Source organism: Lagopus muta, chromosome 14, assembly GCF_023343835.1.
Source record: "Lagopus muta isolate bLagMut1 chromosome 14, bLagMut1 primary, whole genome shotgun sequence".
In the NCBI taxonomy this organism is placed as follows: Eukaryota; Metazoa; Chordata; class Aves; order Galliformes; family Phasianidae; genus Lagopus; species Lagopus muta.
Window position 1 is genome coordinate 14,754,504 of NC_064446.1, and position 287,724 is coordinate 15,042,227.

At 45.1% G+C, this 287,724-nt stretch overlaps 8 protein-coding genes and 2 long non-coding RNA genes across 17 annotated transcripts; 4 read left to right on the plus strand and 6 right to left on the minus strand.

The window, feature by feature from the left end:
- The first annotated feature begins 17,329 nt into the window (after positions 1 to 17,329).
- On the plus strand, positions 17,330 to 19,830 carry SMIM32 (small integral membrane protein 32). The gene is made up of 2 exons (XM_048960803.1): positions 17,330 to 17,584; positions 17,766 to 19,830. The coding sequence occupies exon 2, from the start codon at positions 17,822 to 17,824 to the stop codon at positions 18,140 to 18,142; it is 321 nt and encodes a 106-aa protein (XP_048816760.1). The 5' UTR covers positions 17,330 to 17,584; positions 17,766 to 17,821; the 3' UTR covers positions 18,143 to 19,830.
- Positions 19,831 to 27,164: 7,334 nt separating this feature from the next.
- Positions 27,165 to 53,003, minus strand: SMAD5 (SMAD family member 5). 4 transcript variants are annotated; one of them, XM_048960461.1, is made up of 7 exons: positions 52,721 to 53,003; positions 35,568 to 36,100; positions 34,666 to 34,917; positions 33,855 to 33,974; positions 33,032 to 33,253; positions 30,289 to 30,545; positions 27,165 to 29,183 (listed from the first exon to the last, which is right to left on the minus strand). In XM_048960461.1, the coding sequence occupies exons 2-7, from the start codon at positions 35,968 to 35,970 to the stop codon at positions 29,040 to 29,042; spliced, it is 1,398 nt and encodes a 465-aa protein (XP_048816418.1). In that variant the 5' UTR covers positions 35,971 to 36,100; positions 52,721 to 53,003; the 3' UTR covers positions 27,165 to 29,039. The 4 variants fall into 4 exon arrangements, with proteins under 4 accessions (XP_048816418.1, XP_048816416.1, XP_048816419.1 ...); XM_048960459.1 differs by having other exon boundaries at positions 35,568 to 36,175; XM_048960462.1 differs by lacking the exon at positions 52,721 to 53,003 and adding an exon at positions 44,971 to 45,138.
- A 4,796-nt stretch (positions 53,004 to 57,799) lies between these two features.
- On the minus strand, positions 57,800 to 91,207 carry LOC125700407 (uncharacterized). Of its 3 annotated transcripts, none has more exons than XR_007379921.1 (4): positions 90,956 to 91,207; positions 64,996 to 65,138; positions 60,867 to 60,981; positions 57,800 to 58,577 (listed from the first exon to the last, which is right to left on the minus strand). It is a non-coding gene; the product is annotated as an uncharacterized LOC125700407 (long non-coding RNA). The 3 variants fall into 3 exon arrangements; XR_007379920.1 differs by lacking the exon at positions 57,800 to 58,577 and adding an exon at positions 59,474 to 60,730; XR_007379919.1 differs by lacking the exon at positions 57,800 to 58,577 and having other exon boundaries at positions 59,474 to 60,981.
- Positions 91,208 to 92,179: 972 nt separating this feature from the next.
- Positions 92,180 to 112,767, minus strand: TGFBI (transforming growth factor beta induced). Its single transcript, XM_048960426.1, has 17 exons — positions 112,576 to 112,767; positions 109,478 to 109,576; positions 102,655 to 102,719; positions 102,041 to 102,198; positions 101,202 to 101,366; positions 100,566 to 100,712; positions 99,755 to 99,896; positions 98,961 to 99,173; positions 98,659 to 98,796; positions 98,264 to 98,409; positions 98,000 to 98,136; positions 97,359 to 97,489; positions 95,228 to 95,352; positions 94,243 to 94,345; positions 93,784 to 93,863; positions 93,295 to 93,319; positions 92,180 to 93,140 (listed from the first exon to the last, which is right to left on the minus strand). Exons 1-17 carry the CDS (start codon positions 112,686 to 112,688, stop codon positions 93,085 to 93,087), a joined length of 2,043 nt encoding a protein of 680 aa, XP_048816383.1. The 5' UTR covers positions 112,689 to 112,767; the 3' UTR covers positions 92,180 to 93,084.
- An 843-nt stretch (positions 112,768 to 113,610) lies between these two features.
- LOC125700120 (uncharacterized) lies at positions 113,611 to 132,485 on the minus strand. Its single transcript, XR_007379786.1, has 3 exons — positions 130,698 to 132,485; positions 121,921 to 122,105; positions 113,611 to 121,571 (listed from the first exon to the last, which is right to left on the minus strand). It is a non-coding gene; the product is annotated as an uncharacterized LOC125700120 (long non-coding RNA).
- A 138-nt stretch (positions 132,486 to 132,623) lies between these two features.
- Positions 132,624 to 139,166, plus strand: LECT2 (leukocyte cell derived chemotaxin 2). Its single transcript, XM_048960430.1, has 7 exons — positions 132,624 to 132,766; positions 133,272 to 133,404; positions 134,347 to 134,498; positions 135,002 to 135,172; positions 135,935 to 136,061; positions 136,582 to 136,736; positions 137,294 to 139,166. Exons 1-7 carry the CDS (start codon positions 132,721 to 132,723, stop codon positions 137,482 to 137,484), a joined length of 975 nt encoding a protein of 324 aa, XP_048816387.1. The 5' UTR covers positions 132,624 to 132,720; the 3' UTR covers positions 137,485 to 139,166.
- LOC125700118 (F-box/LRR-repeat protein 21-like) lies at positions 138,908 to 152,139 on the minus strand. Of its 2 annotated transcripts, XM_048960427.1 has the most exons (8): positions 151,995 to 152,139; positions 151,354 to 151,543; positions 149,290 to 149,385; positions 147,670 to 147,810; positions 144,074 to 144,526; positions 142,488 to 142,610; positions 142,099 to 142,270; positions 138,908 to 141,170 (listed from the first exon to the last, which is right to left on the minus strand). In XM_048960427.1, the coding sequence occupies exons 5-8, from the start codon at positions 144,446 to 144,448 to the stop codon at positions 140,527 to 140,529; spliced, it is 1,314 nt and encodes a 437-aa protein (XP_048816384.1). In that variant the 5' UTR covers positions 144,449 to 144,526; positions 147,670 to 147,810; positions 149,290 to 149,385; positions 151,354 to 151,543; positions 151,995 to 152,139; the 3' UTR covers positions 138,908 to 140,526. The 2 variants fall into 2 exon arrangements, with proteins under 2 accessions (XP_048816384.1, XP_048816385.1); XM_048960428.1 differs by lacking the exon at positions 151,354 to 151,543.
- Positions 152,140 to 165,873: 13,734 nt separating this feature from the next.
- Positions 165,874 to 188,976, minus strand: SLC25A48 (solute carrier family 25 member 48). Of its 2 annotated transcripts, XR_007379823.1 has the most exons (11): positions 188,839 to 188,976; positions 184,331 to 184,420; positions 183,357 to 183,673; positions 181,294 to 181,337; positions 178,992 to 179,063; positions 178,392 to 178,650; positions 177,192 to 177,440; positions 175,964 to 176,097; positions 173,777 to 173,906; positions 169,038 to 173,197; positions 165,874 to 165,986 (listed from the first exon to the last, which is right to left on the minus strand). XR_007379823.1 is itself a non-coding variant. In XM_048960675.1 (10 exons), the coding sequence occupies exons 3-9, from the start codon at positions 183,400 to 183,402 to the stop codon at positions 173,784 to 173,786; spliced, it is 927 nt and encodes a 308-aa protein (XP_048816632.1). In that variant the 5' UTR covers positions 183,403 to 183,673; positions 184,331 to 184,420; positions 188,839 to 188,976; the 3' UTR covers positions 167,943 to 173,197; positions 173,777 to 173,783. The 2 variants fall into 2 exon arrangements, 1 of the variants encoding a protein (XP_048816632.1); XM_048960675.1 differs by lacking the exon at positions 165,874 to 165,986 and having other exon boundaries at positions 167,943 to 173,197.
- A 60,824-nt stretch (positions 188,977 to 249,800) lies between these two features.
- Positions 249,801 to 257,218, plus strand: CXCL14 (C-X-C motif chemokine ligand 14). Its single transcript, XM_048960738.1, has 4 exons — positions 249,801 to 250,058; positions 250,891 to 250,996; positions 254,821 to 254,931; positions 256,080 to 257,218. Exons 1-4 carry the CDS (start codon positions 249,995 to 249,997, stop codon positions 256,093 to 256,095), a joined length of 297 nt encoding a protein of 98 aa, XP_048816695.1. The 5' UTR covers positions 249,801 to 249,994; the 3' UTR covers positions 256,096 to 257,218.
- Positions 257,219 to 270,555: 13,337 nt separating this feature from the next.
- NEUROG1 (neurogenin 1) lies at positions 270,556 to 271,377 on the plus strand. The gene is made up of 2 exons (XM_048960736.1): positions 270,556 to 270,657; positions 270,840 to 271,377. Coding segments are annotated over exons 1-2 (540 nt in total). The 5' UTR covers positions 270,556 to 270,655.
- The last annotated feature ends 16,347 nt before the right edge of the window (positions 271,378 to 287,724 follow it).

Genomic DNA, 287,724 nt, shown 5'->3' on the forward strand with positions numbered 1-287,724 from the left:
ATGTAACCCCCTCCAGCATTTCTGTACCACTAAAATTAACATTTTGCCCTTGAAAAATTAAAGCCACTCCATTTATCTCATTTCCTCAGGTTTCACTTGCAGCCTACTCATCCAACAGTCGTTTCTACTTTGTACGTTTAATTTAATTTGTCAGGTTACAAAACTGTGAACCTGGAGAAACGCGCCGTCTGCCTGTCACTACCTTCCAACACAGAGCTGACAATGCAGTTTTTCACAGGAACACTCTTTCCATCACTAACTCCTTGGGAACGAGTGGTGGTTTGGTATTTCTATTGGGTTTGGGGTCTTTTTTGTCCTTGCGCTGCACCTGACACAGCACGGGCCAGATTTGCAGTTAAGAAGCATATAATAAGATGAACAGCATAGCATGGTACAATGAATGATAACAAGTGGAGAGGTAAATGATGTCATTTGGACAGCACTGCCTCTGCGGTTCCCTGCTGTAAGCTCTTTATTGAATAATCTTGTGCTCAAGGTTTCTTACTGTTCTGCCATTACGCCTGTCTGGGTGCCTAGCTAACATTTCTCTGTAGCTCCACTTCCACGGGGCACATTTACAGCCTATGCTCCTATTTATCCCTTTTTAATTATTATTTCCCTTTCTGCTTCACTCCCCAGTGATACAGTGCCAGTAAGTGCTTCTAAATGCTAACAGTGGCCCTTAACCAGAGTCAACCCTCACAACACCCCTTCTGCTTCCTCCACTAATTAAGAAATGAGGGGAAAAAAAAAATAAATCACTTTCTATATCCCATCACTGTCAACTCCTCCTGGGTTGTCATTAGAAACTACTCAGGCTCCACTCCAAATACTCCTTCCAGACCAAACCATGAAAAAGATAGCTTTGCTCTGACCTGCACCCTGCCATCGAAGCCTTTGCCTCTGACCCACCCAGTGAGGTTTGATCACCTTCATATCCCCTGTGCCTTGTCTCAGTTTGGAGCTCACAAGGTTCTCAGCCCTCTTCCCATCTGTGCCACCTCCTTCTACTTCCATCTTCAGTCTGCACTTTGCAAAACAAGCAGCAGAAGCTAATACAAGGCTGTTTGCTTATATTTCTATTAATCACCCTCCCTTCGTCCCATCTGCCACCTCTCTTTTTCAGCCTGGCCCACCCAGTTCCCAAATTTACAGTGCTCACAATGCGAAAGAGTTAATCAAATCCAATCTCTCAGCACCATCTCTAGCATCTGCTGTTCCATATTTGGTTTCCAGCAAGGGATGCTCACTCCCAGCCTCATCTCCACTGTTTGCACTAAGGCGCCCATCAGATAAAATGAAAAGCACAATTAATTAATTGGTACCCAAACTTGAGAGCTCCACATGCATCACCAGAGACAATCAAAATAGTTCTGTTGTAAGTGAGAGCATCTTTCAACCACGTTTTCCTTCACTGGATCTACTGTTTGAGCGGTAGCAGTAGCAAGAACCCCAGCCAAGCAAGGGACCTCAGCACTTCAGACTCATTCATAACAGTGGACAAACAAACAGAGCAAAAGGACACCAGAACAGGCAAAGACAGGCAGAGCTCCTCACATGGCCTATCCCATGTGTTCACTCGAATAATACTTGCATCCTCCTGCACAGCTAACCCTGGTGCGTCCTGCTGATAGTAACTCATGAGCCTACTGCTCTCAGCAGCAAGGATGTAAAGGAAGAGGGTTGGGGAATGTTTAATAAAAATATATCTTGTAATGCTTACTGACCAAAGAGGCATTCAACAGATGCTCCATCTTTAGCTACACTTAAACTGTTCCCTAAGGAATCAATACAAACTCCACTCTCTCTCTTACGAAGTACAAAAATAAACACAAAATGTAAAATATATGGTCCTGGTATAGGATCAGGATCCCATACAGAGATCTCTATTTCTCCTTTGCTTAAATATTTTCTACATGATGTTTGCTCGGTAATTTATTTTTTCACTGGCCACTAAAAATAAAATGTCAAGAACTGTCTATCTTAGGAATTTTCAAGATTAATAGTGACTCTCCTATTTCAGCTTCAATGATGCTGTTGGTGAGATACATCTTGATGGATTGTTCAAATAAACCCAGCTACAGAGACAAAGGAAAACCAAGAGCTGCTTTCCTTCTCCCTTTTTCTTAGTTTACCAAAGGGACATGTGATCACTGTGATCAGCACTATTTTCCTCAAAGCTTCTGAGGTGGTTTTGTCCTTTACAGAGGAATGAAAAATCACCACCCAGAATGGATTAAACAAGGACAGCTTTGTTGCTTTCAGGTCTTTTCTATAAGAACTGCTCTGCACCTCGCATGGGAAGCAGGAGGGGCTGCGTGGGGTTGGATGACCCCCCCACCCCATCAGCACCAGCCAGTCACCTCATGACCATGAGGATGGAGCATCCACGAGCAAGACCACAGATGCCATCTGGCTTTCAGTTTACTCCTGCAGATGTTGCCATGAAGACTCGCATATAAACACTTTCCACCTTGACTTCTGGATGCAAAGTTTTGGCCAATAAATCGGACCCCAGACTGGGGAGCAGAAGGGAATGTGTCTAAAGCTGGGTCTGAGCAACAGCTCAACATGGCCCAGCAGAGACTCAAAGAATCATTGAGGTTAGAAAAGACCACTAAGATCATCTAGTTCAACCATCCAGCATCCCACACCAGACCCAGATGAGCTCCCCAGGGTTGACACAAAGCCTGAAATAAGACTTCAGAAGGACTTAGTATAACTGCTTCTCACTAATTATATCATTTGCTCACAGGTTTAAATGGACAAAGACTGGCAAAGAACTTTAATACACATATAGCCACCATATGTTAATTCAGAAAAAATTATAGCTATTTACTTCTCATGAAACTTAAAAAGCAGAGTAAGAGGAACTTAGAAGCATTCTGGCACCACTGCCAGAAGCTTCCCCTTATCTTTGCTGCAAAAGCACAAGCAGGGTTTTCTCTCCCTTTCTTGAATCTCAAACACAAAGCATCACTTAATACATCTCTCCAAAGTCCAAGAGGTGCCATCCAGCTATGCCAGCAGGTCATAGAGTCATAAAGATTGGAAAAGACCACTCACATCATCATTAAATCCAATCATCAACCCATCATCACCATGCCCACTAAACCATGTCACTGAGTACCACTCTACCCTTTTTTTCTTGAGCAGTCAGGTCCTGCTGATTTCCCCAGTGCTTTGTGCCACCCAGGATGAAAACATGCATGTAGCTGGGGAAGTTCTGATATTTTACTTTTGGAGCTATCTTACCATGTCACTTCTGACCATATATTCAAGAAAAAACTGAACAAAAGAATAAAGCATCCGGGAGTCAATGGATCTGATTCACAGTAATGTTTTTCCAAATTTAGGTAATTCCTCTCAAAACTCTATTTCACAAATGCATAAAAATTGAATACAGAGACCAGCAATGAAAGCACAGCAATTACCGTGAATAGTGATGCACAGCTAGAGATGGTGCTGTCTTTGAGAAAAAGGAAAGATACAGGTAGAGAGGGAAGCAAGGAGTTGGCCTCAGTTGATCACTTACCAGCTCAATGAACAGATTAGCAAGATGACGATGTGCTTACCTGGCTACATTGCTGGCAGCCACCACTGCAGATCTCTTGCTTATGGGGAAGGAAATTAGAAGATAGAGATTTAACAGCCTGGAGAAGGTTCTGTGGGCCTGGAGGCAGCAACCACCTTCACATATTTCTGGGGTGTAAGAGCTGAGGATAGTAAGGAAGGTTGATCTGTAGCTCTTCTATTCATAACAACCACTGAAACAGAAGAAGGAGTGTTTGCATACTCCAGTGCCAAAGCTCAAAAAAACCCAAACAAACCCAAAAACAGATTATCTCCATGCAAATGGATAGAGGAACTGAATTCTACTGAGTTCTGAAGGGAAATGCCTACAGAAGTGTAACCCTTCACAGGTTCTGACATTTGCACATTAGGAAACTGCTCAGCCCATCACCTTTATGGAGTCAGCACAGCGGAGGCTGAAACGTGAGCGTTGAGCTGGGCAGGAGGAAAGCAGCACTGGGATGCAGCTGGGAACTGCTGGGGTCCAACATCCTCCCTGCCATTCTGCACAGCTGTCAGTCAAAGAAAATAGCAGGTGCTCATGGAAATGGGCCTTCTGCAGCTCTCAGCTGCTGCAGTGGGAATGCAATACAAACCATGTCACTTTCCTGTTCCTGTGACTTGGGCATGTCGTGAGGAACTGCTCCATCTCTGCCTTATGCTGCTCCACAGCAGCTGTGCAATTCCAGCTGGCAAACATTGCTAGGGAGTTAGAGGAGTTTATTATTGAGGAAACACGAGCAGACACAGGGCTGGTTCATTAGGACTCCTAAGCTGGAAAACACTTTCAAAACGCCCTGAATAGAAATATAGATTAGGAGAGCAAATATGTCACAAAATACCTCCTTGAACAATGTCGTCAGCGAACTCGGTAGTACAAATGCTCTTATGATACATTTGAGACAGTGGGAGTCATTATTCTGCAAAATGCTTCTGTAAGATGGCACTGCACAGAGATAAGAGGTCAGGCCCTGAGATAGGAGCAACCCAGATTATCTGGGATATCAAAACATACAGTTGTGCACTGCCTGCAAAGGAAACGAGGGTAGCTTGTTGTTGCATAACGATAGCCTCATTATCATTGTGACTCACTTATTATTTTTACAGCATATCTTCTTCTGGTGTCAGACCCACAGTTATCTCCAAATAAGAGGCTGATGTTCAAGTTCTTGGAAATCAAACTTGGAACAAAGGAAATTTTGCAAAATGCATTTTTGCTGACCTTTTGCTGGTGCCTCTGTGTTAGTCTATCCCAGCCAAATCCCTGCATGCCTTCTTGGACAAACAACTGAGCTCCTTCCCCCAAAATTGCGCACTCCTTCTGCAGGCTCCTTGTTTTTCATTATTCCATCAGAAAGCAGAAACAATAACACAAGACTTATCTGAACAGTGACCCCAAAACATGAGAAACTTGCAACCTCTGCACAGTTGCCTGTGAACTGAAGAAAAGGTTCCGCTATTTGGCGCACAGAGGTATTTACTCAGCTCTGGGGAGAACGCTCAGCTGAGGACCCACAGATTTCTATCTAATAACCCCTCTGGTGATGGCTGAATATGGAATTTGAACTTGGAAAGCACAGCTGAATTTCAATAAGCGTTTCCTACGCACGCATACACACACAAAAACCAACACTGGAAACTGTACTTCCTTCTGGCCTAGAGGTATTTCCATGGCAGTGCACACAAGCTGGCTCACGTTTTATGCACTGATGGACACAGGTCCCAACACACACATCGCTATCGTGTGCACCACTGGGGTGCTGAAAAGCAAAAAGCAGAGATTTTGTCATCCTAGGAGAGGTTTTAGCCTGCTCCCAAGTGTCACGTGGCAGTTAACACGGAGCTATACTCATGTTTTTATTCAGAGAGCTACTCTAAAATTACAAAAGATAACTACTACCTTTCAGCATGAATAAACTGAATACATACTAAAAATAATCCCGCGTTCACTCCTGAAGTTACTGCCTTCTGAAAGGTGTAAATGGGTACAGTTTGCAATTACGTAACTGTATGTAAAAAAATATATATGTCAATAAAATGAAAATTGCACATCAGAAAAGTGGCTGTGCGGTGTTTTGAGAGGCACTTCAGACACACGCACACATATTATTTCCAGCTTTCAGCTAAGCCCAAGCTTTATGACACCATTCACTTCGCTCTGACTAGATGGCATCAGAATTTAGGAGAGAGACAAGGAGGTATGAAACACAGATTTAGGAATGAGGGTTTCATTTGTTTCCTCATACTTACAGCAGCCTCTGTGACACCAATGAACCAATGACCCCACTGTCACTCAGCAGTGACAATGCAACTCCAGTGGCACTTCTAGGATTGGGGCTGCAGCCCAGTGCTAGAATCCTTGCTGAGCCCTGTGGGCCCCAGAGCAGCAGAGGGCATCACCTCCTGGCCCTGCTGCCATGGAAGGCTCTAAAGCTCATGCAAGTGCAGAGAGGATTTCTAGGTTATGTACCTCTTCTTTCTTCTTAATGCAAAGCTCTCACAATACCAAAGCATGGTAATAGGAAGAAGTAGGCAGCAGTATGGGGTTACCTGGGCTGCAGTTCTTACCCAGAATGTGGAAGCAAACCCCTACTCTTGAATCAGACATCATTTTCACAAAGAGCAGCTGCTGAGGTTCACCGGGAGAATATTCCAAACAATGAGTGATAAAATATTTATTAAACCCAGTGCAGCAGATTAGAGCTTTTATTCCTAGAAGACAGCGTGCAAGCAGCTTCTTTCTACATGCAAGGATGAGTTCTGCAAATGCAAGCAAAGCAATATCACAAGCAAAGCATAAAGCAAAATGAAATCATAAGTGCTAGGTAAAGAGCTTGAGAATTATTACAAAGGGGGACTTCAGATCGTTTAAAGCGTGGAAAGCTGTACCTTATTGTAACAGGATACTTCTGGACTTTTTGGGGGGGGCTATATTGTTTATAAAACATCTAAAAATAACCTGACCTTAACTCTGCCACTCCTGTATGTGCTTTCTTTCATTACAAAGTCATACACGTGTAAAGATGATTCTATGAAACTGGTATCCAAATATCAAGCAGAAAAATGTGCAATAAGGCCATTCAATGCATCTTGAAGTTCCAAATTTAGGGAGGAAATTACACATGGGATCAGCTCCCAGAGGCAGCTTGGCAATTACACTGGGGTCCTTCAATCACCATGCATGCAAGCTGGCTTGTTAACGTATTAGGTTTGACACCACTAGCGTTTCCCTCGTGGCAAGGCAGGCACTGGAAATCCCCATGCAGAGGGAATGGGGCTCCACACAGCTCTGCTCAGCTCCCCTCTAGGAATAAGAGAGTCAGTGCTGATAAAGAATTAAGTCAGAAATGCAGATACAGTGGATACAGTATGTACCCCATTACATGATATCGGCAAATGCCAGGCATAAGATGAGATGGTTCAAAGACTTCCCCTGGCAGAGGGAAGGAGCTGTGATCCAACCTCCTGAGTTCACAGGTGATGACATCCAGCCTTTTGCATGACATTAGGAGTTGTTCAATGCAAGTGTGTCATCCTGAAAGGCACCCAGTTGTAGCTAAAAGAAAGCAAGACCTAAGGAATCAGCCATTTTCCTTCTGGCTTGTTGCTAATTCCCCAGCATTTAAAGGTTTGTTTTGGGATAGCAACAGGTTGGGGCAACCAGCTCTTGCATGCGGCTCTCCAGGGTGCAGCACATCTACCATAAGGGCATACATATATTATATAGCATCATCTCCCAGACTGCTTTTTTTGCTAAACAATCAGGATCAATTTTTCCATCTAACAAAAGCTTTTTTTTACCTTCTGACTGTAATGATGCTTTGTGGCATTAGAATCTAGTGATCTGCCCCAAATAACGAACCTGAGCATCGCCCAGTGGGTGGTAATGTCTATGTGCTGTGATCAGTTCTGAGTCATAAATGCAAAACCTGATGGACAAACTCAGCTTCTATATTTAAGCGCTGTGCTACTTAACTAAAACAAGTACCAAGCCAAGAGATGCTGCCTTTGCAATGCAACGAGATTGAATTTAACAAGTAGATCAAATACATTAGTTATAAAGCCAAAAAAAAACTATGGTAGTACATCTAAGGACCTTTATCCTCAGGAGCAGCCATTTGTCGTCACATTCTAGTTCTCTTTCCTTCCATGCTTCAGCAAAGCAACACAATTTTATTCCTTATGTAACGCAGACTGGGTAACTGTCGCATGTCCCATATGGTGTAGGTCATTCCCACAGCTGATGATGCTCGATCTCAACTCCTGTTTCTCCGTGAACAGGCACATTACCAAGTTCTGATGCACACAATATATTAGCTAGAGGAAAAGGATTCCTTTTCAGCCATAAAAAATATGAAGAAATAAAAAAAATAAAAATAGAAAAAAAAAAAGGATTATGGCAGAGCAAAACATTTGAAATGGAGCTAACCCAAAAATAAACCCAATCAAAAAAAAAAAGTACCCAAACCTCTCACAAGATGGCAAAATTCACCCAGCTCCAAACTCACGGGACGTATGCTGGAGCAGAGATAGAAACTGATCCCAACAGCAACGTGATGAGAAGAGAGGCATTCACAGGGGATGCGATAAGCAGCGCTGTGCCGCCAGACAGGGAAACCATTGAGGATCCTTCGGTGCTGAGTGACACTTCACGGTTTCGCACCCGAGGTGAAGAATTCCTGGGGCTTCAACAGCCTGGTATTTGGGGGAAGGTAGTGAGAGCATTTTGTGAGCAAAGTAGGTCACAGCTCAGCAGGAGAGGCGCGTTGCCACATTTATCTGGGAAGATGCGAGGCTACTAAGAAGGTTTCTTTCTTTTCCCTGCCGTTATTTCATTTAGCAAAGTAGAATCCATATTCTAAGCAAAAACAAATGGTTGTTATTTATGGGTCGGCCCATTGTTCTTGGAATGGCTTTGTGAAAGAGGAAAGTGATTGTACTGTCTCGTTACAAAAGATGGTGATTTTGGTAAGTAAGCTCAATTGTCTCAACAGTATTCTGCAAACGAGCGTAAAAATTGTATCAGAGAACAAAGTGTGAGTCATGCAGAATTACTCAATACGAAGCAGTAAGTCAACTTTCATAGGATTTGGGTAATGTGGTTATCTCTTGAAATTATGCAGCAAGAGTCATGATGGAAACAAGACCCAGAAAGCAACAGAAATACCGACTTGCTTCAGGAGCAGAAAGTGGAAAACTTCAACTGACAAAATAAAACAAAACAAAACACTATTTTAGGTCATATTTCTGATAGTTTACCTCAACTCTGCAAATCGAGCATAGAAATTACCCATGAAGATCTGAGGAACAGTGACGTTTCACCCGCTATCCCATCAAGAACGAGAGACTGATGACAGCAATGATTGAGGCTGGATTTTGACACTTGGAAGTACATAGAGTAGGTGGAGAGAAGATTTCAGTTATGCACACAGATGGAAGAAGTAGATCACTGGAGGACTGAAGAGTGACAGTATTAAGACAGATAAAGTAATTTATTTTATAGAAAGATGATTATAGAGTTGAGAGGCTTTTTTTTTTCCCCAGCACAGAGATAAAGGAGCACAAACCTGCTTCTCTCTCCCATGATCCATGGATGTGTCTTATGCTTCTGACAGAGTCAGAGAGAAAGAAAACAGTGGAGAAGTGGGCAAGCATTTGGATTGCCACCTGACTGACTACGTGTAACTCAGGGAATTGGCCCAGCATCAAGGAGTGACTGATTAATTTTGGCAGGAAATACCGCTAACAGAAAGGAAAATGATCACAGAGCAGGCACAGAATCAATGAGTTGCCCAAAAATTAAAGAGCCACCATTGAAATGAGTAATAATTCTATTAATTTCCCATCCCATCTTGAAGCATCTGCAACTTATTCTAGGCTTAGGACTGCTTTTTTGTTTGTTTGTTTGTTTTCCCCCAGTGTTTCTCAGGGTCCATTCAATCCAGTGACCAAAATAAAAGCTGAAATGCTGGCAGTTGCCCACTGGGAGTTGCTCAGATCTCAGTATGAATACCCTCCGAGATGTGGGATGAGGTGCTCTTTAGCTCCAAATTTCAGGATTTCCAGCCATCACAACATGCACTCAGCAGAAAACATGCTGTGTTACAGTACTAATGTCTTCTGCACCAAGTAAAAGCACAGCTAATGGCTGTTGGTTTTCTAACATGAAAATGATTTGTACCCTGGCACAGCAAAGCGAATCCTCTCTTGTAGCCAATGTGGGAAATAAAAGATCAAATCTGAAATTTTACTACAGAAAATGGCTCCAAATGCCTCAAAATTATTCCAAGAACCGATTGCCTTTGAATAGGCAACACTATTTAGCCACCAGGTCACCAGTTCCTTCTTTTACAAAGTAAGAGCTCAAACGTATTTTAAAATTGGAGGGCAGAATACTTTTTCAAAGGCTATCCTTTCTTCCTGCTGACCTTCCCTAATATCATCTGCAGAACACATGCAGACAGCACACAGCCCTCCCCACTCTTTTGTGCATCCTTCCTCCACGCACCTCTGGGAGAGACACAAAGAGTTGAACAAATCATCAAAAGAAATGCCCAAATTCCCTTCATTTCAATATTCCGTGTATTTTCTGAGGATCTGAGTCTGGAGGCACCAGATGGTGATTTTTCTCAGATCTTCACACAACTACACGTGGCAAATAGGTGCCCAGGGCTATTTTCCAGCACACCCAAACACTTCGCTTTCTAAATAGCCATTAAGAATATGGATGCAATGTTTGCACCATGCAAATTTTTTCTTAAAAAAACCAAAGGCAAAACTGCTTCTAGGGGAACTTTGTCAGAAAAGGTGCTTACCTGCAGGAGTGGTGCCACATAGACGGGTGACATTGCAGCCACCTGGCACTGTGAGACAAAGCAAAGCAATGAGAGTTGCTCTAGGAAGAACCTGGCACCAAAGAGATTTAAAAAATCCAGGTAAAATTGCCTTCAAGAAATTCAGAAAACTCAGCTGAAATCCTGCCTGTAAACACTCAACTGTGAGTCCTGAACCATAAGACAAGGCCAAGGTTTACCAAAAATATGACCAAAGGCATGTTTGCTGGGAACAAGGAATAGGGCATCACTGTGGTTCTTCAGAATTTGTGCTGAAAGCTGCTCTTGCAAGAGACAGTTTTTAACTAAGAGATTTTTCTCGGGTTCCTGATGGCTCAGCAAATTAGTTTACAGTGGAATACAATGGGAGAAGCATTTGGGGAACAATTAGGGAGTCTTAACATGAAAGAAAAAGTCACGGGGTGAAGTCTCTTAACTGTAATTCCTATTTCTATCTCAAAGGGAATTAACAGTTTTATGACTTTGATCTTCTGAAGAAAGAGTTTCTGAACTTTATTGGTCATTTTCCCCTATTTCAGATAGGGATTCGATGAGAGATAAAACACCAGCAATTTAAAAGGGACAGTTCTGCCTGTATTTGTCACCATTTCCCTACTGATCTTCGCAAAAGTTCAATTAGAGAGATTTTATAGCAGCCAATCTGCTACAATTAATGAGTTTTGGTAATTAATGGCTGGCCTGATGTAGCCTTTGAGAACAATCACAACTTTTCTGCAGCAAAGGGTTAAACGATAGCATGGGTGAGACATTCCCACCATTAACCAAAGTTAATAGTCCTTTTGCTGGCAGTTCTCAGGGACTTAACAAACTGTGCTAATTATTATAAAGCATGAATTTTAATAACAGCACTGCGCTGCATTTCTCACGTACATAGGTTCAAAACTAATTAAATGCAACGGGAATACATTAGCCTCTCTACAGACAGGGAATGTCACTGAGTAACACCACCTCACCCATCACCTCCAAAGGAGCAACTCAGTGACTGCTTTCCTCTGCAAACTTAAAGGTCAGGTGAAGTTCTCTTTTCCCAGTTGTGGTGTATTAAGATGCGGACATTTCAAGGGTCTGAGGTTGAAGGTATTTCTATGAGCTTTGTATTTCCTGCAGTTTTCCTTTTGTGACCAATGTGAAAAAGATAATGCTGTTATCCCAACTAATAATCGGTTATTGCGCTTCTCAAATTTATTTCCATGAAGTTAAGGCAATGAAATTAAAACCTATTTGTTTGCTCCACCAAAGAGCAGATGTTCCAGAAGCAATAAGATTTTAGGTTATTAAAATAATCCTTGTCACGGGCTGATAGATTTTCTTTCCCAGTGAATTCAATGAGCTTTTCCAACCACAGCCGGTGCTTTGCAGAGGAGCCTCCGCCCTCTGTGGAGCACTGCTCCATTGCTGCTGCTCTGCCAGAGCTGCTCAGCTTTGGGCAGGAACCTTGCCTCAATTAATGATAATTGCATCAGGCAATGAGAGACAGAGAGCCAAAGGGTCACCAGAGAGAATGAAGAGGTGAAAAGCCAGTATCTACAGAGCTCAGCCATGCTCACAGGTAAACCAAAACAGGCACAGTTGGTTTCCCTTCCAGCAGATGCTGCTGGCTGAGCTTTGCTTTTCCCAGTAAAATTAAATGGAACCTAAACACAGAGAGCTGACGTCCCGTCCTTCTCCAGGATTCTACCACAGATGCAGGAATAACCAGACACAGAAACCTGGCATAGAGGACCATCAATCTTTTTCTTCCTTTTTGGGCAAACATACATTAAAAAAATAAAAAAAAATAAAAAAAAAGCAAACGAGGTGAGAGCAGATGGGGCAGCCCCATCCCTGCCCATTTGCTCCCATTGCATCCCCAGGGATGCTCTCTGTGTGCTGCCATAGGTTCTATTTTAGCACTGAGAAGACCTCTAAACCGAAGAGAACCGGCAGTGTGATCTGTTGAGTCAGACTGCTATTAATGATAAATCAGAAACTATAAAGCTGCTCCTCTTTACCAAGCAGCACACAATTAAACATCAGAGCTCCTCCCCAGCTTGCTGAGGAACACCACGATTGGTTTTCCCTTAATTTTTTGGGGTCGTAGGTGGAAGTGCACCTTCCAGCAGTCGCCAGCAACACAGCCTGGCACTTCCCAAAATACAGTTTAGCTTAGCCTCTCAAATTTATGCCTGCCCTGAGAAAGGTGATGTGCTGCTCTTCCACTTTCCTACCACCAAAAGGTACCCAAGGGCCCAGGAGTTAGCACCGTCTGTGTGAACAATATTGCTGAGCTGACGCTGTAAGCAGCCTTAGCTCACACCAGGAGCAATAATCAACAGCTGACCCTGTGCAATACATTTGCTTTGTATTTGCTCAATTACACAAGCAGGGAGGCATGCACACAGCAAGCCCTGATGGTGCCTGGAGGAGAGGACTTCCTATCTGGGGCAAAGATGCTGTGTTAGAGCAATGGGCTCACAGCTCAAACTTGTTAGAGTTTATGGTTCTCAAACTTGCAGAAGATCACCAACACCATTGGAGATGGAGATTTCGGATCAATTGCTACAAGGTTGGGGGAAAATTTTCACCCTATTTTAGCCTGGTTCTTTGCTCTTATTTTACTGCATTGGAGCACCTTGCCACCCTCTGTGACTAATGCTCGGGACCTTTGCAGTGTCAGGAAGTAGCATCAAGGCCACTTCTCAAACAAACAAGTGGGTTGCAGAATAGGCCACTTGCACTGAATGTGGTCAGAGCAAGAGCAGCCTTGGTCTGTGTGCCTCCCTTCTGTACAGAACAGACATGCAGGTCTGGGGGTCACCCAGGTTTATCGGTTCTTCCAGACTACTTGGGGTCACAAGAAAGAACTTAAAATGCAAAGCAAAAATCAATAATCAGAGAAGAAAGAGAAACCTCACCTGCCCCAGCTGTAATTCACTGAGAGAAGCAGACACTGACAGACCACGCAGAATAGGAGGAGCAGTTTCCAACACCAGAATGTTGTACAAGAAACAATAAAAGTACAGACAGCTCCACCAGTCAGACACCCCACGATGATCTGCAAAGCTTCCCTTCATGATTCTCCTCTCATTCCACACAAATATAAGGGAGAGCAGGGGGATGCCAGGGAAAGATTTCTAGCTTAGGGGTTCACCCCTTTCCCAAAACAGTCCTACCTGACCAAAACTTCCAACACAGCAGCCACAGCTGAACAGGCTGGCAGAAGGGCAGGGTGATTCTTCCCTCCTTGGAATGGTGCTGTGGCCAACCAAGAGGCTCCTTACCACTGGAGAGTAGAGGATTTAGGCAGAGCATTGAAGGAATGCACAGAAGCTCCCATTTCCATTGGATCCACAGACCTTTCTGGATGCTTTTTAGATGCTTCTGTTTCAGCTGGTGAGAACAGACCCCAAGAAATGCCACTTTACAGCTCAGTTTTAAATATGACAAACACGTTCTTAAGAAATAAAAGATTTTCCACACTTGTTTGCACTTGGGCCAATTTTCTCAGGCATTCAGATCTGCTTTTAAGCACCAAAGGCAGCACCCTCTCTTTAGGTGTCTGTTGCTTAGCTGTAAGATCCTACATTGGAAAATACAGTCGTTGGTATTTGATACTTAGGCACACAAAATAAGTGTGCCTAAATTACCCCAGAGCAATTAAAAATATAGATAGATAGATAGACAGATACAGAAGTTATTTCCATTTTCCCTCTCTCTCTTTTTTTTTTTTTTAAGGCTGCTTGTACGTGACATTGGAAAACTACAGCCCATGATTTATGGTTTCTGGTCTGCTAATAGAAACAAACTCCTCCACCACCACTTACTCCTCAGCAGAAGGATCGTAACAGATTGTAAATGGTTGCATTACTGGGAAAGATAATGCTCCTTTCCACTCTCATTTCCCTCGGTTGATTTTTATCGTGGTAGGGGTTGAGTAAGCGTGTAAGAGACAGATCATGCATTATTTACCAGGCTGGAAATAGGGAAAGGCTCCAGCAGTCCACTGCACAACCAAACCCCAAGCACTGGTCGCTCTTTGCGTTTTGCATCCTGCTTGTTTGCAGCTTGGCTGATGGTTGTTAAAGCTAACAGCACGGTCCAAGTCACCAGGAGAGTGTTAGCTGATAGGGCCAAGCACTGAATTGCAAGTGATTTGTGGCAGCCTTGGCTGTGCTATGGCAAAAGTGGACCATGGTGTGGCCAGAACAACCACCGAGTCACCACAGAATCATAAGACGGCTTGGCTTTAGCAACACCTAAATGGTGCTCAGAACGAAGACCTTTCAGGACTCACCCCCATAGTGACACTGACCCAGATCCCAGGGGAGCCAGGAAGCCACAGCACTGAGAGGTTCATTACATTGCTAACTCAGTCACTGCTGGAGGCTCCACGTGTGTCCTTGCAGCACCGTTTCCAGCACGCGTTAGAATCTCACCCAAACAAGTCATTAAATGCTGAAAACCTTCAAGAAAAGTAAAAGGAAACAAGAAAAAATAACAACAAAGCTACCAAGTAACTTAGCATGTAAAAATTACAAGGAACAGGGGACTTTAAATGAGCTTCCAAACTAAGGAAAACAAGGGGAAAGGATCAGCTCTTACTTTTTGCAATTAAAGTGTTATTTATAGCAATTCAGGTTTTTTTTGAGATGAAGCCTGGATACGGAGCTGCCGAAACCACATCTGATTTACTACTCCCAGAGCTTCTCATCCCTTTGTATATCAGACAGGCAGGCAAAAGCAGGAGGAGCTTTTCCCACCCCACAGTCCGCGTGCACTCAGGGCAGCTGTAAAACACCCAGGGATTTATTCCAGCGCTCACACCGTGACCATTAGCAACGGTTCTCAATCCAAAACCATGAACATGAAGCCATGGCACTGAACCATTGTATCCTCAGGGCAGAAAACAAATCCTGAAAGAGCATGAGATAACGTTTCGTAGGAGGAAAAGGGAAAATATTCCAGTTCCATGTGGAACCTGTACGCCAGCAGGAGTGGAAAGAGGGGGTTCAGGCTGTCCCTTCAGCCTTGGGGACAACTCTAGTGGTTAAAAGGAGCGCTCCTCTAATGCAACATTTCTGTGCATCCATCGTGGCATTTTTGAGGAGTTGGCAGAGAAGCCATTTTAATGAGCTTTGGGCTGAAAGACGTGAAACACGAAGACAATCCTTGCTATTTTCAGCACTCAGCCCCCGGCTGCCTCTCTGCTTTTCCTACTGGATTAATAAAACCAATAAAGTAAACAAACAAAGGATGCAAAGTTTGGTTAAGGCCAACCAGAGTTCAGGGAGGAAGAGGGCAGGGTGCTGGGAAGACACGCAGACCTCCAACCACCCAAGCACTGCTCAGTGCTGCTCTGGCTGCAAGGAGACACCGTAGGTAGGACAGGTAGGAGCTGCACCAGCTTTTTTATGGCTCTGTTGATTTTTCCAGCCCCTGTGCTGGCTGCCTGCCTCTCCATGCTGCTCTTTGAACCCATACAGAGTAAATACGGGTAACCACGGCCGCGCTGTGGACAGGGGGAACGGTCCCAGGAGGAGCCACCACAGTGCCCCGTTCTGGGGTTAAAGATGGGGAAATAAACCAGGGCACAGGGAAAAGTCGGCTCCTTTGGCTGTAAAAGGGGGGAAGAAAAAAAAAAAAAAGAAAATAAAACCCAGCAAAAGCCTTGGAGGAACATCGCCCTGCAAATTCACATCTTGACCCAAAGCAAGGAGGCAAAGAGAAGGTACGGGCTGTTCTGGTGATGGGAGCAGGATGGGGAACGGAGCTTTGAGCTGACGGCAGCCTTCAGCCGTGCCACCAGGAGGGCACAAGGGCTCAGCAGGTACTTGGAGCTCAGCAGATAGGAACAGGCTGCACAAGGGCACTGCCTTCTTGCAGAGCCTTCATTCCCTTTGATTTAAATCTGCCTGACGTGGGGATTTCTCCCTCTTTCCTAGCAGAAACATTTATTATGCTAATTGAAATGTTTAACCTCCCTGGACAGCCGGCTGCAATAGTTCATCATAAGCAGCTTTCACGTTTGCTTGGATGGGTACCCCGGGGATGGAGAGAACGCGTCGGGTGCTTCCTGCCGTCGATTTCCCCTGCACTCCTCTCTCCCCTGCCCTTCTGTACCCCTTCCTCGCCGCTGCCCCAAGTTAGGGCGAGTTAAAAGGAAGCATTAACCGCGCTTATCTGATGCGACGGGGTGAGCGCAGGCTGGCGAGCAGCCAGCAGCTAATAGCGGCATAAAGGCAGTTTGATGGAAAAAAATTAACATGCTAATTGTCAGGCTGGAGAGGGTGCCGGGGCCCGTGTGAAAGAAAGAAAAAAAGAAACGAAAAGGCATTCTCTGCGCTAGAGAGATCAATTTTAACAATAGAGATTTGAGAGAGGGGGGGGGGGGGAAAGAAGGAAAAAAAAAAGGTTTTGATGCCGTCGCCTTCTTTTCGTCCCATTCTCTGCTGCCCTCCCCCAGCTCCAAACCTCTCCCCGCAGCCTGGGGCTCACACTGGGGTTGCTCGGAGGATCTCTCGCCGCTCAGCACGGTGCCCCCGGCAGACACATCGCGCTCCCTCCCTTCCCGGCAGAGTGACGCTGCGGAGGAGCTCCGGCAGAAGGAAAAGTCCCGTTTGGCACCATCCTGCCCAGTCCCGCTCCGCAGCGCGGCTGAGGTGAGGGCAGAGGGGAGGTTTCCAAAGATGCTCTCTCCCCTCTGATTTACAGGGAGGAATTTTGCTGTTTCTATTTTTTTAAAAAAACAAAGGGACGTTGGAGAGATTTTTTTTTCCTTTTCATTTGGTTTGTTGTGTTTTGTTTCTTTTCTGCTCTCTCTCTCTTTTTTTTTTTTTTTTTTCCCTCAAAGCGAAAAGAAATGCTTGGAAAGCAGCAAGCCCAGCCTTGGAACGGGAGCTACACAGCGCATTGATAACCGGGATTAAGAAACTCAACTCATGCACCGGGATTCCGGCAGCGGGCAGGATCCCAGGGGAGAACACAGCGAACCCAGCGGGATGCCAACGCTTCAACCGCCTCTATCCGCGGATCCCGTTTAACCCAGGCTCCATTCCAGTGGGGAAAAGCACCCGGAGAGCCGCCGTGCCCTCCCCTGGACGGCATCGAGGGCTCCAACAGCCCAGACCCGGTCCGAGGGCTGCGCACTCCATGCGCCCGCAGGCGGGAGCGGCACCGAGGTACCCGCGCCGGTTGTGATTTATGTCTTGTGGATGAATGCTGTAAATATGAGCCACGGAGATTTAAGAGCAAATCCCCTCGCACGGCTTGGGGAGTAATTTGGTTTTACTTTTAGGCAAAATGTGGCTCGCTGTCAGGATTTTACAAGCGGGAATATTCTTCCTTCCCTATGCCAAACAGTGACTGTGTGTGCTCTCGTTCTTTACTTCGACCGTGGAGGAAATTTAAGCAAGAACATGTATAGTGAATTGCTAAACTCAACCAGTGCCACCGAAGCTCACCTCATCCTTCAGACCAACACTCCCTACCTGGGCAGCACGCAGCGACCCGTCAGCTCCTCCGCCTTCTACATGTCGACAGCCAGGGTGCTAAAAGAAGGCGAGATCAACAAGCCCGACCTGGTGACTTACATCATCCTCTTTTTCTTTCTGCTCTTGACTGTGACACTCATCGTGCTCTTCATTAACTGCCAGCTGAAAAATTCTTTTTTTGCTACTCTTCCTTACGACAGATCCCTCCGGGAAGCGAGGAGCCCGTGGAGGACACAGGCTGTGTGACACGAGGAGGAAAACAGCGTCTTCCAGCAGCAGCAGGGAGCAGCAGCGTTGTGCAGCACAGCTTTCTCGTCCGCATGGCAGCGGGTGGCTTCGACCCTCCTTAAAATAATAGGCTGCGCCGCGGGGAAAGGTTGCTGAAAGAGACGCCGTATGCAATGGGAATAGCTGTAAATAAAAGGCTGTGCGACGAACTGGAGAGACCACGCTTTGGCAAATTGATCGGAGCAAAAAGGAAATTGCCCCCCGATTCCAGATTAAGCGCTATATGTATGCAAATGTCATCACCGACCCATTCAGTGCCCATAGAAGGACATTTGCATTAACAGCAATCTCTGATTTGTGCATCTGGTGCAGCTTGCTACCCATGTTTATGAAATCACAGCACTGAATGTAAAACACAGCGTATTTACCTAACGGCTCCACTCTGAGGACCAGAGTTTACTTTCCAGACCCGTTTCTCTCCACTGCTGCTGAATCGCTCGGTAATGCAATGGGAGCCATGCCTGGCAGGAGAAAACCAGAAACGGTGGTTTAGGTTTTGAGTGGGATGCTGCTGGGGGTGGTGGTGGTGTTTTATTGCATCTTCAGTCGGGTTTCAAGTCACTGCCAGCTATGGGAACCACTGAATACCTGAGTAATTCGTTTTCAACTTCCTTAAGTTGCAAAGGAAATTTCTCGCCAAGGCATGAAACCAAAATAATCAGGATGGAGAGAAGGAAGAAGAGAAAATAAACATCATTAATCGTATGTAAACTAATGAAAGGGGAGAGCAGAGCGCTCCGAGCTCCGTACAAGCAGCAGATAACTTTGGAGAGCCACTGTGTTACAGCAGGAGCTGCTCCATGGCAGCACTGCCACTCCTTGCTGTCACCATAAGGCCGGCAGTCAGGAGCATGCTTCATCAAAAGGGCAGCAGCATGATTGATTCACCACTCATTAACGGTAACATACACTGGTTTAGATTAATTAGCAATCCGGTTTTGTTCTAGAAGCTGTACTCCTGCTTCACCTTTGCTGACATGCTATTTAAATAGATGACAGTTTTTAGGAAATTTGCAGTTAGAGTGCCATAATTATAGACCATACAGCACAAACCCCAGAACAGTATTCATGTTCCCACAGCGGGCAAAGGGCTCTTTTCTGGTTGTTTCCTCAGCCGCAGTGTCTCCACGCACAGCTGAATCGCAGACGGCCAGAAACACACCCTTAAAACCAACTTCTACTCCCACTTTTGCACGTGGACCTCCAAGCAAAGGAGAGGAGGTCGTGCAGTGCCAGAACTGCGGCCCTCAATGCGTCCTTATCACACGGAGTGCAGCAGAAGTGCTGTGTGTACACAGGCACGTAAAGGACTCCATCCAAATGAGGAGATGCTACGGTGCAGTGACACACAAGCACGTGGGACAGAGACATGAACATACCTGGGCCCTGACAGCGAGCTTTTATACAAAGAAGTTGCACAGTTGATATACTTCCAAGTCACTGCCTTGGTTACCATCTTTTGTTACACTCAAAAAAGTGAAGCCTACCACAGAGCAGCCCGAAATGCTTTATTCCTTGACAGGTGGCCAATTTTTATCTCATCCGAACCAAATTTCACTGGTGTAATTCCAAACAATTATTCTAATGCAGAAATAAAGAATAAATTCAAGTGTGTATATCTCAGCCCATTTTGAATAAATTGAGTTTTTATCAAATCAGCCATTTCTCATTTATTTTTAAGTAATGACAGCTTGTTTTCATCTATCAGCCATAACGAGCTTGGTCTAAAAATTCCTGCTGGCAAAGCCCTCAGAACCTGATAGAACACACGTTGCATTGCACCATACTGTACATTTTCCTTTATTAAAATGCTCTAGAGTAACCCTGGAATAACCATATTTTCCCCCCACAGCATGATACTTGGAGCAATGCTCCCAAAGGAATGACATCAACTGCAGAAGAAAGCTCCATCAATGCTATTCTAAGCTATACATGAAATAGATGCAAAGAAAACATCTCTGCTTAAAAGGAGCTTATAAACAGGAGCAGACTGATTTTTTACAGGGTCTGCTAGCGACAGGGCATGGGGAATGGCTTTAAAGTAACAGAGGGTTTGATATTGCAAGGAAATACTTCACTCAGAGGACACTGAGGCACTGGCGCTGCTGCCAGAGCTGTGCTGCACCGTCCCTGGAGGTGCCCACTGTCATGGATGGGCCCTGGGCAGCCTGAGCTGGGGACAGCCAGCACTGTGTGGGCTGGGGCTGTGAGGTCCCTTCCAACACAACCATTCTGTGGTTCTGATTGTTATTAATTACCCTGTTGGTCTCCCTAGACACCAATGTTCTTAGCCCAAAAGGACCCATCCTTTTTCTTGCTTTTCCTAGGTGCGAATGGATTGGGGTGGGCACTTCTATGGACATTCATCCTCTTGCTTTTCCCTTTCCCCTATGCAAAAACAAGGAGTTGAGCATGTTCTACACTTCCATCACTGCTGACAGCTGGGAAGCACTCACTGACAGGACTCACAAGGCTGTCATTAAAGTAAACAATGCAACAAGCAAAAAAGAAACACAAAATCTAAGTACCTCACTTCTATTAAGGATGCCTCAGGTTGGTGCTGCATGGTAAAGCAAACTGCAGGGCTGGATTGCATGACCACACTCTCCTAATTGGTGTCAAGCCACGAGAGTCCCACCAATTTGTTACAGTACTTGCGCTAATGAGTTTGAGTCTAGTAGCGTCTTCGAGAGAAATGAAGAGCTCTCATCCCAGGACATCACTTGAAGACAGGAATCACCACCACAGGGCTCCTCAACTCAGCTTTCATTAGGAAAGATGAAGCTTTTCATTGGGAGGAGAAAAGGAGGGAGGCTGGGGACTGGCACAAAGCCATGAGCGAATGCCAAGAACAGTGAGAATTTAATAGTTGCTTTGCAGTTACACCCCTATCTACTAAGGCATTTCTTTTCCTTGCTTTCCAAGCTTATAAAGAGGGATTCCAACAAAGAGTTGGGCAGAGCACAATCTTGATTTCCCAGCCTATTCCACAAGGTACTTGAAACATTTAAAACATCAGCAGAGATCAGACTGAAAAGAGAAAGATATCTCACATTGGGCATTTGGTTGTAGGCGTTTGCTCTCTTCCTCTCCTTAACTCAAGATCCTGAGCTTATACCACGTACTTCAGATATAAGCAGATAAGTTTGCTTTACATCTGCTAATCCTAACAGAAAGTCTCTTAAGCAGGAGGTTACACTTGTATTTTTCCAAGTTTTTTCCTTCCCTCTCCCTCTTTACCTCCCAGCAATGCCCCATCCCAACACACAGGGCAGAGCCCAGCATTATGGCACAGCCATGGACACAATCTGTTCCCTTCTGACCTTCCAGGACTGCAACACCAATCTCTTACAGAACACTTCAGATTCTCTATGTGGTTTTTACAGAAAAGGGTCTATTTTGTCTTGCATTATCCCTACAACTTCTCCATTCCAGCTTAAGTCTAACTCACTCCTACAGCTCGAGGCTTCTGAGAGGCTGGTACGTTTGCTGAGAGCCAACTCTGGGTCTAAGAGGCTTCAGAAAATGAGATTTCACAGGAATGACTGTATTACACAGCGTTTCTTATTTAGACCTAGAAATAACCACGTTGTTTACAACAGGAGAGGTACAACTTCAAAAAGAGAATGGAAAAAGTCTATAAAGAAGAAAACTCCTGTTCTTAGAATAACAGAGCTGTCAGGTTTGTTATTTTGTTGTCTCCCACCCCCCCCAACCCAAATGTTTTATGGGGGGAAAAAGAGGAGGAGACGCCATTTATCCTCTCCATCTGTAAAGATACCAATCTGCTACTAAATATCACTGCCAACACTGGAGTGTAACCTGCCTCCTCTTAGTAAAGGCAAGGGGCTACAGAGGGGCAGAACAAAGAATGGCTGCCTGCAAGGACCACTGCAATCTAAACCAGCTGCTGTATGAGACTTCTTATGTTGCCAGCACACAGTAAGGGACCCACAGAATTTTTATGACACCATCACTGCACAAGCAGCCCCCTGCCCTAGAGCTGCTCAGAGCACTCCTTGAGCAGTGGCTTTGTCCTACCAAACCCACCTCCGACCTCAAGCAGGAGGCAGATGGACACCTGGTAGTCCATGGGCTGCCTTCTGCTTCGCTGCCTCCAGCAAAGCACCTCTGAAAATCCTTCTGACAGCAGCCAGGCAACACAAGGAGTCCAAGAATTAAATACAGACTGACAGACCAGCGATAAACCAGCCCTACAGACACCCGCTTTGTCCCATTAGCAGCCTTTCCATCATACACATCCATAGTAACACAGCAGCTAGCACATCAGAATGTTCTGAATAAATAAGAATACTGTGCCTCTCACTTTGTTTTGTTTTGTTTTTAAATGGAACCACCTTCATTTCTTGAGTTCCATGGAATATTTCTAGTGGCTTACAGCTCCTTCCAGAGACATCCATGCACAGCTGCTCACTGCAGTTCGCCCAGCCATGCACTGCATCAGGTATAAGCACCTCACCACAAATCAGGACACGGGGCAGTTGTGCTGCTGGCTTCTGGCCATCTGTCAACAGAGCACAAGTTTAAGACAGCAGCGAAGGGATTAAAAACAGCAAAAATAAGCATGCTGCCTGACATACTCTGTGGACTCTGGATTTCCTGCCTCCTGATTTTTGGAAGGAATATTCCGCTTTCACCTGGATCCCCATTGCCCTCCAACAGCATTTACCAGCCAACGAATCTGCAGCCTCCAACGTACCTTGAGAAGCAGAGAACAGCAGAACTAATAGGATAGCAATCCAGACCTTCCCTTGTGCTTGCCCTCAGAGCTAAAAAAAAAAATAAAAAATAAAGTATGTTGTTTACAGAAGTATTTTTACAGCACGTTTGAACATAGGGCCCTATAAGGCAGTTAACGAGAATGTATTCAAAGAAGAATTTGATGCAAACTGCCTGGAAGTTGTAAAATGCTGAAGCGTGTCTCACATGGGTATTTTATGTTGGTGCACAGGCCAAGTTTTCTTTTAAGGCCTGCTCCCTCTTTTAATACAAAAGCACTACTAGAACTCAATCAGCTGAAGGCTGCCTTCTTACCAGGCACCATGAGAGTAGCTCCTCTGCACTGCACTCTGGAGGTCTCTCTGGATACTTAGTTTAAAAGGAAAATATGACTAAATACAGAAACATAGGACAGAAAAAAAAACAGGCTGCATGTTTCAGTCCACCTGCAAAAACTAGGTATGCCATACTCAAGGCACGATATGCCATTGCCCCCAGTGTATCAGCAATTCCACCACGTGGGTTTTCTGCGGGGAAGTGTCCTACACTGCGTGGACAGGTATGCTGTTGTCTTTACGTGGCAAGAGCACAACACATAAAAGGAGGAAAAGGGGAAATGCTGTTTTTGAAAGCCTAAAGGGCACTAGTTGTGACGTGCAGGAACTGGAAAGCCACAAGAAAGGATGCCTGATTGAAGTACCTGGAAGCAGAAACAAGACATCAGCGCTCCACGTGGATTTCAGTAGTTGATGCAATGGCCTCACGCCCTTTAGGGAGCAATTGTTTTCCAAGTTTCAGATTTCTGTTGTTCCCACAGCACACTGGGAGGTCTAGGGGCAGATGCAAGGCAGATGGCACAAACCTTGCCCCTCCTCTCCACAGCTCAAGCAGGCTGCGTTTATCAGTCCGGATAAGCTACTCCTCTGTTTCCTACTGCATGTGCCAGCAGCTGGAGTGAAAATCCACAGCACTGAGCTACAGACAACCATCTCTGCCCCTCCTGTATGATAAAAACGCACAGGATGACATTTCTTTGCTTAGAAGTTTATACTGCAGCTATCCAAAACTTGAGGGGAATGATTGTGTTGAATGTTATCAACACAAAGTGCTAATGCTGGCTGAATTGCAGAGCACCCATCAGCACAAACTCCTCCTGCCAATACTAATCGAGCAGTAAGATGATGCAGTACCTAAAAGCATGTACACACAGCTGAGTGGCTGGCAATTTACAGGTACTTTGGGACTTGTTACAAATGCCTTAGTGCGCACAGAAGACAGCTGGCTCTGCATCGCAAGTCAGAAGATTAACAGTGTTTAAGAATTCAGGATTGGAGCCAGCGTCATCATTGTGCGGTCCAAGTTTTTTTTTCCATACTACAGTATCTGGAGAACACAGTAGATACACAAAGCAGAGCTTTCTAACAACGGCAGGTGGAATAAACTAGCACTGATTCTGCTCTAACTTGCCCCACTCCATCACGCAATCATTGTCACAAACACACACACACACCTTTCCCCTCCACAGCTCACATCACCAGTGAAGGGCAGAATTCAGTGATACAAGTATGTCATTGAAGTGGTGAGCTCCCTAAACAAACTTCATTGATTCCACGTTACTTGGCTTCCGTATAAAACTTCAGAGATGTTCTTTATGACCCACGTCCCGCCAGATGGATCAGCAGCAGCACTAACACACCTGGAACACCTGCAGCAAAAGTAGTTGCTTTGCAACAGTTCTAGGCAAGCAGAATTTCTTGGGAAGATGTCAGGGAATGGATGGTGCTTGGATCACCAGGGCAGAGCACTCCAGGCAAGGCAGGCACATTTCTCTTGGCCCAGCATACGACACCCAGCACCTTATTGCTTTGTTATTGCTTTAAAAGCCAGGTAGATATTTGCATTTGTCTCTGCATACAGTGAACAGAAGGAGCCTCTGACTCATTTATAACACACAATGCAAACTGGTGGCTACACGAGCTGGGATTTGCCCAAAGCTTTTCTGCTTCTAAAATAAAAAAATATTAACACCCCCCCCCCCCCCCCCCCCCCAATCCTCCACACCAAAACAGAGCAAAGAGCAATTCCATGGTTGTTTCAGCTAGCTACTCTCAGAGATGTAACCATTCACTGCACATCTGCAGGAAAAAAACTGCTAGAGAGCTACAAGAACTCAGCATAAACCAACACTTGTAAATAAGTACTTCAGCACATAATGAGGTAGAGAAGAAGAAAATCAGAAAAAAATCTGTTGGTTTTTTTTTGTATGTTTATTGAAATACGAGCAGCAGAATGCAAAAAAAAAAAATCTTTAAAAACATAACATAGCAAAACCTAGTAATTTTAAAATTAACAAAATAAAAAGATGTTCAGAGTTAAATGAAAAACCTCATCACTAGAACTGTGTTTCCTACAATGTAAACAAAAGCATAAAGGTTATGCTTGCAACAAACACAGAAGCAGGCTTACGGAGCAGCACAATAAAGCAAGTTTACGTTGTGATCTGATGGTTTGGTCTATTGATTCGAATTCAGGATGGGTTTCCTTCCTAAACAGCAACTTCACAACCACAAAAAGTCACATTTGTCTTTTGAAGCAAAATGTTTAGAAACTGCTTTGTTGTTTTAAGACCATCACTAGCTGTACTTTGGATAACTAAAACAATATACAAAAAACCCCCAGAACATTTCAAACTAAAGGGAAAGCTTGAAATATTTCAATGTCTGTCTGGATGTACACTGTAAGAGTATCTGCCCAATTGACAACTTACACACTGTAATACTGTGGGGAAAAAAAAGCCATAGCTTCATGCAAAAAATGAAAGCATTCCAGTATTTTAAACAGCCCTACACAGAATCAGTGTGTAGGCTACTCCGTCGCTGTTTCAGTTAATGGGATGTTTTGTTAATTGTCTCTCATCAGTCAGCCACACTAGAAGCTTTATTTTGGTCCTATAGATACGATAAACCAACATCAGCCCTCCATGAGTAACTATCTGGTGTCTGATGTAATTAAACGAATGCAATACTTCCACAAGGCGCTGGTCTGACTGCCAGCAAGACTGATGCCCACAGAGCAGGAATATCCAAGATCAGATCTTATCTTAGTGACTATGAAAGAAAACCCAGAAAGAACTTCAGTGTTCCAGGCTCCTTGCTGGTATTGTCAAAGCTGTTAATTAGTGCTGTGTTTGATTGTAAGTAGAAATAGGCCTTAAAAGAAGAAAATACTTACACTTATAAAAGCCAAAACAGTTTTTGCTGAAGAGTAACATTCAGTCTAAGCTGGGCTATATATAATGCTTCATCTTCCACTACCACGCTACTGGCTGATTTCATTTCTCCATCCCTCCATCTAGATAAAGTGACTTACACACGAGCACGCTGCGACAGAAGCAACAATCTCTGTTATCACTACACTTAAAACGTAATTAGTGTCAAACAGTTCCCATCCAACTTATCCATGCAGCACTATCTCACCTTTCCATCGGCAGCACAGACAAACCAAATGCGATCAGAACACCATGAACCAGTAGGCACATCAACCAAGAAGCTCTCAAAAATAAGTCCTACTTAAAAAGAACAGAAAAGCAGAGCGTAGGCAAATCGTTTACTTGGTCTGCTCCTGCAAGCCTGCCCTGGCAAAATCAGCAGCCGCAAGGATAACCTCAGCACTGCATATATTACAGATCAAGAGTATGTACACAAGCACAGAAATGCCAGAGTACTTTAATACTTAATGACAGCATCAGAAGTGGGTTAGCTAGAGAGCACTGCAGAAATTATGCTTCATTGCATGGGTAGCCAATCTAACCACAATACAGCAGCTCTGACTTGCAAACACCTACTTCCAGCGCCCATTCTTCAGTCCTTTAGTCAGCCGCATCCAAACAAGTGAGCGGAGGTGAAGCCGGGTGAAAAACATTTTGGATAAAGCAGAAGCTTGTACCTACAACTGAGATCTTTCTTTGATCCAATGTGCCAAGACATTCATTTTAAAAGCTCGTCAAGAAAAATATCCGTAGTGTCAAATATACATATTCAGCAACTTGATAGAAGTCGGGCCCGGGGAGAGGAAAATGGGAAGCCTGATCCTGTGGCCAAGTGACTTTGCATCTTATTCAGTCAACAGGGTTGCTGTTTCGAAGAATGAAAGAGAAGACCCCAGAAGTGAGTGGCAAATATTGTTTTCCTCCCTTCTCCTGAAGATGCACATTCGCTTTAACACACACTGAAGAAATTGCTTTAAAAAAAAAACCAACAAGAACAAAAAAAAAAGACAATAAAATCACCAAGTACTACAGAAATACCTGTACAAGAGAACATGAGGGTTCTGCAGAAGTGTTACAGTTTATTCCTTTAAGGCATTTCATAAGAAACATTTTAATGACACGTAAACAATTTTTTTCCTTTAAGATGATCTCTTACTCAGGTACCATATAATGCATGATTTCCACATTTGAGCAGAAACTGTCATTCAATAGAAGACAAAAGAAGTTGTGTAAGCAATCAACGTCTCAGGATTGCAGTAGTTAACTGCAGCACATCTTTTAATAAGTGTTTGCATTTCAGAGGTTTCAGTCTCTCCCCCAGACACTGCACCCTGTCCTGAAAAGATATCCAGGAAAACGGAGGAGTTAAAACTAACAGTAGGTCTTTTTCTGCATGCAAATGGATTTTGTATAATTCACTTCTAATTCTCTTAGAATGTTCCTTCAATCGTTTTTACTTTTACAGGGGAAAACTACGCGTATGTTACTGAGCTGATTTCTTTTAGTGTTTAGTACAGTGTTTGAGTAATACAACAGCAGAGGCAACGTAATTCCTTACAAAAAGATACACTTCATACTAATGCAGTCCTTGATTTCCATAAAGCTGCCAATTACAAGTATTCTGACCGAACACCTGTCGCTAAGAACAGGCTCAAGAATCACTGTTTCACGTAGTCTACAAAAGAAGTGATTGCTTTTGGTCATTAACAACAGGCCTGTATTAAATTACATGATCTGGAAGGAAGAGCTTCTGCATTCATTTACTAATTTGCTAAGCCACTCGCAGCCTTCAAAGAGACTCAAACTCATACTGAAAGTGAATTAAATACAGTGTAATCACTAATACTGCATAATGACTACTGAGAGATTAAAAGGCTTAACACAGATCAATTCCAGACAGGCAAAATAAACAGCTAAAACACCAAAAAGAAAATTAAAAAAACAACTTACTCCTTCGAAAAAATAGCAAGGCACTGCCATTTACAAATACTAGTGTTTATGTTAAAATAGAGAAGGGTACCTAAAAAGAAATAGGCCTTGGCAACCAATTCATCCAAATGGCATGAGTGTAAGTCAAAGAAAAACAAAAATCACTACTCCAGAAACGTGCAAGATGTTTACCTTGTATCAGTTACTATTTAAAATGGTGGTTAAAAGCAATAGTACAAAACTGAAGTGGGAAAAGACTAAGAACTGCTATTCTGCATTCATATACAACGTGTTTATGACAGCATTTTCCAATAGACAAAGTGTTTTTACACCACTCCGACATTTGTAAAAAGTATATTTCATGTGTACATTTAAAGAAAGTCACATTGTTCAATTAGGCAAATTAGCCATAATAAAGCCTAATTTTCTTTATGACAGAGGTCAAACTTAATTTGTTAAGCAACTACACTAAAAATACAGCTTGCAAGCTGGAGCTGCACATGTTCAAACGTTTTTATAAACATTAAAAAAAAACAACGAACTATGATATGTATTTATTTTCTGAAGTCAGTCTTCATCATTCTGTCCCTACAGGACAAAAAATAATTTCCAGTTAAGACATATGCCTGTTTAAATTCTACTCCAAGGAGGGGAAAAGCGTTCTGAATTTTTCCAATAGATTTTTTTTTTCTTTTTCCCTTAGGGCTCAACTGTCACTTAAGCATCACAAGAACAAATTGAAATGTAAAACTGCTCAGCTATACACAATGGAATTGGTCACAAAGGGATTTAAAAAAAAAAGAAAGAAAGTAAAACCATAAGATCCATTCTCCATATAGCTCACAGTATCCACGCTGGAAGTTTCTCTAGAATTAGAATAAGTTCACTAAAAATAAGGCTGAAGATGGAATTTCAACACTATGAAACAGATGAAATGGGATTAAGAGGAGAACCCATTTGTGTAAGTACTTTATCCAGCCACTGGAGGGGCCCATGAAGATGAATTTCTATCCAGCACGGGGTGCTCGTGACATCTTGTCGGTGATACTCAGCTCCCCACCCCTACAAAAAATGAACACCACGTTATCAATCAAGAAAACATGCCTGCATCTAGAAATAACTGTACTGACAACTAGCAGAGAGACATCATCTAAGGAATTTATCTGAAGTTAACTCAAAATCTAAACAATTCTTATCATCTCAAGAAAACAAAAATCAGCAGGTCGGGAAGGAGTGGCAGAGAAGCTGCACTCAGAAGCCTCAATCAAGTCCTCCCTGCTAGAGGCCCAGCATCACCATCCAAGTTCCTTTGGAGAGCAGACTGCTGACTCCAAAGAGGTTCCTCAATTTAGCTACAGTTCTTTTCCACTTCTTCCTCCACACACTCCATCTGAACAGCATTTATCACAATTGGCAAGATAAAATTTCAACAATTTCAGAAAAGCAGCTCATTGTATACTCAGTATTTAACAGCTGGGGTACCCTGAGGCAAGATCTAGCGATTTGTACTGACTTCAACAAGTCTATTTATATCTGTGGTATAAAGACTTCCTAGCACACTTCATTTTAACTCTGAACACATCATTTCAAGCTTTCTTTCTGGACAAGACAAAAAAAACCAACAGACAAAAAAATCTGGATGGCACAAGCCTGAACTTCAAGCTAAATCTGAAACTGGCAGCCAATTTGAAGAAACACTACTATGAGAATAAATCTGTAATGTCAAACTGTCCTGTTAAACAGTGTATTTTCTCCACGTTGAAAATGCAGTTATGTATCTTTATTTATATGAAGTGTCTGAAGTTTGAACATCTGTTCTGTAATCCCTTATGCTCCTCTTTACCCACACTGGTTTTTTTAGGGGTTGTGTAGTTAGCTAGCTCTGCTCATTCAACTTCAGTGCACAAGTCCAGACCTCCCTTCATAATTTAACAGTAGCTACAATGATTAAAATCATGTCCTGAATACTGAAGTAAATACAGGCAATAGTTAACAAGACAAGCTGTGCTTTTCTTGCATCGACTTCCCTTTCCCTAATTAACCTTCCCAATGTATTTTAAATTGAAAAGACTCGTATGAGGTCAAAATAGCTTTGTTACATTGGCACAGTCTGCTGACTACTGAAATCCACAGCAAGCTTAAATGCCTCTCAAAATAATTTGTTTACCTTTACAAAACTCATTCGAATGGTGCACATTTTGGTGAGCTCATACACTGCTTCAAATCCATGGTTGACAGACTGAGCTAAAAGCTGAGCAAATTCCTGATTGTTAAAGATTTTCAGGCTGCATCCACTAGGAATCTTGCATACAGTTGTTGGATGAAAGCCGTGGTGGTAGTTGCAGTTCCTGCTCTGTACAAATATGCTGCTGTCACTTAAACACTCAGCATAGACTTCCCCACCAACATAGTAGAGATGAACTCCTTGAAAACAAAGTTTGAGAAAAGCATTAATTTTTTTTTCCCCTCCAAAAATACAGTACTTAATACAAACCCCTTGAAATCAGAGGCAACTCAGTTGTCTGTCTGAAGAGCTTTTCAGTTTTGTCTTATGCCCACAGGGTAACAGTTTCTCATTTCAAAATGCAAGCTTCGTTACACATCAACCACTAGATGTCCTTCTCTCGTCAATTACAGAAGAGACAAAAAAATCCTACTTCCACACACCGACAGTTACTCCAAGCCAGTTTCCGAGAGGATTCAGGCAGATTTTAAAACTGCAGCTTTATAAACTGGTAACTTCCGCCTATGGGAATTCCAACGAAATTCTCAGGAGCAGGGATAGACACAAATGTGAAAGTGTGTCTGCAGCCTGCTCACTTTTTTGGCACGTTTTATCAAGCAAAAAGAGATGCACATCCAACTATCTGGACAACTTAACCAATATCAGGATTTACGGACCTTAAAAATCAAGGGAGGCCCTAGATTTGTCACCACTGTCTGCATTCAGCTATGCATATAAATTATTCCCTCCTCTGCTATGAATGGCTTACTAGAGCACTACATCTTATTCAACACATATAAAGCCACCCACTGATCCCTTCAGTGCTCAAACACAGACTCTCACTGGTACTTCAGTTGAGATTCCTGCCTTCTTTCTGCCAGACCTTCTCCCTTTCCTCCACCCGTCACAGTCACACACCTGAGATGTGGCTCACTTTGGTAAGCTTTCTGAAACGCCCTGCTGACTGCTCCATGCTTTGCCATATGAGGCTCCAGCAAGTCAACAGATGCCAGCTGATTTTTCAGACAGCAACAACTGTTGTGAACACTGCTAGATCCACTTGGGACTAAGGTGGGACAAAGTTCACACAGAGGAACCATTGGCTTGACCTACTATAAGCAGCTGGCAGAAAATCTGGGGTGTGCAAAAACACATTTTCACTACACAATCGTGTTTATTTAAAGAGACAAGGGCAACTACCACCTGCTGCTAAATTCTTTTGGGTATAAGCCTACTGAGGGAGCTAAAAAGAAGCAAGATACATCCAGCAGTCTGAGAAGGATACTGGTAATTCAAAAATAATCCAATGCATAATTAGAGGTCATTTACTCCTGCAATGCAATACTTCTGCAGAAAAAGCTGAGAGATTAGAAGCAGGTAGCTTTAAAGAAGCAAAAAAAAAAAATCACAAGATTCTCCAAACAAAAGCCATAAACAAATAATATTGTATACCAAAACAATCTTAACTGTACTCAGAATTGCTACTGCAAAGCAAAGTTTTAGATTAATAATTAGTACTAAACACACAGACATTTTAAAGCTCCAGATTTTCTTGAGATCAATACTCCACAAGATTTTGGATCTAATTTAGATTTATTACCTTCTCCAGTGGATATGTAACATTTCTCCACTAGTACCAGCCACAGCAGTAACTCAAACCAAAAGAACCTCACAGAGCCTTTCCCCTACCTTCATTCAGCTCCCAAAAGTCTGCTGTTCTCACTTGATACCATTTCCTTTTCTCAGACAACGGAACTGCATCTACTTTAATATTCTAACAAATATTAAGGTGTATTTGGTCTCCAGAACAACTGCAATTTTTTGCCATGCTTAATTTCTACCTAAAAGCCTTCTAAGAGACATTACAAGCCTTGAAGTTCAGCAGAATCAGTAATAGTGGGTTGTATCAAGAAAACAGGAGTTCAAACATAACAAATGATTTTATGTGCTAAAAAATGTCTCATACATGCAAGAGAAGGCAGGTTTTCTTCTCAAGGACTTAGTTAATTATGAAAAAGGAGGTACTCAGAAAAGGAGCACTGCATTTTAAGATAATTCAAGCACATTCCATCAAAGATGAACACTGTGCATCTCTACGTGCTATCAGCCAAACAGTATGGGAAAACTAGAAGATCCTGCACAACCTGCTGTCTCCAGGAATCCCTCCCACACACAAACACACCCATGGATTCACTCAGACAAATGAGCCCTTGCAGTTTTACATTAGCACTTCAAAGTCTCGCTGCCAACTTATGCAAGATATTAACATACTGCAGACAGCAGTGTAATATGCTCCATGAACAGAACCAGCACTCCGATACACTCTAAAGCAGCATGAAGTATTTAAGCAGAAGATACAGGATTTCAGAAGTCCTGTGCGTTTGTCGGTGCTGAAATAAAGCTTTTTCATACAGAGTATCACTGACTGTAACAAAAAAGCCCCTACAACAACAGTTTGTAAATACAAGTACTTTCTTACATTACTGCTAAAGAAAAAAACGTATGCAACTCCTAGATGAGAACCAATCCACACGGAAAAACTATCTTCAGATATTAGAGAGGAAGATAAATCACAAACTGTTTCAATATCTCTGCACTACACTACAAAGACTACTCATAAATAAAACCAGTAACAGTAAAAGCAAGGATTAACTTTGTAAGTGTACAAAACAGAATGAAACTTCACCTTTCCCAATATGTCGTCTAGTGTTCTCAATGGTTGAGTTGCGATTAACATTTGAGAGCAAACCTAAGCAGAACCTGTTTTTATTATTGGAGGGATCTGTAAACCCATCTACTAAGACACTTGTAGAAGATGCATGAAAGGCCTCCCCAACACGATTGTTCAATTCGTAATACACAATCGAACACCAGTGTTTGGGTTCTTCATAGGCAACAGGCTGAACATCTGAAAATAAGCAAAATGGAAATGTCAGTTTACATCAAATTTAACACATCACATCAGAAACTGTAAGCATTTCAAAATACCAATAGGTAATAACAACTTGGTCAGTATTTGTGATGGGCAAGAGCAAGTCTTGATTAAAATCTTAATGATTTTAACTTACTTTCACACATTTCTGCTAGACCATTGATTTTGTTTTCCTGTTTTAAGGCAGATATTAAGCAAAAAAAAAATCCTACACAAAAGATTCAGATGACATGATTCTTCTGTCTACATTTTCATTTTCAATTTTTTTTTAGTTATTGGTATTTTGGGTCATAATTTTCAGAGCCCTTGTGCATATACAATTCTGACAGCAGGTAAAAATAGTCTAAGTTGAACTTTTTCATTTGCTGCTAAGCCACACTACACATTAAAAGCAAGAGGCAGATGAGCACAGTAAATTTTGTTGCTTAATTCTTGCTGTTGCAAATCCATTTTTTTTTTATACTGCTTCAATTTACCAGCACAGATTTACTGCACCATTTGAAGTTATACATTCAATTTGATTACGAGTATTAAGAAGCCAAACAAGGTTATTTCTGCATCATACTATACAACTTACCTCTGGTAGATATATTTGGCATGATTTGAGGGATCATTGTATTGCTTGTGTCCATAGACTGAGAGTTATCCTGCCCCATTTGATCATCAGGGGGCATATATGCAGGAGGTGGAGTATCAGCTACACACAAGAGAAAAAAAAGGGGTGAATAAACCTCAACAACGTAGACTATTTATTTCTGCGCTTTACAGCTGAGTTGTAAACGCAGTAAAACAGCCTTCAACAAGAGAGGTTAAAACACCTGGTCTGCAGGAACCTGCACACAACAAGAGGAGGGATACCATGTAGAATGGGCATTAACAAGGCCTCTGAGCTCCTGCAAAAATGTATTCTTTAATCCTTTACCTTCTCAGCTTTATAAATCACAGCAATAACCAGGCAGATTCAAGACCTTCTTTCCTTTGCTCTTTCCATTTAGTTCCCACCCACCATTATTTTCAAAGTATTTAAGTTTCTCCTATTGAGAATTATTTTTTATTTCAGTTAAATGCTATATTTAGGTATTCTCCAGAGAAGAATATTAATAAACTTTCTGCTTGGACTGTTCCATCTGCTTTGTTTCATTGCTAGATGTTCTTCTAAAGCACACATCAATTATCTTATATTGAAGCTGTGCAAAGTATTTTACTACTACAGTATACATGACAGAGAACGTTTGGAAAAACAAAACAATGACAGTCAACTCTGACCAGCAACAAAACTAGGATTAAAATTCCTTAAAACGCAAACAAAGCAATTTATTGTAAGTATCACAGCAGCTAAGTACTGCAATAAAATCTCTCCATTAAGTTCACATTTAGGCTGTACTTACCAGGTAGCTGAAATGGACTAGATGGTCCAGAGCTAGCTGGGGAGCTTGGGTAAGTGCTGCTGGCTGGAGAAGGTGGATAGGGACTGTTTGGTGAAATGGAAAATGGAGTGCTGTTGGGCTGCTGGAAGGAATCTGGAAACGTCGCATTATGTGGCATGTGTGGTTCATTGTGGCTTAGGTTCCTGAACTGAACGAGTAGACTGTGCTGTGGATTGAATTCACTGTGTCTAGGCACTAACACTGGAGGTAGAACTGGAAAACAAACAAAAAAAACCAACCAAACAAACCGCTTAGATAGAAGAAAAAGGATATAAACAACGTGCAATTTTGCTCACTATGAAAATTTCAATACCAATGTGCATGGAGGAAAGCATTAATCTGTTGTACCACCAACCCCTCTCTCTTTATGAAGGACTAACACTCCAGTCTTGCAGAAAAACAGAGCAGAAATACACTTACATTTCATGCAATTGAGAGCAACTTTTTAAATTACAAAAAACCAAAACAGTTCACATGTAGTGCAGAACAAACTACTGGTTTAGAAGTGTAAAACCCACTCTGTGTATAACAAAAGCAGTACAGATGGAAATTCAGTCCATATTACTAGTCAAACTACATAGCTACGTCTAAACCTTTTCACTGAAGACTATATATATATATATATATATTTTCTTATATATATATATATTTTCTTATATATATATATTTTTTTTCTTATATATATATATATATATATATATATATATATATATATATATATATAAGAAAAAATTCACTTTTGAAGACGTTATTCTTCCAAACCTCCTCATACACCAAGTTAGGTTAATCGTATGGTACTGATGCAAAGAACATGTGATTCCTAGAGATTTTATTTGTTTCTTGATAGCCACGCTCAAACATACCTGGGCTCTCCACCCTCTTATAGTGGTAAGGATTGATGCAGACTTCCTTCTGTTTAGATCCAAAAGGAAACTCACAAATATCCAATGGCTTCAGCTCATGATGGCTTTGTAGATCAGGCCAACGCCAGACACGACAGTAAATTACGTGGGGAAGGCCTTTTCTGTGAGAAACCTGAAGTCGTCCATCTAAAGAACGAGGGATGGTAACACACTTGCTGGGCTGTCCTGGACTGCTCAAAGCTTTCTCCAGTTCTTCCATAGCACCTTTCTTCTTTTTCAGCTTTTTTACCAAGGCATCAACAGCTTTTTCTGCCCATTTTTCCTCTTCATCTCCTTGTTTCCAGCCCAACAGACGCTTTACAGCTGGGCTAGTAAAGGAGAACAAACTGGCCATTGACGTCATTTGACACACGTCTTCAAAAGACTCGTTGGGTTTTGCCTGCCTTTTTTTTGTTAATTCTTGCTTTCAAATAAATGTCAGTGTATACCAAAGGCAGTTATTGCCACTGATGAGCTGTATTACTTCTTGGACGCTGACAAATAAACATATAGACGTCAGTGATGAAGTCTTCACTTCAAAAATAACAATCAACTCTTCCAATTTAGCTCTATCAAGAAGACGAGTAAACAAGCAATTAGTAAACAAGTAAATAATAACATAGAACAAAAAAAAAGATAATATTAAAAGAATGCTCATTTCAACTCTAGTTGTCGTAACAAACCTCCTACCCTACTAGAATCTCTGCCTAAAGCTGAATATAGGAAAACATTACCAGAGTTCCCATCTATTCATCTCTAATAGGTGAGAAAAGAGACATTTAGACGATCAAAGAGACTGCATGGCTTCTGTCAACATTAATGTCCAAACACTTCTTCAGAAGGAAACTCCGGAAGGAGCTGAAAACAAACTTAGGAAATCTGCTTTAAGATATTTGTCTTATATCACAGCGCTTCACCTGAAGATACAAATCTGCTACCAGAAACAAGCAGAAGTCATGGTGGAAGCAGCAGGATCCACAGACACTGCTTCAGAGAAGTAATCAGCCTTACAAATAGATCTTTATTTCTGAAAAGGAGAAAACACTACAGCTCAAATACCTGAGCTCAAATTAGATACTCCATCATTTTTAAAGAGCATGAAGCCCCCCAAATCAATCCCTTCTGAGCCATTCAGAACTGCGGCCAATCTTTTCAGCTATGGCTATTTTTATGCTGCACTTCCTTATATCTTCTAAGAAGAATATTTGAAGCACTGGATATTTTTAGCTTTTGGCAAAAAAAATTAAAAAATAAAAAAAAATTGTTTTCCTTTCCCCAGAAAAGAGCAGGGGGGAGCACGGCAGAGCAAGCACTGGATATGTGACCTTTGCTATGAACTGCCTTAGAAAGGAGAGAAGAAACAAAACAAGGCTGTGCACCCCAAGCAGATTCATGAATGGTGTTTTTGCCACTCACCGGCTCTCCTGTACACCCTTCACACACCATCCCCCCTCCCAAATTAAGGAGTAACGATGACAAGAGGAAATGATGTCCTGTGGCAAAGAGCTGATAAGAACTTGTAAAATCTCTTGTGAATACTAAATAAGCAAGTATAGACAATGAGCAGCTGGCAAAAAGCAAGAGCAGAGCTAAGAGAAAGGATGTCAATAACAAAAGATGCTTCCTTTCTTGCTACAGAACTGCCAAACAACATTGTCTCTCAACTTTTGATAAACTGCGGTGAATTAAAAAACCTAATGGACCCTGAAACACCAAATGTGCACATAAGTGAAAAAGGGCTAACATGAAGGTCTGTGAACCTTTACTCTGCTTCCCTTCGATTCCTGCATTTAATTAAGGCTATCTTTTCCCACCTTTGACTGAGTTTCTGATAAGGCTTTTCCAAGCATTTAGACATTTAAAAACACACTTAAAGGCATGGATGGGTACCTTAACAAGAATAACAAGAACAAAAAGGCTTTCACTAACCCTACTCATTTACTGTACTTTGGTATTGCACTGAGAGCTCAAGCCCACACCAAACTACATAGTAAGCAGCTCCAATAAAAGATGCAGCACACCCCTCTGGGCCTCATTTATGCTGTCCCACATACAACCATTCCAGATTTTATGCCACAGAAGGTGAGGGAAGTGGGGAAGAGAACTAAAAACACTCAGCTGTGATGAAGAGTACAGGTTTGAAATTTTATAACCAACCTTTCACAGGGAAAAAAACAAAACAATGCACCTATTTCACTCCTAGCTCAGCCCCACCAGCACTTCTTTGATTCTTCAGCTTTTGAGTAATACAGAAAGCAATGGAAGATAGCAACAAACACAATGAAAACAAAGAGAAATTAAAAAGTCTGATGTTTCCCACTGCCCCACCTGGTCCTTAGAAGAGGGCACTGCAAAAATGAAAAGAAAAAAAGCTTTCTTATTTTTTTTTAAATTATGTTTCACTGACTTTCTGAAGAAATCAAGACATGGCCAACCTCCAAGGTAGGTTTAGTTCCCTAGGATAGTTCCACATGAGAACCTTTTCACCCTTCAAAGTAACAGGAAATGCATAAAGGGAGATAAACCTGGCCCAAACCAGACTAAATTTATTCTTTTACTGTGATAAAAGTTTAGCGTTCTAAAAAGTAAAAGCTGTTTCTGGTCACAATTAACTTACTTCCAAGCCTTGGGTACATTCAATAGCTGCAAGATTTCAGAAGCTGCTCACACCCCTACAAAGGAAATGAACCCACCTAGAATCTTAGGCCAACGAGATGACAATTAAAAACTGCTGTTTTCTAAGTATGCTTTCAAAGAATTGTAAGCATGGAGGCAGAAATCCTGCTGTTAAGTTAAGCTCCAAAGAGATTTCAATAAATGCCTCTTAGCTCTTGCAGCTAATCTATTCCATTACAACTGCCCCATCTCCTATGATCACATGCATTTTTCTTTCCATCAGTATTTCAAATGCAGTAGTACAGGCAATAGCAAGGAATGAAATTTTACAGGCTGTATATCATTTCAATATCATTTACACACAACTATACTCAGAATAAACAAGCTAACTGGAAGCAAAGAAAGTTGCAATAGCTCTACTAAAGCAATTCCCTATAGTAACTGGTATTTGTAGGGCAAGTCGAGAGAATTTTGAGAAATGACTTTGTCTCTGTAAACAATAATTAAAGAAAAAAATCTGCTCTCAAAACTTTCTGTTAGTCAGAATCGCGATCAAACACAAAGCCTAGCAGCACAAGGATTCCTGGAGCAACATCACAAAAAAAATAAAGATTCTACATACAACCACTGAAAAATGATAGTGCAGAAGCTGTAAATGATACCAATGCTTGCAGCAAATTCATACCAGCCACCCATGCTGCTTTCTAGACTCTTCTGAAGTGCATTTTTACCTGCTCTAGAGCAGCGTGGGGAAAAGGAAACCCAGCAACAAACTGCTGACAGGCTTCCAGAAGCATAAGTGACACTGAAACCATCGTCATAGGCCTTTGAGAAGTTCATTTTGGAACAAAAAACACTGAAGACTTACAGCCTTCTCATTAAAAAATACCAGAATGGTATTAAAAAGATTCATAAATTATTTGTCAACAAAGTCTTCCCTTCTTTGGAGCCATTTAAGGTCACAAAGCATGGGTTTGGGCATCTATGTACAGGAATCAAAACATTTTCACGTAGAAGCTACAACTCTTCAGGAGTTTTAACATTTCCACGTGAAGTGCATAAAGCACATTTGGAACATTTCCTTGCATTTGATGCAATCCCAGCACCTCATGACTGACAGCTTTCTATATAATCATGACGTTTATAAGCTTCACCAGATCATCTACATTTACAACCAATTTCTCCCAAGGTTTTAGACATATGCATTACCAGCAGCACAACACTGTAAGATACATGAGCAGAAAAATATGCTTTAAAGAGTGACATTTCCCTTCATAGTGTCTCATAAATTGCTCACACTGTTGTACCTCCAGAATGAGCAGGCAATAACTTCCTTAGGTGGAAGTAGAATGAGAATCTCAGTTGGAAACCATGTTGCAGAGTACAGTACTGAATGAGATGGCTCGAGGGGGATCTGAATGGATAGAAACTAAAGGTAGCAGGGGCTGCATCCCGTAAGACTTTGGGGCAGACATTACTGATACTTCCTACTAAAGAGTAGAGCAAATGGAAGGGAACTAGTTGTGTGAATCCCTTCTTAATGCCTCATCAAGCCAACTAACTACAAACAAAGCAAGTTAACAGCACAGCTCACCAATACTGGTAGCTCTTCTGAGCATCTCTTAGACTACTGCCTCCTATTCCAAACACAGAATTTCCCAGCTGCAAGATCTGAATTTTAAGTACTATTAATCAAGTAGTCCATTACCCCACAACAAGCATAAATTGGTTAACAACTACATTATCTTCCTTTCCTGCTGTCAACAGTAAGCGTGCATTTCAAATGCACAAGTGTTATTCTTTTCCAGCCTAATTTACTTGTTTGCAAATTAAGAAAGCTTCCTGTAGCATCATACTCAGTCTGAAAGCTGAACTTCACTGCACATGATTAGAAACTGCTTGGAGACTCAATTTCATAACATAAACAAACCAGCCCTTCTAACCAGTCCCACAATTGGTAGTTTATTAGAATTGCTTCAGACTTGCCAGTCCAAACTGTTTTGCAGTCAGTTTTTGTGCCTAACCAAATTGAACCCTTCAACCTCGATATGCTTCAGTATTTGAAGTCCATACACATACTAACACCCCACATGCACAAAGAGAAAGCTCGAAACCCTCAATTACAGCTTGTTACAATATATCCAGCCATCAGTACATTCTTACAACTGTCCAAAAGCACAACCTGGTACATCCACCTGGTTTCAGTCAGATCTCTTTTTTCCTTTTAAATGCAATGGCATTAAATTAGTCCTTTCTGGAGGACAAACATGGTATAAGCACTAGCTCCATATTTTTCCCCTGCATATTAAGGTTAAAATTAATCCTCAGGTCACACTTAAGAACTTGGGCAATAATTCCCAACCATCACCACAGCTTTGGAACACAAAATATTTTCCTTTAATTATCCTATGCGACACCTTACTCATTAAGAATATTATCAACTATTTGTTTAATTCACGTTCCCTGGGGTAAGTAAAAGATGAAAAGAGATTTTATGGAGGATACCAATAAGGAACTTGTGGTATTCCCATCAGAACTGGACTTGTGTATCTAAGGGGACATCAGGTTGACTGAAACACTGCTGCTTTTATACTAGCACAGGACTTCTTTGCTTTAAACATGCCTTGTAAGGCAACATATTCTAACTAATAATACATGTAAACAAGACCAGAAAAGAATTGTCCGATACCTTCAAAAATTTTATTAACTCTGACTGGCTCCCCAAACAAAAAAAATGCATTTATAACTTCAGACATGGCTTTCTCACACAGTACTTGTTCATTTCCACATCTGTACAGCATCTAGCACAGCTTAAAAAAAACATGAAGCATGTAACTCTTGTCAGCTGAGAAGTATTTAACCAGCACTCTTCAAAGAAACAAAAATGGTGAGGCCAAGCCCAAGATGCAAGTAATGAATGCAAGTACATGGCAGAACTGATATCATAAAAACCATGCAGCTCAGATAACAAAGGTGATGATTTCGGTTTTTCTTAGGAGTCTTCTTATAACTCACTGAAAAAAAATAAAATAGAACAAGTGATAATAAGTGATCTGTATCACAAAAGAGGTCCAAACACAAAGAGCTCACTAGAACCCCACAGCATTTCAAAGGCACCTCAATTTCCAAACGATGCCAAGGAAACCACAGGAGAAAATGTGACCAAAGAATAGAAAGTTGAAAACTCATTTCGCACCACAACAAAAACAGTTAAAGAGTGACACAGAGTGGGGGAGTCAGAAGGAGCAAAAAACCAGCCTTTCCAAGCCTGAAAAAAGGTAGTACCTATTTCTTAACACATTCATTTAGAAAAGAAAAATCACATGCCTGCATGGGCCTGGTGTCTGAAACTGCTCTACTTGCACAACTTCGCAGTTCTCAAAAGTTGCAAATTCAACCCGAGAACCAGAATCCCTCTTCTAAGTATTTCACCAGAAACATTTGCTCTCTCAGCTAACTGGCATTTCCCAACAGAAGCGTTATGCTGAAAAATGTCATCATCTATCATAGGAAGTACTTCTGACAGTCAAGCCCTCACACTGCCTCATATTTTTAAGGATATTCAGGATCTACTGTAACCACAGCAGTAACTACAAGCTGGCATCCCTTTCTCAATTAAATTCACATACAAGGACATGATTACATTTCACTACATGTGACAACAAAAATTTATGCCACTGTCGGTAGACAAGGCCAAGCAAACAATGTTTAAAATGGACTCAATACTCCATCTGGGAAAAAAAGAAGTGGGAAAAATTGGACATACTTATGGCCATACCTATGGACACACTTTCCAAATGCCCTAAAATACATGAAGAAATTAACAATGCTTTACAAAAATTCGGCTGCTCATGTAAAGATCTTCATCAAAGAATAAAATCCTAAACACTGCCACTAAACGTGTGAATTGCCAACAAAAAGTGTAACCTGAAAGCAGGGGCTAAGGACATTCATAAAGCTTTAAAAGATGGGAAAAAAATAAAGTTGTGTGTGTGTGTATACACTTCCATTCCAACTGAACTGCATTAAGATTGTGACAAGTTTACAAAAGCTACAGGATTTGGAGGGGACACTGACAATAGTAATTCAGCAAGCTTTTTTTCCCCCCTTGCACAGAATGAATGAATGGCGAAGTATTCTAAATTTGTCAGTTTGTGACATCCACTGACCCAGAATTCAGAGACACTACCTCATAGTTGGTGGATCAGTAGCAGCAATTCTGACAAAGATCCTCTGTCAAGGATGACAGTCCTGGCAGGCGCAGCCTTGGTGGTAGGTCAGCAGGGATACAGACTTGGCAGACGGCGTCCTGCACCTTGCCAACCCACGCTGGTCAAGCACACTGAAGTGCCAGCCAAACTTTTCTACGTGGTCACAGGAGCACCGCTGAAAAGGCTTCCAGAAAACAGCACAGGAACTTGCACTGTGACTAATGATAACTGCTGAAGTCCTCAACTACTGTTCAATTTGTCTGTAATGAGTTGTTTATCAGTGTTAGTCGTGAAACACCTCAAGTGTTCTCAGCTAACAAATATCTTTTAATTCTGCTCTCCTTCAACAAAACAAACCAGCCACTATAAAAAAATTATCTCAAGACGTTCCAAGAAAAAAAACCACATTCAAACTGATTTTAACAAAGCCAGCAGAGACAGTAAAAGAAATGTGTCTGAATCAACATGAAGCATTTAACTGGCAGCGAAGGAAGGAATACAGGCTTGTATTGAATTGCCACAGCAGTATGGCTGCAGGTACACAGTTTGGCAAAGGCAACAAAGGATTTTTAAGAGTTTTCTCTAGAGAGCCATAAACAGAACACAGAGAACATCCTACTGAAATTAAAAGTGTCCTCTGGAGCATTACAGATCACTGCATAATTTTCAAAGGCCATTAGACAAACTACAGAAATATAAACTACACTTAATAGTGCATTAGCACGCTATCTTGAGAGATGGAATTTCTTCCAGCTCAGATAATGTTGTACCATCCTGAAAACTTTGCTAAAGAGATTATCTATTCAAGCTGCAGGATGAAGAATTGGACTTCATAACAAGAACCAAGAAGCACAGGGCCCAAAGCTACAATTCCTTCAGGTTCATCACAGGTTAAAACTCTGAACCTCCAACAAAAAGGACCCAGTGCAGCTGCATGCAGCATAATCGCTGTACAGCCTTTTGCTGTGACCTTTTGTGATCAAGAGAGAAAAAAATGCAAAGGAAGCCACTCATCCTCTTTTTCTATTTCTCACCCCTACCACGACTGCCCATCTCGTGCAGTTCCTAGGCTTCCACTAGGAAATTCTTTTGGAAAAAAAGAACAAAACAAGAACATTCCTTCCTCAAGTGTATCTTCTCCATATTTTAAAGAAAAATAAAGGTTTGGGGACATGAACTCCAGCAAAAACGAAGTTTGCTGCGATTTTGTTTTCAAAAATAAGTGCCATTAAGCACTTACCAGCAATTTCAAGACCAAGGGAACAAAATTTAAATATCAGATGTAAGAGTAAACCACTATCAAACAGTAGGGATTAAGACATTAAATTCAGCAACACCCTACACAGAGCGCTCAGAAGTTACAACACACTAATTATGAAACATCTTCAATTAAGTTATTTGCTTCTTCTATTAACTTCCAGTACCAACAGCTGCCAACTTCATAAAGTATTACAGCTTTTGAACAGCACGGGCACGTGACAGTGAAACGTCTGCACCATTCTATCCTTCCTCTTCAATCAGACTCTGATTCCTCAGAGCATTGGAAGGACGCTCTGTGCACAACTCCCATCATCGAGAAGCACAGCACACAGTACCAGCTTCATTCCTCACAACTTTAAAGCCACATACGGCAGATAAATTACCTGAAAATTAACACAGATTTCATCTAAAGCCACCACACGCTGACAATCTCATTTCCCAGCCCAAAACTTACAGCCTAGTGCTCATGCTGACAGTTATTCCTCACACATTTAGTTATAGCAGAACACTCCCATCACTCACTGAATGCCAGCTATAAACCCACAGATTCCACCTAGAGATTCAGCTATCAACTATCTTCAACTTCAACTATCACTGAGCCTGTGGGAAATCCGTTCTCATTTTCCTGAGGCTCACTGGATTTGCTCAAACTGCTATCAGAAACTCCATTAGGAGGACACTGATCACTTGATTCCCAGTCTTGTGCTTTAACCACAAGACCGTATTTCCTCCTATTAACTTTACAGCCCCCAGAAAACAAAACTTGCCCTTCTCCATCCATCTTTTGCCAAGCAGCTGGCAGTACAGGCCAAACTCTGGGTTGGAAAAGTGTGCCTGCAAGAAAGTGCCTGCAAGAAAGTGCCTCTTAACCAAAGCGCTAGGAGCACGGGCATTTATCACTCCACGCATTCGTTTGTCCGGAGTTTAAGACCATTTAAAAACAAAGTTTCTCGTATATTTAAAACAAACAAACAAACAAACACGAAACAGCCCATCCTCTCGTTAGCACTGCAGCAGCGCGTCTCTCCATTCAGGCACACAGCAGGGCTGCCCCATCTCCCCCCTGCCGCCTCCAACCCGGCCCGGCCGCCCCCCGCTGTCAGCGCGATCCCCTCAGCGGCCCCGCGCACCCCGAGGGCCCCCACCGCCCGCCGGAGGGAACGGAAAGAGGAAGAAAGTTTCCCAGCGGGCCGCGGCTTCCCTCCCCCCCCGCCTCACCACCAGCCCGGCCGCGCCGCCGCCCCCCCACGGGCTGCCCTCGGGGCGCCCCGACCCACCCGGCGCGGAGCGAGGCGGCCTCCCGGCCTCCGTCCGTTAAAGCTGGAGGCGGCGGTTGGGCCTCAGCCACCCGCTCTCAACAAAACTTTATGCGGCACCCGCGGAGGGGACAGCGGCGCGGCGGCGCCGGCGGGGCCAGCGCCGGGACCCGGATGTGCGCGAAGGGCGGGGGGAACCGGGGCGGGGGAACGGCGCGGGCGGGATGAGGAGCGCGGCGCATGCGCGCTGCCGCCCCGCGCGACGGACGGGAGGAAGCGGACGCGGCGGGAAGGGCCGGGGCAGGAGCGCTGAGAGGGGGGAGGCGGGGGAGAGAGGCGGAAGGGCTCGGTGGTAGTCGTTCCCAGTAGCCACTAAATAAAATAATAACAAAAAAAAACTCACATCCAAGCGTTCACGTTTTGTTGTCCCGAACGTAATTTACCTCAAGATGGAGGAATAAAAAGTTTTCCTCGAGCTCCGTGCTGCCCCACACGAACCTCTTGGAGAGGAATGCAGCACTGAGGCCTAGCGAAGGTCGAGCCAGGCACGCTGCGGGACGGGAGCCAGCCCCATCTGCTCCCCAGGGCCAGGCACCGGCCTTGTTCTGAGTACTGTGGGATGTTGTGCGTCCCTGAGCTTTATGTGCGGCTCTGAGGTACAGCTTACAAGTAGCTGGATCTCATCGTGACCGTAAAAGCGTAAAGATCTGGGATAACCTGTTAGCAGCGTTAGGAACGGCTCCACAGAGGTGTGCATGCACCAGGACTTTTGTACAAAAAACTTATCTCGCAGCCCCTGCTGCATGCTGTGGAAATGGCTGCTGCTTCCTCCCAGCTCCGTGCTGAAGTGCAGAGCAGCTCACGGCACAGAGCTGCTTGGCCAGCACCTCCTGCGAGCCACAGCAATGCCTGACCTTGATCAAGCACACTGCCAGCTAACTGTTTATCTCGTGCCATTTTAAACTATGTAAATCGATGGATACAAGGGTCTCAGGTTCCAGACCGTGACTTCAGCCTTTCAATTTTTGACATTCCCATCAACAGACCACAGAAGATAAGAATACCAAAACTCTTGGTTTCAGCTAGATCTAAAGAATGTGCATATTTCCACTGAAATCAATAACAAAAAAAAGAGTTTTCCATGCAAAAGCCTCTTAGAAGGACAGACTGGCAGGGAGGCTCTAGAGACTTGCACGGAAAGATGTGTTCTGCACTGCAAGTTGAACTGCTCACCAGAATGTACTTCCAAGGCCCAAACTGACGGCACTGATAAGCTGAGAAGCTTATCTTTGTGTGGGTAAAAAGAAGATGCACAGAGCAAAGTATTTCACACTTTAGCCCACAGAATGATTTTAAGAGGAAACTTTCTACAGGAAGACTACTAACTAGTTCATAATCCAAAGGTGCCTGAAAGGAGGCTGACCAGAGGTCTTTCCAGACACTTTGCTGAGCTCAGCTGAATCCCAGCCTGATCCACTACATAAATTTCTAGAGAAAAGTTACTTCCTGTGGCAAAAATATCCCATAGGAAGGATATACTAGGCCAAACCATCATGTCTATACAAATTTTTATCTCTTGCAGGACATGTAACTACACCAACTTCCAGCCATTAAAAATCTGTTCTATCAATTGTATCCGGCGTGCCAACTGAATCTTGGTACTAAAAAAATTACTTTTTTGAAAAAAATGTTAGAAACAGGCAAATGAAAAGACAAATGATTGTATCTAGACATTACATTTTGTATGTTACAAAATTAAGCCAGCAAGAAACCACATGAAACACTGTGCTTTATTTATGTAACTTAAGCAAAATACTAAAGAAAAGGAAGGTAAAGGTTGTAGAAATGAGAAAAAGAATCCAGTGAGCCAACTTCAGTGAACTCAAGTTTCAATTTCAAACATGTTTTCACTTTTAGGAAATTATTTTCTGGTTCTGGTTTTTCTGATTGTTTTTAAAACCAACAGAAGTTTTTAGCACTGGCGTACTCTGATCAGATCTATACAGAGTTCAATGAATAGACCAACAGGATATCTCAACTAAAATTTATGACAACAGTGAAGGTGCATGGCTTCAGTCTAGTTTAGTGAAAGAACAGAGCTAACCTCCTTTGGGGACTCTCATGCATCTCTGCACCAGCAATTGTTCTCCTTTGGCTAGGCAGTCCAAAATATGGGACAAAAAAGAAACAAAAAACAACTGTTGGTCTTTTTCCAAATCTTTTGTGTAACTTAATTAATAAACCAAGTAACAAACAACAAATTGGCAGCAGGCATTTTAGGTGTTGTTCATGTGCCAGCCATCATGTCTCCACAAAACAAAATGTTCTCTTATTAAAAGAAGTTACAAAACAGTTGTATGTTGTCAAGCAAGGCTGCAAGGCAGAGGCCTGATGTGCTTCCTCCTGCAGAGGTACTAGAATTCTAATGACCAAGAACACTGTAGGTGTGCATGCAAGCGTATGGGAGAGGACAGAGAAAACTGCAAGTTTTCTAAAACTGAACTGTGCAAAGTTCTCAGTTTAAAACTACTGGCAAGTCAGGCATGTCTGTTTGCAACGCACCGCTCCTCTGAAAGCACTTGGCTCTTATGCACAATATATTTATTATTATCCTAGTCCAAAATTGTCCGTATAATCTACCAGCTGCAAAAACAGCTTTCCTCTTCTTTGTCATTTTGTCACAGATTACTGACTCTTCTAGTCAGTGGGGCAGCGTAAAGGCTAATTTACATTTACCATCTAATGATCCAAGACTGTACACCTTTAAGGTGACAAGAAAATTAACACCGCTTATGCCTGTCTACAATATACATGGTTTTTGTCACTTAAATCTCTACTGCTGTACTTCAGCAGGTGTACTCTGGTAACAAAAAGCTCAATAAAAGGCTTGCAGCAAGTAGACTCAAGGCATCCTGAACGTAGTTTCCAGAAATCAAGTGATTTTATGAATTCAGGAAATTTGTGAATTTCATAACTGATGAATCCATCAGTCCTCTTTTAGCCCTGGCAAACCTGGTATCTTCAAAATACAGACATGCAACTCCGATCATCTCAGGAAAAAATAACCAGCTAACCTTCTCATTACCTCAACAATTTAATTATAATTGTGTGTTCAGATTCCGCAGAGACAACTGCACACATCTTTATGCATTTCCTCTGGCTTTGTAAAATCAGCTGAAGTACAACTACCTGTCTCACATTCCTTTGCACACAGCCTAATGGCAGTGAGGACAGAAAACTGTCTTCTCATAAAACCTGAGCTGCTGTACATGTTTATGTTGGAGCTAGCTGTAACCGTACAGTCTGATCAAAGTACAAACTAATCAACTGAAAAATTGCCCCGCTTTGTATCAGGACTTCCACGGCTGAAAAGCAACCACGAAGTTCAATAAGTTTCTTAAATTCCATTATTTTGATTTTCTCGCTACATTTTGAATATGATCCTTCCATTTGTTAATAGGATTTTTTGTTTGGTTTGAAAGAGTTTGAAAAGCAAATAGATTGTTTGAATTATAAGGAAATAATCTTGAAAAAAAAAAAGCTTTATTATTTTGAAACTTTGGCCTTCCTGTCACTTCTGAGATGACTGCATTGTTCAAAATGATTCTCAGACAACTTTCTAAATTGACGTGAGGGGGGAATTATTTTTTTTTATAACACATACATTCAAAACAAACAAACAAAGTTGCTGTGTCTCCACCTGCACTGAGCACTGGCAAAGCCACTTCATTGCTATGCTTAAAAAAACCCTGCAGTGTGAAAGATGACTTGCGTATTTAAACCAAATCCAACTCAAAAACAGAATGGGGGGAATTGGATAGGATAGCTCCTGAAAGTTACACTCACAGCTGTCAGCTGGGAAGAAATGGGGGGGAGGGGAAAATGCCGTGAAAGGAATTTTTTATTTATTTATTTCTTTTATTGGCAGTGAAGAGAGGAACGTGCCATCCCTGTTTGAAAATTTTCAGGGTGGGAAAGGCTAAGGAGGGGCTAACATACTATACATACCTTCACATATGTTTCTGAGGCAGAAAAAGAGCGTTATGTTTAAGCAGAGCCGGTGGAAAGGAAGGTAATGTTCACACTGGCCGTTTGGTCCTCTTAAATAACCTCACAACGTACAGCACGCTGAGTGCCAGCACAATGATGGTAAGCGGCTGCCTCACAACAAGAAAGCAATACAAATGTTGTGTACATCACATCACACATTTAAGAAAGTTAAATCTAATTGAAAAAAAAAAAAAAAAAGCTCGGTGTCTGGATGAAATATATTAGAAGTGTTTATTTATGAGAAGTGTTTAAGCCTTTGGTGATGTGGGCTGCTGCAAAGTTACGCTAGCTGGCTCGTGGCCATTCAGTTCCCTGTTATTGTTACAGCCACACTTCTGGAAATCTTACGTTACTCAACTCACAAAGCAACACAAAGAAGGAGAGGGAAGGATTACTCTTGTTTCCTGAAGCTATAGATATAAGACGTTAACATGGAATTGTAGATCAGGGAGGGCAGGTAAGCCAAAGATACACTCCCAAGCAAGTTTAAAGCTGCCAGCTTTTCTTAGCTAGGCTGAAAGGATAAATGAGATCAAACAGGTAACTGAGTACTGCTACATCTCAAGATGTAGCAGATTCAAGATGTTTGAAACAAAGATACTGTGTAGAGGTTTTGTCAATTCAAATCAACATTGTCTTGTCACGCTCTACAGAATGAAAATGTGAATATCTTAGAGATGGTATTTGAGATGACAGATCTGAGAGTCAGCTAAAGGTTCAAAACTGAACACACCATTCAACTTATAAATGTCAAAAGACCTGACAAAAAAAAGTCAAAGTCCTAAGAAGGGCAAAAGAACACTGTAGGAAGACTAAGATGCCTAAGATGTAATCAAGAATAGAAGGCTTTGCCTGAGAACCCTGAGACCTGTTGCAAAGTCCCTATCAAAGCAGGAACCCTTTACCACTGAAACCTGTGCACAGCATTTGGTCAGGGCAAAATACTGCTAAGTTCAGTTTGCTTCCTAGAATGGGAGGCGGAAGCCTTCCCAGAGGAATGGAAAAAATGTCCCAGCTGATTAACGCAAAGTTATACACTGCTCCCACAGAAGAAATGATAAATAAAAGAATGTAAAATGGTACAATTCCTTTGAATATTCTTCCAGCGTTGCTGCTTTCCTAGACTATCTCCTAGCTTCCACTCATCATTACTTTGACAGTAAGTAGACACACAGTACTCTCACTCCCATTCTTCTAAACCTGTGGGGTTCAACCATTTCCAGAACATAACCTCACAATAAAAGAACACCTATTGGAGTCTGACCCTCACTGCTGAACTCAGAGAAAAGACAGCCTTCACCTCTTGCAAGCTGCCTGCAACAACCTGGAGACAACGGGGAAGATGTAACATCGTATGATCACTGAGCTTTCTTTTATGTCAACCGTGCTCAATATTAGCTACAAATAAAACTGTTTTTATTCTTTTTTCTTGAAGATTTACTCACCTCCCCACCACTTGCTTAACATCCCTCCACTGTCAGCCACACTTGTGCACAGTCCTCCAAGTTACCACCTCATGAAAAACTGAGCATGGCCTCGGTTATTCCCAGGGCTTTTTTACTCCAAAGGCCAAGCTCTGCCTTCTGAGTTTGCTCCCTTCTGAAAGTGATTGGAATTTAAGTGGGACAAATCCTGTCTTTGGGACAGCGAGGAGATCAAACATGCAAGCTCACATTCAACACAGCCATCTGTTGAGACAGTCATGAGCTGGAATTCCATTTCTTGTAGTGAGAGTTGGGACCAACATCCACAATAACTCAGCGCTGAAAACTTGTATTTGTGGCTCCATGGCCAAAACCACAGGGAAGCTATTTTTAACACAGCGGAGCTCTAAATAGTGGAAGCACTGAAAATTTAGTTCGCATTATGGACCAAATTCTTCTCCTGGTTACACCCACTCTATGGAGAAGCTTGAATACTATAAACAGAAACACTCTCAGAGATTAAAAAAAAAGCAAAAATACCCCCAACTCTTCCTTATGAGTAAGATCAGCATTTTAAACTGAAGAAAGGTACAGCATGTCCTTTTAATAAAACGAAAGGAAGGGAAAAAGGAGCAACCTGAAATAGAAGGGATCTGTTACAATAATTATATCTATGATATTAAAGATAATACCTCCTACTGTATATGCCAGAACAATACCTATGGCTAAATCCCTCCAGTCATTATGCAGATACTTTTGGCTTAGACCAGTCAAGAGGACACTGCGTTTTATAATACCTAGACCTAAACTTAATTACTCATAAGACAACTTCCTAACAGCACCTTATCACCCGAGGATTGCACAGCACCAATTAGTGATGGCAATGCAGAGCACTATAGCTCTCCCATGGAGCAGCTGAGAGGACCTGACTTTCTCCTTCTGGGTACGTTGCTACAAAAACCAAAACAAAAAAAACCTCAAATTATGCCATGCCAGGCCTTTAGAACTCATATCTAAATTTCGTGGCACACTGTGGGACACTTTTTTCCCCACCCTTGTGACCAAAAAGTTGGGTTCCATACTTTCCTCTATAGTATCAACACCCATATATACACAACTGGAATAATATCTGTCATAAAATAAAAGCGCTACTGGTCATAGCATGGTGCAGTGTTGAACAGCATGTCCTAAGTTATTTGCTTCTGTTCACTATAAAGATATTTCCACCTTTTTTTTTTTAAGAACAGAAATTAAAACTCGAGGGAGAAGCCAATAAGATGAGGTGATCACCAAGCAGCTTCTCACAACAACAGGCAAACGTTATTTTTCAATCACTACTTTATCTCTGATGGGACTTCTTGCACTCTTCACTGCCCTCTGACATACATTTGGAAAGTAAACACAGGGAAGGAGATCAACATTTGAAGAATACATTTTCAACATTATATTTCTGCAAATCTGGAACAAGTTGGCCTTACAGTTACAATGGAAACACCTCCATGTTTCACACTGTTGAGGAAAAGTTCATTGACTTTTTGCTCCAGCTGCACAGATAGGGCCCATTTAAGGCACAGTCCCTAAAATAGTTCACAACCCAAATTACAATTCACCGCATCTTGGGAATGACATTTAGAATTCTCGAGGCGCTTTCAGATCATTTTTAGACCGTGAATATAACTTCAGCTGTCACTAAGTAGGTTTTATTTTGTAACAGATTTTATCCTTTGGAATGTTATGTTTGGATTCAGCTGCAGAAACGGAAAAATAAATGCTCCAGTTTGCTTAACCAACTGAAACATAACTCCTAAAACAAAGCTGAAACGTTTTGTCCTTTAATGTTCATACAGCAGCCCGTGCTTCAGCACGCAGACCCCGAGTTAGACTGGGAAGTCCCCATGTAGGTTTGGGAGGGGGGTAGGAGAAAAACCTTTCTCCCTGTTCTGACTCCATTAGCGTAGTTAACGAGAATTCCCCGTCTCCGCGCACATTAAATAAATATTTAACGTGTCAGGATTTAATTGGAATCCCAAAAGTTAACAATAGCTCTGCTATCGGCGTCGCTATCTCGGGACACGTCTTCGCAGGCTTATATTTAGATCTCGGCCACCTCGCCCGGCTGCATCGCAAATAGGACAGCCCCACTTAAAAAAAAAGAAAAGAAAAGAAAACAACCCCCCCAAAACCCCCCTAAATCAGTAAAATCTGCAAACTTTTATAAAGTGACGCCATTCCTGCTGCAAAACTACCCCACAGCTCGGGGAAAAACAAAACAAACGAGCAAACGAACGTGGCTTTACCTTCAGAACATTACTGCCGCTCCATGCTCTGCCCCTTTACTTTCGCACTAGCTGCTTCCCAGGCGGTCGCTGTTTCTCTCCCTGTTTTCTCTCATCCCGGCGACTGCGGGGCGAGGGGCGGAGCTGCCCGCTGGGCCCGGGGCTCGGCAGCGCCGCGGAACGGGGCCGGAATGGCGATAAACGGGCGCGGGAGGGCGCGGACCCCCCGCGGAACGGCCTTGGGCTGTGTGCGAGCAGGGCAGGCAGTTCAAATTCTCCCTTTAGCAACATTCCACGCTTCTAGTCTATTTTTTGCTCCCGGCCTTCAGCCTGGAATAATGCTGTTGGTGTGCAGCCGTGCAGCCATGTTCTGTACTGTGCCTTTTGTGCAATCCGTACCAAAACCGCTTTGCCACGGTGTAAATTGTGCCTGGATCACTCATCCAGTGCAGCTCTATTGGTGTGCAGAATGAGAGCACCATGCATCTCAGGGCGTTGACTATTGCATTAGGTCACTGCATGAAAGCGTAACAGATGCACGATCTGGACACATTAAATGTATGCAGTAGAATTATAGAATCATAGAATAACCCAAGTTGGAAGAGACCCATGAGGATCATCGAGTCCTGCTTGTATGCAGGCATGCACACCAATGTCTCAAAGTGAGCCAGGTTGGTGAGGGTAAGGTCACCTTCCATGTAAAAAATACAATTGTAAAGTTTGAATGATCTTCATAGCAGGCCTTCTAAACTTGTATTTTACCACTGTGCGTGTATATATAAAAGTGGCAAAAATTGGAGCAGTATTGAAAAATGGGGGTGCAATAGATGGCTCTCGCCGTGAATTTACAGAGCTAAACGCAATAAAAGCTGATCAGTTGTGTTGGCAGCAGAGCTCGTAGAGGTTTCAAAGTCCAGCTAATAGGAAGTCTGACAGCTGCACACCCTTAGAGCGGAAAATAAAATTTGTGTGATTAGGTGCTTGCAGAATCAAAGCATTTATTGTTAAACTATTAAGACTTATGATTAAGCCTAATTATTAGTCATTATGTCTAATCATTACCCATTGGTCTTCGTGACTATGACCAGAGTTGTGTCTAAATTATCAGTTCAATCCCGTCCAATGGGTTCTTAACTCTGCTGTGGGTTGGCTTCTCATGCCAGAGCTCGGGTTATTTGGCAGCATGTGAGACAAGAGCAGGCAGGATGGCTCAGACCTCCGTGAGGAAGGTGTGGGGAAGGGTGAGCATGGCTTGGAATGGGAAAGCTAGACTTTGGATTTCTCTGAAGGATTCAGTCAGCATGAGAGGCAGGTATATCTTTGTTGGTGAGGGGAAATGAGGCAATGGTCTTCCAGGTATGCCCAATAACTCAAAGGAAGGGAAGCGAATGTCTGGTTATACGTGGAATTTCGCAGGCAAGCAGGCACACGTTGGTGCTGCTCAGCCTATTTCTTGGAAAGCTAGTAAGGCTGGAAGGAAATAAGTTATCTGTGGACAATGAAGTTGTCATAGAACACAAAAACATAAACTGAAGAACTGCAGGACTTCAGCATTCTGCCTGAGAACAAAAGACAGGTGACATTTGGTGTAAACATAAATATAATATTACACATATTGGACTGGAGCTGCATCTGAGACAATGTGCTGTAACCTACTATTAGTCAGGAACAAGGTTTTGTAATAGTTTGATGCAGGTGTTGAGAGCTCTTTTGATCACCAAGAAGTGCAGTGAATGGCAGGAATTACTAGAAAAGGAAAAGCAAACAAAGCAAAGATGATCATTGCGACATTGTGAGTTCCTGGTGCACCTGCACCTCAGATTGCAGACAGATTGCTGGTTCTCCATCTCAAAAAGAAACACTGAAGCTGGCAGAGATAATGACGTAGGCAAAAAGAGCCATCTGAAGCAACAGATGGGTCCTATTCAGGGAGTGTCTAAATAGTCTTTCCATCTGGAAAAGAAACTACTGAGAAAGGATGTTCCAGACATGTTTAAAAAGCTTGAGAGGAGCAGGGAAGGTGAAGGAATGCTTTGTCTGCCTTCCAGTTCTGGAGGAGGTGAAAGCAAGCTTAGCTGTGGGCTTTTAAGAGGCAAAAGGTCGTTCTTCACATAAAGCATAATAAGGGGTTCAAATTCCCAAAAGAAAAACCCGTTAAAGGCCACTAGATGTAAGGACTACAACCTCTGAAACAGGAAGTCCCTAGGTTGTAAGTTCTGTGAAATTCCTTTTTGCCTGGTACTCACGGCCTTCCTCTGGGCATTCGCTGCTGCTGGCTGCTGGACAGGATGCTGAGCCGGGCTGAGCTTCGGTCCGACCCAGCTGGGCTGTGCTCACGTTCCTCACCCGCACTAATGAGAGCTGCAGTTAGCTCACATCTGAGCTGCTGTAGCTCAGGTCTTACTGGAGTCATATCTCCTTGTCTAAAATATCACCCATTCTGCTCTGTGTTTTTTCTGCTTGTGTGATACCCCAGTTCTCTCTCCACTGTTGTAAATACAGCATCACATGTGTATAAATTATGCATTAAAATGCTTCTATTGATAGGAATAATAGTCTTCCAAACAACAAGTGTGAAATATTTTGTGTTTAGCATTCTGGCTTTCTCAGTGTGTTCAGGAGAAAAACTTCCAAAAAGCCAGTAATGAGTTTATACTGTGTAAAGCAAAAAATGCATTAATTGCTCTAATCTACATTAAGAAACTATTATTAAGAACTCCACATTAAGGGTAATTTAAACAGAAGCTTCCACTTAGTGAAGCTTCAGCACGGTACAGCTCAACTGTGCAGATAGAGACATTAACTGAGCTAACCAGGTAGTATCTTTTAATCCACAATTTTATATCATTATGTACAACAAAGAACACTGTGTTTTGAAACGTGCCTCTGGTCCTTCTCTCTTCTAATGATATGAGAGCTGTGCAATAACAAGAAACTGCCATTCAAAGCTGGGGGATCTGGCTAACCTGGCTTCTTTGTTCACATTTTCTGTGAAGGGAAAAATGGTGGCAAGGAAGGGGATCCCTTCACATTCAGAAAGTTTGATTATGATGGGAAAAAAATATCCCTTAAAGCCATAGAACAAATGAGCACAACTTAAGGAAAAAAAAACATTTTCAAGCTTTCTGTTTTGACAGGGATAAGTCTAGGAATTGCAACTGAACTTTCCCATTTGTCTATTCGCATCCTTCTCTAAACCTGTAATAAAAACAAATGTACTTGCTAAGGCATTTCAACAAAAATCATATTCTCCTGTGGGACAGAATTGTGTCAGTTTCTTGGGTCCAGCTCAAAAGGACAGCAACATAATTAATGAAATACTTCATTATTATGCTTTGTGTGAGGAAGGTGTTTTTATTCCTATCATAAATGCAAAGAAAATTAAATTCATCAAGAAAATGCCATCTGTCTCGAATCAGTCAGATGTAGCAGAGGCAATTGCAGAAGCTGGAATTGTTGATTTGACCTGAGGTTTCAAATCCCAAACAAAAACCTGGGACTGATGTTCTCGAGTGCAAAAGCACTCAGCTGCATTTGCAGTGAAGTTCTGACTACACCCTGAACACTGCTGTTTGGGGATTTCATAGAGCAGCTAGGTGCTTTCACTCTCTATAACCAGGGCTGTGTTTCTGTGAAGGCCGCACAATTCAATGTGAAATAAGCTCTTTCCTGCCTTTATTATACATAACTCATCACACCCAGAATTTAATGTGTTCTTTTTGCAAATGTGCTCTGCCAATTTATTGTATAAGCAACACCTTGATCTTCATTCTTCGATACAAATTTCTTAGAAAAGCTCTGATCTTGGAGCCAGGTTTTATTGGTGGGATAGTTGGAACTGCAGAGAGAAGGCTATAAACCTCAATGTTAGCAAAACTATTATTAGTGCTTACATTTAAGTGTGAGAATAATCTCTTTCCTATTCAGAGAAGTATTTAGTTTTATGCTTTACCGTAAGTGCATGCTTAAATTCAATTAACTTCATTTTAATCACGGGCTTAAGTGCTTTGCTCTCTTGGGATAATAAGACCATCGGCATTCCATTTAGCTTGCTGAGCTTGTTTTTAAGTAAATTTTGTACTCTCAAGTACAAACTGACAAACATGCAAATAAGAGTTACCTTTTTTGCCTAAAGACAGAAAATGATAAACCCAGTAGTTTTACAGTCTGTAAGGGGAAACACCTAGGCACGGAATAGCTATTCATTTCCCTGATACTATCATATTAATTGTCTGTTAGTGAAATAGAGCCTTGCAAGGCAGTACCATCTTTGATCTGCTTCGGTACATTACCAAGGACAAACTTAACCATTATTTTCCATTAAAATGAAGAACTTTGTTTGCTTGTTTGCCAGACAAAAGCAAATGTCTTTGAGACACTGTGGCCCATAGCTTCACTTGATACAAATTGGCACGTCTCTTTCATTCCAGTGGAATTACACTAATTTTACACCTCCGAGTGCATCTCGGAGACTTTCCACGTCATGTATAAACTTGAATGGAGATTCTGTAGCATGAGGTGAGATCATAATGTGCAAGTGTTTCACAGACTTAAAACTATGAGGTCTGGGAATGCTTGACTGTTGCTAGTAAATACAATATGGTCTGGTAATTAAGTGGGACTGATTATTTACAAGAACAAGCCAGTTTGTAAGCAGAGCCAGAAAGCAGTTTTCTTGCCATGGTACTCTCAATTAACACCTTTTCCTCACCAAAGCTGTAAAATGCAAAATTATGGTTTTATTAAGTTTTATGTTGCTCAAAATAAGACCTTTCAAACTTCATTAATGTTTGATCTGCACACCAGAGAAGCGAGCATTTTAAAAAGAAGTAAAAGAATAATTGAAAAATTTGAACGTACACCAACTGATACCTCTGGCAAGAATATTCCTGAGGCAAACAGAGGGCGGACATAAAGTAATGCCCATTTTCCACCTCTTCCATTTGAAAGAGAGTAAATTGTGTTCTATTGTATCAGTAGCTTCAATTAACCTGAAATGAAAGATGTTCAGGATTTTGTAACACCTTGTAGCATTTAGGGAGTCAGACCAAAAGCAAATCCAGCAAAATGGATTTTTCTGTTTCCTATGCAGATAAAAAAAAAAAAGTGATATTAAGAAAGGCTCAGTACAGAAAAATATATTGAGAAGATGGGAGAGCCACTCTGCATCCTGCTCATGGGCTGGGGTGCCTGGGAGAGAAGGCATTCACTTCATGATAGAGAAGTGAGGCTATGAGTGACTGGTAGGAGCACTCAGGGTTTTGCCCTGAATTACAAAATGTTTGCACTGTTCTTGGTCACTCCAGAATTTATAGACTACCAAAATTTTGGTTAGAATGGCTTTCCAGGGTCCCACCTTTCACCTCAAGGACAAATTCCTTGGTGTAAGTTGAAGAGAAGTTTGGGTTTGGCTGGTGGAGCTCTGCCTTCTGGCTGAGCCATTCCTCCACCTGCCTTTTTCCTTCCCACTTGTTTTTGCATGCTCCACACTGAGAAGACCATAAGGCCATTCACAAGCCCTAAATATATTATTTAATCTAAACGGAAAAAGAGAAGACGTGTCTAGGGGCAGAATGATTTCAGGATGTTCCAGTTCCTGAGGTGGGAAACACCATGGTTAGTCAAAGACAATCCTGTTATTTCCACCAGTTTGACAACAGCGCAACCATCACTTCCTGCTGGGTGGGAACGAAGCTGCATCAGTGCTAAAGGAGAACAAAGCCAAACCATCCCAGCTTCCGAGTACAGAAGGGCTTTTGGACCTCCGCAGAAACACACTTCCTTGTAAGCAGCAGTAATCCAGGACAATTCTTCCTAGGTTCTTTGCATTTAAACATCAGATAGGATGCACAGACTTCAGAAGAGTTTTCTATCTGCACTGTAAAGCAGAAAAATAAAAAAAAAAAAAGGCAGTGAGAGTTAAGAGCTTCCTTGGAACAAATTAGCATTTAGAGCCAGCTCAGCACTATTTGGTACCTGAGCAACAACCCTGAGTTCATAAAGCTCAGTGAGTTCAGTGTAATTTAATTGAGATTTTTGTATATTAGAGGGCAAGTCATACAGAATTTCTGTGAGGGTAGAAGTCTTGCTGCTTTCTTTCAGAACAGGGCCTGATTAGTGACAGCAGAATTCAGCATTATGTTAATGCACCATTTAGTGCACGCCGCAGTGCTACATCTGTGCCCATTTCAAGTTCTCGGTTAAACTGGAAGCAAAAAGAATGGATTGAAATGGTGCATTCCAAGTGTCTCTCACATAGCTTTGCTCGCAAACTGAATGGTCCTTTTTGTAACCCAAAGGACGAGAAGCAGCCTCCTTTCCCATCTGGAAGCCTTTTTAAAATCTGGCTTTTACATTTCTTTATGGCAGCAGAGAGAAAAAAGGCATAGCCTACATTGACGCTGTGCTTGCAGGTTGTCTGCCATTGCAATGGGCACAATGCACTTCCCCAGCCAATGTGTGGTTGTGCACGAACCATCCATTTTTATCACTTTCAGTTATTGTTTCCTTCCTCGCCACAAGTATTTCCCACAGTGCCACTGTTTTCTATTGGCCTCCTTACTCAGTCAAGCTAATAGTTAGGGGCACACTGGGCATTTTGTTATGCTTTTTTTTATGTTCTGGTAGGCATGAAAACACTCAGTAGGGATTCCATTATGTTTTAGCACTTGTGTTGAAGGGTGAAATAACTTCACAGCCTGTCAGAGTAGTGATGCATCGTGAATAGTTCCTTCTTTATTCTACATATTTTTATTTAAACATTCTTAACTATGTTTTGTAACAAGCTGCTTTCACTGTACTAGACTGTCTGGAGCAGGAGGATCTGTTTTAATTTCCAAATGACCATGAAAGATTGGAGAAAAGCCACAAACAAGAACATTCCTGTATTAAGTTATCACTTTTTTTTTCCATGAATCCAAGGCTAGAGAGCTGAATCTCAGCAAAAGTTTTTACCTTCTTTTGCTATTTTGCTACCCTTGTTTTCAAAAGATTGTGTTGTTTTCACGAGTGCTGATTTCATCTCAAACTTTGACAATTTTACCTCTTCCATGATTTCTTTGAAGACCGAATGTCAGAATTTATGAAGGCAAACCAGTGTCAAAACCCAGGAATTCTGTGCTCACGTGCCCCTTTTTTTCAGATAATTTTTGTCTTCTGAGCGTTGTCAAAAACTCCTGCTTTTCCAATACCACCAAACATCAGATTTGCCTTTTTTGCTGTGTTGCTAGAATCCATCACCACATTCAGCTGAATAACTGCACCAAGCCTGGGGTTAATAAACATCTCTGCTGAACTCGCTTTCATGAAGCACCCAAGCCTCTCTGCCAGTATCAGTTGCATGAAGGTCTCGCAGCTGCAGCGAGGAGTACTGTCTGTGACCAAGGCCAAGGACACAGGCTCAGCATGGGAGAGGAGGAAAGGGCATTCCCCTGCATAGCTCACAGTCACTGAGTGTTCCTGATCGTCCTTCTGCTTTCAAAACAAGAGCATCAGTGATGGAAGGACTTGTATAAGCCCTGAATGAATTCAGGACACAGAAACTCATCGGTCTCTTCTTAGTCTGGCAGCGTGCTTCTGAAACACCACAGCGATCTTTGGGTTTAACTTTCAGAATCTCTCAGGGGTTGGCTGAAGCCACCAACTGCAATGGTGCATCAGAACACGATGATGTATCAGCCATAGCTTGGCCTTTGTCACGTTGCCTTGTGTGCTGACTTTTGCTCATGGATAAAATGTCTTCAGTAGGCCATGACAATACATGTAACCTAGACAGCCATCTTTAAAAACAGCTTACATACTAAATTATAGAACGCTGGGTGAAAACAGGAGCAATTTCTTCACACTACACAAGATGGCCCAGTCAGGGGCATCTGCTGCAGTTTGCCCTAAAACCCACTGATGGTGAGCAGGACACGTGCTGCCAGAGACCAGCTGAGAATTTGGTCATGACTCAGAGTGTTGTTAATCTTCCTTCCTTAGGGTTTCCTTCCTCCCTGTCTCCAGGAAGCGGGTCCTGCACCAGCTTTCTGCCTGGAACAAAGAGTGGCCCCACCGCGGCATCTCAGCCTCACCTCTCGCAGAGGAAAGGAGTTCACTGTGTGCACAGCCCCATCAGTTCCTGCTCACAGCCTGCGAAGGGCAGAGCTGCTCAGTTGTGGCCTCTCACCTTGATGCTGCTCCTGCTGGAAGAGCTTGTCCAGGGGCTTAGCATAGCACTCAGTAAAGGGGAAGATGAGAATCCTCTCTCCAAGGCTTTACAGTCCTCTGTTGATTTACAAGGCCTAAAGACAAAGTTCAATAACATTATTTCCCTCATGGCTTGACCTGAATTGGAAATACTTTTCACCATCAGCTCAGAATGTATCCTAAGAATGCTAACACAGTATTTTCCTATTGACCCAGCAGAAAAAAAAAAAAAAGAAACAAAACTCAAGGTTGATTATAATAGATGGCTGTGTGGATTCAGTAGTGTAGCTGTGTAAATTGAAGCAATTGCATCAAAATTACAAGAATTCTTAAGTAAGCATTAAAATACTTTGGACCTGTCCTTGTGCTCCATTTTCATTGATTTACTGTAATTAGAAGCATTGAAAGGAACCTTTTGCCTCTAAACCCTTAGTGAGCAATAACAAAGTTTCTATAACATGATGTCAAATTTCTTACTAAAAAAAAGAATAAATAAAAGAGGAAATTTTGGAAAGCTCTGCATCAATAATCTAGACTGGCCTTTTAAGGATACCACACAGTGGCTGGGTTTTGCAAGAGCGATTCAGTAAATTTTACAGCACAAAGTTAACAGTCCCTTGTTCTTTTCAGCAGTTATGTGGCTTTGGGGAAAAAAAAAAAAAACACAACAAAACACCACAAGCCCCCCTTTCTTTTGTCTCAATTTTCTCTATGTTTGAGATTATTTTTTTCCATTATTTAAATGTAAATCAGCAACTCTTTTATCGACCTGTTTGTTACAGGAATAAGTGTGAACTGCAGGGCAAGACTGCTGGCTGCAAGTAGTTTGTGCTCAAAGGACACAAGCTAGGACTCATGCTCCCTCCTGCCTCACAGACATTTTATCAGCTGGAAGTAAATTAATAACATCCCAGAAATGATTTGCATTCACAAGCTCAATGAAAGAGAGGCAAAAGAGAAAAAGTAATCACACAGGAATGTAGAGAACATTAAAAACAGCAGGAAAAGACAGTATATAGTGAAAACACAGGTGCTTCATCATCATATTTCCACTCGAGTGTCCGTATCCTCAAATAACCTGCAGAGAAATCCCTGGAGGAGGTGGTGATGGTGGGCTGTGGAGGATGGAGGACACGGAGCCAGCTCTGCTGGCACTGAAGGGTCGGAGGCAGGAGGAGGGTCTGGGTGAAGGTTCTTTTCAGTGACACAAAGCTGCTTGGGTATCGGCTGGGCTTTCTTGAGGTTTACCTGTTTGTATTACTGCAGAAGAGCTGGTAGGACCCATGAGTTACGTGCCTAACAGTCATGGTGGTTTTTGAATAGCGAAGAAAGACAACAAACCCTTTGAGGTTGCGTGGTTTACAATTCTACAGGTGATGGCTGAACGGCAGGAGGAGCGGTGAGCCCTTACTGGAGAAAGGAAAAGCAGAAGGCAGGGCTGAGTGCCACGAGGAGTAGTATTTCCAATGCTGCATGCGCTGATGCTAAACCACAGTAAATCAGATAGCAGAAGTCCAGCACCATCCACATACACGTTGCCCTGATGACGTGCTCCCTTCATCACTATAAGAAATGTGCTTGAATAGCCAGAGCTATGGAGGCGTAGATGCCACATTCACTTTTTAACATCTCTGATGAGAAGAAAGGAGAGAAACCATGCATGCTAGCAATTAGAAGTCAGGAGCCTGATCCAGAGCCTATTGAAGTCATCAGAAAGGTTTCCATTGACGTCAGCAAGCGCCGGGATGGGCCCCCAGAGCTTCGCCGCCTGCTAAGGACATCTTGGCTGCTGTCAGCCAGGGCTCCAGGCCCAGGCCTGGTCCAGATGGATGCCCTCATCCCCCCTCCTTGTTGAATGGCTACAAGGGTAGCCTACAAGCAGGGGGACACAAGTTTTAAGACTGGTTCCAAACATGGACCAAGCAACAGCATATTGAACAGCAGCCTTGGGCTGTGCTAAATTAATGCCATCTGCTCCTGGCCTTCCTCCTCTCCCCTCCTCCCACCTCCTCCCTCAGGGGCTCCTGACAGTGGAGAATAGCTGGAGTACAGTCACAAGCATCACGCCTCTTCCTGTCCCTAACACACCCTTTACACCCTTTGTTTCTCTCTAAGTGTCATGGGTGGAGTAGGATCCCAGTATGCTGGCTCAAAACCAGCTGGCAGCATCTGGCCAGGCTGGGCCCCATTCCTCCCAGGCTTGGAGGACCTGAAGTCGGCAGAACCTCAGCTCTGCAATCTCCAGGGGTTAATGTTTGGGTTTTTGGGTTTTTTTTCTTTTTCTTTTTTTTTTTTTCCCCCACCAGGACAGGAGTTATTCTCAGTGACATCACTGCCCTCCCGGCTGAAAGCTTAAGAACTTTCCAAATGTGGAGGAGAGTTGCAAATACCGTGTGAAATCTCTTCTCACCCTAGGTTGGAGCCTTTGCCAGCAGCCCTTGCAGGGAAACTCCCACTGCTAAGCTGAGAGTTCAAAAGGTAGCAGCCATTTCTCACCACGAGTGTTTGTGAAATGCAATTGAAAGTAAAGATCCTAATTACATTTGGCATTTCTAATGGACAGTCTCCCGCTAAACAAATGACATCATTTGTGGCATTGGCAGCAAAAGAGCCCACTGTAAGAAACTGTAAACAAGAGTCCATGCAACCTCATTCTGCTTTAACAAAAGGAAGGGGGGTGAGTCTTGTTCAGTGACCATGATGCTCACATTTTTTTTCAAGTATTAAACATGTTCTGATACCTCTGCAAAACGGTTTTGAAACGAGGAAAAACATATTCTGAAAACTGGGACTGGGAAATCACTGCACTTGGGCTTTTCTGAAATCTGAGCTTTGTCAGTGTTAAAGACATCTGAAGACTGCATTGAGCCTCCTCTTGACCATTGAAAGCTATATTTGAAGATTCGATGGGATGCATTTTCCAAAACAGGAGTTACATCCACAATTCCTCTCAGGAAAAAAAAACAACAGTTATGCATCAGTGCTTCCTTCCTTACATAGCACTGAGTGTTGGGTCAGGTGGGGGTTAGGAAAAGATTCTTTACCAGAGCGTGGTGGGCATGGAACAGGCTCCCCATGGCAGTGGGCACAGCCCTGAGCAGCTGGAGTTCAAGGACAGTGCTCACAGACACAGGGTTTGGATTTTGGGTGGCCCTGTGTGGAGCCAGGAGTTGGACACAGTGATCTTTGTAGGTCCCTTCCAACTCAGACTGTTTTATGATCCCTTGAATTCAGTCTCACTTTGTGTATTTTCCAGTTTGCCCGTATCCAGTGCACTGACCCCATGACCGTAGAAGGGATCAGTGCAATGCAATGAGCTCTGCCAAGGCCGCAGGATCCTTCCCTCTCCTTCCCTCCCAGCCATCCTGCTCTGCTTACTTTGTGATATTTGAGGGCATTCCAACATAAAGTGCTGCAAACACAGACCATTAGTTGTAACAGGATGCGGTTGGAGGCTTTTTGATATCCACATGCCCGTAACCATAACCTGCATTCAGCTATTTTCAGCCCTGAATGCAAATTAGAAGTAGCATTTGCATCCAGATTGCCCTTAGTGCATAGATGTGATGGGTGATAATTTCAAACCACAGGGTAAGGGGAATCTCACAGTGTCTTTTTCGTGTCAGTTATCTATGTATATATTCTCACCTGGTTCCAGAAATAGGTAACCTCTGTCAGATTTCTTTTTAGAGAGCTGCTGTCACTGCTGCAGAAAAACAACTGTTCACACGGACTGCAGCTTGAATCAAGATCTCAATACTTTCCCACTGCTCAATTTTTGAACTTGCTGTGCTCTTAACAGCTTCCTTCCCCTAAGAAAAGATCTTTCTTACTCTCGCCCTCTTTTTCCTTTGCAGACCTATGACATACATACTTGACCCAATAATGTGGAAATATCCCCTTGCCTACACAGGGAGATGGGTTCAAAACATTCCTTTCTCATATTAATTTAGTTGCAAAACACTGTCTGAACCTCATGCAAACCTTTTTGGGGTACTAAGATCTTATTCATAGGAGCACTCACCATATGGAGTGTGAAAGAAACCATTTATGCCTGACAATGATAATAACCAGCAGCTGAGGGCTGGGAAGAGAAAGGAAAATACAACCTCAGAGAAGTTTACAGGAAAGGACGTTCAGTGCTGCCAGCAGGGTGAGGAGGTCACACATCTGGTGGCTGGTCGTGCTTCTTCCTTCGGGGTCCTACAGCCAGCCCATTCTGCCCTGCCAAGCTGCCAAGAATGAGCAAAATCTGGCACAGAGGAGAAAAAAAAATCACAGAGTTTAAGCCAGGGTGAGGACTACAAAGGAAGCATTTGTGAAATCCCTCAGAAATCGTGTCGTGTTCATCCTCGTTAATCATGGAAAAACTAACAAACAGGGATCGCACTGACCTGCCTGCGCTAACTCAGTGGTCGCAAGCTTGCTGGGCACAGACTGCCACTGTTCAAATGAAAAGTGTGTTTCTGAGAAGCCAACTGCAAACCACCTCGCCACTCGTATGTCCCGCATGACTGCTTTATTCTGCTCTGGCAAGGCCAAAAATGGCAAGCGTGTGGAAACTGCGAGCATGAAAACTCAAAACGCAGCTCATTCTGGATGCACAGATCTCACCCAGATGTTGATAACTGGACCTCTGCATGAGTGGCACACACAGGCCGGGGTGAAGCTGATTGTTTCACAGCAGAATCTGCTGGTGTGGATTACCTGGTGCCCCAGCGTCTTCCTCCTGCAGAAACAAGGCGATGGAGAGCTCATCTGGCCAGCTCTCCACAAGTCTCTGCAATATGTAGAGGTAGACCAGAGGGACCAACACTTGCCTAAAACCTAGAATAATGCTCGAGTTTAACCTCCATGGGCTCAGCAATCCACAGGAGGAGTAAGTATATCATTACCAAAACCCCATGAGATCTTACAGCGTTTACCTTTGCTGCTGCAATTTCAACACCTCCAGCGTTTATTGTAAGTTATCTCAAACATTCACTACGGTGTTCAGTTTATGTTGATCGCCATCTATTTTTAACAAAAAATAAACTCAAATGCATATTGAAGAAGGATGTTTTTTCTCTTGAGTATCGTAAGACTGATCACATCTTTTCCTTGCACTTAGTTCGTTGGTTTATGAATTATTTTCTTACCCTGAGTACATAGTTGATAGTTTAATGGTTGAAAGCAATTGTTCTCGAAATATGGATGGAGTTGTCATGGTAATACATTGCTAGGAAGATTAAGGCATGCTTAAATTAAGGCATGCATTGAATTCTCAGTTGTTTTAGCTACTCTCTCCTTGCCATGTTTGGAGAACATCATATCTAGTGAAATCCTCAAGGCGTCTTAATGGATTACCCGTCAAGTAGTGACTAACCAGTGCCTTGAGTCACCAATCTGCCATCCTTGGAGTCAGGCCAGTCCCGTGCAGCACGCTCTGGGCTTCAGGGGCAGGCAGGACAGCCATTGGGCTCCAGCACTGTGTTTTGCAATTCCAGAGATTCTTTCCACCCCCTTTGAACTGAATCTAGCAGACAAACACTCTGCTGGAGCATTTGGCTCCAAGACGCACAGGAAGATTTTCGAGAGCGGAGTTCAGACAACAAGGAGAGCTGGGTTTTTATTTTCTTAAAGGGCTTTAAGAGCATCGATAGCAATAGATGGGGCACAGGAGATTTTCGGAACGGCTTATTGAAAGCATCGCCTCCAGGGTTGTCTCCTACACACCTCACACAGCAATTTGTTCAGTGACTATCATCGTAGCAATCTCTATCAGAAACTCTGATGAAGAAGATACTTAACCAAGCTCCTCAGTGTTCTTGCTAGCCTGATAGCATTTCCGCCTCGAAATGCTGACGCCAGCTGAACATCTGGTTTTGCATGACCTGCCACTGGGGATTCTCACACAGTGTGCTTTTGCACAGGCTGAGTGACAGCCTGAGGTTGTGGTGGGTAGGATGAGGCATCAATTCCCAAAGTTCTCTGCAAGCAGCCCACCTGCATGTTCCTTCACAGCATTTTAGTCTGTGCCTCCCCATCCAGGCACAGTGGTGAAGAGCACATGGAAACCTTATCTTTGACAACGTTCAGATGAGAAAGGAGCATTATTGCCAGTACAAGATCTCAGTTTCACACTGGTAGATGAAGCATGAGTTAATGAGAAACATCCAGACATTAAAAAAATATGAAAGGTTTGTCTATTCATTTATGGAAATACAATGTTCAAAATGGCCTAAGTGAAACAGAAGCCCTATATTTATTTCTGAAGCACCACAGCAATAAGCATTTACAAAGAGAAGTTTGCTGTCAAATCCACCCATGTGCAGTAATAACTTACTGCAACTGCCCTGAACACCTCTCTTGTCAGTCCAGCAACTAAACATTCACTGCCCTGTACGTGATCTGCAGCCTGCAGCCAAGATGACCCCAGGCACATGGGAAAAGGATCAAAACAAAAGTCATGTGATGGTTCTTAACAGAAACTACATTATCCATAGAAGAGACAAACACACATGGCCTTCAGATTCTTGTGAAACAATACCAGGGCTGCGTCGGGACTGCGGCTGGGAAAAGCAGATGCTGCCCAAACGAGAACACACTGGAGAGGTTTAACATGCACGGCACATTGCAGGAAATCGTAGTGCTTTTGTGTGAGCAGAAAAGAGCTCACTGAGAGCTCATTTCCAGATCACACTGATGAACCTCACATGGGAGAGACTGCAGAGGCAGAGCACAGAGCAGCATGGGTGAGCTGCCCTCGTGTTCAGGTGCTCCTGCAGGCAGAGGCCACCTGCGAGGATGGGGCTGCCTTCAGGTCAGGGGCTACTGAAAAAGGTAGGAACATTTCTGCAGCATTTCCTCTTAAGAGAGGCTTTTATCCACAGCAAGGACTAGAAAGCTTCACTTGGTGCTCAGTCATAGGAGATGAAAGGCACAGAGCAGGGAGGCTCCCTGAGACACAGTAGGGAAAAAGCTTCCCCTCAACATTTTTGACTGCTTCAGAAATGTGTTCAGTTTACCTTTTGCATTTGTTTCTACAAATGTAATAAAACTCTCTCTAGCTACTTACTAATAGGCACCAAAACTGTTGTTTTGGACAGGACCTCAAATCAGCTTTGGGCCAGACGACGGAATACATGATCTGCTCAAGTCGTTTTTGCAGTGGCTTCCATAATTTTATAAAACTCCCTGCACTCTGCAGACCTGTGCAGACAACTGGAAGCTAGAAATGTCATTTCTAAGGATGAGTTCATTTTAATCCTTTTTGTTTCAGTAGAAGAGCCACTCCTGATGCTCACAAACACGTGGAAAATTTATGGTGTGTTTGTGGCTGATGTAGAAGTGGACTTGAGCCAACAGTTAAATCTCATTAGCTAAAATGGACATACAGAGGTGAGGTTCACATAAGCCGTGTATCTTCCATAGAAACTCTCCTTAAAGCGTTTCTGTGGCCCTCACCCCATCTCACTCCCAGCTCTGGGCATCTCCTTTGAGCTCCCATACAGATTCCACAGCACCATGTGAACGGTTTCAGGTGGACAATGGCTCAGCTCGAGTCGAGAGTGATGCTGCTGTTGGCTGCACGCCCTGCACAGGGCAAGCACAGCATCATGCAGGGAGCAACAGGCTGCAGCTGCCCCGCTCCTGGATGCGTCCTGCCAAGGTAAAGGAAAGCAGCTTGTGCCCTCAGTCTATTCTCACCCTTCCTTTTAAATAAACAAAAGCCAGAACAACTGAAATAGTTAAAAGACTATTAACACAACAGGGCTGCCGCCTGCTCTAAAAGAGTTCTTGAGATTTATCCTATGAGCATCTCACAGAGCTGAAAGTCCCCTCCTTGCCCAGAGCGTGACCATGCAGTGACAGACCCCATCTACACACTGAGTGCTGGCACAGCATGAGAGCTGCCTGCCGGACAAACACGCGAAGCAGCCACTTGAAAAACAAAATTCCCCACTTTCTTGTGCATGTGGAATGAGCATGATTTATCTGGGAAGGAATTTGCCCTCGGCGTTGATCTCCTTAAAAGAGACGTAACTAAAATAGCTACAGGCTGCTCGAAAATTAACCAGTTGTCGTGAGCAGGGACTTCCACAGCTTTTCCCTGCATCCTAAGGCTCCTTCCAGCATTGGTGCTGTTGTCTCATCCCACAGCAAACGGTGGCAGTGGCTCTGAATGGGGTCAGCACTTTGGGGTGATTTCTAATTGAGAGGACGCAAACGTCTCCCCAAGAAAAAGGAGCATTGCAATGAAGCAGGGTTAAAATCACAGTTTTGCACAGCCACTGTTGGCTTCATAGCATTTGTGAAACCTGTTGTTAGTCACAAAAGTCTTTTATGAAGAAAAAAAAAATACAAGAGTTTACTGAAGGGTTTAATGAATCTTTGAAGACTGCAAGGATTGCCAAATTAACCTGCCAAAACAGCATTACTGAGCTCCTGGAAATTCATGACAAGGAAACTCGTGTTTAATGTGCCTCATGTAAGTGATCTTATTCAGAGGAAGCAGCAGGTGCATCTCTCCGAAGCACCAAGATGCTAAAATGGAGACAGCATGCAGTCATTCCATGCCTGTGCCTTTCTGGAACTGAAGGAAAGTCAGAAAGAACTCTTTCTTCTCCCCCCAAAGCCCTCCAGAGGCAACGTGGGCATTCAGTCTCTCTTTAAAGATCCATCACTTTCATTTTTTCTCGTATCAGAAACCAACATTTGTCTCCCTCCTACTTTGTGTTTCACCACAGCTCAGATGCCGAATTCCAGCAAACTTCCTTCCATTCAGCACTGCCTTAAATACAGAGCTATTAATGTACCATGCTTGCAGTGTCAGGGTAAGGAATAACTGACAAGTTCTAGAGCACAGCTCAAATACCTGCCCACAGCAGCTGCGGCACAGGCAGCCACAGTGGCACATATATAAATATATATTTACATATATATACAATTTCCCCCATGCTGCAGCTAGAGATGCACACACAAAAACTGAAGATCACTGATGCAGAGAGGATGGTGCCGTAGCTCACTGCCTGGGTTCTGGGCAAGGTGGAAGAACAACTATTCTGGTCCTCGCTTCCAAAACTGCTCCATCTGATGGCGAGTTGGTGTAAGACACATCCTTAATTTTAGAAATGAGAGCTCAGGTCCAGCTGAGAAGCTCCCTGCATCCACATCAACAGCAGCTCCTTCAGCAGCATCCCAGCAGGATGCAAATGCTCACACTGAGACTCACATCTTCAGCACCAGAGGTGATTCCTACATAAACCCCTCTGCACTCAGTTCCCAGCATCTCTACATCATCTCTATAGCAGAACATTTCTACTGCTGTGAACAGCACGTTCACTAAAGAGCTGATATCTTGCACAGAAATGGAGCAAAGAAATTGTCTGTATCTGGGTTAAAAAAAAAAAAAGGCTTAAAAACATACAAGTTGCCTATTAATATATCTTCACTGGAATATAGCCACATCTGGAAGGACCTTCCAAGGCCACTGGACCCAGTCTGACATCCCAGGGCAGCAACCCAGGAGCTAAACAAGGCCTTCAGACAGAGAACATCTCCATCCCTCCAGAACAGCCAAGCCTGCAAACAGCAGCACCAAAAGGTACACGATGCTGGGTGTATGAGATGATGTTAAGACAGTAAGAAATCTTTAATGATCTGCTTCATAATCCCTATGGAAAACAGCAATGGGAAGCTCCCTCCAGCTAGTGCTGGGCTGGAGCTCAGCACCCTGCTGGCAGCAAAGATTGGGATTCCAAGCAGAGCCTCTCTCTTGCATTGTAACTTAAGGTGATGGAGGCCACTAGTAGCAGCAGCAGCACCAATAGGCATGAGCTCCCAGCCGCCTGCCCTCGTGCTCTGGGGTTCTGGGAACAATGCTGGATTGCTCCTGCTTACTAAAACAGGAGTCGTTTTTACAGCGCCATTTAAACGACTTCCTCAGGAAATTTCACAGGCACGCTGGAAGGCATTGATTTCAAGCAGAAAATATCCCAGCAGGAAACTCCAAAAGGAAAGATGTGCTGTAATTATATCTCTTCTGGGCTTGCAAGACAGAGGAAGACAAGACAAGCTAGCACGCGCACTGAAGCTGTAATGCGAAATAATGCTGTAATTAATACAATCAAAGCTTTTAGAGTGCTTTTCTTGCAATCAGATTTTCAAAGCCTAAGTGCACACTTTTCCATTTGGTTACACACACAATTGCAGCAGCATTGCCATCAGTGGGCACAGCCCATCGTGGCTCCGCGATCAGTTAAACAAGCCCAAGCAATTAAATACTCATGATGGTTTCTGGTTCACAGAAAGGGCCTAGGATGCAAGCTGAGGCTTTCAGTCAATGTCTAGAAATAATAAATGCTTTAGCAGAAGGAAAACAACAGCACAATAAACATGGATAATGGCTCCGAGGTCTGAAATGGGTTCAGACTGCCACAACTATCGACATTCCTTTTATGCAGCTTCTCTGAAATTACCTTTTCTCAGCTCATTTAGGATCTGCACACACGCTTTCTCTCCTTAGTAAACTGAAAACTAACCCACGGCATTTTTTGCTTCAGAGCTCATATGATTCACCAAGCATGGATGGGTTTCAGGGTGATTATTTAGGTGATTATTTTCTGGATATCAGAGAAAAACTGGCAATACAGAAAAATAAGGGTTGTTTATTTCAACGAAACATTTCAGGACGTGTGCGGCAGACCCTAAGTATCTTGCTGTAGGTTCCCCTATAAGCCTGCAATGGAACCCAGGTTCCTCATGATCCCATTAGCCTCCACTTTACCTGCAGCACCTCTGAGATGCTGACGTAGGCAACACAGTTTGAAATTCTCTTGGTGTTCTCCTGCTCTCAGTCCCTCCGTTGAAAGAACCCCACCAAGACACCTCCAACGTCCCCACACCATCACGTTGTGCAGGCAGGAGTCAAACTGCCTGGCTGTTTATTTAACAAGGGGCTGAACCTTGTGCCGAGGTCAGCCACGATGAGGTCACAGCCGCAGACCATGCAGTGCTGAGGAACAATGACTGTTCTCACTTTCAACCACCCGGGCTGCCCTTGAACTCCCACTGCATGAGGCCTCACCCTCTGTAGTGCTCTCAGTGGCTTCCCAAAGCGTACTTTTATCCAGAGGAAGAGTACAAGGAAGGGTTTGGTTTTGTTACGTTTCGACCATGGTATTGAAAATGGAGAGGACATAAAACCCCAGGAATGAACCTGGAGTGAAGAGTAAGAGGAGAGGAGAAACGAAAAGAGAAAATTTCCACAAAGAAAACCTGTAATTACAACCCAATTCTTGCACCTCAAAGTTTGTCAGATGCATTTCGGATTTATTTCTATAAACCTGATTTTGCAGGAGTTTTACATAGGCAGTGGGCTTTCATCTCTCTCTACTACAATTTAGTGCCTACTTTGCCTTTGCCACATTCCCCCTGCTACAAACATCAGGCTTGTTTATAAAGGGAAAGTGACACTTACTTCTTCACATTTCTCCCCAGAGCATCTCTACCTATTGCAGCTTGCAGACTAAACAGAAGAAAAATCCATTTTATTGGTGCAAACACCGAGCTTATGCCCAACTTGCAGCTAAGTTCTGCGCTGATGGTTGGACACCATGAACTTAGTGGACTTTTCCAGCCGTAACAACTCAGTGATTCAAAGTGCCACAAACCCACCCCGCAGGCCAGGCACCCCTGCTTTCCCCCATAGCAACTTGTCCCACTTTCCTTGCCTCGTAGCCAAACAAGGGCTGTGCTCTCACCACAGGGCTCGGCTTTGCGCTGCTGCCAGCAGGGCTATTAATAACCCCAAACAATAGCTGACCTTGGCCAGTGTGAGCTCTCGGCTGCCCTGGCTCGCTTTGTCCTGCAGCTCCCACCCTGCTGCCATGAGCACAGTCCTGCCATGGCCAGTGAGCCCATGGCTGCGGGGAAGGGGCAGCCCCAGCATCGCTGCTGCACTCGGGGTTCGGCCCCAACGTGCCCAAACGGACACAGCCACTGTGCCCATCCTGTAAGCACAGAGAAAAGGTCACCAGCCCCCTGCTGAGCTCTGTAATTAGGCAGAAGCAATTCCTGATAGCAAAGCAAACTTTGAAACACAGAGCAAACGGTTCTCCTTGGCGGTTTTGCTTCCTTTCTTTCTGGAAAACAACACAGGTGGCTCGGTTTTCCTCCTCGGTTATTTTTGCACGATCCTCCCCTGCTTGCTCTGGGCTCAGCCAGCCAAATCTCTTCTTTTTTTGTTGTCGTTCCCCCGCTTTGCCCACAGGGTTGCTGATGCGGGGAGCGGCCCCGGGGTCGCCCAGCAGAGGGACCTCTCGGCCAGCGCTGCGCTGCGGCTCCGAGCCCGGCCCTGCTCCAGCAGTGCGAGCGAGAAAGGAGACGCAGCAACGACGGGATGCTCCTGAGCAAAGCTGCCTACTGCTTCTCCATCAAAAACCGAACCTGGCCAAAAGAAAGCACGAGTGCATCCTTCATTGGGAATCGCATTTCTTTTCTACCCGGTTTAGCCCAGAGAGCTGAGCTCGCACCTTGAATCCAAGAAAAGATCTTTCGTTCCCCCACACTAACATTTTCAATTAGGAATTCAATTTAGTTCTTCCTGAATTTGAGATTTCCCAGAAAGAGTAAAATCAACACGTTCCTATTAAACCATTTGAGAAACTGGGTTTCCCATCTCCCAGTATAAACCATTCCCCCCTGGGAACACTCTCACACTGGGGAGGACAGGCAGGTGCCCCTCTGTGCGCGCTCAGCCCCTCCGTAGGCAGATCTGAAAGCTGCACAGACCAGTGGGGCTTTATCAGAGCAGCTATTTGAGGCTGAATAATTTCCTCCTCCCTCTTCTAATAGCATCTTCAGCTGGCACGAGGCCCGGGGGCAGGAGGAACCTGCCAAGGAAGTAGTTCTGAGCTGCAGCAGCTCTGCTAGGAGATGGTAATTTCTCTCTAGCACGACTCTGTGTATAAATAAGCTGCATCAACAATTGGATTAGAGGTTAGCTTGAATCCAAAATCCCCAAGAGAACAGCAAGAAAACAAGGACAGGATGCAGAGCTGCCCAGCAGGCATCTCATGCCAGCATACACCCGCAGCAAACCTCAACTCACAAACAAAACTGATCAGCTCTCAAAACGCCAGGAGGATGCAGGCCAGCAGCACCCAGAGCAGCCGTGGCTCCTCTGGGGCCATGGGAAGAGCAGAGCATCTCCTGCCTGTGCTGTTCAACCCTGGGAAGCAGCAGGCCATCCCACAAATCCCACTATTTTTTTTTTGCAAAGCTTGCTCCAGCTTTTGCAAAAACAAACTGCATTTTGGTGCTCAGTTGGATGTTCCTTCACTTTTTCATGTTTGCCTGCATTAGCACAAGCACCCTCAAGGCAGAAATCCCTTGGAGGAATTTTACTGCTGACACTATTTGGAGAAAAAGTTCAGGGGCAAGTAAACACACAGTGTCATTTACAAGCAGAAGCCTGCGATTAACCCCGGTTTCCTGAGGGTTTCCTTGGAAGTGCCTCAGCATTGCTACTGTATGGGAATACATGGTGTGACAAGGACCAGCACTGCATCAGTAGAATGAGAGGCAATGGCCTGAAGTTGCACCAAGGGAGGGTCAGGTTGGACGTATTAGCAACAATTTCTTCTCTGGAAGAAATGTCAGATACTGGCACAGGCTGCCCAGGGAGATGGTGGGGTCGCTGTCCCTGGGGGTGATCCAGAACTGTAGAGATGTGGCACTTGGGGACACGGTTAGTGGGAATGGTGGGGGTGGGTTGGGGTTGGACACGGGGATCTGAGAGGTCTCTTCCAAACTCAATAATTCTATGATTGCACCAAGAGCCCCAGGATAGCAGCACTTACTATAAAAATGATTGTTGTCTGGTTTAATTTTTCCACATCATAGAATATAAAACCCCAGGAATGAAACCAGAGTGGAAAGCAAGAACTTTCCCTTTGAGCGGGAGCTGGAAGCAGATGGACTCATTTTGGATTGGTTTGGGGGCGGTTATTATTATTTCTTTTTTTTTGGAACCACGATGCCATGGTGATAGATGTAAGAAAACCTCCCACAGTTTGGACACAGATCCCTCTGACTTAAGCAATTTCAAGGATTCCCATTGCATTGTTGAGGCCTGGTATGAGTTTGGCTGTGTTGGTGGTTTGCTCCATTGCGCAAGCAGGTCCATCCCTCGTACCCACTGAGCTGCAGCCACCTCCTGCTCCCAAGGCAAAGCCTCATCACTGCCCCTACAGTCCCTGTGTGGTGGGCTCTTTCTGAGCATGATCTCTTCACTTCCACTCTCTTCTTTCCATTCACGTTTTAACTTTTTCTTCTTTTCCCTTCTATTCAGCCAGATCTTTCTGCTTTCAAACACATCTCCTTGCATCTTCATTACATTTTCACTTCCATTAATGGTGGGAAAAATATTCCCATAGCAAAACCAAACCCCTAAGGCCCACACAAATGCTTCACCCCACCATTACAGCCCTGATAACACAGTGTTCTTGGCTCACACACCCCTCTCATTGTACCTGCATGCATTATGATGCCTGCATCTGTTAAGTCTCAGATTCACATGGCATTCTTGTATGCCCAAAAAAAACCCTATTCCTATCAGTTTTTGAATAGATTCCTGCAGCTTTCACAAACAGCTCTCACATCTTTGCACACAGCAGCAAGGCCAAAAGCAAGTGGGAAACGATGACTGCAAGCCAAATCAAAAGCACTCTGAATTATGTGCAGATTAATACTCGCATTGATGTTAAGGGGGTTTCCTTTCTTGATATGATCATTTCCTTTAACTGCTGAACTTGGAAAGGAGCCGTCCCCTCTGCCATTGTGCAGGGCTGAGCGGTCCCTGGGCGTGTGTTCTCATGTGTGTGAGTGCTGCCAGGGTCACCACTGCTCCCTGCCCCAAATATGGCCCCCCATGGGCACGGTGCTCCCAGTGCAGTGGCAGCTACAGCCCCAGTGCCATGCTATGCTGCCCAGAGAAAATTCTTTATTCAGAATCATAGAATCATTAAGGCTGGAAAAAACCTCTAAAGGAACCCCATCCTTGGAGGTGCCCAAGGCCAGGTTGGATGGGACTCTGGGCAACTTGAGCTGGGGAGGAGGGGATGTAGCCCACAAGGGGTGGAACTGAATGGGCTTTTAGGCCCCTTACAACCCAACCATTCCATGGTACGTCCTCTGTGTCACCACTTTTTGCTCATTGGCACAAGCATGCCTGTGCTGTTCTGATGGGCCATAAGCATCATCTCCCCACAGCAGGCTCCAGACAGCACCTCACTGACATCTTCTGACCCTGCTTTCCCAGTGTCCCAGACGTGATTTCAGCACAAAACAGTTTCATCGTCAGCAAGAGCTACAGTGCTCTAGGAATTCCTTGTCTGCCTCACCACACTGCTGCTGATTAATGCACCGCAGTCTTGGAAGAAACAATTAAAAACAAAAATAAAAATCAAGGCGTTACAGAAGGGAAAGACATTCCCTATGGCCAAGTTTAACTCCCACTGAAATTCCCATAACTCTCTCTACTGGCGCCAGGGGGAACTGAACCAGTTTGGGAGACTATGAATAGATGAGATGTCTGTTTGAGTCATCTATAAACACAGTCAAATCTAGCTCCTTTCTCTGCTGGATCTCTTGTCTCATAAACAGCACTGATGTAAGGACACTTGCCCTCCCATCACCCCAGTGCTGCCGAGTACAAAGTATCCCCTCCTGACTCTAGAGTCTGTTTTTCCTCCATGTCAGCATTTACTTATGAGCATCAATTTCACACCAAACTCTTCCCCCTCCATTTTGAAATAACACATTACCACCACTACAGAGCAGGAGGACTTCAGCATGCTGTGTCCTCTTTGGTGTCAGTTTGTGCCAGATGGCACCAACCCCTGCCCAGACTCAGACCATTCCCAACAGGAACGTGCCATCACCAGGCCTCCAGCAGCACAGGATTTAAGCAAACTGAGGCCAGAAGAGCTCTTCAGGAAAAGCAAGGGAATGTAGGAAGGCCTCCAGATCCAAATCCACCCTGGTGTGCCTGACCAAAGGACTGCTCAGGTCAACTAAGGGAGATTAAAAGCATCTGATTTGTTTTAAGAATTGATGGCTGAAGGCACTGGCATAGAGATGAAATGCATAATGATAGAGAAGCCTTAAAAAGCACTGATGCCACGCTCACAACATGTTTGAGACAGAGGAACAAACCAAAGCTGTAGTTACTAAAAGGAAGCATCTCCAGAGCCAGCAGCTAAAATAAAGACAGATATGTACAGGAGGGCAAGTAGTCACTCCATGTCCCCAGATCTCCCTCAATATCAAGGTCAGACACAGCCATAAAGGCATTGCACACTACAGAAACTGGGTGCATGATGGCTTGCTGCCACCTCCCAGGATCATCCTTCCTATGCATCCCAATGTCTGTGCTCTGCATCTCATTTGTTGGTCTTAGAAATCTAGTTATCCTCACTTTAAAAGATGGGAGAACAGATGTTACAGTCCAGAGGGAAAGCAGACTGAAACACAAACACTGATGTAACGTTACCTCTCCAAATGTGATTGAGCTAAAACTGCTTTTCCTCCTGATGTAATTTTCAGCTTTTCAAAATCTCATTTAACAAAATTCATTTCTAACAGCAAAATCAGAATGTGGATTACCGAGGAAATTTCCTTTCATTTCCAATTTTTCCACTTGTTTAATTGCTTGGCCCCAAAGCAAACAACACTTTCCTTATCAACCCTCCACACTTACTAGTTTTCTTCTATAAGCTGAACTCCAGATGCCTTCCCAGTAAAAGCATGCTGGAATTTACAGTGGCACCAAGCTGCTGCAATAACTCCTGCAGAAACCAAGCAGATTGCATCACTGCCAGCGTGTTTTTCACATCAGAGAAAAAAGGACAATTCAAATGCCACAGAAAAGGTGGGTTCATTTCACTCCGAGAGCTGGAGGATCTCTGTCCCTTCGCTATTCCGGCGGTTGTAATTCCTCCTGCAAGGCAGAGGGGGAAACTTCAGAAATCTGGAGAAAAAATACTGAAACAAAACCTCTCAGTTTCACCAGGGTTTGGATCGGCACAGGCATGCAGCAATAAGCTTGCTTTGAGTCTCACTCGGCTCCTAGAGGAGGCTTTGGCTCCTATTTTAGACTATTGCTGCGAAAGACAGGTCTGGAAAGAGGTTTGCCAAACCGATGGAGAACGTAAAACACCTCCTAAAGAAACGCATCCTGAAGGCCAGCATCTGAATTCCCAGTTAATTCTTCTTGCACACCCCCCAGACATTCATCTAAGAGCTCTGAGATATCAGATATTTATTTTCAAATCCTATCAACACTTCGTTTTTTTTTTTTTTTCCATTTAATTTCTAAGCATATCTCCTTTCTTTCTCCATTTTCTCCTATGAACCTATTGGAATGTTTGGGGTTGGCAAGACCGCTGACCAGCAGTTCTTAGTCAGCGTGGAATGCTGCAGCACAGGAATAACAGACATCAAGAGCCCTTCTTGAACACGCTGCAATCTTTAGGAACTGCAGGAAGGAAAAGAACTCAAAAAAGCCAAAAGGCTATAGGAGAAACCCAGCACACAGTAGGGAATGTGGAAATACATATTTTATCCTCATAGAAGAATATGGGCTCTTTTAACCTGCAGACACTAATGTGGGCAGGCAAAGTCATGAGGGCTTTAAAGATTAAAGCCTTAAGATTAAAAGTCTATTGGTAAAAAGGCAAAAAATTTTCCTGTCTTAGTGCAGGAAGCTGGGCCCAAGGGTGTCCTTCCAACCCCAATGGGGACAGATGACCTACAGAACAGCATCACTCCTGTCTTCTGGCCATTTGTTAGTTTTCATTAGCATACATAATGCAGGAATAATTTGGAGGTTAAGTTCAGTGTTGATGTAAGTAGGATCATCACCAGTTAAGCATGAAAGCCTCCATCCATCCACAAAGGAGCTGGGTTGATTCACCACCATTCCTCTATATGGCTCTGTCAAATTAGAGGCTGAGGAAGAACTTCATTTTTTCCATTTACCAGCCCACACCCATGTTCTTCCACATCTCAAATGAGCACAGGAAATCCAGAAAGTTCTGACACCGTTATATAACGTGAAAATCACATTAATTACACAGTAGTAGACATGTATTTATGGTGACATTAAGCAGATGATGAAGAATTGAAACTTGAGCTGAAGCATTGATTGTTATATATTAAGGAATATATGACAAAGACCGTGTGCTGACTCCAGGGCCTTTCAGTCCCAGAGAGACTAAGGCTCCTGTGTGCCTTAACATTACTACCAGTGATTGCTAGAAGTGTCAGATTAAGAGCCAACTGGTGTGTGCATGGCTCATGGTCTGCATTAGCATTCCAGATTACACAACCAAAGGTGAAATAACAAAACCATCTGGAGAGCCAAGCCATAGAAAACCACAGGATCCAGACAAAGGCTTACTGCTTTTTCTGGTTGCAAGAGAAACAGTATTGTCTGAGTAAAATCAGAAACAAATGCGTTCTTCAAGGCACTGGGGACAAGCTTAGAATTCAGCCTTTTGAATACAGATAAGGTGAGGAGGGAGGAAGCGTGGTCTTAAATGGCACATGGTAGAGCAATAATCAGAAATCCTAGTGATGATTGTACACTCTTGTTTCTGACCATGAATAAATGCTGTTCATCTCAATGTCAAAGTAGTTCTGTTACTTCCTTTTTTGTTTGTTTTTAATTTAGAATTAGCCAGGGAAAAAAAAAAATAATATGCAAATCATCAGCCACATCTTTGTGCTGCCACCACATTGAAGAGCTTTTGTCTGACATCACTCCAAAGATGGGAGTGATTTGCTCCGTGGGGAGCAAAGGCGATAGGAATGAGAAGACAGTCAGATGTTGCAAGACCTATGCAAGAGGTTGTGCTCCACTCAGGACCCTCTGGAAAGCCTTACAGGAAAGAAAACCCCAGTCATTGCCTGCTCTTAAAGTTAGCCCTGAGGCAACCAACTCTGCAAGGTCAAGTGGGACCGGCTGTGCATCGCATCATAGCCTAGCACAGGCCCCGGCCAGTCTCTTGCCCAAAAGGTGATCCCACTCAGATGATACCAACATCTCTGCAAAGACAGCAAGGTGGGAAGATCTTGGGTCAAAGACCAGTGAGAGCTCCACTCTGATACTGCACAGCCCAGCAAAGGCAATTCTGCTACTTAGTATGAGGCACCAGCTATTGAGGAAACGGATCAAGGCACAGTAGCACATTGAAAACAACTTTGCAGATGGTGAGTAGGCTGCAAAAGAAACTTAGGCACACCATGTTATAGGCAAAACGAAAGCCTGAAACAGCAATAAATTAAAGGAAATGATTTTTGAAATCCCTAGACTGTCTGGATACAGTCTGGCCATATTAAAATGACTACGTTCATTCCACAACTAAAATACTTGACGTGCCTGAAGGAACCTTATGTAAGCAGGCTAATAATCTTGCTTACGCTCGATTTAGCAAATTGGTGTTTGTTGTGGCACTGTGCTCTTAGTGTTGGCACAACAATTAGCTTGCATTTTCAAAATGGAACAGAAAAGCGGAACAAGTAGTGGGAGAGACCCTCCCAGGAAAACCACACCAAACCATGCAAAATACCCCAACCAGAAGGATTCTGCAACACCCCTGCTCTGCTTCTGGAGGAGAAACTGTGATGTCTGGAAAGAACGACCTGTTAACGTGCCTGGTACTCCCAGATTATCTGCAATAAGTCAGAAATTATCACAGTCAATCAGGCTATGCACTGCTTGCCTTCCTGTGCCTTAGCTTTACAACCACTCATAATTCCCCTAGAGTGAAAACGCTTTCATGATCTCTCTTCCTAAAGGTTTCAGATACGCATTCCTTTTCAATTAAATTTTTACTATTTACAGGAGATGATTGCTTTGGAGAAAGCAGCAGCACATCAGAAGCCCATCCAAAAGGCTATGGTTTGGACAGCACAAGAAGGGAATAGCTTTCAGTATTAAAAAGCCATTTTCCATTAAAATTTGGATGTCAAGTGAGTAATTTCAGCATGTGGAAGCTACTGATGAGAAAGGATGTTCATGCGTTAGTTAATGAGCAAGGGTCATCTATTCCATGCAGCCTCTCTGGAACAGGCCAGCGGCTGGAGACGGGACAATTGGAGCTTGTATGGCCTCAACCCAAGCTCTGCTAATGAGTCATTCTGAGCTGGGAACATTTCTTCAGTACATCTGCTTCCAGATCCAAGTGTTGACATGCATGGTTGAAGCCTTCAAAGGCGTAGGAGATTCGGGCACTGATTCCAACACCCCCCTGAAGAACAGAGAGTTCAAGTACTCCAGACATCAGGTTCCACGCACGGAGCCTTTTTCCTCAAATGCCATGAGTGCATCCACAGATATTTCCCACACAGAAGTTAAAAAGAGCGTGAACAGTCAACATCTCAGATACTTAGGGAAGCTGAGGACTTGGCCATCTCTCTGTAGTCAGTTTCAAGCAGCAGTAGCTCAGCTGCATTCCAAACTCTCCACACAAGAAGGACATTGGTAAGATCACAATTGGAAGGAGAGAGGAGGGGGACTGGAAAACAGAAGAGAAGATATGAAAGGAGGGGTAATAAGTTTGGCCAAGAGAATAAATAAATTTAAAGTGAGCATTTTCTGAGGTCAACGTGGGAAGAAAAGTGTGAAAAGCTAGAATGAGAGTAGAGATTGGTGGATGCTTCTCAAAGCAAAGGCGCTCTGCCTACCCAGCAGGAGGTTGCTGAGCTAGCTCAATGCCACGTTCAGCACTCTCATTGCATACTGAGGCAAGAAAAAGGATGAGAAGACTAAACAAATGAAGGGAAGGCAGAAGGGCTGGCATTTGTAAAGCAGAACAGCACAGACACAACAACAACAAGGGGAAGAAAGCTGCACAGCCAGTTCTTCAGCAGCCACAGGAGGCAGACTGAGGACCTGTTCCGAAGCAGCAAGACCCCTGGAGACCCAAATGACCCGTTTTAAGAAAGCTTTGCAGCTACAGAACTCTTAACAGCTGCCTTGTGGCTGACAAAGGTCTCTTCTACTCAGTCTGACTAAATTAGTTGTACCTACGGTTCCCATGACTTAATGAAAGCAAGAGTAGGAGGAAAAACCCCCAGAACCTCCTACATTCATCCAAACCTTCCATTTGTCCTGACATTCCTCCTTCCTTTTCTCCCTGTGGCCTCCCAGGGAAAATAACATTTCCATGCTGTAAGCTGGAAACAATTAATGCAGAGACAACAGAAAAACATCCTTTACAGGTTTTAGCTCACATAAGAAATTGCATTAACGTTCTCAGCAAAGCTGTGTTGAAGCCAAAATGCTCCTGGCTTCAGTGTGTGCAGGTGGTTCCAATTACAATAACCCTCTTCGGAGGGAAATCATGAGCTAGCTTTGAGTGACGGCGATTCTGTGCCCACAGTAATTGTGTGACTCTTTGGATATATTTGACTGCCAGAGATGTGGCTATCTAATCTCCAGACACCTATTGCTAGAACGAGAAAAGTGTTCAGACAGACAATCATTCTTCTACCTTACAGTGGTGGTTCATTTTCTACACAAGGCTCATAAAAAGCAACAAAAATTCTCTTTAAAAGCCAGCAGATGAAGCACAGAACAAATTCCAGAGTCTTTGCCAATATGAAGCAAGCAGTACTTACAGCCATCAAAGACTAAAACCCTACAGTAGCCTGCTTCCCATAAGCACACAGTTGCAAAAGGACAGGTAATCTTCCACAGGTAGCTAAAATGGGTATGGTAAAAGGCATACAAATTCATTTAGGCAGTCTACTGAAATAGAGAGGCAGATCTGTGTGGCTGACAACATCAGCTGAGCTTCAGCATCATTCCGAGCATAACACCAAGGTCTGCAGCACAGCACTGTGAAGTTGAGATGGGGCAGAGAAGGAGCTAGCCAGGAGCTGCCTGCCACCAGGCACGGCCATTGGAAGTCACTGGAGGGGCTGTGAGCAGGTGCTGTTCTACCTCACATTTCTCTATCCTCGTCTGAATTCCTGTCCTGGTTAAAATTAAAGAGGGAAACAGCAGGTACGAGCTTCTTTACATGATGGAGTGGGCTGGGAGTAGATAACTCAAGTACACGGAGTCTTGCATCTATTAACAGATACTGGTGGGTGGATGTCTTTTGCAACAGCAGCATTCATAAATATATTATACATTTGCTTTTGTCCAGTGTGGCACGTATCGGTCCCCAAAGGGCATTAATGTCCAGGCTGAGCCCAGCAAGGTGTGTACATCACAATCCATGTAATTGGAGACAAGCCCAGAATTACCAGGATGGGGGCGTTCAGGCTGTGGCTTAGGCAGACGCCCACAACAGTATAATTCTGCCTTTGCTCCCAGGTCCTGCTCTCCTGCCCTACAGCCCAAGCATCATGTTGTTGCTGTAGGGATGTTAGTAGGTGCAACTGCAGCATCAGCTGAGCAGAGCCTCACTCTTTCTGATGGTTGCAGTTCTGAGAGCCTTGATTCATCTGTAAGAAAATCTATTTCAAGATGCAGTCTCACTTTCAGCAGGACAGACTCCCTTGGCCTAGCACAGAGTGAAGGAAGCTATCCTTCACAGAGCAGCTTAAAACCAGGAACTGGCATTTCTTCCCCTTTTCCATCTTTTTCTAAGCAGCTACCATCACTGGTGAGCACCTGATACTTCCCAGAAGTCAGGGAAGGTGGAGGTGAGCTCCATTTTAGCTGAAATTCAGCCTGAAATACCAACCTCAGCTTGTCAAACCCAAGTGTGAGTTATGCTGTGATAGCCTCCATCCCTTTTACCATGGGTGGAAAATTTGGTATAATAAGAGCTTGTCTCATATGTTTCACAAAGTTACGGTTTCACTGAATCCACATTTCCCAGCAAAGGAAGGTTTGACTGGAAAATTCCTTAACCAGATCTAATTTGCTAGGAAGTGTAATAAAGATTCCAGGCCAGCTCAGTGCGTTAAGTCCAGAGCCTGAGGCATGGTGGAGCGATGCAACCTCAGCAGGGACTTGGCACACAGGGCTTTGGCCAGTTACTTTCACTCTTTATGGACATTCCAATTTGCCTTTACCTTAAACAACCCACGCTACAGAAGACAGCTGCTGTATTAGATCTGTAGCTTGTCCCTCTTTTCACATCTCGCTATTCAAGCTGTCATGGTGATGTTTCACACCGAACCATCTGTAACCTGACGTTTGGCAATGAATGGTGCAAGCCAATGCACTCATGATTCAATGTTTGTCTTGGTTTGGAGTGAGCCAATTCTGCTTTTTGAGACACAGTTACCCACTTCCACGTGTTTTCCCCCAAAAACCTGAAGAGCGGGCTCTCAGTTCCACTGTGTCCTTGCCATTCCCTATTAATTACACAGGAATTGAGAGAAGAACATCTGAATAACTCTGTCACACTTATTTACATTAAAATAAATAGAGAGAGAGGTCAGGCAATGCCCATTCAGGCTGATGAGCAGAGCTTTAAAAATAACCCCAAATCAAACAGCGTTACATCTGGGGGAGAAGCAAAGCTCCTAGAGCTTAATAATAGGCAACCAGAATTTTCTCATCAGTTATGCAGGAGGGGCATTTCACTGATAGCTTTTCAAAACTAGTAAATAGACCTCTTCCTTGCCACAGCCCTGGTGCCTGACCTTGGCTCAGCTGTTCTGTCTTGCATCTGCATGTTGCTGAATCCCTGTAGTCAGGGGATGAAGCTGACCCTGAGGACATCTGAATACAAACAAGAGGCACAGAACAGCCGACCGAAGAGCTGAGGCTGTTCCAAGAGCTCTGATGCATGAAAACAAGGAAACAAATTCAGTCATCTCCTCATCTGCACATGGTTGCAAGATCTACATCAAGGGATCACACAAGGCATTGACCAGCCACCATTCGAAAGCAAATCCACTCTCACCAAGGAACTGGATAAGGAATGGCTATCAAAGGAATTCAAAAACAGTAAAAGCCTTAGCATCAAAACAAGACTTCAGAAGACTCTTCCCATTAAGGCATTATCATAAGAGTTTACTGAAAAACAAGATTGAGGAATACTTGTGCACGAAGACGATGGCAAGATGGAAGATAGCAAGTTATTTCCAAGCACTCCTGGTATAGTTTATCCTTCTCCTCTTCATTTTGGAAGATGTTTGATTTGGAGAATGTGATTTCAGAATAGGCACAGTGAGGACATCTGCTTCATTTCATCTCAATTTCAACACCTTTGTCTATGAAGTGACACGAATCAGTTTAAAAGCTTAATAACGCCTTTCGCCTGAAGAAGGAATTTGGTGACTTCATAAATGGCAGAAGTTGTTTAGAGCAAACAAATCCACTAAGATTTGGTGTTACATTTTTCTATGCCTTAGCACTCCAACATAGCATCCCAGCTCACAAAGTGAGCAGAAACAAGAGAATCCTAGAAAATAAAAACAGCTTAAGGGGAAAAGAGCTCAAAACGCAAAATGCCAGATACCAAGGGCTGATTTCCTTCTGGTGGCCGTTGCTCACATAGGCTTCACCCCTAACTCATCATTTTCCACTCAAATTCTTCATTATTTTCACTAACAATTATATTAATAGCTCAGAACACTAATCCACTGAGATGGGATGCTACCACAAGAGCACGTACAACACATACTGCTACAGAAAGCTTCCCAACAGCCCATTTCTGGCCCCAAACAGCCCTAATTTATAGGCTGTATCACTGTCTGGACTGCCACACCATACAGCACAATGGCTTGTGTTGAGGCCTGCTTATAAGATAAGTCAATAAATTAGCCACCTTCCGTATCACTCTGCAGACACTACTTACAGGAAGGGCTACCTGCAAAGCACTGAGACTTCAAGAATCATGAACCTTTCTGAGGATATGGAAGCCTGTTGCTATTTAGACATTTTTTTTCCATTTAAAAAAAAAAAAAAAAAAGATCTTAGCTACAGTTTACTTTTCCCACTTAGAAACGTGGAAAAGTTTGTTCAGCTTAAAATTTCCTGTTTGGCATTAGCAGCTGCTGGCTGCGGTATTTATAAATACTGCAGCAGACATTTCTTGGGGAATCTGGTTACAATTAAGCAGGAGCAGCACAGCTTCGCAGCCCTCGTGCTGCAGGAGGAGAAGGTTTGCTGTGGGGTGAGCGTCAGCAATGGGGCTGCAGCTTCGGGGGCTGTTTCTAAACAGGAAGGTGAAGTCACTTTGCTCGTGGTATCCAAATATAGTAGCTCAGAGGAACGTTTGGGCAGCAGGCCTGGGACCACCTACTCGGTGCATTACTCACTGTGCTCCCCTGTGCCCCCGAGCATCCCCAGGTTGGGAGTGCAGAAATACATCAGCACTTCAGCAGAGCATTCCTCCCTGCCACCAGCCCCAAGCAATCCATGCTCCCCATGTGCATGACCAAACTGTGTCCTGCAATTGTCCCCTAAATGTCATATTAAAGTAAGAGCAGAAAGCAGAGCCCAGATAAAGGCAGCACTTTGATTCTCTGAACACATCCACCCACAGCTTTCTGAAGGATCTCAGCACCTCCTTTCTCTCATCAAGGCTTTTACACAGTGGGCACATGGCATCCTGACCCATTCTGACCTTCAGTGCCATCTCTTGGGGACAGACAAAGGAAGAGCAGGCAAACAGCTTCCTGACCAGCAGCTCAGGGGAGCAGGAAACCTAGTAAACAATGAGGCAATGGAATTGCTTCAGGAGCTGCTAAGATGAAACAGAAGCTGCACCTCTTACTGTAAAGGTGCACAGGGTAAAGGTAACCAGACAGTAACTGTAAAGGCAATCAGACAGCCCCGAGACTGTCTGGTTTTCTGGTTATTTCTGGAGAAAGGGTGTGTATGTCAGTACAGCAGCCTGCAGGACCCTATATGTGAGCTCATGGTGCAATGCACCCCAGTCCTGGAGGGGTGCCCTGCTGGCTCGTTGCCCTGTCCCTGGGCTGGGGCTCTGCCACGGCCACTTGCCACCATTTCCTTACACTTCAGGATAACAGCAGCAAGGGTATGAGCTAAAAGCAACCCTACAGAAGAAAATCCACAAACAATTCTGCAGTCAAAAATCTTCTATGAGAAATGCAACTTTAAGTTCCCCGTTTGCTGGAAAAAAAAAAAGATGCTGAGCAAATGAAAGGCACAACTGCATCGCCTCACCCCTAGTCTGTTTCCGGCCATGCACGCTCATACCATGAACCCCATCAGGAGCAGCATTTCCTGACCCTGGAGTGCTCACAGATGGTGCTCCCAGAGCACTTTCTGCTGATGGTCCTTGGTTCCCTTTGCCTTGCGTGACTGCTCTGCAGCTTCGCGTTGTTTATTTCACTTTTTCCTGCTCTTTAGTTACAAGCTAAGGAAGGGAACCAGCCATATTTGCTGGTTTAATCACTTGCTGGTGCCAGTCCACATCCGTGGGCAATCAGTGGGGTGTGTTCCCGTCACCCATGGGAACAAGCGTTGCACAATCAGGTGCCTCCAGCTGGAGTGCAGGAATGGATGCCCCGCAGTCAGGGACAAGTTTGTAAGTATTTCTATCCGAGTAGTTTGCTGTCTGCATGATTGGAGAGATGATGATCTGTTACCCGCCCAGCTGTAGGATCAGACTGAGCTAGATGTTGCAGGATGCCCATGTGAGCCAGCCCCAAGTTGGAGGCCACCACCCTGTGTCCCACACCCAAAGCAATGGGCACTGCTAGAAGCATGCATGCCATTCTGGCTACAGAGATCAAAAAGCTTACAGCTTGCACCAACCAGAGGCCCTCAGAATGGTGTTATAAAGTCAGCTTTAACGATAAGGTACATGGCTGCAGGCATGGTGTCACCTCACCTCTCCACAGATCCATCCTCTGGTTGGCAGCTCTAAGAGCACTGTGAACAAGAATAGCAGAGTAGTACTGGAGGATGTATGGTTTTTCCCTTAGACACTGAAATGGGGCACCCATCCTCTTTGTATAACCTTTGAGCCAAAGGCAGAACGCTCAAACTGCTGCACAGAAGCACTGGTGCAAGTTCTGAATTCATCTGTCTGGCTTCATAAAACCAAAAATTTGGTGAGTGCCCTCTGAGGGCCAACAGGTTCTGCACAACTGATTTCCAAACAGGAGATCTTGATTCTCTTTCCAAAGGAGCAGTTATAATACAACCAGGTTTACATTTGTCACAGACACTAGGGCTTGATGCACAAGTAGTGAATGGAAAAAAACAGAAGTAGAGAAAATGCCTTTGGAACGGGTGTGAATGAAAGAGGAGATGGGCTGCAAGCTCAGAGCCCAGCAGAAAACCAACCTCTGAAAAACTGCCAACGAGTCAGGGGTACGCATCCCAGGAAAGAGGGTTTGCTCATGACAGCTCTCAGAAACTTCCTTCAATGGCAGCATCCAGCAAACCGACCTTTCCTACTGTTTCCCTTTCCAGGAGGTGCTGAGCTTCTCCCTGGGGAAGCCCCAGCAGGAGGACCTCCATGCTCTCAGTGGCACTTGATGCCACTCTGCATTTTGCCAAGTGACCTTTCGTAGGAGCAGTTCTGGACTCCTGCAAACTGCTTACTCAAAAGAACATTACAAAACAGAAAGGCATCGCTAATCATTGGAAAGAACATTTGTCTGCCAGGAAGTTACAGGTTTCTGCAAATTCTCCCTGATGTGTCACCAAAAAGGGCTCAGAGACAACCCACGAGCTGCTGGAGCTGCAGCTGGCTGCCTTGATTCCCACGTCTCCCTCAAGCCCATCCTTCCCCTGCACTGACATCACACGAGTTTTTCTTTGCACTTCTCCTGAGACCACAGCTCGCAGGTGTGATGACTTCCCATAAACCATGTCAAGCAAGGGGACAGCAGCAGAGCAGGAGCAGGTTTCTAACAGTGATGGCATGTGGGTGGCTCAGCCCTGCCCTTGGCTCTGCCTTGGAGGGGTCACCCCGCAGCACATCTGGATGCAGTGCATGGCTGCATTCATCCCCTGCTCACTGCCTGCCCTCTGACACGGTGAAGGCCTTGTCCTTTCACACCCAGGTGGGTGCACACCCACCTCCCCCCTGACCCTGACCACCCAAATTCCAGCACGGGGCGGGTTGGCTCTCAGCTCCTCTCATCAGCCAAACTCGGTGCTCCCAAATTTCCGTGCTGCTGGAGGAGCACGTTTTCCACTGCAGCACTCCTGAGACAGAGCACAGCATTGCTTTTCATAAAATAAATATTTTTGCAGAAAGCCACTGGAAAAGTCTGAATTTTCTAGAAGGAAAGCAGCTCTGGTTCTTGTCTTAGGATATAAATGCACAAACCCACTGCACTGAGCTCCCCAAAATGAACCATTTCACATTCAGTGTGAAGCTTCCATCCCCTCAGTGACGCCGCTGCCCATCCCTGCTGGGACGCCCACATCACTGTACCCAGCAGATGGAATTTGCCCACTGCACATCAGCATGAGGGCTGAGCACCCACAAGAAGTCAGCACCCTGCAGAGCATGCACTTAAAAGCTATGTTTGTCCGTTCAGTGTGCAATCAGTTACTTTGTTGAACTGGAGCCATGGCAAGTGAAGGAGTTAGTATTATAGAAAAGTAAACAAGGGAGTCTGTGCAGTCCTGAAAATATTCAATAGGAAAACACACTCTTATTTACTTTCTTCCCTTTTAGACTGAAATCTCCTTGAGAAGGCACATACTTGCTCTCATTTTGTCTCCTTGCTGGGATGCCCCAGCGCTGGAAGGAGCTATGATGCAGAACAGACCTGCCTGCTATAGCTGCATGCACCTACAAACACTGGGTTTTGGGGTGGAAATGCTCCAGCTGTAAGAGCTCAGCAATGCAGTGTAGCACGCCCATGGGCTGCATACCCTAGAAGACCAATCTTACTGGTTGCTTGCCCATGGCACTAGTTGCAATGCCCAGGATGCTGCCAGCAGCATTCCCACACTGGCACATACAGAAATTGCCTTAACCCTTCTCTTCCCACTCCAGTGCTGCCTGGAAATGGGTGCAGAGGGGACCTCCAGCTCCCATCCCTCTGTAGCCCAGGCTTGGGACATTCCTCCATTTCCCTGCCTGGTGCAGCTCTGTGCCCTTCAGCCAGCACTTCCCTACAGCAGTTGTGTTTCTCCACACCACCAGCCATTTCCTTCCGCCTTTCACTTCCACCCTCAATTACAGTGCAAAAAAAATAAAAAATAATTAAAAAAAAAAAACAAACAGAATTTCTCTTCAGAAAATGGCAGCTGAGTTGGACATTCCCATGGCCTCAGCACTCCTCATTTCCTCATCTCCCAGCTGCTTGCCTCTTGCTTCCTCCCTCCATGCCTCCATCAGGGGAAGCAATACCATCTCAGTGTGGGACAGCTGCTGGCACTGCCCTGATTCTGCTCACAGAAAGGGGGAAATGCTCCTGAATCAGGGCTGCTGATCAGGGCATTGGCACAAGCTGCCCAGAGCTGTGGGTGCCCCATCCCTTCAGGTGCTCGAGATCAGGTTAGTAGGGCCCTGGGCAGTCTGATCCAGTGGGGAGCAACCCTGTCCACAGCATGAGTTGGAACCAGATGATCTTCAAGGTCTCCTCCAACCTAAACCATTCTACAGTCACTGGAGAAGGGGACTATGTCATCTCCAAAGTTTCCACCAATGCAAACCATCGCCTGGAGGCACCAAAGCACTGAGGGTTTCCAAGCACAGAGCCCACAGGAAGGCTTCCCAGGACCCAGGATGTGGGATTCCAGGGAATTCAACAGAGTGAGACAAGAGATCTGCAGCCAGAGCGCTGGGGGATCTGCTGCAGGCACCACTGGCATTCATAGAATTTGTGTCCCTTACCAAGCAAGCCTGGCAAATCAAGCATGCACAGAACACAAAGAGACCACCCCTACATCGCCATTAGACCCAATGCCTGCCCATAAACCAGAAGGTGGGAAGCCAGAGCTCTGTTCCCAGGAGATGAAGCTCTCTGCCAGCAGATGGGATGCTCCTAGGTGCTAAGCACACCCAGGCAAAGTTCACACCCGTTCTGTCTACTGCAGCAGCTTCATTTTTGCCAAGAAACACCCAGCATCACCAAGTCAGACACAAGGTACCAGCAAAAGGCACTCACCTTGAGAAGGTGCAGATCTACTTCCCAAATGGTCGAGGGCTTTGTATCACTTATTCTTGAAGTATCAAGGGAATAAACAGATGATACCAAACAAAAACAAAACAAAACAGGAAGACTGCCCCTATCGCTACATGTTCTACTAAGGAACCCACAAAAAGGCTTTTTTTTTTTCTTTCTCTCTCTCAGGTTTTTGTATGAGTCTACAATTAATCATCCTGATTGCAAAAAGCTGAGCCTCCCCCAGGATCCTGTCTCCTGGGGCTGGAATGGGCGGCTCACAGCATTCCCCATCACTTCAGGCTTAAATAACAGAGGGCTGCAGCACCTCAGGGAAACAAGATGATGAGATGGGAGGCTGGGGAAGGGAAATAAGAGGCTGATTGTTTTTCGCACATCTGAATTATGCAGATGGCTCCTGTACAGCAGATGGGATTTCAATTTGGGCTTTTATTGGAAGAAAAAGTGCATCTCTCAGCCAGAGTGACCAAAGCCATCTGGGGTTTTGGTTGCTTTTTTTTTTTTGCATGCTGCACTTGATACCCTTTTTCTTTTTTCCTTGGTAATCATGGATTTCACTACAGGTAATACCCAGTCAGGGAATAAATACAGAGCCCCAAAGAGGGTGAAGTGCTGCTAGCATAGTGCTGTGGCCAATGGTGCCCTTGGGACACAACGCTGCTGCTGGTTAGGATGGGTGTGGGAGCACTTTAATCCCTAAGTACATTTCTGGGACACCTTGAGCCCCATGAGCTGTGCTGGATATCGAGCCCTGCAGTGTCTGGGGCTGCCCTGCATCCCTACCCCTGTGGAGGGGAGCACTGAAGCCAGCCCAGCCATTCCCAGACATGGATGGCAAAGCCCAGCCTGCAGGGAGCCCCTCAGTTTGAGGGGAGGGCAATATTTTTGGAGAAGCAAGATAAATGACTTTTGGATTCATCTGCTTTCTGCTGCTATGGCTGGTGGTTGTTCAGCTGTCCCTCTGCTCACCTGCTTTCCAGACCCAAAAAATGACAGACACAGAGGACAAGAAAAGAACAATTCACTACTAGGTATGCAAACACCAATCTGCCCTGATACAAACCTCCCTCCTCACCAAACACCACCAAGCAGTTACACACAAACAATAAAAATCCCCCAAGGATTACCAAAGTTTCCTGTATTTATATTTTTGATTTTATTTTTAATTTTTTTTATTACAAAAGAAAAAAACAAAAAACCCACAACCATTATTACAAAGGCACCATTTAATGGAAGACTTCTGCCAGGGAGAACTCTCAATTCAATACTTTTTGTGAACAAAAATTAAAATCCATAGGTACAAACAAAACCCAATTAAAAATAAAAAAGAGAGAGAACTGTTCAATCCATAGCTTATAATTATGCAGTTTCTTCAAAGTCAATAGAGGCTTCTGTTGAAAGCCATCAAATGAGAATTGTATGGTTGACGTTTAAAACAAAGAAGGAAACCAATGTTTGTTCAAAAAAACCCCAGCCAAACAAAAGAAAAACCAATAAAATAATAATTAAAAAAATATACATATTGTTTGGGTACTGGTTAATGAATTCAAATTTACCTTCTCCAAATCAGTCACCATTGGTGGTACAACTGGCAACTCTGGTGACGCCTTTGCTCAGAAAGCTGAACATCCACAGAGCATTCCAACCAACATTTCCCACTTCTGGCCCTGGTTTGGATGGGGGTTTTGCAGAGCTCGTGCCCAGCTTTCTGCTTTGGGAGCCTGGTTTTTGCAGAGCCCACAGCTGGGAGCCTGGAGCAGGGGCCTTAATTCACTCCCAAGCAAGGCAGCCCCAGAACGAGCCCTAAGCATCTCTCTGTGCTGCTGAATCAGGGCTGAATTAGGCACCTGCCTTTCTCTGTCATAGAAAGCAAGCCCCAAACTGGGCCTGCCATAAAAAACCAACCCAACTATCCTCAAGGTGGAAACTTGGTGATCAAAACCAAATAAAAACGGCCTTAAAAATATATACATATATATATATGGCTTTTCATTTTTCCGATCCATTCCATTGGAAACAAAAATAAACTTAAGGGCGATATTTGGTTTTCAACAATTCTGTCCTTCCCCCGTGGCGTGGGCAGGGCGAGGGGATGGAGGCACTGGGCACGGTCAGAAGCCACCCGAGTTCTCCTTCATCTTCGCCAGTAGCCGGGAGTAGACGGGCGCTGCAAAGGGGAAAAGCAAACTGGGTGGGACAGACACACGGACACGCTGCCCTCCTGGGTATGCTGCATCTTGCTTGCAGCAAGAGCACAGAATATATTGTTCTTTAAGGGATGGGACATATGGTGGAGTGGAGAAGCGGAGAGGTTGCCTTACCTAGCCGAGGATTCCTTTGAGAAACCTGCATTGGGAAGAAAACACCGTGTTTGAGTAACTACAACAAACCCCTGACAGCTGTAAGGCTTTGCATGCCAATACATCCACCTGTAGTCTCCAAACTGTCACACACAACAGCTTTACTAACTAGAATATTTCCATTTCTGATCCTTAGCTACTTGCTAGTTCTCCTCACGCTGCTAAAAGTGCAGAAGAAGAGGCAGATAAATGACTCTTTGGTGCCGTTTGCATTATTGGAGGTTGACATACACAGCAAGGCGTACAAGGTATGCTATCAATGGTAGCCTTCATGTTGAAAAAGTACCACTTCTTAGACAATTAAATAAAGAAAAGACGATGGATCAAACCAGAAAACATATATATTTACTCTCTTTGGAAGCCAAAATCTCAGTGTGACATTATCTTCAAATCACTGTTACTAAAATGTAATTTCAGTAGTTCCACAACGGTGGATTTTTTGCTTTTTACCTTAGATAAAGCAGATGCCTGTTTGAAGATCTCTAATGCAGGATCTGCAGGCTCGTCACCTCTTTCTTGTGGCCTTGAAGCTAAGAGTGGGACAGAGACAGCACTGAAATACCAGACACAGAAATACATATCCAGATAGATAGATATTAACATATATAGAGGGCATTCAAAGCACTCAGGCTGCTCCCTTACAGTATTTCAAAGCGTGTGTTGAAAATCCCATAACATCCACAATAAAATGAAGTAATTGCTCCTTCCTAAAGCAGAGATGGAGAGACCACAACTCCCAGAGGGCACGGCAGCAGAGCACCTGCTGCAGCAAGAGCAGGCTGTGCTGCACACCCATCCCCATGCACGGTCTGCTCCGTGTTTTATGTCACTCACTTTACACAAGAGGTGGTTTTGGTAACAGTTCTGCTGTGATGGTGTGGCTCAAAGCACTTCCAAGCACCAACCTACCCTGAGGCTGCAAGACGGAGCTCACAGCATGAATCACACCATTTGTGGCCATGATGTCGCTTTCAGCAACGGGCTCCTTGTTGACGTGTATGACGTGGTTTTTCTGTTCAGGAGGAGAAAATAAAGTGAAAAAGCAGAAAACGAGAAACTTTTGTCATCAGTGCTTTCCAATTTTATAAAACCTTCATCTGAACTCATTCATTTACTAGATGGTTGTAAGCGTTTTCACTTCCCTTGCCAATTGAGAAGAGTATAAAACCAAATGATAGCTTGAGCAGAGCAGCCAGCAGGTTTTGAAGCACAGGCTCTCTGTGGGCTGGGTGGAAACACTGCACATGCACCAGCATCTTGGCACAAGGAGGGATTACTATGGGGATTGGAGCAGGAGTGAGCAGACCATGGCTGGACATGGCAGAGCTCTGCCACATGTGTTGGCCAACTCAACACACTCTGGAGCAGCAACCTTTCCATTTTTGTCCTGCGTTTTCTTCCTTATGCATAGAGAAGGCTGTGAGTTACATATTTTCTGAGATATATATATTTGTCCTCAATAAGGAATTCTACATTCTCTTAATGGAGTGCAGAACTTCTGAAATGAAATTACGCATCTAAATAACTCCTGCTGTGTTAGAGGAGCCCACGCAGAGATCATTTTCATTACACTGAAAAAGACGTGTTAGTTGAACAAGCTATTCATTTGATTTATTTATGTTTTTTCCCCATGACTCAGGGTTAAATTTATAACAGCTCCTGGAAGTCATTTACAATTGGCCTTCTGGAGAGAAAGCTGAAGCAAACCACATTTCAAAGTTGCCAACTTGCTGACATGGCAGGAGTCCCTCCACTGCAGCCCCAGAAACACAGCTTGGTGCGACTCGATGCACGTTTAGGACAGGCTCCCAACAAACAACCCAACTGAGCAGACATCCTCTGTGCCCTGACATGGACTTTGGTCACAGACCACGTCCTGTCAGCTCTGACTCACCATGCTGACTTCCAGCTTGTCTCCCTGCATGGACTTGAGCCTCACAAGCGCGCTGACCGCGCCGCTCACCAGGATCTCATCAGCCATGTGGAACTTGAGGATGCTGGCAAGCTCCTTGGCGTTACCTGGGGGAAGAAAACATTTACATTTACATCAGAGCTTTCTTCCTGTGTTTCATCTGCTGGAATGACCCTATGTGGAAAATATCATCATTTCTTAAAAGGGAAAGGAAACAAGGTAAAATAGTGTTGGATACCCCTTGGTTAGAGCTGGCTAGGGCACTGAGGCTGCTCCTGCCTGGGCAGGTCAGGGTCCCAATAAGTCTTGAAAGACCATCTTCCTTGAAAGTGTCCCACCTTGACACATATCAGCTCTGCCCTACACATGAAATCCTTTCATCTTGGTGATGCAGTCTCCTTGTTTTTCTCACCATGCACTCAATGAACCTTCTTCTGGTGCTATTTTCACTTCTCAGTGAACTTTAGAGGAGAAAATCTTCTGTTTAATAGGGAATCACAGAGTGCACCCTGGTACTTGCAAGCACTGATACTTTCATTAACACTAATGACACTTTGCAGTAATCTCCACAGGTGAAACTGCAGGATTCCTGGGTAGGAAAGGGCAAAGTGCAGGAGAGACAGACCAGGCTTTGAGCAACCTGATCGAACTGTGGGTGTCCCTGTTCGTGGCAAGGGAGTCACACTAGGTAAGTTTTAAGGGTCCCTTCCAAGTCAAACCATTCCATGATTCCATGTCACTGATGGTTCATAGACTGAGAGCCCAATCCTCACCTCACTGGGTCTCTCTCTATTCTTTTAGCTGTCCTCTGAAACAGATCTCAGGAAGGCAAGAGGTGTCCCCACCACCACCTGTTCTCCAAGAGGCAGCAATGTGCACAGCATGGGCCAGCAGCCCTCCTCGTTTTCCTTTACAGGCTGTGACTAAAACCCACAGCAAATCCCAGAGAAAGACAATGGGGAAGAGCTAGTGCAAAAAATGGCCTTCATGTAAGAAACCAGAGAAGCTTCTCCAGCGATGTGGACTTCTTGTTTTGCTGTTTATATCTGATATAGGCTCCAAGCTTTTTTTCCATTTTTCTAGGGTGGTCACGGCTCACACTGCACAACCTCACCAGCATGATTCACTTCTTCGTCAGAAGTGTAAGCTAAATATTTGCGTGAAAAAACAAGAACATCTGAAGTGTCCACATCTGGGATACCTCATTCCTGCAGCCGTTTATAACAGCTGCAGAACAGTTCTGAAATATTTATACATTAAGCACTGCGCTGGATGTAGAGTCTGATATTACCAATTCCTCATCCATGCACTTAAAAGGATAACCAGCCACCATGGGCAGATGCTTCCTGAATTATGACATCAGTGTTTGGTTGGGCGTTAATGACGAGAAGATGTTACACTGAAATACCTGGCATTGTTTCCAACCACAGCCATTTTCCAGCGTGAAGAAAATAAGAGACCCTGCTGCTTATTCAGATGAGGGTTATTAAACACTCCCACGCTTTTCTCTACCGCCAGTCTGCATGCCTGAGCTTTTCAGGATATTGGTCTCCATCAATGCTGACCTGAGTACTGGGCAGACTTCCCGCTTTACCCATGTATGCATAGATGGAACAACAGCTCCAGAATAACATATCACAATAACATTTTATACAGTGCAACCCGAGGCTGACTGTGGACCGTGTTTGCCATTTGCAGTTCTTTATACACCCCAAGCCTGTGCTATTAAATGCTATTAAACATTCTCACTGCTACCATCCCTGATGTGCAAGGCAGAGACCCCCTCGGTTTCTCTAGAAACACCTTAGAGCTGTCCTGCTCACACCAACTAGCCCAGCCAAACTGAAGTCATAGGAAGTTTGTAGCACACACAACAAACATGCCTGCCCAGCAGAAGTGTAAGCCCATGGCCATGCTTTGTATGAGGGCTCAGTTCCACTCCTTTCTGTGCACCCTCAGCTCTATGCTGCATTGGGCTTTTCCAAATCAGTTGTGTAGGAGCTCCATGCTCCCAGCAGACAGGGTCAAAGAATGAGATATGGCAGAGAACCTGAGCCATTCTTCCATAGCACACCAACAACACACGGCAGCTGAATGCTCTAGAAATGCTCACCCATCAGTTTGTTGAGTTCCCCCTGTGGCATGGCTTGGAAAGCTTCATTGGTTGGAGCAAAGACAGTGAAGGTACCCGGCCTGTTCAAGTTCTCCATGAGACCTGCAGACTGGATTGCAGCCACCAACGTACTGCAAGACATGTAAAACACTGATGGCTTCACCGCATACTACATTCACTGGTCTCTGAGCTGTGAAGTTATAACTGCAAAATCCTGCTGGGGTCCAGAAAGTCAATTAAGCAAGAAGTTGACCAGATAGCAGATGATCCTGCAAGGCCCAACAAGAATATCTGAGAAATGACAAAGCAAGCTGGGGCTGCTGTATCCTTGGGGCAAAGTGGCTTGTGAGCAGACATGAAGGCTTGGCCACAGCAGTTCTGATAGGCTGAGGTGGCTACAGAGCTTCTTACTGTAACAGCGGACTCACAAGGGGACTACACACGCTCTTGGCTCACAATTCAAGGAAGGGTTATTTGAAGTCTCACTCCCTATAATTTCAGAATGAGACTGTGGTTTTCGGTGCTCTTCCCATGTTAAAAATATTACATATAGTCAAGACTGTGATCCATAGTAAATAGAATAGCAAACAGAAGCAGCTCTTCTGCTTCTAACTGGCACCTAGGAAGAGCAGAAAGGTCACCTGAAGCGATGGTCTGCCTTGAGAACATCCATCACTGAGCCAGTTGGTGGGGTCAACATCTTGTCCACACTAAACAGTGTCCCAAACCTCCCTCTCTTGTCATGGGCAGCAATGCAGGCATTTTCAATGCATAGGTTCTGCAAATGCAATTCCAGAAAAACAACTTTATCAGCATATGCTTGGAAAGAGAGATCTGGGATAGGACAGAAGTCATCTGTGCAGAGCAACCGCCCATATTTAGCACTGCAAGCTGCACAAACTCACGTTGCGGTACACAAATACTCTCAGTTCCTTGTCACCCAGCGTCTGTAGTTTCTGACCGTGGTAAAGATATTTAGAAGAGAGCTGGTCTTTAACAATGTGGTTCAGAAGCAAATTTCTCATATTGCTGTCAACAGTGGGGCGTTTATCTGCAGCCAAGAAAATAAGGACAGAACTAGTGACTCACTTAGAAGGACCACAGAGACACTGAAGACGTCCACATGCAGATTGCTACCCACAACAGCTTTTAATTTTGAAGCTACATGTCACCATCTATAGCTGAGGCATTTGAGAGAGGGTTTGCGTGTTTGCACACTGAAACTCAGCCAAAGAGAGACAGCTTGAAGCAGACCTGTGGCCCAGACCAATAGAAGAGAGGGATTTACCCCACATATTACCTTTGAACACCTCATTCACTGGGGCAAGGAGGGTCACTCGCTCACTGCCAGTTAGATGTGAACTTAGGCCAGCTTGTCTGAAAAGGTTCATAGACTCAGAAACTTCAGATTCCTGGGCCAACTCAAACAGTGTCTTAGCTGAAAAGAAAAGCAATGCATTGTAACATCTCATCCAACACAATCCACTCATTGCCACAAAAAAAACCCAACAACTTACATCCTCTAAATCTTCTTTGACAAAAAAAACCCAAGAAGACAAAAGAAGGGGAACAAAACAAGAGATGTAACAGTGCCTCCAATACCTGAGTCTGGGATCAGCAGCTCATTGACAAAGTGGACAACGCCGTTGGTAGCCAGGATGTCCTTGTTGGCAATGATGGGCTTCCCATTGAGCGTCAGCTCCTCCCCACTGCAGCCCACATCCAGGGTGGTTCCTTCCAGTGTCTCCATCGTCAGCCCAGCAATGATGGCCTCAGCACACATGGCTGACTTCAGGATGTGATGGTTCAGCAGGTCTATGAGAGAAGCAAGTGTCTTAGCGAGCTGGAAATATCAACCCTGCAATTACTGCAGGTTTTTGGGATAATGTTCTAAAGGTGAGGGCCTCTGAAGTACAGAGGGAGCACAGGGACCCATGACACAGGATGCTCAGCTATTACAGACTGTGCTGTGCGGTTTTAATTCAGCAGTCTGTGAAATGAAGTGTTCTAAACGGATGATTTTTATATGCCCTTGTTAATTTCAGAAAGGTTTTGTGTGATTACTCAATTCATTTGCCAAAGGAAGTTACACTGATTAGATGCTAGCACTCTTCTAGCCATAGGCTGATAGAAATCATTACCACAAAGAGGAGTGCTAAGAAAATACTTCAAACACTGCTTCACTCCCTCCTCTATATCTGTTAACACCCTCTCTGCCACATCTACACAACTACATTCGAAGAAGCCTGGACTGTCCATGCTAAAAAAAATAGAGAATGTGTTGACTGCAGCTTAGACTGTACCAAGGGGTTGCTCACATCTATTTAAAAAGGAATTCCAAAGAACTGCAGAATAATCTTTGTTGTCTCGGTGGGCTTGATAAACAAATCACTTACCCCTCAGGGCTTCTGGGTCCCCCAGGATCCTGTTCAGCATCTCTCGTGGGATCTTCTCGAAGGCTTCGTTGGTTGGAGCCAGAAGGGTGTACTGGCCTTCGCTCTCCAGCAAGCTGTTGAGGTCAGAAGCAGCCACAGCAGCCTTCAGAGAAATGAGAAGAAAGGGTAAAATACGTCCAGCCAGAATGCAAAGGTCAGCAGCTTTGTCCAGGCAGTCACTGAGAGCCAGATTTATTACAGCTTTTAGAATTTCAGTGCACGTACAAAAGTCCTGAATAGCTTCTTTCAGCACTTTGGTCCCTCTATAAATTTGGCCTGGCCTCTTGGTTCTCTTATGCTCCAAAAATCTGAGTACAAGAGCTTTTTTGGGCCAGTCTCAGAGCCGGTTCGAATACCCCAATGTGCCTGGAAAGGGTCACTGCACTTCCAGTAAATAATTCAGACCAGACTTTACAGCTGGCGAACTGCAGAACTCCTCTGCTTTCCTCTTTATTCCTTAACCTGGCAGAGAGCAAAGCAGATATGTTGGTACACATCAAATCTGAAGAGTTAACAGCTCCTAAGGCTGGTTTTACGATACAAGAGAGAGGGGCCAGACTCAGTTTGTGTCTTCCTCCTGACAGCAGTAGCAGGGTGACAATTATTCTCATAAAAATACACTGATATCGAGCACTCTTCCTACAGCAAAACAAGCTCTACTGGATGCTCTCAGCAGCAGAATCACAGCATTCACACACTGTCAAACTTCAAAAGGAGTGGGATGAGTGAATACCTCTAAGGAGGCCCTTCAGCACACATGGGTCAGACTCACCCGAAGGGTCTCCAGGCTTTCCTCGGTCTCAACGATGTGCTGAATGCTGTTCGTGGTGGTGGAGATGACTTTGTCAATGACGTGAACCACTCCGTTGGTGGCGTGGTGGTCAGCTTTCAGCAGCCTGGCACAGTTCACAGTCACAATCTGCAGAGGGAAAGACGCACAGGGTGTTATGGGCACTAAAACAAGAAGGTGAAGTAGCCGCTGCTGTTATTCTATCTTGAACGCAGTGAGCACTAGAATATTGAACCAGCAGGAGCAGAAATGTGGTTTCCTAAAAAAAAAACCCAAAAAACGCATAAAGAATGAGAGTGCTCTTTCAAAAACTGAATGGTATTGTATTTAAAAAGCTTTGAAAGCAATCAGTGGTTTTGTCTACCCTAAGAAAATATGCAACGTCAAATACTTACACAAGCATCGTGTTATACAGCAGTATGGGCAACCTCCTTGCAGCAGCATCTACAGAACTAACCACTTATGAACATTCTTTTTTAGTTCCTTCTAAACATCTATCCTAAGTCAACAGTCTTCAGCCTAAGCACTACACAGATTTGGGGACAAAGAACTGTGCAGGAGCTGCAAGACAACAGAACAGCAAGCCTGCTGCGGGCAGGTTGAGTGCCAACATCTTACCCCATTGGGATAGTGGTGGATCTGGATGGGCAGGTTCTGGTACATGGAGTTCAGCGTTGTCCCATGTTTCAGGTCATCCGTGAGGACCCGTTTGTTCACCATGTGGTAGCGGAGGGCATTGAGCAGCTCAATGTTGACATTGCTGACCAAGGAATCCAGTGTTTCCTGAAAATCAGCAACATGAATTTTCCAGCGCTTGTTCATTTTTTCACCTTGTCACTGGGGAGAGTCAGGAGGTTTGGCTGCACCAAAGGGCCACGTGTGTGTGTGTACGAGGTGACGTGCTCAACCTTATGCCACCTGTGGCAGACTCAGAACTTTAACTTCCATCAAAGCTCATCTTTTGCCTCAAAGCAGCAGTGAGCAGCTCTGGCAGCCCTGTCCTTGGCAGACAGATGGCAGCAAGCTCCAGAGTGGGGTCATGGCATGGACACATGCAATAGGGTGACCAAAGGCGTTGACAAAGAAAGGTGACTTTCCACACCAGCTCTGCTGCTGCTGCTTGGGGATACAGGCTTCAAAATGATCAAGAATAAACAAAAGAGTAAAGAAAAACTGAAAGAGAAGACAACTTTCCCTGTTGTCTTACTGCAACGTCTAACACAAAGAAGCAGGGAAAACTGAATGAAATGACTGCTATATCCACCCCCTGCTGAGCACCCACATCACTGGGCAGTGCTGGGATCTGTCAGAAACAAAGCTCTGGAGCTGACAGCAGTTCCCATCTTGGAAATTCCCAGCCCTTCCTACACCAGGATGTGCCTGTTGTGCAGATTGAGGCTGAATCTCCAATACAGAAAGCCAGGGGAAGAAGAGGAAGAAGGGGAGTAAACTCTTACAGCAGACAAGGAAGCCCAGGCCTCGTTACTCGGGGCAAAAATAGTAAAGGTTCCAGGTCCTTCGATCTCTGGCCTCAGGTTGGAGCGGTCGGAGTAGAGCTGCGTGGTAGCAGAGCCCACCACTCCCAGCGTCTCGTAGATGTTTGAGAGTGGCAGTGCTGGAAGAAGACAGGTTATGTTCCCCAGACCCCGTTAGTCCTCTCCCAGCCCCCACCAGCCACTGAGCTGCATTTCCTATTAAAGGGAATTTTGTCCAACTCACGCTTGCCAAAACAGAACTGAGAAGAGACTGGCAGAACTGTTACTCTATCGTTACCTTGTATTGCATTTCCAGCAGAGCTGTATTACTTGTTGGAAAGAGTAATTCCCTATGGCCCTCCCATGCTTGATTGAGTTTAATTATATCCAAGGTTTTAAGTTGTCTGGAATGCTTTGCATGCTTTGGAGCTAATCTGGCACTCAGCTGGTGCTCTGCTGAGTCCATTTTTGACTCATTCAAGGCAATCTTGTGCACAAATTGCAAACCTCATATTCACTCTGAGCAATTTTCTAGCATTCTCCTTAACTGGGCTGACGTATGTAAGAAGTCTAAAAAATGTCAAACATGTTTTTACCAGCTGGGCAGCCTTTTTCTCCAGGAACTTTTTCATATCCAGGACAGCACTCGTAGCTGATTACTCTGGAATAAGAGATGGATACAGGAGATTAACCGAGAGTGTTTCACTGCTTTTCCTGTATTAGCTATAGCCCTGCCTGCACTCATCCCTACTCGGTGATGTTTCTAAAGCAAACTTCCTCAGAAACATATACATGAGCAAATGACAAACCATATCCATCATCTCCTGCAGGGCTGTATGTAGCCAGCTTCTCTACAGAACAAAAACAGAAACTATTTCTTTGCAAAACCACCCTTGCCCAGCTATTTTGCTGGTCTCTGTACAAACAGTGATGGAAATTGATAACAATGGGCCCAGCAGAGCACCTCAGTGAGGTGGTGAGCTCAGCACCATCTCAGGACCTGCACGGGACAGAGAAGTGAGGCACAGACCTACAAGTGATGGTAGATATCTATATCTCCAAGTATCTCTTAGGAGAGGACCCAGAAGTAAAGATGATATATCCCTCCTATAGCAATGGAGGTGGAACTAGGTGATCTTAAAGGTCCCTTCCATCCCAAATCATTCTATGATCTCCACATATCTCCTAGTGGGATTTGGTGCTAGCTGCCTATTTCCCAGCTGTTTTGCTCCAGCACAAGCCAGCAGTGAATAATGAACACCCATCTATAGCACTGAGGGCTTCAAGCCAATGGCTGCACACTCATTCAATGCACACAAGATTAAGGACTGAGAAAACTCAAGTGCTTCTTTGATTCATGACAGAGCAATACCAGACATACCAAAACACCCAATACCTCTGATCTGTATTTGTATTTTTGGCAATGGGAATTCTGCTCACTGAGTTCATCCCCTTCCTCAGAAGGATCTGGGGATGTCTCAGTGTATCTGCTGGGTTTGGGCATTGCACTACAACTCCAGTATGACTGCTCTACCAAACTAGCCAAGCGTTTTCCCTGTGCTTCATCCCACTCCTGTCCACCCCAGAAACCATTTGCTTGTTTATAGCAACACTGGCATGACAGATCCACAGGGGAAGGAGCATCTCTGGTCTTGGCTGCTTGGAACCAGTGACGGATGAGCATCCATGGCCTGAGTGCTGCACCCATTGTCTGCAGCTCAGAGGGAAATGAAATAAGTCATCTGATTCTGGCCATCAAAGGGAATGTCACCATACAAACAGGAAAAAAAAAATTAATAAAAGTCAGTCTGGGAGTGACCTGTTTATTTTTCACAGGGTGTCTTTCACTTGTTGCTCTTAGGCTTGGTGTGAAAGGAGCAAGGCCATCTGATGGATGGGCTGGGGCAGTGACGGATCGATATTCCTCCTAAAGAGACTTGTTTCCTCTGTGCTCCCAGCTGGATTAGAGACAAGTCCGGTGGACACCCACTCAGACAAGGCAAAATCCTCAAGCTTCAGATATTTGTCATCATTTTAACAGTGTTAACAAACAGTGGAAATGCCTGGGGTTTAAGAGGGAATTCTTCAGGGTAATTAAGAGCTAGCAAGTGAAACAAATACCTGCTTTTCTGTGACAGAAGCAAATAAATTCTGTCTCATGGTTTCCTAAGAGAATTACAAAGCAAACCCAGACTGATTGTCTAGACATTATATATTCCATGTGGGAAAGAGTTTGCCTAAAGCAATCCCTTCCTTTGACTACTGGAGATCTTAACACCCTGCTGCTCTGCTTTCCTCAGCCCCCCGTCTCATGTTCATTACAAACACACACTTTCTCCCTCTGCCACCTCCCTCCCCTACCTCTGATTTTTCATTTTTTTTTTCCACCCTAGAAACTAAATCCAGTCTAGACAGTTCCCCTGATTCAGAGCTGCAATCAAAGACGAAGAGCTGATTAAAAAGAAATCATTGCAAAGTTCAGCATAAATAATTCCTGAGTGCTGACATAGGCTTTAAAAGGCTTATTTATGGATCGATGGGAGCTGAACGAGCTGCGAGGAGTGGGAGGGATGTGGTGCACACAGGGCTCAACGCTGGGGGCTGGGACAGGAGCCGAGGGCAGTGAGATGGGACAGGACCACACTGCCTGCTTTTTGGGGTGAGGGTCACCTCCAGCATCACCACACCGAGGCAGCTCATGGCAAGGCCAGCAGTAGGGTCAGCTCTGCTTGTGGGCAGGCTCCTCCAAGCCTCCAGTCTCACTCACCCACTGAAGGGATCCACCAGCATCACCTGGCCCTGCGTGCCAAGTTCACCATTCACAACCTCCCCTCCCATCTTGTCCCGTATGATCTCAACAGGGATTTTTTAAAAGGCTTTTTGAGTACCAGGAAAGGCCGTGTGGACAGAAAGGTGCTCAGCCAAGTGCTGGCCCTTATGAGGAGCCACTCCCAGGGCTCATGAAACCATCCTTTTGGGTCCTTTTGGTGCCCCTGCTCATGGCAGGGGGGTTGAAATTAGGTGATCTTTGAGGTCCTTTTCAACCCAGGCCATTCTATGATTCTATGATCCCCACCTTCAGCCATGCTCCCTGCTGTGGCTGATGGGCTGATGGGTGAAACCATCCAATTTGATCACCCAGTGTGCCCAATGAAACATGGATACAGCTCAAGGGGATGCTCAGCACTGGGGCCCAGCTGGTCCTGCAGCCTCATCCAACCCCAGAGAGCAGCGTGGCTGTGGCTGCTCTGCCCCACATTCAGGATACGGTAACTTACCTACATGGGAACAAGGATGCTTCTTTGATATGTTCTTCTCCATGAGCCCCAGATGTAACAAGATGAGCAATCTGACCCTGCTGTCCAAAGGCTTTGGTTGTACCAAATCTTTAAAATCTAGAGAATTTGGCACAAAAACCAAGCCAAGCTGCTGGTGTCACCCCAACTGGCTCCACACAGCAGCAGGGGTTCAACAAGCAATGCTCTCCTACAAAGAGCACTTGTCACCCACTCTGCAACACCTCCAGCCACAATTTCCTGACCCCCTCACTGAAAAGTTTTGACTCGAGTCTTCACAGCTCTTCAGCCTTTGGTTTGGAAATGCTGCACTCCTAAATGGCAAAGTGTCTGAGTGCAGAAGCAAGCCCCTTGCTTTTTATTAGTCATTGTTTCACTGCTGGGGCATTCTTAGGACGTGAAATTAAATTTTAAGTGCATTTTTCAAGGTAATAAAAGTAAGCTTAGGCATATATTAGTGAATAAAGATCCATTTGTAATAATTTCCTGTAATAAAATCCATATGTTTTGGTTTTGTAAAAATTGTGCCAGAGACTCGTTTCTTTTCCTGAGCTGAGGAAAAAAAAATATATATATATTTTTTTATATATATATATATATATAAAAGTTAATTCAAAAGGAAAAAAAAAAGGAGAAGTACTGAGGGGCAGCTCACTGCTACCAGTTATTCCTCAAATAATAGTAATAATTATTAAAAAAATGTGTATAAGTCGTCCTGCTCTCAAGGCAAATAGTGTGTGTGGGAGGCATTCATTGCAACCCCCACTTCCACTGCTTAAGGGAGATAGGAACATATAAAAAGCCCAGTCACAACGATGAGAATATACTCTAAATAAACGATTTCCTCGGCCTTGGAATAACCAACAGTGGAAAATTACCTAATTACCAAAACAATCTAGTTTCAGTGCTCATTAAAATCAAAGCGGTGTCAGACTTCTTGCCAACCGCCTTATCTCACTTCATCAGCAAGTAATGCAATGATAAAACGTACATAAATCCTCTATCTAATTTCTTCCCAACTGCGTGAGCCAACACTTTAACAAAGAGGAGAGAAGCAGAAAAAAAAAAAATGTAGATAAAGAGGTGAGAGTCCCCTTCTGATGCATGAGCTGGATTTTCCATCGTGCGCATCCAGCTCCGGCTCAGCGCTCCACCCCAATGCACTGGAAGATGCTGTTCAAGAAGCAAGCTTGCAAAGCCACACCACCAAGGCTGGTGCTCACAGCCAGAACTTGGTTCTGTCAGGTAAGAGCTACAGAGCAGTGCACACAGCACCCTCTGCACCTCTGGGAGTGCTTCTGGAGCAGCACCTGGAAGGTGATGTGCCTGGGGCAAGACTGAAGACCAAGCATATCCTAAGCTAGATGATCTTTTTCCAGCCTTAATTATTGCATCTCTCCATTTTCTCAGTGTCTCTGGACGTGCTAGGATGATGGAAAATAAAGGAAATCAAAAAGCAGTCAAATCTACCTTCTTGGAGCCAGATACCTGCATCTGCTACACACTTCCAATCTGTCACACCACCAACCCTTCAAGCAAATAAAGATAATAGGCCAAAAGAGAAGCGGATGCACTGAGTCAAGCATCTGCCAACCTAGGACTTCACAAAGGTGGAAAAAAGCCTTTTAGGAAAAAGAAGGAAGTGATGATGTTCATCCAGAGAAGCTCTGGTGAGAGACAGGCACTGGGACCCCACTTGGGCTGAAGAAGTGCATGCAGCCACCATGGGGAAGACCCAAGCGTGGATCCCCAGTGCAGGCTGCAGCCTCCAGTTCTGCTGACACACGTGCCAAACCCTGACTATTTCTGGGACTTGAGGTTATCCTCAGGAGCTCTGCCAGACCAGCTCAGCCCCACACACAGGGCCGGTTTTGGGGCTCATGCTGGGCACCATCATCATGCTCCTAGGAGGCAGAGCACCCAGCATGGAGCACGCCAGGCCCTGACACTGCAGTGAGAGTCCACTTGCTGCAGCACAGCAAATAACATCCTTTATGAACAGCTCCTGATTGCTTCCATACGCCGGGAGCACTGCGTCCGGAGGGAGCCATCACCAGCAAATGTCTGTAATCAGAGCTGTCCCAGGGTGCTCCAGAAAATCTGAGTGAGGCACACATTCTTTGTTCTGCATCAGCATATAAGGAGCAGAGCAAAGCCAGGGCTCAGAAATGGCTAGGAAAGGAGAGAAGGACAGTAAAACCCATTGTTGGGATGACGCAAAGTGAAGAACAGCGAGCAAATTCCATGTGTAATGGGAACATTATCTCATAGGTTAACACACAGGTTAATGCTGTGTGTGCTTTCTTCTCAGCAACGCATCATTGGATAAGACATTTGGGTAAAAGCAGGGGAATAAAGGTTGGAAGAGATCACCCCATCTCCTCAAATGACATCACCAGGCTCTGCCAGATGCCAGTCCCTCCAGCTCCTCCTGGAGATAAGCGGGTGAGTTGTTTTCTGCCAAATACACGTTGGGTTACTCGAGGTTTAGTTTCTGATGTGCTCCAGAGCTGAATCAACCCACGACTGGCATCTCCTTGCCCTTCAGTGATTTTAAGAGCAAAGCTATCCCACACTCACAGCACTATCTTGTTTTGTTTGGCGGCTGTGCTACTCCCTTATCAGAAGAAGTGATGATACCACCCTGCCATGCCAGGATCTGGTCCACTGACATCAAAAAAGCCACCGTTCAGCCAAGATGGGAGTTTGAATTCTGATCATTCCAATTAAATCTCCCCAGATTTGGTGCTTTCACAGAATTAGGGGGGAGTTGGTTTGCTCTGCATAAGGGGCAATTCAACCTCCCTCCTCATAATACCAACGCAGATCCATAAAACCAAACCCAACAGCCAGCAAAAACAGCTCAGCCAACAAAGGCAACAGCAGCACAGCTCACCCCCACTACAGACCTCAACGCCTGCTGTTTACTACAGAACCAGAGTTTATTTAATCAGCAGTAAAGAGCAGCACGTTCCTATAGATCCAATTACACATCACAAGGGGCTGCACACAGCGGATGATTCCTGTTGTTTGCTCTAGATCAGTGACTTCTCACAACACATCATTTCAAGCGAGAAGAAGCTGCCCGGACTTTGGTTTCATCTGTCTGAAGCCCTGTTTGGACTCCAAAAAGCTTCCCTGCTCCCATTTGCAGCCTGGTGCTGAGTCAGGCATGCATGGCCATCATTATCTGCTGACTGCATCGCTGGCAGGAATGTCCCCAGGCTGCTCGTGCCCATACTTTATGCAACACTTACTTGACTGTTATCATTTAGATGTGGAACTGGCCCGCGAGTGTAATTAACTTTCCTGGTGGGGTCAATAGAATGCTGGCTAAAAGCGACACCTCTCTCTATTTCTGTTTTTACTTCCAAAGAAAACACGCGCAGATGAATTTTGTGGTCTCTCCAATATTCATCAGGCTGCCTTTTATGCCTGTTTTTTTTTTTGTTGTTGTTATTTGTGTTTTTCAGCATTGCGCTTAGCAGTGAAAGAAGGAGACACACTGACTACTAGAAGACATCTGGTCCATGCTCCATTATAGCATCCACACTTAGAGAACCGAGAGCCATACAGGTACATGTGGAAATGCAACTAGAATAAATCATCAGGGTTTGAATAGCACAGAATCACAGAATGGTTTGGGTTGGAAGGGATCCCTCAAGGCCATCCTGTCCCACTCCCTGCAGTGAGCAGGGACTTCTGCAGCTCCATCAGTGCTCACAGCCCCTCAGCCCAACCTGGGCTGTCTCCAGGGATGGGGCACCCAATACATCTTTGGACAACCTGCTCCAGCATTCCACCACCTTTATTGTAAACAACATTTTCTTATATCCAGTCTAAATCTCTCCTCTCTTTGTTTGAAACCTTGTCTAATCACAACAGAACCTGCCAACGAACTTATAAACACAGTATTTTCCATTCTTAACATCTAAACATAAATATTCCACGTTTGTCACAGGAGAAAAACACAAGACACAAGCCATGTTTTCAGCAGCCAAAGGCTAAAACAACTCTTAACATCCAATGCACACACCCAACACACACTGCACTACGTGCCTCTCCATCCCAGCACCCAGCAGAGGCCTTGGGGCAGCACTGGGGGGGGTTCCCAAGTACTCACGTTGCCTTCCCACAGATCTTCCTCTGGTACCACTGCTTGCAGTTGGTGAAATATTTCCTGTTGGTGCCAATCAGCTTCTGCACGGCACAGACGTTGGGGCTGCAGGAAGGACAAAGCAGAGCAGGGTCTGTCAGGGGCCCAACAGCAACCAGAGGGGTTGGTGGGGAGGGAGCTCAGGGACTGGGGTGTGCTGGGGAGCTCACAAAGCAAAGGCAGAAAGGGAAGAGCTTTCTACCCACTCTGCAATGTTATGTTTTTCTTTACCACGTGCAAAAGCTCCCCATCTTGCCATCTTCTACCTCCCCCCAAAGTACATAGGGACAATGGTTTGGTTGAGATTTCTATGGCAAACAGCAATTTACAGTCTGAAATCCCTATTGAAACCTAATATATTTCAGCAATCATTCAAAATATTTCCCAAATTTTTATGGTTTAGGAGCTAATGGAAGACAGATACAGATCAGCACCCAAAATGCTGTCTGATGGGCTCCACTTGTGCTGGAGGTGGATGCTGACGGGGAAGGGCAGCACGGTGTGGGGTGGCACAGGCCAGCAGTGGCTGTAAGATTCCAATCTCTGTCAGAAGAATGGGGCACTGCGTGTGTGAATCATCTCAGTGAGAGCTGACAGCAGCCTTTCAGCTTTCTAAGAAGCTGAGAGCAAAGCTGTGGTCAAACAGGAGCTGACTCCTCCTTTGGCCAGCACAGTGCTTCCCTGCTCCTCCCATTGCCACCGCTCTGTGCTTCGTGTGCCAGCAGCTGAGACCATGGGCATGGCTGTGCCCACAGCTAGTGTGAGCGGGCACAAATGTCATTCCCTTTTGTATATAAGGAGAGAGACAAGTGGAGAGAATCTATTATGAAAGAGCAGAAATCACAAATCCGAACGTTCAGCTGGCGCAGGCTGGCAGCAGCTCAGTGCTCCGCACACCAAATCACAGCTGAGAGGCTGAGAGACACGTCTGTGCTCTGTGACTCAGCCCACCTCAGCTCCCCTGGCCCCGCCACACTGAAATGTGGTTCCAATTAGATCGAAATTCCAAATCTTGCCTCGATTTCAGCGTCTGGCTGACGGCGGTGGACAATCCCTCTAATATTCCTCTTGACAAGGCTGGCTACTGAAGGACTTGTTTGATCACTTCCCCCATGAACAGGGAGCAGCCTGCCAAGAAAATCCCACACCGGTGCTACTTTTCCCCCTTCTCCCTCGCTGAGACCCAGCAATGCAGGGGGGTGACCTGTTGGAAAGGCTTTTCCCTGGTTTTCCTCCATGCAGGAAGGTCCCCCCAGGGCTGTGCTGTCAGTGATTCCCACAGGCTGGCTGTAGTAGCGGCTCCCTGCTGTGCACATTCTGGGTCTTTGCCCAGTCTGGCTTAAAACGAATTTGTCAACACTCTCCCCTCTCCTCACTGGAGTTCATCACCTCTGCCATGGCGTTCCCAGTACTCCACACTGATCAAACCGCCCATTGTTGGGCTGTGCTGGAGCCCAGTGCTCAGCAAGCAGAGCTGCTGGGCTGGGGGCAGCCCTGGAAAGGGGCAGAACGTAGCAGGACCCCTGCACAGCCCCCCATGACCTGCACCCAGGCAATGCTCAGGAGTCTTCATCTCCAAGTCCTAATGCTCCCTCTATACTTTTCCCCTCCCAGACCTGAACTGATCCACTTAAGGATTAATTAAGATGTCCAAGTGCTGCTGCAGAGCCCAGCACTCCCACCCAGCTTGCTGCTGGCTCAGTGGGAACACTGATGACACCGAGGGTGCTTGCAGCAGAGGCGCATATTCCTCCTGCACATCCCTTCTGCAGCCACCAGCTTTGAGGTCTGACATCACTGCATCCCTCCGACACATCATCAATCGTCATTCAGAACTCAGATTGAAAATGAACGTGGTGTAAGTTGTGCTCCCCATCAGGGAGGGACCCATGAGCCAAGTGCTGCTGTCAGCTACACGGGATTCATCTCAGCACAACCTCACCACCTCTACAGACACTGCCATGCAGCGCAGCCACATTTGCCCCTGTGCTGCCCTCACAGCACTTTACACCGAAGCTGCACCAACTCACAGCTCTGAGCAAACTTCTGCCTTAGGAACAGCACCAGCGCCAGGTATTTACTTTGCTTCAGATCACTCAGAGATGAAGAACAAGGCTGTGTTTGTACATCAATCACTGCCATCCATTCAGCATTGAGATTTTACAAACAGACGTCTGCTCAGAGGTCGCCTGTTAGATTCTCTATCTGGTCAGATAGGTAAAGTGTTCCCCTTCTTGTAAATATTGGGCTGGATCCCTGCCAGACACGTTCCAAACTGCAATATTTCAGCCCGGGGTTTTTTTGAAAGCCATTCATGACCCTTCGGTGATGCATTTCAATGGAGGTTACAGCTCAATTAACGCCACCACAATGAGTAACAAAAGCCACCTGAAGCTGCTCTCATCGTTTCACTCCAACTCCTTCCCAACATGCAACCATGAAGGTTGGTTTTCTACCTGCCAGTAAATACACTGGGCTATGCAGCCCATCACACACTGCTCATCCAGCAGGAGCTCTACCTGCACTGCTGGGGAACTCCTATCTCAGAAAGTCTGTGATTAAAGAAGTGACGACTTCAGTCAGGAAAACATTCAGGATGTACAGTCCGATTAAATTGGTGCTCACCCACAGAGATACCCTTCTGCCATTGAAACCATTCTCTTTTCCTACACATTCATGAAAACAACAATTCCTTCCATAGGATGCTCAGCAGTTCCAAATCTGGGATATTTCTTTTTTTTTTTCTTTTTTTCTCCCCTTTTTCCTTAATGAGGAGAGACTGATAGCATCACTGAGCCATCCAACAGGGCATCGGGACTACGAAGCATCCTGAGAGAAAGGGGGAAAGCTGTCAGAGGAAGGAAGAAAAATCATGGGGGAAGGAAGAAAAAGTCGCCAGAGAAAGGAAGGAAGAGTGCAGAGGAAGAAGCACGGCACTGATCGCAGCCGGGCTCGCCCCGCGCACGCAGCCTGCTGCACCAATAGAGGGAAAGAAAAGTTCTGCGGGTATTTCTATTGCTTTTTCTCCCCCCTCTCCCCGCGGGCAGAGCGGAGCCGCCGCTTACCCGTGCTGCCGGCCGCGGAGGCGGCTGTGCTGCAGGACCTGCTGGTACGGGGACTTGGCGGCGGCGGCGAGCCCCAGCGCCAGCAGCAGCAGCGGCAGCGACGGGCGCGCCATGGCCGGGGCCGCTTCGGGAAACGGGCCGGACGGGACGGAGCAGCCGCGCGTCCCCGTTAAATGCGGCGGCGGCGCGGGGGCGGGGAGCGGCTGTGCGGCCCCGCGGGGGGAGAGGAGCCGCCGCCCGGGCCGGCCTTGCGGGAGGGGACGGGGACGGGGGGGGAGAGGGAGGGGAGAGGGGGCCGCCCCGGGGACGGCATCCAACCCTCGGGCGGCCTGCCCGGCCCTCCGCCGGACCCCGAGCAAAGCGCTCCTCCAGCCTCCCGCCGGCGCCTCGCTTCGTCCTCAGTCTTTTTCTTCTCCTCCCGAACCCTTTATTCCACTCCCAGACCACTTCCCCCCAGTCCGGTCCCTGATGCGCTCCGGGTGTCCCGTCTGATCCCAGCCCCCGGGGAGCTGCCGGGTCTGTCCCACAAGCGGAGCGCCTTCGTCCACCCATGCTGCACCTTCTCACGTGGCTGCTTCATCCTCCCAGCTCTCAGTGCCATGCTTGGTGAGAAGCTTCTTTAGGCCAGCAGGAGCAGCGAGGCTGCCCTCAGTATACTCTGCTACACCAAGTTGGTTGTTTCCGGTCAGTTAAGCCCAGGGCTGAATTCAGCAGTGAGCCTCAAGCCAGCCCGTTGCACTGCAGGGCTACAGACTCTGCGAGGTGCCAGCCTGTTGTGCTGATACGATGGTGCCCTGGGAGCCAGCGTAGCCCTGCAGACAGCCCTGGCATTCCAGGCAGCACAGCAACTTGCATGGGAAATTTCCATCCCAGCTAAGAGCAGACAACAACAATCAGTGCTCATAACAGCGACGACAGCAGAGAAATCAGAGCTGCACCAAAGCCATCACTGCTCCCACCCCATAGGTGCCCCATAGGAGAGGCAGTGCAGAAGTCCTGAAGGGCCTGAAACGGGGCTGGAGCACAAACCAGAGCTCCTCGTGCAATGCCAGCACAGGGAGGTGGTGGGGTCACCATCCCTGGAGGTGTTCAAGAAACAGAGATGTGGCACCGAGGGTCACAGTTCAGCAGGAATGGCAAGGATGGGCTGACAGTTGGGCTAGATGATCTTGGAGGTCTTTTCCAACCTTAATGATGGGTCCATAAGGGAAGCCTCATGTCACCTGGTGCCCAAATTCCAGCCTGACGCACTGCAACATCCTAGCCGTGTTCCTGATGAACTCAATCTGGTTGGACCAACACCAAACTTTAAGGGCTCTTTTCTCCCCAAGTCTTTCTGGAAGGCAGAAGGGGCCCTTTGTGGCCACTTGTCCTCGGGGACAAACTTCTGCAAAAGCCTCGAGGGGATCTGCAGGCTACAGGAAGGGCAGCAGCTCAGCAATGGACAGGAATTGAAATGTAGCCAGGGAGCAACCACTGAGCCAAACAGAAGAACTCTTCAGCAATAATAAACACTTTTTATTTACAAAAATACTTTTCTCACTGCAGTAAATAAATCTGATTAGCGTAAACAGCATTAATCTTCTGGGATAAAATACACAAAGCCTTTCCCCAGTGTCAGGTTTCCTCTCCTCAATGCTGTCTCCATCAAACAGATGGATCTCAAAGTCCTACCTGGAAGGGCTCGTGTCTCCATCCCAAAAATGAGAAATAGAGGTCATGTCTTACGGAGAAAAAAAGGGAGAGATTTTAAACCCTGTTAGGTATTGCCTAACGCCAACCTTCCACACCTAAACCTTATGTTTTTATCTCCTGCTGCAGTTTTCCTCCTCCCTGCCCCTCACTCCTGGTTGCACTGCCTCCTGGTTCCTCTTCAGTGCATCTCCATTCATTACCCCGTGCCAGCAGGACTCTGTGTACTGACTGAGCCTTCAATTAGTTCCCGTGAATCGTTTTGAGAGTGGTTTGCCTGTTTCAAAGGACCATTCCAATACAGAGGGCCACCAGACTGTGACAAGCCTATTTGTGAATGGCCAGCGCTTTGCCTTGCACTTGCTTTAACCTCTGCTTTCGGACAGATGCTGAGTTTGAAATGAAATCCATGTGCAGCGGGCTCTGTGCACACTCATACAAATACTCTGAAATCAATCACGTGGAAAATTGCACTTACACAAACAGACACTGGTATGCATTTCAGGGTTACAGCTGCTCCGCTGACAGAAGGGGTGGCAAGACATGCCCCAAAGCCTCAGCAAAGAAACCTACAGCAATCACAAGCATCTTTAGTGAAAGATTGGGCTGCGTAAACAAATCCGAAATTACTGAATTGCTCAGAGCATAAATATTTTTTGCTTTGCTCCATCGCTGCACAGGAAGGCCAACAAACCACCACCTTTCCACCTCCCCAGCAACAGCTTTAGGGGCACTGATGAGCACAGCAGCGATGGGTTGGTGGTTGCACTTGGTGACCTGAGTGGTCTTTTCCAACCTTAATGATTCTATGATCAACAGCGTGGAATTTAAAGGCTGCCATATTAAAGTTCTGCTTTCCTCATAGTAGTATAGGCAGTAATTTCCATGATGAAAAGTTCTAGCTACATATGGTACAACCCAAATCCCTGAGACAGACTGAATCTCCACTGAGTTTCACACACTGAGGGCTCAGCAAATGCTCCTTTACGCCAAGCTCTCTTTCACACATCGGTCTTGCAAAAAAATCCTGGTTAAAACCACATAATCCTCATTGTTTCCCTTTGTAGGCAGCTTCATCTGATGTGTCTGGAGTCTGCTGAAAAAGGAAGGAGACTAATCTTGCTTTCCTCACCACCCCTTGTGCTGCAGGAAGGAATTGGTGGGGTTTATCTTTTGGCTCGTCTCAAAGCTCTGTCCAAAAGGCACTGCGTGTGTGTGCAGTGCTATTGCTGCAGTAACACATGCAGAGAGCTGCAAGCAGCACAGGCTGTCTTGGAAACCCCAGTGCACCCTGCAGCCTGCCTGGCCTTTGGGGGATGTGACATACGGTGGGAATTGAGAATTAAATAAAACTCAGAGTTGTGTTTGGTGATGGAGGAAGAATGGAGAAAAATAAATAGAAAATAGAGAATGATAGAAAGAAGAGAAAGTGAAACGTGCTTTGGCTGTCAAATTTAGGGCCAAGGACCATTGCCTTAGAATACTAGAAATAGAATCATGGAATCATTAAGGTTGGAAAAGACCTCTCAGATCTCCTGGTCCCTCTATCACCAATACTGCCCACCTGCATCCTTCTTCAACCCTTCCCAGGACAGTGAGTCCACTACCTTTTTAGAGCCTGAGAGAAAGAAATCCCTCTGAATTTATCCCCATCACAAAGCTCTGCCAGTTCCTCAGTCTGCAGCATCCATACAGAGCATTCCCAGCCCCTCTGGGTACCCAGTGGCTCCCAGAGCTGCCATGCTCCATCCCAAACCCAACTCTGCATGAAGGAAACCAGGTGGAGTGGCTGTTGGTTTAGGCTCTCCTTTCTCATTAAGGCCAGAGTTATTGCTGGATGCCTTGTTAGGTCTGCCCAAATTAATGAATGACTACCCCACAGGCATTTAGCAGTGCAGCAGCCCTATGCACTGCAAGGCACCCCGCTGTCCTGGCTCTGGGGAGCATTGGCCAAAAAGGCAATTACACACCATACTCTGCTTCCTTTTAATGTGTCACTGAGATGGAAGAAATATGTGTTTCATCTTCTCTGGGATAAACAAAACAACTCTCTTACCTCATTGTGTAAGCTTGTAACTGTCTTCCCACATTAAATGCTTTGAGATAAATCTGTTTCAGAAGGTCTCTGCATTGCTCCGTTTCTCCCGCGTACACCGATGGGCACAGACACAAAACAAACCCACCAAAACTACTGAACAGCACTGTGGGGCCGAGCTGATATCCCCTCATCTGTTTTCTATTTCCCCCTGCCCATGCTGCAGATATATGATACAGTAAAATTATAGGGCAGGAAGTCACAAGGAGCAGCAATCCAACTCTCAAGGAATAATTCAGCGTCACTTAGTCAGGTTGTCCATATAAGAAAAAGAAAAAGGAGATAGAGAACAGCTCCCACAAGGCACTTCTATAGCTCTCACATGTTCTCATTTTGTTCCTTATCCCGCAATTTATCATCCTGTTTTCAGCAAGCCAGCAATGAAGTAGAAAAACCCCAAGAAATCCTGGTCTGACGTATTGTTCTGGGGAGTATTCGTTTCCATGCATTGCTGCATAAGCCATGGAAAAGTCTGTGCCATCACTGGAGAGCAAACCACTTGAAGAGCAGTCTACAGACCTTAAAATGGATAAAAGCAAGTTGTTTCTGGCCCACTTTGACTGATTTAAGGTCTGATAGACGCCCGATGTCAGCGCTGTAATCTGCTGGGCTTGGCTGTTGGCCACTTGGTAATGCAGGAAGAGAGCAAATGTTGGAGCATCCTGAGCCAAATTACAGCAGACTGTTATTTTGGGATGCTAAGGTTTGAAATCTGAGTTCATTTATTTTATTATGTTATACTGAAACTTCCTTAATAAAAGGGGAGGTGGAGGGGGGGAGATAGCAGTTAATTTCTGTTAAATACAGCAGATGAAATCAGTCCCTGCCAAGAAGATACTGCAATTACATTATGTCAATAAACCATCTTGTAACGGGACACACATAGCCAGGAGGCTGCTCCTGTTATCCTATAGACTTTGGATGGAACTCAACTCACTGAAACCATGACAGAGCTCTGACTTGAAGACCAACCTCAGAACAGCCCTGTGCAGCTCAGCACCACAATTTCTCCAGCAAGGTTGGAGAAGCCATTTTCTCCTCCACCTCTCCATCAGAACACGATGCACTTGATGTGACAAAGCAGTCGCTGCCATTGTGTCTTGGTATGTTTCATGTGGTATTAAGGAAACACAGGAACAAAAACAAACAGTAGAGCAAGAAAGTACAAGAACGTTCCCCTCTGTATATTTTGCAATATACTACCCACATTTCTGAAGTAAACCCAAGGGCTTATACAAGCCCTGTGGGCTCTCACAGTTAGGAGCACACTAAAAATACTTACAATTACAGTGTTGGGAAGCCAAGAGCAGTGCTGGGAGAACAGCAGAGTGTTTCTCAGGGCAGAAGGCAGAGGTCGCAATGTCTCACTTGAGTCACATCTTCAACAGCAGGAAAAGATGCTGCATCTAGGAGTGTGATACAAAAACAGCATAGGAGAACTTGCACCAAACCAGTCCTGGGATGGGGAAATGGACAGTGGGAAGACATTGTGTGGCCCTGCATGTGGCTGGGGGGTTGGAGATTCATGATCCTTGAGGTCCCTTCCAACCTGGCCATTCTGTGATCCTGTGAAGACACAGACATCTCATTCCCCACTGACTGCTTTGGGCGGCTGCATGCCGAGCAGAACTTCACCACTAACATGGTTCTGGGGTTATTGCCACCCATCTACATGCACACACAGATAGACAGAAACACATGCACTCATAGGTAGGTATGGAGGGCTCCTCATCACTGCAAGGAATCACAGGGGACATATGGCTTCATTTAGTCACAGTGGTTTTGTAGTTACAGTTGAGTAGATAACATGACAAGGCTCATAATCATTTCTGAGAGGGAATGATTTAGTAATGCAGTCTACACAGCTTGTAAAGGCTCCTTGATAAATGGCCAGGAGAGCTGGAACAGTTTGGATCCATTTCCTTACCGCTGCTGAGAACGAATGTTGCAATGCGTTCGGAGGGCTGAATGGAAAATAATTGCCTTCATTATGCAAGTTCAACGTACAGACGTGTTCCTGGATAAACCACTTCTACAACCAGCCAGGTCTATGTAGTTCCTTCTCTGTAGAATGCAAAGAGTAGTGTTTTCCATTGGTTTCAGTCAGGCACCAAGGCAGGCACACACTGCTGTATCCAGCAAGGAGTGCACACATCTCTGATGTTCCACGTGCACTTGGGTTTGAGGCTTTTTACATGAGACACAGGAGTGGGAGAATAGGTCTGGCAGGGGATGTCTGAGCATGCACCAGGAGCTGGGCATAGCCATAGCTGGGTGAAAGTGGAGACAGATTTTTATGGGATAGACAGCACGTTGTGAAGCAAGATGGCTTGGGCCAAATCCAGCCCCTCTTGCTCAGGCAAAGTGACCTCTTGATTTCAGTGGTGCAAGGTAAACAGAACCTGAGCTTCTGGCACCGACGGGAGGAGTCACAGAAGTTATTTCTTCATGTGATACAATAGGACTTTGTATTAGATTAGCCCCAAGTGCCTGGAAATCTGGAATTCAAATGAAGCAAAACCTCAGCACAACTAAAGAGCTGCTTAAAACCAAAGCTGTTTCCACCACTGCTCCTACAAAGCGGCATTGCCAGCTACTAAGAACATGAATAAGTGATGCTCTAACCTGGGAGGATGCCAGCAGGATTAGTCTGGCAGTTGCAGCACAACCAAGACAGACACATTTCTTCATTATTAGTTTTTAATTCTTCTACGTCTGCTTTTCACAACGCTTTGGCACCATCTGTACTCATCACTCTGACTCTCAAGCTGGCAAGCGGACACCTTCGCTTTCTCCTTTCAATACAAGGGAGGGATGATGGGTTAATTGACACGAGGAGGAGCACAGGGAGCTGCTGCGGAGCCCCATCGCAGCGGGAAGCAGAGCTCCCTCCTCCAGCTGCTGAGGGAGAGACGTTTCGTCCATGAGCAGGAACAAATATTTATCAGACAGCCTTTGCAGTCATATGGTCCTAATCCTCGCAGCAATGTGAAACTCCCAGGATGAGGTCATGGTTGTTTAATTGCAAATCCCAAACTGTACTTTTCTTTTTTTTCTCTGAGAGGCCAGGTAGGTAGGAGAGCTGAGAGCAAAGCAAAGGGTTCAGGGGATGTGATTATTGTGCAAACACACACCCAAGAACATGAAGCACAAAGTCTTGCTCCGGGAGCAGCAAGCTGCCAGGATGCTAGATAGACATTTCCAGCACCCACACTGTTGCTCTAGATTTTCAAGACTTGTCTAAAATTCCAATTGTCAAACCCCCTGAAAACTCTTTTAAACAAACAAACATTCTGCAAAGTGGAAAATGAAATAAAATAAAATTGTTTAAGGGTCATCTGAAGATCCTCCTCCCAGCATATTATTGCTGGGACTACTTTCATAGGTGGTTGTGTCTTCGGTCAGCCCATTAGCCTTACTCTGGATCTCAGTGATTTACGCTTTAAAATAAGAATCAGGGAATTCCTCAGCCATTCTCCTCCAGGGACTTCTTGGAGCAGGAATTTCCCAAATTAGGAATTGTATCTGAATCCCACCGAGGTCTGAGCCAACAGGCTGACTTCTGACTCCTGGACAGACCCTTATTATTTTAGCCCAGAGGGCACTAAAAGAAAACATCTCAAAAACATGAGCCACACAGTGACATATTCCAACAGCAAGTTAAACACACAGACCAGCTATTCTCCTTCAGTCTCATCCTTATGTAAAGGAGGCACGTCATGCACTGGATAACACACCAAACCTTATGGGATTATAAAACATGTGGCTCACCAGCATGCTGTACAGCAGCATGATGCCTAAGAAGGTCACCTCCAACAGGGACCAAACCAAGGGCACGAGCACAGCGTGTCTCGAGCCACAAATGCTGCACGGTCAGTTGGAAGGCTTCCCAGACCCCAGGAAGGGAGAAACCTCTGCCAGAATAACCTGACAGCCAAGTCACCGTGCAGGTTGGAAAGTCAGGTCACATTCCTATAGAACCAGCCTGTTCCTTTGCAGCTTTCTGTAAGACTGAGCAATCTTAGAACCACGCAGCCAGCAGCCTGCTGGCCTGCAGCCAAGCACCTCCTGAGAATCTTCAGTTTTCTTTTTCTCCTTTTACCTCATCCCCTTTGAATCCATCAGGCAGGGAGATGAGCGGTGCCACAGGAATCAGACCTTTCTGCTAAATCCCTTCCAGATGTCCGGAGCTGCAAACACGTCCGTCATTGACAAGATGAGTTGCTCCCTGTTTGTCAGTGATGGCTACTGTTTCCTGGCAAAAAGTTTGGTTCTTGTCCTCTAAACCTGATGCAATGCTCACAGCATTAAATTTCACACCATTCTTCAAATGCATTTTGATCAGTGCCTGACTGGTGTGCTGGATCTGCCCTATATCCCTAGCTGCTCAAAAGCTGAGGAGCTATTTCTCCAGGCTCAGTCAGCCTCAGACAAATCAACACCACTCATAGTGGAGATTCCTGATGTTTGTCTTTTCCCTTCCTTTCATTTTAATTAGTGGACAGAATTTGAAAAGTGCCAAGGGTCAAGAAAGGCTTTCTTCCATGGAAAGCATCAGGGATGGGTAGGAAAGACAGACTGACGCAGCATGGCTCACCTCGCTCCCAACCACGCCACAAGGAGATGATATCCAGCAGCTTGCCTACCTTGGCACAGGAGCTGCAGTGAGATGCCAAGCCAAAACTTGGGCTGAAGATTCTGAGAACTACTCTTTTCGCATAGGTGCTTATTAGCATAACCCCATTTGGGGAGATTTCTTCCTTTATCCTTTGAATTACAAAAACCATTTCAGAACTTGATTCCCATGAAGTTTGGGCATCGTGTCAGCTTTAAGAAGCTGAAAATAGTGATGGGTTCTTTACAGTGAGCAAAAAAACCACTGCTCACAGTCTGTCATTTGGAATTACAAATGTAAAGTCTGCTTTTTTGACATAATCCTCTTGATTTAAACTTGTGGTTTCTGCACACAGTTTCCATTAATGTTAGTGTAAGTCATCTGGCAGGATGAAAGGTTCAGGCTCAATTCATGGAGCTTTATCCCTTGTCCCTGGGTTTGGGGCTCACCTGAGCAGGATCCAAGCCTAGGCTGCCACTTCTGCAGCAGGGGTGAGGTGCACATTCCAGGCATCCAAGGCACCAGGGAAGGTTTGCAAACACCTCTGGAAGCATTGCTTTTGAGTGCAGGCTGGGAACAAGCACCAAGGATCTGCTAAATAAGCACAAAGACAGATGTTGCTCGCCCCTTGCACTGCAGGAGCTGTGGGCTGATGTTCTGCCTGGTGCCAGGCCAGCTTCAGCCCAGCTCCCACAGCAACGCACCGCAAACGGGGGAAGTGGAAAACAGAGCAACTCAGCAAAATCCCAGGCTGGGAGTTTTGGTTGCAAAAACACAAACGTGCTGTAAAAACATAGAGCCATCTCATCAAAGTCACTGCTGCCTCATTTTCAGTCAAACCCATCAGTTTTGCAGATGGTTCCCATCACAGTCAGCCCAATGGTGACGCCACCAGCAGTGAACCAGCACCACCGGGAAATGGAAATGCCCAACTGGTACTCACCAATCCCTATGCATCAGTGGTGGTTGGATGCCTGGCCCAAACACTGCCTTAGGCCCCCGTGCATCTTCACAGAGAATTTCTCACGTTTTTAGAGCAGAATTGAACTTTCCCATTTGGTCTGCCCACTGGGAAAAGTCTGGCACCAATCTTAGTCCCTGGTGGTATCGCCTCACGTTCCGCGTGGTCTGTAAAAAGCAGAAAACGAGGAAGAAAATGTCCTAGACATAAAATAAAAAGCATGTGGTGGGGGAGCAGAGTCAAAAGTGTACGAAGCAGTGAGTGGATGATAAGGCAGGTGAAATCCAGTCCATAAGACACTCATCAAGAAAATTTCCTGCGAAGTCTTAGTTCAGGCCTCCCTTTATCCAGAAAAACATTTTCCTTCCTTTCAAGGGCTATCACATTTTTCAGAATAAAAAGCAAATGAAGTGCCTGACGTGGGGAATCTGAGCTACTGTTTGAACCCTGTAAGCTCTTAAATAATTAGAGACATTCACTGGTATTACATTAAGATAAATGATTCCATATAGTCCCAACGTAATCTGCACTTAGTCCCGGGGTAACTGTAGAAACAAAGAAACACTGTACAGAAATCTCTCCATGATCTTTTCATATTGGAAAAATGATGCAGTTGGTTTCCAAGATCAATCGAGTTTGTTGTTGTTTTATTATTATTATTCATGTACTCTGTGAAGGAATTTGGACAATATATAGCTTGTGACGTGCAGGAAATAAATTTGCTGCCACTGTAGTAATAATTAGGATTTCTATTCCATTCAGAACAGTGCTCGTGTATTATTCTTTCATATACACACATATGTATATGTTTGCAGCGTGTTGCCATAAATCACATGCAAACACTGAGCAGCTGCTCTATGGCAGTTGGGATTAGCGTGCCGTGGTTGTGCGACACACAGCATGCCTTGCTGATAGAGTAATGGGGCTCCTCGAGAAGGATGGCTATACACGGGGTGAACCTAGCTGTGCTCTGTGTTTTAAGATGAGAGGTGACTTGCTTTGCTAGTCTGCTCTCAGATGAGTCATGCTGCATGCAGTTTTGTTGGAAGAATACTTTCCAGTAACTGCTCATTTGTCACTGTCTGCACTCCCAGAGCACAGGTTCCCCAGCCACTGGTGGGTGCTTAGGGTCCAGCACAGGGACATGGGTGGCAGCTGACCCTGCACGTCCACGCTGTGGGATTTGTATATCTGCCTCCCAAAAAGGGAGCCCAAGGGGAGAGCAAGGCAACCCTTCTTCAGAATAAACTGCTTCCCTTGCACTTGGTTGGCTGCCCATATTGCTAAGGATGGAGCCGTGGCTGCTGCAGATCAGCACTGCGTTGCAATTGGCCTTTCTCTGCAAATGGAAGTTACAGTGATGAAGACCAACATACAGTACATACATAAACATATTGCAATTGAGAAGAAACTAAGGCTAAATAATGCAGTAAATTCTTCAGCTATTCAGCCCTATTGGATAAAATACAGAAACAGATGCACCTCCGCACAGCAAACAGCATAGCTGGGGGACTCCCACTGCAATGCAGCCTGAAGCCTCTTGCTGACAAGTTTCTCCCCAGCACAAACGTTAGAAAAACTCCAGGAGGAAAGGGAGAGCTGGCACAGGTCTGCCTCCAAAGGAGGTGAACCTGGGGCTGCCAGGAGCACATTTTTGCACAAAGAGAGGGGAGAGGGTTGTAGAGGTGACAGAGGGAAGCCCACTTGGCAGTGCGCTTGGCTTTGTGAAAAATGTCCGTCTCAGCAAGGCGAGGTGGGACCACAAACAAAACGTGGGAGACATGGCAACATCCCTGCAAATATTTTCCACATGTCAGAGTAGACGGCTAGCGATGAATGAAAAAGTACAAGTTTCACATACGTACGTGTTTGGGGCTTTTCTGTTTGCTTGTTTTTAAAGTAAAAAATAGCACCACTTTCTACGTCACCCTTGCCAAGGGGTAGCTCTAATTCATTCCTTTGGCCGTTTCTGTTGAATTTTCCTCTCCACAATTTGCTAAACAGCCACATTTCCATGGTTACCACAGCTCACTACTGATACTCCTCAAACATACCGCACATACTTGCAGGGGAGCCATGAATGCTGACACGATGCCGAGCCGGTCACGCTCACCCAACTGCCCCAGTGCTTGTGGCCATGGCAGGGCGGTGGCAGAGCTGGAACCTCCTCCTTGCTTTGGGCACAGATACCACACAGCCATCTCACACGGACTGAAATACTTGGCACTGGCCATAGGACTGCACCGTGGGAGCTCCTGGCTGCCTGCCCTGTTACATCCAGCAGCATCTCCTGCTAGGGAATCAGAGTGGCCAACTCCCAACCTCCAGCCCTTCCCCTGGTTTTGGCACACGTACAGAGCCAAGAACACATGGATGGGTGGTTTTGTAGGCTGAAGTTGCTGTATTAAATTCAGATTATTATTATTATTAAACAAGCAATTACTAATTTCCACCAAGAGATTATGTATTTTCCTCCTTTTGATGCCTAATAATTTAATTTCAATCTAGAGGTGGTATAATTCTCTGCTATTGAAGTCTAATGAGTAAATTGCACAGAAACCTCTGCAAAGCACAGAACACGTTAATAAGTGTATGGTCCCTTTGTCCACGACTTCCAACTTTAAATCAAATGCACAACACCCAGATGTTTTTCACATTACTGCATTTCAAGGTTTTACTGGAAGTGATCTCATCATACATACTTAATGTAGGTATCCAACTGTGCATGTTATTCGTATCACGAACGAGACCTTGCAGCTTTAGGACACTGTGTGGCAAACCCGAGTATTGTTTAAAGTGGATAAAGTTGAAGCTAAGCTTGCCACTGGGATATGAAGGAGACCGAATTGGATGCAATACGCTGATTTTGATGAGTGTCAGAAGCGAGGAAATTATATCGCTCAAACATTTGAGCTTATTGTTAGGAAACACTGAGCCACTGTTTCTGGGAAAGATATTGAATTTAGCCAATCTAGTAAATCAAAGACTTCTCTGTTTTTCTTTGAAGTAGGCAATTAACTGCAAATGCAAAAGATTGAGACCAGAGCAGAGGCAAAGCTGAAGCTAGAAGTATGTTTTTCAAAGAAAATTAAAAGAAAAAAATAAAAGCTTGCTTGCAAGGAGGGTGGAATTGTATTTCAGTAGGAAAACATTGCTTCACCACTTTTGAAGAAAATATATACAGCTATGCTAGGATTTGAACTTTCTGTTAGGAAATGTGGCGAGACAGCAGAGCAAGGCTTCCTTCCCAAAGGGATGCAGCTCAGGCTGCACAGCGCAGCTTCAGTTCCTTTGGTCATTAGGGGAACACCCACTGCGGACTCCGACCACCAAATACTAATTATCCACCTACTAATTACCAACAAGGAGCATGCTGAAAGATATTCATGCCTTGGTAAGGGCAAGCTTCCACTGCTGGTTCAGTGCAGAAGAGCCCAACTTCTCATCTGCTACAGCAGCCCTCCTCCTCAGCAAGATGTTGAGTTGGCTCAAGAATACAAGAAATGTCTCAGGAGGGATTTCTCAGGGGCTGTCATACTCTTCTTGGTTCCTTCCTCTGCTGGAAAACTCACAGGAGCTCAGAACGTGCAGAGGCATTTACTGACCATGGGCTGCTCTGAACCATGGGAGGCAAGGAAGGAGGACAAGCAGTGTTTGCTTTGAGAAATGGGTGGAATCAGCACCAATTCATCCCAGCCTGCTCTGAAACCATCCTCCTACTGAGACCACATTCCTGTGTTGCTCTGCCACAGCTTTCTGGAGTATCCTGGATGGCTGAGAATTCCCAAGGAGGACCAGCCAGCAGAAGGGACACAACAGGCCCTTCCCACAGGGCCAGCTGGGACTCAAACTACAAGCAGTGGTGAAGCAAGACTTTGGTTTCCTGTTTCAGAGATGAGCGTTGCTCACCTCATTTCCCAGCCTCTTCACGCAGAAGGAAAAGAGGAAGTTGGAATGAGTCATTTTTACATTCTGCCATGAAAGGAGTGTCATAGAGCCGCAAATTTGTGCCTCTTGCAGCCAGATCTGAGCAGGGTGGGTGGGAGCTGCCCAAGTCTCAGTGCAAGACCAAGGATTGCATTGGCACATAGGAACAAATGAGGAGCTTTCCTCTTTCTAGATAAACAGAGTTTTCAAACAGATTTGTATACCCTTTAGTGACATCTAGAGATGGCTCAAAATACATGGGTAAAATCACACAGCCACAAGAAGAGCAAAATTGTCCCACGCTGTACTTACACCAGAGCTGAGGCCATTGGTATAGCGTTGGATGTTGGTGGAAGCACTAGGTCTGAATATGGGCTCTCAGTGAAATTCCTATAGCAAACAGATCATTTTTTGGCACTAATTAGGTTAATACCCAGCAGCAGCCGAGGCAGTAAGGGGTGCTCTGTCCCATACAGATGGCACAGCTGAGGGCTTGGCTCTCTTCCTTTGCAAGAGGAATAAATCTGGCACAGTGCTTTCACCCCACTCAGCAACAGCCTTCAATAATCTTTGTAAGCAGCAAGGAGAGTTTGCAAATATTTTTCACAGGGAGCACAATTTAATTTAGATCTGTAGCTCATTATGAAGAGAAGATAGAGGCTGCATCCAATTAGGCTGCACTCAGTTCGTGTTCCAGGGCTTAAAAAGACCACGAAATCCCCATTCCCATCTGAGATGTACTGTTTGCATGTTGAATATTTGCAGAGGAGGTTTTGCAAGCCATGAGATGACTTTTGCAGTCCTCATTATTCCCATGCCAATTGCTGTCAATCATAACCAGCACTGTAAAATAAATAAATTCTGCACCACTGTAAAGGGGTCAGGAACCTGCTGGAGCTCTGGCATTTGCATCGCACTGCTCACCAGTGAGTGAGCTCAGCACAAAGCCCACTGCTATGAGAGTAACACGGCCCTGAACTGCTCAGCCTCCAGCATCAGCCGTGGGTCTGTGGTCCCATGAAAATCTGTTAATTGAGGAGAGCACAGTGCTTGGTGAGCAGGACTGCCAGCATATATAATGCTGTTGTTGCACAAGCAATAACACCTGCTGGGTTTGGTTTTGTTTATTTTTTCTTTTTTTGCTCAAGCAGCAACTGGGTTTGAAAAATTAATAATAATAAATTAAGGTAAAAAGTCAGTTTGCTGGTTAAAGCAACTGCTTGATCCCTGTCAACTCCCCAGCAGGATATCCGCACAGTAGTGTGCTCCTTTGCTACCTGTGATACTGAGAGCTCACAACGCAGGGAAAGCAATGCCCTGCTCTTGTTACAAACACTGTGCAGATGCTGAGAACAAATCTCCTGCCCTCTGCTTGCCCTGCTGTCCACCGATAGACATTCCATGCAGTTGCATATCGAAGAGTTCCCAGGATGAACTATAACACCGTTACAATTTCCTCTGAAAGTAACTAGAGATGTGGGCATTAAATAATTCTAGTTTTCAGACAGCAGAAAGCCCCTGCCCTCCTTTTGTTCTTTCAAAATAAAGGGAAGTAAGGGCAGAGTACACCCCTGGGATCAGCTGTGCGGACTCAAGAAGCATCTGCACCCTCTGCTGGGAGCTCTGAGCACAGCCGTGCAGGCACAGCACATGATCTCCCTGCATGATGCTGTCCAATCTAAGAGGTTTTTTTTCTCCTAAAGCACCCACACCAGCCACCCAAAACACAAAGGTTTTGAGACCAGAGGTTTTCCAGAGCCACAACTCTCTCCTTTTTCACGTTATCACTGCTAAACCAAAGCCATGTGTCCAAGCAGGGCCATGCAAACAATCAGGATTTTCTTATCAGAGCTGCAGGAGAACGCAGGCAGCCTGTGGACACTTGAATGTTCCCTAAAAGAAAAAAAAGACTTCCCTAGCCATCACAGCATCAAAGCAACAGAGCCTGGGGAGGATTTAATTAACCCTCACCTGCCAACAGAAGGAAATAGCACAGCACAACAGGCTGCTTTCCAAGCCATACAGGAAAGCTATCAGCAGCCCCAGTGATAAGATACAGGGCAGGGAATGAGCACAAATTTAATGGCGCAGGAGGGATTTATTGCAGATCCTCTCTTAATGGCACAACATCATTATCATACCCAAAGTACACCTTCAGCTGTGAGTGGCTGATAATGCTGGTAGCATTTACGGTATTGCAAAGCAGCAGTGTCACCCCCAGGTACACCAGGATGTGCTCGGGGTGCAGCACAAATCCTCAGTTCTGAGGCAGCCAAAATGGAAGAACTGCTGCTGGATACACATTGCTAGCATTTAAACAGAATCTTCCTCCTAGTTAAGGCAAGAATTAATTTGGGTGACCTCAGCAGCCAGCTCTGGCCACAGCATTTGTGTCTCTTTGCTCAGAGGACCGTGGGCTCATGTTGTGGCTCATCCATGTAACCACATCACTGGTGTTACAACAGGTTAATGCCTCACTGTGAATGCTAAGAGGTTTGTGCTAAAACCAGCGATCAGAGCCTCTGCCCCAACACTGCCTGTGGAAGCAGCTCCTTCACTGCTCATCTCTGCTCATGCAAAAGCACGTGCAATGAAAATATGTCTATAAGAGAAATGCTATTTAGACAGACCTCTAAATAGTAGCACAAAGGAGGGAGGCTTCCACCTGAGCACATTTGAGAGAATGGCTGCTTTTCCCTCATCATGATCATGGCAGCAAGGAAGGATTAGTTGATGTAGAGTCAGCAACTTTATCCACCAATACTAAAAATACCCTTGAATGAGCAGTGGAAATGTGATAGCTGAAACACTCTGCTGTACTTTAGGCTAGACAGAGGTTGGTAATGGTATGATTTCTGCCCCAAGCCCTGCCAAGGGGCCCCTCCCACATGGCCCTCATTTCCGCAGTGGCAGAGCTCTGCCAGCCCCAGCGCAGCACTTCTTCACCAGGTCTGAAGGGATCCTTGTCCTTTCTACCTCGTTTGTATTATAACTTTGTCCCATGAGGCTGCAGACAGAGGTGGGACCCCTACCTCTGAAACTCCCATATATCTGGGCTGCACCCTTTTCCTTGTCAGAGCATCAAAGGACTTTTAGATGGTTCAGCAAGAAGTTAGTCATCCTCACGAAATCAGATGTGAGCAGCAGAAAGGTTTTCCTCTATGTTCCTTTATAATCCCTGCTAGAACCCAACTCAGGCTTTACTAGCATATTAATAGAGGCACAGTAAATTTGAGGTTGGCTTCAATGGGAGCTGCATACCAGCACTGGGCATCCTCAACTCACTCTGGGCAAAGAAAGGCCACACGCTCTCAGCACCATACGGATGTTCCGTGAGGCAGTGAGCCTGGTGGCTGGTTAGCTAGCACAGCCCAATGGTTTCCCAGTGATACTACAACAAAACTGTCCAGACAAATCTCATTTCAAAAACCTCTCTTATCTCAGCCTATTCAAGTGGTCAGAAGCCTGATTATAGATTAAGAGCAATTTGTTTTCTTTTGTGCCAGATTGATTTTCCATGAAAGCCCACACCAATTGCACAGGAAAATAATTCTACAGTTAATTTTTAAGTTATTATTTCAATGTTGACGATGAGAACAAAATGTATTTTCTTTAATGGCATGGTACACAAAGCTCAGCTGGAAGGCAAAGGCCCAGCAGTGATTTGTTCCCAAAATGTTCTTCAAAATAAATCTCAGAGAAGAACTGCAAACCTACAATTACCATCCCACAGCATAACCAAGAAATAAGACATGTGGTTCTTGCTTATCCAATTCTCTGGGAACACACCCCAAAGTGGAAGGGCTTCGTGGACCAAATGATCAGGTTTTGGACACTAGAAGCTGGAGCATGTGTAGAAGAGATGATGTGGCAAACCAGCCCTTTCATTGATGCTCCTACTCACAGGATTTGCTGTGATTTCCCACTAGTATCTCAGTTTTCTAGCTCTTTCTTCCAAAAAAAGTAATAAAATTCTAAACCTTTATACCATTTGTAAGATGGATGTACCACTAACTGTACCTGACTTCTACCTACAACATGAAGCTTGACATGCCTCACTTACCATCTGTTCCTTCTGCTTGCAAGATGAGGAATATTTCTGAGCTGCTTCTGTACATATGTACCAGACCCCAACCTGGCAGCACCAAGCACCCAGCGGAAGGCCCAGGTTTGTTTTCAATCTCTGAGTCTCAGATGTCTCTTTAGACACCCACAGAAGAATGAGCTTGAGCAGACAGTTGGCATCGTTTAAAAACTGATCATACTGCAGAGCACATAGTAAGAATAGTTCTCTTATCTCACCTATAATGTGCTCTAACCATCTTAAAATCAATTTAAAAGTCGTATGGGTTATAACACTGAGCAGTTATAAGCAGATGTATTTCTAAAACATGGGTTTGTATGAGCAGAAAAGGTTGACTAGTAACCCAGTTAAACCTTAGTTTAATTAGTCCTAAGTGCTGGAACATTGTCCTGAAAGCCATGCAGAACTGCCCCCAAAGGAAAGGAACCAAAAATCTCCTATCTGCTAGGTGGGGCCATCGGCTCCTTGAGAGAAGACATGGTGAGGAACCAAAACATCACCACCACCAGCACAAATACCACACCTAGCACCTTCATTAAGCTTATCTGAAGGGGAAAAGTAGGTAAGAATGACATTTCTCTCCTTTCAAACCAAAGCAGCCATAATATTGTGCCCACAAGTAAAGCAGGAAATGGTTCAGACTGAAGTTGGAGGCACGCAGGAAGGCACTAATGAACAATTCCAATAACTCAGCTCTGTCCTTCTCCAAAATCTGTAGCTGTGAGCATCATCATCCCTGAGCACCCACCTTCGAGCCCGATCCTGTCACACAGGAGGAAATGGTGCAAGTGCAGCTCCGTGCAACGCCGCGGTTGTTCCATATCCTTCTGTTGGTGTGTGCTAAGAGCCTGGCTGGGCTCTTTCACAACCACACCTCCCAACTGTTGGATTAACGCCTCTGTTGCCCAACGCAGGAATCCCACCAGCATCAGTTCACAGCCCTGTTGCCCAACAGGCCAGGCCTGCAGCTCCCTGGAAAAGACAGAGAATGCACTTAGAAGCCTGAACCACTGTAACACAAGCTTGAAAATTGTTTTGGTTTTTTTTTTCTTTTTCTTTTTTTTAAGGCAGCTACAAGCAATGTGAAGTAAATTCTGTAACAAATGAGATGGGAAAAACTCAGAGATGGGGCCTTGGGGCAGCACCTGGCATTGCACCACCTTCTGAAGGGAAGTTCTGGGCTCTGCTGTCCTCTAACAGCTGTCTGGGGATTGAAAATAGGTGACAGACAGTAGCCATGGAAGTTTGTTGGCATGCACAAATATTGTTATGCAGACAGGTGCAGAGCTCTAACGAGTTCTGGAAGTTCCAAGTAGTTTAACCAAGATATGCAACCTAAGATCCAACAAATGTAGATGATAATCTGAGATGTGCTGAAGTCCAAGAGGGATTGAGGGACCTGGGTCATGGAAAAACACGAGCTCGCTCGTGAGTCTCAGGTCATTTCTTGCTGGGAGGATGCAGCTCTCCATCTGAGCACTTCAGTAGCTGGAGAAATGAAGGTGAGTAAGCCTGGAAAGATGCAAACAACATATTTATAGAAATACTTGTTTAGTGACTACAAGTGTGAAAAACAGCATTTCCTTCTGGCAGGACAGAGGAGAAAGCAGCAGGGATAAAATCACTGAAATCACTTGTAAAAATGCCAGGGAAGACCAAAATATTCCAAGGGGCTAATACTAGCTGTAAAAAAAGCTTGGAAGCACGAGGCAGGAATTTGTCTCCAGCTGCTTGTTGCAGCTATTTTTTGGGGAAAACACAACATGCAGATGCTCTTTGTCAGCTAGAAGTACTCAGTAACATCTGTTTCTCCTCTGAACAAAACATGCGAGCCTTCCAGAGGTCACTGTCTCTTGGAGCTCTTTCCTCTTATGGGAAAGCTCCATGACTGCCCTTCTATAAGAAATATGAAAAAGCTGAATGGAAGGGACAATTAAAATACATTAATCAGCTTGCCTAACAGTTCAATAGCTGAAGTCAAGCAGATGCTAAATGAACCATTAGAAAACTAATGAGATTTTTTTTTTTTTAAACTCCATGTCAGTTACGCAATGCAACTGTGGCTTGCAATCATCCATTTCAGAAACTGAAGAGGTTTTAACAAGAACTTCACTGTCAAAAAACAGGGTTCCAGAGAAAAGACTCCATGGATTGATGTCCAGGCTTGGTGAAAATACCAGATGAACAGGAAGAACAGATTTCTATGCAAAAGCATCTGCACTTCTTAGCTTAAGTGAATATGTATACTAAAACAAACGTTACACCTACGTGTGTTCTCTGCTGTGCTGTTAGAAAGCTGTAATGGGCACATACAGCTGGGGAGGAGGTACTGGAACCAGCAGAGAAAGACAAACTGGTGCCCACAGCAGACAACACGTGGAATTTTGCCCATCCTCTCCCACTAGCTGAATCCTCTGGATCATATTCTTGTTCCCTATCGTTCTTGGCCTAAGTGCGTCCTTGCTTGGGGAAGGAGAAGAAAAAGCGTTAAGAAATGGTTCAACCAAAGCTTCCTGAGAAGTGGGATTGTTCATTTCCATCTGTTAATGTGAGCTAAGACACCCGTTGCTTTACCTGCCTTTCCCAACCAGCTCTAAAAAACCGTTATATTGTACAGATATCTCCAGTGCCTAATATGGCAACGTTGTCTGCTCAGAGTTGTAACACTTGGCTCAGGACTGATTGGCCAACACAACAGACTCACTTTGGAAAACACATAAATACTACAGAGTGCTACTGTAGGACATCTTTGACTCGCTCAAAGGCACGAGATGCCAGCCCTCAGCCTGATCGCCCTGCTCAGCCTGGTGTCCACTGGTGAGTTGGTTTGTCTTGAATCTCTACAGACAGACACTAATCAATTACTGAAATTAATTTCAATGTAAAGCTAAGCTCTTTAAATCTGCTTCTATGATGAACTATAGTAGTGTTTTTACAGATAGACCTATACTGGAGTGCTTTGGTTTCACAGAATAAGTAGTTGGTATTATAGCAGAAACCAATATTAGAAATCTGTGTCTACAGCTTTACTTTCTTTTGCTGTATGTACTTTATCAAGGCCCAAGGCTTCCAGGAAAGCAGTCAAGTATGCATAACGGGTTGCTTGATGTTCTTATAGCTGCAGTTCAGGGCATTGTGAAAGCCCACAAACCATCATTTGCTTGTAATTAGGGAGGAAACCTCTCCTCTGTGGCAGAAGTCATAACACATGCCTTCTATCTTAACCATTGCATTTTGTAGCTTTCCACTTTCAATTGTACAACACTAAGACAACCTTATTTTTTTTTTCCCCCCACCCCGTTTTCCTCTTCTGCATGGGCAGTTTTCACCAGGCAGTGGGAGGTGCACCCTCCCCAGCAGCAGGGCAGGCACTGGGCGCAGATATGCAGCGGGAACCCTTTCAATAAGATCCGGGGCTGCGACAGATACGGCTGCGGCAATTACGGAGCCAGCAGGTAACGGTGGGCATTGAGGACCTGGAGCAGGGGGCGCACCGTGGCTTTCCTACACCAAGTGTTCACAAAGCAAGAATGAGATTTAACCAAGTTTTTAAAAGGCTTACTTAATATTTTGCCTTCTTTCTCCAAGATTTAAGGACAATACACAAAATCACCAGCAATGCCTTTCATATATCATTCATTGATATTTCTGCTACACTTCAAATGAAAGAGAGCTTCTCCATGTTTTCTCTTAGTCGCTTTGAGACATTACTTAGCAATCTCACTGAAGGAAATCAGTGTGATTTTGACTAACAGATGTATGGGTAAAGAGTAAAGAAGAGAGACCACTATATATAAAATAGCAGGCTGAGTGGGAACAGCAATGGAAAGCATTCCAACGACTAACATAATTCATCTTTGGTTCTTCTAAACCAGACTCTTAACTAACAATCATCAATAGAGCTTACAGGAAGCCTTACAAATTACTTCACACAAGCTAAAGATCTGCAGCCACCACTGCCTCTGCATAGGCACCTTGTAACAGAGAAGGTTATGCTGTCCTAAAAAAACACTCCGAGGCCCTTTCAGCTCAGGATATTCTGTGATTCTATGATCTCCAGCATAGACCTTAAGAACTGCTAAGTGAGAAAATGCCAAATATACAATTCTATTTGACATGGCATAGATGCATACTGGGGTGGAACAGGCATACTCCGATGGTCTGGTGTCCCATGAATTTGGGAGAATTAAAAACATTCATTAGAGTTTGAAATTCTGCCCCCCTTTAAAGTGGACCACTACAAACACTCTGCAATGAGAATACAATTGAAACCACTAACTTCTCCCAATTTCACTGCAGATGTAAAACATTATGTTTCTAGAGAAGCTTCGTACATAGTCTGAGTGATTTACCTATTAGGCCTGACAGATTGCATAACTACTTAATTATGTCATCAGACAGGGTAAAGGAGAAAAGCACAAGGGCGTGGATGTCATCTGCACTGATGGATCAACAGTGTATGCTCCCTTCAGTGGCCAGCTCTCCGGACCCATTCGATTCTTTCATAACGGAAATGCCATTGATGATGGAGTCCAAATCTCTGGGTCAGGTAAGCAATAACAGCACATGTGTCACAAGGCTGGCACGAGCAATCTTATTTACCTGAGTAAGATATTTCTGTGCCTCTTCAAGTCAAGCAGATTGCTGATTTAGTCTCTCTAGTTCTTATACTGAAGCACAACTACATTGCTGCTTAGAAATACCAAAAGCTCCAGAAGGATGCAGTCTTTTTCTTAGATAGAAAGGAAGAAGGAAGCTGAAAAACACATAGCAGAAAAACAACCCCAAGTCAAACAAAGGAAAAAGTAAAAACAAAGCATCCGAAGTCCTCAGTTTTGCTGATAGGATATTTTCCAGTCCCTATTTTCCAACTTCCTCTTTTCTTTTTCTTCTTTTCTATAAGGATGTGAGTACTTTCAGGATTCTTGGTACCTTGACTCCATTTCTGCTTCACCACTGTAGCCCCCAGTAACAGCCCAGTAAGGAAGATTTCTTGCACTCTGCCTCAACAGATGCAGCTGGTGTTTGACCTTCCTCTCCCATCTTTTCCAGGTTACTGTGTAAAACTAGTCTGCATTCATCCCATCAGATACCACGGCCAAATCCAGAAAGGGCAACAACTTGGAAGAATGCTGCCAATGCAGAAAGTGTTTCCTGGCATTGTCTCTCACATTCACGTCGAGAACTGTGACCAATCTGATCCTACTAATCTCCTCAGACCTGGTAAAAACAAAACAAAACCAAGCAACAAACATTTGAGGTTTATCATGAATGAAAATATGTTTAATTGCAAATTACAGTAATATCAAGCAATAGGAGTCTCCTCTATCATAGGGTCTCCTCAAGACATCTGTAAGAAAGAAGACATGCATTATAGCATAACAGGACCATAGAAAGGAAAGAACATGTTTTAGCTTACCATGCTTTATTTTTCACCCCTCAATGCCCTCCCATGGTACAGAAGCATCAAGTCCCAGCAAAGATAGTCAGATGTCTCTTTTGATCCTTCTAACTACTAGCAATGTTTCCAAAATTACATCTCAACTAGATCAGACATAAAATTTGCACTTGAAAACAATCATCCTAAAGATTTTGGTGATGATGTAGAAAGACTTAAGGACTTTGATTCCATTAGTGTAGGCATAGAATATGAAAAATCCAAATCTTCTCCTACCCTTCAGTTTACACTCTGGTTTATAACTGTGATAATCCTGCTGTGTTGTTTCCCTCCCCCTCCCCCCCCCCTTGGAAGCACGTTCTTTATATCAGCCAACCCTAATTACAAAGCATTAAAATGCAGTTTGAGGCATTTGTTCCACTTACAATTCCAAACAGGTGACAAATTTTGTGGAGGATCAAACATCAACTGAACACTGCATGATGCAATTCCAGCATGTTCCTTCCTAACTAAAGTGAAAGTTGCAAATGTGAAATACATTAAATAAAACCAACACTACCTTTATTTCCTGTTTCTATATTTCATAGATGTTTTACCACCCCGCCCACCATTCCCACAACACGATACTCACTGGGCAGCAGTATGTTCTGGGAATCCTACGAACGAGATAAGAGGCTGCGATAAATACGGCTGTGGATATTTTGGAGCTCCGAGGTACTTTGAACATGTGGGGTTTTATCATTGCTTTGTTGGGGTAGAGTTGAACCCTGTTTAAGCTCTGAAAGTTTAGGTTGAACATAAGGGAACTCTCACTGCAGACGTCATGCAGCACAAGAATGGGTTGCCAACATTGTTCATGAAACCTCCGTGCTTGGAGGCGTTGGGTTAGACAAAGCCATGCCTGACCTGGTGTTGTGAACAACCTGAGCTGAAGGTAGGGCTAAACATCCTCCACAGGTACCTTCCAACCAGTACTTCCGTAGCTCTAGAGTTCTATTTCAAAACTAGGGAGAAATAAGCCTCCACCCACACAATTCCCAAAGCTGTAAATCTAACAGACTACATAACATTAGCTTAACTACCAAAAGAGAACGTCTACAGATTCTTCAGCCATGGTCAATCATGGCAGCACCATCTTAGTACTACTAACCTGTTTTCAGAACTTGCTAAGTGACCTCTCTCTGCATAATGTTAGGTCTGGCAGAGACTTCTCTAACTGTGTATTTGTTTTCAGACGCAATGGCAAAGGAGAGAAGCACAAGGGTGTGGATGTCATCTGTGCTGATGGTGCAACAGTGTACGCTCCCTTTTCTGGTGAGCTGTCTGGACCCATTAAATTCTTTCATAATGGAAATGCCATTGATGATGGAGTCCAAATCAGGGGATCAGGTATATAGCTGTTCTCATTTATTTTATTTAACAGTTCATTTTGACTCAAGTTTATGTAGGATACGTTCCCTCACAGGTAGTTGAGTGTACCAGCAAAGCACACATTTCCAGCTGCTGTATTGCCACATTCAGAAATTTCTGCTCCTTTCTTAGCATACAAATACAAGCGTTCAGTCTTAAAGAGAGTGAGGGAAGATCTTGCCTTTATGAACTACTATTTAGTTTTCTCTCTACAGAGGAAAAAAAAAGCTAAAAAGTTTGATTGGGCTGCAAATTGCATGAGAAAAAAATTAAAAACAGGGAGCTTGAGTCGTGTATATTGTCTTCTTGCTTCAGCAGAGAGAAGAGCTTGAATTCTCACCTGTCCCTTCACATTCCCTTCCCTAATAAGCCAGCAACTCCAACCACTCTCTAAACTTCTTACAATACTTTGGATATTATTGCATTTCCAAAACTGCTATCTCAGTGGAAAGGACAAGAGTTGTTCAAATAGAATTAATACAGGAGAACAAATGTACATCACCTGATTTTTTTTCCTTCCTCTTCTTTTTAACCAGGCTTCTGCGTAAAACTGCTGTGCATCCATCCCATCAGATACAGTGGTAGGATTTCTAAGGGACAAGCTCTTGGCAGAATGTTGCCAATGCAAAGAGTATTTCCTGGGATCACATCTCATATTCATGTTGAGAACTGCGATCGCTCAGATCCTACTAGCAATCTTGAAAGGGGGAAACAGAGAAGAAAGTGAAACAGAAGTGTAATAAGTTTTGAATAAATACATCTCAGCATCCAAATGCTGTTTTTGTTCTCACATGGATGGTCTCTCTCAATGAAAGAAGGAAAATGTACTTTACAAGTAGAATGAAGTGTACACAGCAGGCACAATAGATTGCTGATGCAGTATTTTGAGCCTTACTTATTATTGTAAGGCCCAGCATCAACACCTCTGCCAGGTACCAGTGAGGTACTGATTTTTAAGTATTAGTAGTTGTGAATATTGTACCTTAGGCTAGCTTACAAACTTTACTGCATTTTGGAAAACAAAGTTACTGAAAGGAAGATTACTTCAGTTTCTGAAGGCATCTTAAACTGAGAAAAATTAGAGGGAAATTTACAAGAACATTCCAGAAGACAAAGATACTGTTTAGAATTGTCATACCACGACTGATGCCTCTATAGATTGGCAAGAGGGACTCCAAAATGGAACATGAGATTTTGTTTGAATGGGTATTTGTGGAAAACAAAACAAACCAAACAACGGGAAGTTAGCAATGACTCACAATAAGCTTTGTCAATGAGTCAGTCAAGAAACTTGGAGATCAGCTTACCCCCTCATGTGGCAGAAAAGGTGCATTGCTGCAAGCTTCTTGCTGGAACTTGGACTTTCTGGAGTGACCCTACAAATCATCTTCATCCCTTAGGTGTAGATTTTGCATTTTACATGGAGGTTTTTAGTTATTCAACATCCTTGCATTACATACTGAAGAGAGGGATGTTTAGAAGGTAGAAATAATACACGCATTGTACCACCAACACAACACTGAAATCTAACATTAAAACTAAAATTCAGCTTTAACCATGTCAAGTGCTACCTGTAAATTGGTATTTCACATGAAGACTAATGAATCAAGTTGGTTGATATTATGAGTTGGCCTTCCTTATTCACATCGTTCTGAACAAATATGCCAAAAGAAGTCACCATATTAAGATTTACTTTGCTAATAAACACAGGCGCATTTTCAAGCTTGGAACTGGAGCAATCCAACATCAGCAACTTCACAGAAAAGCTGCTCCATTAACAGAGAAAGGGACAATATTCAAATAAGCATTTTAAAGTTCCCCCCTCGTGTTTCATTTCTGTATATAACCACTAGAGACTTGCACTTCACTAATTCATTAGTGAATTCCATCATGTTGGCTACAGGGACATAAAGGACTCTAGAACTACTCAACCCTCTAAAAGATTTGCCAGCATATCTAAAACTCTATTTTGAGGCACAAATGTGAAAGGACAATTATTAATTCTCTATTACTCCAACAGCTCCACTACCTCTATAGGTTTGCCATGTTAGAAACGTGACACAACTCAACCTGAAGGGAAGATAAGCAGTGCAACAGACAGATAAGAGTCTGGGATCAGTGCAGGTATTAGATCAGTTTATTATGTTTACAGTTAAAGCAAATCACACATCTTAAACCAAAAACTGCTTGGAAATACCTCAGTCTTTTTTTCAATCCCGACTTATGGAAGCAAAGGCTTGGGTAGTAAGTGCTAGTAACCAGAGCCAGATGCTTCTTTTCTTAATTGTGCAACAAGCAATAATACATTATTGATTTAGACATGCATTATATGCTATTGGAATTCCTTTAGCTTGTAACTGTGAACAAGTCTGATCAAAACAACAGAGGTTTAAGCCTCTATTTTTTTTTCTTAACTGTAGAAAAGTATAACCATAGAAGAAACTATTTGACATTTTATCAGATGTGACAAATACCACCAGTAAATTAGATGTAGACTTCTTATTACAAATAGGAATATAGTAATGCAGTATGAAAAAAATTACAGGAAAATTTGTATACTACACATTTCAATTCACAAACTGTGCAAAAATGTTATCGCAAAAATACATACTCTACTTCACATCAACTCCCTATTCCTTTCCACTGTAAAGAAAAAATCTTCATCAAAAAAGGAATTAATAACAAATAGTAAACAGTCTCACAATCCCTCCCAAACCAGAAGTCTCAGCATCTCCTCCAGCAATACATAACTCTAGAAATCAGGGCTTACAGCACAGCTCTATACAAGAAAGGCAAGACAAGACTCCTGAAAGTCATTTCAACCTCTAACAGGCAATTTTTTGAAATGCTCTAAACCCTTGACTTCAGAAAGTGATTAAAGACAATTGCATTCCATTGATCCTTCTTTTCCACTAGCCACATTCCTGAGATTCTTATCTCAAAAAAGAAAAGAGCCCAGAACAGCATTCAGACGTCAACCTTTGTAATCAAAGATAGGAACTCTCAAACTCAGAAGTGCTTTGTCATTCTTCCAAGCAATCAATCTACTTTTAAATTCGTTAACTTCAATGCAATCTCTTCTCCATCCACTTAATGCATGAGATAGAAAAACAACATACTGTACAATGCTGTCTCTATAGTTTAGCTAATCTGATAAAGTGACTTAAAGTGCAACTGAAGATCTGAAAGCGTTTTTTGTTGTTGCAGAAACTCATTTACAACATTTTAATACACTGTCAGGAGTTTAAACTAGATTATATTTCAATAACCCGGGCTGGTGTTTTTTATGTACAAACTTTTACATGTGTAACAAGAATGTTTTGAGAAACAGCTGCATAAAATTTCATGACAAATAAAAGTCTTAATGAACTCCAAGTTATATCCAGCTTCCCACAAAGTTAGCTTTACCCAAGGAGAAAAATTTCTCTTCTATTATTCTGACTACAGCAGAAAGACTTAAAGACAGACATGAGAAAAAAGTTCAATTTGAATGAAACATTTAAACTGGAGCTCCGAGAAGCTCAAGTTGACTGAAGTATGAAGCACCTGTAAACCAGACCTATTTTCAGTGTCAAGTACACTTAATCTATTTTCTATTTTAATATATCATTAACATTCTTGAATATCTTACTGTTACTCTACTAGAGGTTCTCAAGGTAAAAAAGAAAATCTAATATGAAAATAATTTTTCACATTTTGTTTTAAAAATCTTTATTTGCATAGAAAGTAACGCCCTGATTTTACCTGTCTACCCACAGATGAAGAGTGTTTACCATGTTGGCATCATATCAGGAAACCACATTCTTCCAAGGTGTTTGGAGACTTCCAAATGAAGTCGATCTAAGCTATAATCATTATCTGGAATCAGTACCTCCTCCATTATAGATAGCTGTGTGAGCCTGCCTCCACACATCTTCACAAATTCAATAAAACCCCTGCAAGTTACTTCACATTCCCCAAGTCCCATTGCTGTTAAGTTCTTACAGCGCTGAGCAATCTGAATAAGTTCATCATCCAAAGGTTGAAGTCCATTAGCACACACAACCAACTCAATTAACCTCGGGCAATTCAGGCCAATACGACCTAGCATTGCTTTGCTTACTGCACGACCAAAGTAAAGGTGCGTAACAGGGGTTTCCTCTCTGAAGAAAGCATCAAATTCTTCTTCATATAGGAAAAAATACATCACAATGTTGACTTTGGGGGAGTGTTTAACAAAAGCATCCCAGCTTTGCTTTTTAATAGTGTGAAATTCAACCTGTCCAGGATTTTCACTCACAACGTCTATGCGAAGGTGCTCAAGGTCCACATGTTTTTCACTTGAAAGAGCCAGCAACAGCTCATCACTCAGTATGTAGTAGTTCAGAGCCAGCTCCTTAAGTCCATGACACTGGTCAGCAACGCAAAGAACTCCTGAGAAACAAAAGGAACTGATCTGTAAAATGACAAGTGAACATAAGCACAGCAGTGTGCTGCAATGCTCAAGCAAATACTATGTCTACTGACTTGAATGCTCATGCCTATAACAAAAAAAAAAAACCAAAGTATGATAGAAGTTCAGAGTATACTTTCATGGGGTTTTGGCCACAAATAGTTATCAGCAAGGTCTGGTAAGATCCAGCTGAACTTGCCACTGTTCCCTTTCCCAGAGCTCATTCCTTCAGCACTTATCTGAGAGCTCTTTTTAAGTGAACGTCAGCAGCCAAGTTCAACTTGAAAGCTAAAACCTCCCTGAGCTAAGACAAATAACACACTGCTCTTGATCTGCTGGAACAGGGTTCACAGATTAAATTGCCTTTTGTGGATGAATACAGGAGAAAGACTAACCCAGCATTCCCTTTACCTTGCTCCAGGGTTTCAGGAGAAAGGTAACTGAAGGTCCTTTGAGCTTCCCATCTAGAGCCTTTCAATGGAATCAGCCATTTGCCAAGCTATACTTAAATGAGCAAGTTCATGCTGCTAGATCTGGGCACAGGAGGACGCTATAGAAATTGAAAGACTCTTGCTCTTTTACTACTAGTTTTAAAATTCATTTACTCCTTCTGTTTTTATTCATACAACTTTGAAGCATTAACTTTTTTTTGCTCAGTAAGTTGAACTCACAGCATTTTGCAGAACAGTTATTCATAGTTGCTTTCACATCCCTCAGCCCATCAATTAGTAATAAATTCATCTGGGATTTTGCACATACAATCCCACAAAATATCAGTTTAATTTACAAGGTTGCACGCTTACATAAACTGTCTAAATACAATACATGAATAATTGTTTCAAAAGTAGGTCTCAACTACTGTTTTACGTTGCTTTTCTACTATATTTTTCATGCATATTCACTACTCACCAGCAGGCGATACGTGAGGACAGCTGCTCATTTTAAGCAGTTTTAAAGTATCACTGTTGTTAGCAACAAGAACCTTCAAAGAAGGATCATCAAGTGGTGTGTCATCTATCTTGATTGATGATAATGACTTGGAGTTTACAAAAACTACTGTCAATGCTGAAGCAAAGTGAGCCTGTTTGAATGAATTGAAAGAGGAAAAAAGTTTTATGAAATACAGGTGGAGCTTCATCGAACTTTAGGTTTTGCAACCATAAAAACTTCAAAAATAATTACTTTTTAGGTATCCCCTTTATTGTGTAAAGAATATATGCTTATCATTTAGATTAATTTTTCTTGAAATATGGTTTCTAAGTTATATTTTATTAAAAAAAAAAAAAAGAATAGAGTACCTTAGAGACATTCATGAAGCTTGGTTTTGCTGTAGAAATCAAACCCAGTGTCTTGATAGAACAGTTCACTAACTGAGAAAGGATGTTACAGGCTGCTTCTGCTGACTCAGTACTACTATCAACCTGCACAAGCAATTTAAAAATCATGAAGTTATTCTTTACTACATTTCAGAAAATAGCATCACTGATGGCCAATACTGCAAGGTCCACAACCACTCAAGCTGCACCACACCAGGCTTCATTTACCACAAAAACAGGAAAGGAACAATAATTAGAAATTTCAAGACAGAGTTTAGAAAGGTCAGTAGTAAAAAATATTTCCAAGTATTGACAGTTCTTTCTAATATGAACAGACCCCACAGATCTAGGCTGTCTTTTCAAATAAGCTCAAGCCTATCCAAATAACTACAAGTAGTGCCAGTCTGATCAACAATGGTACATATGTACTTTAAGTACAATTTCCAGACTTTTAGAGCAGAAACAGAGTTAAGATCTAGACATCCTCAGCAAACTAAACCATTTTGCCTGCATGGGGAAAGCTTTGCATCTCAAATAATGAACTGATTCCTCATTCAGCTGTAAGATGAATGACCAACTTTGGACAAATCACCATTTCATCTTGCGTTCCTCCTTTTAATAGCCAAGATGACAGACAGTTCCAATACCTGAAGAAGTGAGGCATAATTAAGTGCCTGGAAAAGGGCACAAGCTGCAGAAACAGATATTAGATTGCCAGTTCACTATCATCTGCTACCTGGTGTGCAAAAGTAAGAGGTATTTAATAACTTATCATCCATGGATCTCCAAACATCAAACTCCTAACACTGCTGACAAAAAGTAGCTTTGGATTTGTATCCAAGTTTTAGCATCAGTTTTCTTCTGCTTCTCCTTCATAGATATGACTACCTCCTCTTAACAAGTGACAATAAACTGTTAACAAAGCAAATTCAATTTCAACAATGATCTTCTCAGATAAATGATTAGTAAACCCACACCAACTAATCAAATAAGATCAAGTTTATGCACTCCTGAGACTACTAATATAACCTTCCTTTAAATCAAGGTTACTGTTACTTCACTACATCCTTACTTCTCGAGCACCTGAATATACATGGACAACATCTTCCCCCCATTCACATGAATTTTAAAATTTCAAGTTGTTCTTCACAGTACAGACAGTTTTGCAAAATTACACACATAAGACTTCAGTTCACTTCCTCCAATTCAATGTGTAAGAAATGTTTATCCACACAACAATCTGCTGAGATCTCAAACTGCCACCAAAACACTGGAGCAGAGGAACTCTGCAGCATGTTCTGAAAAACATAATTTAATCTTCAATGCAGTATCACATAACATTAGCTCTTCCCTTACTTTGCAGGGATTAAAGTGTAGAAATCAGAAAGAAACAATGAGTATGTGTGAAAAACAAGTAGTTCCAGAAACTGTCTTTTTAAATATAACACTTCACAGGGATAACACTTGAGACCACCAACACATACGATTTGATTCTCTGTAGGCAGAGAAGCTGCATACATCATGCAGAGCAATGTGACAAAAAAGCCTCCATTCACCCAAGACTTTACCTTGAAGCTGACATACTGCAGATGATCAGCGTGCCTCTTGATAATCTGCTGAATTAGATCAGGATGAGTAGACTTCAAGTAAGAAGTAGCCGGCTGGCTGAGTTCAAATTCAAATCTCCTCCAGAGATCTGGGATGTGAAAAACTTCGTTCCACCTTCGGCAGACGGACGATGCCCTGGCTCGATCTACCAAAGGCAGGAACTGGAAAATGCGTAGAATAACGTGGTGTGGAAGGCTTCCCCAGTCTATTGAGGCATGGGGGTCAGACTCACTAAAGGCTGGCCCATATAAGCAAGTTTTCTGTTTTTTGTTTTCCTGTGATGTTTGAGGAACTGCATTTTCATCCGTAACTTTCTGCCTAGCTCTCTTCATCATGAAAGTTTCAGGCACTGGACCAACCCAATGTATTCAAATTGTGCAAGAGTCTTGAAAGTCCTCACGTGCAGTAGATCTCTAGAAAAATAAGGAAATTAGGGAAGAAAGGCAATAAAGACAGGTAAAACACAGTAAGAGATAAATAAACCATGTTACTAACCTGCCATTTTTGCTATTAAAAACTTGTGTCCATGTGTTAATGTCTAGCATATAGACACAAGCAAGGACCTTGCTTCTCAACACCATTTGTTTGCACAAATTATACTACTTGATTTTGGTACAAACAAGTCAAAAAAATGTTTCCTAATTTACCAGGTGCAGTTTAACCTGTTACTACTTGAGAGTGTATTGATCATTTTGTGGAAAAGTAGTATTTAAGAGCAATATATTTTAGTAAGAGCAAATTAGATACCTTTAAGCAAATCTCAGACTACAAGAATTCTAACATCTACAGAAGCCAATTCCCAAGAACTTCCTACAAGCAACAAACATTAACATGTGTGCCTCCAGAAGAATCCAGTTCAATACTTTTGCTCACCTCCTTCACAGACCTTTTAAAAGATAAAAAACAAAAACAGCTGCCAAACATAGAAAAGCCTGCACAACTAATAGCAACAACATACTCTACAGGCCTGTCAGCAAACCAAGAACAAGAAATAAGATTCTCATGCTGGCTTTTTTTTTTGGCACAGAAGACAGTGATCTCACAACACAGCGAAGTACAGTACTCCACCAAACAACCTTTGTCATCTGAACCAGGGATTAAAGAAGAGCAGGAAGAGTTTCGATTTCATATTCTGGCACAGGGCAGCCTACCTAAATCCATTCAACACTGAATTCTATTCTGCAGTTAATCCTCAACAGCTTTAACTGTTTCAAGAGCTGCTTCATTTTACAGTGGGCTGAGGACCCTTTCCAAAGGCTCTGCTAATTACACGTTCAGCCTGATCTCCTACCTGCAACCAGCCTGAAGGGAAATTTTGCATTACTTTACCATGTATTCCTCACAAATCAACAGAACACATCTATTTTTGGTTGAACTGTCTTTCCATGACAACCCTCACAGGATGCTTTTTCTGGGATTCAACCCTATCTAATGTTATTTCTCCCCTCTTTAAGCATTAAATAAAGAAACTAAGAAATAACACTGGTTCTAATTCTTACTCCAGTTTATTCATTTTTTCTGATGCATTCCCAAAAATGTAGCAGTAAGAATAAAGATCTGGTAAATTTCAAATATTCACAGACAAATTTAGTCTGACGTTCACATTTTGTTTTATTCTACCCCTTCTCTTGAGTTCTCTGGTTTATCATGATTCTCAGGCAGCTGTAAAGCCTACTGACCTGCTCCACCTGACTTACACACTTTTTTGCTCCTAAAGGCCACACATCACAGCACGAGTGAGGCCTTTGGAGAACACTGCTCCATGCACACAGAAAATATCCATCTTGTAACATCACACTAACCCTGTAACACCACACTAACCCTTGACCTCTGCCCAATGCAAGCCTATTCTCTGCTCTCTCTGACAGGATATTAAAAAAAAATCACATATCTGCATTATCCTGCACTTGAGTATAAGCATTTGCTCTCAGCTCTTAAAAGAGAGCAACTCAATCACAGTTCTGACTTCAGTATATTAAATACCCAAAATGTTGGACTAAGTTAGAAGCACAGCATGTATTTGACATTTAGGGTGAAACTTTTCCTTAGTATCTCATTATGATGGAAAAAAAAAACCAGAACAACCCACGAACACTCATCAAAAGCCAGACCACCCTGTCAAAAATGCTGATATTTTCACAGCTGACACATCCTGATCTGCAGGCTGTCAAGGTGACTGTAATACAAGTGTAATAATCCACTCTTATGAAAAAGAAAGCACACGCCTCCTCTGAGAAGAGAGGAAGGAGAGCCTACACAGAGCTGTTTGCATGACCAGCTTCTCTAATGCTTGACATAACAAACTGTCTCAACCACCAAGGAATTTATTCCAGCAGAAATTTTCCCCTCAGTCTCTTTAAGGCTACATTTACGATAGAAACAAGTAATACCCACAGAGAAATAAGTATTAACACTGCATTATATTTAATAACTGGATCTGTTCTTCCCTGAATAGACACGTGCCTTACGTAACAACTGGGGAAAGCCTGCAACTCAGAAAATGGTGAGTAGTATGCATACATTTCAACATACCCTGCTTCAAAACAAAGCAGTATTTCTACATGAGTATTACTTATGTAATGAAGATGAAAGCTCAGCATGAATAAGCACTTTGCTACTACCATTATCATCCACATAATTCAAATTGTCATCTACGTGACAACGTTTTATGACTTTTGAGTTCTTTAAGTCACACAATGAACAGGCATTCCAAAGTATTACAGGTGGATGTAGTAATCAACAGTTGCATAATACATACTCTCTCTTTCAGTTACTGGTAGCTGAGCTAAGTTTAGTTTGAGTCAATTACCATCTAATTTTTTTCCCTCCTCCCTCCTTTGAAGGTGCTGAAGAAACCAGCTATTTTCTAAAACTGAGGTCAAGACAAAAAAAATTAAATGCTGTTGCCTGAGAAGCATTTCTATGCTTCTGCTATTCTCATGCCTATCTATAGCATCTCAGTAGAATGTTAAGTCCTGAAAACAAGAAATAAGGGTTCACTTTCTCTTTTTAAACTTTCTTGAGCTTCAGAAGGTGCAGCTTTAGCTCCCACAAAGAGGTCCTGACATAGAAAAAACCCCCCAGAAAAGCCACCATTCCCCCACCCCAAAGGCCAGGCTATGCATGAGATTCAGTACATCCAAAGACCAAAACGATGTGACAAGGTACAAAAGGTACATATAACATACACACTCTCAGTGACAGAGAGTGGCCACAATTTGTCCTTGTTGCTACATACCTTTAACACTGATAATTCTGCAAGTTTTACCTTTAGTACTGCAGTACATTTTAATGCAGCAAAATTACACTGTCCTACTTTGCAAGATGCAAGGTCAGCAAAAAGTTCCACCAGTTATCTACAACAAAGCTTTCACCACACGTGAAGCCCTAATATTCACTATGAAGGTGTAAATGCCTATTTTGCTTCGAGTACCTGAATGAGGAAAAGTATGTGAAATTATGTTTGTTTCTATTTCAGAACTTAATTGAAGTAAATAATAGTTCCACGTGACATAACCAGGGTAGTAGTCAATGAAACATGTACATGCACACATACCTCCAAAGAATGTGGAAGTTCCTGTCAAGTTACCAGCACCTTTTTGGTATCTGAACATCCATCCCACTGTTGAGTCATCCTGTATGTGTGCAAGGATTCCTTAACCAGAAGGCAGGGATGGGTCCCAAAAGATGAACTGACCTGCAAAGCCATTGACCAAAAAAACAAAACTGTTCTGCAAAGTTTGGGAGACCCAAGGGAAAGACTAAGGTCAGTTTTGGAACCAAGACTGAGAGGAATAGTACACTGTGCTGTAAGGCAGATATGGCAGCAGAACAACAAAAGTGGAAAGGAAATTAGTTCTACCAAATGTCATCTGACAACTATCATCTAACTAATGGAAAGGTGCACGTGTTAGCATAAATCTAGATTTGGCATCACCTACAGTTTTATCCACATCAGTGTTTTTATGCAGCAAGAAAATACTTCTGAATTCTTGATTTGTATATATGTGTGTGTATGTATATATATATATATATTTTTTTTTTTAGGAAGTTATGCACCTAGATAATAAGTACTGTTGTCTTTTTTTCCTGCTCTCTGTGTACAATAATTAAAGACACAACCCCTAATATTGTAAGATGTAAGGACTTTTAGTTTAAAATACTATTCAGTTGTACCATAAAAGTGTACTTACTGCACCACTATAAACATGACAGTAAAACTACTTTGGCTAATTAAACTCTATGTGAAGAAAGAGACACTGATGTATGAATGGATATGCTCCCATCTGCTAATATATGAATAATAGCATGAAGGAGTATCTTGGTCTGCTGTAAGAAGGTATACCTGAGACCTCCAAAATCAGTTACCCATTGGACAGTATTTGAAGAAGTTTCAATGGAAAGTTACAGGAACAGCTACACCCACCTGGCTAAACTACAATATGTTCAAAATGAAAACACAGATTTAAAATCTGAATGGCATTACAACGTTAGGATGCTTTCAAAGTTGTCTCTTCAACTAAAAATAAGATTTCTAGTAGATTTTTATTGCTAAACTTTCTAATAATTATTTTAAAAACCAGAGACATTAGGCTTCAGATTGTCCTGAGTCCTAAGTCATAACATCATCTTTTAAAAGTTAATACTAACTTTTAAAAGTTAATATCAGCCTTATAATTTAACACAGACACAGCACACGTTTTAGATACAAACACAACAGAGCAGCAGCCCCTTATCTCTTAAGCAAAACCAAACTCAAACGCTAAACGCCTTGTAAATAATGTTGCTCAGCTCGCTCACAGAAGAAAATTCAAGGCCTGTAAAATCATGTTTGTAATTAGAGTTGATTTGCATTTACAGAAGCGTGTGCAGATGGCACACCTGGAGAATTTTGTAATTTATGGTGGCCTTGTGTTGCACATAGGATTTACAGGTACTGCATGTACCCTGCTCACCACGGGCCTCCTAACTCTGCATGGCACATACAAATCACATTCATTTGCAGAAGTGCTTTCAGTGGCTAACACAAAAGGCAGATTCATAATGACATGTGTGAACAGAACACAAATGACAGCAGAGAGAACAAAACACTGAATGCAGTTTAAAGATTTTAGGCAGAAGTTAATTAGGGGTAAGTTTATAAACCACACAAAGTACTTTGAAGCAGCTTTCTTACCTGAAGAATGCTTCCAAGTGACAACAGGCAAGAAATGAATGAACTGATGTAGCTGCAGCCATGGGGCACTCAGAACCATCTGTCTGCTTTCCTCTCCTGTCCAGATAAAATGCCAAAAATGAAAATCTTCAGTAATTAAAACAAAAACCTAATAATACATCCCATCAAAAGCAATAGGAATTGGACGTTGATTTAAACATTTTCTTGCTAACAAGAATGGTCTCTGAGGAATCATCTTAACACAAAGTAACTTGTCTCACATTGCAAATACTGTTACTGATAGAACTGTGAGGTCAGGTCAAGCCCAAAATTGATGTGAAACAAGTGTTGCAACTGCATTTACATTGTACATTGTCAATAGTACAGTGTAAACAGCATGCTTTCAATATTTGCATCACAGTTACTATTAATTGTGAAGTCTGTTAAACAACACTGCCTGTAACTGTTACAATAATCTCAGAGTCGTGGAAAATAGAGAATTAAAAAAAAAAACCCACAGAAAAAATACTTTTTCTGCCTTTCTCTATTTCTTGGCAAGGCTATCAGCCCAGGGATCTATATGACAGATGACCTAAATGCAAGCATTCACTTCTACCACATGGCACAGCTTCCTACCATCAACCATGCCAGCAGCATGAAGTCACCACCCAGTCCAGCCCTTGGCACACAGTCACACAGCAAGGAGCAGTCCATGAGCTGCAGTCCATCATTAACAAATCTCTCAGCCTGCTGCCTCCTCCTCCCTGTTTAAAAGTTCCCAGGGAGCAGTGACAGCCTGCCCAAGCTAGCAGGTCTACCGTCACCTACCATATCAGGGCGTTTATTTTAACAGCCCCTTGTATCCCTTCAAGCTGCTTGCTTTTAATACATCAAGGAGAAGTATTCAGAGAAGTTTGTGTTCCACTGTCTTTCATCATAAACAGTCACTAAGCTTTACACCCAAGCACATCGCTGAACTGCTTTTTATAGAAGCACTCTCAAAACTGAGCCCTTCTCACGCAAACATTTTGATCCTCATCAGGAAATAAAATAATAACCTACCCCTCTATTCTATCTCTGGATTTCAGTATTTGGCATACCACAAAGACTTAAAACTTTCTACTTTTAACAGCTGAGTACTTCCTACTAATTACAGACCGTAACTAAGTGCTCATGAAGCAAGCTCCTCTTTAACAGAGCTGCTCGAGAGCTACCCAAATTATCATCAAAGATAAACAGCAGCAGCAGAGTTGAAATACTTGATAAACGGATGGGGTTCAGCAAGTCTAGTCACACCCTCATTCGAGTAGAGGAAAATATCAAATACAGGTGCACTAGTTCACACAGCTGTTTTCCACTATAAACACTTTTGACTTCAATGTATTGCTGTTGAAGTCCGCTGCACAGTGGCACGTTATCCTACCAAAACAAACCCAAATCCATATTATCAGCAGGGATCCTGGAAAGTTCAAGGTCAGTAGCTGTTTTTTCAGCTTATCCTGGTAACAGAACCACAAACTTCTGCTAGAATTCAGACTTGCAAAAGTCTCCCACGATAAGGGATTCCAAGCAGGGGACTCCAAGAAATGGCAAGCAGTGGCTCAGTTAAGCTAGCAGCTGTTCACTGTTTCCCATGCTCAAACATCAGTTGCAAAAAATAAAAACAATAAAGAAGAACCCACATCACACGTTCAGGCCACATAACTGATTTCACAATTTAAATCCCACCTGCAGTTTTTAACGCCAAGGCTCAATTGCAATTGAAAAAATAAAATAGCATAAAATAGATTTTCAATAGAGATACTAAAAAAAAAAATTGGATGCCAGTTCACAGATCTGCCCTTACCAGCTGAAATACCTGCCATGTTAATCAAATAGCCTTCAGGAAATCACATTTTGATAGCAACGTGATCATTCTCAGAACATTAGAACCTGCCTGGGAAACAAGAACAGGTACTGCATGCAGGCAGTGCCACAGAGCTGCTGAGATGGGGGACACAGCAAAGGGCTGAACTGCTGAGTTCTGGCAGAGCACAAAGAGATCAGAAACGTATTTCAAGCCTAAAACTCAGAAGATCCACCCACCGAGTGCAGTGAGGTCCGAGATTAAGCTTTTCCTTCATTTAGGACACAGCAGCCTTTTTACGGGTGGGCGTGGGGAGCATTTCTGCTTCTGGGCAGGATTGTTTTCAATCAATCCTCATCTTTCTCAACCTCAGCTGTCTCCTCAGGGATTTACCACTTAAAAATACGCTTACGACAAAGCCTTGGAGACCTAAAAACAACAGCGTTCAGTTGCATTCGAGCGTTCGCATTAGCTCTAACTGCAGAAATACAGCTGTACCGCCACTTGAGCGTTATCTAGGTGGCGAAGGCTAGCTGTGCGAGCTCGACTGCTGCACCGCTTTAAAAATAAAGCAGCTCTCACCTCAACACCCCCCTTCCCAACTGCGAACAAACCCCAAGACTTCCTTTCTTTTCCTCAGCGACACACCCAGAGCCCCACAGCTCTTCACAAGAGCTCTCTTCCGCAGGCTGGCAGCTCCCGTCAGGCTGAGCCGACAGCTCCGGGCAGGCAGAGGCCCGAGCCCCGCCGCCAGAGCCAACAGCCGCCCGGCGCCGAGGGTCCCCAGCAGGCCCGGCCGGGTACCGCTCCCCAAGCCCGCTTCCTTCCCCTCCCCCCCGGTCGGGATCCCCACGGCCCCCTTCCCCGCCCCGCAGCTCACCGCCTCCTCGCGCGGCTCCTCGCACGGGCAGGGTCGCAGAGAAGCCCCGAAGCTCGCAGCCAGCCCAGCGACCTGCCCACGCCGCCGGCCGAGAAGCGGAGGGAGGGGAGGGGCCGACGCGCGCCCAGCCCCGGCACGGCGCGCAGTGCGCAAGCGCGCCTCAGCCCCGCCAAAATAGCGGCACGTGACGCGGCGACGCCATTTCGCGCCCGGCGAGCCTCGCCTCGCTGCTAAGATGGGAGGGCGGGAGGCGGTGGGCGCGCAGGCGGCTTTGCTTGTGTGCTAGCTGTTCTGTGTGCTCCCCCATTTCCCACTCACAAGCAGTAAGAGTGTTACTTTCTCCCAGCTGGGTGGAGACTGAGATCCCTCCATAAGGAAAGATGCGTCTCCCAGAACTGACAGAAAGCGTGGCCGCCTCGCTTGAGGTCTTGGATTTCTGCTTGCAAAAGCTCCCCTTTAATTCAACACCTAAAGTGTAATGAGCAGCAGATTTTATTTGTACGGATGTGCAGCATCATGTTAATCAGCATTTCTTTGTGATCGTTGGAGCATCTGAGTTATCGGATATTTGTTAATACAAAACGCACACAGCAGATCTCCTGGCTCTTGCACAGAGCAATGAGTAACAACAAAACCTCTATAGAAAGAGATAACAATGAATGTGCTCAAGGTGTTTCGGTGGTAGATTTTTATCTCCCTCTGTAATAGCAAAGCTGTGAAAATGCAACTGTTGGTGTGATGCTCAAGTAAGGCTTCTTCAAACCAATCTGGGAACCAGAAATAGAGCCGGTTTCAGGGCTAGCGAAACAAACAGAGGGAAAATTCATCATGCAGAGATTTTGACACCTTCAGAGTACAGAGTAAATTCCTCAAAGAGAATGGCAAAACCCGCTGCATGTTTAAAAAAACCTGCTGAGTTTAGAAAACCTACCAGAAATGCTCCTACCTGTATGGCTGTTGGCAGCTGCATTCACACTTGAGAGCAGGAGGCTGAGTCTCCTGGATAACTGTTCAAGTCTTTTGTTCCTGGTGTATAAACTGATACGAAGTCCTGCTACCAAAAAGCGCAGTTAGCTGTAGAATTACTATCTGCAGATAGTAGTAGAGGATGGATTGTAAACAGAGATTAATGGGGATTTGTAGCTTGTGTCTAAATCTGCCAGTCATGGGTTCCTTGGTGCACCGCCAATAACCTTTGGGCTGCTGCACGGAAACAGGTTCAAACATACTTAAAGACTGATATTGGCAGAACTTTGAGACTGTGTACATGAGTTTCCTCTTCTGGTCTGATCCAACTTAAAATGAAAACAAAAGGAGGGGAGGAGTAATATAGAAACATATGCATTTTATTGCAATAAAATGCTTGCAGATATATATGAAAAAAAAAAACAAAAAACAAATACACCAATTCTGAATTTGTTGGAATTGCACAAAAGTGGGCACACACCAGCAGCTTCTTCCTTCTGTTTATCTTCCAGGTATAAAGCAGTGCTCTGCACTGAGCTGCTGCATGTGTCTCCAGGTATTTCATCTCATGCATAAGAGGCAGGGAGGGACATATGCCCTCCTTCTCTGACCCTATGACTGAGTTGCTCACGTCATCCAAAGTGGGGCTTAGCCTTCATCCTGCGGTTGTGTCTCCTGGAGGCAGATCTGCAGAAAGACATTCTGCCCTCGTCTCAAGCTTATGATGGTAATGGGAATAGTCACCACAGTATTTCACGCAGGTTTTGTAACATACTCTTTGTGTACTTTAATCAGCAGTGATATTGCCATAACCGAAGGGTGCTTGTTGTTGCATATGCTTGCCTTTTTGAACTCTTGAAAGATCACATTAGAGGGAAAAGGCCAACAGTGCCAGGCTTTGGATGAGGATTCACGAGAACAGCCTGCAGTACTAAGTAGATTCTTTTGTAGCTGCTCAGACAAATAAGTACTACTTTGTTGCTCTTGGTTTGAAGACTTGACTTCAGGAAGACTCATGTACTGGAAACAGCTACTTCACGGCCCTTCTCCGTTCAAAACCCAAATACTCAAACTTCGTACAATCAAACAATGCGGTTCTAATGATTTAAAACTGAACTGAGCAGGCTGAAGTAGCAACTGGCAATCATACTCAAAAAGTAGGTTAGTATGTCATGCTTGCTGTGAGGCTTGTGAGCTCCTCCTGGACACCAGCTGCTTCACAGGCAGGCAGTGAGAGACACACTGCCTCAGGATCAGAAATTACCCAAGCTCTGTAAATGTTTCCACATTGAATCTGAAATAAAAACAAAAGCAATTGGTAATTTACATAAATGAACATGAATCATTAATAGAAGTAACTCCAGCCATGTTATAATTCTATCATTTTATGCTCTGAGCATTTGAAGTACATACATTCTTTTATTTTTTAATACGTATACTGCCTAGACCTGTCTTTCAGAGAAAGCTGATAATAGGTATAAAAGTATCCACTAAACTGCAAACAGGGCACCAGAAATCTATCAATAGAGGAATATGGGTCTGGCAAAGAGCACAGTCAGGACCCTGAGCTTCAGCAGAGCGAAGTTCCAGCTGTTTAAGGAATTATTGGATGAGATCCTCTGGGAAACTGTTCTTAGGGACAAAGGAATGGAACAGAGCTGGCAGCTCTTTAAGGACACCTTTCTGAGAGTATCCATTCCCCAGCACAAGAAATCAGGCGGAGAAAGCAGGAATCCAGCATGGCTGAACAAGGTCACAGTGAGGGATAAGAAGGAAATGTACGGACAGTGGAGGAAGAGATGTATGGCCCGAGAAGAGTGCAGGGCTACCATCTGAATGCACAGAGATGGGAGAGGGAAAGCCAAGGCACGGGTGGAACCATAAGTCATGAGGAATGTGAAAAATATTAAGAAGGGATTCCTCTGCCAGGAAGGAAAACTATAATAAAGATAAAACCCGGAAAGAGTTTTCACCAATTTCCTCCACCCTCCTCAGATTTTGTCTTTCAGGCCTAGGGTTCAGGTGTGGATAAAATAACCTTTACCTTCATCAACTTTATCTTTCCTTTTGATTCATATTTGTGGCAATGTTTTTCAGAGTGATGTTTCTATTAATTCTTTTTTCTATTCTATACAAATGGAGTAAACACTGGAAAATGTTAGATCAGCGGCCACTAAACAACAGCAACAACAAAAAAAAACTACAGAACTGGCATAGTCTCTGTAATTTAAACTGCTTCTTTGCCCTACAGAGATTTTTAAGCATACCTTGTAGGGATTTTTTCTCTGTTGGTCCTGGGTTTGGGTGTCTTTTTTGAACTTCCAGGGATGCTATAGCATCCCTTGGTCACAAGAGGGAAGTCGTGTATTATCTGCAGAATTCATTTTATAACAATGACATTTCTGCAGCCTAATAAAGCCTAAATGTGTGAGGATATGTATGTGCGTGAGACTTGTAAGTGTGCTTATTAATCTATCTATATATTTACATACACGCATCTTTCAGTTACCAAATGAGAGAAATCACTGATAGAAATAAATAACAACAATCATAGCTTGCAGCAAATACCCTTACCTAAAAATTGGCCTAAAAATATCTTTTTTACACTCCCGAGTGCTCACATTCACGATTAGTCTCAAAGCTAATATTACCTGTTGCTATCAGCACTCACCCACATCATACCCCCTGCCAGCAGGGCCTATCCAGCAAGGTGTCTTTTGCTAGCCAAAATTCGACTCTATTTGAAATTCACCCCAGAATTCATTGCATTAAGTGTACTTGCATTTACTTTGTTATAATGAACACAACTATAAGCCTAACATGGCATGGCAGCTTCTTCTTGTAAACCTATCTACTGTATCTCGCTCTGCTGCTAGCGAAGACCATTGCGAGATAACTGCTGGCAGTTCAGTAGCTAGATTTGGATCTAGATATGTTGATGTTTAATTTGTAGCTTTCAGGGAGATACGTTTCCTTGGAATCAACAGCAAACATCCTGTAAAAGTAAACTGCCATGTCTGGCCCAAGGGTATGCCAGGTCCCTTGCACTGTTTCATCAAACTCTGTCGACTCCAGCACACATTCCAGTAGCCCTTCAGTTCATCCCAGGTCTGTGAACCAGTGCAAACTCGCTGTACTGTGCCAACAGGTGCTATGTGACACAGTAATTTATAGTTCATAGAATCATAGGGTTTGTTTGAGTTGGAAGGAATGTTTGAAGGCCAGCTAGTCCAACTCCCCTGCAGTGAACACCTAGATCAGAGCGCTCAGAGCCTCCTCCAGCCTGGATGCCTCCAGGAACATCCACTACCTCTCTATGCAACCCATGCCTCATCAAAAAAAAATCTTTTTTCTTATAACCTATCCAAATCTTCCCTCTCTTAGTTTAAAACTATTTCTCCTCATTCTATAACAGCAGACTCTACTAAAGAATCTGCCCCCTTTCTTCTCACAGCCCCCCCTTTAGACACTGTAGACTGTTCTCAGGTCTCCCTGGAGCCTTCTCCAGACTGAACAGACCCAGCTCTCAGCCAGTCCTCACAGGGGAGGTGTTCCATCCCTTGGGTTATTTCTGTGTCCCTCTTCTGGACATGCTCCAACAGGTCTGTATCTTTCCTGTGTTCTGTACACAGTGCTCTAAGGTGAGCTCTCACCAGCACAGAGTAGAAGGCCATGCTTCTTTTTGATGCAGCCCAGGATACAGTTGGCTTTCTGGACTGTGAGGGCACATTGCTGGCTCATGTCCAGCTTGCCATCCACCGGTACTGCTAAGTCCTTTTTTATAAGGCTATGGTCAATCCTCTCGTCCTTCAGCTTGTATTGATAGTGGAGATTGACACGACCCAGGTGCAAAACCTGGCATTTGGTTTTGTTGAACTTCATGAGGTTGGTTCTCCTGGGCCCACTGCTCAAGCACTGAACATTCCTCCCACCAAATCCACCTATTTCCAATTTAGAGAGAAGGATCTTGTGGAGGACCATGTCAAAGGCCTTACTGAAGTCCAGACAGATGACATCAGTGCCTCTTCCTTTGTCCACTGATGCAATTATTCCACCAAAGAAGGCACTAGGTTGATGAGGCGGGACTTGTCATTGCTGAAGGCATGCTGCTTGTCTCATATCACCTTGCTGCCGTCCATGTGCCATAGCACAGTTTCCAGGAGGATCTGTTGCATTATGCAGTTGCATCACGCAATCCTGCTTGCTTTGGCTTTTGGATTTCTCATGTCTATTTTGCACACTCTCCTTGTTGTTCTCTGACCTTGTGACTTCTTAAATGCGTTCAGGTTTTCTGTCTGTACAACTAGTGCCCTTCAAACACAGCTGGGCTGCATCCTGAAGAACATCCCCTCCATAGCTGTGTCTGATAGCACCGATACAAATGCAGTAGAGATTGGGCCACACATCAGTGATGTGTTGCAATGAATTTGGGGCCTGTGAGAAAAGATGAGTTATCAGGCGCCATAGGGCTGATTCCTAGAGCTCTATCATGGATTGTGTTTGGGATCTGGAAGTGGATGTTTGGGGACATGCACAAGTTTCCAGATGCACGGAGTTGATTCTCTTACACCGATTCTTGGATTATTCTATGAAAGGCAATTGTAGGCAGGAGAAGGGAGCTTTCCTAATCTAAGTTTGGTTACCGAACCACCGATCACGTGGTTATCTGTCAGGTTTGATATATGGTTTTGAAACTTGTAAAGGAAAGCGACACATAATTAATCATTATCTATAATCTGCACATCTGAGCTATTAAACAATCCAATTATTAATTTAATTGCACCACACCTGCATATCATCATCGTGTTTGTATGACTTGTTGGGATAAGAAATTTTGCACGGTCTAATTTTGAAAATCTTAAAAGCTTGGGACTGATCAAAGAAAAACTACCATAACAAGGCTAGACCTCAAGCCAGGTGAACAGTTATGAACATGTCTCATGTTGTTAGGACAGCATGTGGTACAACAGCCTGGATGTAAACACAAACACAGTCAGAAAAGCATAGGTGAAGACTTTCTCAAGGCCGTATCTTTTCACTGTCAAAATATTTTTGTGATTTGATGCTGCTTCTGGAATTGATTTCTGTCTCGGTACACTTTTAGATAACCTTTACTACTATCTGTGTGGGTTTTTGTTATAAATGTAGCCAAATTACAGGACTGGATGGTCCTTTTTGGGAAAGAGTACATGGTAGGATTAAGTTGTTATTCTCTGAGTATGGATTTTGGGCATGTATTAATCTGCAGTAAATGGTCTTCCAAACATTTTCAATAAAGGTTGATCAAGAACTTTGGTAGGGATGACTGTAGAAACACATCTACAAAAGCATGAAATGATACCAACACATGGCAATAACTGAATTTCATTTTGTAATGGAGCTAGAAGAGTGCCAACCATAGAACTATGATGGCAGTGTTTTGCTGTTTAAACGATACGAAAAATGTTCTATAAGGACTCATTAAGAACTCATTGCAGAGACAGCTATATCTTGTTTGGTCAGACAGTACTTCTAAAGAGTGACAGTTATGCCAGGTTTTCTTTAATATATGTTAGGAGGATTAAACATGTTGCTGCAAGTGACATCCTGGTGTTGCTTGAAAAGGTACCTCTAAAGAATTCATTTAAAACTGGGCTTTGTGGGCACACAAATTGACAACTTGGCAAAGCACAATTCCACATTATGCTTTAACTTACTTAGCTGAGGGCACCTAAGGAAGTGTAGTCCTGTTGTTCTTACACCTCTCTCAGGTGAAGAGTCAGATGGAAAACCAAGAGTTATTTTTTGTTGGTCGTTTACATCTGCACAGCCACACAACTGCTGAAGCTATCTGTGTTCAAGCCAATTAACTCTGGTAGGACATGTCATTGGAACAAAACATTTCTAGTATCAAAAACATGTCAGACCAGGCTTACGTATAGTTCTGCTTCTTCATTCATTATGTCTTAATTCCTTGTATCAAATAAGTATAAATGAGTACCAGCTAAAGGCTGCAGCCTTGGGGCTGGCAGCAGCGCATTCCTGTAATCCACATGCAGCTCTTGCCCCTGTTTCACCCACACTGCTCCACTTGGCTGGTAGTTTCCTTTCATGCAAGGGGATTTCTCAGTTCACTACTTGGGATACTCTGGTTCTAAGTTCCCCATAACAAGGTTGTTCCAGTGCCAAAGATCTTTCCAGCTCCTGGACGTCTCTTGGAGACAACTGACAGGACAAAATACACACTAGTCATTAGAATCTTCTGGTCTCCCAGTCTGCCCCAAGGCTTGCCTCGAAGATAAGCTGGTGGTAAGATCAGTTTCAAACAGCAACACTGAGCAGCAGCTTCCATCTAAGCCATCTTCTAGATTTCTCTGAACATTTTTGCATCCCATATGAAAGGGCATCCTATATTGAAATATTTGGGATATGTGATCTATATACACAGCTTTTCTTAACTGCACACAGGTAAGTAAGAGGATTGTGGTGAAAGCTGCACAAAATTATGCTTTCCTTGCCCATCTTGTCCTCAATACCAGAGACTGCGAGGAGCAGGGAGGCTGTGCTATAAAGCATTTAATTTTCCCTTTCCTCTTCCCTCAAACTGTTCTGCAGCATTTGCTGCATCTGTCAGTCTCTGATGAAAGGAATTGTTGGGTCTTGAATGCCAATTTTCTTAAAATATCGTGAGATTCACCAGAGCTCCTGGTCCTTAGGGGTTTGGGCCTCTAAGTAGATGATAACGATCAAATGCATTTTTGCACTTTTCCTCTCTTGCCAACACCACAGCCTTTATTTCTAATCACACTATAGTAGTGCAACATACGTGCCAAAAATACTCTGTATCAACAGGAATGTTTTAGGTCTTTGTGCTTTCCTTTCTCCTGCATTTTACTTAGTAATGTGATGGGAGCAGGAAAATGAGGCTGAGACACTTTTTCTACCATGGAACATTTATATATCTATATGGCTGATTTATATCCTGCCTGAAGTTGGTGTCATACAGAAAATCTCTCTTCTCTCCCACAGGCTGCTTGCAAAGTCAGAAGTAGGCTGATCATTATCTGCATCTCTTCAGTCATGATTTCCCTCTTCTTTTGTTATTTTACAATTCCAATTTTGTGGGGAGTCAGGGGAAACTCCGCTCACTCCTGGGCTTTTCACTGACCTATTACTCCTGGAAAATAGTTATTCAGTCTGAAAGTTGTCAAAAGAAAAGCTGAAGCTATTAATGCAATAAATAAATCAAAGACATCCGTTTTCTTGTAGAGCTTCTCGATGGTGATTATGATTCTGACATGACTAAAAAGAAATCTCACATGTATTTCACACAGGCCTTTATTAATACTTTCTTACTGGTCACACAGTCTTATTGCTGTCACTTTGTTCTACAATGTAGCTTAGTATTAGTGTTGAATCTTCTCGTGTATTACTACACTACTAGATTCAAGATAGCAGAAATAATTCAGACACATTACTCTATTGTAAACACCTTTGATTGTAAGGGCAATGTTTGAATCAGGACAAAAATCTGTTGTGTCAATCCAGCCCTTCACCCCTTTGGGTGCTGAGCCATGCAGATGCTGAGCTATAGTCCATTCTGTGCCCCAAAAGGAAGAAGACATCATTTCTCTAGTATCTCTGAGCAGTACTATGAGCATTCAGGAGTACCTGCAGATGTTTATGTAAGACAAAAGATTCTGGTTTGAACTGACTCGTGGTGTGCAGCTTACAGCCTGGATCGTGTGTCCGTGAAAATGCTGTACTTTGTTGATAAGGTCTATGTTGTTTCCATGGGAGATGCACATAAAACCCTTGGAAATCTTCCATTCTAAATTGGGAAACCAGACCATACAAATACATAAAACTGCTTTTAAATGTCATGTAAACTATTGCAGGAAAGCCCTTGAATGGCAGCCCAGTGCCCCTCCTTCCCATGCTATTACATATACCTTGTTCCTACAGAGGCACAAGAGACTTGAAAATAAAACAAGATCAAGTCCCCCCAAAAGTATCTTCTAAATCTATGATCTCCTATCTGCCATTGGAGACAGCTTATTAGGTCTCTGACACTGCTGGTGTCTTGGACTTGTCCTGCAGAGGATCATGGTGTTCTATAGAGGGTAGGATTCTGAAGACAGCACAGAAGTTTTTAAAACAACCATCCTACTACATGAATGCTTGAATTAAGGCAGAAATTACAGCCATGGCACTGCAGATCTTGTGAAAGAGTTTCTGGCTGACTGCTCTCAGCAACGAAACCCTTCGAAGAAAGTGTTTTGTGCTGACTGGTGTCACAGGACTCCAGGATTACTCCTTGCAGGAGAATTTAGCAGTTGTTCAAGAGCTTTCAAAACAGATTTTGGCAGTCTGTAGTAAGGAGTTGGTCTTGTACATTGCCAACAGCTAACTCTAATAAGACAGAGATGCCAGAAGGAAGATGTAATAAGTGCAGAGATAAGGCAGGCACCTCTATTCCTGGATCCTCAAAATTCTAGAGTTTCTGTCTCAGAAATCCTAACACAAATTATTCAAAGCCTCCTGGAAACTGCTGGTGAGACACAGAAGCAAGACAAACACCGATCTCCACGTCTGAGAATCAGCGTGCTCTTTGCCATGGGTACCTGAGAGGTTTGAACAGCTAGTTGGATGAAGGGTTAATTCCTAAAATCAGAGTTGATTATAAATTTCCCATTGTAAAACTATTCCACAATGTAATTTACTTTGCAAATGTTGTATATCAAACCTCTGACCCTCTTCACCTCTGCTGTCCCCATGTCGCTTCCTCTCTATCAGAGAGTGTAGTACAACACAGCCTGCTAGAGAGCTTTTAGACAGAGATCACTGAGATAACAGAAAAAAAACTATTTGTTACAGTAATTAAGTACCTCAATTGATCTGTTTTCTTTTGTTTTTATCTGGCAGTTTCACAAGTCTGTCACAAACCAAATGAGAAAGAGAGAGAGAAGGGGCCTGCAGGCATCTGAACTTTGAGCAGAGCGGAGCTGAGGCGACGGGAGCAGATATTCTGCAGATGTGTCTTGCAATAGTTAGGTTTGGTTTTTACATTCTTTGCTAGAGTTTCCCATTGCCGTATTGCAGAAGCGATTTGACTGGACACTGATTTGCCTTTTTGTCTCAATTCTGTTGAGCTGAGTGGCATATCTGAGCTCATGACACTAGAAGGATCTTCAAAGCCAGCATTAAGTATGTCCTGAGAAACAAACAGTGAGCTACAAGTCCCAAGCATGTGAGCCCACTAAGAATTCATAATTCACCGTAGGTAATCCTCTTGTTTTGTTTGTTAAGGCATTCATGAGTTCTTCACTACTTGAACGAAAGAACGAAGCAGCTATGGGCAGGAAAGTCTGCAACCTTGCCAGAAAGAAGCTAAGCTGCTTACTCATGGTGCACAGATCATATCAAAAAGTAAAACTGATGCAGAAAGGAAACAGAGAACTTCTCTTAACATCAGAAGTCCTCAAACATTTTGGGTACTATGCACTGGTTAGAATGAAATAAAAAGAGGTCATGAAAACATTAACAAGCACAAATGTAAGCCTCGGAGTTCTGCAGCAACAAAGTACTTGAGACAGGGAGGGGAATGGGTACCAGCTCAAGTTCTTCAGAAGCACAAACGCATTTTGCTGTTCTGTCTCACATGAATTAAAGTGATGGACTGGAGCTTTGCAAAAGCACTGCAATATTCACTGGTACAAACTCAGATGTTCAAACAAGTATGAAACACTTAAAATGAAGACTCCTGAATACCATTGCTCACATAAGCAGCTTTATTGATTTTAACAGTCGTTATTTCTACCTTTGAATTTTCAGATGGACAATAAATACAATAAATAATGTTCCCCTCCCCCCTACTTATTGCAGAGTTTCACCTTATTTAACTTTTCTTTAAAACAATTAAACTCTCGATTTATGGATTTCCTGATAGGTTTTCAGGATTTTTTCCAGAAATGTCCTCACAGTTCCCTTGGTCTTGTACTTGCAATTTTTTCCACTTGTCAGACTCTGCAGTAGAAGGAACAATAAAATTTGGGTTATGAAAGGTTGTACACAAAAAGATGAAGTACTTAGATGAAACAGCAGGGTGCAGAGCTGGGTGAGAGCAGAGCCCTGTGGCTGCTGCATGGCTCTGACAGCATTCACCTTGGTGAGCTCACTGCTGGCTTCAAGGAGCTTGGTGCTGCAGCATCGCTGTCTCCCCTGTCTCACTGAATCACAGTTTTGCTCAGAACGTAAATAAAGGATGTTTCATTGCCTCTGAAAAGGATCCTGTGGATCCAGGAGTCTTTGTGAGCATCACCTCAAGTGCAAGGATGCCGCAGATCACAGCAGTGTTTGGTGCTCAAGAATCCCTGAAGAAATTGCAGCTGCAGTAGAACTAATGCTCCAGAGAAGAAGGATGTCCCTGCCTGCCTGTCCCCCTCCATCCTGCTTCTGCACATCCATTCCAAACTTCTATATCATTATCCGGGGGGAAGTTCTCTACTATGAGAGTGGTGAGGTGCTGGAACAGGCAGCCCAGAGAGGCTGTGGATGCCCTGTCCTTGGAGGTGTTGAAGGCCAGGTTCGTTGGGCAGCCTGGTCTAGTATTAAATGTGGAGGTTGGTGGCCCTGCCTGCAGCGGGGGGGTTGGAGCTTCATGATCTTTGAGGTTCCTTTCAACCCAAGCCATTCTATGATTCTACGATTATTCAGCATAAGAGACATCTCCTGAGATGAGCAGAAAAAGCACTTTAAAGAAAGCTCCTTTCCCATAGTTTTGTGATTAAAGGCCCTGATACTAACAGGGTTTGGAGAAGGGAAGAGGACACAGTGGCATAGAGACCACCTCCTTGTTTCCCATGTCAATGTTAACAGCTTTCTATCACCTCATGCCAGTTCCAGCTACTACATCTATATCCTGCATTAAAAAAAATAATTAAGAAGTATTTAAAACACATTTTGACTTAAACAGCTGCAAAATACTTAAGTTATAAAAACCCTTTCTCTTGCAGAAAGTAGACAAAGATATACAGGAAAACAATAAATGTCTTACTTCACAGAGGTTTCTATCCAGTTGAATCTGGAAGGATTGATTAAGCAGAAAAAGTTTTTTGTTCGAAGTCATGTTGTGCTCCATCATGTGCTTGGTTCCTTCCACAAAGCATGCCAGTTCATGGCCAGGCTGTTAAATGAAAGATGGATTAGGAAAAGAGATGGGAATTGGCTAGAATGCATTTGGTGCTTATCTACAGCAAGAAGAAATGCATGCTTCTTCATGTGGCAGCACATCATGAAGAAATGTAGCACGTGTTATACTGAAAACTGATAGAAGAAATTTGGGTGGCTGTAAAACATGCAATCATCAAGGGTGCAGTGAGGCTTACTGGAGTGCAATGGGGCTGGGAGAGACCCAGAGCTGCCACCTGTGCCTGGCGTCCCTGCCCTACAGGTCTGCCATGTATTTGGGCACCTAATCACAGCACAAGGTCTTTGGGAGAGTTCCAAAGCAAGCACCTGTATCTTTGGGTTTGTAAGCCCATGCAGGACTTTGGCCTGATGTTTGCTTCTGACTGCAGCAATCCTGAGAGGACGTCTGGCAGCTTCCCCACCACTACCCAGCAAGTGCTGTGCTCAGCCACAACCAATATGTTAGATATCATCCCCATTAATGAAAGCAAAAGTATATAAGAGCAAAGTGAATAACTAAATCCAGTGGTAATCTCACTGAATGTTTTAGACACCTACAGTAGCTTAAAATCTAGACTTACCTCAGGGATGGGAAGACTTGAACAAGGCTGAAAATGAAAAGAGTGAGCATTACAATTCTGCATTGCTAGCATTCAGCGCGCAAACACATTTATGTTTAGTTTCATGATACTCTCAAATCCAGTGTACTCACAGTGGCAGCTGTCCCCCTACACGACCAACTTTCTCCAGTTTTGTTCTGAAAAAAATAGCAAGAGAGAAGTCAGTATTCATTATCACATGCTCTGCAAGCACAAATCTTTGCAGAATGAAGGTGCTCGGCAGCTACTTACAAGCAGACTCCTGGTATTGCGGATAATTTCGCTGACTTGGCAATTATGTGCTTGCACAGAGAGCAGCACACAAGAGAGGAGAATGTATGACAGCATGCTGGCATTCATGTGCAAGTCAGACTGATGGGTGACAGGAGAATAGGAGGCCACTCCTTTTAATGAAGTCTTCACAAAACTCCCATTCTCATGTGGAAAAACCCAATTATAAAACTGATACCAGGTGCCCACCTTTTTTTCCCACTAGCTTGGACAGCATTTTAGAAAAGTCAAACGTGGAATTGAGTCACCTACTGTTAGTGACTGTTCTTCAGTACCGTGGAAATTCACTAATGCTCCTCAGAAGTGATAAATTTGAACATAGTGATATCACACCCCAACAGGAAACAATGGTTAAAAATCTACGAAAGCATTTTTTTTCTCAGATGTGGCTTTGGCCTCTTGTATTTATGTAAATTGTGGTTCCATGAAAGCAAAGAAACAACAATGTTCCGCATTGCCAAAGTTCCTGAGAAAACAAATGGGCGGCCTGCAAGCTAGCTCTCCCCACAGTTCAAAGCAGTGTTATCCCAAAGGAAGCTGCTAATGCTGCAGGAATTTGTCAGCCAGACAGAGGAACCACTGGAGCTGTGCAGTGATGCCTGCAGAAGCTGGCATTCCAAATTTCAGCTGCTGCATCCGACAGCCCTCAGCAGGGTCCCACCTATGCACTGATGTGCTGCTTCCTTCCCTTTTCCTTTCAGCAGAAAGGACTAAATGTGAATACAGCCCTAGGTGACAGATTTGAGACTTTCAGACAGTCTTCAAATCCAGCTGAATGACTCCTAGAACTCTCTGCGGCCGCAGAAGTCTTCTTTTTCCAAGAGTGTATGGCAGCCCTTTGATTTTCTCTGTGGGTCAGGTTGTAAAACTTTCTTCCTATTACACCTCCAAGTTCTTCTCCAAAAGCCCCAGCCTTGAGCTGCTCAACTGGGCTGAAAGATGAGTGCCGCTTTCGCTGGAAAATATCCTGGAATGGGCAAAGAAAAAAAAGAAAAAGAAAGAAAGAAAGAGAGAAAAAAAATCAAAGAAGTTCCCATCTGCATGGCTCTCCCCAGCCCCGCTGCTCCCTGCCTCGCTTTGATGTTCAACCTTAGGTGACAGAGGGTGGAAAGTATATGTCCCACTTGGCAGCTCCAGCTTTCAGGAGGCTCTGGGGATCGCCTAGCAAAAGTCAGGGGCCCTCCCTTGGTGAGGTAAAGCTGGCAGCGCTTTACTTGTTGCACAGAAGTTTACTGCAGGATCAGAGGGTGTGCATGGGGTACTGCAAGGCACCAGGATGTTTGAGCAGGGCTAGGTTTTCCTTCAGGCTAGGTTTTCCTTCAGGCAATGGGCATGCTGCTCTCTGGTTCTTCGGCCAGTAAAACCCCATGGCAAGAACGAGACCAATCGGTTCAGTGCATAAATCTCCACGCAGAATCAACGCTGCATAACATTTCTGTGACCCTTGGTATCTCAGATGGCTGGGAACACTATTTTTCATCATTTCAAGGGCGGAATTCACAAGCATCTCTGATTCGGCCAAAGCTGCGCAAGGGATATGGGGAGAACAGGGTGGGGGGTCTCCTAACAGCCAAGCATTGCTACTGCTTCTTGGTTTTAAGAAAAACGCGTCCATTTGCAATCACATTTTTTTCCTGTAGAGGCTACATTTTGTCTTTGGAAGGATTTTACACAGCTGATACACTTAGCAGGGCCCACTGATGAGGTTCTTTGCCTGAGGAACAATATTGCAATACAGCTGCCATGCTCTGTAAGCGAAAATCATTGGTGTCGTACATGCTATGTAAGATACATAATTAAGACCTTTCCCTCCATCAGATGTAATTACATTTGCTAAACAGCCAACTGATAAGACAGCTTGTTCCTGGGCCCAGATCCCAGGAGGACAAGGCGTGTGTAAGCATGTGCTGCTGGGTCAACATGAGAACTTCAGGGGATGAGAGGAGACAGCTGGGATCCATCTCCTTGATACAGCAGAAGCTTAAGGACAAAATCTAGGAATTTCTCCATGCACACACATGCACTCTATGAAAAGACAAACAACAAACTCTATCCTAGCCAAACCCATGATACCTGGAAACTAATATTTGCTGCCACCCCAGCAGTAAAAGGACAAGGTTTGATATATATGATTTTCTATACATAACCTTCCATTTTTCATTATGCTTTGATACTTTAAAATTCTTCAGCTATGAATTTTAATGACTTTTCACATATATGCTGTCATTTGCATGTTAAATACAGTCAGCAGTTCGTCTTGGTGTCTGATCTCCCCCCGTTCCTATCCTTTAATTTCTCTTTAATAGATACAGAAAAAAAACATGGAGAGAAAATTCAGATTTTTTTTTACACAATAAATTAAAAAAAGAAAGCAAGAAAGCAGTAGCTACAATGCTAACTTCAAATAGCAGTAGGTAGGAAGGTGACTACTGAGCCCACTTCCCTGCGAAGAACCAGAGGAACCACAGACTGTAACCCTCAGATGGCCCACTGCCAAAAGGGAGAGCCACCACAGTTCAGTTCTGGCCTTTCCGAAGCTTTTCTTTTTCCCTTTGAAGCTTTCTGGCTGCAAAATTCAAATCAGATGAAGAACTGAGGTCAAAGGTATGTTAGCCCATAAAGACACCTCCTACATCACCACTGGGAAACCAGAGTGGAGAACTCGCCGTGGTCAGGCTGTGGAAGGTCAGATATCCAGATTTCACATGGGCTCCTTAAGGGGTACAGTGAATAAACAGAGCGTGGAGTGGAACACAGAGCTCCCTAACCTGAGGCAGTGCATCAGCTGATGGAGCCTGTGTCACAGTCACAGTTCTCCAGTGACACAACTGTAAGATTTCAGCCCCAATTTAGAGAACATGAGCATACAAAATTCTCCTGTGCTGGCTCCCTCTGGCTCCTTTGGAAATTCTCACCCAAACCTCTTGTTTATGCACAAATACTTTGGGATATATTTCCTTCTGATGCACCTCTTTTGAAGGTGGGTAGATTGACTGAAAACCCCACACAAATCTCCAATTTTGCATTGTTATTTTAGCTTGGCATGCACCAACCTTCAGACATTTTGAATTCCCCTGAGAGAATTTGTAGCCCACTGTAGTGTTTCCCAGAAACTCTGTGCAGGGGACATGGGGAGGAGTTGGGTTTGGGTTTTTTTTTATGTGAATAAAAGATTCCTTGTAAATGAAAAATGCTAAGATAACACATGAGCTTATTTTACACTTGCTGCGCACGCTGATCAAGACGTAAGATCTCGCAAAGACCACAAATGAAAAGATGCAATGAACAGTTTTATTTTCCAGAGACAAGCTCTTTTGGAGGTGGTTTTTTCCCCTTTCTTTTTGATAATGATGACATACGCTGTTGGAGAAAACAAAAGCTAAACTGGGGTCATTTCGATTCCCCAGTGAAAGTGCAAACCATGCTTTAGTAATACCAAGACTGCCTGTGACAAAAAGATGTAAAAGCCAGCTCAAGGGAGGCAGCAGCAGCTCCTGAGAGCCACACAGTCTGCTCTGGCCCAGCAGATGGGCCACGGGATATCCTCAGCACACACATTAGCTCCTGTGGGCAACAGAACCCCTATTCCTTAATTAATTTGAAACTGTTTAAATTAACTAACCAAAACAACTCATGATGCTTGGGAGCTTTCAGAGTGAGGAGCAAACATGCTAGGGCACACCCATGAGGGATGTTGAGAGCTGTAAACCATCCCTGTCTCATGCAATTCTACAGCCACCGGCACTTTCCAGGGCTTTCTAGCAAGGGAAGCCAAGCATCCTGTGCTGCAACAGCATTTACCAAGAGCTGAGGCATCTAAAAGCAGAAAGCCCAAAGAGCAGCATGCCAGCTGTGCTGGGTGTGGTGCTTACTGCAACTGCATCTCACAACCAGCAGCAAGCAGAGGAAAGCAGCAATGGTCAATGAACGTCGTCAGATCTCTGTATTTTAAAGTTTCAGCATTCTCATATCAGGACAGAGAAACATGGCAGAGCTCTCATATCGTAATCTCACTCACCCTTCCTTGCACATCCTGCAGCTGGGTTTTGCCTGGAGGAATGCAGAGCACAAGGCTTCACTTCATGCCTGTGTTAGAGCCCTCCACCAGCTCTACCTGCATTGCAGCTTGCTTTCCACACTGGAAGCACTGAAAATCCACCTGCAGACTGCTTGATGGAAAGGCAGTGATCACAGTTTAATAAAGAAGTCAGCACAGCTGTTGAGTCACACCTAGTTGCGTGAGTAAGGATAGGCTGGCCCTCTTCCACAGCAGTTGGCAGGATTTTCTATACTATGGGCAAAATATTTTACATTAAAATGTTTTGAAACAAGGGAGAACAGACCAGTGCAATCCATGAAGATGAGCTGTCCTGGTGCTCTTACAGCAGCAGCAGATGTGGCTGCAGGTGGGTGCCAGCCTCCAAGCACCAGGTGCTGGCAGCAGGACAGCCCCAGCTGCAAGCTTCTTGCTTCTTCAAACCACTCTTTTCATAATCCCAAATTATCCCTTGCTTTCTTTACAACTCAAGTGAAGCTTCATATTCTTTCCAGAGATTTGGTGCTTTGCCATTCTGTAGCCCTAATATTTCAGCTATGCTGTCAGGATTTCTTGTTTCATTCAGTGTCTTACATCTGTTATGAAAGCTCATACAGCACCTCTGAAGGCTCCTTAGAAGACACTTTCATTCTGCTGTTTTGTATGGCTCTTACAGGTTTGCTTGACTCTGGAGCTGTTGTGGAACACTCAGTTTAGCAAAACTCTTTTGGAAATCACTGTAACTGCTTAGATTTCCTCACTGCATGGTTTAATTCCCTCCAGATGCCACTAAAGGATGCAGACTTTCCATATGACTTATCTAAGTTAGTAGCAACCCATCAGTGTGTTCCTATAGGAAGATATATAGGAAGAAGATGGCTTTAGAGAAAGGAAGCAGTTCCTGTGCAGTCAATATTTAGCAGCTTGAACTTTTTCACACTCATCTCTTTGGATCTCAACATTTTTTTCCTGAATCCACATTTTACATTTCCTTCACAGGCACAAGAAAAGCACTGGCCTTATTGTCTTCCTAGAGCAGCAGAAAAATCTTTACCATACCAACCTCTACTACAAAAGATGACTTTAGCTAAAGCAAGTAGGTAGATTATAATATCTACTGTCCCCAGGAGCTGCAGGGACACAGAACCAGGGACACAAGGGGAGGTGGCCCTCTGCTTCCCCCTTCCTGAGCCTGGTCTCACCTCACACCCCACGGGCACCACAGGGCTGCTCCCAGCACCCATGAGCTTCCTGCAGCCCAGGGTTGGTGGCCAGAAAAATGGCCAATTCCAAATGCAAATTGGTTCCTGTTTGTTCATTAATAAAAAGGAGAGTGGAGGTAGGGAAGGGATCGGAAGGGATAAACTACTGTTACCTTTCTTTCCTATTGTTTTGAGTAGCATATGAACTGGGAAAAGCAGCTGAAGAGCCTGCACCTTGTTAAGTAATATGTGGTGTTGTAAGAGATGGAACACCACCAGCAACAAGAAAATGAAGCAATTACAGACTCGTTTAAAGCATGACAGGTCTGAGTATTCTTCTGTATTCCAGGCAAGAAAAGCTCAGAAATAGATATCTCTGGTTCTCCTCGTCTCCCTTCTCATTTTTTTTACCAAGTTCAGCACTTGACTGCTCTTGTGATAGCAACGTGGGGCTCTGGGAGGCTCTGTGCATGAGCTGCCAAGCAGAAGGACTGACCCTTCAGCCTGTGGGCTGGGGGACGTGCCACCAGTGCTGGCAGAAGAGCAGGTGCATAGCTGGTAATTCAGGGACAAATCCACCAAAACATGCAATTGGGACTCATACATGGGACGTGAAACAGCCAAAAGAATCCCTTAGAAATCCTGTTCTCTTTCAGTGGACGATATCAATATTATCTCTCAAAAAGAAAGCGTTTGAGGACGGCGTGCATCGGTCGGGCAGCAGTCTGGGGCTGAGCGGCCACGGGAAGAGATTGCCGAGCCCAAGCCGGTCCCTGAGTTGAACGAGAATGCCATCAAGTGGCCAAACGCAGTCGCTTCCTTCCCACTTTGCATTAAACGTTTCGTGCTTTCCTTTTAACACCAGCGCTTTCTTTCAGCTCCCGAGTGTTACCGCAGAGCTTTGCACGGGTAAATCCTGAGCACCCACCTCAACGGTGGTTTTGCTGGAGGAAGGATACCAGGAAAAATCGCCACTTGTTGCCAACACGGAATGCGCGCCAAGAGGCACTGAAAGCCTCAAACCTGGGCAGTGTCATACAGGTATGCAGCTCATTGCAAAGCTCATCAATTTAATTCATTCACAGTCTATTTAACATAATACAGGCAGATAACTGACAGTTTTCTTTGCATTGAAAATACAGTCCCTAAGCATTATCCCTGGAGACATAAGGCATTGCACATCTAAAACAAGTTCTATGCATATACATTAAAATAGGAAGCATTGACACATTAAATGTAGCCTGCAACAAATACTTAGGTGAAGGCTCATCAATTTTATATATATTGTTTATCAAAAGCAGTTATTTCTGTTCTTGCCAAGCTGAAAGGCATTGTGAGCCTCTTTGCCTACAAGGTCTGAGATGAAGCAATAGCAGCTGTTTCTCACACTTCTTCAGGCTGCTTTTGAGTGAAGCCACATGTGGGGCTGTAATTCAGGTCCCAGCAAAGAGGAGCCCACGCTGCTCCGGGTGGTCAGGGAGCCCATTTCCAAATACTGCTCCAGGCCTGAGATTGTAGGCAATTTCTGTTGAGGTCTTCAAGTACTGTGACCAGTTCCTCAAAGCATTGAGGGACAGGATCGTGCAAGCTGCTTATTCCTTCTTCTCTTATGGAGAGAATCTGGATGGCTGTTTTTATGAATATCTGCTGGGCTTTATCCACTGCTCCAGAGGGTGGGGGAAGCCATGCACTTCACAGAGGACAGCATTGTTCCAGACCATTCCTCCATGCTGCACGTCCCTTACGATCCTTCAGCTCTCCTGTTACTGCCACAAGAGTCCTCCTGGCCCAGCAGTTCTGCTTGGTCTTTTGGCATCAGAAGATCCGTGCTTAGGAAATAAAGAGTGGAGGTATTCACGAGCACAGAGAGAAATAATCACAATGTAAGAGGTCTTCAGATGAGCTGAAAGACTGAGGTAGACCAAAGAGAGACCTGGGTGCCCCACAGTCATCTCAGTGGGATTGCAGCAGAGTTGGAGATCTAAAGCTGGTCTTTGTATTTGAGAGAACATACCCTGGGACAGACTTTGCATAGTTCAGAGAGACTCTTCCTTCGGTGGTATCTGCTCAAGAGTGCAAAGCAAGGCAGTCATTAGGATTTGGCAGCTGGACTGTCCCATCAGATGCTCTATCAGGTACCCACGTGCCTCTAGCAGGCCCCTGGAGGGCTACACAGCAAAAGTCAGTTCAGTCAATAGGCAGCTGTCTGTATGAAGTGAGGTTAGTTTTATTACTTCCTGAAGAAAAAGAGCAGCTTAGAATCTGAATTTAATATCTTGATGTTTCCCAATTTATATCTTAGATAATAAAGTGAAAGTCATCTCTTTACAAGGTAATGGGTCACGCTGTGGTACAACTGGGGAATTCTGTGATGCAAAACAGGAGCAATCATTCATATGGGTACAGCCATATGCTTCTTTGATGCTGAAAGCAAGTTGGGATTCGATAGGAATCCAAACCTTCCTACACAAAACATACCCATGTACCCAAAGTGCTCATCCCTTCTCTTTCCAGAGCAGGAGATCCTCGTTCACAAAGAAGAAGAGCGTTATGCATGGCACCACGCAAAATGCATTCACTCAACTCATGTCACGTGGGGTCATTTTGGGTGTAACTCATCTGTGCAGGTAAGGAAAGTTGTTCTTTCAGCTCAGTGAGGAAAATGTCATTAGTGAAAAAGTGCAACGCACCATGGGAATTAGTAAAGTGCTCTAGACAACAGTGAGAGATTTAAAAATAAAATGGTCTTTGGATTTGGTTGAGCTGATGTAGGTTTGGAGCCCTTCAGGGCCCAAGGCCACGCAGGAGGGAAAGCAGATGCCATCACTGTGGGCTTTTGCAGTGCCAGGAGTCTTTGGTGAAACCAGCGAGCCCTCACCTCCCCCAGGCTGTTGGTTGGGCTCAGGAAAGGAGGACGCTGGTCAGGTCTTCTTGGCAATGCTTTAAAAATGAGAGTAAAGGAGGTTTATGAAATATGACATAAAATAGTAGACTGCCAAGTATAATGTGGAGTTTTTAGCTGGCAAAAAGTAGTCTGTAATGAGACATTTTTAATGCTGCTCCTATAATCAAGCCTGGGTTTGTGAATGAAAGTAAAACTGTGAGCTGATAGTCAAGACACTTTGGAAAGGCTTAGCTTCACATCTATGTGGATGGATCAAGGGAGGAAAGGATACTGTGCACAAACCAGTCAGAATGATATTTCACAACTTATACGATCATAGACAGTACTGTCCTTTCAGATTATCTTTTCTTGTTCACACCAATCAAGACAATCACAACAATCAGGATGGATTGCAACAACATGCCAGTAGATCTGGAATGAAACCAAAATCCCACTGATATGGATTTTGGCACTCCAAATCCCACAGACCCAAATTTGGAAGGTGTTTGACTATCCTGGTAGGTACCCATGTAAGTTACCTGACTTCCAGAGGATCTCTACCATTGCAATTCCATGTGATTAAAGGATTAGTTCTCTAATTTTAGGAAAAAACTAGAGGGTCTTTATGCGCTGACCTGGAAGTTAAGGATTGGTCTCAGTTTGGTCTCTTTTCATTGCTTTGAGGGAAAGTTCATAGCCAAGAAACATGGCTGAACTCGTTGGAAATCCTCGTACTGTATTGATCGTGATGCCCCTAAAAAAGACCTGTTGGGGATGGAGAAAGGTTAGAGTATAGGAATACACCAGCTGTTCCAAGAAGAAAACAGTGAACTAAGTCATGGTGGATTACTGAACCCAACCATGGTTTGCTCAGGAGATATTCTCCCACTTTGCTGACGTATGAACTGGAGAACTGAAAAGCAATGGTGAAACGGCTGGTTTGGCATCAGTCTGCTCTGTGTTCCTTGTAGACAGACTCCCTTCTGCATCTGCCAGCAAGAGCCAGCGGCCTCACACCACTGGTAGAGAGCAGAGCTCCTCCTAGCTCACTACAGCTCCTTCCTCCCATCGCATACACAAGCAATGGTGCAGACCCTATGGTACCATAAGAAAGCTGCTGCTTTTATATAACAAATGTTCAAGTTTCTGGAGTTGGGTCTATGAGTTTGGAAGATACTGGTCACTGGTCCAGTTTTAAATGTGGAGGTGCCCTGCCTGCACAGCTGGGTTGGAGCTTGATGATCATTGATGTCCCTCCAACCCAAGCCATTCTATAAAGACATTTGGGAACTGGAGAAGGAACAGCGTGTGAGCTGCCACCATTTAGGGGATTTGGAGTGAAGGAACAATTTGTCCTTCTCACAAAATCAACCCATTAACCACTGCGGCTAATCACTGCAGTCCAAACACCAGACAAGAGAATTAGCATCAGCAAGGCAAGCTCCCATCCAGGCCTCAGAGCTCCCATGTAAGACAGAATCTAAATGTGTTCAAGTTGTTCAGGATGGAGTTTGCAATGTGAAATTGGGCTGTTTGAATATCTGGGATATTGCCTGATTTTCCTGGGTTTTTTGGTCTGGAAAGACAAAATTTTCTGGAAGGAAATTCAAGTATTTCTAGTATCCATCAGGTAACATGAGAGAGCCAAGTTAAGTAATAATGAAGATTTATGAAGAAAAGCCCAGAGGGGTAAATTTTTTCTCATCAGAGCAAACACACCCAGCTACAGAGAAAGAAAAGTGCTACATGTACATTTCTGTGTGTGACTGAGAATGCTGCTCCTCAGTCCCAGCATGAAAACGTTCAGGCCTGGGTCTGCCATCTCCCGAAGCACAAAAGGATTTTTCTTACGATGGAAAGGTCACACCAATATTGCTCAGCCCTACTGCACGCCCTGTCCAGGAGCAACAGCAGCCAAACCACAAGCTGTACAGACCCCAGGCAAGAACACCAAGTGCTTGAATTAACTAATTATTCAGGCAGGACAGCGAGCATGGAGGTGAGGATGACCAAGCACACTCCTTAGCAGCTCTCCAGGTGTTGTGCTTTACAGCAATACGACTCCCTTCATGCAGCAGCCAAAACCAAACCAGGCTGCAAGCTCCTCTGACAGCTGGCGTAACGTAGAGGCACGCGGTCAAATGCTGAAATCCCACCCACTTGCAACTTTGTAGGTTAGTTTTCCTTTCTGCAACTGGTTACTCTTTCCTCAGCATGTGAAAACTAACACTTGGGAGCTCAGAGCCCACGCGACATTTTGATGACAGCTTAAATGCAGGTGGAATTCCATATCAGAAGACACCACTTCCCATAAGCGTGCATCGGTGGTGCAATGAAGCTGCAATCTCTGGTTCTCTGCCATTCACATCTAATTGAGACAAGGTTTGCAGACAGAACAAACAACTTTTATTACACTACTAGATAAAGTCAGAAAAAGAATGGTGTTTTTTGGCGCACAGCCCTTCTTCACATTGGAAGCTGAAGCAATTCTGATTTAAGAGTATTTTCCACCTCTAAATTACAAGAAGTCAAGTGATTTCCTCAGTTAAGGACCATGACAACAGTGCTGTTTTAATTTAGCACCACCAAGGACCATGACCCCTGGTCACCCATTTTTTCCCTATCTGCAATGCAGATTATTACTCTTACTATTATGATTTGGAAAGAATCCATGCTATAATTATCTACTGCCACTACTATAATTGAGAAGTAACTGGTTTTAGCTGTCTCTTAACCCTGCAGATGGCTTTATAACAGCCATTGTATTTCCCAGCTAACAAGCAGATGCCCGACACCCAGATTTTCCTTCAAACAATACTTACTTTTAGCCCTTCGTTCCGGTAGCTCTGCAAGATACAGTCAATAATCCCCTTGTACTTGTTTAGATAAACTCCATCAGCCTGGAGCCGACTTTTCACAACATCCATTGGAGTAGCAGTCGCCCAGGAAATGGCTCCTAGAAGAACACAGAAGCAAATCCTTTCTTTATCCCCATACACACACCTGGGCTTTGGCCACGACGTGGTATTTGAACAAATTCTCAGTACTGCCTTGGCTTCAGGCCAGCAAATGGGAGCACGCTGCCTCGCCTGCTGCACCATGATGGGGCTCTCAGGGCATTCACCCTGCTCAGGTGCAGAAACTGCATTTCTGGGAGCAAAGTTCCCTGTTGCAGAAAGAAGCACTGAGATTTGGGGGGGGGTTACACGGCTAATCAAACGCAGGCAGCCCAGCAGGCAGACAGGGACATGGTCTGGTGGAAGCAGAACACCCAAACTGCAAGGAGCTGCCATCTGGGACCATGTCAGGAAAGCTGAAGTCCTCAGACAATATTTTGAGTCGAGAATAAGAGGCTGTTTTCTTTCCAAGCAGCCAGGGTTAGGCTCCATACAGCTATCTCATCATTCCTGTATACAGAAAGCCTCAATTTAAACCAATTAGCCTGCAGTTAGATGGGACATTCTTGCCCCTCTAAAGGCTCAGTGGTGCTTCCAACAGAACAGAGCTGCTACGTGTCAGTCTTGCACACGGGCAGCAAATAGTCTCCAGTTGTTCCCACTTCCCCAGACACATCACGTTGTTCCCTTGCAGAGAGATGTCCCGGGTTATGAAATTTCTTTGCATGTGACTGCAATATATGGCACAGCTGGACTGACAAGAGCAAGTCTGGATCTACGTGAGTGTTGAGGCATACTAGAGAAGTTGTCCAGATGGGCCACGGCTCCGTTTATTTACAGTAAGAACAGATAAAGTGAGTTTTAATAATTACTTGACCTTAAGATTGATCTGCCTTTAGGGATCTGCAACTTAGAAACCACCAGGGAGTGGGTAGGGAGCATATGAGTGAACTTGCACACACGGGCATGTCAAGGTGCACACTGCAGCCATCCAGGCAGGTGTGCACAGGTGTTCCACCATGGCCTTGGGGGAGGAAAAAGTCATCAGCCTCATGTTCCCTCCTGACAGGCAGCCCCAAGCTAGCCCTGGATCCCAGCCCCAAGACACTCCAGTCCTTTTTTGGCCAATGTTGTGGGGCAAAAGGTGTTTTACCTGCAACACCCCCTGCAAGCCAGATGGAAGCAGGATTAGGGGAAATGCATCCGTCAGGGGTAATCCAACCACAGAAAAACGTGTAAGGGATGAAATACAGGCAGTACCCAGGAACATCCCTCAGCAGCATCGCTCCCATGCCTCGGTATATGCCTGTTATCCCTTCTTTCTGTAGGACTGTCCTAAAGCAGTGAATAGGGCCTTGATACACAGGAAAGCCATGAACTGTAGGCTTCAGTTTAACATTGGCTGGAAGAAAAAAAAAAAGAAAGAAAAAAAGGTATTTTTTTAAAGAAAGATACAACATTCCAATATAATAGCTATACCACTAGAGTTCCTTGCAAAAGCCTCCCAACACCCAACAGACAGAGATCACTACCATCATTGTTTTGGTTTTTTTTTGAGATCAATAGAAACCCTGGGAAAATAAGTTTTTAGAAAGAAGACTTAGGTCTAGTTTTAATAGATGGATACCTGAAGTTTGGATACTTCAATTTTTCTTAGATGCAATTCATGCAGCCCAACGCATATGTATTCAGTGGAACTTCCAAATGACTTGAAGGCTATGTGCCCAATTTTCATAGGATTCCACATCTGGTGCCAAAATGCCCCTCTGAAAGCCTCGACCTCTTCAGCATCTGACCCTTCCAATGCAGAGGAGTGAGATGCTTTTGGAAAAGCACTTGGTTGCTAAGCTGCAAGGAAGCTTTTAAAAATGGGCATCATGTTATTTTATCAAAGCAGCCACGGTGCTGTTGGTGGGCTCTCCAGGAGACCTGGCAGCTCTGGGCAATGGGAGCAGCCACAGAGGCAACATGGTTATAAAGGGAGACATATGGATAGAAGAGGGTGTCTGCTGTAATACTGGCAGACCTGGGAAGCCAGCCTAAGAGCCAGAAGCATCCCTGGGAAGTGCAGTTGGCCTCCCTGAGAGATACATCCTCAGATACCCCTCATTTGCACAGAAACAAGCATTTGTGGCAACAGGCTCGTTAGCTGGGAAGGTGAAAAACGGTCTGGAAAAAAGAGAAAAACCATCCTGAGGAAGAAAGGTTTGACCACAGGTATCAGTGCTGCCCACTGCAATTCTCACACAGCCCTGTATGTGGTAGCAGTGGCCACGGAAGGTAAATCTACGCCAGGATTCCAAATACACAGAAGACCTGCAGAGCAAGGAAGAAGGAAAGCTTGCCTTCCTACCTGTGCTGTATGTCTGCGTCTGCGTCTGCATTTGCAGCCTGATCTTCACCAGGTCAACAGGCGTGCCGATGCCGACGGAGATGAACCCGGCCACTGTGCTGGCAAGAGCCACATCCACCAGTGCCGGTGCATGGGATGCATCCCCATGCCTCAACTGGCCCAGCAGCCTCTGTGTGTTGCTGAAGACACCGAACACCACTGAGCTGTAAACAGCAATGCTGGCCAGAGGGAAGGACATGCCTTTGAAGAAGCCAGCCACCTAGATGAGAAGGGAGCAGGAAGTATAAGGGCAGCTTAGCACAGCTTGCAGCCCAAAATGCCACCAGCTTTTCCAGCATAGCCAAACTAATGCAGATGTTATACCCATGTGGAAATGTGAGCAGTGCCATTCATCACATCTGCCCCCTGCAGAGAACTGACAGCAGGAGGAGGCTGCAGTCTCTCCTCCTTCATCTGGCATTAGATGGAAGCACACCAGCTTTGCAGGTCTTCATATAACCATTGGTATCAACGCTGATTTTGTATAATTGCTTCATGTATTTATTTACTTGTCATTCTGCATTCCCTACCAACACGTTTCCAGCAAGATAAAGTACTTACAGACTCATTTCTGTACACAGTAAGAACGCAGTTGAGTGTATTTCCATATCCCTGTCCGGCTTGCAAACGAGTCTGCAAAACACATTCACAAAAAGCAGTTAAAACTCCATGCTTCCAGCTGGGTGAAAGCTTGTGCTGTGTAAACAACACGTACTTTGCTTTGAGAGTGCATCCTCTCTTAGCTGTAAAGAAAACAGAGCAATAAAACAAGATATATGTGCATCCACTCCCCTTGAACTTTGCCAGAAGCTGGGCTCAGCAGAGGCCTGACGCTTCCTGCAACATCTGGAAACAATGACTATCAAATCTCCAGCCCATAGCAGCCACCCCAGCCCAGCACAGCACACACAGCAAGGCACCGGTGTGCAGCACCTTGTCTGCAAGCCTGTGATTTATGGGGAAGTTTGGGTGCAACATGATGTGACACTCAGCAAAGGTTGGGGTGCACTGATGGAAGAGAGCTCATTTGGGAGATTCCCAGGGTGCTGCTTGTAAGACACAGAAATACTAATCAGGGCCAAATTAATGGAGCTCCATCTCAGAAATTCTTTATGCTCCTCTCAAAAGTACATCCTTATATCATTTCCAATGAAGATATTTTGTTTCTGGGAAGCAATAGCTATATGCTTTCCAAAACATGCCTACAACAGCTGTGAGAAATGACACGTCTGTATCATTCAACATCCCTCTCCCTTCTCGCATATACATAAACACACACACATTTAGCTCCTTTTGCTCAAGCTGCTCACAAGTTTGCAATAAAATAACCCTTACAGTAGACGATGCATTTTGGGGCTCAGAAGTGCGTGAGGAAATGGAAAGCCTATTCTGTTGCTTCAGCCATTAAACCTTTGCACACAGATCAGAGATTTTTCCTGCAGGATGACACTTGCAAGAGCCTTATGTGTATGTTTAAAGCCCAGAAGAACTCATGTGTGGAAAGCAGGGTGATTGAACTTGACCAAACACTTGGTTCTGAGCCAAATGGGCACAGTCCAAGCCTGCATGCAGGCCCAGGTTCCCATTTTACCACTATGGGCTTGTTTCTGTTTTATTTTTCTTCTTTTACACAGTAACCAGGTATTTAGAGGTTCAAGTTAATACATTTCTTGAATAACCAAGGACAACTGAGTGTCCTGACAAGGTGCTCTGTGGCCCTGGATAAGCCATGAGCACCTGGCACCAACACCTTGCTGGCACCTCTAAGTCAGCTGATAACAGCACATGTGTTCCTTAGGAAAATGCACTTTTCTATTACATTTTAATGAGCACACAAAGAAACCCAGAAATAGAACTAAAGTCCCATGGAAATGAATGCAAAGTGGAGGTTGAAAAGTGAGTAAAGGTGAAATCACTCAAGGCTTTGCAAAGCTGGGGGAAAAAAATGGTGTTGGCTCTTCACCTCCCATCCCCTACATTTGGAAAGACAGCAATTCTGCCTGCTTAGTATTCCCAAGCCACATCCAAGCCAAGCACAGCAGGGGCAGCCTGACACTTGCATTTACAGGCATGAAGGATGGGCTCTTGGCACCCACAAATGCAGTGCAGTGCTATGGAATCCACCATCAGCTGGTGCCAAACTCCCCCCAGGCTGGCAGTGAAGACCTCAAGCCTGAGATGGGGATGCCAGCATGGGAGCAGAGCAATGAGAGAGCCCAGAGGTGCCTGGCACACTGTAAGAAGGAGAAATGAAAAAGACAGACATCCTCCATCCTCCTCCATGGCTCTGCATGACAGTAAGCTTGGTTAGGGAAGGTGGTGGTAATGTCTGCATGGAGTTGTCTGCACCATGGGGCTGGTGAACCATCTAGCCAATGTTTTCTTTCTCTCTCAATCCTTCCCTCTGAGGAATATTTTCCTTGCAGGAATAGAGAATGCTACCTGTCATAGCCTGGGATCCCATTTTCAGCATTCTGCTCTCACAGCTGGGAAAACATGTAGAAATGTGCCCAGAACTAAACAAACACAGCACTCTCACTGCCCCTTGAATGCTTTTTTAGGTGGCAAAGTTCAACAGAACATTAGCAGAACTGCTCTGTAAACTCGTCATGATGTAAGGCCAGCTTTACTTTTCAGTATTAATCTCCACCTGAGGAACTTACATGTATAGGGCAGCCCTCCATGCCACTCCAAAACTGGAGAGGAAAAACACTCAGGTCTATGACAGCCTTTCTACCCAGCCTAAGTTCTGCCTTGCAGTGAAGGAAAAAGTGAAGGTCTTTGCAGCACTACCCCAAAGGAGGCCACCTCCCCACCCAGGGCATTTGGAGTGGTGATGTGAGAGCAAGGATCAGTGCTCTACCTTGACAGTGTCCAAGGGATGGCCCACAACCACGCTGGCAGCTCCTGGAGATGGAAACAGAGAATTAGGCAAAGTGCTGAAGAACTTTATGTGCTGGAATAGGAAGCAATGGGCTTAGAGGGGAGGAGGAGAGATTTCCAAGAGAAATCCCACCCTGGGCTGAGCCACATTGCCCCTTCTGAGGGGCCAGACAGCACTTACACCTCTTCACCAGAACATCCTCCTGCACTCATCACCTGTACAGCTCAAAGGAGCAACCCAGAGGAGATGCTGTGTTTCTACACCCTGTCCATGAGCTACCTCCATTTCCTTTGCATCTGTGTCAACTGCAAAGCTCCAGTACAGTGAGGGTCAGGTTGGAGGTGGGGAAATACTTCCTGGTTCCTACAGCAACGCACAAAAGCCCACTGCTAACGGGGACTATATTTCCCCTTCTTTGCTGCTTTACTGAGAGCAGCTTCTAGGGGTACTCATGAGGGATGACTCAAATATAGAGGACCTTGCTCTGCACCAGTCTCTGGAGTCTCATCAGCCACATTCCCTGTGGTTTCCTTAGGAGAAACTACCTCACCCCCTGACACCACCCTGCCCATCTCCCCACACCACTTGCTCCCAAAGCCTCTGCAGCAGGACAGACCACTGCTTGCTTTCCCCTTGCTCCTACAGGGTGAGTGATCCACAAACCATGGCCAGGTGTGGGATTCCGTGCCTCCCACACAATTGGCAGTGTGTTTGTGTAGATGGTGGTTAATGCATGCTGCCTCCACACCTGCAGGTCTCAGTGCAAACCCACATCCCCTTCGCTGGGTTTACATCAGTCCTTTAGAGACCTTGGGAAATTTCTCACCTGTAAGGCAGTCAGACTGAAAAGAGCACAACACCCTTGGTCAACACATTATGACTTCACTCAGAATGCAACACTAAAACATCCCCCCTGTCCCATACCTCGACGTGAGACCAGCTTCAGCCCAGTGCTGTACATGAAGACTCACATGGGATATTAGGAAAAGCCATCATCTCCAAAAGAGCAGTGATGCAGTGGCACAGGCTGCCCAGGGAGGTGGGGGATTCACCATTCCTGGGAGCGTTCTAGAATGGGAGAGATTTGGCACCTGGGGACACGGGCAGTGGGCATGGTGGGATGGGTTGGGTTACTTTTGGGGATCTTAGAGGTCTTCTCCAACCTGAATGACTCTATGACTCTAAGACTGGCTGCTGCCACAGTCAGGATGGCAGCTCAGTGTTGGTGGCTGTTCACCTGTGATGTCCTGCCCTGTGCTCAGGGTATACAGCTATAGTACAAGACCAGCACACAGCCTTCTGGCAGAGACTCTGGTTTTATTAGATTCCCCCATTAACCCAGCGTGGCTCCTCAGGATCTGTGAGCCACCTCACCCCTCTGTCCTGAGCCTGGCGTCAGCACAAGGTTGCAAATTGCTGTGAGCGCTGCACTCAGCCCCACGCCCTGCCCGTCCCCACATGCTTTGCCACCTGTCACACTCAGCAGGAACGCGCAGTTCGGAACTCTCCGACACAGAACAGCGCGAGCGTCCCGGCAGCCCTTTGCCTTTCCTTTCCTTTCTCTTATCTCTATTCCTGACGGCTGCAATCAGCATTTTTCTTTTTTGCAAACCGGGTCATTGCCCCTTCCCTCCCCGCTGCCTATTTGCTGCACCTGGAGCGCGGGGGCACCGAGGGGAACTCGCTCTCCGGGGGTGTGCGCGGCTATGGAGTGCGGGTTGGCTGCAACGGACCCGGCCGAGCACCGGCTGCTGCCCCCGGACCGGAGCCCACGGGGTGAGGGGAGACGTGGAGGCGGCACCGGTGTCCCAACGTCCCACCTGCGGGCGAGCAGAGCGGTGTGCAGTGCAGCGAGATGCTGCCGCCGCTGCTTGAACTTCATTACTGCACTCCCAAAGAACAAGTTAGTGGGCAAAAAGCACCCCCCACCCCCTCAACATCCCTGGCCCGACGCACAGCTCCTACACGCCACGTCTGATTACCGCCCCCCGTCCCCCCCTTCCGCGCACACTCCTGCTCGCCCCCAGCCCCGCAGCACTCACCGCCCACCCAGCCGGCGGCGAAGTCCTGGAGCTGGAGGCTGCCCATGCCGAGCCGCTGCCGAGGGGGGCTCGGGGGGGTCCCGGCGGGGCCGCAGCGGACGGCTCGGAGCGGAGCCCGGCGGCGGTGACATCACGGCCGGGGCTTAAAGGCGCAGCGCGGCCGCCCCACCCCGGGCCCGTCCCGTCGGGAGCGGCCGCTCCGGTGCCGCTGTCAGTGCCGGGAGAGGTGGGGCCGGGCTGCGGTCAGATCTAGCGCTCTCCTTTTCACGGCGGAGCTGTTAGTGCCGGGAGCTGGAAAAAGCAGAATCGCTCCTTCTCTAAACAGACAGGAGGGGACGGGGTTTTCTTGATGAAGAGTAAAACCAAGGATTGTTCTATAAATTCCCAAATTAATGGAGTTCAGTGGTGGAGAGCATCTCTCGCTGATTTTCTGTCCCTCTGCTTCACTAAAATCTCACAGCTGCCTTTTCAGGAGATGCACCCCCTTCTCTATTTTGAGAAACTGAAGAATCTCTCTCTCTATCCCCTTCCTTCTCCACAGCATTCACAATTTCCTTACATCCAGAGATTCCAGAGCCCAGTTCTGTTATTTTCCCCTCTCTAGTTTAGCTCAGCCTCCCCCAACACCTCTCTGAGCAGCACAACAGAACCACAGGAGGAACACATCAGGTTTCAGCGTTCTGATCTCGAACCCTTTCTTGATCATTCCCAACATAACTGACTGATACTGAAGACTGAACTCTCCTTCCTGAATGAAAGACTTCGAGCCTGGCTATTTCACCTCCAGTGTCAGTGAGATCTCATGCCTTATGCTCAAATAACATCCATATGCTCAACAGCACTTTTGCCATCCCTTCGCTCCTTAACCAGATCATTTATATCCTTGCGCTCTCCCCCTTTCTTTGACTGCAGGGAGAATGACTTTGTGAAAGATGCTTTGGTTCTTCCCCATGCTATGTACACATCCATCTCACCTGTGATTTAGGACAGCCCAAAGTGCTTTTTGTGCTGCAGGGATCAGATTGTCACAGATAGCAGCTCTTTGGATCGGTCCTGGATGCTTTCTGCAAAGAATGACATCAGTTTCAGCACATTGCCTTCCTGGAATACTGCACTGTTTGTGTCAAAAAATGTTGTCTGCATATTCTGGAAGGTATACAGGCAGGTAGTTCATAAACAAGAACCAAACACCAAAATACTGCCTTCAAATACAAATTCTTAAGTACGTCAGTGAAATGGTTAATACATGAATTTGCCTTGGAGAAATCATCCTTCTCCACAGAAGGATAGATAACAATTCAAGCTGACTTTACAGCAATGTCCCCTTCTATACGTGCACACTGGAAACCCAATCCACGGGTTGGCTGAAGGGAGCTTTTGTCTACAAATTGCCTGTAGGGATTTGATATCAGGTGTGAGGTTATCAGCTCTGATCATCTACACCCAAAACCTGAGATCTATCAATGTGCAGAGCACCGTGTGCCCCCCATGCAGGGGCTGCTCCCCAACCACCAACAGCAGCTCCGGGGGCTGTGGGCCATGTAAATATCATGACGACACAGGTAGACTCATCAGCTGTTTGTTTCTACAGATGAATTTGCTTTCTTCCTTTGAGATGGGATTCCATATTTGCAGTGATACAGGATATTGTCCTCCTTTTCCACGCATATTTTCTCACAAAGCCAGAGCTGGCTGACTGAGCTAATTATTCAAGATCGCAGCAGCATTAATCATTAATCGCAACAATTCCCTGTAACTCCAAGCAATGCGTTCTGAATGTGGCGTGGAAACATCTGCTATCTCAGGCAGAACACTGGAGATGATCTTTGTGCAGTGCTTAACCGAAAGCAAATGTTACAGGGGCTTCACTGTAACTCTCCAAGCTTGGAAGAGCAGGGTGGGATGGATGCAGGCAGCAAACAGCAACGGTCTGGAGGCTGTTCCTCCAAACAGACTCAGCAGCCTGCAGGGCATTTGTAGCTTTTGCACTCTTTGCAGTACCCAAAAAAAACAACAAAGCAGCCCCAAAATGTACACAGTCACTTGTGCACAAGCTAGAAGTGCTTTATACTCACCCATTAAAATGAAGTACAACCCTGGGCACTGGGCAGCTGCATATTTGTCCTCAAAGACATTGCAGGCTGCAGCCAAGCAGTGAGGGGAACAGTTCATTGCTGCCCACAACCAGGCAGCACCAGGATCTGTGCACACAGCTCACAGCTGCCAGATGCTCTGCTCATGCTGACAGCACTGTCATATGGAGAATTGCAAAGGGATACAGATTTTTTGCTGCTCTGAATCCCAGCCTGGCTCTGCAGCCGCTCACAGGAACACAGGTTGGAAGGGGATGAGTGTGGTTTTGGATTAGGGATGAGGAATCTTCTGCCTCCAGCCAAGAGGGGAAGCAGGGAGGTTGGGTTATCATGGATGTCACTGTTCCTTCTTCCTCCCCAACCACAAAACCACTGCTTTGCGCAGCACTGCATTCCTTTGCCCAAGTGATCTGCTTCCCACAACAGGTGCCAATGCTCGAGATAAAAGCAAGGAATCCCCCACACCTCAGATGCAGTTCCTAGAGATAAGCAGTTGTGTAACTTGCAATCACTCCACGCATAACCACTCATGGGAAATCAAAAGCAACTCAGCAGAGAGAACGCTAGAGATAAAAAGGGATTACACATTTCTTGCCCAATCGTAAAGGATTTCTGGACTATGATGAATTTCACTGGAACTACTGCTGATCCAACAGGACGTTGCCTATTAACCTTTTAATGACATATAGTGGCTTAAACTGCGGGCAAGATAGAAGTAAAACAACATGAAACTGTTCAGCGGTCATCAGGGACTGACGGCAGATTCATGAGCAGATCTGAAAGCAATGCCTGCAGACCCCCAGGGCAAAGAGTGATAAGGGGACAGCTTCATGGTCTGCATCTGCCAGACACATCCAGGCAGCAGGAAGACAGGTCAGGGGGCACATAGCAGACATAGCTCTCCTGTCCAGGAGATACTGACCAAGCTCATTTCTGTGGGAATGTGAGCAGAAGATGAATTAGGGACTGCAAAGACCAGAAGCAGGCATGGAGTCTCTGCTATCAACAGCTGCAAAGCTTTTCCCTGCCCTTGATCTCAGCACATCTTGCTAAATATATATTTTCCCAGGGGGAATTAGGCAACGCAGGGAAGCCTTCAGTCTTTTCATCACCTGTTTGCTTATTCTACTCTCTAGTGGAAGTCTCTGACAAATGCCTGGAGGAGCTGGTGTCCGTAAGATGTGTCTTAGACCAACAGGATACTGCAGCCATGGATGAGACTGAAAAAGCAGGAAGTTCCCTTGGCAGAGGCAGGCATGCTGTGGGTGTACTGCTAATGAGCTTAAATGGAACACTTTGCTCAAGGGCATTCTCAAGTTCCAGAGCTCTGACTGTTGCACCAACAGGCGCCTGCTCAGCCTCTACCATGCTTCATAGAGGGCCATTCCACCAGCACCACTCTTACAGCAGCTCTATTAAGGCAGAACAGAGTGCTGCCAGAGGAGAGGTTAAGAGAGGGGTCAATGTTCAATCAGCACAGACCTCAGTAACGTGGGCTGTACAGCAACGTGAGGTCATGGGGAAGTGACCATCCGGCTCTCCTGGAAATGGTGCCGCCCATGAGCTGCTCTCCTACATGTTGGATCACCTGTGCTCTCACAGAGAGAACTGGGGCACAGACAAAAGAGAACTGGGAAGACAGGAGCCACAACAGGGCTGGCTGGGGAGAGGGATCTTCTCACCATTTTGGACAGGGTTTGTCCATGCAAACTTTTCACTTCCCTTCTGCAGCTGTCAGTGCTTGAGCTGCTGATCTCAGCTACCTCTGCAATCTGAGTCATCCCTGCAGTGCAGCCCACCTGATCCATGTACCTGCCCTAGGGTGAGCATTGACTGTGACCAAACAGGAAACTACTTTCACACGTACACACCTGCACTACAGAGATACGCATTTAGGTCAGTTCCCATCCTTGGCTTCCAAGCCTTGTGTTGTGCCAGCCATCAGATGAAGACCTAGCAGGCAGGATGAGTTCCAGCTTGATGAGATCACCTTCCTCCTGCTCCTGTACAGATGTGGTACTTGGCACATGCTACAGCAGTGCACAACACAGCTTCTGTGCAGACCCCACTGGCAATTGAAAATGAGAATAAAGCAGTCTTTTCTGCTGATGAAAGTTGGATGTCCAACTCTTTGGAAAAGTTCATGGCTGCTTGGAGTTTGGCTTACATAAATGGCCTTGAAATTCTCAATAGTTGTAATCATTTAGTCCTCAAATTTAGTTTAATTTTGTGTGTGTGCTTTGTCTCCAGCTAAATATAGCTTCCTCCACGTTCACCCCTCCAAGCATCCTTCCACCCTTCTGCTTCTATTATGCTCTTCTAGGAAAGGGATTCTGTTATGCTGCCAAGCCCCGCTGGGCCGGGGTAGTGGAGCATCATCTGGGAAAGAGGAACAGGCTAATTTCAAGAGGTGAACACTGCCATCTGCGAGGCAACATCTCTGCCATCAATAATGCCAAGAAGAACAGCAAACAAAGTTAAACTGAGGTCTTCCAAGTTGCAAACAGCAATCAGAGGGCCTGAAAGCTGCTGGAAAATTTACGTGAGAGAAGCAAACACCGCGTCTTTGTGGGCAACAGTTTGACTAAGCAAGCACAGTGAGATGGTTTCTTATTTATGTTAATGGAAAAGCAGCCTTTGTTCATGCTCAGTCCCACTCATTCCATGCTCACAGTGTCCTATTTAAGCTCTATTAATCCACTGCAGAGACTATAGGAAGAATTTGCCTTCGTCCTCACTGGAGGGACTCACAGCATCACTGTCAGTGAAAACAAAACCACAAGATAACAGCATAGAAGGGCTCAGAGGAAAAAACATTGAGAGAAAACTGGAAGATTCAAAGCTGAGCATTATCTCTGTGGAGAAATGCTGGTGGTTGTGCCCTTGTCTCACTCTGATTTATGGGAGGTACTTTAAACATATGCATACTCAACAGCAAGATTAAGACACAACCAGTCAAGTGTTAGCCTGAGCAGTTCACAACAAACCCCAGTTGCTCAGGGAGGTGGGGAAGGGGAGACAGGCAATAGAAGAGAGATAGGAAATAAAAGGAAGGAGTCTTTGTAGAAAGCAAGAGACACAGTCATCACCATGGGTCCAACATGGTTCATAGTGCATCCATTGATACCAAGAACTCATCTGGACAGGAATTTACCTCTCACCAACCTCTTTATGACAGTTACGTGACCTTATCAGTCAGGAATACTGCAAAGTCCCCCAGTGAAACATGGAATAAAGCTGCACTGTTAGTTGGGCTGGATGCCTGCTTATTCATTTAGGGTCCATAATCTATGAAAGAAGAGAACTCCCACGGACTCCAACACCTCTGTGCAGCTCCCTCCTCTCATCCCAGCTGGTGCTCAATGTGTGGCTATGTGAGAGCTGCTCACCTCTGCTGCCTGGATATCCAAGGAAAGCGATGCGCTGCAGCACAGGGCCAGGCCTCCTGCTGAGCTGCAGCAAAGCTGAGCTACAACTGTTACATGATAACTTAATTTAAAAAAAAATTTAAAAGGAGAAAAAATTACATAAAAAAAAACTCCTAGCTCAGACTGGATCAGCATTAGGAGCATACAGCTTTGCCCAGTGGCTATTTATAGCTGCTGCATTGCTAGCTAATTACCAACTGCAATCAGTGCCTGATCCACAACTTTCCTCCAATCACTGAGGGAGCAGCAGCAGCTGTTCATTGCAATGCATCCCCTACCAGCAAGGAGAGCTGTTTTGTTACCTGAGGAAGGCAGGTCTGCAGGAGAGACTTTACCCAGAGCAGCAGCTGGTGACCTGGTAATATTTGGGCAGACAGTGCCACCAAAAGGATGTAGATCAAATTTAAAAAAAGACTTTTTCGATGCTTTCCAAGCTGTTGCTACAACAACTTTCCTCCCCAGGTCTTTGCTTTGTTCCCCATCAGCTCCTCAGACGCTGGGGTACATCCATCTCCATTACAGCCCCCCAGGGATGAGAAATTAATGGGTCGGGCCATTCTGCTTCAAAGTCTCCTTTTAGCCCAGCAGCTAAGGGACTTTCAGCCCAGGCCACACAGTCTTTTAAAATCCCTTGGGTACCAAATCCCAGTGCAGACAAACTGTATCCTTTGAGGGGTTTAAAAAAAGCACATTCCTCCACATCCCACAGAGTAAAACTTTGTTCCTCGTGCATCTGATTAATGGGAATGCTAACTCAATTTTCTCCAGAAGAGATGTTGCCAAGGGGAAATGAGAAATATTAGGGTGCTTATTTAGGAATATTGTTTAGCAGACAAACTCTGCTAGTTTTATGTGACTTCATTGCTGGGTGAAGCTCTCCAGCCCAGGGGACCACAGGAGCATCACGTGTGAGCCTTCAAGCAGGAGATGGACCTCTCTGCTGATGCACTGACAGCACAGCTGCCACATTCTGTGAACTAGAAGCAAAAAGAGACGTTTCTTTATATAGGGTAAGGTGTTTGTTATTTCCTTGGTGCTGGGTAATCGGGCTCGGCGGCTGCAGGGGGAGCTCCTCTGCTGCGCTTCCAGCAGCACGGCCCGGCAGGAGGCAGGAACGAGCGCTTCTCTCCTTCACTGTAATCCAAACCTTCATCTGCTTCTACAGGCACATTCTTGCACTGACTAACGACAAAACCAGGCTGCGCTCTCCCTTGATTTTCCCTTGAGAGAATGCCACCAGGATGACGTGCCATCACAAGGCTCACAGGGAGGGTACCAGGATGGGGAAATGGGTGGTGCCCAGCATGGTGATCTCTCTGGCTAACAGTGCCCTGAAGGTGCTTTCACAGCACTCACCGAGATCATTTTTTGGTGAGAGCTTTCAAATCCATTTCATTCCAACATCAGATGCATATGCCTTGCTCATCATCAGCCACCACGATGGTTTAAAAAGCTGTTCTCTTCCCTTACAAATCCTGCCACGGTTTTACTCCTGGATGCTCTCGGGTCTCTCATCCTGCCGTCTGGCAGTGATGCAGACCACCTTTAGGACTGTGATTCCCAGCTCTCGCCTTGCCACACGTGTGATTATTTTCCCCTCACTGGGTACACCAGGTGCCAGGTAGCAGATGTCGCTGACAGACTGGTTGGAAAAGGCCAAAAGTGGTGAATGCCACTTCCAGTCTGGACTGTGACACTGATATATATGAACACAAACACAGTTACCTTCTCAGGGTATTTTTGTTTGGTTGTTCTTATTTTGGTTTGTATTATTTACTTTTCATATTCATTTCAGCATCATTTCTGTGGCTTTCTGCCTGTTCCTATCAGGAAGAGTAACATCAGAGAATAACAGAGTTGTTAAGGTTGGAAAAGACCACTGAGATCCTCTGGTCCAAGGAGTAAGCCCAGAGCTGACTGAGCTTTGTGGTGGCTGCTACATGAGGATTGGGGCAGGAATGGGTAGCAGTGAGTGAGGACCCTCGCAGAGGCAGGCTGGGCTGCTCAGGGAGGAGGCAAGTTCCCATTCCATCCTCAATGCTGCTTGGATAGGGCACACAGTCCCTGGTGTTCCAACAGCAAAGGCATCTGGATTGCAAAAAGGCAGAAAAGAGAAGCAAGAATGAGAAAAAACTCTCCCAGGCACTTGAATGAAACACCAGATGACCACTTCTCAAACTGCCCTCGGATCATCCCACTACATCTGCTGTTGCTGCTCCATGGAAAAATGGTGGAAAAGATGCAGATCGTATCAAAAAGGAGATGTACAGAACAGGTGTGCGTAAAAGCAAACAAAAACCTGTCAGCTTGTTTTGTTACCCATTAACTGCTGCTGCTGCACCATGATCTCTCCAGTCCATGCAACCCAGACATGGGAGCTGCACCTGGAGGTTCTGTACCTGGCTATGGAGACTGATGGGGACTTCAGCCCCATCAGCAGGGCTGTCCCAGCCACGCAGCACTGGAAAGCCCAAAGGATTCTGCCACAATTAACTTCAACCACAATTAACACAGCAGCTGCACTTAGTGCAATCAGTGCCAGCAGAACTGGTGTTGGTAGCGCTCCTGGCTGCTCTTCTCCTGCGCAGACCCACTGCCAGGCTCCCCACTGTCATCTCTTCTCTTTGTTGTATGGACTTTCATGTTTTATTAAACCTCAGAGTGCCTTGATAAGCAGCATCATCCTGATTTCTGTCCCTTCTTTTCCCCGTGGGACAGCAGCAGCAATATCTGAAAAGGCAAAAATAAAAAGCCCATTAGCATTTGCTTGCTGGTGAGTCAGGAGTGCTGTGGTTTCCCTACAGCTTCTCTGGAGTTTTCAGTAGTTCCTTCTCCTGTCCATTTTCCGTGATAACTGAGTATGAGAAACATCTGCACCCCATTAGGAGCAGCTTTGGGTACATAAAACCAAATACAAAGGGTAAAAAAATGTTTGATGGCCGAGTCACGCTCTCATCCAGGAAGCAATCTGGCAATCAGCACAGGGTCCCTGGAGCATCCAAGCTGGAAAACAGGCTCAACCCTCATTTCTAGCGCTTCAGTGAAGCTACTTATGCTGTTAAAAGCCTAAAGCTGCTATGATTCATATCTAGAGCATGAGGGACCCAGTATCTACTGTGTCACTTAGTGGTGTAGGCTTCCTTTTTGGTAAAAAATTGCCCAGTAAAGTGCTGTCACACTGCCAAGAACTGGAGAGAGGGGCTGCTACCCACTTTCTGTCTGCTACGCCGATACCATTCACTTCTCATTTGCTCAGAAGCTGGAACTGAGTGCTTGAAATCTGACTCAGCAAGAAGCTTCAAGTGGCTGTGATTCTGGTAATGATTCAGCTCTTTGGTTATCCATCCATCAGACAGCAGTGAATCGTGATTGAGATCCTCCTGCAGGATAGGTACTGTCAGGCTCAGGTCCCAAATTCCTGCATGGCCATACAGGCACACCGTTTGCAATATTTCCTCAGAGGCCAAATGGACAAGGGATGCTCAGGCTGCTTAATGTAAGCCATGGCCATCAGGGACACCAAGAGGATAGGATGCAACCCAAAAGTGAGCTCCAGTTGCTGCTGCAGGAACCACTGCCCTGCCCAGCTCCGTGTTCAGCAGCTTAGGCTTCCTGTGCCAACACTCCAAACTGAGTAGCCAAGGCTTCAATGGATAACCAGAAATAAATTAAGACAGTGAGAGACCAGAGCCAAATGCCTTGTTACATTGCATAGACAGAGGATCATGGCTTGGGAAGTATGGTGATTAATTTGTTTTCATAGAGTAATTACCAATTAAACATTTGGTTAGTGATTCTGTATGAATTAATTATAAACAGACTTCAGCCTAATTATAAGGACTCAATGAGATCATTAAGTTTTTTCTTTCAAAAGTGCTGCAGAAGACAGCAGCTGAACGCATATATCCAACTGGAAAATGGCACGCGTTTGACATCACTGGTGCTAAAGAAGCCTTAAATTACACCCTGCTGTAATTAGCAGCTCAGTGGTGTACTCTTCTCTGAGCTTGACCCCTGTGATTGTGCCAGTGGTCGCAGCATGCAACCATTCTTCTACATCAGACCTCTTTTCCTGAAAATATTGGTATTGTGTTGCTATTATTTACTTCATCAGATGAGCGGGCTTAAAATAAGCACTGCTCTCCAGGCTGACACGTGGCAGCACTTACAATGAGTTGAAAATAAAATTGCACATAATGTGCTGCTTAGAAGAACGTCCTCCAATCGCTGCATGTATACCAGCTGCATGCAGCAGCCTAATGCTTTGCAGTTCCAGCTCCCCCATGGGGGTACATCTGCCAGATGTAAATATTAATGAAAGCAAACTGTGACAGAAAGATGAAGCTTCATTAAGCGCCATTATTACCCAGCTTCAGGTGCTAACGGGGCAGCTGCTTGGGGTGGGATGCTGTCACTTGTGCACACTGGTGAGGATGCTCTAAGGAAGTGAGGTCTTCAGGAAGCAATGAGCATGCTGCTGCCTGATGGTTTGCTCCCTAAACCCAACACAGCAACCAACTGCTGGGTCCCCAGGAGGATGTATGGGATGGGGAGGAGCTGGGGCACAGCCTAACAGCGTGACGTCCTCATTCTGTGCATTGCCAGCTCCGTTCCCACATTTTCCCCTCTCCCCCAGACCTGCATCCCACGCACCAATGGTCCCAATGCCACAGGGACGGTCAGAGGAACCAGGAAAAGCTGCAGCTCTCGTGCTCCTGTGGGATACGGGAGATTTCACAAGCTTTCCCAATCTGACACATTCTTCAAATGCTCTGCAGCTGTCAGAGCACTATTGTTCAGGTTCATATTGTGTTGGAGTTGGGCTGTGTTTTTTTCTTTTTTGATGTCCCAACCATCGCAGAGCTTCAGAGTGGGAAAGAGGGGACTGCAGCTCCACACTGATCGCTGCCTCCCAGCCAGATCTATGTCTATTCCCCCAGCCCCATCTCCTCACTCTCCACCAAACTCCCTCTGCTCTGACACAGCGCCCGCTGCCCTCTCCCCTTGCTCCAGCTCAAGTTCCCATTGTTCCCATTCCCATTGCTTGCATTTCACTGTATCACTTAGTACTACCCCACGAGGAACACACTTGCACCTTGGTCCAGTAGCAAAAGGTTTGTTAATCTTCCCAGATGCTTGCAGCCTTTCCCCTTCCCCCGCTCTGCCTGCATGCTGCTGTGCTCCATGAAATAGCAGTTACACAAGAGTGCCATGCATGTGAAGCACAGCCCACCCCTGCACTGCCCAACATGACTCCTCCATCACCAGCTTGGAGGAGCCCCACAGACCAGGCGATCCTCTCCCAAGGCTATCCTGGGGAATTCACGTCTCCATTTAAACACACCAGTAGCAGAACCCTGCCCAAGGACACCAGCCTCAATGAAACACTGCTGACTAAAATACACAGCTCATGCTTTCTTTTTCCCATGTGTAAGACCTTAATGGCTGCTGCAGAAGCCAAAATAAAGACTGCCTAACTGGTATCAGGTGCTGGTGTTTCTGCCTTCCCTCCACCTGCAAACCTCATCAGCACTCATTCCTGGGAAAGGCCAAAGTGCCCTGAGCAGCCTGGGAGCCTGGAGGGAGTTAATGAGAATTGGTAGCACTGGGGTAGGGACAGGTAGATTTATGGGGATCACGTAGGTCAGTGGGCTTATTTGTTCTCTCCTCATCTGTTCCCACCTGTGTCATTATCCGGAAAGGATTACAGGCAGGACAGCCCGTGCCTTCATCTCACCACAGCTTTGCTTTTCATGTCTGGGTAACGATTGCTCTGGGCAGAAACCTCACTTGGATTCTGCACACATTCATACCCGCAAAAATTAAGAGAGAGAACGTCTATGTAGACAGATATGGATCTGTGTTTGTGGGCTAGTATGGGAGGTATGTGTCCCTTTATCACTTCCAGGTATCCTCTCATCGCTCCCTGTAAATAGGTTCTGAATGGAAGCCAGCTTGTTTCATGTCCATGAGTCACTTCCATCCCTGCCCATTGCTTTGCTGGGAAGGGCCCTGTGTAAGCTCTTTTGTTTAACGCCTGGCTCTGCTCCTCTCTGGTAGGTGCTCCTTGCCAAAAGCATCATCTTGAACAGAGCTCCAAGTAAAGTTATTAAGTCATATATACCAACATAATTAGGTTTTGGAGAGGGAAGAGAGCTCAGCTAGCCACAGCCAGTGGGGCAGGAGGCACTACTGATACTGAACAGTGGTGAGATCATTTTCTCCCTAAAACAGCATCTGGAGGGGTTCAGGTTTATAGTGAGTGAACATTTCAGCTGCTGCTTTGCACCAGGTGGGGTAACTGGAAGCCCAGGCCCAACCTGGCTGAGGCTGAGAGAGCGTTGTCAAAGATTTTAGGATGCTCTGGGTCGAGAAATGAAGGGCTGAAGTGCTTGACTGGAGAAGGAACCTTTTAGCTGATTCCAGAGAAATCCCACACCCTGCACTGCCTGTGCGAACCTTTCCACTGACTTTGAAGTCAGCTCTTCCCTAAGGGCAGGCGGATTAACAAACATTGTGACCGAGTCCCATTTCCTCCTTTCCAAATGAAAACCTAACATCAGCGATTGAGAAAGAAGAACCTGCATTGTAATAAATCCCCACAGTTACGGTCATCACCGCTTTTGTTATGAAAGCGCATCTTTTGCTGCGGTTTGTTTGTTTTGTTTCATGAATTAACTTTGTGTATTCGCGAGATTAAAAGCTTAAATGGGATCAATGAAGACTACACAGCGTGCATCAAAGTCACTGCGGATTGTTTTTGCAGACTCCAGAAGAGCAGTAATGTCGAAGTGCTGCGGGTTTAGAGCAATAATTATGAATTCTTCAAATAAAGAGATGAAAGGAAATACGGTGTCGGTATGCTGGGCTGAACCCAATGGTTTGTTGTTTCCAGCACACTCTTGGGGCAAAGGTACACCACGTCTTCTTGAAGGCAGCAATCCGATCCTCCGATCACTTTGAGAAAAATCACTTGCTGTCCGTGTACAGGATGTTAACTATGTGGAAAAGTAATAAAGCGGCGTAAGCCTCAGAGAGAATCACAGGAACATCCAACGCTGCCTCCCATCCTTTCTACCTCGGAGCAAAGCTGCATGGAAAATATATTAAAATCATGAGTTCAGCTCCGCTTTCCAGATGGCATCATATGATATGATATTTGCTGGCATTTGCTTAAAACTAGACTCTTCTGATCCAGAAGGGTAAAGCTTGTAATATTCTCATCTTCCAAATCCTTGATTTCAGATGTTGGTCGTTCCCGTAAATTACCACGTACAGCCAATAGAAAGCAGCTATTTTCTACATAGTGGAAATAAGAGAGATTTGTGGATTTGGTATTACATAGTGTGAGCTATTTTAACACGCTGAATGTATAGGAACACTGAATTTAATATTCTCAGAATAAATCACACCCAATTTCAAGGCAGAATTCCTTCCCTTCTCTGCTCTGTTGAATTCAGACAACCCCAGATATTTGGCATGACCTCCTTTCAACGCACCCAACGCATAAACCTTTGTGTTTAAAACCTCTTCCACACAGCCTCACTCGGTTCAGCCAGAGTTCTTAGTAATTGGGAAGGTGATGGCTGAAGAGGACCAGTGGCAGGATGGGACCAGGCAAAGGGCTGTGGATGGGGAAGCCACACTGGCTGCCCTACCTGTGTTCCCATTTCCAACCCAGCCAGCTGCTTGCGGACACTGGGATGAGCTGGCACCAACTCAACCAAAGAGATCCATTTGAGATTACTGCCACTGACCCGTGATCATGACAGAAGCACTCACAGACGCACTAAATAGTTGGAGTGGGTCTATTTTGAAGAGAAGTTGTCTGCACACGTAGCAGGAATGGGAAAAGACGTGTTTCATCAACTTGTGTGGTGTCTGAAAGAGGTGACATAGTTGGCAGTAAGGAGAGCGTGTTGCAACGTTTCTCAATTGCAAAGAAAACATTGAACTGTGCTTTTCTGGACAGATCCTCATCTGGTGTAAATCAGCAAAGCTTCACCAACGTCAAGTTGCTCCTGGATGCTGTTGTCAGGTCTTCCACAGTCAACCCAATGGAAGCCTATAGTTGCACATATTAAAGTAATCAGGAGCATTTTCATTACTGACTGTGCAAGTGAAATGAAGACAGACATAATGGAAATGCATTCAAAAAATTTTACTGACAAAGATTTTAAATAAAAATGCTTTTTTTCTCTTGTGTACGACTGTTGTCTAACAGATGCCATTAATACAATGGAAGGATTGTAGTGGAGGGGAGAGGAAATGTATTTCCCAATTCCTACTGGAAATTATGTCTCCGCTTAATTCCTCCAAGCAGCTTAGATTCAAATAATTCTTATTTCTTCCCGCTGGCCGTTTCCCATGGCTGCACATCCCTTCTGCATTGGCACTGTCGTTTCACAGCTGTCACACATTCCCATGAACAAGAGGTCACCGTTGGCCCTGCACAGTCCGTACTGGGGGAACAGCAGGTATGGATAAAAGGCAAAAAGGACATTTTCAATTTGCAGATTATTTGCTGACTTTGTGAATGGATTTACTATCTTTCATCTTTGTAAACACGGGAATTTTCTCCCCTTATCTGTGTGGTCACCTCTCTCACTGGGTCTTGAATGCAGCTGCACAAAATGTGTATCCATATCCCAACCAGCATGGCAGAACGTGGGTTCTGCAGGAGAATCAGGGAATTCTGTGCCAATTCTGTGTTACTGGGGGGATTCACTCTGACCAAGAGGTCCTGGGAGTTCCTCTACTCTTGGCTGGGAGGGAGCAAGTTCTCTTCAGGGAACAGCCATAGAAAAACACAGTTCTGATCTTTACCCTTCTCCTTCATCATGTTTTCTAGAGCAAGTTTTCCCCATCAGACATTTCCCTGCTGCTTTCTGCTGTCATTACAGAGTCCAGCTTCTCACTTACTGTTTTATTCAAAGGGAGAAGTATATTCCATATTCATACAGATGTTCATGTGGCTATGGCTTTCAAGAATTTCTAATTCATGTCAATGTTAAACCAGTTTCTGCCTTTTGCTGACAAACTTGCTGCTTTGTTCTCAGGACACCAAGCAGCCAGCACCAAAATTCCAAGTGTTTTTTTCTTCTACACATCTTCCCTCTTTGTTCTCCAAAATTTCTGTCCTGGTGAGAAGCTTGTCACACGTTGCTGGGCCGATGCAGAGCTCTGATTCTGTTCTGTAGTAAGGGATGTATCCAGTGGAAGAAAAGCGCCAGTCCGGGCTTGGCAGTGAGGTGGAGAGGGAGAAGGTTGGCAGGCAGCTTCCCAAGGTGCTGCCTCCCAGGAGCTGCTGGGATGTTGGCTCTACATTGGCCATGGAAGAACACGGCGTCCTCTCTGCCCCCAGAGCTGGGTGGGTGGCCTGTAATAAACACATACAGGAGTTGAGGTGTGGGTACATGGAAGAGTGGGGTTGGCACATTGGAATGATCATTAGTTATGTGCCCTTCAAGGAAGGATGAATGCCAGCTGTTCGGTGGGAATGCTGCCCAAAGATATCCATAGTCATGGGGGGAGATTTCCCTTGCAATTTACCTTCTCAGCATCTCCACCAAGCTCTGAACATTCACCTTCTGCTTCATCTTTCCAGTTGCTTTCAGGCTTCTCTCCCTCTGCATTTAAGTCATATAAGAGAGGCTGGACAAACTGCTCCTCATTTGATCTGTAATACGGAAAATATCCTGTGGAGATGGCTGAATAATTCACATTCTCCTTCTTCTCTGAATAAGCCTTGCTGTCATCAAAGCTTGCTTCTGTTTCTGCGTTGATCTGCAAGGCAAGGAGGGAAAGATGGGCCCATAAAGACTGGTATCTCCTCCCACCTCTCTGCCACAATCTGCTTGAGATAAACAGAGGTGGTTAGAAATTTCCCATCAAAGCCATTTATGATGGAAAATGGAAAACATTTGAAACAGAGCCTACTTGCACTGCAAATATTTGTATTTTGTTTAAAAGCTTAAGTTTCAAAAACTAGTTATGATACAAAAAAGTACAGCTCCTTCTTTCTGAGCCCTGGAGCAGTTTCCCAGGAAGAGTTCTCCTTAAAATCCAAATACAAGTGAGCTTCTTTATTCTCAAGCAGTCTTTAGAGATTGACAAAGGCTCTGTCATGTTTTCTTTGTCCTGATGAAGGGTCACAATAAGTAGACTTCAGAAATAAAAATCCGATCTCCAACCCTTCCTGTCTGATTTTTTACTCCTGTTTGGCACAGCACAAAATGAGAGACAGCACTCGTACCTGATTTGAGGTTAAACATCCCGACTGCGTGGCCTTCCTTGACAGATTCCAAACCAAAGCCATGGCACTCCCACGGTTGATTTAGACTGATTATTGGTCTCCTGAAAATCTTGGCAGATCAGTGGTGCTCCTGAATGCTCTGGAAATGGAAGAATACTGAAATTTCAGTAGAGTCTTAAAAAAGTTGGTTCAATCCTCTTCTCCTCCTGATATTTTCTTTTTGAATTTTCCATTCAAAGCAAAGAGGCACGTGCAATTCAAGGCTTTGATTGAGTTTGGGCCTGATGTTTCAAACCAACTCCCTTTTATTCATTGAAAAGTCCATTTATCAAGTTATCATAATTATAAGACCTCATCTCCTTAAAAAAATACAGTAATGTTATAGCCATATAGAGTCTCTACGATTTTTTAGTATTTTAAATATAGCTTACAAATACCTCATTCAAAGGGGCCTTAATCTACACATTTGGGTAACACAAGTGCAACCCAAGGGTTCCCAGGGGAGAGACAGAGGGTATTTTTATGGTTACCAGGTGTCCAAGAAGCATCGAAGAAGAGAAAGCCTGTGGGGAGAGCATCATCCCACATCCGTTTTGTTCCCTTGGTGATGGGGTTCCATGGCAGCATCACAAAGTAAGTGGGACTGTTGTCCCACTCCTGGTTGCTTTTATCCCTGTCAGAGAGAAAATAAATGACTGAGATAACCCCTTAGAAACGATCATTTTGGATTTAAGATTTTACTGCATTTGTCATAAAACCCATCTTTTAGAAGCAGGCTGGTTCTGTCCATTGTTGGTCTTTTTTTCCATGGCTTTGGTTTTGTCAAGTGGTTATCACCCAAAACTAGAAAGAAGAGATAGGAGGTATCCTACAGGACCCCCAGTTTTACCCAGGCAGCACATGCTTAGAAGCCATCATTTACTCCAGAAACCTTTAACATTTACACTGCTTGCTGCTCAAATTCTTAGATGAGCAGCCCTCATCTAAGAGGGAAAAATGAGGAAAAACTCCACTTGAAAGCTCCCACACATTTTAAACCACCAGCAATTATGACAGCATGGGCATTTCATTGCTTGGCACAAGGATGACATCCCTGGGTGAAAGCCATCAGTCCTTAGCTGGGTAGGGGTGGATGGGGCTGATGAGAGCTCATTGTGTTCCTGAGCTTTCTCCACGTTTTCTTGAAAATGAAACAAGCATTTTTTTTCCAGGTTCCAAGAATGATGAGTCAGGGTGACTTCACCAGCACAGAGCACAGAAATCACCCATCTGATCCGGGAGGAAATTTGTATTATGGCAATACATGTATGATCTTCATCCAGGGAACGTGCTGAATAGAGACTTCAGAAAATGAACTGCTTTTCCGCTTTTGTTTTCAGTTCTCTCTGGCTATGAAAACTGTCCTCTCCATCCCTTCAGTGACCCCAACCATCACCTCAGGGACACTCCTCCACCGCCCTCTGCAGCCACAGGGCAGCCAACGTGACTCACATGGAAGGATAAGTTTCAACAGAAATAGCATCAGATTCAGGCATTTTTTCCCCATTTACATACTAATCGCTCCAAAGGCAGTGATCAGTATTAATTTCCTTTTTCTGTGACAGAATAATGCTGCTCTCTTTGGCTGATACATGCAAAAGGAAGAAGGGAATGCCTCAGTTGTGCCTTTCAAGGCGTTTTCAAAAGCCACATATTTCCATACTTACATAAAAGTACTTACTATATCCTGTAAATATATAGAAGCACACAAAGACTTCCTGACACCTCACATCGAAATAGTTATCATCTCCTTTCCTTCATTCAGGTTGCAATTACTTTCTGCTAAGTGACAGATGACTTTCCTTATTGCCATAACAGCGTGCGTGTATTTCAGTGTTTAACTGGCAAGTGTGACAAAGTGGAGCACATTCTCTAAGAATACATTAAAAAAGCCCATAAATAACTGAGTTACTGAGAAATTCAGAATAAGATTCATCCTCATACAGCATTCAATCTATTTACCAAAAATTCCAGAACTCTAAAGCACAGGGATGATTGTGAATAGCCTGAATTATTATTCATCCCATTTATTATCCTTGTTGCTGCCTGAAGTAAAATGCGTTTTATTATAATGTGATTTCTCAACTGCATCAGGATGATATAGCAGCAGCTAATGAAGTGTTCAGGCACCGAAAACCCCGGCTTCATTGAAATTCATTACCACAAAAATACTGCCAGAACTAATTGCTGTCAGGGGCTGCTTACGCATGTGCCTTAGTTCCATTTCCCAAAATGACAGAGCTAACACTGGTACGAGCAAACAGAAAAAAACATCAAAGGGGAAAGGAGCAGCCCCTGAGCTCCCATCCCCTCAGGTGCATCCTTTGCAGTGCGTGCCCATGGGATGTGCTCAGCCCTCAGCCTGGCAGCTTCCTCCAGGAGCCAGCACTGCTGCCGTGCCCAGAGCAGGCTAAGGATTTGTCTTTAGTTGAAAGGTAGCATCTTTCTGTAGAGGAAATTCAGGGAGAACAACTGAACAGGGCAGGGTCTTAAGGTAAAGATGGAGAATCTTTGTTGTCTTCAGCGTGCTCAAATTTAGGCCTCTTCTCCCAGGTAACAGCAAGAGGATGAGAGCGAATAGCTTTAAGTTGTGTCAGTGGAGGTTCAGGCTGGGTATTAAGAAGAAATTATTCTCAGAAATCTCACTGGCACAGATTGCTTGGGGAGGTGGGGGGGTCCTTATCCCTGGAGGTGTTCAGAGCTGGGGAGATGTGGCACCTGGGACACGGTCATTAGGCACGGTGGGATGGACTGGGTTTGGACTTGGGGCCTTAGAGGTCTTTTCCAACCTTAAGGATGCTGTGATTCTATGATTCTGATTTTCCAACATGTGGGCAAGGCACAGGCTTTGAGACAAAGAAGGATGTGGGATGTGATGGCAGAAGGCAGAGGAGAGCAACAGAGCTGCCTGAAGGGATGTTCCAGCCACCCTGCACCCCCGGGTGCCCCCCACCTCCTGCTCCCCTTGCACCCACCCCCATACAAGGCACAGATCCTCCCTGTGCTCCAAAACGGATGCCCTCACTCTGAAAAACAGACCCTCTTTCCGAGCTGGGAATGCTTCTTTCCAAACCAGCCAGGAAGAAAGGGAGACGAATCTGTGAGCACAGCCGAAGTCTGTGAAGCAGGGACTGCTGGAGGAGCTCACTGTACAACCCAATTTGCATGATGTCTGAGCATTCCTCTTTCAAAAGTCAGCCCAAGCAGATTGTTCCAGATTCCCCTTGCCAGAATCCTTGGGATGGGTCCAAGGGAATGATCTTGACTGCTGCAGGTGGGTTATGGACCCCCTGGGAGGTGCCTGAGGTGTCGGGGAGTTCACTAATTACACTCATTACAGCTTTTAGGGGAAGGATGCTCTCAGCATAGCAAGTCACGGTGCTCGGAGCAGGACACCTTTCAGACACCTCCTGATGTGAGCAAGGTGAAGAGGGTCATTTCTCCTTGCATTTGTACCTTCTGGAGTCCAACTTCGCTCTGGAGGTCAGTGGGAGGAAAGCTGTCCTTTTTTGGAGCCTTCCAGTGTTTTCCATAACAACTTCCCTCCAACTTCAGACCTCTGTGACTTGGCCAGTTTGATCCAACAAAGACAACTTTTATTATCTTACTGAAAAGCCTGGATGTGCTCCTATGTCATGCTTGCTACATACACATTTTTAAGCATTAGTCATGCCACAACATCTGCTTTTTATTGGTAATTACACTATCCACATTTTAATAAGAGGTAATTCTTAAATTTCTCATAAAATATATACGACTCTAGGGAAAGAAGGTGAAAGGTTTTGCAAGCCTCTCACAGCCACAGGACCAAAATGAGTGGAAATAAATCCTTCCCAAGCAAAACTTGTACAACCCCTCGCGGCAGCACATCCAGGGATTTCGTGTGATTTGCCGTCCCCTTTTCTCCTAATTGTTCACGCTCTGTAGAACAGACCTGCACAGTCTGTGTGCTGCAGCCCTTCTGGGTGCTATTAATTTGCTCAAAAATAGAGACCCGGTGCTAAAACTGCCCATACATGGACACCCCCTCCTGGGGGTGACCTCCTTGGAATTAGCGCGAAGGGGGTTCTGCGAGATCAGCTCAGAACTGGGGAGCAGTAAAAGTTTTAAGGCTGTTTCCACATGTTGTAGACACCCCAGAATTGCAAATAGGTGTCCGGATTAATGGGCCGTGGCTTGTTTTCTTATGTATTGGAGGCTCAGTTGAAACAGAGTCAATACAGTATGGCTAAAAAATAAAGCACAGCTAAAGCGGAAGGTGAAAATCTAGATAAAGCATCATAAAAAAATCTTTCAGGGTCCATTAAAATCTTCCTGTTCCCCATTTCCCCCCCCCCTTCTCCTTGCAGGTGAGTGTTGATGTGCTGCTCTGGCCATGGCAGAATTTGGCTCTTTGATTCCTCAGAACGTTTCCAGGGATATTATCCAGCCATTCTGGAAAATCTGACACTTGACAAACGACACTTCTGCAAGGTCATCCTTAAACCTTTGAGAAATGGGGAGCTTTTTCAGTTGCCCCTGAATGCCAGCAGCCAAGCCCATATGGAGCATTGTGGGCTGAGCTCGTTGTTGATGCAAATGCATACGACTAGTTTTGATTAAAAGCAAAATGCAGAATTGACTCAAACTGCCTTTTTGTTTGAAAAGCTTCAAGCCCCTCATTATCATCAGGCTTTCTTTCAGGGCAGGAAATTGGAATTTCCATGAAATAATGCTGGAAGGCACATGGTAAAGTCAAAGAACATGTAAGTTCCGAACAAATGGAAGGATAAACGTGCAAAACAAATTTGGGGACACTCAGCTAAACGTTTGGGGGCACATTATGGCCCGTGGGTTGTTTAAATTATGCTATGTGTATAAATCAGCCATATACAGCAGCAGCACACAGCGGTGGATTCGAGAGCTCTTTTCCATATGCACAATTACTCATGGCTACACACTATGTAATTATGGCATTCAATAGCCAAGAAAGGTTTGCATTGTGGTGTGCCTGGTTTGTATGGTTTTCATGTAAACAAGGAGCTCATTCCAGAGCCCAAAGAGACTTTGTGCAACTCCGTGGCTGCTCAGCAGTGCTTGGGAATGCAGTGCCAGGAGGGATGTGCTGAGCACAGCCAGCATGCAGGTGAGCCAGCACCGACCTTCCTCCCTAGGATGTCCTGGCTCATCAGAAAATCCTTGTGCCAAGGCAAACTGGAAAGTGGCAACAGCTTTCTTCTGTCTTTCAACACCAGGATGAATCTGGCAAGAGAACCTCTTCATTTTTATGGGGCTTCAATCATAGCCAGGGCTGGCAAATGAGAGCCGTTGGTGTTTCCCAGCATAGGAGCAGGCTACTCTGTGTGCAATGTTACAGAGTGGTTTCTTAAGTTTCCACAAGGAGGAAAATAAAAGGAAGCACGTTTTTGCCAAAGACTATATTAAAAAGCTGTAGTTCGGTTACAAAGAAAAGCTCTCTGGAATTAGAGAATTGGGGAATTGAAATTGCTTTGTCCCATGCTCCATATTGCAGATTTTAATAACAAAACCAGTTATTTCTTTGTGTTTTCTGCCTGCCTTCTCAGCTCTGCAGTGGCACTCAGGTCAGATTTTTCAATGGGGATGGAGAGAAGTGGTTTCAAGACATTGACCTGCAGAGAATATGGTGCCTCTGAGCGGGTGGGAGCCTGCAGATAGGTGACCACTGCTTCACTGTGCTCACACGTGGCATTACTGGAAGAGAAGCTGCCTTTGGGACATATACTTTTCATTCCAGAAATACTTGCAGAAATTAAAATGTATTAAAAACCTGAAAGTAATTAATGAGATGCAGATTAGCCATCTAAGCACTCACGGAGGTGTCAGGATCTCACCTTCATCCCCAAGAGGAAAGCACACTCTGGTTCTACCTTGAAATATCTCTTGCTCTGGTGGATGAAATGGGATTCACTTTTCCACTGCTATAAGAACAAGAAAACCAATTATTTTTACTCTGTTATTGTTGTTCCACCACAAACAACACATCACTGTATCTTAAAGGCAGCCCCAAAAGGAGGAAAAGTATTACGGCTGACAGCACATAAGACCTGTAAGAAGCTTAAAGCAGAGAGAAGAGAGGGAAGGTGCACAGGGGATTGGCACTGTAAGGCTTTCTTAAAACAAACCTTTCATGCTGGAAGGTGACAGCAGAGAGAAAACTCCATGTGTGTTTAAAAAACAGGTCATCTTTAAGAAATGTTATGGAAACCTTGAGTAGACATGAGCAAACAGCCCTGTGGCGGTCATTTGTCTTTGCTGTCAAGAGGAAAATTAAGGCTCCAGGGGACACAGAGGCCAGGTTTGATGGATGCTCGCAGCAGAAGACAAGTGGGTCAGCATTCCAGTCTGCAATAAAGTCGTGTTCTTTCCCAGGAGAAAAGTTACTGCACAAAGAATACACCTGTAGGGAGGAGAGAGGGGATGGGAAGAAAAACAGTGGAAAGGCACACAGATTTTAAACAGTGTCTCTTCTTGTTTGGTATTGACAGGAATTACGCTTCTTCAGAAAAGAAAACCACATGCCATGAGCTGGGGGCTTTCTGTAGCTGGCTGAGTGCTTTTGTGAGCAGAGCACACACATCTCCATTAACTTTAGCAGACAGATCTGAGCAGCAGGTGTCCGCATTGTGTGTTTTCAGAGGGGATCAGTCCCAGTACCAGCTGACCATTAGTGACCAAGCACTTGAGCGAGCGGGAGCACATCATCTGTGCAGCATCCTCCAAAAGCCAAAAAGCCATCCAGTTCACGAGCTGCAGCACCACGAGCCAAGGGGAGCATGCTGCAAGAGGAGATGATTGGGGTATTTGCTTCCAGATTCCTGATCCTAAGGACAACGCTGATGTAGTCATACCTGGATACGGTACCTGTGGGTTGGGACAACCTTCCTCAGCCTAGGGGGAAAAAAGCCTGCAGGAGACTCATGGCAGTCAGATGGTGGCTCTGACTGGTGTGCTGCTGGTTGAGAGGGTCCTCTCTGCTCCTCTCCATCCTCTTGCTAACTGTGAAAGCCCATGTCCTGTGACAGACTATACCACGCAGTTGTGTAAATCCAAAACATCCCTCAAAAAGGAAATGAAACTTCTATTTCTGTTTAAATCAAAGCACAAGAAAACATTGCCTCTTGGACGTCTTTATAGCTTTTCTAGATCAAGAACCCTGTCCATGATCTTAACACATACACTCACAGAGGACATCTAATATCCCAGACCCATTTTAAAGGATATGCACACCCAAATCAGCTCTGCAACATATACATTTCTGCTCGAAAGCAACATGAGAGTCCTGCAGGCATCTTACTTCAGCCAGGGAAGATACAGTGAGTCATGCTGTTATTTTTACTGATTTTGTTTAGTTTTGTTTTCTGATCAGATTTATTTCAGCCATAAGACATTGAATCTGGTGATTGATGTTCAGCAGATTTCAGCTGAGCAATCTGTAGCCTTGGGTTACTAATATGTTTAAATACTATGTATGTATTTCGTGATAACATTTCGATATTGATAACTGCCAGTGCTGGAGAAAAAGCCCCAGGTAGGCTCCAAATCTTGAGACTATCTTAAATGCTATTAAAGGCTTTCAACTTTGTAATTAAATTAGGATTTCTTCATCTACTTTCTCTATGTTAGCACTGAGGATGCACTGAGGTCTTTAAACCGACTTCTCTGCAGGGCTCACATAATCACGGGCTCCAGGAGAGGGACTTTACAGAAAGCACAGCATATAATGAGACATGCTAGTAAGCTGCAGAGTTTGGCAAGCACAGAGATCTCTGGAGAGACTCAAGGTGTTTATAGACATTTCAGCCACCATAGATCATAAGAACTCGCCTTTAAATTCTCAGCATCTGCAGCTGTTTCAGAGCAGGTACAGAAGATTCTGTGACACAGGGCAGGACTGCACTGAGAGCAGTGTCCGAGCACAGCATCCCCTCCATCACTTAATCCCCAGGAAGGGACAAGTTCCTCCCTGCCTGCAAACCTCCCCAACACAGCGTCCTTAGAAACATTAGAAAATTAGAAATTATACTTCTGTCCATCTTGTGGCTTTGAAAAGGGAGGAATAAAGGGAAATGCCCTTTGTGTTCCAGCACTCCTCCACTTATACACACTCATGGTGGGCCATGAACCGTCAGTTGGACCTTCTGTTCATGCTGGTCCAGTTAGCCATTCCATTTGTTTTTAGGAATATATTCTCCACTTGGCATTCAGTTCTGAACATCCGGGAAGAATGGAATCGTTCACAGTTGCAGCGGCTCTGTAGCATTGCGTTTGCTGGAAGCTTTGACTCTTTTTTCCTCTGGCAAACTCAATGGTGGAGCTGGAAAACAGGTCCACAACTGTCCTTGGTGCCTCTGGGATCATCTCAGGCTTGGATTTCTAACACAGATGCTCAACTCCTATTCACTACTTACTGCAGCAGCGTCTGCAAGCAGCTCAGCTCCTCCAGATTTAGGTGTAAATGACCTCTGGTGCTTGTCCTGCTGCAAGGACCCCCGTATCCCTTGTGCCCCCATAGGGGAGGATGTAATGTGCAGGAGCACATTCCCAGGCCCTGACAGCACCTCCCAGAGCTGTGCGGGAAGGGAAGGACTGGGCTGGCTTTCAGGCTCCCCTGCTCACCCAGGAGCAGGGCTCAGAGCACATTTGCTAAAGCCGCTTCTGTGTTTTTCCCAAATTCCCTGCTTAATACTTCCTGTACGATTCCAAAGGAAAGTTAATCCTTAAGCAAGGGTCAGCATGCAAACTGCTACGAGATCGCCACGTGTGCACCCATATCTTCCCACTCACCATCATGAGGGACATCAACAGCCACCATCAGCTTCGACCAAACCTAAGCACAGTTCTCCTGCAACTGAGTTTGCCCAAAGAGGTGGCTTCAAGGGAAAGAAATGGAGTTCACCCACGCCAGGCTCAAGGGAAATTTGAATTCACTCTGCATTGTTCCCTTGATCCAGAAACCCAATTTCAATATTCACACTTCCATGATCCAGCACTGTGAAAATTTGCCATTTGCTCTACTCCAGTGAGCTGCGCAGGGCAACAACGCCACACTCTTGAGTGTTATGAAAAAGAGATCAGTTTTTCTTAAATCACAGATACATCTGAATCCGTATTTAAAGCAAATGACAAAACCGTGCGCTGTTGGAAGGAGCCAAGTCAGGCCATGGTCAAGCTAGAACTAAGATCTGCAAATACACCTTCAGAATCAACACAGGCTCCCCTGTGATGATGGGCTGGCAAGCTTTAAGCAATGCTCTGAGCCTGGAATTTGCTCTGCAGGAGCTGCGGTTGGGTTTCTTTTTGTTGCTGTTGTTTTGCAATGCCATAATAAGTGTTGGTGAATTTGCAAATCATAAAAGCTTGAACCATGGGTGGGTGCCTTCATCCAAGGACTAGAACAAACATTTTTGGTGTCAGCCCATTCCAGAGGGATTTTCAGTCTTATAAATTAAAAAATAATAATAAAAAAATTAGCGAAAAAAGCTAAACAAGCAACAGCTGTTTGGAACTAGGCCCTTAACCCGAAGTATATAAATGGTGTCCAGACAAAAAGCTCAGAGACAGGGACCAAAAAAATGCTCAGCACAAGAACTGCAGGGTGATTTCTGGTTATTCTGCTCTCAAGACACTGGTTTTCATCCAGCTACAAGGAATTAAGTCTTTTCAGTGATGAGAGACATATGACTTGCAGACCCACAGCCACGCTGACCTGGTGGGCATGAGTAACCCCAGTCCCCTGTGACGATGAGTGGCACCTTTGGGACTCCCCCCTACTGACTGTGCAGGGGCTGCAGATTAGGAAACACTTATAACTGCTGAATTAGGAAACCACCCATAGAAATCCAAGCAAACAAGAGATAACAAGAGAATAAGCGTCAAAAGAAACTGCAGCAATTCTGGACAGCCACCAACAGCCTCCTGTCAAGGAGCTGTAGACTCACACAGTCCTCAGCTGAAATAGAAGTATTAATGTGTTTGGAAGGTATTTGCCCTTTGGACAGCCATGTTTTTGTTTTGAGCTTCAGAAACATAAATTACAGCCATTTAAAGCCCAGGCTTACATTTTACTTCAATGACGTAAATGAGTTCCCAACTTTCAAAGGCCAGCTGTCCCTTACAGCAAGAGGTTGCAATTATATAAAATTCTTTTATTGCATGGAGGTATTTTCAGTCCTTTAAGTTTATGTGCCCCAGGTGAAGCAATATAAACAAACTATAGCTGTCGCAACTGTGTTAATAATGGCAACTGCATTTGGGAAGTTTTAGGGATAAAGCCTATAACTTTATACTGCTAAGGTGTCAAACCTTTCAAATGTAAAACAGAAAGCACAGCTGGGGAAGACCTCAAGAAAGGTTTCTGAAAAGCCAACATTCACAGTCTCTTTAGATATTACAAAGGCAGTAGCTTCCAAGCTGCAGTCACTAACGAGAACTGCTGGAAAAAATAAGGTTAAGAATACATTTTAACTGATCTGAGTTTTTGGTGAGTTTCAGACACACAGAGTTAAATCCACCCCAATCCAGCCTCAATGAGACCCGTATTTTACAGACGTGTGTGTATTCTTAGCCAATGGAGCAAGATGAGGTACAGCATGAGTGTGGGTGTGCTGAAGGAACACTAGAACACAGGTCTCAGCTCAGGGAACTGCTCCTCAGCTGCAATGCTCAAGCTTTCCACTGTGAATTTCCAGTCCCTTGGTTTAAATGGATTTATCAAAAATGGACTGAACCAGACAAAACAAATGTTTGCCATAGTGCAAGAGTTGGGTCGGCTTGTTTGTTTGCTTTTCCTTTCCTCCAGCCCCAGTAGATGAGTAGAGAAATGCCATTACCTTAAAAGAACTCTTTGAATGTTCAAAGCCAACAAAGCACATCAAAAAGCACTGATGTGCCTATGGATGGCTCTGATTTTCTGCCCCTTCCAACCTGAGAGCATGGAGCAGCAGCCAAGAGAACACAGCGTTCCCAGCTGTGCATGCACCTGGAGCTAAGCTTATTCTCTGTTCTAATTTGTACATTGTAGAGTAGTGGGGAAGTGAAGAGAAGCTCATAAGTCAATGGCCAGGATGTTTAGGCAGGTGCTGAGGGCAGCAAGGAGAGGTGGGCTCCAGCAAGGCGAAGACTTTGAGGCAGAGGAAGGAAGGTTTGGATGCAGTGCACGTCTCGTGCTTGGTGAGCTGACAAGGAGGAGAATTAAACTTCAAAGGCACCCATTGCACAGCTGATGACATTTAGGAAGAAAAGGGAAATTGTTGCTTTTCTAGAAGATTTACAAATGCCATCCGTGTCCATGGGTGTAATTTTCCATTAAGGAAAAAAGAATATCTTAAGTAACATATGGACCATGCAGTAAAGAAGTTACCATAGCAACCAGCTTCCTAAAAATCCCTACGTATGTATACAGAGAAAAAAAAGCATGTAGTAATTATAGACGCATGTCTCAAGTCATTTATAAGCCTCATCTTCCTAGCAACACTTTTTTTCTATTAAAAATCTAATTCATGCTTCTGACATCAGCTTACTGTGCTGCTTCTTGAACCTGCAAAGTCAAAAACATCACGACTGACAGTCAATGACAACAGAGCAAAATCTAATTTAACTAATTCAAAATATGTGCTTTAAGCATTAAAGGATGGTTATGGAACCAGAATGAACTGAGATCTGGGACTACAGCTGAGCTGACATTTAAGTTCAGAAAATGCTAGATGTTAAAAATAAACAGATGAAAGGGGGTGGGCCCCCAGAAAAGCATTTAAGAAAAAAAGGAAGGGGGGGAAAAAAAAAAAAAGGTGAATTACCAGGGCAGGAAGGAGGTTGGGGTTTACATTCCCTTTGCACTGTGGTCCTGGTGTGGGGATCGATGGGACGTGTCATAGGTCGCCTCCTCTCATAGTCCCAGCTCTTCCACCATGGCAGGCTCAGGGACCTGCATTTCTCCTCTATTACTTTTTGTAACAGTGTTTGAAGGGATCTTAAAGACTTTGTGGCTTGCCACAGCATATTTCCACATTTCTTCTGTTTTCCATCATCAGGAACCAGAGGTCTGCCTTGCTGTCTGCTGGTCACCCTGGAAATTTAACAAAGATGGATTTCCTAGATGTCCAAGCCCTGCTGCTGAGAGGAGATGAGGATATGGGGCCAGCGCAAAGAGAAGACCTTCTGCAGACACAGCTGGCTGTGGGATGGGAGGCCACAAAGGAATTCAACCTTGTCTTCCAGATCCTGCTCTAAGAGATTCGGCGAGGAGACATTGCACCCTGGTCCCTGGGGCACAGTCATGTCCTCTCAGCTGGCCAGAAATGGGGAGGATTCATCATTAATTAAACATAAATTTGGCAGCCTGATGTCACAGTCCTTGAGCTGACAAATAGTAAATGCTGAAGGTCAGCTGTAAATCAGCGCTGGGGAATGTGTTCAGCTGCACCCAAAGCCCCAGGTGGGGCTCAGGTCTCCTATTTATCTTCAGCCAGCAAACAAATCAATGCAGTGATGAACAAATGAGTGGGTTCTCCCTGCCTACTGTTGTTACAGAAAGACCCTCGCTGAGATTCCACACATGCCCCAACCCAGTGGCATGGAGTCTATTCTGCTAAAACTATTTCTTTCCATCACACCTGGCTCCCATTGCTGTGGGTGAAATCTGGCTCTAAGTGAGCTCTGCCAAAATCTGAGCTCTTGCTCAGGGGATGCTGCGGCCCTGCTGCACAAACAAGGCTCTGCCATCACAGCAGCAGCTGGTCTGAGGAAGACACTCACTTCCTTTACAAAACAAATCATCTGAGGTGTCAAGAGAGTACCTGCCTACTGCTGGGATATTTCACAGTCCCTCCATCCTCCAGTCGCTGTTCCCTTCCTTGGTCAGAGCATCGCCTGTGCAGGCTCCATTCAAAAGGAGCTGCATTTCAGCCTTTGACACCTTCTGTGTGTGCTACCTTCACATGCATACCTTTAAAGCACCTCCAACTGCTCATTCCTTCACCATTTCAAAGCAAGTTAAGCAGTTGGTGAGAAGACAGAACAGGGAGAGGCCCAGCAAATGTGTCTTCTGGGGGAATGCGTGGTTCTTAAAGAGACTCTCCTGCTCTGAACATTGACAGAGAGCTAATAACAATTCTATGTCCCTGGAGCACTTGTTCTTAATGAGAGCTATTTCCATCATGAGCTTCAGCTCTCTCCCTCTGGCTAATCCGAGGCAAAGTCACCCAAAAAGAGACGCAGCCATGGCTCCTCTTACATGAGCAAAGTATTATTTGTTCTCCCTATGTGGAAATCAGCACTGTTAGAGACCTGAAAGAAGACCTGAGCTGAACTTAAATCCTTTCTGTAGTGTGGATGGGTACTTTCTCTCCAACACCATAGAGCTCTTCTTTTGCACAGACATTTGATTCCACCTTACTTCATCAAAAGCATCTTTGGACCTGAAAGGTGATGCCCATTTTCTGCAGTTGATGTAAAACTTCCCTTGGGAGGGGCAGGAGTTTTCTGCTTTTGCTTATTTTCTTCTGTGCAGGCAACAGGGGAGAGGACTTGCTAGGCAATGAGGAGGCAGCATCTCATCTGGCTGAGACTGGCGTCCTTCTGATGGAGAGGAGGCTTTAATGGGTGATGGCTGAGCTCAAACTTCCAGCTTACAGGAAGATCTTTCCACCTTGCTGCTTTGCCCAATGACCAGAGCTGGCACCCAGTGCCTCTCCACCAGCTCCCAGCCTCATCTGAGCAGAGGTGGCCCTCCCCTGGTACCAGGCAGAACAAGGCACAGTCTGTGGGGAGGAGAGCAGCCCATTGCAACATTGCTTCCAGCTCACATTTTGCCATAAATGGAGAAACAGATGGCTTTTAGGAAACACGGAACCATGCTTGCATGCCATGGGAAGGCCACACTTGTCCCTCTCGAGGGGACTACAACTCCACCCTCCTCTCACTGAGAATGTGTGGTTTTATGGATGATACAAAGTTACGCAAACGTTTCTTTGAAATGGCCATTCCTGCTCCTTACAGGCATATAATTTTCCTGACGGCTAGGCATATAATAATTTCTCTTAATTATTTGTCTATTAAAAAAATCCCTTAACACAGAGAACCCCACACGTCTTTAGGACTCTAACCAAGGAATGCCAGCTCTGAATAGGGCAGAGCACGGCAATATTTTAACATCTGGCAACAGCAACAAAAAGCCAGCTATGAGAAAGGCACATGGAGCAGAGCTTTAGGGCTGGCTGGCTGAATTCTTACCCTGCAGTAGGCATCCTGCTTGATCTTGTATGAGATAATTCTCCCTCAGATCTTCAGTTCGGCACCTGTAAGAAGCAGAGGAGCATCACTGCTTTATTGTAAGAGAGGAACAGTTTGAAGGCACAAAGTGCAGGCAGTGCACAGACCATATGACACAGAGGATTGAGGCAGGAGGGCCTTTCTGCAGACGTAGGGATGATGGGTGTTTATAAAACTGGTTACCTAAAGATGAGCTCTGTTCTCTGCACGCAGCTTGCCAAATGCTTGAACGTTTTGTTGTGTCTGCCTGGCATACCCCAGTTTCTCTTGCTGAAGGGGAGCTTGCCAAGGCTGATGCTGTGACCCACAGGCTGCATGCTGGAGGGCAGCACACACAACCTGCTGCCTCCTCCTGACCTGCTGGGCAGGGTCTGCCTGCCCCCGAGGTGCAGGCATTGACAGACGTCGGTGATATCAGACGTCCTGGAGCACGCACTGCGCTCCTCTCTATCCAAATCAGTGCTGCAATGCATGCCACCACTGCTGGCACTCTTTCAGGAGAGCACCTTAGGACAGATCTCACACCTGTTTGAAATGAGATTTAAACACTAACTCAGGTGCCTCCTTGAGCTCAGACACATACACACGTGGTGATGGGGCACGTTTAACATGGCACAAAGCCTTGTGGGGAAGATTCCAGCAGCCATGTCCTCCCCAGGCCAGCAACACGGTGCCTTGGATGCATAGATTTACCCCTCAGGCTTGAAGAGATACTGCTCATGGGACACATAGCTGTGACCTTTTCCAAGCTCTCCCCAGGCTGGAGAAGCTGGGTTTGAAAAAATGTCATTTACCAAATGATTTCTTAATGGTTGTGTCTTCGGGTGAAATTTGTCATGCTTTTAATCTACTGCAGAAGAAAAGTGGAAACACAGAAGTCTATGATTTTTAATGTCCTAACACTTATTTCAGTGCTTCAGTTTTTATTACAATTATGTTTGTGGCAGAAAACATTTCTAAGAGCCAACATCTAATGTCGCTTTCAGCTTCTAATACATCTTTAATTAGTGTCAGAGAATGCTAAAACCGTCCTTTTACTGCTTCAGAAGTGAAGAAAAGCCTGAGTGTGTAACACTTCCACTCCTATTAGAAGTGAACAGTGGTGAGATACACCTCCCTTTTTCTGTTTCCCTTTTACATGGTTGTGATGTTCCTCAATTGATTATCACTCACGCTGGATTTCTCTCTACAGGCTTCTTGGTGAGAGCATTGCAAAAGCCAGTTGACCCTTTTAAGGCTGGCAAGTAAGAAAATATCTGCTTTTTTTCTTTTAATCAGAAATGCTGAATATGTATCTCTTGCAACATCCAATCACATACCCATTATTTACCAACGTCTGTGTTGGGTTGTCCATTGGTGTGCAGAGCTGTAGCTTCAGTGGCAGCACAGTGATGTGCAAACCAGTGTCACTGGGTGGTCTGGACCTCGTTTTAAGGCTGCACATTCTTCCAAATGACAGGAGTGCCCACTGAGCCACACACTTTAGTGGGCACAGTGGGGATGAGCTGATGGTTGGACTTCATGATCTTTTCCAACCTCAATGATTCTAGGAATCTATGAAATAGAATAGGTTATAAATTATCCACTTCATTAACGATCCCTGGATTTAACCCCTCAGAATTGCTAAGACTAGAATTGCTAATCTACCTCTTGCATTACATGGCACTTACAATTGCACAGTTCCACCATCCAGTGATCTGGGCCACGTTCTGGCACCTTCTTGACCTTTAGAGCAAGCAGAATTGATGGGCTATGTACTATCCTTAACTGCTGTGTTTCAAGAGGGAAATTTTGCATGAATTGCACGTCTTGAAGAATAAGCTGAAACATCAGTGCTGAGAGAGAAAAGGCTCCTCTTCGTGTTCTGAAATTCCAATTAAACAGCGCCCCCCCAGTCCCTACCTGTTGGGTAATTCTTATGTTTTCCATCCCTAGCGCATCTTCATGATTCCTGAAACGAGTGACTGGTTTTTGGCTGCTTCCCTTCCTGGCAGGCAGAGCTCACACGCTGGCTGGGGATGCTCCAACACATCTGTGTGGTGCTTTCATCAGGCCCTGCCCTCCCCTTTCATCTGCCGAGAGGAGAGCGCGGGTGTTGGCCTGGCTGCACAACAGAGCAAAGGGAACGGAAACCCGCGAGTAAACAGCTCCTCTGTGCTGCCCTCTGATTACCTAGCAGGGGAATATTCTGCTCGCTAATATTACAAATTAAGATGCAACCATTGTAAACAGAGCAAATGCATATGGTGTTCTCAGAGATGCATAATGCAGACATCACATCTTGATCGTATTAGGTGAGGCTTATGTCCACAGACGGCACGTTCGCTCACAAGCAGCAATTTGGGAAGGAGCCGCCTGGACCAGGATGTGAACTTCGCTATGAGGCTCTCTCATGGTGCAGAGCCATTTGCTGAAATGTGAGTCCAGACGTGCTGGACTTGTTAAATAAGTTTTTTTCCCAAGTATGTGGATTGAGAGGGATGGTGGGAGGTGAAAACACCAAATGTCTTACATGGTAATCTTGTCTTACCATATAGGTCAGGAAACTAGGGACTAACATGGGGATAAAGACAGCAAGACTCTGAAGACTAAACATCCAGGATGAGGAAAATGTATCTCATGCTGGCAGTAAGACAAATAGATTAACGTAAAATGTAAGAAAGGCTGCAGTGGGCCAGAGGGAAGGTGGAATTGTCCCAGGAGCCTGTGGCCAGCTGCAGCCAGCACTGCACATCTGAGGACCACAGGGACCAGACTACAGGGACAAGGTAAGCCTATGCCCCACTGGTTTCCTTTCCCAGCTTGAAGATTACTGTTGTATTTTTAATTTCAACTCTGTATTTGTTGCTTCGCATCATTCCTTTGCTCCATAAAACCATTTAAACTTCTTTGCTCCCCCAAAAACAAGTGACATTTGGGATCAGTTCACACGCAATGGCCCCAAAGGAAGGCCCCCATATAGGGTATCAACCCAACATGGTAACAAAGCCCATGCACAGCATCCCATCGCATCCACGCCTCATTCCTCTTGGCCACTCACAGAGGGAGGGAGCAGTGGGATACAGGGATGGCAGCATTAGTCACCTCCACACCAAGGCCCCTGGAGCCATTCTGTGTTTGTGAAATGTTTTGATGACTGTTTGGTTTCTATTGGTGACATAAATCAATCTCCCTGCCATGGCGCTGGTTTTCCAGAACAAAGAATTCCCAGAAAAGGGGAATCCTACTGCTGGCTTACATAACACAAATGTAGGCTCCTGCTGGCCACATGGTATTTCCAGCACTGGATTTATTTTTTTTCTGCAGGATGCAACCAGGATGCTAATGAAAACAACACATGGAAGACCTCTGGATAAGCCCCAGTGTCTGCTGAGGAGCACATAGCTCTGGTCTGGAGCCTAAAGCAAACACAGATGCATCTAAAACAATTATCAAAGATAAATAACGTGCGCCTTGAGAAGGAAAGGAAGGTCTATATGTGCCTGCAGATCAAATGCTGGCTGCTCCAGTCTGATATATGAAGGAGCAAGAGGAATAGGGGTGGAATGCACAAATGGCCACAGAGGGGGTGCTGAGGTGAGTTTAGCGCAACGACGAGCCGTTGTGCTCTTCTAGCAAGGGAAAGTTCTTCACATCCCCATTTCATTGCACAGTATAATCAGGAGAACTGAGAGCCACCCCTTCAAATAGCCAACCCCAAAGGCTGACATGACCTGCCCCTGTCCTGCTGCACTGCCAAAACTCCCAACTGAAGGTTGAACTGTGAGCAGTACGACCAAAAGAGACAAAGCCAAACCTCTGCTCCTCAAACTGGACTTCTTCTGGCTGAAGGGAACTGAGGAGCAGTCTGTTTCTCCTGATGTGAGTGCTGCAGGCAGCCCTGGGCTAAAGCCTTCATAGACACCCTCAGAATGTTTTGACAGCTTTAAAGGGGAATTTCCGTGGGGGAAAAAAAAAATCTTTCTCCCAGGATGGATTACAACAAATGGCAAACATTTTTCTCAGCTTCAGAAGTGAATTTTTTATGTAGCTCTTTGATGAGCAAATTTTGTTCTGATCTCAGGTGATATATTACAAACATCCATAAAACATGTCCAAGCAGACAGATGAGGGAAAAATGTGATTTTCTTTTGGGCAATTCACTCAGTGGAGACACAGATGACTGAGCACAAGAGCACTGCAAGGAGAGGAGGTAAAAGCAGTCCTCAGCCCAATGAAAACCTTTCAGACCAGTTTCATGCTATCCAACCTGTCAGGTGGCACACCTACCATTGCATGATCTGACAGACTTCTGCCAAATTACTAATATGGGTTTAATTATATTTGTTGTGTCCGATTCCTGTAATTTGTCAGTGGAAAGCACTAAGGACCTATAAGTGAATAGGAAATTATTTGGTTGGAAATTGGGGTTTTTTTTTTATATTATTATTATTTTTGTTCTTTTTCTGCCTCAAAATATCTCTGGCAAAGTACAAAGCACTTTTCCATCAGTACTGGCCATCCAGTAGGTTCTCATGAAATTTTGGTTTGCCTTGTGATATTTGTCAGCTCTCTTCATGGAAAAGTATATTTTTGGACAGGGTGTAGAAATACCCAAGAACTCAGAACATAGATTTCAACATCGCCCAGCTGCAGGAATTTGGGATTGACAGCAGATCTGTTCTCCAGCCTACACAGTGAGATGAGGCACCATCCTGCAGCCAACACCCCCTAACTTCACTCCTGTTCACCCAAAAAACACAAGAGCTGAATGCTCAGCCAGGTGTAACCCTGTCCCTCTGCCATCAGTTCTGACCTTCACTGCACAGGAAGATATTCAGCAGAATGAAACTTAGGGGGGAGAAAAATAATCATTGCTACATTCATTGCTGGACCACTGATGCCCGATTCACCAAATTTCCCCAAGCTTTGACGCAATTCTTTAAGACAATCCAGTTATCTTTTCTACTTATTTATAACTTAATTTACAACAAAAATTTACTGTTTCTTACCTGTGTCAAGCCCATCTCCTCTCCTGCCACTCACCCACAAATGCAATTGCTGACTAGGGAGCAAAAAACAGAGTCTGCCCAAGTGATTCTCATCAGCAAAAATTCTGCAAATTTTTTACTGGAGAAACCATGTAATTCATCTTGCCACAAACTTATTCACTGGGAATTCAGGAGGAAAACGCCACGGTACAACAAGCAGACCTCGTCCTTTCTGTGTAATCACACATCCAGTGTGCATTCCCACTTGATTTCTGTCCCATCCAGAGCTGCATTTTATTTTTTAAGTAGGCAAAACAATGGTGCCTTTGGAAAACCTTCACATCCCCAATCTGGGTGCCAGGGCTTTACACACCTTTTTATTCTCTCATTCCAGGAAAACAGTGACCCCATCACATCACACAGGGAATCTCGCTTTCTTCAGAACTCAGAAAGAAAGAAGCGGTTCTACAAGAAAGCTGTACATGCACTGACTTAACAACATGCTTCAGAGGTTTTTCTGCTATACAAAGTACTCCTGACTCAGTGAGCCTGCAACAATTCATCCCAAGTGTCATCATAATTCCACAGGGAAATCTGGAAAACACATACAGGTTCCTTCAAGCATTGTGTCAGCTGCCTACCCTCAACATGATGAATACTCTTGTGTTGTCTGCTTTCTGCAGTGTCTCTTATTGCTGGATTTCATAGGGAAAACAAGCAAACAAAAAAATTACATTTACAATAGCAAGCGGAGAGAAAACCAACAGGTCTGTACAGGTTTGGTTGGTGTTTGTTATAGGTAAACCAGAGGAAAGAGTGGCCAAAGACACCCTCTGGACACTATGGCTGTGCTCCTTGCTGGTTGTTTATATGATTTCCAAGCATCAGGTTTTTGCACTGAATATTTTCTGCATTGAATATTTTCTGCATTGTGTGCCTGAGCTCTGGGGATGATTTTTAGTTTGGGCAGAAATGGCTCAGCTGTACGATAGGACAGGGGCTCTGCTGCACACAGGCAGCACCAGAGAGAGGATGCCAGCAACAGAGAGAGGATCTTTCCAGGCATCCAAAGGAGACACCTGTCCCTCCTTCATCTAAATTCATGAGACTTAAACATCCAAATCCCTAGGATTTGCCAATGCCCCAAGCGTAGACACGTTATGGCCAGACTTTGAATATCTGAGATGACTGAACACGAAGAGAAGGAAAGTGGATTGAACCAGACACATGCTCTCCTTATGATAAAAATCCTTACGTGCTTCCTCTATCCATGAGCATTAGCACTGTATAGTTTCCTTTTTTTTAAAGAAAAAACAATAAAATCTGCTCAAATATTTAGGTTCCTCTCCTCCTGTGAGTCATGCTCAGATGATCTTCAAGGACCTTTCCTTCTCTCTCTGCCTCACGTGTTAATCCAAATCTCCTCTCTTAATTGAACTTTTACTCCACACGAGTCTTTAACCTCTGTTTCCAAGTGACAAAATCAAATCCAGTTCCTCCTGATAGGGAAACTCATTTCTGGTTGACTGACATGTTTAATTAAATACCCATATATTATTTCAATTGCGTGGTTATTAGCGAGACAGACACTCTGAGGCTTATAGCATCTGCACAGGGAAGAGTATCTAACGAGTGAGCTGCAAATGTTTTTCCTGTTCTCTGATTTCCCTTTCCCCATGCCAAGCCCTGCTCCAGATATATCTCTGTTTATGCTGAAAATTGCCATTAACAACCAAAAGATGGCAAGATGGAAATTGTATCATGAAAAACATCCCCTCCACGTTCCTGGGGCTTCTCCGTATTACAACACTCCTCAGTGTTGCAACACAGTGTGTGTGTCCAGAGAAAGTGGAAAATCCTGCTGTGCCAATAGTCATCATCTTTCCAAAGCCATCAAATGCCTAGAGAACGCTGTGGCCATCACAGACCAGGGATTATCTAATTAATCCAAACTTCATTCCTAGTGAATCACTGCTCATTTCAGTTGCAGTCTGCAAACAGGCATAGGAATAATCATGTGCATATGAGAAGCTTCAGTTTCAAGGATTTGCTCTTGATGCTGATTTTAATAAATCATTGGTGAACAATAAGCAATGGCAACTGACTGTTTTTTTCCCCCAAGTAGTTACACTTTGCTCTGTTGACTGTTACTACAGAAAACAACCAAACTGTGGCTAATAGGTCTTTATCTACAAAACAACTGAGCCCTTCTCCTGCTGCAGTGATGTTATTTGTGGGGTATGAGTCACACATTAGTTCTATACAAAAAATAGAGAAGTAGAGCTGAATCATATGAAAGGTATTTTAGTAATGGTCTTGGTGACAGGGTAAATCCCCAAGAGCCAAGCCTGATAACTTACCTAGGCAGACCTTCCACTCCCCTCTGTAAACCACATAAAGCAGTCTCAGACAGCAGAGATACTCAATAACCCTTTTGAAGAGCAATAATATCCTAAAACTCCTTATCTTGACAAAGATATTGTCATGACGCCAACTGCTGCAAACTATTCATCGTACTCTATTAAGATGTCAAAACTGGAACATTTTTTAATGCTTCTTAGGAATCTAATTATTGTTTCCCATCAACTGAAGGAATGCTGTTTAATATGTACTAAGTAGGACCTGGTTTTCATATGGACTTCACCACGACTTTGATGACTTACAGAAATGAGGGATCTTGATCACTGATCAAAGAGATGGAGAGCCTTTGCTACCTTTCCTGGGCTCATCTCTGGCAGTCATGCTGAAATTAAAGCATCAAACCACAGGTTTGTGAAAGCAGGAACTGAGTGGTGAGTTTAAGACTCATCAGTAAAAATAGTAAAAGATCTGTTCAACTCATGCATCCTGACATGGACTGGCAGAGAAAGGCAGCATCAAGTCCAGAAATAATATTACCACCACAAACCTTTGAGATCTACTTCATTTTTTACACACTTATTTGAAGGATATCTTAGCCACAGATATTCAATTTTGATTCTCATGAGACACCTTCATAAATTTGCACCTATGTGACATTAGTACATGACTTAAGTACATTGTTGTTTAATCTAATCTCACTTTTCACAGTTGAACTTGAACTCAGTGCCAGCAAATCGTTAGATATCACAAAACTAAGTGGTCTTCCACCTTCCTTCTGAAATCCTAAGATCACCATAGTCTCAGATTGCTTCTTTGTATCTATATACACACAGTTCAGTCTGGTTGATGTCATACAAGCATCACAAGCCAAAAGACTCCACAACTGCATTTTAAAACAGTTAAAAACAAAAGCACTGATTGTGTACAATTCCACAAACAATAACCTTGACACCCACACATTACCAAAGCCTTATCAGGGATTTCAGGTATTATGTTCCCCTTAAACTTAACAAAAGCCATGAGATCCCTGCATACATCACCATGAGAGACTTCAAGATGACCCAGCAGCTCAACATTCGACTTTCACTTTGGGTTATTTACACAGCGACATATTCCCCAATCCCACAACTCCATTAACATGCTACTGGCTTTCTATTTAGCACACAATCTGGGATGAGCCATTTGGCCACTTAGAGTGTGAGCAAACACGCCACACACACGGGGAAAAGCAGGTTATTCCCTCTGCGTTGGAACAAACCCTGAGCTCTTGCTCAGTACCACAAGCAATGAGTTGTGTGAGAGCGGCATCGGATACGATGATTAGCCAAAATTGCTTCCTTTCCAACATCCTGTTATTTTACCCACATGGTGATTTACTGATGTTAAAAATTGGGTCTGGCAGGTGGAGTGCTCCTTGTTGCTGGGAGCTGCCAGGAGAGCAGGTGTCTGGTTTCAGGTTTTAAGAGGTCTTTTGTTTACCTTGCTTGGATACCTTTTTCTTTTTGAATATACCTTCCCTTCCTTTGTGGCTTTGTTCTCCTCTTTGCAATTCATATCTTTTTTTTTTTTTTTCTAATCTCTAATTTTGGAACATATCCACATTTGGTATTTAAACAACTCCCTAATCTCTAGGATTTCCTCTCCTCTGTAAATCACCTTTAAAAACCCAGCAATCCCTTATTATTTCTGCTTTCATTTTCATTGCCTCGTCTATAATAAGCAACATTAAATCCAGAGAGCATTTAAGACCAATTTCAATTTCTATATGAAAACAAGCAAAAAAAAAAAACCCATTGGATTTGTGCCAGAGTGAATATTTGTTCTCTCTCTAGTAACAAGTGACATGATGCCAGTTCAGACTAATTTCACACGGGGCCAGGAAGGGTTCGTTTAAATGGCCATAATATTCATTCAGCACATCTTTCATCGTGTCCTATATAAACCAAGAGCTGTGTGATTGTCTGCTGAGCAGCTTCCTTCCTCCCAGGGAGATTGGACAGTGCTTATTTGCACAGGTAGCAAGAAAAGAGACCATCTGCTTCACTGTTTTATAATCAGCTTATTTATCTGCATGCAGCCACTGTAGGAGGCTTCCACCATGCTCCCCATGCCAATGGCTGCAGGGCAGCATAGGTGTCTGCAGACTTCTTGGGACAGGACCAAGTCCACCCCTACATTCTCTAACCCAAGAGCAGTCTCCCTTTGGCTGTGCACGTGTTTGATGTTATTTCCACATATCACAGACTCAGGCTCCAGCCTGCAACAGGTGGGGTGAGAAATCAGCAAAGTGGATGTGTCACAGGGAACGGAAGGGAGAAAGAAAGGGCTGGCAGTGAGCTGTGTGCAGCCTCCGCAGAGGTAAGGAGCCCAGCAGTGCCAATAATTGCAGTAATCAAAGTAAATCACAGCTTGCCTAGATGACATTTTTCTCCCTGTACGTGACAACAGAGATGAATTTGCTGGTTGCATTTGAAGATGACGATTTCAGAGGCTTTGCAGGAGGATTAGTTACAGGATTCAGCTGGAAAAGCAGCTCATGTGGAAAAGAGGAATTGAGAGATTTTCTAAGATTCTGAAGAACACTATGGAGAACTGGACATAAGTCAGAGTAAAAAAATGGACCCCGTGACTACATAATGGACTGTTGATATCTTGAAAAGAGCAACTGCGCTTTGAAGTCCAACACAAAAACAGAGGTCTTTATCGCAGCGATGATAATTGCACTCAGATTCTTTAATCAGCATGCTTCAGATTTAAGCAGATGGATGCAGAGGGCAAATCTGCAAAGGATGAATTATTTATTTTGGGTACTCTAAAACTTTCCCTCTTAAAGGTCATCAAACTTCCAACAGAATTGACAAAGTTTGCAGCATATGTGAATGCAATTAATCTTCTCATTAGCAAGGGGCAACGTTTTCTTTGAACTTGATATACCTATTAGGAGAACCAAAGAAAAAAAAAAGAACAAAATCATTTATGGAAAAGTACAGCTGAAGAGCATCTGTTCGTCTTACATCAGTGGTCCCATGCAATTGCTTACCAAAAAATTAAAATAGAAACCTTTGAGCAGAAGGATGCGTTCTGCCCAACAGGCATTAATATTTGACATATGTATCAGTTTAATAGGATTATAAAATTAAAAAGCTACAGATCAAGCAGTGCTTATCAGTTACCACGGTGCCTCTTCAGTGGCTGGAATAAGGGACTTCAGTGTCAAAGGCAATAGAAGTCATTTTCAGTCTGCACTAGAAATCAGCACTCAACAAAGAAGAAAGCAATGCTGTGGTTCATCACTGACTTTGTTAAGGCACTCGCATGGGTCAGCTTAAACACACGTAGGAATGGTTTTAAACAATCTCCAATACTTTGAATTTAAATCAGACATGGGTCAAAGCCACTTCTCCATCTTGAATTTGCCCATCAGCACTCTGAGCAGTGGATAAAAGCATCGATTTCTGAGGTTGTGTTGGGGCTGGGACACCACATGGTCATTGGCCACAGAGGGCAGGGAGCGTGGTGAAGGAGCCAGGTTCCAAACCTGGCTGATTTTGGGGAATCCTACCTCTGGGAATGGAGGTGTGTTTATGAGCATTATCACTTTTTTTTTCTTTTTCTTTTTTCCAACTCGAAGCTCTTTGAAATACACAGCTGATAAATGCTCCAGGTAAGTTATATGGCACAAGCTGATCCCCATAAACAGCACATCTGTCACTTCTATTAAAGAGCTTACTTTTTTGAGTAGACAGGTGCTATTTTAGAAACAGCCTACGTGATCTCTTTTGCTTTAGAAAACCCTCAAACTATTTGCAATGTTTCAATCAAGAGTTAAATGAGCTAATTAAGAACTGGACAGGACTTACTCCATCAGGCTTCTGAGTGCATTACGATAATCCCAGCACTCAGAACGTTTGACATCAGCAACTGCCTTAAAGAAATGCTTCATAGAGAAAGAAAGAGAGAAGAAAGAAGAGCTGCACAGCAGGGCCATGGCTCTGCTACCTGGAGCCACGGAACGCGGGAGCTCAGAAATGCAGAGAGCGTTTTCATGCCACCATCAAATCAAGGATGTTGTGGGACTGCTGCACCTGAAGGGGGCAATTAATTTAATCAAATAACTGATAGCGCTTCTTAAAATTGTACCTCTTCTCTTCCCAGGTGAAAAATCAATAGGAAATTATTGCCTCGTGTACTTGAATATTAAAACTCAGAGATTCATGCAGGAGAGGAAAAGGACGTGAGATCCTTCTCCATTTATTCAGATGACACCATTTTGGAGTTAATGACACAGAGCTGAGTTGATTTTCTACTTTTGGAGCTGGGCCAGCGGTTAATTCTGTCACTCCAGTAACAGCATAGAGCATTTGTCGTGTACAACAACAGCCAATGCTTTATCCAGCAGCACCTTCTTCTCCATGGCATGGCACAGAAAGACTCAAAACTCAACTATGAGATGTGTGCCCCTGCCAGGACCACAGTGGTAACCCAAGGAGTGGAAAAAATGGCTCCTGGCGTAGTGTTATTTGCCCAGCGAGGGCTGAACAAAGCAAACCTCATGTGAGAGGTGCTTTGCAGAGATTTTCTTCCTCAAGAAAAGTTTGTAATCAAATGACCCTGGGAAGAAAAGGGCCTTTGAACAACATGCTTAATGAAATTCCACATTTAAATTTAAGCGCACACACAAATCGTTTCTGAATGTTTACTTCATTCCACAAAGGGAAAATCCCCCTTCCTTTGGTTGCAAGTATTACCTTTTAATGGGTACCAGAAGATTCCTTCACGGCCACAATTTTTTCCAGGATTTTCCTTCCTTTGAATGCCCACAGTGCTCCCTGCTCTGTGCAGCAGTGCCAGAAACATGCCCTGTGTTCTCTGGGACAAACAGCAGAGTGGTTTCAGCAGCACCCCCAGCATCCCAACCAGGGATGTGAGCACCACAACATCCCCAAGCCAGCAGGGAAGGCAGACTGACTTCATTTATGGTAGGGAGAAGGTTGGGAAGGGCAACAGCCAGGAAAAATTGTTTCCTCCCATTTAGACAAAGTAATTTGCTCCCCTGAATCCCATCCCCTTCTTCCTGGCACAGAAAGGACATTCCCATGTACTGTGTGAGACACTCAACACTGTGGTATAAATTTAAGTCAAGGATCTTGAACAACATTTTGTTGCTCATGTCAGCCTCAGGTTTTATCATCATCTGATGTAGCTTCTTCCTAATGAAAAAAATCCTTTCAAAATCACTTTTTTATTTATTTATTTTTAAATCAGGGCTATCATTGCTTAAGAGCCTCAATATGCAAATGGCCTGCAATTACAAACACCTGAAAATGGATAACTGGAAGTTATTGGCACACTGTAAAGGATGAGTAAATGTACGGGAGCCTGTGAAAGCAGGAGGAAATGAGGAACTGTGAACGCACGCCCCAGCAACATGCAGAAATTTCTTCTTCTATGTGCTAAGCCGATGCAAACCTGAAGTTACACAACTAAACCTGGGGAGAAAAGGCATTCCCTGCATGCGGGAGCTGCATTCCCAAAGCTGGGAGAGAAGCAGCCACCTGAACTTCACTGCCTGTGACCTGACATCAAAAAAGAAAAGTATAAACACTGCCTGTGCGCATTACAGAGCTTAAAAGGCAATAACTGAGTTAGTAATCTAGTTCAGCTGCTGAAGTTCTAAGCACCGCAAGGAACTCAATTAGTCACTGGCTCCAACAGCCAAACAGACTGATTGCCAGAGTGGAAATATTTGACATTTTCTTAACAAGTTGAAAACTTCCAAACCAAATCCTTTTGGGGTGTACTATTCCGACTGAGTTGCAGACCTGCAATAAGAGTGAGGGTAGGGAATCTCAAACCCAAACAAAGAAAAAAAGAAATCCCATGTCATGTTCAGGAGGGTTTTCCACTTGCTGGAGGACCTTGGGTTTTTGGCAATTTAAGCATCTGTTCCATGCCACCTTATGGTGAGAGACTTATGAGAAAGGGAAGCTTGATCTCAGTGGGCTCCATCTCTTAGGGAAGCAATGAGCACTGCAGAATTCTCCTCAAAAGGAAGACCTGAACCAGCTGAGCAGATACCAATTTCTGCAGGATCTGGGTGGTGGGAAGAATACACCCATGCTGGATATGGGATACTTGGGAACCAGCTTTCTACCCCAGCTCCATTCCCAGGAGACACATTCCAAAAGCAGACGAGCAAGAGAAGGGGCAAACCTGCAGCTTGCCCCACAGGATCTTAAGGAACATGTGGAGCCAAGAACAGGATGCTCCGCCCTGGCTGTCATAGCTCATAAATTACCAGGTTAATAACAATTTAGGACATACCCTGCTGAGCAGGTTCCTTGCCCCATCTATGGGACATGGTGTTCTTCCCCAAAGCCTCGGGTTTGCCAGGTCCTTGCAGAGCAGCTCGCAGCCCAGGCCATCAGGGGAGACTCGTTAGCAGGAGAGCTGCACTCCAAACATATTTCCTGGAAAATGATGATTCCCACATGGTCCCAAACTGCTGGAGAAGCTCCCACTCACGCCTTACTCACTCCAGCTACACTCAGTGTCTACAGTGCAGGTCGCTGAGATTTTGGTACCACTTTCTGGGAACAGAATGAGCCCAGAGAAGGGCTGGTGGTGAAGATTCCATCTGGGGGGCTGCCTTTAGATGACCTCTGCTAGAAATGAGCAATAGTAGGAGAGGAGGAATGGAGGAGAGGTGGGATGCAGCAGCCCAGGAACCCACGCTCCCAGCACAGCTGCAGAGATGCCTTCTCACTGTGAAGGTGACAGGGGGGAATCCACAGCTGACATGTGCATTTTTCTGCTGGAGTATTTCATGTCTTTTCTCAGGCACTTGAATGAATTATGGGAAGAAAAAAAAAAAAAAAAGCAGAAAATAAAGAAAATTACAGATTTTGCCAGCAGATAATAGATAAAAAATAATAATAATTATTTAAAAAAACCCAGCGTGCTACCAGGGGACAGCTCTTAGGACTGACCAAAAAAAAGTAAACAGCTGCTCTTCAACATCTGCACTGCAGCCATGCTTAAAAAGGATGAGTAAATGACCAGAATAGGAATTTATGAGAGCTCTTCCGCTCAAGCCCAAGTTTGGGGACTGGAGGAACCCAGAGTGGCACCAAGGAACAGTCACACTTCTAATCCTAGTGTGTTCATCTAGAAAGGTTACTAAACCCAAGCACAGCTGATGCACAAGATCCCCAGTAACAGCTCAACATACTTTGGTAGCACTGAACCAAGCCAGCTCTCCCAAAAGCGGTACCAAAATCTCCCAGAAGACTTCATCCCTTGAAATGCCTAAAAATTATTTTTTTCAATAACAGCTTAGATCAGCTCACTGAAAAAAGCTGCTATATCTTAGATCTGACTCTGAGGTCTCATCTCTTCATCACCACTGGCTCTGGAAATACTGGGTTGTCAGTTCTCACCTTGGAACAATGCGATCACATCCAATCCTGCTTTCTCTGGCCACCTCAGTTTCATAGTCAAATACTAGAATTTGGTCACCTGGTGGCTCAAAAACAAAAGACAAAATCCCTCTCCATTTCCTTGCACATCTATTAAGCCCATTCCTTGGCAGTGAGGGCACGACTCCTTCATTTGGGATACTTAGGGTTAGTGTCTGTTTTGCTGACAGCAGGGCCAGAGGGAACCCTGTGGCTCAGACTGTTTGTATTTTACACACCAAGGCCAACAACTATCTGCAAAACATACTGATGTGGCTAAATCGATCCAACAGAACTTGGAACTGGGCTGCATATCCCCCCAAAGGATTTCCCAACATTGACATCAGTGTAAATAATCCAGTTGAGTGCTGCTTTGGCTCTCCGGGTTGGCCTGCAGGTGCTGCTGCAGCATTTTCCCCCAAATCTGGGTGACAGCTGCAGCTGGGGGGCTGAGTGCTTCCCCCCAGCATTGAGAATAGGGCCATGCTGGGGTCTGCATGCAGAAGGGGACCTGCCCAGCTGAAACCACAGCAGCCCTCCTGAACACCTCACTCCCACCCCTCTCCTGCTTCAGTTTCTCCTTTAAATCCATCAACGTCCATTTTTAATAAGCATCCAAAGGAGCTGAAGGCATCTTTATTCCCCTGTGCACTTTCTCTTTCACTACAGAAGTAATTAGTGTCCTGCCTGTTGAGATGAAATAAGACAAATGTGCTGAAGACTGCAATTTAATCCTACGTCAGGTGAGCTGAATTAATTACAACACTAAGGAAATCCAAATAAAAAATACACACAGAATTGAACCCAAAGCAACACATAGCAGCCAAGAAATGCCTTCCTGTTAACAGTGGGAAAAAAATTTCTTTGCTTGTTACAAAAAGATTTTCAAAAGACAGACGCATACATTCAAATAACATATTCACAATCATTTGGCACTATTTCCAAGAAGAATTAAATACATTTCCAAAATTACCTACATAGCTCATCTCAATATTTTCTAGAAGAGCATCACTTTTATATGAAGTAAAACTTTTTTCCCTCCTTTCTTTTTGAAATTGATGAGAACTGAGGGAAAAGACCTCATCCCTTGAAATGCCTGGAAACCATTTTTTTTCAATAACAGCTTAGATCAGCTCACTGAAAAAGCTCCTATATCTTAGATCTGACTCTCTAGAGATTGCTCTTTGATTTCATTAATTAAAAAAGGGGATGAAAAACAGACTATTGAGTTTGCCTCAGAACCTCAACTTGCATAAATCGAAGAAGAGCCATAAAAAGAGACTTGGAGCTGCAAATCTGTCCCATTTTTGCTAGAAATACATGCACTGGAATGTCACAGACGCTCTCACACGCTAATAGCAGTGTCATATTAATGCTGTGAAATCACACTTGTGAGCTGCAGATTTCAATGTCACTCGGGTAAAAGGATTTCCAAACAGAGCCCGTAACTTCTCCAAACTTTGGCTGAAGGAAAGCAGGCGGCCCTTTACACTTTTATTTTTGACTCCTCTGTCAAAACCAACTAGCTGTGGCTTATCACATAACACAGCTGGCAACAACCCAGCACTGAGGGAAACCATCTGAGAAAATCACCATGAACGTTTCTGGGCCAGAATGATGAGTTTTGGTAATGAATATTCTAAGCTCCTTTGACCTTTGCAGCACTTGTTCCCAGTGTAGAGGTGGATTTAAAAGACAAGTAGAGGATTCCTGGAGGGTTCTACACCTTCCTGTGGTTAATCAAGTCATCTCCTTTAGTGCAGTTTGATTCCCACCAGCTGGAGCCCTCCAGTGGTTGGCCATGGCTGAACTGTGCTGCCCTGTCCATCCACTGCCCACCTCGATTTGGCTCTGTTGATTGAGGTAACTTCTCTGATTTTTTACCATTTCCCATTATTCCTTCCAATCTGCATTTTGGATTTTCTCCTGCAGCATTCCCAATTGCTTTGGAAAACCTCAGTTGGCCCCAGAATGAACAGTGTTTGATATCCTACAGGCTAAGACACCAAACTTTTACTGTAAATAAAGACAATTTTTTTCCCTTTGCAGCCTTGAAATTAGGAACCTCAATTTATATATAGTTTCCACAGTAGCCTTCTGACCAAAAAGAACAGTGGCCAACATGCCCCAGTTTTCTATTTTTCCCTTGCACCGTGAGATTGAAGCCAAAGAGAAGGCAAGTATAACAAACTCTGACGCAAATATCCTAACCATATCTGCACAGACTCTGCCCCGTTTACACACTTGCCCATTAATTACCATGTTTCCAGATTTTCCAGGCAGAACACTTTGCAGTCTCCAAGCCTGCCTGCCACCAGTAGGAAGCAGAGTTCATGCTCACAAGCCCACATGCCCCGCTCCCACTGAGCCTGAAGCTCTCCTGATTTGTCACAGCACGTCACCAAAAGAAACGGCGGAAGGTCTGGAAGTGGGAGAGGTGTTTGTGTCTGCTGAGCCTTGAGCAAGGCCAAAAAAAGAAAGTGGCTACGTAACTGGAGATGTTCCTCCCACAGAGATGGGAGATATTCCTCGCCGCAATGTGGGAATCATTTAAATGGGAAGAAGAGGTCCTCTATGAATCTTTAAGGTTGGAACTGATCTCATATTTCAGCTCTGTAATCTAGGACCATTAAATATTTATGCCTTTGGGATCCACACAAAGAAAATTAATGCCTTTTCAAATGAAAAGGATCAAGCTGGGAAGGAGGTTAAGAGTAAAAGAGAACAAAATACCAAGTAGGATTTTATTTCCATTTTTATACTAGGCTCTCCTTCTGCTAACGTGTTATTTCACCCTCGATACCTCTGACAATACCAACTGCTTTGATCCCAAAGGCTTATTTGCTCCCTAAGCCAGCAAGTTGGCAATAGCTTAAATAAACTCCAAGAGGTTCAAAGCCCAACAGAGAAAGATAAAATATACTTTAAAAAGACACAAAGTCAGGAAGGCATGTGTCCCTTAATGACTTTCCTGGAGGCTATATCTCTTCTCCCCCTCCCTCCTCATCTACCTTCCTTCTGTTTCCTGGCTTAAATTAGACTGTAAGATCTTCTGGATGGGGAACACATCCCTTCCTGTGCATGCGTGCAGAGAGGGCCATGATCTTCACTGGAGACCCTGCTTGATAGTGGGACTGATTTTCCATCTGTCGCCAAGGGCACCTCTCTGCTCCATTGACAATTAGTAAACCAAGCAAAGGAAAAAGGGCAGTTCACATGTGATGTATTATTTCTCATCAACGCACTGCTCGTTTCTCATCTCCGGAGGCTTCTTTGAAAACGCACTGGGAATTTTGTTCTCATGATAACACAGCGCAGAGGCTGTGGGCAGCCATAACAAGCCCAAACAAGTCGTGGAAACTAAGGAAGACCGCTGCTGTGCACAACTTAATTTATTACCTGTTGTATTTTGCTACGACAGCATTGCATCTGTCACTGCCTAAAAGAAGGAATGAAGAGATGCCAAGCAAGTGAAATATCATACAAGTTACTGATTGCCTCAAAGACATGGCCCCTGGGGTTAAAAAGCAACTTGTCCCATGTGTAGGTGTGGGGAAGGAGGGACAAATACAGTACAGAGGATCACTTCTCCTTTAATGTAAAGAAGGAATTTTATCTGTGACAGCAGTGAGATCAAAGCTGTGTTTTGCCCAGAGCCCTTCTCACCTTCTTTCTGGTGAGTGATCCCAAAAATTTTTCCACTACATACGGCATATTTTTGCCCTTCAAGAAATTCTCAGAAGCCAAATGCTAAGAACATGAGCACAGAGCTTTGCCAGGATCCCTGGACTTCAAATACCACAACTAAGGTTGCATGGTTTAAAAACATGAACATCCCCACTGCTTTTCTGCAAAACACCCAAAGAGGGATAATGCTACAAAGAAGTTGGGGACTGTAACTTCCCCACTAAAAGGAGGAAAACAAACAAACAAACATCACTGAACATAAAGTTGGCTGCCAGTGCTTAAGCCCTACTTGATCTGCTTCTAGCACAGGGTCTGGCCACAGCAGCAATGGGCGAGGGGTGGGATGTGGCACCCCATCACCTCCCCAAGCACCTTCTGCCTGTCTGCTACAGAGCACGTTGTCCTTCTTCCAGAGTTTGAGGAGTCTGGTTCAACTCAGAATAAGATCCAGCAATTTTGGTAAGCAAAACTCTGTGAAAGCAGAGTAAGGAAAACCATCAAAACATGGATTATTAAATTACAAGTGCTTGCAGTTCAAGTAAATTGCTTTTGTGGGGAGCATTTGTTCATGTTCCTGAAGGAAGGCATCATCTTCCCTTCTCCTTCTGACACTGTTTTGCCAAGTGTGACCACTCAATCTCATTACACCAGACTGAAATTCCACCAAGTTGCTTATTCTTGTTCCCTGAATACAAGCAAGCTTAAAAACATCCATCTGGTTCAGATATGGGGTTCTTTTTGACAACCTGGCTCCTGCCCCGGGCCCCAGTTCAGGTGACAGCAACTGTTCTGCCCACTTTGAAACTCTTCTTTGGACCTCCCTTGGTGCACACCAAGCATCCAGACCTCAGTTGCTGTTCTGAGCCACAAAACCCAGCCGACTTCTGCACAAAGCCCTACAAAAGCTGCAGGAGAGAAGATGTATATATACAAATATCAGTTTATTATCTATCGAGGGAACAGTCACAAACTGGCCTAAAGTCATTGCAGCCATGTTCTGTGTGCAACCTGCCCACTTCCAAGCCTCCTTAGAAAACAGCCTCTGACCAACAACCGTAAGAACCTTTCTGCACGTCAAACTCTGCCTAACCCTTTTCTTCTAGAAGCAATTTCTGTAGTTGATTTTAATCCAAGGCCTTCCAGCAGTAGAAATACCGCGTATTAGAAACACATGTAAATCTCTGGTAGATTGTGCCCAAAAATGCTGAGAACAACAAACATTCTCATCTGACCAGTAGCCACAAGTTTTGCTGTAAATATTTATATAGAAGAATCTCAGGCACAAAATCTGTTTACTGCAGAGCAGTAACACTCAAAGTCAAGGAATTTAAGTGTATGTGCAGCTAGCTGAAAATCTGCACTTGAAGGCTGAGTGGCAAATCCAGGGTTTAGTTACAGCCAGCTAGAGTCTTCCAGGCTGAATTCAAGGGCTGCCTATCTTTGGGTAGGATGATGAGGAGCTCTCCTGAGCCATTCCCCAAGTTTCAGACCAGCCCATAAGGACCTCACTGGCAGGGGTTGGAGATTCTCTTGGGGTGCACATGCACTAAACTGAATATGGACAAAAATAATGGTGAGCTTCATTGGTTTCACTCCTTTTTTCTTCAGTCTGTTGATAAGCCCTCTGCAACATTTGTTTGTTTAAAACAGGACAGCCAAGAAGCAACGACACAGGAAGGCAAACACAGCCAGCTTGCCAACCATCAGCCAAAGAAGAGCTAAGGTTGAGAGCTCACCCCACAGATGGGCAAATGGCTCCCTGCACCAGCAACGTTTTTCCATTCACTTCTGGGATCCTACCTACAACACAGTGCTTCTCCAGTTCCCAGCAGTGTACCTCCAAGCCATGGATATGGCTACATGCTGAAGGAGGGAGGGGACGACCACGTGTTGGTGGATGGTGACATGCCTACAGTTACAGTCAGGCTGACTTGAGCTGAGAACTGCACGAATGAAGATGTTAGACTTTAATGCATACAGAATTAATGGAGAAGGGAATTCTTTTTTAACCCTTTTCTTTCTGCCAGAGAGTACCTTTGAATAAATGAATTTCCCCTGAATACTCTTCACGGGTAACAGTCAACTTGGAAAGAGAAGGGAAAACACTGATGAACATCTGATCTCGCATAGGGACAGGCTAAAAATATTAATCCCATTTCCAATGCAGAAAAATAATGAAATATAAATAACTTAGAATAAGCTACAGCTGATCAAACCTGGAATATTTCACATCATATGTAAGGAGACAGAGTTTGCTGAAGGATTTCACCTTTCCTCAACGCACCCTGTACTACCTACTCAGTTCCTCTATTTCCTTTGCTTTTCATAATCTTGATAATTTCCTATTTTGGATGCAAAGTAACAAGTAATAGTCACTCGGGGAAAAACCTGTCAAGCACAGGAGAGGACTTGTTTTTTTTCCCCACTTCTGCTGCTTAATAACTTTAGGAATGCAGGTCAATTTCTTTCTCTACTTCTATTACATTAGTGACACGTGTAGGCTACAGAAAGCTCCATCCCCAAAATTCCCCTGCATCTTTCGCTTTAAAACCACATGAAATTAAGACAAGATTTTAGGGACACACTCCCAAGCCACTGATGTTCACTGCCTGGCATGGACATAGGTTATGCTTTGAAAAGCTCTTTGAGAAGCTCAAGCCAGAGGAATCCCTACATGTGGGGCACCAGCCCACCTACCCCACAGTGAGCATGTTGGTCAGCCACCATGAGTTAAACCCTTAAAATCATGCTTAAAAATTAAATCCCACGCTCAGTAGAAATTGCTCCCTCCCTTCTCATATCATAGAATCACCAAGGTTGGAAAAGGTCTACAAGATCATTCAGTCCAACCATCCACCTACTGTGCTGCTCTACTAATTTTTGGTTTCCCCTGGCCAGAAGGTTGCTGTAAGGGTAGGGAAGTGCTCTCAGCTGTATAAAAACTGCCCCTCATCTACTCTCTGCTTACAGATCTTGTGTCTTATGCTGATGAAAAGGGAACAGCTCTTGCATTCATCTTCCCCACAAACCTTCCTCAGCTGTGGCAGAGTGGGAGCTACACAGAACCATGCACTGACTGCCCTCAAAGCAAAATTTACAGTTACTGGGTAATTCAGTAACTCTTGATCCAGTCCTTGAGAAATGTGATCTGGCCTGCTCTTCCTATGGTGGCAATGAGATGGTAATGAAAGAACTACATCAACGGCTCTGGAGTTGTCTCTGTGATTTATGCAAGAAGTTGGCAATAGATGCAATTACAGTAGATTAACTTCAGCATACCTTCAGCAAGAAAACAGTATCTCAGGGTGAAATTTTCTTCCAAATATAATCTATCACCTTGCCTGAGTTTCTGTTGGTTAGGCCTTGACTGACAAACTTTAATTCAAAGGACGTAATTACAACTTAATTTGCCACCAGGATTTTCGGGGCGATATTATTCATTTCAAGGGAAAGTAAGTTTACTTTCTCATTGAGCTTAAATATGAAGGTTAATTTTCTTCGAGCCAGAGGATTTTGGTTCTGACTCGATTTCTATGCATTTGAGGCAACCAGCACAGCTGTGAAAACATAATTGCTGTTAGAAATGTAGGGCTGCTCGTTCTCATTTTCAAAATTGCTCACTCTTTTGTGTGCTTCCCACATCCCAGCTTTGTGAAGTGGGCCTGATTAGCTGCCCCAGGTGCCAGCCTTCTGGGCTCTTTGCTACCTCTGCCTCAGATGCTTCCAACGACTCTCTGCATAGCAAAAAATAGCCTAATTATAGACAACAAGCTGACCCAACAAATTGGCAGAGGGGCCGGAAAGGGAAGTGGAGAGGTTTATTCTTCCCATCAGAGTGCAGAGGAATTTTGCCCGCAGGCAGCCCTGATGAGATGCTGAGGACGTGCAGCTCCATGCACCAATGAGTCCCCAGCTCCAACCCCTGCTCAGAAGGCTGGAGAGTGGATGAATGGCAGAAATCCATAATTCATGACCTGATAATATAAACAAAGGTACAGTAGCAGAATCCCTGGACCCTCTCTTCTCAGCAGACTCCAAAGAGAAGAGAGACTTTTCTCCCCCAAAACAGAGGTGAAGCCAAGCCCCTATGCAGGCACCAATGCCTGGTGAAGCACAGGGCAGTGTCCAAAGCCTCAGCTGTAACAAGGACATAAATTAATCCTAACAACCCCTCCTCCAGCCCACACTCCAGGGGCTGCTCAAGCAACACTTGGGGCTGCAGTGAGCACAAATGGCTCTTTCACGCATCCCAGCAGATGTTACTCATTTTCTCCTCATCTGACTTGAGGTTTTGACTCCATTCTTTCACTGCTCCCAAAGCCTACCAGTTGTCCTAGAAACCTCTCCATGGGCAATGGGCTGTGCTGGTGGGCCATCCCCGGACAACTTCTCATCCTGATTGCCTCTACATTCCCCACTGAGACTCATCTAGTGACCATTTCCATCGGTGCGCTGCACACTGTGCTATTCATCAAGGTGTTCAAATGCCAGATGCCTCATCCCTCTGCACAAGGACTTAAAAATGCTTAGGGACATTTGCAAAATTGTGTGGAGGACAATCATAGCAAGCAGCACCAGGTGCTCGGTGAGAATGTGAGTTTACCCGGATGTAGATGAACCAGCAGAGCTTAGATTTGTAGAAGGTACCAATTACAGAGCACCCACTGCAGTACATCACTTCAGTATTTAATCCCATTGGAAACTGTATTTTTCAGGACAAAATAAACATGGTATTTAGCTCCAATTTTTTTTTCTATTCCTTGGTTTCCCTGCTCTGTGTGAAAATCAAAACATCTCCTGCACAGCCCTGGAAGAGCGTGGGCCTGACTGCTTTGACTGAACAGTATGAGTAGGAGTCTGGAATGCACTCGATACCTTCCCATGAATTATCTTTTAATTTATTTTAAGGATCCCAGAAGAACCTGAAAATCCTCAATAGGTACTTCATTATTTTTTTTTGCCATGTCAATAGTTTCAGCTGTATTGCACTCAGTCAAAGAAAAAGATAATACAAGCAAATTCTTGGAAATGAATTGCTGACAATACATGTGTATGTATTTTTACTCAAATCTATATACCAGTTGTGCATTGCAAGGCACAGAAGTCCCTAACCAGTCCATAATTCAAGATAAATAACATTCCCCATGGATCCTACCGGTTATATTAAGCACACAGATCACCCAAAGTCAGTTGTCACCGCCAGCGGGAACTGATCTAAAATAAATCAGCCAAGAGAGCTCCAGTGCAGTGCTTGGAGCCCAGGGTGAAGGGGAAAGGGGCTGTTCAGGGGATGTGGGTTCATGCCCAGCTTTGTCCTTGGACCTCCCAGCTCCAAGTAGTCAGGACCTGCCCAGCCCTTCAGGTTCCCAGCGCTCTCTCAGCCATTCATGATTCCATAATAAATTCTGAGATTAAGATAAACTTCATGTATTCATGGGGAACGCAGTGCAAATATTAATGAGCAAAGGGTTTCACTGGAGAGCCGGAGCTCTCCGTTCACCGAAATCAACTTTAGAAAAGTCCTGGGCAACTGAATAGCAACGTAACATCAAGCAGCAACATTCACCAACATTCAGTCTACATGTAACTCAGGTTTGAAGTAACATCATCCTAGGGCAGAGAAGCTCACCTGTGTCCAGAGAAGCTTACTGTGTCCAGTTTTGGTATTGTGTCCAGTTTTGGGCCCCTCACTGCAAGAAAGATATTGAGGCCCTGGAACGTGTTCAAAGGAGGGCAACAAAGCTGGTGAGGGGTCTGGAACACAGGCCATATGAGGAGAGGCTGAAGGAGCTGGGAATGTTCAGCCTGGAGAAGAGGAGGCTCAGGGGAGACCTCATTGCTCTCTATAACTTCCTGAAGGGAGGTTGTAGTGAGCTGGGGGTTGGCCTCTTCTCTCGTGTCATTAGTGATAGGAGCAGAGGGAATGGCTTCAAGCTACGCCAGGGGAAATTCAGGCTGGACATGAGGAAGTATTACTTTTCAGAAAGGGTGGTCAGGCACTGCAATGGATGCCCAGGGAGGTGGTGGAGTCACCGACCCTGGGGGTGTTCAAGGAAAGGCTGGATGTTGTGTTGAGGGACATGGTTTAGTGGGAGCTATTGGGAATAGGTGAACGGTTGGACTGGATGAGCTTCTAGGTCTTTTCCAACCTTGGTGATTCTATGATTCTATGACCACTCAGTGGGATTTGCTGTGCATTTGTACGGATGAGAAAATAAATAAGTTAGGAATACCTTCAGGTAATCAAACCTCAGAACAGTAGGAGCTGAAAGCTGCCTTGCCCAACTCCGTGATTGATTTTTCTCTGGGAAGAGATTTGTGGTGCTCTCTGACATAAGAAATGTGCCCGTAAATGATGGGATTTATGAGCGTGCCTCCGAGCTGTCAGAACCCTGCAGCCACAAGCTGAGGGACAGCATGCACCGCGTTCATCCGTGATGTATTCCAGCAATTAAAATACCAAGCAATACAACTGTGGCAGTTCCTTAAAGAAAACTTGTCAGTATTTTGCAGGCAGTGGGGTAGATATTTGCCCTGCTATTTTCTCTCCCGTGACAAACCCAGCAATTACAGATGCTGGGAAGGTAAAGGGATCCATGCACAACAGGGAGAGGAAATTACCATAAATACAGCTGCTCCACTCTGCTACAAGCATCACTTTCCAATCACAGCCCTTCAGCACTGTGCTGTGCCCTGGCTCAGCTCCCCTCTATAGAAACCCATCACATCGTGTTGCTGTGCCAACAGGGCTTTGTTGGCACATGCTGTACCCACCCCAGAGAGCTGCAGTCCACAGAGCCCAACACTAAACACAACAAATTAAAAGTGAGTGATTTCCCCAAACTGAGGCTGGGGAGGATCGCCTGAAACAGAAAATAAAAATAAAAATAATTTTAAAAAAATTAAAATATAAAAAATAAAAAATAAAATAAAAAATAAAATAAAAAATAAAATAAAAAATAAAATAAAAAATAAAATAAAAAATAAAATAAAAAATAAAATAAAAAATAAAATAAAAAATAAAATAAAAAATAAAATAAAATGCAACTTGTCAGCAGGAAACAATGTAAGAATATTTATTACTGGAAACTGCTAAACATGCCAATTAATTTTGAAGGGATTTAAATGGATTAAACTATTTTTTTTACTGGAAAATGTGAATAAGTCATGAATCAGAGTAAAACCTTTAGCAACGTCGATGTGCTGCCTTGGAATCTTGCTCAGAAATCAAAGACAAACTCGGAAAGATCCAAACCAGACAATAATCTTTCTGTTGCATTAATTGCATCAGTGCCCTGCACCACCCCACAAATGATTCAGTTCCCTCTCTCTAGGGGCTGAAACTGAGTACAAAACCATGGCAGCTTCTCACAGCCCCCCCAGGCCAACAGGCTCATCCTGTGCCTGCAGCCATCCGAGTGGCTACGACCAAAACCCCTCTTCCTCAGGGAAACCCACAGCACTGACCAGCCCCAGACCTCGCACGGATTTCTCTCCCACCAGCACAAACAGCCCCTTCCTAGGAACAAAAACTGAAAAGTGCCTTTCCAGTAAATCGAGGAAAACAACTTTGTTTTTCCGAAAGGCACTGAAATTTGTCCATTGTAAACATTGGTTTTGCAAAAGGACATTTTCCTTCAGAAAGCTCTCCAAAGGACTCTGCTCAGCTCTACTCATTATCACCCCCTTCCCTTCCTTTCACATTTTATACAGCACTCCATGTTATCTTACGCAAATCTGTCGTGTTCCTCCCAAAACAGTGTTATACTTAGGTTACAAGGAGGCACAAATAAAATTCTGGTTATTTAAAGAGCACAGGATAAATGTGACACACGCACTCCCCTAAATAGAAAGCAGCTGGAGGAATACTAACAATGTCAATGTTATGTGTAAACTCCCATTTCCCCATAGAAAGCTATGGAAACAGAAAAAGAACCCAGAAAAATCCACTTTGCTCAAGCTGAGACTTATTGCTGCTGGTTGTGGGTATAGCTGCTGCAAGGGACAGATTGCTTCACATTTCCAAGCTTTGCTATTCTGATCGCAGCAAGTTTCATTTGATTTCCTCCCTAACATCTTAAAGACCAGAGAATTGTATTTTCTTTGGCAGATTCATAGCAATTGTGAAAATATTCTGTCCCTAAATACGAGCAGGTTTTCTCTTCCACAAAGCGACCTAAACCATTGAAATATTGACCCATTTATGCAGGCTGTAGAGTACAACTCCTGCTTCATGATATTCAGTGGGAGCTTTGGCACTGTAAAGAACCTAAGACAAATCTCTGTGGACAGCCATGTCCAAAGCCCAACTCAACATCTACCAGTTACCTATGGAAGCTGAGGTGCAGAGGTCTCCTGCATGGCTGGCTTAGAAGCGTGACTGCCAGCTTAGGGGCAGCCAGATCCCACCATGGGGATCCTTGGGGAAAAGAGGAAAATGCCATCAATTCAGTTTGAGCCCTGCAGGCAGGCTCTTCTCGATGTAAAGTCAGCACTAAATCCCAAGCAATGGGAGCCATCTTTGAGGAAAGGGTTAAAAAAAACCCTCCAGTAATGAGAAGCAAATGGCCCCAGGGCACTTCAGCTGCTGAAGTGCAGGTGTCACTTACAGAAACCTCACAAAACACAATCTCTTCCCTACCACCAATACTCCAGCCCACGAGGAATTCCTCTCACACTTACAACCAGATGCTGCAATCAACACTCAGCAAGAGGGGGGAAGGACCCACTGCATCCCTCCAGCATGGGACAGATGGAGTCAAACCACACTCCAAGGACACAACAAAACCAGCCTCCTCACAGCCACAAGAGCTATAGGATGGGGACTGAGGAGCAGCAGCAGGAGTTGGCCTTCCATGCTCTACAGCAAGAAGCTTCCAGGTGGGTCTGCTTTTATTTACGGGCAGCCAAACCTCTTCAGTTATATCCCCTCTTCACTTATTAAATTCAAATTTCTTGACTATGAGGACCTGCTCTTTCTTTTGGGCATGGCTCAGGTGCAGAGAACACAGCCACAGCAGCACACTGCTAGAAAGGACCACCATAACCTACGATTCAAATAAGCACTGTGGTGGAGGCAGTTGTAGTAGAGGCAGCTCCCAGCCCATGTCTTAAACCAGATACATTGCCAGCATCACATGGAGGAGGAGGAGAGGCCAAAGGCTCCCATTGCCCCTCGCCCCACATGGTGCCCATACAACACAACTCCTCACTCACACCATCTCCAGTTTAGAAGGTCACATCCCCCTCCACAAAAAAAAAAAAAAGCATGTACATGGTGGAAAAGCCAAGCAATGCGATACTCCCCTTTGGCTCAGTCCCCAGAGAGGTTGTGTTTTACTAAATTAATAATCTATTTAGATCTGCTCAGTTTCAGCTTCTTAAGAAACTAATCCAGACAAGCCTAAAAGTACTAATAACATTTCAGTCTGGGCTTGAAGAGAGATTAGGGAACATTTATTTAGCTTCCAGTATTTTCTTATTGCTCTCAATTTTTCCTTGCACGAGCACCTAAATGAGGAACTATGGGGGGAGGAAACATAGTAGTTTGTGTTGAATTAAATTCCACTAGGAAAAAAAATACATAAACATATCAAGGCGACCTCAGCACAACTGATCCACTTAACATTCAGCAGAAGAAATACAGAAGAACACACTTAGCCCTGCACGCAGAAAATTGGGGTTTTATAGCTCCATATTTCAAAACTACTGCAATGAACTTCTTTAACTGCAGCTTAAACCTCAGCTCCCAGCACAGCTGCTGCTTGCAGAAAGCTGCTGTGCTTGAAGTTTCCTGCTTTGATTGTTTCTTGGGCTTGCTGTTTGGGTTATTTTGGAGTGTCTCTCAGCATGAGCACGCTTACCCAGGTGACAGAGAGCAGCACCTTACTGGGATTTGTTTTAATCATAGAATGGGTTGGAGAGGACCTCAAAGATCATCCAGTTTCAACCTCCCTGCTGAGAGAAGCATTTCCAGCCACTAAATCCTGCCACCTTTGCCTCCCTGTCCTTGTGCCCTTTGATTCCCTCCAGGAAGAAAAACGCAGGAGTGTGGGCTGGAGAGGAGCCATGGCACCTGCATGTACATCAGGTTATTACTGGAGTACCATGAGTCAGTGCCTTGGAAAGCAAAAGTTGACTTGCCCAAGTATGAGAAAGGTTCAGAGTAAAATTAGCTCTCTGAATAGCTTGCGAACTTTGCATGGCCACAAAGCCACTCACCCTCACCCTATTTCATCAGGGTATGGGGGCACTGCTGTTCTGCAGACAGGGAGGAGTGAGGACATCAGCTTCAGAAGCACAAAGAACAGGACCACCGTGGGCACCACCCTGGGAACAGAAGCAGGAAATATTCTGCAGAGCAGGAAAGCACAACTGATAGCAGAAATAAGCCCTTAGGATATTTCAGTCTTTGCAGCCCCCATCTTTCTAAAGGCAGCCTCGAGGCAGAGCCACAGGCTGTATTACAAATCCCCGCATGCATAATACAGCGGTGATAAACTGCCAGCAGCCTTCATAAAAATCACAGGATCGTTAAGGAAAAGACCACTAAGACCATCTAGTCCAACTGCCAGCCCATGCACACCACAGCCACTAAGCCACGGCCCTGATGCACTGCAGACAATATTTGCTTCTTCCTTTTGGAGGCTGAAGACAAAACAAAGGGCATTATGCTGAAGGCTACCATAAGCCTCTACCTGCTTCTTTTTCCTTTGTGTTCCCCAATGACCATAAACCTGTGAATTCAGACTGAATGTGTAGCACAATGACATTTGCTGGAGATACACTAAGTGCAAAATTCAGCTGCCTCACCCTGGAAATTGTCGCCCTAGCAGCACAGAAGGTAAAGAATGTTGAAGATCGGCCTGTCTTATCATGCTCCAGCCATAGGCAGATCCATACAAACAGAGGCACAAATTGTCCCTCAAACTAACGGGCTGACACTTGAGAAAACACATACAGCACCTTCCCCCTCCCCCCATCTGCTCCCATCAGCCAGATTCCCATCTCTGCAAATCCAGGAACCTGAATTACACGAGGCCAGCACAGAAGGAAAGGGCTAGCATAGAAATCCCTAATGCCAGTCATACTCAATGGACAGAGCGGGTCCAGAGGTGTCTGAAGGCTCATATGTGTCTTGCAGTGTGACATTAAGGTGCTATATATCCACAGCTGTCTGCTGCTGTGTCCAGAGTTCCCCTAAGGAATGAAAGGAAAGTTTATGAGAACTTCAGCATAGCTGGAAATGCCATTGTGCATAGTCACAGGGTGAGGGGTGGATGGAAGTGAATGCTTAGCTTAAGCTGGACCAGTTTAAGAGGTTCTCAAGGAAAAATGAATACAATGAATCAAATCAGTCACGACATTGCTCAGAAGGGTCACACCAGCCAGCTAGCATGACCACAAACACAGCACCAGGCCACTGAGGAAGGCAGATATATCATGCCCTTTCCCCTTCTTGCAGCCATAGCTGATAGTTTCATTGGGAGCTCTATTGAATGTGGAGGTTGGTGGCCCTGCATGTGGCAGAAGGGTTGGAGATTCATCATCGAGGTCCCTTCTAACCCTGGCTATTCTGTGATTCTATAAAGGCATTGCTCTGGGTACAAACACATCTGAAGACTGCGTGGGCTGCTTCCCATGCTCACAAAGTGCATTTTGCTACTCAGAAGCCAATCCAGCATCCCATTTTCACTTCCAGAGAGCAGCTCCCAGGCGACTCTCTTCTGCTGACCTTCCCCTGGTGAGGAGCACTGCAGGCCTTTGAAAATGCAGCCAACTATCCCAATTCTCCTTGGCAAGGACCAACATCTGCAGGGCAGCCGTCCCACCTGGTGCTCACAGAGCAGAAGGGTGGGCTGCACAGATCTCCTCCCAGGCCAGGAACAAAACGCAATTGGAGAAATTGGAATATTCCAACTGCAAGATACCGAAACAACAGGCACAGATACAGAAAGCAGAGTGCTGGCAAGGCTTGCGCTGCACAGAGCTGGCCTCTGTGCTGCTGGCACTCACTGTGTGCAGGCCTGGTGAGCAATTGCTGTTTAAAACCCTTTTTTATAATGTTCTTTGCATTTGGGAGAAGCTTCAGTTTTGGAGCCTGTTATTGAAACCAAGGTGTTCTTAGTGCTGAAATGCCCCAAAAAGCTATGGAAATTTCAGTGTGGTAAGAGGAAGGGTGCTGCACAGCACAACTAAAGGCACTGCTAAGTGGAAAGAAGAGCCCACCAGCAACACCTGGAAGGAAAACCAGTGCCCCACCAGCAAACATGTGCAAAGCACCAGAGATACAAGTGTCAATAAAGAATTTATGAAGGCGAAGGAGTTAATTAGAGAGACTTCAGTCTTAAGAAACGGTGACAGTAGCCCAGAGATAAATCATTCATTTTGGCCTCCGGCAGCACCTGCCTGCTGTCAGCCAGCTGGTTGAGACCTGAGACCAGGCTTGTGTGTCAGGGCAGGAGCAAAACCCAACTGTGTGCACAGGCAGATGGCTGCAAGAACCTGAACCTTCGTTCACAGGTACCAAAAGGACAGGGTAATCATGCCAGTCCAAGAACACAACATTTTTTTCAGCTTCCAGTGCAAGGTTTTTGACACTGTATGGAGTGGTGAAGGTCTTTTTGCCTATGATATTGTTGAGCATCTGCAATGCCTCTTTGATAATGGCTAAAAGAAGGAAGATGTGCTGCTCAGCCCCCATGAGATGCTCTTGGCCAGTTAACGTTGAGGTGATGGCAGCCCCCATCTCACACCATGACCCCATGGCAGCATCTAGCAGCATCCCACTGCTTCCATCTGAGATGGGCCACTGCCTCCCAAACCCCTGCAGAGGATCACAACTTATGACAAAAATCTATCTAGCTCTGCTAAAAAATATTTGATCCTCTAAAGGGAAAATTTCTCAATATATGAAATGACCCCTGAAGTGGCATTTCCTTTGATTTCTCATTTCCTTTTATTTTTCCATTGGTCTCATCACATTCTCTTGGCTCATCTCATAGAGCGAGGCAAGAGGACAGCTAATCTGTTTTCCCTCTGCACTTCTTAATGTCCTCTTGATTGAAATTCACATTAACTCTTAGGTACCCTAATCTCAGAGAACATCCCTAAATCCACATCCACTCCCATAAAGATCAGCTGCTCTGAAATTTCTCCACCAAGTCAGTGAGACCTGGGGAGATCTCAGGTATGGGCCAGGCACACCTCAGTATGCAAGGAAAGAAGTGCTAATATGTTGAACGTTTCTGCATTGCTGGTTAATTCAGTGCTTCTCAACTTTGTGCAACACCAAGAGTCATTTTGCTGCATGACTGTGCTTTTGCTACACGAATACAGTTTTGGAATGATAGAATCTTAGAATCATTAAGGCTGGTTCTTTTTAGACCAGTAAGATCACCTAATCCAACTGTGGACCCATCACCATCAGGCACAGCCCTCCCCTGCAGCATCAAGGCTCCATTCTGTTTCCAGATCACTTTAGCAACAACTGCCTGCCTTAGAGCCAGCCAACTGCCAGGAGAGGCTGCCAAAGGCCTAGGAAATAACCATGAGCCGGACACAGCTTTGTCCCTGAGAGTGAAGGCGGTGGAGCCCTAAATTTGGGGCAGGGAATGGGGGGGATGCATAGCAGCTTTACAAGCCCTGTCCCTTCCCAGTGCTGATGTGCAGCCCTACAACATCGTTGCATGCAATATTTGTGCGTTTTATCAGCCCTCCCTTCCCCCCCCCCCTTATTCTCTTGCCAATTTCTCATTTAATTTCAGCAACAAACACCAGTTCTACTTCATCACATCAGCTCTCCAACGTGCCATCCTCGCACGATGTTATGATGGATGGCAGCCTACTAATCTTCCATTAAACATTGGAAGTCTGCATCGTTAGCTCATTCATTTTGTTTATCTTTAAAGACATTACACATGCTTTCTATCCCAAGGGGTGAAAACACTCAGCATATGAAAAATACCCATCATTACCAAGACACAGCTCAGCAGAAAATGAAGAGATGGGCAGCACCTAACCTAGCTGCAGCAGACAGGGATAATTAAGCTTGCAAAGGCTTTAACTTATGAAGAATTTGATCTAATACCTTTAACTTTCCATCCTGGATAGTTTTGTTGCCACAGTTACAGGGCAATGGCAAGCAGTAAGGAAAGCAATCACTCCATCTTTTTGATGCAAAGGATCTTCTCAAAGAGCATGGGAACAGCCCAATGCTTTGCAAAAGTTCCTGAAGAGCTGCAGATGTGTCCTAGAGGTACAGTACAACAGGTCCAAGGTGATGATGGATCCCCTTCTGCTCTTCTTGCTGCCATAAGTGGTAATAAATAGCCCTAGGCTGATGGGCTAGCAGAGGACCCGCTGTCTTTTCGGATAAGTGGCATTAACTGGCACAGGATGAGAAGTAATGGCTTCACGTTGCACCAGGGGAAGCTCAGGTTGGATATTAAGGAAAATTTATTCTCTAAAAGAGTGGTCAGACATTGGCACAGGTGAGCATGGAGTCACTGTCCCTAGAGGTGCTCAAAAAGTGTGCAGAGGTGACACTTAGGGATCTCATTAGTGGGCATAGTGGGGATGGGATGGACTTAATGGTCTCAGAAGTCTTTCCCAATCTTAATGATTCTATGAAACATTCTCCATCCAACCCATGTGTTATTACTCAGCCCCTGCAATGCTCCAAGGATGCAGTGGACAAGGACAGCCGTGCAGCATCCTGGCCCAAGTGCACGGTGCAGCACCAAGAATTAAAACCATTTAGGAAAGGGAGAAGGGAACTGAGCCTCAGCGCCATACCAAGCAGGTTAACAGCAGCTGCCTCATTTGCCAATCCAACTCACTGTGTGAACACATGCAAAAAATAAATGCTTGCAATGATTCTCAGCTCAGATGCCTACAGAGAGAACTGTATCAGTGCAAACTGTGCTCTCACACAAAAACAAATGGTAAGTTGTAGCAGACAAGGAAGCGAGCCAGGAGGAACTTAAACACAACTCACTATTTTCTCAACATAAAACGCCATGAAAGTCAGGATTAAACCTTTTGTTTGCATCTCAAGGTGATTCTCAGATCACCTACCCCAAGCGTCAGGTCTCCGCTCGGCCCTGCTATTGAAGCCCTTTTAATGATTCATGATGACGAGCTTCAAAGAGCTCCCACACACAACAAGAGACCAACTCGTTCTGATCTCAGCACAAAACTCCAGCTTGGTGAATAATTCAGGTCTGTGAAGAGAGCCGTCTTAAAACTGCTCCCTGGAGAAGGAGCAGAGTCTCGAGTTTAATCTCATAATGGAAATAAAAATAAAAGGAAAATATCAAAAGAAAGCAGTGACTGCAAAAACAATACGAGGCTTCTTTTGCAAAATTCATCCGTTGTGAAACTCCACAGAAGGGAACGCAGCTGTTTTCCCTGAATTATGTTTCATGTTTCCCAAGACAAAGGATGAAATCTAAAGCTTTGACTTTCAACTTGCGATAGACAAACACATAAGGGATGACACAACTACTGTGCACTGCTATGGAGGCAAGAAAAGGGCTGTCTGGAGCAAAAGGTGGAAACACAGCCTCGACCACATCCCTGACCACATCCTCCAGTGAGTGAGAAGAGCACCAGGGGAGCAGCTTGCGACACGCTCCCAGATCTGTTTGCCCAAATCTGAGGCAATCTCCACTCACCTCAAGCCTGGGGCTGAGTTTTCTGCTGGCTCTGCATCTCACCCACATCGCACAATGTGTCTGATGCTGAACACAAAGAGGCTACACAGCCCAAAAATCTCAAGTTAACTGCACCATCCAAGAGAAAACTCTGTGCAACATACAGTTCATCTGTGCTCCTTAGTTCTGAATTTGAGTGAGAATTCAAGCCCGACTCCTGCCCCAGATTCTTGATATGATACCCAGGGACTGTGTCACACTGTCACATCGCTCCAAATGCTTAATCTTCTCAGCCAGATGATGAGGAAATTCTTACACATGGCACTTTACCCCAACAACAGTAAATAGCATCAGCTTCATGGCCATTTTGCAAACATTTCTCTCTCTTTCAGCCCATGTATCTTTCCTTTCCCTTAAACCCTTTACCAAACCTTCTTCTTCCTCTGTGACCGACATTTAGAGGTGGAGCAGGTGTCACAAGCAGCCAGACACGGCTGCCAAAATCTGCCTTTCCATGGCCAGAGACACCTTTGAGCTATCAGAAATAATTACTGTCAAGGTCAGCACGTGGCACAGCGACGCCAAACTGCTCAGGCACACAGCATGCAGTTACCATACCCACACACATCTCATACACATCCATTCCCCCACTTTAAATTAGAACTAAAACAGCACCCTGCTTATTACATAGCTCATAAGCTTGGCTCCTCCAACACTTGTTAGCAAGAGTCATATAAAACAAGAGGATTCACTCTTGGAAAACTCAAGAATTTCCTTTCCTGCTGCCTGTACATGAGCTTCCCAATTTGGGAGGATGTTCAAATTGCCAACAGCTAAAGCTGCACCCAATTTTTATTAGCAGAGGGGAGGGAGGATGGCTTTCCCTTCCCACAGCCCTGTTTCTGCTTGGGACAAGCACAGCCCAGGGCTGCTCCCACACACACACACACATCAAGCAGTGACCCCAGGCTGCAGGAGGGCTGGGGATGGATTTAAGCTGTATATCCCCACTGCCCCACCAGCATCCTCCCCACACAGCCAGCAACTGTTCTGGGATCTGCCTTTTCCACTCTCCTTCAGTTTTTCCCTTCCTCATGTGAACACGGTGCTGCCGATGTCTCTCAAAGCTTTTCACTGAGCTCTCCCAGTTTTATCACCAGGCCACAGCACAAACCTGTTCCTTTAGTTTTGAACTACACCCAGAGCAAACCTTCCCCAGCAGCATTCAGTCTCAGGAACTACTTTAGAACCACGCAGCCCAAATACCCAAAAGCCTAACAAAACACTCCCAACACCTCCACGCACCGAATAGCCCTACCCAGAAATGAGCTTTTTAACCCCAAAAGCCCCCATGCCACGTTCCCCGGCTCCCCGAAGCAGGCTGTTCCCGGCGTTTCGGCACGTCCTGCATGAAACCCAGCTCTTGGAACAAGGCAGACAAACCGCCTGCGTGCAACGTGCAGGCTGCGTGTGGTACGGCTGTACTCAGTGCCTGCCAACACCCGGCCGGAACGCGGCGGGGCGGCCGCTGCCAATGGGAGGAAAACAGCCGGGTGGGAAACTTCAAATGGAAATGGGGCTGAGGGCGTGTAATGGGACTGGGAGAGCGAGGCAGGGCTTCCCCAGTCAGAGGAATGGCTCGGGTCGGTTTGGGTGTGTGTGTGGGTATAGGAGCAGGGTGCTGAGATGAGCCGGAGTTGGTAAAATGGTTAGTAGTACCGTGCTCTGAATGCGCCATGAAACTGGGGACCTGACCGTTCCTCACCTCGATCTGCTCCGCAGGCAAAAGCGTGGAATTGGGATGCTGAGGATGCTCTTTAGCAATAGTGAAATCAGAGTCAGCTTCTGCAAGGCAGAGGGAACACGCTTATATTCCTCAAAGTTTCTGCCTGTTGCTACCTTCGCAAGAAACTCCTTGAGCATTTGCTCAAGCTACCCTAAAACCGATTTCTTGAAATACCCCACATGCCAAACCCACCTAACACCGCCTTCAGGAGCCCGGCGTTAACCTCACCATCCATTTCACCCAATTTCCCTCCTCTCCGCAAACCGGAGGCGCCTCCCGCAACCAGGTGAGCCCCTTCAGACCCTCATTCCCAAAGCGGCCGCCCGCCAGAAGCCCAACGGAGCTGCGGCCGCCGCGTTCCCCCCCTGCCCGCCCCGTCCCTCCCCGCCGCCCGCCCGCCTCTCCCCCCGGGGCTGCGGAGCGGAGGGAGCCGCACGGCCCCGCATGTTAATGAGGCGGCAGCACGGGCAGCGGGAGAGCATTTAAAAGGGGACGAGCGGGGGGGAACGCGGCAGAGCTCGGGCAGCAGCACCGCCCGCAGCCGCTCCTTCCCACCTCGAGGACGGGAAAGCAAGACCGAACCCCGCTGCGTGCGCTCGGGTACCTGCCGGCTCGCCATGAAGCTCCTGACGGCAGCCTTGCTTCTGCTGTTCATTGCGATGTGCTTAGCCAGTGCGGAAGGTAAGAGGATTTTTGCCTATTCTCGTTTAAAGCTCTCTCCAGGGTGCGTTCCCCCCCCCCCCCCCACCGTATTTTCCTCCGAAAAGGACAGTTCCCTGCGTGTCACTACAAATAATAATATTGATTCCACAGCGCGAAGCAGCCTTGCGATTTTTGGGTTTTAAAAGGTAAAAGCAATAATACAAAGTCGCATCCTGCTAGCACACCCAGTGCCCCGGCTGCACCCCATGCCCTCGCTGTTGGGGGCACACCTCGAATCTCCCCCCCCCCCCCCCAAAACGAATGGCGATTCGCCCAGGGAAAACAGAGCCAAGTTTGAAGTGCACGAATCCCACTGCCTTTGCCAGGGTGCGTTTTCTGCTGAGCACAAAACCGGCGGCTAAAGAAACTCTCAGCTTTTGTCTGGCTGCGAATGCACCGCAGCATCCGTGAGAGAAAAAGGACTGAAAGTGCTCCAAACTGGGAGCGAGACACGAGCAAAATGAGAAAGGAGCTGCGAAGGGCATTTGTTTTTTTCAGTTTAACGTGAATTCCTACATTTCCATTTCCTCCTGCTCAATACAATTATATCCAATCCCAGCAGGTGCGCTTCACAAAGCTCTCCTATTTACCGAGCTTCAGAACTGCTCTAAAATACATTCTTGGGGGAAGCTGCTACCTGTGGCAAAGGAAACATCACTCTTTTTAAGCACAGCAGCAACACGAAATGCAGCTTTTCCCATCAGGGCTTGACGGAGCGGGCTGCAGCCTGCAGGCACACAGGGGGGGGGGGGGGGGGGGGGGGGGGGACGTTGGGCACACAGAGAGGGTGAGCAAATGCTTTTTCTTCCAGGTGTGAAGTGCAAGTGCTCGAGGAAAGGGCCGAAGATAAGATTCTCTAATGTACGGAAGCTGGAAATAAAACCGAGGTACCCATTTTGTGTGGAGGAGATGATTATGTAAGTTTCCCTTCATTTCTTTCTTTCCGTTTCACTGTCAGCTGAATTATATTGCTTTACACCATGAGATCGTTCTTTGCTCTTTGCTTTTATCATTCTCTGGCATGCCAGCTCCCGGGAAAAGTCACTTGCTGTCTCTGATGCAATAAATGTGTAGTTCTGATCAAAAACTCCGCTATCAGTTTTTGACACTGTTGTCTGCTCAAGGGATTATATGCAAAACAGGTAACAATAAAAGGAGAATAAGCTTGAGTGAAAACAGGGGCCAATACCACGGCAAGCCACTTGCTGTAAAATCCAGAACTATTCAAAGTTTTTTTGAGCAAAGTGAGAACAAGAGCAGGATTTGCTTCTGCACAGAGTTTCATCCCAACCAGAGTCCTCAGACCTCCACAGCCCCGTGTGCTGCATGGGATCACCCAGCACAGAACTCTTCTCTGAGCTGCACTGCCAGCCCTGAGCGATGCTGCTGGAAGCCTCAGAACGATGCACAGCAAAGCAAGGCAGCCACAGGGGTTGACAGCATCTCTAACGGAGCGGTTTTCTTCCTCCCCATTTTAAATGCAAGTGGTTTGAGGGGATTTTCTGCCCTGGTTTGGCTAACTTTCAATGCCCCAGGAAACCCCAGCCCATGGAGCTGGATAATGACCAAAGTAATGAGAAGACTGCAACAAGCTTGCCACCTACGACAGAGGAAAAAAGGGTCCTGAGTGCAACCACACACCCCAAAATGCTACAGATCACCCTGGTGCTTGCTCCTCAACCAAAGAAAGGACCTCAGCATCCTGCCCTGCACCGTAAGATCCCCAGGGCCCCATCCTGCCAGTCCCATTCTGCCCACCCTGCCTGCATGACTGTGGTAATGCCTCCAGAAACTGAGCCTACCCTGCAGAGATGCTGCCCAGGGCAAAGCTTTGTGGCACAGGATTGGAAATCTGCAACAGGCTTCTCCACATTGACACCAGCATCCCTGTGAGCAGCCAAGCCAAGCTTGGCAGCCTGCAGAGGGGAGAACACCACGTGTGGAATAGATTTCATTCATACAACTTCTCCATTTCCATCAGGAAACTGGGAAATCCTCAGTGCCTGGGTTGCTATCCCAGCAGAGAGCTATGCAAATGCAAAGCAATGCTATTTAAGCTCACAGAGCTGCAGCAGCTGCTGGGACAGAGCTGTCCCATCACTCTCCCATGCTCCTGGAGACACCCATGGGCCAGTAACATGCTGCCATCGCTGCCTTCCCAGCCACCCTGCTGCAGCCCGAACAAGTTCAAATTAATATTCAGAGCCAAGGGATCTGGGAGTCTCTGGCTGAGGCACAGAAGAGCTGAATTCCTGCAGCCCAGTGTTTGTTGCTGTGGTGATTGTTTAAAATGAGTTGATGAAGCTGCTTTCCCCTCCTGCTTTCCTCAAAAGCTCTTGTACCCTATACAGGCGAAACATGATAGAAATGAGGTCTGGAAGATTATGAGGGGTGTGGATGCAGTTTAGGAAGGAATGCATCTTTGGCCATAGACCCCTCAGCAGAGCAGTGGTGCAGGGTGAGAGCTGAACTGGGTCCTAGCCCTGGCTAAAGCCTATCTGGATTCATGGCACACCAAGTAGGAGGCACTTTCCCGCCTCTGGAAGAAAAAGAGAGGGAGGTTTAACACTTTGTCTGAAAGCAGCTGTCCCTTTTGTGCATCTCCAAGAGGGGAACATACCTGGTGCTTAACCCAGAGCTGGAGAAGTGAATATATCAGGGATGGTGTTGGCACAAGGAACCTCAGATACAGAGATGCCACCTGAGGGAGACCTCTGAAGGTCTAAGAGACCTGCAGCATCCATCCTGCTCAGCCTGTTCCTGCAGCACATCCAGACAGATCCTTAGTCAGGAACTCAGCTTCTACAGTCTCTCTTTCTAAGCACGTGCCACTAAATCCTGCCTGGCAGCATGCCTGCACCCCAAGGTGGCATTGCCCATCATTGCCCAGCGTTCCACACTGCTGCCACCCAGGGCTGTGCCCTCAGCACCAAGAACCACAGGGATGTCTCACAGACCTACGCTTGGCATCTAAGCAATGCATCTCAGCCAAGAAAAACCTCTGTTGTATGGTGCACCTCTCAGATGGACAACTAAGAGGTTGTCTGCCTCCTCTTCCTTGCACTGCAGGGTCAGAGTTGTCCTTCACTCACTGCTGCTTCTCAGAGGAGCTCCTTTCCTCCTGTGACATAGCTTGGCTATTTTCTGGAAATATCCAGTGTGCTCTGTCATAAGAGAAGCTCAAGCCAAGGTCTGGCATGGGTCAGTGCAAATGGTACAGCCAAGGAGATGGCTTCTGGATGGAGAAACTTCATGCCAACCTCAAGCTTTCTAAAACCTGCATGCTTTGTGCCTTCATTGAGCTTGGTTTCACCACCTCCCTCATGTACTGATGCCCAGGGACTGGCTGAGATGGCAGCAGTGATCCACAGGTTGAAGCAGTGACCCCTCCCCTTCCATCCTCTGCAGCCCAGAGACTCTACAAGGCAATCAGGTGTTCTTCTGTGTGTTGGGAAAGAGCTACCTGAGAATTACACCTTATTTTCTATGACTTCAGCTTACACCCAGTGGAGAGAAAGCACAGAAAGGAAGCAAGAATGAAGGTTCATTGAGCAGAAAGAAATTGAGCCCAGTGTACAACACTGAAATGGGAAACACAGCACGACTCTCAGCTGAACAGACAGCAGTAAGCAGTGTTTCACTGCCCACAGGGGGGTTCCTACTGCAGCAGAGGGTGTCCTGGGAAAGCCCACGAGGCATTCTGGTTGTGGCAGGAGATGCTCAGCTCCTTTCTGAACCAGTCCATGCCAGAATCTCATTATACACACATATTTCTGGTTTTCTGCTATTCGTCTATTCATGTTTCTAATAGCATTTGACTAATCCCATTATAATATCTTGGGTAAACTGGAAACCCTTTCCTTTTTGTGGATGGTATTTACAGAAAATGAAATAAAGCCAGTAAAAAAAAAAAACAAAAAAACACAACACTGTAGGGTTTCCTCAGTCACCAAATGAACAACAAAACCAAAAAACCACTTGGTGTTGAGCCCTGAGAAGCACAAACAGCCCACACCTCCAGAGAGCCACCCTCAGTGGAAGCAGTGCCAGAGCTCCCACATCACCTCAGCCGAGGCAGAGCCTCCAGGGCAACATCACTGAGCTCTCTGGGAAGAAACCTGGAGTGCCAGGCAGAGCTCTGCCTTGCAGCACGGCTCATCCTGGCACTGAGGGGACACCAAGGGAACGCTGCTGACACGGGCACACTGATGTGCTTGCGGTCAGGGGAGGTTGGAGGCCCAGCCCTGCTGGGCTCAGCAGGCACCCACCCATGTGCAAGCGTTTAAAACATCATTGAGTAAAGAGGAAAAGAAAAAAAATCCAGGTTTGATCTTTTTCCCTCCTATGCAACACTGTTAAGCCTAAGGGAACCATCTCCTCCTGCAAAGACCTAAGGCTGCCCAAATGAGCCTTAATTAAGCCAGCTATTAAACTCAAAAGGAAATACTAAACAGGCAGACAGAGCAAACCCACTGATCAAAACTAACGGTTACGTCTTCATCTGTTACAACTTAGTCTGGCTCTGTGGACAACGCGCTGAAGTGCACTGATTGATAACAGCTGAAGATCTGCTCCAACATTCTTCTAACTCAGATGGCTGCCATCAAACACAGCAGGAAACCCTCCTGCTGCCCCATCACTGCCTGGGCAAGCGCCCTGAGCAATTCAGGCAGTGCCCTGCAGGCAGAGCCATGGGCTGGGGCTGTCTGCAGTGCCCATAACTTGCATGCTTCCTTTGCAGCGTGACCCTGTGGACGAAAGTGAGAGGTGAGCAGCAGCACTGCCTGAACCCCAAACGCCAGAACACAGTGAGGCTGCTGAAGTGGTACCGAGTATGGAAAGAGAAGGGCAGGTAAGAGAATGGGCGCACACTGCCAGTGCTGCATCCAGCACAAGGGATGTGTTTCATTGCCAAAATTATAAGTAGAAACGGATGCTCATGATGCAATTTCTTTCCTGCCACATGCACTCCTTGCTTCTATTTTAGGATTAGGGTGTTATAACTATAAATAGTCATTATTTTCAGCTGAACTCTTTGTCAACTGATGATCTTGGCTGTTCACATGCACTCACCTCCTCGTTACAGCTAAAAAAGCCAAGATGAAAGGCCAAATTACTTCCATGCAATTGTAAGGAAAGCAGTCAGCAGAGCTGGGATTACTCTGCCCTACTTTACGCCACACACTTTAGCTGCAAAACTTCAAAACCTACAACTCTTAATGCCACAGGCCTTGGCCAGTTTTAACTAATGAATCATTCCCAGGGAATGCTAAGATGCACTGCTACCTTTCCCCTTACAAAGATCTATATAACCAATGGCAAGCCATCAGGTTTTGTTGGTTGCTTAGGTTTGTTTGTTGGCACAGCTCCTGCCTGCTGCTCAGGCTCCTCCACAGCCCAAACTAAGTGCAATAAGGAGATATTTCAGACACAAAGAGCCCAATTTATTTCAGCGACTTGCTCTAAGCAAACAACTGGTCAGTGCCCTTGGGGCCAGCTGTACCAAACCCACCGAGTTACACCAAAGGGAAAGGCAGGGAATATAAAGGCAAATAGCGCTAATGCAGATTCCTTCTCCAGAACAGCACTGCCCCTGCTCTATGTAAGACATTTTCACCCAAAGAGCTTGAGCACGTTAGAGTTTGCAGCAAACAAGGCTGCCAGGTTTGCTCCTCAGGGTGTAAGCTGGAAAACTAACAGAGCCTGGTATTATTCCAAAGATGACATACTGTTAACTTACTATCCATTCTAATACAGATGTACAACTATGATCTACCTCATGCTTGCATATAAGAGAGGGATTCTCCAGTGGTTAATGAATACTATTGGATGTGGATTTGCCCATCCTGCATGTCCCACTCATTGCAGCCAAGCACGTCAATAGCTTTCCAACTTACTTGAGCAGAGGCTAACACTTTGGCTTCCGGGTTTTAATTATTTGGAAGGGAGTTGTTTCCTTCATGGTTTAAATATTTTGCTCTCTGCTTTCCTCCTGGGCAGGGTTTATGAAGAATAGGAGGCGGCGGTATGAGGAATGGAGAGGACTCCCTTGGCTGGCGTAGGACTGGGCTCTGCAGAAGATTATTTCTCTCACAGACATAAGACAAATTCTATATTATTATAAAGCACTTTTTACCAAGGGTCAGTTTTTACATTTTATAGCCGTGTGCAAAAGGCTTCCAGATTTCACAAGCATCTGTTGCACTTCAGATTTCACACCTGCCTGCATCATATCGAGGTTGGGGGAAAAAAAACAACAACAACTCATGTTTGAGATTTTAAAGAGGTTTGGTTTTGTTGTTTCCTGCCTTTTTCTTTAATTGTTATTCATTCATACTTCACTATGATCGCAATTGAGCTTTATAAGCTCATTAGACAATGTTTGCAAAGTACTCTCCAGCTGCGTCCCTCAGCCCTTGGCAATGGGGAAGCCTCGGGGCTGTTGGTCACGTTGGCAGCCCCCAGTGAGGCAGTGCTGGGACAGAACAGGAGCTGGGTGAGGTGCCACCAACACGTGGTGGCTGTGGTGCAGAAGCGAGGTCCCTTGGCTCATCAGCAAAGGATTGCAAGCACCACTCACGTACCTCTTCCTTAACAGACCTGGGGTCTTGCTGCAAGGTGAAGTGTACCACCCTCCCATCTCATTTCCCTACTCTAGAGAGCATTTCTAGGTCTTTTTTTGTTACTAAGGACTTGTTTAATTTCTTTTCCTCCTCCACCTGAAGCTCTCACACAAGGTTTGTGGCTTCAGTACTCAGACATTTTCAGCTTCAAGACTATTGTGTATGATTTCCTAGATTTGTAGCAAAAAAAAGCCTTTAAAAGGCACCTTTTTATGAAAAATATGGTAGGGCAAACATATAAATACCTATGTTTTAGTCACAGTACAACATATTCATTATTTTGAATGTAATACTTCAATGTTAAGCAAAGCATTCCTCTTTTTAATGAAATAACAGAACTACCTTTTCATTTGTAAATATACTATAGGAAGTCTCCCTATACTATCTTTCTGTATAATGTACTGTACTGCTAAATTATCATATGCTATTTAAGTGTTTGAAATACTTAGAAGGTTGCATGCAGATTTCATATTTCTTTCTAAGACAAATGGGAAAAAGCAATAAAAATATATTTAAAAAAAAATCTGACCATTGCTCCCAGGTTTCCTTCAGGAACGCCAACCATTTCCAATCACTTATTTCAGTGGGCAGTTTTGCTGAGAGAAAAGCATTAAATCAGAGGCTGATGTAGAGTTGGGGAACTCAATAACAGCAGGGTTAGGAGAGTTGTTCTGCTGCTGCTTAATTCCCTTTTTTGTTTTAGGATCTGGGGTTTACCTAAATACTGAGAAATCCCACTACACAAAGAATGGCTGTGCCACCTCCTTATAGTAGAGTTATGTTAAATATAAACCAGCCACCCTGGGTGTATGTAAAATAATACAATACAGCTAGAAAATGCCTCAGCTAGATGGGGGAAGGCTGTAACCGAAGGGCTGTGAGCCTCCTCCTGTTGTCTCCTTGCAGTTTCAGCCCTTACCCAAAGGGACAGACCTTGTACCCAACACATCTCCCACCCCCCATGGGGCTCAATGCACAGCAGAGTGATATTCTCAAACCCTGAGGATCTGAAAAGAAAAGCAGCAGGTAGAACAGGAGAACGCAGAGGTTCTACGTGTGTTAAAGCCAGCCCTGCTCTGAGCAGCCCCATCTCCTACAGCATTATGCACACTGCCTGAGCCCAGCAAACCGTGTCATATCCAGGCAATGCCTGGCCTCAGCTCAAGGGATTTCTCCAGTTCAGACAGCAAATAAAGCACACATGTTTATTTACTGTGCTAACATTCCTTGCAGAGACAGAGAAAGGAAAGTTGACATCTCACAGCTCTATCTTGCACAAGGATGCAACAGCACCTTCCTAGTAAAATGCTTGGGGAAAACCCCAGGGTGCGTGAGAAATAAGAATAAAGCCTCCAGGGACAGCAACCACAAGGCAGCGCTTCAGGATGAGCTCTTACACTGAGGGCAAACCCAGACCCAGGGCTGTGCCAGCCATTTCCCAGCTCCCATTTTAGTGAAGGCAGCCATTCCGCCTTGAGGAGGCTCCATTTCAACACATCAACAGACTTCAAGAAACAGTTCACACCGATTTAACAGCCACCAGGCAATGAATCCTCCTGGAAAAGCATTGCTGCTGTTGCACAAGGAGTGGTTGGCACCACTGGAAACACTACGCACAGCTCTGGTTGCTCAAAATGCAGCACAGTGATTCACATTCACAGGACGGTCTGCGCAAGCAAACCTTACCCTGGGTTCATCTGCCAGACCAAAGCCACTGGGAAAAGCCAGACACATGAAGAAACCAGGTGTGCACACTGGAAATGCCCACTGGGTCTCTTCAGACTAAGGCATCTATGCTACAATGGTCAATATGTACCTGCATGCATCTCCCCACCTAGATTTGGCAGCAACCTCAAGGTCTACGCTTCTTTTCCCAGCAAGTTGCAAGGAGGAGCCCACTCCACTCCCCTTCCCCTGTTTAGAAACTACACATTTCTCCTTCGGGACTGAAAGTGAGGCCTCACCACAGGGATAAGGACCTCTCCAGCATCCCCACCTCTCCCTGCCCTCTGCCATGGGTATCACCTGTTCAAGAGCAGTTTTACCAGCTTTTATTTAAATAAATAAAAAGCACAAGGCTGAACCCAGCAGCTGCAGTGAGCTGACACAGTGTGGGGGGGACCTCTTCAGCAAGCACACTGCATGGGATTAGTAATATTATACAGATCCTTTCACCACTTGCCTTTCACTTGCTCATATACGGTCCAGGCCAGCAATGGACAAAAAGTTTATTAAGCAGCAGCAGTTGGATGTTGTGTGTGGGACACCACAGTCCCACTGCTGCCATGTCCCTGAGCTCCTAAATCAATTAAACATCAGGCTTGGCCCTCATGACCCACATTGGCAGAAACAGGAGCAATTGAGAATAAAACCAGCACCCTGTCCAGGGTCACTGTGCCTTGACATGCTGAGCAGCCTCTGCAATCCAGCATGATTCAGCAGGCTCTGCTATGAGCCCAGGCACTTCCAGAGCACGCTCCCCATCAAATCTAAAGAAACACAGTCGCACTTCCTGCTTTCCCCCCCCCTTACTTCTAAAGTCAGCTTTGAAAAATGAAGCATCAGATCCAGCTGTGCACAGCATCCAAAGACTTCACCGACTGCAATCCGCTCAGCACCTCTGGCAAGAGGCTGAATGCTTGTGGCTGAGTTTGGGTTCTGGATCCAGGGGGTTGGGCAGCCTATTTCACAAGTCTCAGCCACACTGACTTCATTTCAGAATGGCTTCCAGTTTCAGCACTCTGTAACATTTCCATTGAAGCACTCACGCTGGGATTTCTGCTCATTCTGTTTGCTCCCATCTGTCGGAGGTGTGTGAACACAAATGGAACTGTATCTGTTTCTGAGGATCTCTCTGCAGCTTTCACTGCCCTTGCCTGCTCTGTCAAACACTGTTATTCACCAGTTCCTTCCAACCCCAGACTGCTGGGAGCTGAGTGGCCCCTGGGAGGTGCTCAGTTTGCCCAGAAAAGGTACATCAGATATCCCTGTAACCAGAACATGGTTTAGTAGACACGGTGGTGATGTACTGACAGCTGGATTCTTCTTCTCTAATGGTCTCTTCCGACCTTAATGATTTTATTTCTCCCCTATGGTTGCCCCCTTGCCCATCATCCCAATTAGTGACACCCAACCATGCCTAAGCACCCTGCCCAGATGGCAGTGCCACAGCAGCTCTCAATTCACGAGAAGCACCAAAACGTTTAACATCCAGCACAAAACCCTACGTTGATTTTTGGATTCTCTTCCAGGCACCCTCACCCCTGTTAGCCTGCAGGACACGAGACAAAGCAGGACAGAATTCGGGGGGGAGGAGGGGGTGACCAGCAGCCACCACTTTCTGTCCTGAGCCAACAGTTCCAGTTCCCGTGCTGGAGGAAAGCAGGGCTGAAAGGACATCTAGTGGCAACTGAAATCCTCTCAGACAGCCCTAGGATACCTCCAAAGCCCCAGGGCTGCATGCAGGATAAATCAGCTCATTGCACTGCTGCTGATGGGAATGCTCTACAAAAATAAACTTGCATTTCCTTACCCGAGCACGGGAAGCCCCTAAAGCACAGAAAACACAGCTGTTCTGCTGTGTGGTGGATTTGGGGAACACTGCTCCTAGGACACTTACACACAGTTGTTAGCCTGCAAACTCAGGATGTGCACACTCAGGGCACAGTGGCCAAGAGGACACATGGCTGCCACCATGCCTGCAGAGCCACATCCATCCCACCTCACAGGGCACCCCAGACCTTCAGCACAAGGGGTCTCTGCCCCACACAGCCACATGCCAGCCTCATCCTCCTGCTGCTGACTCCCAGCCAGCCCCAGTCCCAGCCCAGCTGATGTTCTCCAGGTGTCATGCTTGGTTCGTATCCTTAGACCTGACTGCTGGACTTCCTAACAGGGACACGAAGTTAAAGATCACACATGCACACTATCATCCTGAATGCCTCAAGAAGATGACTTGCTCTCTCTTGCTGGGTATAAGCAGATCATCATCCAAACATCAAAAGAAAGCCAAGATCCCTGGAGGGAATGCTTTCCAGACATGCAACATGCACTATCATTTATCTTATGAAGCATAAGCAACATGTTGCATTTCTGATCCTTTTGCCAACCTCTGCAAAGCACTCATCTCCCCTTTGATTTTTCTCTCATCTTTTGCCTGTTTACATTATCAGCTCTTTGGGCAGAGGGCACCCAGCCCAACAGGAGCTGCTCCAAGTAGGCATGTAAGGCCTTGGGGGCAGGATGACATGATGTGATACAGGGTGACAGTCAGCCAAGGCCTGAGCAGTCATCACATCTGGGCTTCTGTTTTACTTCCCACTAAACAAAAAGGGTTGGCAAGGTCCTTCTGGAGGAGCTTCAGATCCTTTTCTCCCTTCCCAAAGGAAAAGAAGAAAAAAAAAAAGGAAAACTTCTGGCATTTGCTCAAGGCTAATAATTACAGGAATTAATTATGATTTATTCCCATCGTAAATCTTGGAGCAAAAAAAGGGTTTGGAGGCTTGCAAGATTTGCTGGATGACAGAAGCAAAACAGCTCTAATTGCCTTTCTTTGTTGTGTGTAATTAAGGATCCCGAAGCAACTGGTCCCTGCATCATTCCATGGTTAGAGACCTGCAAGGCAAAGCAGGGTTCTGTGCAGAGCCACCAATTGCAGCTCTGTTGGGTTACCAGGCACTGCGTGCTTCAGCTGAACACTCAGGGTCTCCCAGAAAAAAGCTTGAAAGGGAAAATAAATGCTACATAGGCTTAAAATAATAATAATAATAATAATAATAGAGACTTTGGCAATTTTGAGCTCACTTCTACTCCCAGAAGTATTTTGTCTTTGTCCCCCAGGAACGTTGCCCCATTACTGCCCATTCATTTCCATTACCTCCATCATGACACCATTTACATTTTTCCATGGCATTTACTTCAGCTTCCTCTCTAAGTCCTGAAGACTTAACACTGCTGCAAATACATTAGGAAAACTAATCCCACCTGGAGCTCCTTGACCCAGTAACTCCAACTGAGGCACCACCTTCTCCCCAGCAGGAACCAGTTGGCCAAACGTTGCCTCTCCAATATTCAACCTATGAGTGTTCCCTCTCCTTTTTTTCTACACAGGAGCAGAAAAAGTCTGCCAGGGAAATGAAGCTCTTCACTACAGTAATCAGCACCACGTGGTGACACCTGGCCTCAAGCAATGCCACCAGCCCATAGCAGACTGATTTCCCTTCCACCCAGGCTCTGCAGAGTTAATGGAGAGCAGGAGATTATCAGGCTCACCTGTGAATCAAAGGCACCTGGGACAAGAATTTAGAAAATAAAGGCTCATTGGATTTATCATGCCTGTGAAACTTCTAGCCTCTTAAATAAGGGGAAAGAATAGGATGTACAGAGAGGAAAACACAAAATGAGCATCAGTAGTGATGAGAGCAACAATATCTGTCCTCCAGTGTTTTGTATGGACCATGTGCTGATGTGACGGCCCCAGTCCCAACCCAAAAGCTCCTCCCAGTCCTAATGGCACCTGGGCACAACCACACCTGCTAAAAAGGTTCACTGCTTAAAGCCTTGATTACTTTCATGCAAACTGACAACCAGAGCTGTAGAGCAAGCTCAGGGATACAGAGTTGAAGCACAAATTGAAAGCTGTTGCTTTCCCATAGGAAAACATTTGTCCTGTTTTACCAGAGGCACAGCCTGTATCACGATGACCCAAAGAGCTGACCAATTGCTAACTGCTCTGCTATAAAGGCAATTACAGCATTACAGTCTACAGGAGAGAAGAGCTGGGCGTACAGCCCCAGGGGCTGGACAGGACCTTGAGCCCTGTAGCAACTTGCTGCAGTGACTCATCACTCATAAATAAGATGTAGAGCTGATAATGCTTTTTTTTTTTCTTCCCATCTGCCTCCCACCTTATCTTTTTTTTCCTTTTGGATAATCCTTTGTAGAATTCATTACATGCAACGATTCACTACAAGCAACAACAAGAACTTGGCTGAACCACACAGTAGATATCAAAGGGAAATTTTAAAACGCTCATAAAGTACCAGCAGTCATAAAACCTTCAACTTCTCGCATTTCGAAAATAAACTTAAAGGATTCTCCACACTTACCTGAAGCAGACAGCGGGGCTTTCGCCAGATCCACGGCGCACACAGCAGCGCTGCTGGAGGAGCGGCTGCTGGGTAGAGACTGACACCGTGTGGCTGTTTCTGGCCCTTACAAATCGGGAAGGTCGGGCTCTGCCCCTTTTCTAGGGGAGGTTGTGGGAGGGGTGCATAAATTAAGAGCTGAACTCTCAGCACCGGGTGCGCAACACGTGCGGTAGGGTTAGGGTAGGGTAGGGTAGGGTAGGGTAGGGTAGGGTAGGGTAGGGTGGGTAGGGTAGGGTAGGGTAGGGTAGATAGAAGGTTAACAAGGATAAATAACATTAAATGCATTTTTTTTTTAATCACACATCACTTATTTATTTTTAACTTAAAACACCTCGCTGGAATGGGGCCCATTTGCATACATGTTTAAAGCCCCACTACAAGTAACAAATAAATAAGTACATAAATAAAGTGATCTTGTGAATTATGTTTCCCTGCGATCTTGCAGTCTGGCTCCCTTCCTCGGTTTGCACAGCAGGGTGAGAGAGGTTCAGAGCCTTTCCTAGTTCTGACAGCTGCTTTGGAGGAGTTTGGCTGCACTGACTCCGAAGAAATTATCTCTAATTCCCAGCAGAATAAGTGGAAATAAGATCAAGTCCAGCAGTGCATTAAATCTGCTCTGAAAGAAGAATCAATCCTGCGGGCTTACATCCAAGAGGGGTAAAACCGAGGGAAGTCTACAGTCTCCAGAAGTACATTCACTTAACAATTAGCAATTGTACTTATTTTGCAATTTTCTGTGAGCATAGAATTTATTGCAATTTAATACACACTTTCATTGTAAAAGAACACAGCATCCCTGCAGCAGAGGCTCAACGGAAATACATCAGCCAAGCTCGTCTCCCCTCATTAGCCAAGGGCTGTGCAAGTGCATGCAGCCCCTGGAAGAAAAACTCACCTGAGACATTTCCTTTCCCTTGACCATATTCCTACCCCATCTTTCTAACTCCTCACTGTTGTAATTAAACATGAAGGGTTTGTTTTTTTTTTTTTTTAAGGGATTTTTTTATTATTATTTTATTTTAATATATACCCGGAGTTGTTATTAGTGAAAGAAATCCAGCTGTCAGTGATGGAGAGCAGCACTGAGCCCCCCCAGCTCTCTGCAGCTCCTCAGCCTGACAGTGGGAGGATTCAAGCAAGAGTTGAGGACGGTTAAAACTGTATTTTTGTCCCTGAAGAATGGGGACATAAAAAGATACAGCATATCTAGTGCTAAGGTAATGGACTGCAAAGCAGTCCAGTTAAATGGGTAGCCACAGGCCATTTAAGTCAGTGCAAAGCACTTCTTCAAATTCCAGAAAGCAGAGCAACCCTACAGGTTATTTAACATTTGCTTTTGGCTAGGATGAATTAATTGTATTTATTTTTATAAGCAATAAGGCATTCTTTGAGTGTAGTGTACACATGTTCACTCACGTGCCTGTGTGTGGATGCACACGCATGGGGCTGCTCCCCAGCCTGGCCCTGGGAGGAAGCAAGGCAATGCTTTGGCGAGTGCAGCCCTTGTACAGACAATGCCAGGGAAGGGATTATACAGGGATTAACATCTTAAACCCCCTCACCAGACCTTCCAACCCGAAGATCCTCTGGCCAGCAATCGTCCCGCTGTCTCTGGGACTGGTTACATCCCCAGATTCAAACCTGAGTTCCAGGTGAAGTGGATGAGAGCTGCCTCATCCCCCCCCCCCCCCCCACCCCCCCCCCCCCCCCCCCCCCGCCCCCCCCCCCCCCATCCCAAATCCTCAGCTTTGGGGTTTTCTCCTTTTCTTTCAGCCATTCTCTCCATTTCTCCCACCGTGACCCCACGAGTGCTTTTCTTGTCGCCTGCCTTCTCCTAATTCCGGGTAATTTATCCCGTATTAAAATTCCCTTAAGGAAGAAAGACCCAGAACCCAACACCTGCTATGCAAATGGCAGCAAATCCCCCAGCCCCACAGCGGGCAGCGCGGACCCGTGGCTGCTGGTGGTCCCAGAGCTCCCTGGCCAGCCCTGCAAACCCAGCCCAGAACTGGGGGGCCTGAAACACCCCCAAGAGCTCAAGTGTGGATGCATCAAATTATTGCTTGTTATATTTTCATATATATAAAAACTGTTATATTGCTTGAGGTCTTCACCAGTATCTTTGATGTAACAGGAAAGGGGAGAGGAGAGGAGAGGAGAGGAGGAAAGAAATAGGAAGGAAGGAAGGAAGGAAGGAAGGAAGGAAGGAAGGAAGGAAGGAAGGAAGGAAGGAAGGAAGGAAGGAAGGAAGGAAGGAAGGAAGGAAGGAAGGAAGGAAGGAAGGAAGGAAGGAAGGAAGGAAGGAAGGAAGGAAGGAAGGAAGGAAGGAAGGAAGGAAGGAAGGGTATAAAGAAAAGCTGCTCCTGAACAGAATGATTGATATGAAAATTATAAAAGGAAACTGCACATAACTTTCTGCTTTGCACATTTGCACTGCAGTCAATGAATTTCATCCCTCTCTTTTCGGATAAATGTTCAGGCTCCAATCGACAAAACACAAATCAACAGAAGGGGGAATTGTGGGCGGGAGAAGGTGGATAGAAGAGAAAAAAAAGAGAGAGAAGAAAGACTTCTCACACAATACGGTGGGGGAAAAGGGTTCATTTCTTGGAGTGACATCCTAATCGCGTTTCTCCCAGCAGACGGGGAGGCTGGGAAGGGCTGGAGCAGCGCGACCAGCAGTGCGACCCAGTGGCGGGGCTGCTTCGGTACATGGCCTGGATTGGGCTGTGGGAGCCTTAGGGACGTTCTGGGTGCTGCCCAGCTCTTGGGGTGCCCATGAGGACAGCAGGGATGGCATCACCACAGTGCCCCTCCAGCCCCAAGCTTTATTCCTATCTCCCTTTAAGGTTGAGAGTCTATTTCCCAGCGCCGAGCGCTTGACGGACGTTGGGGCTATTATTTGGGGAGATGGATTGTTTGGCTGAAGGTGCATTGTTTGGGCTCCTCATAAAAGAAACAAGTTAAACGCTGCAGCTACCACACACAAAAATGATTCCTTCTGGCCGTAAAACCAGTGGGACAAGGAAGTGGCTGCAGGAGTCGAACATAATTGATGCTCGGAACGATGTTATAAATAATCCGTGCATGGTCCTCTCCCATGTGCCTCAAAACCACAGAAAGTGACGCTTTTTTTTTCTTTCTTTCTTTCTTTCTTTCTTTTTTTTTTTCTTTATCTCCCCTTGAATTCAGGAGCATAATACCCCGCGAGCACCAATAATTGATGTATGTTATAATTCTTCATTACCCTATCGGTAGTCTGGGAAAATTAGAAGAAAAGAAAATGCCAGAAAGTTATGGTAAAACTTAAGATGCGACAGAAGTAGCTTTCTTTGCTCATGCTGTGAGTGTTTGAATAAGAAGAATGTCCCTGCACTGTAACAAGCTAAAAGAATGAGGAAGACAAAGGATTTCACGAAAAAGGTTTAGATAGAAGACAAGGCAAGTGAAACTGAAAGGAAGGGAAAAAAAACCATTTACAATGGAACAATGCGTGTACTAATCGCTTTGATATATTATACAAACCCAAAGACCCAAAACATTGTGTAATTATTTATAAATGACTTCTCCACTCCTGTGTATAATACCGAAGAAAGAATAAAACTGCAGGCTACTCTCTAAACTATTTCTAAATAGACCTAGCTCAAAAGGAAGCAGAAGTGTTTGAAAAAAAAATAATTAATGGTTGATTTTATGGTTGTCTCATTAAAACATTTTAATTACAACAAACAAAATACATTTGTGCTCGCAGGGAACAATCGCTTACCTACTCCCCCCACCTTCAAAAAAAAAAGAAAGTAAAGAAAAGAAAAAGGAAGAAAGAAAAAGTTGTATCACATGTTTAAAACCTGAAAATAAAACATCCCCATTATTTTCACACAGCTTCCAGAATGGACTGAGCCCCTTGTGCATCATTCCAGAGCAGAACCCAACACCCAGCCATGCCCTCAGCAAACATCCTGAGCCCCTGGGCTGCTATGGGTGGGTAAGGGATGGGCCAGCTCCTTCCTAAAGAGCTGCAGGATCCCACCTGGGAGAGCTGGAGGGGTAAGCAGTGCCTCCCTGCAGGCTGTGAGCTCCGACTATCGGGTGGGTTTATCTCCAACACTGAGCCAGTATCTCTGCAGCTATTGGGTGAGTATCTCCTCAGCATTGGGCAGGAATCTCTCCAGTGTTGGGTGGCTATCTCTCCTACACTGAGTGTGTATCTCTCCAGCATTGGGCTTGCAGTGCAGACATTGCAGGTGAGAGGCAGTGCGACCTTCTCCTCGCTCCTGCAAGTTGAGATTTGTGCTCCCAAGGTGTTGGTTCAGCCACCAGCCATGTTGTACCCCCAAATTCACATTGAGCACTTTCTGTAGGCAGCTCTGACTTCCTGCTCCGGTCGCACTCTCAAATAAGCACAAAAGCAGTGTTTTCCTGGTTGATATGCTGCTTTGATGCTCCTCTCAACATCATTTTAGGCCCCAAGTGCTGACATAACAGCACTTAGTTTGGTGAGTTATTGCATCTATGTGCCTCCTAAACCTAAACAAATGACAATAAAGTTAAAATAAACAATTTTTTTAAAGCACCTCTAATGTGTCAAAGACATCTTCCAACCATGGGAGCAGCTTTACTGTGAGCCAGGCAATTCTCTGCTTGGGATGGAGCAGCACTAACACCGCTCTAACCATCACAGTCCATGCTGGAATGCAAGGCTGACTTCTGGCACTGAGACCCGTTCAGCTTCACCAGGCACAGCTGGCACCAAAGCATGGGCTGCCCAGCCATGTCCATGCTGGAAATGCTGCATTTGAAGAGCAGAGCTGAGTACTGCTGCACTCAGGAGCCTTTCCTTCACTTTCCCAAATTCCACATCTTTCCAGAGTCCAGGCACAAACAAGAGCCAACACAGCCCATGCCACCCAGCACCAGGGCCTCATGCTTGAGGCCATCCATCTCCAGATGAATGCAGTGTATGGGGATGGGTCCACAACACTTCTGATCCAGCTCTATTTCACACTCAAAAATACCTCTTCCAGCTTTTCAAGAGCAAAGTGTCCCAAAACAAATGGATGATGTATTTCTGGTTATCTTCCTTGGAGCTCTAACAATGAACCTAACAGCATCGACAAGCCTGTTTGAGACTAGCTGCCCTCTTGTCAAGGCAGAGGAGATCTTGTCAAAGAATAACCCTCACTATCTGGGCATGAGCAAGATGCTGGGAACACACACCGTGGTCTGCAAAATCCAAGGTCCTGCTTCATTTGGGGATTTTTTCCTTCCCCAACCTCAGAAAACTTGGGGAAAGTTTGGCAGCCGACGTCCCCAGGAGCAGGCACATAAGGTGTAGGGGCCATTATCTGCATTGGCTGAATAATTTATCTGCAAAATTAGTGGACTGGCCGCATAGAACGGGTTGAATTATTCATCGGGAATAAATTATCCGAGATATTTAGCACTTCTTTCTGTTTGCGAAGGCTTCCTGAAACAATTCTGGTTCTGTGAATGCATTCGTTATTCATAAGTAGGCAGTGAATAGATTATGCAAACAAATTTCAGCCTATGGGTTGTTTGTGAAACATTCACTGCAGCTCGAGCTATTCATGGCTGTGACTGATCACGGAGACACATGGTGCTCTCTCCCCTCCTTGATTGGAGCACAAACTTTTAAAACAAGAGAATAACAAATGACAAACTGCAAATGATGGATAAGGACTGATGAATAATGCGCTTTCACTGCAAAACGCTCAGACGAGTGATGGGTCGTGCCAAAGTCTGTGAAACTCTGGGGAATCATAAACATTTTAATGAATAAACTATTGACTGCTCAAAGACACCTAAACAAAAGACAATAAAAGTGTTGCAGGCAGCACCGGAGTTTATATCTCTGTGTGCAAAGTGCACATTAGCTAAAGTTGAAGTTTTTGGCCATATGTTTCCATAACCTTTAGTTTTGAGCCCCTTTGACTTTCCCCTGCTTTGCAGTGAAGCTTGCTGCCTGCTGACCCCACTAAGCCATCACTGTGGGACATGAGTGGCTCAATGAAGTGGAGCTACTTAGTGCAGGGAGTCATTTAGGTGTGCATGGGCCCTAAAACCATCGGCCTGATTGCAGGTCTGGTGATGGAGAGGGCTCCCAAAGAACAGCCAGGCCTGGTTCTCTGCTGTTATATTGCACATTTCAGGTCTGTATACCCATAAAATGTTACAAAGCGCCAAGCTCAGCCACTAGAAAACTATTTCTGTTTTGAAGCTCGTTAATATTCATCACCCAGGGACTCGCGGATTGCTCACTTCTGCAAGGGATCCTTTTAGCACAGAGCAGATTGTTGGTGGCCGTGAAGTCAAAATGCTGAGATAAAGACTTACGCTGTCAGTTCTCCCTGTTCACCAAAGGAGAAAATCACAGGGGAGGGAAGGAAGCTACATTTTACATACGGGCAAATTAAATAAGCCTGAGTTTGGGCACAGAAGCCTAAAAAATGACTGCTGATGGGTGATGAAACTGAAAACCATCCAAGGATCGGAGTACCTGAGTGCTGACGATGGGGCAGTGCTGATCCATGGGATGCACTGTGCCAGATGTCAGAGCTGGGGAACACATTGGCTGCTTCCTCAGCAGTGTCCGAGGTGGGGATCCGTGGGCACTTCGTGGGGATTAGCAGCAATTATGTGCTGTTTTCAATGGGAGCAGCACGGCTCTTCTCGGTTGGTTGTTTGCATCCGTAGACAAAGAGTTGTCAGAGTTGTCTGTACACCGACAAACGCTGAATTTTATAATGGCTTAGGTTGGAAGGGACCTTAAACACCATCGGGCTCCAAGATGAGCGTCGTTGGGAATTTTTAACTCGCTGAGCACCTGCAAAAACCTTTTCAAAGTGAAACACGCAAAAGGCAAAGTGCCCGTAGGTATTTGGAGACGTAAGAGGGAAAAGAACTGCTTTGAATGATTCCTCAGAGTATTTATTGAAGTTAAACATGAGTTACACCTTTCCAATTGCGGGATATTTTCACTTTGATAGAGGCGTGTACTACAGGGTGCAAGGAAAACCCCGAGAAGCGCTCAGTCGGGATGTGGATGGAAAAAGTAATAATCGGAGCTCACGGAGCTCATCCTGCGGCAGCTCGACTCACCCCTTCCTTGCCAACCCCTTCTCACCGCGATTCCAACCTCCACAGGCGAAGGGCCAGAGCCCGAGGAGGGGGGCGAGGGGGAAAGCGGTGAGATCGGACGGCTGACCCCGCCACCCCCCCCGCGTGCCCCCCGCCCGCTTTGTCCGGCCGCCCTCGGGGGACAAAAGCCCGAGATGCGTGTGTGTGAGTGTGTGTGTGTGTGTGTGTGTGTGTGTGTGTGTGTGTGTGTGTGTGTGTGCGGGGGGGGGTTGGTGCGCGGCAGATGCGCGGCTGCCCGCGGTAATTGCGGGCACGCTCCGGAGGGCGCGGCGCACGGGGCCGACCTGCCGCCTCGGCGCGGCCCCGCGGGGCGGCCACGGGGCCATTGTCCGCCCGCCGCTATAAGTACGGGCTGCCGCGCCGTCGTGTGCCAAAGCCGCCGCTCACACGAGCGGATCGCTGCCCGCAGCACTTCAAAGACAACAGCGGTCGCGTGTCCCCCCCCGCTCCCCCCCCCGCCCCGCCTTTCGCCGGCGAGCCCTTTTTTTTTTTTTTTTCCTTCCCCTCTCTCTCCCATTTGTTTTTTTTCCCTTCTCCTCGCGGAGCCGCGGCCGCTTTGCCTTCCCTTACAGCGAGGAGCTCCGCTCTCTCCTCTATTTATTTCGAAACCGTTATTGCTTAACCGCAGCCCCGGGAGTGCCTTTCCATGTGAGTACGGGGGACGCAGGCACCTGCGCGGCGGTGCGGCCGCTCCAAGCGCTCCCACCCTCCCTCCGTACCTCCTTGGGGTGACTTGCGGAGATGTTTTTTCCCTCCCTTTCCCACTCCTCTCAGCACCTTCTCCCCGCTCCCCCTGCCGCCCACTGACGGCTCCGGCTTCTCTCCCGCAGGATGCCCGCGGAGGCGGCGAGCAGCGGCGGCGTTTCGGAGCCGCCCGGAACCCCGCGGGAGCGGCGGAGGAGACGCGGCCGGGCGCGGGCGAGGACCGAAGCTTTGCTTCACACCCTCAAACGGAGCCGTCGGGTGAAAGCCAACGATCGGGAGCGGAACCGCATGCATCACCTCAACGCCGCGCTGGATGAACTCCGCAGCGTCTTGCCGACCTTCCCCGACGACACCAAACTCACCAAAATCGAAACCCTGCGCTTCGCTTACAATTACATCTGGGCCCTCTCCGAGACCCTCCGTTTGGCCGAGCAGTGCCTCCCTCCTCCTCCCGCCTTTCGCGGGCCCCCCGCGCCCCCCAGCCCCGGCAGCGACGCCGGTTCGTGGCTGTCCAGCGGTTCCCCGGCCGCCCCTTCTCTCTGCGCCTCCGCCTCCGGTCCCAGCAGCCCGGCCACCTCCGAGGACTGCGGCTACGTCCCCTCGGACGCCCTACGAGCCTTCCGCGGGCTGCCCCCCGCCGCCCCGGGCGCTCCCTGCCGCTAGCCGAGCCCGTGCGTGTCTCCGTTCTCCCCCCCCCCCCCCCTCCGTATCCCGTTGCACTTTTCAGCCCCTCCCGTCCCCCAACCCCTCTCTCCGGGGTGCCCTTTCCCTTCGCCCCTCCGCCTCGTTTTCCATACGACTTGGAAAACCCGGCAAAGAAAAGCGACAGATTTGCTGCCGCAGACGAGGTGAAAAGTCAATTTTACAATTTGTAGCTCTCCGGCGAAGAAAAACGAGCATGAAAATTTGGTTTGAACGCCCTGACAATACGATGAAAAGGCTTAGGGGGCCGATGCGGCCCGGGGCGCAGCACGGGGCTCAGCGCTCTGCCGACCCCCCCCCCCCCCCCCGTCCCTTAGTTCCCCCCCCCCCCCCCCCCGCGCCCGGGGCGGCTCAGCCCCTCCCGGGGGTCCCAGCACCGCGCCCGATGGGACCCTCACCCGAAGGCCTCATACATTATAGATGCTGACCCCCGGCGAGGCGGTCCTGCTTCAGAGCAGGAGCACACACGGGGTATTGAGCCATTGGGCCGGTTTAATTTATTCAAGATGTTCATTCATATGAAAATTGTATTTTTGTACATAAAGAGCTTTATTCTATTATTATGCCTCTTATGAAAGTGGGTTCTTTTTAAAAAAAAAAATAATTGTACTTTACCCTGTAAATAAAAATTTTTAACGTTTTTTACTGAATGTCAGCAGTGCCTCTGGAGTTTCGTTTCTTAAGTTTGGGTTTTTTCAGTTTGAAAGGTTGGAAGGGAAGGGTTCACCCCAAGGTGCTCAGCACTGGCTCACACAGAATCCTTCCTGGCCACCTGAAAACATTCACCATTGCCTGAATCTCATCGGGAAGGGCTCACAGACCCACTTGGACAGGACAGGAGCTGAGCAGTGCTTCCAGCAGTGCTGGTACTCAGAGTGATCCTTCCCAATTTTCAGATAGGGAGCTATAAGGTGATGGGGGATTTAGGGCGAGGAATAGATTCTACATCCCTGTATGGGGTTTGCAGCTTTGCCCAAGACTTCTACATAGGGAAAACTGTTTGGCATGAGTCTTATTCTCACTCAAGGAGAGCAGAGAGAGGTAAAAGGGTGACTGAGGCACATTGCACAGCCTTGGCACAGCCCTGGCACAGCGATGGCTCAGCAGCATTTTCACCCTCTTCTCCTTGTTATATGGGAGCACTGAGACAGCTCAGCCTTGCCCCCCATTTATCTCCCAAACTCCTACCTATCTTAAGTAAAAGAGCAGTAAACAGAGTGCTTAGAGGGAAAGGAGGTGGATGCATGGCTATATGGAATTATGCAAGCTGGAGTATGCAAAGAAGTCCTACACATCTCAGATGAGACAGCCTGTGGCTAGTGGAATTCATTGGCTTCATTTTCCCATGCCTCTGTTTCCCATCTGTAAAGCTGGAATACCACCATCCCCTCATATTGTTGGGGCACTTGATGATTTCAGAGCATTATGTGCAAAACCCTAGAAACAAATCAATTTTGGGGGATGTAAATCTGCCCTGAGCAAGGGAAAAGGCAGAAGGTAAACACTAAGGGCAAAACACTAAAAAGCCATTCAACAGACAGCAAAAATCTGTGCCTTCCCTTCGCATCAGCCCTCCTATTTATATAGGGATCGTATCAGAAATATAACAGGGGGTCATTAAATTGCCATAGGAATTGGGAAGAGGGGAGCTGTGCAGATTTGGGTAGATGTGCACAGATGCTCAGTATCAGCATCTCCTCCTTTCTGAGTGGCTGCGACTGCAATCCCTGTATTTCTTTAATGTAGCTTTGGTGTGCTTGTCTATTCACACACACACAGCTCCGTTTTTCAGTAAGGATAAATGCTGAGAAGGAAACGCCGTTGTTTTGAAATTTTAATAGTGGTTTAATACTTGTATTAATTAAAGACGCCAGCAACAAGTGTAGTCCTGTTCCTTAATGATGCCCCATTAAATAAAAGAGATTTGTGAAATCTAATTCTGGCAGTAACAGGTCTTGATCTGTGACGCAGTGAAGCTTTGCTTGCACCTGCCCTTGAAAGCCAGGAGGTTTTGTATGGAGTAGCCTCCAGGGGCTGAAATTTAGTACAGTCTATGGAGACGGAAGGTCATCTAAAGTCACTGGGTCCCAAGACACTGGACTTCAATCTCAAAGAGAGAGAGAGAGAGAAAAAAAACCTCCACAAAACTTCAAAATATCCTCTATTCCTTTGTGTTTTCTTAGCTGCCAGCAGAGATCTGTGGACATTATGCAGTGTATAAAGACCATACATCTAGCAAGACTCAGTTTATGATGTTAATGTTCCTAATGGGCAATGAAAGCTGCATACTGCGTGAGGATACAATTAGATTCATACATTAACATGAGTCGGAGAACAGTTTTTCCCCCGAGCGGTGATAGGTTCAGACATAGTTGAACAAATCTGCTGCTGGGACAGATGGAATGCCTATATTCAGAGGCTGCAGGACCCAACTGCACCCCGGTTTACAACAACGGGGTTTGTATTTGTTTTGATGAAAAGAACTGGCAGGGAGCTGGAACAGGCTGCCCCGATGGCAAACAGGCAGCTGACAATTGCACCAATTTCACCTCTTTGCACGAATAAGAGAGGGGATAAATAGGTAAATTAAATGCTAGGGGGTAATGAAATCCTCTGCAAATCGTTTGGAAATGACAGAATTGCAGGGGTTGGAAGGGACCTCGAGAGATGACCGAGTCCAACCCCCACGTATACTGCTTAAAAATATGCCCACGAAGTGGCACTGATCTCAGTCTGAGTGGAACCGGGGGGAGACCTTTGCTGACTTCAGAAATCACAGGTTGCATCCTTCACAGTCAGTGAAATCACTCGAATTTGAATCTTGCCTCTACGGAGGTGCATTTTGTTCAGGTGAGTGGCGCAAGGCGTTGCTAATCCCCTCTCCGTGCTGGATCTAAGCCGTCACCTCCGGGGTATGCAAGTGTTAGGGACCCTCAGCCAGCAGTTCTGCAAGTCCTCGGGGCTCTCACTTAATTCCCCTCGGATTAGGGAGAAAGTCTGAGATGGCCCTACAGATAGGGCACCCTGCTGGCTGGGAATCCTGCTTCCAGCACAGCCTTATCCAAAACACAGCTGAGATTATCCCACTTTGTCTCAGCTGAGATTCACTGTGGGTGAACTGTCCCCTACCAGTGTGCTCGTGTGCTTTGGGACCTCTGTCCTTCTATTTTTCCAATCGGTTTGAATCTCAAGAGAGTCTCTGTGAATTACCTGTGATAAGAAACCAGAGGAGGATAAGCAACAAACAGCTGTGAGCCCAAAAGGCTGCAGAGGTTTTAGATAACAAGGTGTTCTCTGGGATTGTGATGCCATGTGGTGCACTGCTTTCTGTTGTCACTGCTGGGGTTGGTCCCAAACAATGCTCAGGGTTTGGCTCTTAACAAGAACATCTTCAGAAAGATTATTATTATTATTATTATTATCCATCAATCTGTTGTAGATTTTGATTTTACTCCGTATATGATCTGAAAAATACAGTCTGCACCACAGCCTGTGAGTGCATGAAACTTAATACTATAATTATAGATCTCTGGGGCTCACATGCTCCATTAAGACTGATTTGTATAGGAGGTATAGATTATCAGAGCAGAAGCAGGTGAGAACTAATTTTCAGGAGCTTTTTCATTGGTGCTATATGCGATTGAAAGGAATCATCCGGAGTAGCAAGGAGTTGCCAAGGACTGAGCAGATTTAGGGAGTGCAGGACACGAGCACTGATTCTTTGCTGCAACTTCAGTCTGCAAAAGACATTACTGAATCCCTTCCTCATTTTGATTAACAAATTAAATGACACTTCTCAATGGGTAATGCCCTTCTCTGTCAGCATGGAGATGCTGATGGCACAGCACTAGTTGTTATTCAAGTCTCCTTCTCTGCCTCTATCCACCTCTGCAGCAGTATGGATTAATACCATCTCTCTGTTTGAAAATCTAATGAGACAGGTGGCACAAAGAGAAAAATATATCATATTAGGGAGGCTGAGGCAGAGATGTGGTCTTTTCTGTGCTATGTGCATGGATTTACAGTTATAGGAATGGTTCTCACTTGGCTCCTACCCCATCCGTCTGACTTGACTGTTGGCAAGACATTGGCAAGGGTTGGTAGGACAGAGGTCATGTCATGATGTGATCTTCCCAGCCCAGCTGTTCCCTTCACCAATTCCCCCCTCTTCCTTTCCCCAGGTGTAAAAGTCTGTCCTTTCCTCCAATCCATCCCCTCAGAGAGCTGGGTGCATCAGTTTCAGATGTAGCTTTCGTGTGCTTCATGCATAGTAGAAATGGGTAATTGTATGTAGAGTTAAACCTTGCTGAAGGAAGACCTTTAGATAAGAGTCAGCTTTATTCTTTGAGATTCTCTTTTGGGAAAACCAATGTGGTTTCTAACACTGTCCCAGTGGAAATGTCACTGTTCAGTTCAGAGAGTGTTGGCTTTTCTAATGCTGCAACTGGAAAAGAAAATCACAGACTGAATCGTAAAATTATTAAGGTTGGAAAAGACCTCTGAGATCATTAAGCCCAACCATCAACCCAACCCCACCATGCCCAGTAACAGTGCACCTAAGTACCACATGCACCCTTTTCATCTCCAGGGTGGTTTCATCTCCACCACTTCCCTGGGCAGTCAGTGCCAGTGCCTCCCCACTCCTTGTGAGACCAAATCTTTCCTGATATCCACCCTGACACTGCCTCACAAACATCCCCACTCTGAGCTCATTGCTGTCTTGCACTACGCAGCCCCCTGCTCTCTAATTTTCCACCTGAGTCATCCACTGTGCTGCAGGGGAAGACCAACCCTTGTCCTCACACTGCCTCCTTTCCCTTCTGGTCTCATAACTCTGCTGTACTTAGATCAGAGCATGGGAGGGTTCTGATACCTCTATTTCCCAAACAGGGATTTGTCAGAATCCTCAGGACTTCACTATCTCTTTCTTGGATTATTACATTTTGCACATTCCAGAGTAATCATCTCCTCTTTAACAAAAAAAAAAAATCCAACTCAAAGATTTCACAACATTGCCTTTAAAGCTTTAAAGCTGCCTAATGGCAGTCCAAGGCTATTACAGACTATAATGATTTGTTGCACAAATAATGGATTAAATTCCATCTGTAGGACTTAACCGGACTGATTCCTGCAAACAAAACAACTTGTTCTGCCTCTCTGCATGGCAGATGTTCTTAAGGATACCCGTAAGTGTCTCCAGCAGGACTGTGCTGCACCATTTGACATGGGTAGCCCAGCCCAAAACTAGCAGGCCTTCATGGATCTCCAACCTGCAGGTTGCCATTGATCTAAGAGACCAGAAGAAACACAGAATTTGCAAATACAAAGGCTACAGATACAAAATCTGATGGCAAAGACGGTGTCTGTTCAATTATGAAGGTGAACACTGGACACCCCGTGGCCAACAGATGAAGTCCTCCAAGCACACTTTTGTTTGGTTAAAAAAGGTGAACAAAAAAAAGTCAAGCATCAAAAGCAAAGGGAGGAAGATAAAACAGCAAGCACAGTCATATTCACACCGAATTCCCCATGCTGACCTTCAGAATAACTTGAAAAATAAATTGTGTCTCACAAACATGGCCAGAAAGAGTAGAAATCACTCTACGGCAATAAAAGCTGAACAGCCTCCGCTCAACAGCCCTCTCAGCTGATTTTCTCTACAGAAGCACTTAGCTTTGGAAAAGCAAACCTCTTGGTGAGATTGAACTCCTTGTGAAAGAATGGGGCCTGGCCTCACAGGAGGTCCCTGTAAATCTTAACACGGACCAGAAAAACACGTCTTCTTCCCCTGTGGTTTTCCAGTTTCATCTCTGGATTTAATGGCAAATATGCAACACTTATAGATTATTTTTCTCAGAACCTATAAAAGTTGGCCTGAAGAATAAAGAGCAGTGGCTGCAAGCATCTGAGTTAGTCCCCCCCTCCAATGTACATAATTCGATTTACATTTTTGTATTTCTTTCCTTGCTCATCTCTAGATACAAAAGCACAGGTTGTTTCTCTATTTCTTTGGTCTGGGTATCCAAACCTAAGGAATTTAACTCCTGGGATAAAAGAATATGGCCTTTTTTTTTTCCTTCCTCTTTCAGTACCATCCATCCTGCACCAAGCCTTTTGCTCTGAAAGGAAAACCTTTCCTGTCACAACATCAGTAATGGATATTGCTCTCTCAATTACCCCTTGCTTCACCAGGAGAGCAACTGATGCGCATCGTGTTTATCCAGCTCACTGAAGTGCTTTCATTATCTGAGAAAAGAGGTTAATTAGGATTTAATCAATCTTTTCACAGGGTACAGTTTCCTCCTCTCCCATTTGCAATCCAAAAAGATGTCAGCTCCCAAAGCCATAATGCCCTCTTGATAAATCAAGTGGCAGCTAATGAGGCCCTCATGGTTTGGCTACCTGACCCACTGTGGGTGTCACCTGCACGGCTCCTCTGTCACCTTCCTGGGCACATCAGCAGATGCACAGAGCATTTGGGAGCCACCAGGCAAAGGAAGGTACCGGCAGCTGTGCACACTCAGACTGGGGTGAGTGTGTGTGCACGTGTGTGTGCTTGTCCATCTGAACACTGCCAGGCTCTGAGGAGCCACACAGTGCGTCGTGCAGAAACTCTACCCTCCTGGAAGAGACAGATGGGGTTTCTTTTTCATTCTGTCCCTCTTTTTCTTTTTTAATGGTGTTAATGATAACCAGAAAACATCTTTGCACCTGTAAAGGGCTGAACTTTAGAAGTGAATAAGAGATGCTAATGATGCTCGGTGCCGAAAGTTATGGATAATAAAAACATTTGCCCTCTTAAAAGAAACATATGTAGAAGGACGGAGTTTCCTTCATTAGGCAGGAGGCGAGGTTTTGTTCTTCCCTGAAAAGTGCCAGAAGCAAAACCGAACCTCTCTCCCTGTGCACCCTGCAGGCCGGCTCTGCACAGCTGTCCTGGCAACAAACTGCCACCAAAGCAGAGGGGCTTCATGCTGGCCACCATCAGGGAGAATCCTGGGTGAGATACTGCTCCAGGACATCTGCCCCAACCACGCAGCCTTCCTGACATCAAAAAGACTCAGAAGCATTTGTAATCAAATAACAGTTCTGTTATTTCTCTGTTTAAGCAGAGAAAGTTGCCCGTGCATCCACAGGTTGGCCACTTGGCTATTCTGCCCATAGCTGCTGACAACGTGGGGCTGGGTCTCATGCCCTGCGGTAGCCACGCTCAGGATTTCTTTCCCTGATTTTGGCAAATTCATTGTCTTCAGCACGGTCTGTAGGTTCAAAGTCTGCTTTTGCTCGGCAGGGCGCCTTTTCTAGGTTCATAAAGCTACGTTCAGAAATCTTTGGGCAGACCCAAAGCTGACAAAAGTGTCATTAAATAATGCTGCCGATGAATGAAGCTACCAAAGAAGACATAGTCCAGTTTGCATCTCAGTTACAAGAAGAAAGTGCAATGACAGAGTGAGTAATTGGCTAATTGTCTATACGAGCTCTATTTTAACAGTGCAGTCGTGCGATCGCACCATCTGGGGGGAGTGAGGAGGGAGCCCCACACACACACAAAGCCTCCTCCCGACACACAGGCCGTGCAACTGCCTTCTTCCCAGCCTGTCGTGGGGCAGCAGCCCCCCAGATCTGATGGAGATCCTGAACTTCTGTGGGCAGCACCCAACCAACACGGTTTGGTTTTGCCAAACAGTTCCCATGGGTTCGGTTGGGTTTGCCAAAAGTTTTTTGAGTTCAGCCCAAAGCCCACCTGAGTCGTACATTGAAGCGACCCAAGTGGCAATGAAAGGTGATATCTGCCTGATTGCACTGCTGCTAATGAGAACAATTAAGCAGGCGATGTCGGATCGGTGGTGGGTGCAGAGAGCCAGCAGCAGCCCCAGCCAAGGCTTGCACAGGTCCCTGTGCACGGAGTGCTCTATGGGACATGCAAAATGATGGCATTTCCCCCTCCTCGCTGTGAAAAAGCTGAATTACTGCCTTTCAGTCCCCATCTATTTTCCCGCAAAGTTACCATGAAGGAAAAAAATATAAATCACACTTTTAAGTGGGGCTGGCACCCGGCTCACAAGAAGAAGAAGAAGAAGGAAAAAAAAAAAAAAGAGGTAATGCCATAATGTAAAATAGTTAAAAGCTTATTAGAGCCGTTCAGGGCAGTATGATTTCCACTTTGTTTCAGAACACCCCGAGCCCATCCTTTCATGCTATTGTGAAGGCAGCAATTCAAATCTCCCTTTGTCAGTATGAATGGCCCCTCTTAAAGCTCTTTTATGCCAACATATTCCCTACAGGCATATGCCCTTTAGCTCTATTACTGATTTACCCAAGTATTCAGCCCATACCTTCTGCTTTTCTTTTTCACTTACTGAAGTTCCACATGACACGAGCTGCAGCCCCTGCTCCGGGGCCGGCCCCGCACCCCGGCCCCAAACGGGGATGCTGCTGTCTCCGCCGCTATCTATCTCGCCGGGAAAAGCCACACACACAAAAAAAGAAGAAAACTAACAGAGGAGACTTTCCCGATGATTGATTTTTTTTTTTTTTCTCCCCCCACTCTGCACCTCTCCCCCTCCTTTCCAGCCCCGCATTTGTCAGCGCAAACAAACGAGCGAGGGTCCGTGCCTCCCCCCGCCCGGCCATAGGCGAAAAGGAGCCTTGGGGGCTTCGAGGGGGGAAAATGCGAGTGTAAAAACGCAAGTGGGCCTATTACCTCTACTTACCCTAATTAGACTTGCTTTGAAGGGCTATTCAGAGGTTTTGAAAGGCTGTCCTCTCCCTGCATCTCATTGTGCAATGTTTGCAGAGACATTTGCATCTGTTTGTGCTTCTGAAAATAGCACTGGATGCTTTCAAGAAAGCCAAGCCACCTCCGAGCCCCGAGCTCCGAGCCTCGGGGCCGCTCCGAACCCGCACGGCTCCGGGGACGGCATCGCTCCCCGGGGGGACCCTGCAGCGCCCGGGGGCTCGGAGCTCGCCGCTGCTCCCCGTTTAAACAATTGCCCTTAACAATGCAATTTGAGGCAGAAAATCTGCTAACTAGATTAAATTCAGATGACACAGGACGCAGAAACAAAACAAAAACCCCCCAAAAATCGAGGCTAAAGCAAATGGTAGGCACCCTAACAGGATAGAAAGTGTGAAATCCATGCAGAGCTAGAGAGAATAGCGGGCAGCGCAGGCCGGGCTTTCATACGCATATGGCCTTGACCATTTGACTCTGGGCCCATTCAGGTGATCAGCTGGAGACGGGAAGGGGCATCTCTGGAAGCACACACGGCCCGCTCGCTCCTTGCAGAAAGCCCAGGAAAATAAAGCTGCGCAAAGGTGATTGATAGTAAACATTTTGTAATTTGGGAGGATTAAACTTTCGGATGATCTTGATCAGGTTCTCAAGGCATTGCCAGAATGCAATTACATCAGAATAGCCGCGGCAGGATCGCTGCTGGCAGAGCCACAATATCCGCCAAAGAAAGAGGGTGTGAATGGGACAAAAGGGTTAATTTGAATACGTGCTGAAAAGACTGGAGGTGGACAAGGAACTCTGCAAGGACTTCATCAGGAGCCATGGGCAGAAGGAGACGGTTTTGCAAACACAGAGGGCGAGCGGAGAGGATGTTTGTAAAGCGCGCTTGGAAAGGGGGGAAAAGAACATAAAGCCCCACAAAGCTCGAACTGCTTCTTTCTTCCTCTGCCCTTGGCTACGCTCAGAGCAGCGCTTCAGATGGATTAATCACAGGGAAAAACAATAGGATAAAAGTCATCTTCTGCTGGAGAGCTCTCCTCCATCCGTCTGCCCTCTGTCCATCTGTCCTCTGCCCGTTAGTCCTCCACCATCGCTCATTCCCACCACACCAGCAGGATGCGGGCTCCCATCCTGGGCCCCAGCACACTTTGGGGAGGAGCATCTATTCCCTTTGGACTGAGCTTCTGTGTTCTGCACCTTCAGGTGCTCAAAGTCTCACAGTATTTTCACAAGGGACTCCCAATGCTCTCAGTATGATAAAGGTCTGATCAGATAACTCCCACAAAATGCACAGCAGGATTTAAGGATGCAAATCCATTCTGCTGCTCCAGAGACAATACACTCCCCAGTGCCAGAGAAATTCTTCTGCTAGCTCAGGCACCCATGACATGTGCTTTTCCACTCATCTTTTTAACTTTTAAATACACACTGGCATCTGGAAAATGCTCCCATGTGCAGGACAGGCTTGGCTGCTCTGGGTGGCCAGGAAGCAGCAATGCTCCCCACCACCAGGCCATGTCCTCCCCAGAAGGTGAAGGTGGAGATCATCTGTCACCTCCTCCCCATCCTGCCTGTTGCCGTGGTTGCATCCACTCCACTTCAGTACTTCTTTAAAGAAGGGAATGTCACGTGCCCTCCTAGATGTGCTGGGATCTGAGCCTGGATTTGAGCAGCGATTCCTGAAGCCAAGCAGGGATGAAGGACACAGATGGGGGAAACCCAGTTTTCAAAAGCACAGGTGAGAACACAGTGCCATTGCTCCCAGCCTGTGATTTACAGCAAATCTCACACTGCAGCTCTCAGCACAATGGCTGGGGGCTGCATGAAGCTGTTGCTATCTCTGTTAGGGTGACAGCAGCAGCTGGGCATGGCTTTGAGTTCCAAGGTCTAGCAGGATGGTGACACTCAATATCCTAAAATAAGCCCCGATTTCCCCAGCAGGGAGGTGGCTGTGTGAGCCAGCAGCCATCCCTGCTCTTTGGGGCCCATAGTTCAGAGCCAGGCACTGCATGACAACGGCGGTAAGGCCCTGACTTGATTACCAGACTGCTGCTCATCCTACCTGCAGGGCTGTGCATTTAGTGACAGTACCAGCAGACAGTACCAACAGTGCCATCCCCATGGGCAGTAACCACCTCGAGGAACAGTGCCAGCCCAGATGGCTCACTGGTGATGGTAGCCCTGCAGTAAGTCAGGTCAGGGCTTGGCATCTCACTCCAGCCCCTTTTTGACATTCAAATGCTGAACAGAATTTCAACACTTTCTGACCAAAATACAGAAGCGTTTGGCGCCATTCTGTCAGTTTGGGTCACACAGAGGCATCACGCCACCTCCATGCTGTATCTCTGCCTCAGCATTCATGACACAGTCTCCAAAAGTAATGCAAGCCTATTTGCTTTCCACATAGAGAAAAGCAGCCCCCGTGGGGAAGCCCTCTTCCCACCGCCCCAGCCTGATTCACCAACCCCACAGCAGCAGAGCCCACGCAGCAGCCCTGGGCCCTTTTTGGGGGCAACACGTGTGTGCCTGTGCTTTGCTCCCAGCCGCCCTTCAGCTTTTTTTTTGGGGGGGGGGGCACTTTTCCAGCAGGTTGGGTTTTGTTTCCTTTGAGAACACCCCGTGTTTGCGTTGCTCTTTCTCCTCGGCACAATGCTCCTCTCCATTTCCTCGGCCGGGGTTGGTGCGGGCGTCAGATCTCGGCTGAGCGAAGTCGCAGGGGTCGCGGGTCACCCGAGGGCATTGGGGACAGACAAAGTCCCTTCAGCACTAATGTAAGCTGGGGAGCGGCGCGCTGAAAGCGCATCCACTTGAGACCATCTACAAGGCACTCAGCCCTCTCTAAGGGCTTATAATGTTGACTCTGCTGTCATTGGATCCAGCCCTACTACAAGCCCTGGAGGTACGGGGGGCTTAGAGACATTCATTCAGAAAAATAAATCCCCCTGCTCCCATTCTCTCCATGAAGATAAATATACCACAAACAGAACAAGGAGAGAGGCTGAACTCCTGATCTCTGCTCCAGCCACTTAAAAATGAACATTAAAAAAAGCCAACACTTTATTGGACTCCTTATTATTTGCCACTAAAAAAACAAAGTAAAACAGACAAAGTTTATTGGACTCCAAAGCAGCTTGTTAGTATGTTTTATTAGCAAAAGTTGCTTTCAGTGTGACATCACTTCTAGTCCTATCCAGAGATAAATGGGGTTTGTTTGCATTTGAGCTCAGCCTGGGCAGGGCTGTGGTTTGTCCAGGGCTGTGTAGATCCATAGGAACCATAGCACTGTGGCTCGAGGTCACCACCCATTGTGACTCCCATTGCAGTTGTCACTGATTGCCTCCTTGCCCCATATTTTTACTGACATCAAACATTGCTGAATTGCAAACGTATCCCATAGCACCTGGCGGTACTGATGGAGTTTTGAATGGTTGCATACGTATGGAACGTTCCTTTGATGGGTCCTCTGGTGTCCCCTGGGGATGTGAAAATAGCAACAGCTCCCTCCACATCTGTCCCTGTCTGTAGGCATATCCCAGCCGGGATGCTCCCAACAGCAAGTTGGTTTCTCATGCATAGGGCTCCCTATTCAATCTGGTGAGCTCAAGTTTGAGCTGTCCATGAGCTGCTCTAGGAGTCACTCAGTCTGGAAATGGGACATGGTGAAGGTCTCCAGCAAGACCAGAGCAGAGTGAGGTCCCTGATCTGAGCTACGGCAGCATCAGTTCTTCCACTTCTGTGTGGTTGGCTCACTCAAAATAGCATCCAACCAGTGGTCTTTATGACAGTGTTGGCCTTGCCTTCTGCTAGATGATGGCTTCAGCCTCATGTCATTAAGTTTTGCCTCCAGCCGTCGGGTGTTAAAGCCTCAGCTGGCTCTTAAGTGCAACAAATTCTTTCTTAAATTATGAAAAACAACAGAAAAACACACAGAATGTGGGTGCTCCAACAAATAGACCTCCATCCTCCACCTCTGTTTTCTGTTCCCAGTCACACTGGCTGGTTCGCAGAGGATGTTAAGTGGCTGCCACCTGCAAGGGCTCGAGGAGAAGGTGCTGCTGGCAGTCAGACTCTAGGGCACAGTGTGTGGATGTGAGCTTTGTGAGCTGGGAAATGTGCACAAAGAGGAAAAGTTGTTGCCTTGGGGAGGGAACAGGCTGCACTGATCAAACAGCTGATCCAAAGGGGAATAATGGGATTTTGTGGGATTCACACTGATGCTCAGATGAGAGGAGCCTCTGCTTTCTTGCTCTCTTTCAAGGCACTGAACAAGCATCTTAAAAGCCTCTCTAAAATCTGCCTTTGCTGAGCTAATTATTATCACAGGAGCTATTAGACAAAAGCTCAATGGCTTTTCCAGTGGCTCTGCAACAGTTTCAGGGCAGCCTCAATACCAAGAACCACAGCTGCCTTTTTGCCACATGCTTCACAAAGTATTCAAGCATTGATCTTTACCCTTACAGAAAACACCCACAGAAGAGAGGAGCGCTCAAAGCTCAGTGCCTCCTTCCTCTCACCTGCACACGCTGCACCTATTCAGCACAGCCCTGTCCATACCTGGAGCCCACCGGGGCAACAGCGGATGTCACAACAGAGTATCCAGTTGTTGAGCAGTGAGACCTGCAGGAAGCCTGCTCCCAGCGAGGGCTATCCAGTGACTTATTGAAGTGGGTCATTGACACCTTGTCCCTAAGGAGAGGCCGCCCTGGGAAGCCCCAGCACAGAGTGGGAGGGGGGTTGGAAGGTTTCTGCCAGAGCAGTTCACCAGAGGGTTTATTGTAATTTATTTTATTTCAGAAGGAGTTACAGGTACGTGGTTTTTCACCAGAGTGTCCAAGGAAAAGTAGAGGGTAGTAAGTAAAACAAGAAGTAATAAGCACGTAAGCAAAGAGCACAGTTGGGTGGTTTGGGGGGCAAGCACAAAACCTGCAGCCCTGCACAGAGGGCATAGCAAACAACAGTGTGCTCTGCAGGGGCACAGGTTGATCCCTCAGCATCCCACTCATGAACCCACCCTGCCAACAAACTGAGGGATGTGGGTTGAAAGCCCCTTGCCCGGTGTTTCGAGCTGAGCCAGCAGAGGTGCAGGCCTGACGCTGCTTTCCCTAATATTTAAAAAATATTGTAGCAAATCTCTGCCAAAAAGAAGTTGCTGATGGAGTAAGCAGGTAGAATTGTTTGTGGGAATGCAGCAGTCACTGCTCTGAATCCCACCAGCCCCAGGCTGGTCCTTGCCCCACTCCCAGCAGCAGCACCGAAGCACTGCAGCGATTCCTTTCCCATTGTTTTGAGAGGGCTCTTGGAGATGAATGGACTTTTTTCTTTTTTCTTTTTTTTTTCCCCATAAGTGAACATCTGAACAAAACCTTTCCAGAGACGCTGGGAGAGATGCCTGATGGACAGCCAGGAAATGGAGCGATCCATCACTGCCGGCGGCCCAGAGCTGGCACCAGGCTCAGATTTCGGAGCTGAGCCGGTTAACGAAACGCACTCATTTGTGCTACCTGAGCAGCTCGCCCATCCTTGGCAATCCCCCAGTGTATGGAGTTAAATGCATCATGGATGAGTTGGAAGGGGCTGTTCCCTTTGCTCTGGCCCTGCTGGGTTGCTGTGGCTGGAAGATGTCCCTGATGCCACGTCCTGGCTCTGGGGTGATGTCTCTGATGCACACTCAGTGCACCTTGTGCACAGCGAGCACAACCACTGCGTCACTGCATTCACACACAGCCCCAGCACCGTGCCCACACTGCTAGGTTTACCATAATGAAATGCCATCCCACTGTGCCATGAGGGGTTTTATGACCCTGTGTGTGTTGAAGCTGAGCAGCAGTGATAAAATCAAAATCATAGAATTGTAGGATTCTATCATAGGATCACAGAATTGTTGGGCCGAAAGGGACCTCGAGGATCATTCAGTTCCAACCCCACTGCCTTGTTGGGTAGGGTTGGCAACCACTAAAACAGGCTTTAGATTGGGCTGCCCAGATTCCCATCCAGACTGAGGACTGCAAACAAAGATAAGGCATTTCTTTCCCCACAGGCAACCCTGTTCACATTTCAGGAGATTTTTCAGAGCTCATCCCCTCTTCCTAGAGCAGAGATAGATGTGGAGCAGCGCTGCTCACCTGGAGCTGGCACGAGGACAATTCATGGGTGAGGAAGATGCTGTGAAGTCAGTGCATTGATCCAGCAAGGAGAGCCAATACCTCTTCTGATTTATGGGCACCAGCAGGTGCATAGCAGCATCTTCTGATGTACCACCCTGTGGACCAAGACAACATGCCAGCCTTGCAGGATCTCCTCATCCTCACCCCTTCTTCTGACTCCAGAGGTGTGCTCTGGGGGGGCCATCACTGACCACCCCCCAAAACAAAGCACCAAGACAAGTCCCCAGCAGCCCCCAGCTCTTCTCCCTTCCCCTCCACAGAAGTCAGCTATTTTGTTGTGTGTACACACAGAAAACAAGGGGCTGCCCCTTGTCCTCCTCCATCCATGACACATCAAATTATCCTGCCTCCGAATATCCCATCTGGCTGTTAGTTTTTAGCTTTTTTTTTTTTTTTTTTTGCCCCCTCTAAGTTGTTTCTGCTTTCCTCCTCCTCCTTTCTCTGCTCTCCAGCCCATGTGTAAAAGTAGCAGGGGGGCCTTTATTAAAGGCAAAGCCCCATGGCAGCAGCTTCCCAGCCAAACTGCTCTTGTATTACTTTTTGATGAGTTTTCAATTTAGGCCTTTGCAGACAGGGGGAAGAAGGCGACTTGAGAGACAGAGGGGGGAAAAAAATGCAACAGATGGGGCCGATTGTGCTCTCTAGGCAAATTAAGGAAGACATCTGTAGCTCCCAAATACTGGTGGTCTAAAGCAATTAGTCCCCTGTGAAAAGGGGCCTCTCTGAGCCTCCTCCAGCCAATCCGCGCCCCAGCAGCACTCACGTTACAATGGCCTTGACCACAATTCACTGAGCCAAAAAAAAAGAAAGATTAATCCAGGAGGAGCTGTGCGGCCGGGTTGGAGTTGCTAGGCTTAAAAGGGAAGGTTACGTACGTTTCTGCCTGAGTTTTGAGCAGAAAAGCAGGGTGCAGGGTGTTTTCTTTCTCTTTCTGCCTGTCTCCTGATGTGTACCTGTTTGATGTGTGATGGTGGGACTGTGTGTGTGTGTGTGTGTGCCCCTGTACCAGGAGTGAACTGCAATCTGTGAATTGCTCAGGGAACTCAATTTTCCACTGGTTTGCTTGGAAAGTGATGAATGAAGACGCAAACCCCCGCGGTTGGAATTATCTCCTCCAGCCCTTCCTGGTCCCCCTCCCTCCTGTACAGAAAGAAGCTGTTATATGATAAGACCCCTCTGCAAGCGATAATTATAATGATTGTTATGGTGCCAGGGTTCTGCTTGCACAATTGGAAATAGGAACTCCGGCTGAGCTAATCCGGCCGTGTGGTCCCTTGTTTCATTCGACGTCAGGAAGCTGAGAGTGGAAAACGCAGAAAAGGACTTTACCCAAGCTGGTTATGAGCCCCCTCCCCCTGCCCTCCTCTCTCTTGGCTCTTTTATTCATGCATATTTATGATCAGTAGA

Coding starts and splice junctions, on each gene's coding strand:
- LOC125700118 (XM_048960428.1), bottom strand. CDS start 144,448: ATGATGAAGAGAGCTAGGCAGAAAGTTACGGATGAAAATGCAGTTCCT. Junction 142,611..144,073: donor TGCAGTATGTCAGCTTCAAG/GTAAAGTCTTGG, acceptor TTGCTTGTGCAG/GTTGATAGTAGTACTGAGTC. Junction 142,271..142,487: donor GCTTCATGAATGTCTCTAAG/GTACTCTATTCT, acceptor TCATTCAAACAG/GCTCACTTTGCTTCAGCATT.
- CXCL14 (XM_048960738.1), top strand. CDS start 249,995: ATGAAGCTCCTGACGGCAGCCTTGCTTCTGCTGTTCATTGCGATGTGC. Junction 250,059..250,890: donor GTGCTTAGCCAGTGCGGAAG/GTAAGAGGATTT, acceptor TTTTTCTTCCAG/GTGTGAAGTGCAAGTGCTCG. Junction 250,997..254,820: donor TGTGTGGAGGAGATGATTAT/GTAAGTTTCCCT, acceptor CTTCCTTTGCAG/CGTGACCCTGTGGACGAAAG.
- SMAD5 (XM_048960461.1), bottom strand. CDS start 35,970: ATGACGTCAATGGCCAGTTTGTTCTCCTTTACTAGCCCAGCTGTAAAG. Junction 34,918..35,567: donor TAAGAGGGTGGAGAGCCCAG/GTATGTTTGAGC, acceptor TTTGTTTTCCAG/TTCTACCTCCAGTGTTAGTG. Junction 29,184..30,288: donor TTCGAATGAGTTTTGTAAAG/GTAAACAAATTA, acceptor CATTTTTTGTAG/GGGTGGGGAGCTGAGTATCA.
- SLC25A48 (XM_048960675.1), bottom strand. CDS start 183,402: ATGGGCAGCCTCCAGCTCCAGGACTTCGCCGCCGGCTGGGTGGGCG. Junction 178,651..178,991: donor CTGTGTACAGAAATGAGTCT/GTAAGTACTTTA, acceptor CTTCTCATCTAG/GTGGCTGGCTTCTTCAAAGG. Junction 176,098..177,191: donor GCTTGCAGGGGGTGTTGCAG/GTAAAACACCTT, acceptor GTGTTCTTCTAG/GAGCCATTTCCTGGGCGACT.
- SMIM32 (XM_048960803.1), top strand. CDS start 17,822: ATGTATAGTGAATTGCTAAACTCAACCAGTGCCACCGAAGCTCACCTC.
- LECT2 (XM_048960430.1), top strand. CDS start 132,721: ATGCCAGCCCTCAGCCTGATCGCCCTGCTCAGCCTGGTGTCCACTG. Junction 136,062..136,581: donor GGATATTTTGGAGCTCCGAG/GTACTTTGAACA, acceptor ATTTGTTTTCAG/ACGCAATGGCAAAGGAGAGA. Junction 136,737..137,293: donor AGTCCAAATCAGGGGATCAG/GTATATAGCTGT, acceptor CTTTTTAACCAG/GCTTCTGCGTAAAACTGCTG.
- TGFBI (XM_048960426.1), bottom strand. CDS start 112,688: ATGGCGCGCCCGTCGCTGCCGCTGCTGCTGCTGGCGCTGGGGCTCGCC. Junction 97,490..97,999: donor AAGGCAGACCATCGCTTCAG/GTGACCTTTCTG, acceptor CATGTCTTGCAG/TACGTTGGTGGCTGCAATCC. Junction 95,353..97,358: donor GGAACTCAACAAACTGATGG/GTGAGCATTTCT, acceptor TTCTTCCCCCAG/GTAACGCCAAGGAGCTTGCC.